Source organism: Rhamphochromis longiceps, linkage group LG10, assembly GCF_057381845.1.
Source record: "Rhamphochromis longiceps isolate RC_006_pf linkage group LG10, R_longiceps_female_GT1.1, whole genome shotgun sequence".
Lineage (NCBI taxonomy): Eukaryota > Metazoa > Chordata > Actinopteri > Cichliformes > Cichlidae > Rhamphochromis > Rhamphochromis longiceps.
The window spans coordinates 11603143-11843180 of NC_140566.1; the positions used below are offsets into that span (position 1 = coordinate 11603143).

Sequence of the window (240038 nt, forward strand, 5' to 3'; positions counted from 1 at the left end):
TACTTACCATATCACTTTTGCCTCAAACACCTAGCTAGGTTCTTATACCCACAAATGCTCACACAGGAGACTCTGCCAGCCTTAGGATGTTTTATTCAGGAAGGAAAGAAACAGTAAATCTAAATGAAAGTAAGAATGATAAAAATAGCAAATGAGCTTTCTGTCAAATGTACATGTATAAATTCTCATCATCTGAATAATATACAAAAGAGGATTAAATTATGTTTTGCTAAAAGCAATCCATTGCACAATCCCTGCATGCATATCAAATTACATGGAAACGGGGGGTATTAACAGCATATCCTCTTTTAAAGGGCTTTATACAGAAATGTTTTTCCAAGGATAATGATTCTCAGGTTTTGGTACATTCCATGTTACTTAACAGTCTTTTATAATCTTCCCTAGATAAGCCAGATGGATGAAAGATAGATGGAAAGGAGGGATTGTTTATCCATCTTCATCCTGAAAAGTAATTACAGTTGTGAAAAGTACGTAGCTTGGACAGCTATTAGTTGGCTAATAAAAGTGCACCAGGTTGCAAAAAACCCCATAAGTAAGACTCTTGAAACTACCAAACTGATAGATTGGCTGCCAGAAAAGATACATCAGAACAAGAGTATAATTGGTCTGCAAATGTTGTCCAAGGAGTCATAAAGAGCCTACTCTCAGCTCCAAGGGAACAGCAGCACAAAGACTGAACATCCATAAATGACACTAAGTAGTGATGCAAGGATATCTGGGAGAAAGAGACATTACACAATACCATTGGCTTTGGTGGATGGAGCTAAGATATACAGTAGCTACCAAGAATAAGAAGATCACAAAGGTGGTCCACTGCCTGGACCAAGTACGATCCAACTCCTTTTGGCCGAAACACCTAACAGATATCTGTGATCACCTGGCAGAACAATTGTATGAGCTACAAAGAATAGGCACACCCAGACCTGCCAACACAGAGCAGAACAATGCTGATGAGGATTCACACAAGGGTAACTTCCAGCTACTGGCGAGTAACTTGCCTTTCCGTAGGATGGAATCTCCTGTAAATTGAGTAGGCACATAAGCTGACACATGCCCAAAGCTCAGAATGGCACTGGAAGCAACGCCAGGAGATCAAAGCACCAGCTAATAGGGGAATCAACATAATCAGTGCCTTGATTGACTATAAATAACCCTATCACTGATGCCCCATACATGTCATCCACCTTATTGCAGAAGTGAAGTGACCATCAGCCATCTACATGGATGACATCAAGCCATATGGCAAGAGTCAATGAGACATTTGACACACTAATCCATCCAACATCTATATGATAGCAAAGAAAGGGCAAATAAAAAGTCCTATCAGTCATTAATTAAGCTGGCCATATAAGAGGTAATAGATTGACGCCAAGACGTGAAAACTTCTCACTGTTCCATGCGAAGAGGGTCTATGTGCAATCAAAAGAGGGAGGATGTGGATTAGTGTGTGTCACAATCACGACTGAGAACGAAACAAGAAAAATACATCAAAATGTCCCTCTGTGAAGAACTGCTATATGACTGCCTCAGGCAGCAGAAGACAGATGACCTGGAGGAGGAAGATAAAATATAATAGAAGACCCAGCCCCTCCATGAATGCATCATCTGCAGATACTGGCAGACATCAAGATATTCTTCCAGAGGATAGAAAAGGCCACCCTGAAGAATAGCACAGAGTCTCGGATCACGACAGCACAAGAACAAGTCCTAAGCACCAGATCCGCAGAAGCAGGCGTCGAGCACAGCAGCCAGAACCCAATGTGGTGATCCAAATGAGATAGTCCAGCTATCTCTCTGTCCACTCTGTCCACTGTAACAGAGTGTAAGACAAAACAAACCCTGAAAGCCTTAGCCAGGTGGATGGCATAGCATATAGCCACATTTGTGTAGGAGCCCCAAAGTCCTGATGGAACACATATCTAAAAGTGGTTGAAAATAACCAACAACTTCAAATTCCAGACGGACAACCAGATGCTGGCTAACCAACCAGACACTGTGGTGGCTGACAAGGAGCAGAAGACTGTGACAGAAGTCTCCATCCCAGCTGAACATTTTGGATTTCTTATCAGTATAGATTATAAAAGTTATTTGGAAATAAGATGTTTGTTCATTTCCTCAAACGTATGATTGCTCATCGGACACTTTGTCTTGCAAGATCTTTTTCAGACCCGAGTAAAAGCAGTGAGCTTGATAACGCCAAAGCAATTATTTAATTGATGATTGGTTATTTATTAAAGAACTGCAAGAAATGTTGACAGGGATTTATATACGGATGGAAATACAGACAGTAAAGCTGCTGCAAGGTGCTCCTTGAAAACGCAGCTTCATTGAACTGTGATGGAGTATAGCTACCCTGAACTTTAGACATGCGCCCATGTTTATGTTAACACATAGATACACACACACACACACACACACACACACACACACACACACACACACACACACACACACACACACACACACACACACACACACAGCCAGAAAGAATTAAGCACATCAAAACAATTGGCCCAGTTCTGTCTCTTTCTCCCTCCTCTCTTCATCACTCTCTCTCCTTCAATCCTCTCTCAGCTCATCATACTGTCCACAGATGACAGGAGGTATTCTTCGTAATCCCCCTCCATTATGCGACCATGTAGAATCCGAGGCCCGCTTCTTGCATACAGAAATATTCTTTCCTGTGTCCATGACCCACGGGTGAGTTGCCCATTAGCTTTGAGCTGCACATATCATTCTCAGTTTCATTGCTTTTTTTTAACAGTGTTCAGACCATTCTGGTAATTAGCTTTTAATACTGATTATTCGGACAGATACGGAATCTCGTTTTTTATGTACAACACCTCCTGAGTTTCATTTGCAGACACCTGGTTTCTAATTAAAGCTAGTTATGCTGATTTTTTTTTTAAATCATTCAAGTAGTTATGTTATTGATAATTTTGTTTCCAATATATTCCCAGTGTACAGAAAGTTTATTTAGGAAACAGTCGTCTGTTATCAGATAGAGTACCATCTTTATGCAGTTTCCCACAAGAACAATCATCAACACAACAATGTAAGTATGACTACCACAACTTTACTATGTTTATAATTGATAAATTATGGCTATTATGTATTTATTCAGAATTGTATTATGCTTATGGTTTGGGGATAGTGTAAGTATGTTTTATTGTGTGACTGTGTTAATGAAAATTTTATTTCTACATACATCGTGTGCTTAGATGTATCTATTTATGTTTTTGTAACCATGCTAATGCCATGGCTCTAGATATGTCTAGTTGGCCTGTCATTTGGCCAATCTGTCATTCAGTTGTCCTGGTCTAGACAGAAATATCTCTGTGTGGTGTTAATGGAAACATTTCATGACTTTGTGGGCAGAACAGTCTGCAACATTATTGAGTTTAATGATCCCCTTTCAGTGAGGACATGTGCAGAATACTGGAGCTACCTAGCAAAAGTTTGAACCATAAATTATAATATCAAAATGATAACAATCACCTACCCCAATTTCTTAATTGAGAAAGGTGCTTACCTTATGTACATGGTGAAAGCAACTTTGGTGCAACTTTCTGCAAAAGCACACAAAACACAACAGAAATAGAAAAAAACACAACAGAAGAGTTTCTGGGGATACGGCAATGTGACGGACCAGCTACGAAAGCAACAGAAACCAAAGTAAACTAGCACTGAAACAGGCTTAAAAGAAACAGAGGATTCATCAGTGCTGTAAGAAAGAAAACAATGTAATTTAATGTGTTTTCATCACATGTTGAAGAGGCATTCTTGCCATTAGCCATTTACTGTTTACTTGTCACTTTGCAGCTTTTCCGTCACATATTGTCTCCCAAAAAACAAAACGTCAGTTTTGTTACATGATTTTAAATTTTTTATATATATTTTTTTAAGTCTTGCAGCATATTTTTCTATTTCTGTTGTATTTTATTCAACTCTCTCTCATCGTGTTTTGTGTGTTTTTGCAGTGTTTTCCTAGTTGCTGGTTGGCAATGGGCAAAATGCTCAAAGTGTGTTGGCTACATCCATGTTTCTCTATGGTGTTCACTCAATAACTGTGCCTCTTTTATTCTGCATGCTAATTCAGCACTGGCATGGGTATCAGGTAGCTAGCTAAACTGGACAGCTACTTGAAAACATATTCAGAATTTATGTTGTCCATCTATAAAGCTGCTAAAGTTACAAGAGCCATGCAGACAGAGAATTTTGCCATCTTTAGGCTCTATTTGAACCTGTTTGCACCCCTCATGAACACTCTCACAGCAAACTAGTGTTTCCAAGCAGACTACAAAATATTATTTGAAACACGGATCTTACTGATCTTATTACTATCGTCACTTCTTTACAGGAATTGCAAATCCTGCTTAGAATTCTTTTGAAACATTCAACTTTTCTAAAGTTTTTTGTGTCAGTAAACCACAAGAATTAACAAAAAGGAAAACACACCCATCTTCTCTACATAGTCTTTGTACTTGTACGTGATGTTTTTCTCATTGTCTTTGTCTACGCTGTTGCCTGAGGTGAAGTCTTAGCAGGTAGATCTGTAAGATTAAGCTTGACTTTTTCAGAGTAAGTAAAGATTTCATGATGAATATAGATTTTTGGAAAGCCTCTGTGTTTAAAGTTTGCTCTCACCACAGCTTGTTCAGCCATCACCACACTAAAGCCCTTCCCTTTGTCCTGTGTGATCCCCTTCCATACTGAGTCTGACAGTGCTGCAAATTTGCATTTATGTACCCACTTTTGAGGGACTCAAGAAACTTTGGGCATATAGAAAGAGAGGCAGAAGATATAGCCCTAGAATAAAAAATGTAGCAATGTGGGAGTCTTTTGCAAGTGACAGTAGGTCCATGCAGGGGGAGAATTCTAAGGGATGGTAGGTACCACTCAGTTGTCCAAGGACTTCAGACACTGGGATGGAGTACAGGGTGGGACGAGGCCAGATAGGTACTTAACAGCAAGGTTATAAAGCTTTTGCAGGGGGAACATTGTGTTTGCAATATTGAGATATATAAAAAGTGTTACAGTTTTAATTCTGGATACTTTTAAAGAAAACCAAGCAAGAAGGAGATTCTCTGTGTCTGATTTTAATCCTCCATTCATCTGAATGTCAGGGCACTCAGAACAAAGTGAGATGTTGTTTAATTCCCCCAAACTAAATTTTCTGTCAGTGAGCATTAGACCTGCGAGATGCAGTCTATAAATAATATTTTTTTTAAACCAGTTAACTGTGACACATCTCTAATGCTTTTGTTTGTTTTGTTTACAGTCACTGTAATGTGTTGGTAGAATATGAATTTAACCGCTCGCATGCAACAGCAGTATTTTAGTGTCATTAATACAAGCTGGGGATCATTATTACTTCTCTTTTTCCCTGCTTGCCAATATTTATCCTCCAGTTTCTATAAAACAGAAATAGACCAGATTAGGGTGACCTTTCATTTCATGGTTCAGGAATGGAAATGAAACGTTTGGGTTTAAATAAAGACTCCTGATTTATGAACCAGTCTTGCTACAGCCGATTCTCATCATCCCCAAAGGATTGGGGTTTTTTTTAGTGAACACAAACGGCTCAGAAATGCAATCATGGTGTGTTTACATGTTTACAGACCAGAGGTGATACAGCAGATATTTATTTATTTATTTTTATTGCGTGTTCTCGCATTTATGAAGAGCGTTCACAGAGAATCAGTTCAAAGTAGGAATACAGAAATGGCAGCAAAATGAGGTCGAATAAGTGGGTTTTGAGATTGGCTGTGTGTTCAATATAAATATTGATTTTATGTTTCTGGAGATCTCTCAAGTGTCCCATCAGTCTTTTTTGGCATTTCACTACACAACACTTACTGCAAATTCTGAGAATAACTCACTGTGATTGACTCACCAAAACTAGAATGACCTTATATATATGTGACGCTGGTATAGATTTACACACAGTGCTGTGTAACCAGCATTATTCATTTAGCTGTAAGAATGTGATTCAGACATCCAGTTAAGGTGGTTGAGGAGAGAAGCGGTAGGCGAAAACTGGCATGTCAGATGGGCACCTCCCATCGCAGATGTAATGAATTAGGATCATAACGTCTCTAGAAGGCTCTAAACTAACCAGGACCACCCCACCTGCTCTCAACACAGTTTCAGTAGATTGTTCTGTTTATTATTACAAATATTCTTCAAATGTAAAATCAGACGGCAGCACTTCTTCTCTACTCTTTATTCTCATTAAAAAGGCATATATGTGAAAATATAATCATACTACTACTGTACAAAATAGCAGTGCTGATTATCTCATGTTTTTGTTGTTGATGTTGTTTTTTTCTAATCATACTTATGGTATTAATAAGCAAGTCCTCAAGAGTAATAATGCCCAAACCACACTGCATCGTGAGCCATGAAGCACCAAGCAGGCAGACATGGGGTGTATAAAAATCACAGAGTACATATTAATTAATGTATTTATGTCTCATAGGAAGAAGCATATTTTGCTCATCTTAGACATGCCATCCAATGTTTTCACTGACTTGCTATGCTGATGAAGTTGAAGAATATTTCTACCCTCCTTATCTACTTCCTTCTGCTACACTGATAACTTCAATGATTTGTGTTGGGCTCTGAAGGTTGCCAAGATGTGGGTGATCTACAACTTAATATGGTTCTTGAACATTTTGTCCAAACACACATGGAGCCAGAGCTATATCAGCTGCTTACAGACATAGTGTGAAGAGCACGAACCCCACCTCCTTAATCAACTGAAAATACCTTTTCTTTATAACTGTATTTCTAAGAATGCAAAAAATAACAATAAGGAAATATGGCAGGAAAATGCTAAGTGCATTAGTAACTCCGGGGATGGCTATATCGTTCCAGCACTTTGGTTAAGAATGAAATATCTTGAGAATTTTTATGGGTTGCCTTTTTTGCAATATTCAAGAACCCCACATGATGAATCTTATTAAAATTTTAAAATGAGCCGACTTGATGAAGGAGAAAGTGGTGTACTTATCAAAATAACAGTGTAAGTGCAGGTTTGAAGCACTAAACAGCATGACAGTTCAGATCAATGAGTGGCACCTGAAGGAGAATTGCTGTGTTCTGATATGAGGGTGAACTCTTCTATTAGAAACTGATGGAACTGTTTGAGACTGATGAATCATCCCAGAATGCCAGAGTTACCCACAGAAGGGCTGCTTCATTAGAAACAAGTTTGCTGAATAAACCTGAAATCTGTGTATAATTGTGAACTTGTGGGATGAAAAACAGTTTTTACAACAGAGTTTGATCAGCTTGTAAGTTAATGAAGTTACTGTTGTTGTGCCACATGTGTACATGTGCAAATTTTAAGTATTTTCTTTTTCTATGCCATGTGAAGCTACAGCTATTAATTACTGTCTAACTAACTACCAACTAAACTACTCAACTACTTAACTTACTGACCTGGTAGCCTGGCTGCCCCTGGGTGGGTCCGGGATGGGCGTGAGGTTCTGGGGGTGCTCCGTCTCTGGGCTGGGGCCCTGGCCAGGCCTCGGGGGCTTGGGTCCTGGTTGGTGTGTTGCCGGGGTTGTGGGCGGGTGGGTGCATGGGGGCCCAGCCCTGGCGCAGGGTGCAGCCGGTGCGTCGAGCCACCTGGGGGGCTCTTCAACTGGTGGGGGAGATTGTCACATCTTGCAGGAGCTTTCCGTTCTTCAGGAACTCTCTCTGCAGGAGGGGGAGATGCAGGAGAGGTGGAGGAAGAGCTCAGCCTGGGCGTCTATTGTCTTATGTAGTCTGGAAGATGAGTGGATGGTGGGGTGGGTGCAGTTTTCTCTGTGGTGGGGTTGGGTGGACTGTCCCGGGCTCTGTGGGGCCGGGAGGCGCTGCTGCACTGGGCCCCGGTCTGGATGGGCCTGGGCCCCCTTTCCCTGGTGGGTCGCGGAGTATGGGGGTGCCTACTGGGGTCAGCGGGGGAGCTGGCCCCAGGGAGGGGTCACTTGCCCCTCCCTTCCTTCCCTCCCCATCTCCAGCTGCCTCCCTCTTCCCGCTCCAGCACAACCACCCACACAAGCAGGGCCTTGGAGTAGGGGTATGTCACCAGGGTGCAGAGGAGGCTACCCCCCGTCCCCTTCTGGCTGCCTCTGCCTCAATTTTATCCCACAACTTGGACATTCACATTACTCAGACTCTCATTACACATACATATAGGATCTTGGGGGTGGGCACGATACACGGAATCCAAATTACCATCAGGGTGTACACCTCACCCCTGGTGTCGTTGCAGACCTCTCAATTTTAAATACACGTAGACATTGAGGGCTAGCAGGAGGGACTATGCGCTTACCTGCTGCTCTCTGGCAGGTAGCTCCATGCCCTCCTGGGTTTTAAATGCACCTTAGAACACACATGCATCAACACTACAATGAGCGGGTGGAGGGAGGTTTGGAGTCTACTCTCACCCTCATTCTCTGCGGCCTGCTGGAGCGGGGGGGCTAGGAGGAGGAGTTGGCCGTCCGACTGCGGTCTGGAATCCACGTTGGTTGAGTGTGGAGAGAGAGTGATATTATACCCATCTTGTCAAACTGACAGGTCATGAATTATTCATGAGCTCCGGAAGTAGGAAGTAATTAAGGAAGTAATAAAAATATGATATTCATAAAAATATGATATTCATAAAAATATAATTGATTATTTAGAAAGTTTCTTATATATCAAAATAGCATTCTTTTATTTCTTTAAGCAATTAAATTGTTTTTATTTTTTTATGCTCAAAAAACGCCATCTGGTGGCGGGTCAGTGTGTGTGTGCGCGCGCGCCCGCGCGCGCCCGAGGCTGTGTGTCTGGGCGTGCGGGGGCGCGCCCGTGTCTCCGGACCGTGCTCTCTCGGGCTCCGTGCTCATGTGTTTAAAAATGTATTAAACCATATTAAAATTGTTTAGTTAAACTTGTGCTTTTGTAACGTTCAGTATGGCCACAAACACATGCTGCATGCCTTGGGGGAAAACTTTATTTCTATTTATATGCATTTGTAGATTTAGAATAAAACTCATACTGATGTGACAATAAAAGTGATTTGATTTGATACTCAGAAAAAACTCGCGATCCCCTAACCCTAACCCTCCTTAGAAACATAAGCAGGGAAAACTCCTTAAAAAACCCTCCGCGTTTTCTCCAAAACCCTACAATAACTTGTTAGGGTACCCCCTCTATTCCCAAAACCTTATATTCGATAACAGGGGAAATCCTTAGTCTTTTTTCTTCAAAAACTTCCCTCTTACTAGCAACCTCTAAAATTCAACGCACACTCTAAGTTCTACCTCGCTCTTAATCTCCGATCCACAACTTCTTGCAGAGCACAATTTTTTCCTGCTTGTTCGCTCCCCGCTCTGCTCCCGAATGCGCTGCTTACCTCGTTCGAAATTTGCGCCGGAGACCAACTCCCCCCCTTACTTCGCCCCGCTGCCAATCACATAACTATTGCACCGCTCCCTTCGCACCCCGGTTAGCCAATCCGCTCCAGGTCCGATTTTTATGATCTCCCGCTCAGGTTAAGACTACCCCCGAGCTCCCAGAAGACCCCTGCCTTCAGCCATATCAACAACTGGAACCGCTCAGACTGCTTGCGAGTTCGCATAGGGAGCGGCCGATTTCAACAGCAACTTGCGTCTCTTTCCTTATCCGCATATCATTCGGTAAGTGTTAATCTTCCTCTCTAACTACATTTTTGCATTTTCCTTTTTACCATTCTGTCAATCCTTTCATTTAAAAAAATAAATAAATATCACAATGGTTTCTAACACGTACAATACACCATCCATCCATCCATTCGCCTCCACTTATCCTTTTTTCAGGCTCGCGCGGTGCGCTGGAGCCTATCCCACGAACAATACACTTTAAAATATATATAAGCTCCACTTTTAACTCCCGTAAAAGTTTATACATTACATGTCTACATCACCTATCATGGCCTCATCAGGTATCTCATATCATCTTGTTATTGTTATGTTATGCTCCTTTGATATTTTGCTAGTTTGCGTGTTTTAAAACTCTTTTTGTTTTTCTTTATATTTTTAGACCCAGATGTGTTAACCTGATCCCTGCGAAACACCAGCTCTGCGTGGATTTTGACCGCGAGTGACCGGATGTTGTTTCCGGCCTGAGGTTGCCTGAAATGCCGTGAGGCTCGTTTGAAAGATTGCGCCCGAGACCAACTCCGCCTCCAAGGCATGCCTACCTTTAGCTGCCACCAGTGAGATATCAGAGCCGGGCTCCACATATCCAATCAGGAGCACGAGCAAGACAGCTTTTGCAGACTCTCCAGAAATATACAAGTCCTTACCAACTGCTCTGCAACCCAGTGTTTCTGGTCCCCTCACTAACATCGCTTTTTGAGATATTTTTTATGAACCACCAAAAAAGCAATTTTACCCCACAGTACAGAAGACTGGGTCTGAGGGCAGCAGCGGGGACAAATGATTGTAATGAAGCGACGGACATTTCATGGCTGGTCTTGCATAATCGTGAGTTATTATGTCATATGGTGATAAGTACATAGTTTTGCAAGAGGCATACAAGCACTGTGGAAAAAGTAATCATAAAACTGTTTTTGTGAACACCCTACGTTATGCTTTAAAAAATGTGATACATGTAATGTGATCATCAAAGAACATGATTTTTTTAAACTTTTATTCTTATGCTTTTAAAGTATGTCAGATTATCTTAAAACACTTATTTGTATGTTATAATGTTTTTCTTACACCATGTGTAATTTTTATAGACACCTTATTCATTGTATCAATGTGTAATTATGTATCTTTGATAAATAAATAAAATATTTAATCTTGTATTTGTGTACTTTCTGGTGATTCAATAAAAAATTTGTCACATATCGCTCTGATAAACACAGATGGCTGAAAGAAATGTTTGATGGAACAAAGGAAACAAGTGTCTTGCTGCTAAACTTTTAAGTCACCATGGTTTAAATGAGAAAGTCTGTATGTAAAACATGAAAAACTCCATATCAGTGATATCTACAAAGGTGTACTCATTTCTTTGTAATGGTACTTTACTGTTCCAATGAAACAAAAAGAAAATCTCATTTTTAAAGTACATTTTTCGGCCATCCTGACCTATTTTCAGGGGCAAGAATGTTGATGTTAGACTGTGTTTTAAATCAGGTTGTGATCTTAAACTAACTATCACAGCACTGATTTCAGTTGTAATCTCAATTAGAATCCCAATTTGGCTTTTCTCCAGTCAGTGTTATGGTGAAATTTAACTTGTTCTTTTGTGTAATTGCACATGGCCCAGCAAAGGACCCCTTAGTAAGCTGTACAGCATAAGTTTTCAATTCACTTTTGTCAGAAAACTTCACAGTATGAGAAGTTACAGCACAGTTTCTCCAAACGTGTGGTTCTTTTTCAGCCAGCGTGCTTTTAGAGCATCTACATTAGCTCATGTAGTAAAAGTACAAAGAGACAAGCAACTCCTTTTTAGCTTCTGTTATGTATTTACCTCTCACACCTTAATCTAGATGTTAGTGTTCTCAGAGTTAACATGTCTCATGTTGCCATGTTGTATTTCTAATACCCAGCCTCAGTGTTCGCCCTGTTCACCCTCAAATCCAAACACCAATGATCTAGATATTCACAAAATTCATAAGGAGATTCTTAAGGTCTTAAGTTTTGTTGTTTTTATGTTTTACAAAAAAAAAACTTCACATTTTTTATATTTTTAAACGAAAGTGACATGCAAGGATATTTTTCTTTAGTGATGTTGCTTCAGCAATCTCAAATACTAATTATTCTGGGAATTTTTATGGTCAAACTATGTGATTTTCCAAATGTGTGTGTGTGGAGTAAAATGACCTTGTTCTTATGATGTTGTCACCGTGAATCATTTAGGATTAACAACACAAATTGTATCGATAGCAGAAACAGTCTTATAACTTATAATTCTCACACGTTACCGCTAGTTTTACAAACGCAGTCTTCTTCAGCTCTGTTTATGTAGCTTTTATGAAACTGATTTTCCATAGTACAAGTAGAATTTAATTTTTCTTTGCTCTCCAGTATAAATGCAATAATTTGCAGGCTTTTTACTGAAACTCTCACAATGCAACACTCAATGCTCAGAGCTTCATATATCAACAGCTCTGAAAATATCTTCTTTTTTAAAGTAATGTAGGACAGGATCTCTCACTCTCTGTGTCTCAAAAAACCCCAACTAAACTGGCAATCACCACTAAACAAATGAAAGTAGTTTATGGCTTTTTTATCAGCTGCATTTCTTTCATTTATGTATTGATCCCATTGTTTATTGGTAATGCTTTTAGGTCACTGTTTTAGCATGTCTGCCTCACACTCCATTTAAACAGTTTAACAGATAGTGGGGTCTGGTAAGGAAGTTGGGGGGAAGCAGACAACTCCACAGGAAGAGTCTTTTTGTCTTTTCTCCACTGTAAAAGATAGCAAGGCAGTGTGAAACTTTCTTTGCGGGAAAGACAAAACTGAGAGCCATGCTAGGCTCAGTGAGAGACTCTGCTCACCCTCTGCCCCAGCGATGGCAGTCCCTCACCAAGCTTGATTTCTGTTCTTTGTCTTGATTAAAGAATGTTAGCTACCGCTCATCGCTTGTCTGCAGGCTTTATTAAACGGAAAACTTCCACAACAACCTCTAAACAGTGGTTTATGGCTTTTTGTCACCTGCAACATCATGTAACACTTGGATGTTAGATTCTTTTACCAGTCAGTGTTGTTAGCCCCAACCCCCAGGCTCCAGGTGTCTGAGCTCTAACCCTGGCTGCCAAATGTCCCCCTGAGGCCTTTGTGCCTTTTACCACCAGACTAAGTTTGTAGTCCTATCTACTAATATTATTTTATTTTTTTATTATAGCACAAGGTTCAGTTAGGTTACTACTTTGACTTCCTCAATTTGAGCACATTTCTGACCCGATACTTTATCAAGCTTTTACTCGAGTGTTTTTGACACTAGCAGCTGTACTTCTACTTAAGTGAAAATTGCCTGCAATTTTGCCACCGCAGTTGCCACTTTTCTGGAGTTTGTACACTTTTTATATTGAAACGTTCAACGTTTTACGTGTTATCCTTGATCACAGTTCTAAACAAGTTAACTTTCTTCACTTCAAAGTAACCCAAAAAAGAAACTATATGTCCAGTTCTCTTTACTCCAAACCTGGTTTAAGGCTATGCTGTTGTTGTGATATGGCCATACAAATAATATTAAGTTTAATTAATCTTTAAAAAAAATGGCTGCTTCATGGCTACCTGTTCAGAGAATTTGCAGACTTTTATGGAAACTGTCACAATGTAACACTCTCACTGTCAAAACAGGGTTGATCCATGTTTCTATGAACACTGATTAATATATCAACAGCTCTGAAAATCCTTTTTTTTTTAAGTAAAGCAGAACAGGATCTCTGTATCTCTAAAAATCCCAACAAAACTGGCAATCACCTCTAAACAAATGGAAGTAGTTTATGGATCTTTATCACCTGCAACACCATGTAACACCTAGATGTTAGACTCTTTTACCATCACATTTGCAAGGGTTTATGTGTTATCCTTGATCACAGTTCTAAATAAGTTAACTTTCTTGACATAAAAGTAGCCCAAAGAAGACAAATATATGTCCAGTTCTTTTTTACTCCAAACCTATTGATCGGAAAACATTATGTGATGCTGGAAGTTTTCATCCTATCCATGATGTTGCAGGTGACAAAAAGCCATAAACCACTGTTTAGAGGTTGTTGTGGAAGTTTTCCGTTTAATAAAGCCTGCAGACAAGCGATGAGCGGTAGCTACCATTCTTTAATCAAGACAAAGAACAGAAATCAAGCTTGGTGAGGGACTGCCATCGCTGGGGCAGAGGGTGAGCAGAGTCTCTCACTGAGCCTAGCATGGCTCTCAGTTTTGTCTTTCCCGCAAAGAAAGTTTCACACTGCCTTGCTATCTTTTACAGTGGAGAAAAGACAAAAAGACTCTTCCTGTGGAGTTGTCTGCTTTCCCCCAACTTCCTTACCAGACCCCACTATCTGTTAAACTGTTTAAATGGAGTGTGAGGCAGACATGCTAAAACAGTGACCTAAAAGCATTACCAATAAACAATGGGATCAATACATAAATGAAAGAAATGCAGCTGATAAAAAAAGCCATAAACTACTTTCATTTGTTTAGTGGTGATTGCCAGTTTAGTTGGGGTTTTTTGAGACACAGAGAGTGAGAGATCCTGTCCTACATTACTTTAAAAAAGAAGATATTTTCAGAGCTGTTGATATATGAAGCTCTGAGCATTGAGTGTTGCATTGTGAGAGTTTCAGTAAAAAGCCTGCAAATTATTGCATTTATACTGGAGAGCAAAGAAAAATTAAATTCTACTTGTACTATGGAAAATCAGTTTCATAAAAGCTACATAAACAGAGCTGAAGAAGACTGCGTTTGTAAAACTAGCGGTAACGTGTGAGAATTATAAGTTATAAGACTGTTTCTGCTATCGATACAATTTGTGTTGTTAATCCTAAATGATTCACGGTGACAACATCATAAGAACAAGGTCATTTTACTCCACACACACACATTTGGAAAATCACATAGTTTGACCATAAAAATTCCCAGAATAATTAGTATTTGAGATTGCTGAAGCAACATCACTAAAGAAAAATATCCTTGCATGTCACTTTCGTTTAAAAATATAAAAAATGTGAAGTTTTTTTTTTGTAAAACATAAAAACAACAAAACTTAAGACCTTAAGAATCTCCTTATGAATTTTGTGAATATCTAGATCATTGGTGTTTGGATTTGAGGGTGAACAGGGCGAACACTGAGGCTGGGTATTAGAAATACAACATGGCAACATGAGACATGTTAACTCTGAGAACACTAACATCTAGATTAAGGTGTGAGAGGTAAATACATAACAGAAGCTAAAAAGGAGTTGCTTGTCTCTTTGTACTTTTACTACATGAGCTAATGTAGATGCTCTAAAAGCACGCTGGCTGAAAAAGAACCACACGTTTGGAGAAACTGTGCTGTAACTTCTCATACTGTGAAGTTTTCTGACAAAAGTGAATTGAAAACTTATGCTGTACAGCTTACTAAGGGGTCCTTTGCTGGGCCATGTGCAATTACACAAAAGAACAAGTTAAATTTCACCATAACACTGACTGGAGAAAAGCCAAATTGGGATTCTAATTGAGATTACAACTGAAATCAGTGCTGTGATAGTTAGTTTAAGATCACAACCTGATTTAAAACACAGTCTAACATCAACATTCTTGCCCCTGAAAATAGGTCAGGATGGCCGAAAAATGTACTTTAAAAATGAGATTTTCTTTTTGTTTCATTGGAACAGTAAAGTACCATTACAAAGAAATGAGTACACCTTTGTAGATATCACTGATATGGAGTTTTTCATGTTTTACATACAGACTTTCTCATTTAAACCATGGTGACTTAAAAGTTTAGCAGCAAGACACTTGTTTCCTTTGTTCCATCAAACATTTCTTTCAGCCATCTGTGTTTATCAGAGCGATATGTGACAAATTTTTTATTGAATCACCAGAAAGTACACAAATACAAGATTAAATATTTTATTTATTTATCAAAGATACATAATTACACATTGATACAATGAATAAGGTGTCTATAAAAATTACACATGGTGTAAGAAAAACATTATAACATACAAATAAGTGTTTTAAGATAATCTGACATACTTTAAAAGCATAAGAATAAAAGTTTAAAAAAATCATGTTCTTTGATGATCACATTACATGTATCACATTTTTTAAAGCATAACGTAGGGTGTTCACAAAAACAGTTTTATGATTACTTTTTCCACAGTGCTTGTATGCCTCTTGCAAAACTATGTACTTATCACCATATGACATAATAACTCACGATTATGCAAGACCAGCCATGAAATGTCCGTCGCTTCATTACAATCATTTGTCCCCGCTGCTGCCCTCAGACCCAGTCTTCTGTACTGTGGGGTAAAATTGCTTTTTTGGTGGTTCATAAAAAATATCTCAAAAAGCGATGTTAGTGAGGGGACCAGAAACACTGGGTTGCAGAGCAGTTGGTAAGGACTTGTATATTTCTGGAGAGTCTGCAAAAGCTGTCTTGCTCGTGCTCCTGATTGGATATGTGGAGCCCGGCTCTGATATCTCACTGGTGGCAGCTAAAGGTAGGCATGCCTTGGAGGCGGAGTTGGTCTCGGGCGCAATCTTTCAAACGAGCCTCACGGCATTTCAGGCAACCTCAGGCCGGAAACAACATCCGGTCACTCGCGGTCAAAATCCACGCAGAGCTGGTGTTTCGCAGGGATCAGGTTAACACATCTGGGTCTAAAAATATAAAGAAAAACAAAAAGAGTTTTAAAACACGCAAACTAGCAAAATATCAAAGGAGCATAACATAACAATAACAAGATGATATGAGATACCTGATGAGGCCATGATAGGTGATGTAGACATGTAATGTATAAACTTTTACGGGAGTTAAAAGTGGAGCTTATATATATTTTAAAGTGTATTGTACGTGGGATAGGCTCCAGCGCACCGCGCGAGCCTGAAAAAAGGATAAGTGGAGGCGAATGGATGGATGGATGGTGTATTGTACGTGTTAGAAACCATTGTGATATTTATTTATTTTTTTAAATGAAAGGATTGACAGAATGGTAAAAAGGAAAATGCAAAAACGTATGTTACGGCCGAGAGGGCCCGGCTGTGGGTGTGGACTCAAATGCAGACACAGAGGGAGGCAAACGGGCGTGAACACAGTGCTTTATTTACAAGTGTCTAGTGAAATTACACAACAGGAGACTATGAATGCTATGAATTATGAAATGCTATGAACTGTGAACTGTGAGGCCAAACTGTGAACATGAAACTGAGTGCTATGGCTAGGTGCTGGATTTCACGGATGGAAAAAAGGGGCAGCGGCTTGGATGGAGGTACGCAGTCAGCGTTGCAGGTTTAAAGTGTCATGCGAGGAAGGGGTGTCCAGGAGGTTCCGGGTGAGGAGTGTCCAGAGAGGATCCAGAATATGCGTGGAGTGAGGGACTTGGCAGGGAGGCAGGCAGGTGTAGTCCGATGGTGGAGAGGAAGAAACCAGATGACAGAACCAGCGTCCAGGCGGAGATGAGAGTAGTTCGGGAAACGTGACTGCCAGGTGGGTCCTATGACAAAGAAAAACACGGTGAGGGAAAAGCAGTAGTTGAGGGTTCTCACAAGGGGTTCGCAGCCTAGCACTGACATGGGTTAGCAGAAGATCTGGCAGAGGTCTGTTGTGAATGCTGGTCTTATATGCAGGTGACTTGATTGGAACCAGGTGTGGAAGCTGATTGGAGTCTCTGCCTGAAGGTAGAACCCAGCGGAGTGGAAAAACCCCGTGCTCACCCGGACCATGACAGTACCCCCTCCTCAACGATCGCCCCCCGGCGACCGAGCAGACCCGGACACGCGACGAGACCTGAAAAAATCAGAAACAAGCGCCGGGTCCAAGATCAGAGACCGAGACACCCACGAACGCTCCTCAGGCCCGTACCCCACCCAGTCCACCAGAAACTGCCGGCCCCTGCCCCACCGACGCACGTCCAGGATACGCCGCACCGAGAAGGCAGGATGACCATCGACGAGCCGGGCGGGAGGAGGGGGGTCGGAAGGAGGGCACAGAGGACTAGACAACACTGGCTTGACCTGCGAAACATGGAACACCGGATGGATCCGCAACGATGCAGGCAATGTGAGCCGGACTGCCGCAGGGCCAATCAGCCTGTCAATCACGAAAGGCCCAATATAGCGCGGAGACAGCTTGCGGGAGGTTCCCTGGAGCGGGATATCCTTAGCCGCCAGCCACACTTTTTGCCCCGGAGAGTAAGTAGGAGCCGCCGTGCGCCGCTGGTTGGCGTAGTGGCATTGGCGAGACACAGCGCGCAACAGCGCCTCACGAGTCCGCGTCCAGGCCCGGCGGCAACGCTGCAGATGATGCTGGACAGAAGGCACCGCAAGCTCAGCTTCTTGCTCGGGGAACAGAGGTGGCTGGTAACCTAAGGACGCCTCAAAAGGTGAAAGACCTGTGGCCGAGGCGGTGAGTGTGTTATGCGCATATTCAACCCACGGCAAGAATGTGGACCAAGAGGCTGGATTATGGGCAGTGACGCAGCGAAGAGTGGTCTCGAGTTCTTGGTTCAGGCGCTCAGTTTGGCCATTGGTCTGTGGATGGTAGCCTGAGCTCAAACAGGGCTTGGCCCCCAGGGCCGTACAAAAGGCTCCCCAGGCCTGAGAAGCAAACTGGGGACCCCTGTCAGACACTATTTCCATAGGGATCCCATGGAGTCTGAAAACATGTTCAACCAACAGTTTAGCTGTTTCTGAAGCAGTGGGCAGTTTATCTAGAGCTATGAAATGTGCTGCCTTGGAAAATCTGTCAACTATGGTAAGTATGGTAGTCTTTCCTGCAGAGTTTGGAAGCCCTGTTACAAAATCCAACGCAATATGTGACCATGGCCGGTGTGGGGTGGTTAGTGGGTGAAGCAGTCCATAAGGACGGTGATTCCTGGACTTATTACGAGCACAAACCGTGCAATCAGCTACGTATTCACGTACATCCCTATCCAACGTCTCCCACCAAAAGTGTCTCTTCAGTAGCATAGCTGTCCTACCTCGGCCCGGGTGACCTGTGAACTTGGCCGTGTGAACCCATTCCAAAACCTTGGTGCGGGCTGCTGTGGGTACATAGCGCTTGTTAGCTGGACCGGTGCCCAGATCAGGTTCTGCTTGCAGAGCCCGCTGAATGACGGAGTCTACTTCCCATGTGACAGCCCCTACACGACAGCTGGCAGGGAGTATGGAGGGCACCCCTGACCGCTCTGAGGCAGCTTCGAACTGGCGGGAGAGAGCATCTGGCTTAACATTCCGGGTACCTGGGCGATATGAGATAGAAAAGTTGAAACGGGCAAAAAACAGTGACCAACGGGCTTGGCGTGTATTTAGTCTCTTTGCATTCCGTAGGTATGTTAAATTTTTATGGTCTGTCCAGACTATGAATGGGTGCTCAGCCCCCTCCAGCAGGTGCCGCCACTCCTCCAATGCTAGTTTCACAGCAAGCAGCTCACGGTCCCCAATATCGTAGTTTCTCTCTGCCGGAGACAAGCGACGCGAGAAGAAAGCGCAGGGTTGTAACTTTGCTGATGGACCAGTATGTTGAGACAACACTGCCCCCACTCCAACATCTGATGCGTCCACCTCAACGATGAAGGGCTTGCTGGTGTCGGGCTGAATTAGCACGGGAGCTGTTGTAAACAGTTGTTTCAGCTTGTTGAAAGCTCTGTCGGCTTCGGTAGGCCACGTGAATGGGTGCTTTGTAGACGTGAGGCGTGTTAGAGGTGCAACTACCTGACTGTAGTTCCTGACGAATCGCCTGTAGAAGTTGGCAAAGCCCAGGAATCTCTGGAGAAGCTTACGGGATGTGGGCACCGGCCACTCTGTGACTGCCTTGACCTTTGCTGGATCAGTCTTCAGTTGCCCCCCTGCCAGGATATAACCAAGAAAAGAGACTGACGATGCATGAAACTCACACTTTTCTGCCTTTATGTACAGTTTGTTCTCCAATAAGCGCTGGATGACAGCACGGACATGAGCGTGATGTTCCTGGAGCGATCTGGAAAATACGAGTATGTCATCCAGATATACGAACACAAATCTGTTCAGAAAGTCCCTGAGAACATCATTCACCAAAGCTTGAAATACGGCTGGGGCGTTCGTTAGTCCAAAGGGCATGACCAGGTACTCGAAGTGGCCCAGTGGCGTGTTAAAGGCCGTCTTCCACTCATCTCCCTGCCTAATGCGAACCAAATGATAAGCATTACGAAGATCCAGCTTAGTGAAGATAGTGGCGCCTTGCAGGGACTCTGACACAGAACTGATGAGTGGCAATGGGTATTTATTCTTTATAGTTATGTCGTTGAGACCACGGAAATCAATACATGGTCGTAGCGACCCGTCCTTCTTACCCACAAAGAAGAATCCGGCAGCAACAGGTGAAGACGACGGTCGAATTATTCCAGCAGCAAGTGACTCTCTGATGTACTTCTCCATAGCAACACGTTCTGGTTTAGATATGTTGTATAATCGACTGGAGGGCAAAGGAGCACCGGGGAGAAGGTCTATGGCACAGTCATATTGTCTGTGAGGCGGCAAAGCTTGCGCCTTACTCTTACTAAAAATCTCTTTGAAATCGTGATATTCCATGGGCACACCAATGAGATCGGGGGTTGTTTCTTCCAACGCATAGGGCTCCTCGGGGCCCGGGGGACACGCCGACCTCAAACAATTAGCATGGCAGAATACACTCCAGCTTATTATCTTCCGTCCAGACCAATCCAAGTGTGGATTGTGTAGCTTTAACCAAGGGTAGCCGAATGTGAGGGGAGTGTCAGGCGATGAGAGGGCGAAGAAAGTGAGCTCCTCCCTATGATTTCCTGAAGTGATTACAGTCACTGGCTCAGTGTGGTGAGTTATTTGTGCAAAGACCTGGTTATTAAGTGCTTTCGCAGAAATGGGCGGATCTAAAGGCACAAGGTGCAATCCTAACCGTGTGGCGTGGTCAAAACTGATTAGGTTTTGCTCTGAACCGGAGTCGACCAGGGCCTGAAAGGTGTGCGTGGCACGGTTGATAACTAAACTGACTGTGAGAAGCAAACGGGGTTTATCATCACTATGAGAACCGCCCACCCGTATCCCCGAATCTACTGGCGGGCTGGCCCTTTTCCCCTCTTGGGACATGCTGCGATTAAATGTTCTGTCGACCCGCAATAAAAACACGCGCGTGCACGAAAGCGACGCTCTCTCTCCTCCGGCGGCAGCTGAGCGCGGCCGATCTGCATCGGTTCCGGCGCCGCGTCCACGACGGAGGGAGAGGCGGCCGACACAGGCGACTGCATTATGGGTGGGGCTGGCGTAAACGAACACGGAAGTGGGCGGAGGAGGGGACGTTGGGGTTTGTAGTTCCTTTCATTCTCCCTCTCTCTCAGCCTGATGTCAATACGGAGAGAAAGGGAGACTAACTCCTCAAACGTAGCGGGCTCATCCCGTGAAGCAAGCTGATCTTTCATGTTATCATTCAGGGACTGTAGAAAGATTCCCTGCAACGCGTGATCTGGCCACCCCGTCTCCGCGGCGGCCGTTCGAAAATCTATGAGGTAATCAGCAACACTACGGCGACCCTGGCGCAGCTTTAACAACTTACGGGCCGAACTGCCCTCAGAGACAGGATGAGTGAATGTCTTTTTAAACTCACCCAGGAAGTCATCATAAGAGCAAGTTCGCAGGGGATGGCTTGACAGGTAAGCTTCTGCCCATTTTAGAGCACGGTCCCGTAATTTCCCTATGAAATAGGAAATCCGAGCGGCGTTGTCAATGAAGGTGCGCGGTGAGCGGCCAAATACCAGATCGCACTGAAGTAGGAACCCCGTGCAGCTCCCCGGATCCCCAGAAAAAGGTTCGGGCTCCGGGGATGATGCGTCGCGAAAAACCGGCCCACTTTGGAGCGCGTAAGCCGAGGCAGGGGACGAAGTGGATGGCTGTGTGTCTTGTGCGGGGGGCGCGGGTTCGGGGGCAGGACGCGGCACGGAAGCGAGGTTAGCTTGTAGAGTCTCTAGGGCAGCAAAGATCTTAGCCTGTCCCTCACCAAGGTCTTTCTGTGAAGCCAGGAGATATTGAATGGATTGCTCGTGGTGACCTAGGATTGCACCTTGTTTCTGAATGGCTGTCCGCTCTGCGTCTGCTGAGTCCATATTGTGGCCAGATCTTACTGTTACGGCCGAGAGGGCCCGGCTGTGGGTGTGGACTCAAATGCAGACACAGAGGGAGGCAAACGGGCGTGAACACAGTGCTTTATTTACAAGTGTCTAGTGAAATTACACAACAGGAGACTATGAATGCTATGAATTATGAAATGCTATGAACTGTGAACTGTGAGGCCAAACTGTGAACATGAAACTGAGTGCTATGGCTAGGTGCTGGATTTCACGGATGGAAAAAAGGGGCAGCGGCTTGGATGGAGGTACGCAGTCAGCGTTGCAGGTTTAAAGTGTCATGCGAGGAAGGGGTGTCCAGGAGGTTCCGGGTGAGGAGTGTCCAGAGAGGATCCAGAATATGCGTGGAGTGAGGGACTTGGCAGGGAGGCAGGCAGGTGTAGTCCGATGGTGGAGAGGAAGAAACCAGATGACAGAACCAGCGTCCAGGCGGAGATGAGAGTAGTTCGGGAAACGTGACTGCCAGGTGGGTCCTATGACAAAGAAAAACACGGTGAGGGAAAAGCAGTAGTTGAGGGTTCTCACAAGGGGTTCGCAGCCTAGCACTGACATGGGTTAGCAGAAGATCTGGCAGAGGTCTGTTGTGAATGCTGGTCTTATATGCAGGTGACTTGATTGGAACCAGGTGTGGAAGCTGATTGGAGTCTCTGCCTGAAGGTAGAACCCAGCGGAGTGGAAAAACCCCGTGCTCACCCGGACCATGACAATGTAGTTAGAGAGGAAGATTAACACTTACCGAATGATATGCGGATAAGGAAAGAGACGCAAGTTGCTGTTGAAATCGGCCGCTCCCTATGCGAACTCGCAAGCAGTCTGAGCGGTTCCAGTTGTTGATATGGCTGAAGGTAGGGGTCTTCTGGGAGCTCGGGGGTAGTCTTAACCTGAGCGGGAGATCATAAAAATCGGACCTGGAGCGGATTGGCTAACCGGGGTGCGAAGGGAGCGGTGCAATAGTTATGTGATTGGCAGCGGGGCGAAGTAAGGGGGGGAGTTGGTCTCCGGCGCAAATTTCGAACGAGGTAAGCAGCGCATTCGGGAGCAGAGCGGGGAGCGAACAAGCAGGAAAAAATTGTGCTCTGCAAGAAGTTGTGGATCGGAGATTAAGAGCGAGGTAGAACTTAGAGTGTGCGTTGAATTTTAGAGGTTGCTAGTAAGAGGGAAGTTTTTGAAGAAAAAAGACTAAGGATTTTCCCTGTTATCGAATATAAGGTTTTGGGAATAGAGGGGTAGCTAACAAGTTATTGTAGGGATTTGGAGAAATCGCGGAGAAATTTTTTTTTAAAGGAGTTTTGGCTTTGTTTGGCTGAGCATGAAGGGAGCCGCGGGGCGCTGAATTTGAGAAAAAAGACTAAGGATTTTTTCAGGATTTCCCCTGTTATCGAATATAAGGTTTTGGGAATAGAGGGGGTACCCTAACAAGTTATTGTAGGGTTTTGGAGAAAACGCGGAGGGTTTTTTAAGGAGTTTTCCCTGCTTATGTTTCTAAGGAGGGTTAGGGTTAGGGGATCGCGAGTTTTTTCTGAGTATCAAATCAAATCACTTTTATTGTCACATCAGTATGAGTTTTATTCTAAATCTACAAATGCATATAAATAGAAATAAAGTTTTCCCCCAAGGCATGCAGCATGTGTTTGTGGCCATACTGAACGTTACAAAAGCACAAGTTTAACTAAACAATTTTAATATGGTTTAATACATTTTTAAACACATGAGCACGGAGCCCGAGCGAGAGAGCACGGTCCGGAGACACGGGCGCGCCCCCGCGCGCCCAGACACACAGCCTCAGGCGCGCGCGGGCACACGCGCACACACACACTGACCCGCCACCAGATGGTGTTTTTTGAGCATAAAAAAATAAAAACAATTTAATTGCTTAAAGAAATAAAAGAATGCTATTTTGATATATAAGAAACTTTCTAAATAATCAATTATATTTTTATGAATATCATATTTTTAGGAATATCATATTTTTATGAATATCATATTTTTATTACTTCCTTAATTACTTCCTACTTCCGGAGCTCCGGAAGTAATTACTTCCGGAACTCATGAATAATTCATGACCTGTCAGTTTGACAAGAGGGGTATAATATCACTGTCTGTGGAGTAAGTGCATATGAGAGCATGAGGGTGGGAATGGATGTTTGTGCCTGTATGTCTGTGTCTATATGTCAGGTTGGGTATCAGACGCCACCTCTCTGGGGACATCTCAGGCCCTCCAAGGTTTGGAGGCCTATCTCCCCCCACCACCACTTCCCCTGCCAGTGGCGGACTCCCTCAGACATCGGTGCGTTGGTGGTTCTTTGTCTCTGGGGATGGGCGTCCAGGTACACACCGGCTCACTCCTTGGCGGCCGCTTATCGGGGCCTGGAGCCTGGGGCTTGCTCGGGCCACTTCGGAGGTGGGGTGCCCCCGGCCTCTCGGCCTGGGGCTCGGTCACTCAGGCGCAGCTGGCTGCCGGCAGCGCTCACGGGCGCGTCACTACAACTCCCCCTGGCTTCTGCTCCGCGGCTGCTGAGTGAGCCCTCATCTGGGACTCTCCTCAGCTCTTTCTGGGACAGTGGCGCGGCTGCCCCTCTGTTGGTCTTCCTTGGTCTCTTGTGTTCTGAGGGCCTCTGGATGTCTGGAGTTTTGATCTCCTCCATACCTGCTTCATGCCCTGGAGGACGGGGCTGTGGCCCCCCCACACCCTCTAGCAGATCATTACATGAAGGAACCTTTTAAAAAAAACAAGCGCGTCCATGCTCACAGGTGTACACACGGGTGATCACACCCACAAACTACACCCTTTTTGGCTCCTTCCTCAAAGCACACTGTGTTCTGTTGATCTTATGTGCTGCACAATAATGTTTAATATTTAGTATTTACTGTCATATTCCCATATATCATTGTGATGTTGTTTATTCTATTACTCTTGTTCTCTTCTGCTTGTTCTCTTTTTTCTTTCTCAACAGGTGATCCGGGTGATCGATATATGCATTTTTTTTCTTTTTTTTCTCTGTCCATTCTGTTGGTTTTTGTTTTTTGCCCTTCTCCCCCGTCCCTCTTCTCAGCTGTTTCTCTTTCCCTCTTTCTTTCTCCCCTTCTTTCCCTCAGTCAAGTCTGTCCCGTATTCAGCAAGTGAAAATAAAATAAACAATAAAAGGTGAATCAAATGGACCATTACGGCAAGGCTGGGATGGTCAATTTGGTAAAGTAAATCCGTTGGGCATCTTTCTTTGCCTTTAGACAATAATTCTGATGGCAAAAGAGCCAAACGGGACAGGCAAAAAAAACAAACAAACAAACAAAAAAAAAAACTACTTAACTACTACTTAAACAACCAACTTCTAAAAGTGAGTTTAGCCTTCTGCTCTCAGAGTGCTTCTTGTTCTGACTGACATTCAGCAGATGACATATTTTGAGATAAAATTCAAAATAATGTGTATTTTGAAAATATTTTATGCAATAGATCTGGTAACAGAGAAATTCAAAAAACATGAAGATGATTTTTGATGTTGCAGAGCTCTGTATGTGCTGGCTGCTAAGTAGAGATGGCACGATACCACTTTTTTATGTCCGATACCGATATCATAAATTTGGATATCTGCCGATACCAATATGAATCCGATATAGTGTTTTTTAATCAACAAGACTGTTTTTTTAAATATCTTGCTGCATTTTGTATAAGTTCATACTCAAGTTTAAAACAACAACTACACTAAAGCTATTCTGTTATACCTGTATGCAAAAAAAAAATTTCATAGTTCAGCAATACTGATCAATCTAATAAACTTAAACCTACACCATCCTCCCTATTCTGGTATTTTAAAGAGTACTTAGCGTAAATATTAAGCAACCTAACTAATAGGGTTCCAACTCCCAGCAACAACAAAAATAAATAAATAAAAAATAGGGAACCACCCCTCACGCTCCACCTCATGATGCTTAATCGACGTAATCAACCTTAATTTGATGCAGTGTGAAAAAAAATGCACAGAAATCAATTATTTTTCAAGAAATATTAAATAGATTCAACATCTTTCTTCAACAAAATTGCAGACTGCACAGATGGTACCTTCCCAAAGGAAAAAGTACTATAGCTTACTAGGGTATATATATATTAGACTTAATAGTCACTATATACAGTAATTGACTTCTATTCATTTTACATCAAATTAAAACTTTGGGTGTAAGATTCGGATAATTATTTATTAAAAGTGAGACATTTTAAATGAGAATAAGAAAGAAAAGTATGTCTTTGTGCCCCCTTTTCCCTGTTAATGCCCTATCAGCCCCCCTGGCTAAACTTTGCTAGATCCGCCCCTGCACAGTTACCAGCGTCAGCTACGTAGAAAAAGATCCTCGAGTAGAAAGTAATATTAAATAAATTCTAACAACAGCTGATCAAGCTTAAACGTGCTGCTGTTGTTCAGCCGCTGGTTTCCTCTTTCTGGTGCAAAGTGGGCCAAAAACAAACAAGAGACACGGACTCGCGACAGAAAAGCCGATCAGCTGATCATTAAGCAGTTTCATGATTGAAGTAGCAGCAAGAAGAGGCAGTCGCTTGTTAAGCTTAACGCAGGAATGCTTTACAAACATTCAGAGATGGACTTACACACTTGCTTTACTTCTCTCGGGGATAACTTTGTCGGAGATGAAATGCCGGGTTGCTAGCGAAGCTCCAAATGCTATCCAGACCACCGACAGGTCCCGCATGCCACAGCCGCTCTATCACGTGATGCATACTGCTCCGACGTGCTAACGTTCTGAGGTGAGTTACGGCGTGTTGCAAGTTTTGTGAGGTACTTTCGTGATATTTAATGGATCGGATTGCATTTTTTATTTTTCTCCGATATCCGATCCAGTAATTTAGGTCAGTATCGGACCGATACCGATACGTAATATCGGATCGGTCCATCTCTACTGCTAAGTAAAGACCAGTGTTGGGACTAATGCGTTATTAAGTAACGCGTTACAGTAACTACGTTATTATTGTGGTAACGAGCACGGTAACTAGTTATTATGCCAAAATCAGGAACGCGTTAGTCGTTACTGGGCTTTAGATAGGGTCGTTACTCGTTACTTCGTGTGGTGGCTATCGCGGAGCTTCCACAGATTCAGTAACATTAGCAAGTGGTGGAGGCCAGCAGGTGGATGAAGGAAAAGGGACGCAGAAGGAAAAGAGACCCGAGGCGGCCGCCGGTCCAAGTGTGAACTGAACTTCAGGTAAGAAGTTATGACCTGCAGTCTCTCTGGGTCAGATATGAACCAAGTTTAGATGGAGTTTATTTTCGTTATTCTGACTTTTTCCGTACTGCGTGCTAGCTAGCATGACAGAGTTTCTATACAGCTGGGTGGTGCTATGAAGTTAATGATGTTGAACTTTATTTTGTTCATAAGTTATTAGAGTTGCCAACTGTCCCGTCTGGTATTCAGAGAAAATATTACGCGTTTCTTATTGAGGTGAAAAGGAACAGTTTGTCCCGTAATTCAGCTACAATGAAAAAGGCACAAAGATGGAGTTATTCTGTGTCTTTACGCTGCACAGCTGCCTCTTTTTCTTTCATTCTCCCCCCTCCCTCTCCCGTTTCTACTTCAATCATGAAAACTGATCAATGATCAGCTGATCGGCTCTCTTGTTTGTTTATCGCCCACTTTGCGCCGAAAGAGGAAACCAGCGGATGTCGCGCTAAACAACAGCAGCACGTTTAAGCTTGATCAGCTATTGTTAGAATTTATTTAATATTAATTTCTAGTATCAGCTGATGTTTGCTGGAGCCACAGCTGCAAAAAAGCTGCTGGTCATGATATGGTTTGGTTATGTGGTGAGAGGGAAACATGAAGATGAAACCAGGAGATGTCCTTACTGGATCATCAGAGCTGAACAGGTGATGGAGAAACAGGTTTAACTTTTAGGTGACATGAATGAGTTGAAGGGAAGTTATGAACTGTTTCTGAGAGACAAATAACACCAGGATCCTTTTTTAGGTAGCTGACAGCTGGTAACTGTGCAGGGGCGGATCTAGGGAAGTTTTGCCAGGGGGGCATGTAGGGCATTAACAGGGAAAGGGGGGGCACAAATAAATACTTTTCTTTCTTATTCTCATTTAAAATGTCTCACTTTTAAAAAAATAATTATCTGAGTCTTACAACAAACGATTGATAGATTTGTAGCCCTGGCTATATAAGTAGCTCATTATTTCAATTTGTTCATTAATATTGATAGTTAATTGCAAATCTTTAATGTGTTCAAGAATGTATACAAATGCCTGCAAAGTATGTGATGTGTGTCAGTTAAATGCACAACCTTTTTATTTGTATTTTGAGGTTTATGTCATTATTTTTGATATGGTATTGATATGTACTACAGCTCCAGTGAACCCTGAAGTAGTCTCAGGTAGAGGGGTGGGAGTAAGTGGGGAGCCGTGTGCACTCTGCAGGAAGCGAGAGAGACGAGAGCTGAACAGTGTCGAGTGAACGCAGAGTTCATAGAAGGGCGACAGACGCATTTTTGGGTTGACGGATAGTTAACTGGAGTCGAGAACTGTTGTACCCTACTGTGAGGTAAATTTGGATTTTGTCTGACACTTGTACCCAATGTTATTGTGTAAAACGGATTAGCGCTAACACAGCCGCTAGCACAACTGCTAACATAGCCGCTAGCGTAGCCTAGCATATTCGCTAAGCTCTTGTTCTGCTCTGTTTTTATTTCTTATGCTAATGCTAAGATTGAATGTTATCGCATGTGAACTGGCATTTAGCGGAGTTGTGTGATTCAGTAGGAGGAGACGGACGTCTTGCTGGCGTGTCAGAGAGGTCCCTTCTGCTGGTGTGCTGAAGTTATGTGTTCACGTGGGAGCACGTGGAAAGGACGACTGTGAGTGCTGCTGCCGCGGCCTGCTGGTAGCCGTGACCCAGTTTCCCCGCTATCCCTTTGAACTGCCTGGAGGTGTGAGTACTGTTGTTTGCACGTGCTTTTTATTTTTACTGCTTGGCAACAAGTGAAGCGACCATATTGTTTTAGGTCCCAACGCACCCGAGCCACGACTCAGGCCTGCAACGAGGGGTTTGCTAGCAGAAAGACTGTAGCACTTGAGGTGTGTGTGTGTTTGGTGAGAGTGCGTGTGGGCCCACAATATTATTTGATTGTTTTGTTTCTGTTGAGGTAGATACCTTATCATTGTTTAACAAACTTCATTGACTTTACTTATTTTCTTTGTGTTGTTAGTTCAGCATTCACTAAAGTGGAGTTAACTTTATAATTGACCTGTTTGTGTGTGATTTATTTCCATATAGTGTAGTTTTATTGCATATTTAATACCATAAGCATTAAAAAGGGAGTATCAATAGGAAAGTAACAACAGGAACCCAGGGCCCCTCTCAATAGAACGTGGGACAGGTGTTACAGATTGATGCATATATACCATCAAAACAGTGTACATCACTGTCACAACAGTGTTTATTTTCATTCAAAGGCTTTATGATTTTTCCTATAATCGTGGGCCAGTCTCTAGTCAAAATGCCCGGGCCAATTTTCTGTCCCAGTCCAGCCCTGTATGCAGCTCATCTGCAGTCTGGTGTTGCCTACATCTTCCTATTCAGAAGGCAGAATTTCCGAGTTCTGAGTACAATCGAAAGCACCACGACTGCAGTTTTTGTGTTGGATGTAAAAGGTGCACATGACGCTGTGACGTAGGCTAGAATCATGGCAGCAGTCAATGACGGTCCAGGCGTGGGATTTCTCTCGTGGAAATATGCACATTATCTTTTCCTTTCTATTGGTAGGTGGCACAGTGCACTTGTGGCAAGTAAGCAAGCTAGAAGACTGGCAAAGTTATGGAAGCAACACATTAACAAGAGAATTCTGAGTAAAACCAAAGTTACTTTCCCTAGTAACTAGTTACTTTGAAAGTAACGAGTAACTTGAAGTAACTGAGTTACTTTTGAGAGAAGTAACTAGTAATGTAACTAAGTTACTATTTTAAAGTAACTTACCCAACACTGGTAAAGACACACGAAGTATTCTGTACCCGCTGCCATTTTCATTATTGACTAATCTCTTCTCACTATAAAAATAACTTGTAATACATCCAAGTGGAATGCCCAACCAGAGACAATAGAACACTGGACTTACTGTATGCCAATGCTGAAGAGGCATACAGTTCATCACCTCTCCCTCCCCTGGGCAGATCTGACCACAACCTGGTGCACCTTGTCCCTGTGTATGAGCCCTTAGTGTGCAGGGAGCCACCAGCCACCCGCACAGTATAGAGATGGTTTGAGGAGAGCGAGGAGGCTCTTAAGGATTGTTTTGAGTTGACTGTGTGGGAGGTGATCTGTGACGACCATGGAGAGGACATCGACAGCCTTACTACATGCATTACTGACTATATTCATTTCTGTGTGGATAACACCATACCTACCAGGACTGTGCGGTGTTTCTCCAACAACAAACCTTGGATTACCCCAGAAATTAAAGCTGTCCTCAAGCAGAAGAGGAGGGCCTTCAAATCCAAAGACAAAGAGGAGTTGAAAAGGGTGCAGAGAGAGCTGAGGGGACTGATAAGGAATGGGAAGGACAGCTACAGGCAGAAGATGGAGAACCAGCTTCAGCAAAACAATGTTGGCAAAGTCTGGAGAGGCCTCAGAACCATCTCAGGCCACAAACATCAGAACTCTCTGCCTGGGAGGGATGTGAGGTGGGCAAATGAACTGAATCATTTCTTCACCAGATTTGATTCATCCATGAGGCAGTCTTCAACACCGGCTGCAGACTCACCCACCCCCACTGCTGCTGTTCCACCTCTGACACCTCAGACACTTCACACCTCCTCTACTCACCCTGCTCACTCCTCCCCAACCCCCAACAACAGCATCCAATACACGGTCAACACAAGGCTCCAGCCTGTCTCTCTCAACCACCCAGGTTAGGAGGGAACTGAGGAGGATTAAATCCAAGAAGACAGCGGGTCCAGATGGCATCAGCTCAAGGGTCGTCAGGTCCTGCACAGATCAACTGTATGGAGTGATGGAGCACCTCTTCAACCTGAGCCTGAGGCTGGGGAGAGTCCCACAGCTCTGGAAAACCTCCTGTGTTGTACCAGTGCCAAAGACTTCACGCCCCAAGGATCTCAACAGCTACAGGCCGACATCTGACATCTCTGACATCTCAACTCATGTTCTTTGATTTCTCCGGTGCCTTCAACACCATTCTTCCCACGGTCCTGAAGGACAAGCTGGAGAACTCAGGAGTGGACCATCACCGCACTACCTGGATTTTGGACTACCTCACCGACCGACCACAGTATGTGAGAACTCAGGGCTGTGTGTCAGACAGGGTCATCTGCAGTACGGGGACCCCACAGGGAACGGTTCTGGCTCAGTTCCTCTTCACCATCTACACTGCAGACTTCTCCCACAACTCCACCCAGTGCTTCCTGCAGAAGTTCTCTGATGACTCTGCAATAGTCGGCCTCATCACTGACACCAAGGTACCTTGGTGTTCATCTGAACAACAAACTGGACTGGACTCATAATTCAGACGCCCTCTACAGGAAAGGGCAGAGCAGGCTGTACCTGCTGCGGAGACTCAGGTCATTTGGAGTGGAGGGCCCACTCTTGAAGACCTTCTATGACTCTGTGGTGGCTTCTACTATCTTTTACGGTGTGGTCTGCTGGGGTGGCAGCATCTCTGCTGGTGACAGGAAGAGACTGAACAGGCTGATCAGAAGGGCCAGCTCTGTTCTAGGATGCCCTCTGGACCCAGTGGAGGTGGTGAGTGACAGGAGAATGGTGGCTAAGCTGTCATCCCTGTTGGACAACATCTCCCACCCCATGCAGGAAACTCTGACAGCACTGAGCAGCTCCTTCAGTGGCAGGCTGCGGCACCCACGGTGAAAGATTCTGCAGGTCTTTCCTCCCCACTGCTGTCAGACTGTACAACAAAGACTCCAACTGATCAAACACACATATCCACACATGTGCAATAACACTAAGTGCAATACTCTTTTTCTGGCATCGTTGTATTTTTACTCAGTTGTATATAGAATTTGTATTCTATTTTTATCCTATTGTATATTTTATTCTATCTTATTCTACTGTATATGGTATTTATTCTTATTATATTCTAATTTTTGCTACATAACTTTTGCACTGTCCACTTCCTGCTGTGACAAAACAAATTTCCCATGTGTGGGACTAATAAAGGTTATCTTAATAAGTATGCATCTTATATTTTCCCTTTGGTACTTGTTAAGTTCTACTTTGTTACAAAAAATACCACTATTGAGGACTAAACACCTGATGTTTTTGTAAAACAAAGCCACAGATCAAGCCCTGTATTCAGACCTTTGAGCAGTTCCTTGTTCCACTTAGGAGCTGCTCTGATAACGTCTTGCATTGACCTTCCACATATTTTAACACTCCCAATGGCAACGAGAACAACTACTTGTTCTTGTTGCCATTGGGAGTGTTGCAAAAGTCACACATTTTAGGGGCTTTAATTAATAGTGAAATTTGAAGTACACAGTAAACTTAAGTAAATCAGTTTTTATGTTTCATTTAAAAACGCCCCTCCCTACATTTTGTGTATTTATTCCTACAAATACAGATGCACTGGTTTTGGGCTTAACATTAGTTCCACACATCTTAGTAAACCTGAAAGTATTAATGAAAGTATTAATGAAAGTATTAATGTCAGTGTGAGATTTTTTGCACTTGCACAAATGGCCCTAAAGATGCGGTATTAATATGCTCAAACACAGTGGAAAACATTACACATCCATTATTGCACCAGTATCACTCATTGCTGAAGTTCCGAAAATCCTATTCTTAGCTTTTTCCGCTTTGTGATTTTTTTTCTCAGCTCCTGCTACAGAATCACAGGGAAAATGTTTTTTGCAATGGCTCTATAAGGTTTGGGATGTCTGAACCAATTGTGACAGTAACATGATGAAATGCGATGCCATATGCGAAAGAAGGTAAGTATTTTAACTTCTGAGAAGCTAAAATTACAGAAAGGAAAAGCTTTACAAAATCCCGGACACCAACTAAGTTAGATTTTCCTTCAACAAGAGCTATTTCACTGAACCCTATTTTAATACATTATCTTAACCATGCCACAGCCTTTTTCAGTGTAATCTTGCTCTGAGTTTCCTTTTCCAACCTTGTTCTCTGTCCAAGGTGTATAGCTTTCTGTTTAGAGTCACGATACAGTCTATTTCCAGCCTCTGTGTGCCTCATCTGTCACACTTATCCGGTGGTCACAGCAGCCATCAAACAAATCCACTTAAAGCCTTCCATTCTGATGTAATTATTTCTTGTGCTACTTTTGATATTCCTTGGGTGGAGTGGAGAAAAGCGATGCAAGGTGGAGGCATAAAGTAGATGTCTTATTAAGTTTTTAATCTTTTATATACCTGCATATCTCTTAGAGCAACAACGCTCACACTCATGCAGTTGCACACTTTTACACCTGGAGGCTGTCCAGCACAGCTAGACTTATCTGCTCACCAGTGAGTAACTTTATTGCAGCAGATGAGAACAGCTAAAAGCTACCTCAGCGTGGTAATGCAGGTGGGGGAGGTAAGCAGTGTTTTCTCACTTTCCCCACTTATCTGTACCCTATCTCTCAATAAGTTAGTACTTCGTTTTATCAAGCGTCATCTATCTTCAAAGTTAAAGCAATTTATATTCCATATTTAGCAAACACGGTACAAAAAGCTTTTCTATATATATATATATATATATATATATAGTAACAAAGCTGTAAAATGCTTGAAATGTCAAAAACATCCATGAAACAAGCATGACCTTTACAGATGTACAGATAACAGTTTAAGGGCATTGCAATGATAGAAAGAGATAAAACTAAGAGGAAAATGATTGTGTCTGATCGTTAAAGAGACAAGAATGATCTAAAAAATGGATAGTATGAACTGTACTAAATTAGACTGACAGCACCACATTTATAAGGTGTCAGCATAAACTGCATATTTTTTTAGGATAATGATTCGAGATAGAGATTAGATGAATGTAGAGAATAAAACAAATCATTATTGAATCATGATGTTTGTTCAATTTCAAGTTTGAGACATCAATTAATTTCTGCTCAATAGCCAAATAGACATTAAAGTAAGACAGCAACATATACTCCACATAATGTATTGCAAGATATGTAAGCTATTTAAAGTAAACACTGCAGATAGATTTCTCTTAAGGTATATGAGTATGGATCATCGGGGAGAACACTGATGTGGAAAGAGCCTGCATGACTCACAGGTGGAGAACATTTATGGCTTAAATGCACACAATTCCAGCTGTGTTGAGTCATTAGAACAAATTATAAACTGCTCTCTGTTAAAAAAAAAAAAAAAAAGCATAGCATTTTCACAGTGTCCTATCACCAAGCTTAAGCTCACACAAACACCAACTAAAGCATGATTCTCAATGTGCTGAGTGTGAGGGATGTCAGACAGACCAGCTGAAATAGTTAACGTTTTCCTTACAGAAAAGTGTCTGCAGATGGTCTTGCTATTTTATAACAATCATATTGTTAGAGATAACAGCTGTGCTTTAAATTTGATTAGTATTATCGGCCAATATTGGGTATTGGCCGATTTATCAGTGTGAGCTTTTATAATGAAAGATCAATGAAATAACAAAAGTAAAGGAAAAACACCCTTCAAACCTGAATACTGACGCTGCATAGCTTGTCCACCAGAGGGCACACTGCAAGTTCACTGTTGATGACTTTGGTACACAACCCAACAACCAGATAATCTACAGTAAGGCTACATTCACACTGCAGGTCTTAATGCTCAGTTTCGATTTTTTGATCAAATCCGATTTTTTTGTCTGGTTGTTCACACTACAAATAAAATGTGACAGCAAACGCGCTCTAGTGTGAACCGTTCGCGGCCCTCAAAGCGGCCCGCACGAGCAAAAGAAGACGTCACACACAACGCGCTCTGTTTAGACCCAGACCAAACAGTATTGTTTGACTGATGGCCCTTAATATAAAGACTTGTTTCGGACTAATCACCAACCGTATGTCACATTCAATGAGAGGCAGTTGTACCGTTAAATTAATGCTGAAATTACTGCTGACATCATTAGAGGGCTATGAGCAGAACGAAAGCATCTTCACCCTTTGCATGCAGAGGTCATTTCAATCAAAACCAGCTGTAATTGCATCTCTTGGTGGATTCCAAACAATCTTCTGCAGCTTGGTAGATAGCTGAGTTTCACATTTTACTGCTACCCTTCATAAGAGAGCTCTCTTTGATGTTGTAGAGCTCCGCTGCAAGACAGCCTTTGAACCAGTGGGAAACTGCAGTGGATTAATGGATATTGCAGTCAAGTCTCTTGCTGGGGGCTTGCTTGCGCTATTGTGAGCAGACCATGCAGATCTTTGTTATTATCAACTTAGCACAAGTCATGCCCCACATATGCCCCAGCCAGAGGCAATGCCATGGGATCTTATATTTGTTTAAAAAAAAAAAAAAAAAAAGGCTGATGCAGGACATGGTCATGCCAAGAGTGACCATAAATAATGAGGTGTAGATTTCTGTATTTCACTTTCTATGGGCTTTTACAACTTTTGTAAGTTAACAGCAAATTACTTATTTGATAGAAGATGTTCTAGATAGGATCTATCCCTTCTTTACCATCATCCGTCCCCATGAATTTTGCCACTGGGCTTTGAAAAACTGAAAATCTAACATCTAACACCAAGATGTGCAAAAAGCATGACAGTTCTAATGGAAATCCTCCGGCATATGATAATTAATCACCTGCTGTGATATGAAGACAAGCACACATGCACCGTCACACACACATAGAGACCGGGGAAAAACATTTTTTTTATTTGCTGCACCAAGCAAGCCAGTGAACAAGCACTGCCCCACCTGTGTAGCACAATTAACTAACACACAAGAGGACGCTTAAAAGTTAAAGAAAACATCTATTGTTTTTTATGGATATTTCTTTTTGAATGCCCAGTAACAAATTTGAGGAAGGGCATATATTCATCATATAAGGTAAGGGTTTTTTATGTGGCGCTTAATTTTGCTGGGTTTGATAAGTATTTATGATTATACATGCCAACTTTATTTAGTTTAAAATGCACTCTCAGCAGCCTGACCTCATGTGCTCTACTCTATGTGCTGTGTTCAGAAATGGGCACTGCACAGGAGTAGTCTTGATAAGTTTAATTTAAGGGGTCAGAGCCTGCTGTTTATCTCACGTGAACCAAATTTAAATCCGGCTTTAGAAGCAGTGAGGTACACGCCAGGGCATGATTTGAACTCAACTGTACATGTATAAATTCATAGGAGGCTTGTGCCACTTCCACTTGTGCAATTCTGGTCCTTTTAAAAAAAAAATTGGATAAATCAGTTATAGTGCTGCGTTGTAAAATTTTGAAACCCTACCTTACCTTTACCTCACAGAGGGCAACAGCTTATCCTAGCATGCCCTGGGCTGGATGCCTGTCCATCACAAGGCTAAAACAGATTAACACCATCACAGTCACATTCTCACCTCTGAGGAAACAGCTTGCTGCGAGGCAACAGAGCAAGTCAGTGACCCACTGTTGTGTTCCAAACGGTTTCAAATGCAGACTAATTAACACCTGTGCTTTAACCTGCCGATGGAAAACGCGCTTTTGTGGCAACAACTGAATTTTCTCTCCAATCCTGTTGGATTAATCAGACATTATACATGTATTTCTGAGCTAAAATGTGAAATTTCATTGCTGAGATTGCACAGTGAACCAGCATATTGTGCCTGATGCAAATGCCTTCGGTAATCAGCTCATGGATTTGCATACATGCCGCCACAGGCAAGATGCTTCTCGGCCAAAACTGAGATTTAATCCACCAACTCTGTCCTCTCAGTTCCCATGGAGGACAGCCAAAGCCTTGTTTACCCCTAACCCCTCATCTGTCACAAAATTAAGCCTGTCTCTCAACAGCACTGACACTGCCTGTGTTTAAAATATTAACATGATACCTTTCACTCACGCTATTAGACACACAGCAGTGTTCTCCAAACATGTTACTCTCTCACACTGGCACAAGTGGGTGATGAGTGTACTGGATATTTATGTCAGCTTATCAGATGAGACTGATGTGTGGATGTAAATCTCCTGACTGACTCTCACTGACACTTAAATCCACCATGTTTATTTATCTCTGTGTCAACCAGCTGAGCAATGTCCACACTAAAGAAATGTAAGACTTGGCTGTATTAAGAAAATTTACTTGACAATCCTGTGAAGTGGGAGGAATCTGGAAAGTAGTAAGAAACCTATTAGTGACGTTATCATAGATGGTAAAAATGAGCTGAGTTTAAGAGTTTATATTGCAAGTGAAAAATCAACTCTTTACCTGGGTGGGTTTACCTAGACTAAAATGCAAGTGTCAGACTTGCACTAAACATAGCTGAAATGCTGTGTGGATGTACTGTTAGCCACATGAACCATGGGTTTAGCAAAAAATAACTCGACAGCAACAGACTCAGCTGTACATTTGCATCTATAGGATAAAGGTCACACTTTTGAGGATGCCAATTCTTCACATTTTGGACAGAGAAGACAGATGGAGGCCATCTACGTCCACTGTGAACAACCATCATTGAACAGAGAGGCTGGGTTACGACACCGACTGTCTTCCACCTACAGTGAAGTTTTAAGATCCCTTCCCAGCCACCTCAGCCCCCACTCACATCTTGGGTCAGGTGATCTCAGTGGTTCACTTGATAGGGTGAAGCAAGGTCTCACAATGATGTCACTCGACGCCTTTTTTCACACCTTGGGCACATGATCTTCTTGCTCTTGACGAAGGCGGTCGCACTTTTCTCCTCTCCTCCTCTCCCTTAGCTTCCCTTGATATTCTAGTCTTGTGTTTTTTGTATTACTTTTCCCTGGAACATTCTCTCACAGTCTGTTCTCTAAAACCTAAAAGAGGAATTATGGATTGGATCAACTGGTCCCTAAATGCAATTGACACCCCTTTCTCAACGAGAAGTTTGGGCTTGGGTGAGCCTGAGTGCTGAAGATATCTACCTATTCGGAACCATGGTAACAGGGTTCTGGCTGATCGGAGCTGGCTTGGCCCTGACTTATCGAAGAATTAAGAAAGCGGAACCGGCTGTTCAAACCCCCACAAGGCTGCCCGCTGGGATTGAAATGATGGGAAGAGGCGTGAGGTTCTCAAAATGGGCTCATTGAGTGCAGCATGGATAAGATCTTGGAGAGGCTACGGCTGCTGTGAATACTCAGAATAAGATCTCTGACTGCAGACTGGATTACATCTCGGAAGGGCTAGCTCGAAATAACATCTCTGGGCGCAAAGTGGATGACATCTCGGGGGGGCACACTGCCGTGAGTTCTCAGAAATTGGCTCCTTGAGCACAAGAATGACAACATCACAGAATGCAAGTATGGCGAAGCTCACTGCTCTCCAACGGGAGATTGAGAGACCAGTGTTGGACTGTAGAACTGCTTTGAAATTCATATGAGCTGTTCGCACTAAAGTAAAAAGCACCATCACTTCATGCGGATACCCTCTCGGCGCCAGCTGCGGTCTCAAGGCTGGAGCCGAACAAAAACATCCTGATAACGACTGTGTTTAGACTGTCCTTCCCATTCCATGCAAGGCCACCTGGGTTGGCTGGAAGACTGTTTACTTAGCCTAGCAGGGTGAAGGACACTGTCTCAGCTGAACTATGGACACGCACACACATACATATACACTGATATGCACACACTCATCCCCCCTCCCTTTCCAAACGCCTTCGACGCTTATTCCCTTCCGATGCTGACGGTGGATCAAGGAGACCAGCCCACGCAGGCCCGGATGTACTGTCTAAATCGGCTCTCTCTCACCCTTTACCCACCCCTGTTGCTTGTCATGTGTTTCTTTGGTGTGTTAAGAATTTTTTCATGTGCTTTGTGCAGAGGTGTTTTTTTCTGTTCTCAAACTGATCTCCCTGTTGGAGCTCAGTCTGGGGGGAGTTATTTTTTTCTCCTTATCTTTTCTCATGTGGTGCATTTTTCCATTGTTATACCTCTCTGACCTGTCTTCCCCATGTGATGTTTTGTGTAATGTATGTATGGTCGGAGGGTAAGATGGCGCCGCCATTGCGTGCAACAGGTCGGCAGCCTTATGAAATTTCCCCTTGTGGGACTAATAAAGGTATATCAAATAAAGATCAATAGTGGGTCAATGACCCTGGTAAGGGACAACCACTAAGGATTAAATACCTCGGACTCTCCACCTTTTGGTTTTATAAATGAAGAAGCTTATTGGATTAGAGTTGAAACATCTTCAAGAAACTTAAAGAAGTCCAGTTGCTTTATTTCTAAGCTCCTTGGACCACCATGACCTTGACTCATGACTGAGAAAGATGGACAGCAGTTGAAGCCAGTTGAGAGTCGCAACCTTCCAGCGTGTCCTGGGTCTACCCTGTCATGTTATCTCCATTGCATTTGCCTGAAAAGCCTGAGCTAGCAAGCATCTTACTCAGATGCCCAAACAATTCGACTGACTCGTTTTAATACACAGGAGTAGCTTCTCTACTATAAGCCCCTCCCATATGACTAAGCGAGTGACCCTGGCTCTGAGAGTGAGTCCAGCACCCTCAGGAGGAAGCTGATTTCTACTGCTTACATCTGCAAAATTCTTCTTTTCGTCACTACACACACAAGTGTGGATGAGCCTCTCCATGATGCCATGCCACTTTACAGTCATGGAAGGCTTTGCATACCTGAGTGATCGCAGGAGCTATGTTGTTTTGTATTTACTTTCTGGAGTCTCAGAAGAGCATGTGTTATCAGAATCAGAATTTTATCCCCAAGGGGAAATTAACAAACAACAGAGCAGCATAGATTTATGTCTGCCACCACCATAGACACTGGAAGAGAAACCTTCTTACTGTATGTTGCTTTAAGGCTAAAAACAGCTACCATGAAACTTTTTAGTCCTGCAAACTCCACATGCCATCTCGCTACTTGACTGTGATTGATAACGCTAATACTGACTCCGAAAAATGGACTGACATATCTGTTCATATGATAATGAGTAATAGCTTTCATTTTCCTCAGAGATTTCTACTCACCGATTATTATTCTAACTTGAGGTGCTGCGGCACACGAGGAGCTTGGCACAATAAGCCTTGGAAAGCCAAGACGAATATGTTAAAACGTTGTCACTTCCGTGTGCCAAACAGATGCTGTTATTTGAGGACAGCACATGTTGTAGCTCTTGCTTTAAAAATTGAGTAGTAAAAATTTACATCCTGGTAATGTGGGGGTTTAATAGGCCACTGTATCTGCCTTTAAAGCAGACGGCCTAAGCTTTTGGCAATAAGGATTTTAAACGGAGATGAATTTTAAGACACAAGTTTACTGGAGAGAGGACCCATAAAATGCATCACACTGAAGACCGTACAGTGGACTTTACAGACCTAAAGACAGCAAGTTCAGCGTCGGTTAAAACTAGCAGTGGATTCACACCATAAACATACAGTGCTCTTAGTCAAAGGAGCTTGCAAAGAAAAGCGTCTGGACTTCTTTAAGTTGCTTGAAGACGTTTCACCTCTCATCCGAGAAACTTCTTCAGTTCTAAGGTCAAATGGTGGAGAGTCCCAGATATAAACCTAGTGGGAGTATCCCCCCACAGAGGGACAAAAGGACCCCCTGATGATCCTCTAATCGCCTGAGCCAAGGTGTGAAACTGGGTGTGGGTCCCAATCAGCCAGAGTTTCGGGTGTGTTCATTGTGAAACCTGGCCCCACCTTATCATGCGAATTCCTGAGGTCAGATGGCCCAGGATGTGAGTGGGCGTTAAGGCGTCTGGGAAGGGATCTCAAAACTGGATTATAGATGGCAGAGAGTTGGTGTCGTAAACCCCCGCCTCTGTTCAAAGATGGTCGCTCACAGTAACTTAAAGAAGTCCAGACGCTTTTCTTTGCAAGCTCCTTTGACTACGATGACCTGGATGACTGAGAACCTTCACAGACATATACAGTGCTCTTGTTCTTACACTGGCTGATGCAATGGCAATGCTCGTTAAATTTCTGCTCCCATATATGCCTTCAGTTACTTCTTCTGAGTATCGCTGACTAAATTCACATTTAGAAGTATGCTACTCTTACCGGATAGCGAGTGGAAAGAGGGAGAGGCCTTTTTCTCTGATTGTTTTTCGGACTGCAGCCCATCTAGTGCGTCATGGCTTAAGGCATCATTTGTCACACTCCCCTAGCAGTCTGCTTTTTTTCTTTTTCCATCTCGTCAAAGTGTTTCTTTGCGTCATCATCTGTGTGTGTGTCATTTTTCTGCGTCTGTGGGTTGTAGTAATCTTTCAGACAGCAATTCTGCTAATTAGGAGCTAATGAACGTTTGAGACTCACCTCTTCGTTTATCATCGTGCCATAGCAGCTGTCACGGTGCAAATCCTTATATGAACTAAAACTGATGCGGAGCTCACCAAGTTTATCTGAATTAATTTGTTTCTGGTCGTGCACTTCAGTTCACAAAGTAATGAGAAAAAATGTTGCACCACAGACTGCTGTAGTCTCCTGCTGGAGCTGAGCAAATAGTAGGACCGAGTAAAAGACATGACGCAAGCAGGGAGAAGGAGAGTGGATGTCTGAGAAGAGCAGGAGACCAGAAGTTGTTGAAGAATGAAAAACTGATTACTTATTACCCCCTTGACTCTTAATCCAGTTTACAATAGTCGACTTCACCCAGGCAGTTTTACTTCAAAGGTTTTGAGCCACGGCCAATTTTGTTGCATCCAAGTGTTCCTTTTCGAACCTGAGAAAAAAATGTCAAAGGGAATACTAATTAATCAAGTAAAGTCAGTGCCAAAAAACTGTTTCAGCTAGTTACTAAATCCGAACAAGTGCTGTTCAACATAAGCCCTGGAAAGAATGGAGAGCTCCAGCATATTTCCAAAATGCCCTGCAAAGAGTTACCATTTTTACTCATTTTTATCATATCATTTTTAATTTGACTGTTGCCTAATTTGCACAAATCTTGTTTATGGTTACTAAGGTAACAGGTGCCATTATATTAGACTTATATTAGTCTACACACAATAAATTTATTTATACAGCGCTAAATCACAACAACAGTTGCCCCGTGGCGCTTAATATTGTAAGGTAGACCCTACATTAATACAACAGAGAAAACCTCATCAATCATATGACCTTCTGTGAGCAAGCACTTTGGCAACAGCGGGAAGGAAAAACTCAATTTTTACAGGAAGAAACCAGGAAGAAACCTCTAGCAGAGAGGCGCAGCCATCTGCCCTGACAAGTTTTGCCACGTTGCAACTACTTAGAAAATATTTCAACACTGTATAACAATTAGTCACCCGTCCTTTCTAGACCTTAAGTCACGATTGAAAAATAGCTTCACAATGAAAGTTGTGCTGACATAGACAACACTTGTAACCTGAATTTCTCTTGTATGTCCTTGTTGGACTCTCTACAGGGCAACCTTGTGGGTTTTGACACCACAATGGGAGATGACTTTGATAGGCAACAAATCATTTAAAACTTTAATAAAGTTGATTATTAAAAAGACCGATATCTTGATTAGCTAGAGGAAAGAAGAAGAATTGTTAGATTTTATTGTGATATTCATTTTGTAGACATGTGGAGGATGATTAAATGGCTGACTTAACATTAATCCTGCAAACTTCCTGCTTTCCTTTGGTGGCAACACAGAAAACAGCATTAACATCGATATACCCAGCATTTCATTACATTTCATTAGATTAGCTTGCAGATACGTTGGTCTAGATTTTTGTGTAGTTTGTTCTATAAGTTTTTTTGCCCCTTCTTTTCTTGTATTCTCCATATTTTGGTCAATTAGAACTGCTTTAACAGAACTGTACCAATCAAACACATAAGTCACTGGTGCAAAACATTTGCATCAATACAGTATACTAGTGGCATTAACAAATTCTAATAACAAGCATGAAGATAAGGATGGAACAGGAATGAGGACAGTCACGAATGCATACAAAGTAAGGAAGTGCTCAAACTGTAAATCAGTCATTTAATGACCAGTGTAATTTTCCCCAAAAGTCCCAATAGCTTCCCATTTTCATTCCTCTCCCTGAAACTATTAATACTCTTACTGTGTTAATGGAGATTAATGGGTACGAGCAACAAACAGACATAGAAGAGCAAAAGAGAAAAAGCATCATGAGTGGTGGTGGAGACAGAGCAGCCCGCTGGAAGTGGGTGCGATCAAGGACAGAGTGAAAGATGGATAGATTTCATTAGTCTGGGGAAAGGATACACTAAGTTCTGAGGTGAAAAACACCTTTGTACGCAAGCTGTTCCCCAGATAATTACAGTTTACTGTCCATTTTCGGTGTTGCGGAGTGATCATCGCATGGTGAAGTGCACCACAACATACAGTACAAAGGGGGTAAAAAAAAGCTTTGTTCTGTAAAACTAGAGAAAGGAACACGATTAGCTGGAGGGAAAAACATTCCTGTGGAATTGCATTGTTCATAGTTAACGAAAGCAGGTTGTTCGGCATCTAAGACAGTGTCAAATGGCTGAGATGCTATATGAAGCTAATTGACTGCAGACAGGCTCTCCTGCAGGCTGTGCAGTGTCAGAGCAGTGGAATCAGTGTTTGAGTGATGGGATCATGTGTTCACTGGACAGCTTTGGGGACACAAGAGAGGATGGGGGCATGCTTATGTAAGCAGTGGAAGACTGGGGCATCCTTGCTTGAGTCTAGACCCCAGACCAGTGCAGAAAGATGGAGAGAGGCAGTATTTTGTGTGGGTGGGGGATGGGAGGTGGATGTTTCGGCGGCTACAGAAGAGAATAATCCAGGAAACTCAGCGGCATAATCTCCTCAAGTGTGGCAGATTGCTTCAGTGTGTGATGTTCACATCCATGTGTGAAGATACGTCTGTGCATTAAATGTTTTGCTTCTCCTTCGTCACTGCTTCTTCTTTGTCTTTAATTTCCCTCCACTTTCCTCCATGCGTTTGACTCTAACCTTCATTCGCTCCACCTCAGCACACACACTCACACACACCGGACCAATACGCTCATTAGTGCCTCTTTTCCTTTGTGTCGGTTTGTGCTTTCCCCACGATCAGAAGATAAAAGTGACCCCAGAACGAAGTGAGGTTTCTCACCGAGTCTGCTGGTGTTCCTCTGCCCCTGGCCATGGTGAGGATTGTGAGAAGGGGGTGGTTGTATGGCGGAAGGGCAGAAGAGGCGGGGAGGGGGTGGGGTGCCGTGGACCAGATTCTGCTGATTGTAGGAAATTATACCCTCTAATTTCACCTGCAACTCCAAGAGACAAAGGGCCTCAGGGAGAGAATCCGATAAGGAAGTATTTCACAGAGTGATAAGAAGAAAACAGAGAACGAGAGGGAGGGATGAAAAAGGGAGAGAAGGTGGATGTAGGGGGCATGGGAGAGGCTGTAACACTAGAAGAAGTGTTGGTCTGAAGCCAGTCAGGGAAGACAGAGAAAGAGGACAGGGAGAGGAGAGGCAGCCACCGAGTGGTTCTGCTAAACCAAAACATGTCTTTAAGGATCACCCATCCAGCACTGCGCACACACTCCAAATACGCATCTGTGGATGTACTCACAACACTTTTGTCCCCCCCACACCACCTATACCCTCACTTTTCATCTTAACACCTTACTAAAGCACCATTTGCCTTGCCGGTCCCCGTGTATCCTCCCATCTTCCTTTTTTCGATCCCGGTTTCCCTCTCCTTCTTGATGCTCTTACTCGCAGACCGTGACTATCTCCCCCTGACAGAGCCGGTACGGGATTAGAGACCGATGAGGAAAGCCAAGCGCAGTCAGCCAGCACCTCCTGCTGTTCACAAAACGCAACTGAATCACAGGTCTGCTGCATCCTTGAAAAACACAGCAAGGGCATGTCTTCGCTCATTCCCCTGGCTGCTTTGTTCATTCACTAACACTTTTTTTTTTTCCAATAAGCTCAGTGCACATGTCAGCATGCCTGTGCTCATGTGCAAAAGACATTAAAAAGAGGGGTATATTTAATCAGTATAATTATGGTGATTTTATGTCAAGGTTTCCACTGCGAATAACAAATGATCTGAACATCTGTGTGACTATAATCCTAGCCGTCCTGTTTAGTCTTACGAAACATCCTCATCTGACTGGTGAACACTGGAAGTGACACAAGCTGACTTATCTTTAAACAGTTAACAGATTCGATTATGTTGCAGGACCATTTTTAGTGTGAGTATGGTTACTTATGAAGAATTTAAGACCTCACAGCTGCTGACCAAAAGTGCGTTGTAGAATTTTTTGTTATAAAAAGGCAAGGTTTACTTTAGCACCATGTAATGAAGGAAGGCAAAACATTTTAATCAAATGTCTCATCTACTTTGCTAAGCAGGATGTGGGATGTTGGATGACCCACATGTCCTATGTCCCATTAGTGTTGTGTTAAAACAGCCATTAACTATAACACATAGCACTTCCAGCAGCTACATATTGTAATGTGATTTCCCTATTTAATCCACTCCGAATGGGTTTCAACTCATTTAAAAGATCCTTGGCAAATTTGGATACAATGATGGGAAAACTGGGACAGGCTGTACCCTCTGTGTTTCACATTTCTGATTCCAACAGCAGCCTCAAGTCGTGCTCCTCGATACCAGACATCCCTTTCCCACCCCTTTCCAAACATTCATACTGAAACATTTTCTCGCCAGTATTTAATACTCTTTTAGATCCTGCAAACGACGTTTGCACCAGAGCTCTTTTTGAAATGTTGAACTTTTAATGTGGCTTGCGCTGAACATAAAAGTGTGAAAAACACGGTGGCACAAATAGTCAACCACTTACTATTGCTCTCTCTTTTTTTTTTATTTTGCTGCGTCCTTGCTGGCCCTCTCTCATTAGTCTGGAGTCTGTGGGAGTGAACGGTGTGAGCCAGTGCTAAGTAATTCTGAGCAGGGAGAGTGTTTGAGGGGAGACAAAATGAGGAGCTGAACGACAGAGAGTGAGCTTGGCAACGCTACAGCGATTCACTGCAGAGGTTTTAAATCCTTTAACATGATTTTGCTCATCCTATTAAAGACATAGCTGTGGCTATGGAGACTGTAATGTGTTACGTACAGACGGGAGGGGGACTGAGTGAGAAGGAGTGAAAGGGAAGTAAGAGGGAGAGAGATTAAATGGGTGTTAAATATAGGGAACAAATCATCATTCCAGCCCTGTCTCTATCTGCAATCCGGCTCCTAATGTTCTCAGCATCATGTCTTGTAGATTTGACTGGATGACCTTTAATTATTTGCCCTCCTCAAATATAATTTCTTTTTCTTCACATAGTGATTTAAATATAGCCTTTCCCCCTTACCGTTAGAGTTTGTCAGAATGTGGCTTTTATTTATTTATTTTTTTCTGTACTGCAAACTTTCAAGAACTATTTTAAACCCTTTTTTAGGGGGTTACAATGACATCTATGTAGGAGCGCAAGGACAGCATGTTAATACTTGTGTTGCACACTGAAGGAAAAACTTAATGACACAATTAAGCTCCTTTTTAGTGTGTTTAAACTGCTAAATGTCAGAAACTGTTATACAGAAAAACAGAAAGCCTGAGTCAATATGATATTTGTGTGATGCTGTTATGGTTTGGGGCAGTGCTGAGGTTGTTACTCAAAAAAAAAAGAGAGAGAAAAGTAATTTATTAATAACGACATGTTACTTTCTTCAAACTAATGCAGTAGGTTACTTAATTACACACAGGAGAAAGTAATTAATTAAACTTTACTTTCACGTTACTGCGTAAAATGACTTGAAACGCATTGTTACATAATTACCAGTTAACAATGTAAATATTAGCCTACAGGGCCACACACCAACATAAGCCCCTCTCCGAATGAGCACAAAGAAACTTGAAACTACTTCTAATGTAAAAAAGTATAAAGGCAGAAATGGAGGCTACAATGCTGAAAGTCTAAATGCTCATCACTGCCTTCATTACCTCTTGAAGTTCAGGTTCTGGCTACTGGGCCGCTCAGCTGTTAACTCTGTTTTTTTTTTTTGCTAGTTTTTTTTTTTTTGCTAGCTTTGTGTTAGCATGCTATCTGTGCAGATGTTAGCAAAGACCATAAATGCCATTGTTTCTCTCCTAGAAGTAGTTTGTGTTTCATCTTCATCACTTTTATTCTTTTATGCAGTAAAAACATAAAAGTGACGTCCATATCCACGCCACTTTACGTTAATAAAAAATGTAATGTGATTTCAGTAGCATATTACACCCAACACTGGTTTGGTCTGGTTTGTATTTTGGCCTTCTTAATTGTTTTAATATTGTGTTTATTTTTGTCTTTCCTTCCATGTTTCCATGCGCATGTCTGTTTTTAGTCATTTTATGTTTTGGGGTTTTTGTTTGGTCTTACTTCCTGTATTTAGCTGCGCTGCTGTCATTGGTCTCTGTAACATCTGTCTCGTTTTAGATTTAAAGTCCTCGGTTCTTAATATTGGTCATCCATCTGTCTTCTCTTGTCCACGTGTTTCCTACACTTTGCTTCTTGCCAGTGTTCCCTGTGCAATGTCAATCTGCAGTACTGGTTTGTACGCAGTTTGTTTATTAATTCCCATCATCCAGCCTCAATCTTTGCCCTGTACTTTTGTTCTCAAGAGTTTTTGTAAGCCTCAGACTGCTGCAGGGCTTGTTTTAAGGGCTTGTAGAGGTGAGGACCTAGATGCAGGAGGCAGAATATTTCAGCAAAAAGTGAGGTTTGATGGCTGATGTGAACAAAAAAATCCAATAACAACAAAGTCTAAAAAGTAAAGGAATAGAAACCCAAGAGAAAAAAGGGTGAGGTCTGGAAACCAGGGACTAAATCCAAGAACAGGATGGCACAAGAAGTGATACAAACAGATAGTTGTCTCATTAAACAACAGGAAAGTAATTGGTACAGGTGACGATAGGTAGGATGGGGATGACGTTCTCACAGAAGGAAAAAACAACAGAAAGTAAAAATACTGAGGTACAGCAGAAAACTAACCTTCAGAGTACTAGATGTGTAAAATGCGTGGTACTGTTTAATGCATCGAAAATCTTTTGTGGATTCACTTATTCTTAGCAAAGCTGTTCACACCGTTCTCATAATTTGATGAGTCAGAAGCGTTTATTTTTTTAAATCAACCAAGCTCGATTTTTCCAAGTTTTCAACGAATAAACAGATCTGACCATTGCATTTGGCAGCAAGTGCACTCATATTCGGAAAATGCATGCTAAGCGCCTTGAGGCAACTGATGTTGTGATGTGGCGTTATAGAATTACAGTTTTTTCTGATTGCTTAAGCACATTTATTGTAACTATTGGCTAATTTTGCAAAACTCTTCACACAAATAAGAAAACCTGTCACCCAATAATCAAAACATTGTAGTTCTCTTGCAAAAGCAAACACAGCTAGATTAACTCTTCACACCTTCGTAAAAATGGTGTTTCCGTATCAAACAGTACACACAAGCCATCATCTACTAAGCACACAATGCGCCAACTGCACACTGATGGTATGAATACAAAACACATCTGGCTTTTGCTTTCTCTGTGCACAAGGTAGGCTATGTCAGTTTGAGCTCATACTTCTGTCATAGATCCATAAGCATAGAGGGATCCAAACTTCAAGTACTGGTGTTTATTCAAACACATCAAAACAAACACAAGTGTTTATTTCCAAGTATAGGATTATTTGCAACCGCCATAATGACTATATGGGTTACTTGGTCTGCAGTGAACATGCTTCCTCTGCCCCCAGCATCTGGTCATCTAGCAATTCTGTAAAGTAACAATTTCAGTATTTTTACATCAATGGTATTGGTGTGTTTCTCATTGGCATATGGCAGTGCTACAAATCTTTGTGCGAAGTGACTGTACTCACCGATTCTCATTTCAAGATGTCCTTATGGTACTTGCTACAGTGTAGCGGCTCGAGTTAGGCTGGACCCGTTGGCCAGCTACCCTCAGGGTCATTCCACGGTTGATTACATGGTCCACTATTGTAGCTCTGATGTCATCAGTGATTCTATTTCTTACTCTTCCTACCCTTCCTCTCACCCCTCCTGATCTTCCTCTCCTCCCTCCTCGTCTTCCTCTTGCTCCTCCTTGTCCTTGTCGTCCTCTTCATCCTACTTCTTCACCTCCACGTCCTCTTCCTCGGCCTCCTCTACTTCTCACTCTTTCTGCTCCCTCCATTGTACTCCGCACACACAGCTTACCTGTATTATAGTGCTTAGGCTGATTGCAAAGTGAACTAATTATCTAAAAAAGTTTTCACATGTGAAAGTGTGCCAGACAGTTGGCAAATTAGTGTTAATGATAGCCATACATGTGTATACTTTTGCTAGGAGTGTGTTGGAAATTTGGTAATTGAGTGTTGTGCAGTGAATTGTGCCTACAGTTTTGCAAAGTGTGTGTTACAAAATTGCAAACTGAGTGCAAAGCAGTTTTTGTGCTTTTAGTTTTGCAAACTCAGTGAGTGGTTTTGCTATAAGTCTGAATAGTTTTAGAGATTGTGCTACAGGAATCACAGTTAGGGTTTAAGCATTCAGAAAAAACTGTAAAATGGAATTGAATTGAATTTTGCTCATGCATATTCATGCAAAGTTTTTTTTTCAGATTGTCCCAACCATTAAGGAGGAGATAAGGCACATGCTCCGATCATCATAGTAAGATTATTTTTACATTATCATTATTTTAACATTAGCCCAATTACCTTCACAGTACTATACATGATTCATGATTACCTTTATGATATGACAGGGTCATCTGGATATTTCACACTGAATAATGGATTGGTAAACGAGAAGACATCCATCCTGGATATTTAACACATACTGTGTTTAGATCCTTGATGACATGCTAAATGGACATGGAAATGGTAAAACTATAGTCACCATCCTTCAGCCTTCTCTCTGTCATGAGTATTTTTCACTCCCATTTATAACCTAAAGCTCCAGAGTTTCTGTCTGACTGCTCTGACTCCAACCACAGTCGCTGATCACATGTTCCTCCCTGTTTCTTAAACAGCTAGCAGGATAAGGACCTCAGCTCCACAGCAGTGCATTTATAGCAGCAGTACAGCCGTTAACTTAATGAGAGTGGGCTCTACATTTTAGCAATGCAGTTTTATGACCTTCTTCTTTTCACAGCGCATCCAGAGTTTTATAAAGCATATCTTGCTAGCCAAAGGACACGGCTTGCTTTCCTTTACTGATTACTCTCTGCAGACACTGTAAAAACTAATTGAATGGAGGGGTTTTGTAATAAGTGAATTAGATTAAGACTGTTTAACTCATTTTGAAATGTAAGTATTCACAAAATGTTTCCACTGATGATGGAGTGCCGTCCTACTACACTGGCGCTTTTCAAGTCTTTTATGAGTGTATGTACTTACTTAAGATCATTAGTAGTTTTTTTAAAGTACAAAACGGGGGTGCCGAGTTGAATTGTGTACCCTCGAAGTACTTTAAGCACTTCAAATAGACCTTTGACTGTCTTGAAATGCAATAACAGCAGCTATCCAGCAGAGGGAGGTGTTCTACAACATCTGAATACAGGAAATGCGCTGTCTCCTCATAAACTGGATCCCGTGGCTTGTCTAATTCTCTTGTGTGCTTGTTTGATGCTGCTCAGTCAGTTAGCATAGGAAGCTCAGAGTCTATTTAATGAGCACGACAGCGTTTTACAGTTTTTTCTGAATGCTTAAACCCTAACTGTGATTCCTGTAGCACAATCTCTAAAACTATTCAGACTTATAGCAAAACCACTCACTGAGTTTGCAAAACTAAAAGCACAAAAACTGCTTTGCACTCAGTTTGCAATTTTGTAACACACACTTTGCAAAACTGTAGGCACAATTCACTGCACAACACTCAATTACCAAATTTCCAACACACTCCTAGCAAAAGTATACACATGTATGGCTATCATTAACACTAATTTGCCAACTGTCTGGCACACTTTCACATGTCAAAACTTTCTTAGATAATTAGTTCACTTTGCAATCAGCCTAAGCACTATAATACAGGTAAGCTGTGTGTGCGGAGTACAATGGAGGGAGCAGAAAGAGTGAGAAGTAGAGGAGGCCGAGGAAGAGGACGTGGAGGTGAAGAAGTAGGATGAAGAGGACGACAAGGACAAGGAGGAGCAAGAGGAAGACGAGGAAGGGGGAGAGGAAGATGAGGAGGGGGGAGAGGAAGGGTAGGAAGAGTAAGAAATAGAATCGCTGATGACATCAGAGCTACAATAGTGGACCATGTAATCAACCGTGGAATGACCCTGAGGGTAGCTGGCCAACGGGTCCAGCCTAACTCGAGCCGCTACACTGTAGCAAGTACCATAAGGACATCTTGAAATGAGAATCGGTTAGTACAGTCACTTCGCACAAAGATTTGTAGCACTGCCATATGCCAATGAGAAACACACCAATACCATTGATGTAAAAATACTGAAATTGTTACTTTACAGAGTTGCTAGATGACCAGATGCTGGGGGCAGAGGAAGCATGTTCACTGCAGACCAAGTAACCCATATAGTCATTATGGCGATTGCAAATAATCCTATACTTGGAAATAACCACTTGTGTTTGTTTTGATGTGTTTGAATAAACACCAGTACTTGAAGTTTGGATCCCTCTATGCTTATGGATCTATGACAGCAGTATGAGCTCAAACTGACATAGCCTACCTTGTGCACAGAGAAAGCAAAGGCCAGATGTGTTTTGTATTCATACCATCAGTGTGCAGTTGGCGCATTGTGTGCTTAGTAGATGATGGCTTGTGTGTACTGTTTGATACGGAAACACCATTTTTATGAAGGTGTGAAGAGTTAATCCAGCTGTGTTTGCTTTTACAAGAGAACTACAATGTTTTGATGATTGGGTGACAGGTTTTCTTATTTGTGTGAAGAGTTTTGCAAAATTAGCCAATAGTTACAAAAAATGTGCTTAAGCAATCAGAAAAAACTGTAATACAGGATTACAGGTTATAAATGGGATTTTAGAGAGAACGTGTACTTTGCAGCAGTCCTGACCGCTGGATACAAAGTTATCTTTTCTTGTACCTTTTTGAATCAACATCAGGGCAATTTACAAATTCTTCCAGTCATATACCACCTTTTGCAACCCATGGATGGGAGATCAGCATGCACAGCCTTGATTTACAATAGGCTTGTACCCCAGCTGAATGCAATCCAAGCCAGTCGACAGTTTAATTCAGCAGTGCAGAGTTTCACTATTCTCCCTTGAAAATCTCACTTGTGATGCAATCCAGGAAAAAAAACCTCTCTCCCACTCACAGTTTCTGACAGCAAAGGCTCCAGCTCCCAGTCTGGTCACATACTGCTTTGTTGTTGCGGTTAATAATATTTGGTAAGCAGATGATACTCTTGCAGCTGTTGACTCCCTTTAATCTCCTCCCTGACCTATGAGGAGAGGCCAGAGCCTCGGGGACCTTTGTACCTACCGTATCTCCCCTCTCGTTTTAACAAGACACCTGAGATCTGCCCTCTGCGCAAGGAATGGTGAAAAAAAAAAGATTTCCCTCTGCACCGGCCCAGAAGAAATAGTGCTTATCAGCTCCCTTTTCTAGGTTCTCTGTCCAGATTGACAACAAGACGTTGCTAACGGTCTGTGATTACTCTTCCTTGGTGCATTCTATGTCTTTATAAGACACATTTAACATACCGAAATCTTGACCTTGGAAATCGTGCCCTTTTGATATCAGCCCCCTTTATTTCATATGTCAGAATACTTCAGAACACTTCTAAGTGACAGTATTGTTTCACAGGGGTTAGAAATGAATGATTAAACACTGAACACACATTTAAGAAATGAAAGCAGAAAAAGGGATTTTGAAAACGCAGGGTCAGTTTAAACTAACAGTAATGAAGTCACAGTTTTGCATCCTAAATCAGGTGAAACTAGCTAGACCTCTTCACTTCACAATTAAACTACTCAAAGAGTCCAGTGCTCTTTGCATTTCGCTGCACTGAGCAGTCATCATTTTTGTACATAGCAAAGACATATTGCTAAGATCATCTAACATTTGCTTAAGTGAGTTACAGGATCACGGTGCAGTTCCTCTGCACTAATGGCTGTCATAATTGAAGGCTAATCTAGTGTGCATTTATCTATCTGTCCATCCATCTATCCATTTCCTGCCACCTATCTGCATTTAGTAAGTGGCTCAGACATACTTCCAGCCGCATCTTTCTTTCCATGAGACATCAAGCTGCCTTCTGAAGGCAAAATGGGATACTTCATCCCTCTAGTGTGTTCTGATTGTACGTCCAGTCACCCCGAAGACCTTGCACAAGTCATCCCGGGCTCCAAACTATATCGAATGACTGAATTCCTCACCTGACTCACTGACTGTAAAGACGCATCAACCTCTGTCTGAAAGTCTAAACTCAGAACTCAGTCATCCAGCGAAAGAGGCTTGTTTGGGTAAATTACAGAATGTCTTGGTTCATTTTTTCCTGTGACTAGAAAGATTCCATCATGAGGGTTGTAACGTTGAACTGTGGATTCAAAGCGAGCATACTGAGTGTCATCTTCACACACTGCTTCTTCTGACCACAGCTTGGTAACACCCAAAATTTGCTGTTATTAACCCCGATTCTTTTGTCCCCATGATAGAACAGAGAAAACCCGACTCATAGTGGTCAAAACATTTATATTTCTTTTTATTCAATCATCTTCCGGAAGAGAGAGCCCTGCACAGCCCCAAAAGCCAGCTGCAGAAACTCTAACATTTTTAGCTGAACATGTGTCTTACATAGTGTTATTTCGGTACTTCAGATGTCACACACGTGACACACACAGTTTCATTACAAACTCCTTCTACTCAGTTCCTCTTTTCTGTGTCTGATTTATTTGTCTGATTTAATAATATGCCTGTGCACTAAAACTTCCTGTGCAGCTTGCAATAACTTCCCCTTTCTGAGGTCCGTTACCAGGGCAACCTGTCTGAACTTAGTTTATGAGTCAAAAGTGGCTTTGCTTTACAAACCTTCATTATTAAAGTACATAAAACAATATAATAAAGAAAATAAACACTAAGGATATATTAATTGCATGACACTGTGCAATGATACACCTCACAGATTGTATGGGAAGACTCACTAATGAGTCATGAATCGACCAACAATCATCACTTGACTTGCTTGACCTCTTTTCTTTTTGGGACCCGTCTTCATTGTTTTACTTTTAGGGCCCACTGTGTCCTTGGGCAAAATTTCAGCAAGTTTCCTCCTGTCGTCTTGGTGTCTACGTGGTTAAAATGAGAGACAAAAATGCTGAAGCTCTTTGTAAAGAGCTAGGGTAAAGAGGTGCTATATGTAAGTGCAGTCCATTTACCCTCCTCAATGCTCCTATCGGCATCGCTTCCAGATGCAGCCGCAATTACTTTGATCAAAAACAGCTTTAAAGCCCCCTGCTTCATGCTACCTGTCGAGGACCAAATGACAAACAGAGAAAGCATCTAGCAGCTGAAGGGCCACATATTTCCCTCGAGGGTGAGCGAAGAACAAAACAGAACTTAATAGAAAGTTAGTATCGTGGCAAGATTCATCAAACAATTGATTGCCAACACAACTGATTCAGCTCAGTTCAATTCACAGCATAGAGGCGAACCCCAACGATTTAATTTGAATACGCTATTAGGGACACTAACTGGTCACTTTTGGCTGGCATGTTGTGCTTGTGCTGCCACCTAGTGGTCACATCAATGCAGGTAGTCTTTACTGTGTACCAGCTGAGCTCTGCATCCATGCTCATTTTCCTTAAATAATATACTCAACCAGGAAGCAGAAATTATAGGTAAGTATTTATTGTTGCTGTTATTTGTATTATTATTGCTCTATATGTAACCCGTGCATTCGTATATTACGGTGTTTCATATTTCACCCACCAAAAAAGTACCAAAAATAAATTTAAAAAAATTAAAAAGAAGAAAACAAAAATCTGCGTCAGCCTGGCACAGATCATCACCTATAAACGCTGGAAGCAAACGCGTTTTGCTTTTCCACGCGAGTATTTCAGCAGATCGAGCGCCCTTTTCCGCCGAATTATGCGTCTCGCCTCCTCGTCATGACAACTAGCAGTGAGACTGAAATATTGCGCGAGAGTCAATGAGACTGCGCTCAGAGAGAGAGCGAGAGAGGGAGATTGAAAAGCAGTGGGATCTCCTTCAGTGCGGGCTTCAAAAATAAATACCACTGCATCATCCTGATATTCACAGCCTTTCAGGTGTTGTTCCAAAAGCACCGGGCTGATCGGAAGGTGCGGGCTCTGTTTTCTCATTCCGAGCTTTCTCTCCTTAGCATCAGAGACCAAGTGAAGAGAGAGAGAGAGAGAGAGAGAGAGAGAGCACCACGCAAGCGCGCGAAGAAGAGATTGGACACCTGATTTCGGTGGGGTGTCTTCGCTGAAGCGCTGTTTCGTGTTTTAAGTCAGTCAACCTGTAATCTTTTTTTTTTCTTTAAAGGGGGCCGTTCGGCACAGCGGGGGCGCACACCGCGGATTATTATCAGCGCGGGCAAATGGGGGGGAGAGAAAGAGGACAGATCGCTGCGTTGACTTTTGAAGCGACGCGCGAGTCCTGACGCTATAGCGTTACGCATTTATTTTCCTGTGAGTTCATTTTCCCCCCTCTCTCGTTCTCCCTCTCTCCTTCCCGTGTTTGGGTCGCACTCGCTGCTGCGTCTCCGCCTGATTAAAAAAAAGAAGAAAAGAAAAAGTCAAATATTCCGTGGAGAAGGAAACATAGCAGGGGTGTTGTCAGAGAGGGATGAGAGGAGGAGGAGGAGGAGGAGGGGGCCAGTATGAGGTGTGCTTTTTTTTGGAAAAGCCGGAGAAAGACGGACACCGAGAAGGTGTGCTGATGTGCGGAAGCCTGCGACTGCGTTGCTCTCCTGAGAAATAATTGCGAGCCGGGGAGAAATGGCCTAGTTAGGAGATCATCGACACGCCGACGGAGGATAGAAAAGAAGAATCGTGCTTAGATGGACGGGCCATCATCACCATCATCATCCTCTTCTTCATCTTAATTCCGGTGCTTGCATCGCGTCTTTTAGGTAAGCCATATGTTCACCACCAGCACCCAAACGTGACTGGAGATTTGCTGTCTACCGCGGGCTTCATGTGTGCGCAATATGTTTGGTGACTTCGCACATTGCGCACGTTGCCCGTCCTGACGCACTGTCAATACTGAGGAATGAGATTCCCATGTAAAATCCTCGAGCCACTTTGTTGCTATAGCACACATTTTCTTCCTTTCAGTGGGAGCCTTCTATTGGCCTTGCCTGTTGATAAGCTGTGGCATCTTAACGCGATCGGTCCACTTTGCGTATCCAAGTGGTTTTAACCGCGCGGCTAGTGGGGAGATACGGCTGCGATTTAATTGGAGATCAGCTCATCACGCACGGGGACCGTCAATCAGACCGGCTTGCTATTCTCAGCCGGGGCTGCCGATCCCGCTCGATTGTGGAGATATTGATTATTTTCTGATGACCCCCTTTTTTTTTTTCATTACACTTATTGATGACAGCTTAATTATGCCTCTGTGCTGCAACGTAACTCATCTCAAGCACAGTGTGTGACAGGCCTTGAACTCAGAAGACGTCTCCTCTAATCAACAAATTCACAACAGCTCTGACACACACACACACACACACACACACACACACACACACACACACACACACACACACACACATGCAGTCAAAAAAGCCTGTGCCCTAGAAGATGCAGATAGGATTGTGAATTAAATGCACATGCTGATGATCCAGGGAAGGCTCCATTAATATTCAGCGGTGGTTGGGCAGTGCTCAGTTAATGGAAGACAACAGGACCTCTGTTCTGACAGGTCATGAGAAATGGTATATTTTCATTTTTAAAGGAGTGAATGTGTGTTGTTTTTTTCCTCTCTCTCTCTCTCTCTCACACACACACACACACACAGATATGGGGCCTGTAGCTACGGAGAAGTGACATTAGAAATCCATCAGAAAACCAATAAAGTGGTTTTGTAGACTTTTGAAGAATTTCGTATTACTCTTGTTGGCGTGCTGTTCAAATAGCTGTGATTGCTTTTCTTAGGCCGGCGTAACGTCAGCCTCGGCGCTGGCATTTTAGGAGGCTTACTCAAATACAGCAGAATGGAGCTGAAGACTGGGAAGCCTTGCCTGGGCTTCATCTTTTAGTGGGAATTTGTTTCACTACATATCAGACAAAATTAAAAATAAAAAAATAGCACGCTACAGTATGGCAGAATTGTAGCATGACCATTCTTCTTCATATACACCGCAGGTAATACGTGTGCTTCATCTGATTTTTTTATTTTTTTTTTTAATCTTCAAGAACATACAGAGATTGCCACCATTCCCAGAGCACTACGTCCAATAAACTACAGTTAAGGGCCAATAAAGTTAATACTGTGGCAAGCTCGGTGTCAGTCGGTTTCTAGAGAGAAAATGGCCTAGAAGTGAAGATAAAAGGGACGAAAAGGAAAGAACGGCCGCTTAATGGATTGAATGAGAACACAAGGTGGGGGACTTACAATCTGGAACAAAACGTGTTAAGTCTTAATGTTTAATGAAGTATGTTTGGGTGAGGAAGGTGAAGTGCTCAGAAGTGTTCACTTTAATATTCTCTCTCCTCTCGTAAAGTCAGAGCTTTCTTGCAGCAGCACAGCTGTTGGGTTGTTTGTATAGGTGTATTTGTTTGTTTGGATGAGGCAGCCTTGTCGCATATCAGTGCTTGTTTCCATCATTATAGCCCAGAATTTTAAAGCAATATGATTTTAATTATTATTTTTCATACCTCTATTACTTTCAGGATATTGTCTTTTTTTTTTTTTTAGCTGAATTTCCTCATCAGTGCTTTCCTGTGTGACTGCAGCTAAGTGATGTCACTGCATGTCTTGAAATAACAGGTAGCATGTAGAACATGGCAGCTGGTGAACAGGCTCATGCACGTTAGCATCCTGACCTTGCAAGCTGTTCTATGGTTTATGGATTCATAACTGTAAGATTGAGGTAATAAGCGATGGTAAAATGAAGTGTCATTTGTTACTTCATGTTTGAGATTGGCACTGGCACACACACACACACACACACACACACACACACACACACACACACACACACACACACACACACACACACACACACACACACACACACACACAAGATTGCTTTCATCTGGCTGCACAAGACCAAAAGCCAACTGCATTTATATTTCTTTTTTTTTTCAGTTTGAACCTACATGTTACTCCATGTGTTATTGCACTGTGAGAGACAAGGCAGGCGTTTGTGATCACTGTCATTTGATTGTCTTTGATGACAGAGAAAACACACAAAAAAGGAAAACTATCAGGGACTAAGCCTTGGATGAGACAATTTTCTTCAAATACCTTCTGGGTTTACTTTTGTATTATTTGCTTGGAATGCTCAACACTATAATTCTCACTTTAGAGCCACCTTAGATTATTTTTGGTGTCAAAATTGTATTTTAGATTAACAATAGAAAAAAAAACATAAACTAGAGAACTAAAGACATTACACACTGGGGGAAAAGCCTTAATAAGGGGATACTTTGAAATAAGATACTTTGAATTGTGCAAAAATATTACATTTCCTAATGTTTTTCTATGTTCTCATATAATCCAGTTCAAAGTGCTCCAAGCTGACCTTGAAGAAGAGGTGGAAGAGATTTACACTTCCAAAACAAACAGTATGTTTTCAGGTTATGGCAAAGTCAGCATCGTGTTTTAATCCAGAGAAGGTTTGATCACTAGTGTGAACACTAGAGTTTGTTTCTGTTAGAAATACCCAACACAAAATAGCCTTCATTAGGGTAACGCACACCCAGTGCACTTAAACTGATTTTAATTGTGCAGAGTTAACATGCTCTTATTTTAATGTTCATATTTCCATGGATACTTCCTGGGTTTGACTCTCAGTCCTTTTTTTTTCAGTTGTGAGTGAGTTCCACAACGAGAGTCTTCAGGGTTGTGCACTTAGAGAAAGTGTTTATCAAGAGTCCAAAAATTCCACAAAAGAGCCCTCATGCCGTTTACAATTGTACTGTGTGGGACTGACCTGAGCCCTTAGAGATTTATCAAGAACATTCTTCACAAGTCTGTTATTTTTGTTGTTCTGAACTTTGGGATTAGATGTAACCCATAGTCACTGCTGCAGTACACTTAATACCACTGACTAGCTGTCCATAAAGCTGCACATAGGACATCACTTCTTAAATTTGGAGTCTTTAACACTCTAATGGTGGGTTTTTAAAAAAATTGAACAATAAAAATCCGGACAAAACAGCACTAAAACCCATCTGCAGCTCGTTTATATTTGAATTGTGGGAGCTGTTGCTATCCGCTCATCGTATCCCGTACCTTAGCCAAGTGTCTTTAACCCTTCTTGATATAAAACATTGACTGTATGCTGGGTTTAAACCTGTAGCTGCTGTAATGGAGGCTCGGAGATTTTAATTTCTGCCCGAAGATGTCGAGTCAGAGGAAAGGGAGGTTAAAATGACCCAGCTCTCAGTCATATCACGACCACAGAGAGGAGAAGCTGTAGAATAGCTTGACCTGACCCATTATCTGTGAGCAAAGTAAAGCTGGAGAAAACGCCTGTGCAAATGCCATGGTAACCATCTTGTGCAACCTCCTTTGAAACAACATCACATAAGAGTGATCCATAAGATAAGCCAGGATAAGGGCCATCCTGTCTCGCGCGCTCCGAGAAGAATATCACGGCAAAACCCATTAAAATATGCACTAAGTTAATGCGTCTTTTTATTAGTGACACATGCAAAAGCCCAGTAAAAAGGGACACGTGACCTTTCCTGAAACACAAAGATCCACCTTTTAAATTCATCGCACGTGATCCATTAAGCAGCTGTAATATTTGATTAATTTTATTTTATTTATTTGTTTTTGCAGTGGTGTACAAACTCCAGCTGGCATTGAAATATGACATGTATTCTTAAAAAAATATTATAATAAATATTCCTGTCATGGTTATTATGGAGCTGTGGGCTGTGTTGACATGAATGAGACGCATTTGACATGATACTTTTTATTAGGGCGGCAGCCCATTTTGCTGTTATTTAAATGTCAGCATCTACATTTTTAGATGGGGATTTGATATCTGCTTTATGACACTGGCGAACGGTAGTCTCATCGGCTGAAGGACACTGACGACAAGTGTGAAATACAGCAGAACTGCAGGAACTGTAGATAACCACTTGCTTTCTGCCACTGCTGCAGGATTGAACTGTTGCTCGGTGTAAAGTACACAAGAGTGTGTGATTCATGTCAGCTGGTGCTTGGCAGTTCAATCACTGCTTTACAGGAGCCCAACAAATAAAGGTGAAGTCATAATTTGGGAAGTCAGTGAAAACTGATGCGGTGATTAAGAAGTCATTGTGTGTCCACTGTCCTTTTTGTCTCTATCACCAAATCAATATTTAAAGCTAAGCACAATGTAAGAACGTGGCCAACAGAAAGATGCTAGGTAATGTAAAACGCTCTCATTTAAAAATACAGAACAGCAATCATCAAACTCTGACCAGCGTTGAACAGCATACCGAATACTAGTGATGTTTAAAAATGTTTTTCAAAATTCGGACAAAAGCTGCAGACGTTCTGCATTCATTGCTGAAAAATATGAACCCCTGGGTGTGGATTTGATAAAAAGAGCAAGCTTTGAAGCATCACTTTAAGTGGCGAGCTTTAATGTGAAAATTGGAGCTTTTTCAAATTTTGTCTTCTTTTGAATCTTGGTCTCTCACCTAAAACATGCACTGTACACAACATTTAAATAACTGAACATTAAACTTGCTGCCCTGTGTAAAAATTGTCATCCCACAAGGATGATTTGTTGTGTTTTATTTATTATACATTAAGTCACTAGATGCTGTATCTTGCTCAACTTGGTGTAAAAACCCATGTTGGATGTGCAAAATACAGCCAAAATTCTATTTATGTACTCTGTTACACTTTGAGTTACTTTGTGTGTGTTTTTACTGAATATCTAGATTCGATTAGATCAGATGAAACTTTATTAATCCCTCGGGTGGGTTCCCCCCGGCATATTCAGTAAAAGGCGTTCCCTTACCAGGAATCAAACCCGGGCCGTGGCAGTGAGAGCGCCGAATCCCAACCACTAGACCACCAGGGATCTACAGTGGCTATACATGAAATTTCAGTGTTTCCTAAATACAGTTCCTCAGCATGTCACCTGTTGGAGAAGCTGCTCTGCTGACTTGCTACACATGATAGGAATTCTACAGTACATAGTGATTTATGGGTAATTCAGCTTCATGTAAACACCTAAATCTGCATCATATTACACCATCCATATTTTCACCTGATCATCTGTATCTCCAGAGCGTGCTACTGCTTTCTACAAGCCACCCTCTATGGCGCTTGCATTGTGACCATTGTTTTACCAGAAGAACAAAGGCTGACCTTGACGATCATTTTCAGTTGAACGGAATATTCTGCTTGCATTACTAATCTTAGGACTTCCTCAACAACTGAAAATAAATTCAGCAAAAGTACAGAATAACAAGACACGGCTCAGGACACTTGAAATGATTGAACATCGAGGACCACTGTGGTAGCATAGGGAGTTCAGATGCACCCTTACAGTATGTCAGGTAGTTCAGTCAAATACTTACATCAAAGGATTCAGGGCAGTTTATTAGAAACAGCAGTCCACGTGAACTGTGTGTGTTATTCTGCTAATGATGGTGAAGCCAAGTGGCATGGCGGAGTCTCTGGTGTGCAAACTATGAAAGGAGAGAACTGAAAAATCTCAAGAGCAGATCAAATTTAGTAAACAACAATCTTCATCCAGTTAACTACTCGTATTCTCCTCATTTTTATTTTAATTTTTAAAGTCAGTACCAGCATTGAAACCCAGATTGCCCCTACCCCCATCTTTTATTCAGCTGACCTCACAGCAGTACCTTTGGAGTACAGGAAACCTCTCAACACTTTTGGGCATACAAATCATTCCAGCAGAATACATCACATACAGCAAGTCTCAGTGCTTTATGTAAGCTAACCCAGAAGATCATGACTGCAGCCATCCCATCTGTTAAGAGTACACCTTCCAGTGAACGTGACAGTCAGTGTTTAACTTTCTGTAGCTGTTTTGCGTCGTGTCACCTTAAATAGCACAGAGCGTATTTACTATGAATGATGCCCCATTGTAAGACGATGAAGCAGGCCCGCTTTCCATGCTGCTGAACTCCGTGGGACCGGCTGCACAACTTATAGACGATTGTCCTGCCCATTATCGTGCTCACTGATGATCAGATATAATGCACCTGCTCTCTCACGCATATATCGTGTGATGTTTTTTTGCTTTTTTTTTTTAGTTTTCTATTGTAAATCTATTTTAAAATCTGTCACATTTCCAATATGATGCACATCTACATTACCAAATAATAGCTGCTCTTTAATGGATGAGTTTAAAATGGCTGTAGACAAGTTATTATAATATTGATGCGCTCTGGGTATCCATCGATTTATGCCAGAGTGTAATAACACTTGTTTTACAGTGTTGCATCTCAGACAGTATTACAGATTCCCCTGGCAGCAAGTTTTCATGAAATATAGATGTAAAACATATGATAATGGCTTCCTGAAGATCAAAAGAAAAGCATATTTCTTGCAGCCGTCACCGATTGGTCTTGTGCATTACTGATAATGATTCCTCAATATGTTGAAGTCCAGATTGCACAATCTGGATTTATCTTTCAGTGTCTGGTCATTGTTACGGTGCTATTTTGAGGGCAGCAAAAGATTTGCAGGCAATTTGCAAAACCCACTGTGACTTTTATTGCAGCAAAGCCACAGGAGTAATATATTTACTAATGAATTTAGCTTTGACAGCAGTCTTTCACCAAAAACCCCTCCGCTAAACAAGATAATGGTAATTAATGGGAGATCTTTCCCTTCAGATCGTTTTTAATTTTGGCTCAGAAGCATTGGCTCTATATTTAGTTGTTTGAGGAGGAGCTGCTAAGGACCGGTGTACATTTTCAACTCCTCGGCAAGGTGACCTCCTGCTGTTCTGTGAAAAAACCTACTTGTGCCATGTGCAGTATGGAAGCAGATCGTGATTGTGCCTGATCATAAAAAGCAGATTTTTGTTTGGATCCTTACTATAACAATGTGAGTTGTTTGCTTGCTCTTTTAATTCACAACATTTTCCCTTTCAGTTACTTAAGTTACATTAAGCCTTATACAGTGAAAGCACTTGGTTAAAAGCAGAGACAGCTTTCATAGCTATGATTGTTATTTCAGTTTTTATTTAAGTCTAAGGGTGGATAAATGAAGGTTAAAAAAGTGAAGATCTTTCAACTACGTTATGAGTGTCAATATTGCATAGCTTGTCCACCAGAGGGCACTATGCAAATTCACTGTTCGCAACAAGTGTTTCCTACAAACACAGCAGTTGGGCAGAGCCTAGTGTAAATGAGTAATTAAATAACTACATGTAACACAGATTTGTTGTGTTTATGTTTTGTGTGTCTGAAAAAGGAATTATCAGGAAATATCGGTACTGTTGTTCGTCCTAAAAGTCCTATATCAGTCAAACAATCAGAATATACAAGAACCTTATTTAGCAGATACACAGTCCACCTAATATCAGTTTCCATGCCAACTCATCCAATTAGATGAGTGTATTTTTAATTCCTTTGAGGTAAATGTATTTTATTGTATGTATTTTAACTTTTCAGACTTTTCTGAAGAGTATGAAAATGCTACGTATTACTGCGGGAGGTGATATTTATGGTTTTCAATGCCATTTTCCCTTTTCGGTGTAATAAAGGGTAAGAAAAAAACAACCCGAAAGACTCAATTTGTTATTCTTGGGATCCCTTGCTGATATTGCAGGAGTAGCTGCATTCACACTTATAGAGCTCGCCTGGTTTAATTTTCAGAGGAAAAAGGCTGCCGCGTTGCCAAAGAGGAGAAAACGCTACGCAGGTTATCCAATCCAGCCTTGTTTTAAAAAACATTTTAATTATTCATTTGTTTGGATGTGCAGAACACAACTGGACTACAGTGCATTACCACAGCAGTTAGGGAGATGGGTTTCAGCAGCGCTGAAAGACTCCAACAACACAAACAAGAACATGCGAACAGAATGAATGCCATGTACTTAAAAACACAAGACAGTCATTGAATTCCAAACAGAGAGACAGTAACACGCTGGTGTAATTGCATCAAATGTTTCAAAGCATCTGAGCAACTAAACAAGCACCTTTGCTGGTGTAAAGACTTATTCAGTATTGAATCAAAAGGTTTATTGATGCTCATGGTTTTGGATTTGAATTGGTTACAAAATTACCGTGTATTATCCATTTCAAAATATATGTTTTTGCACCTATAGTATTATAAATTGTGTTGTGTGTAAGTAAAATCTTGCTCATGCTGAACTCTTTACCACTACTTTATTAAGAAGTTATCCGCCCAGTTGCAATACAATGCTGTTATCAGATGTTGGCCCAACATACATATTACAAGTAAGCAGGCTCCCACTATTACCTATAAATAAGCCCAGACGTTATCTGCTCATCTATTGTAATCAATAATTTATGAAAGATTATGAAGGAGACATAGTGGTTGTATGATGTTTGTGGGAATGCTATTGTAAGCTAGAGAAAAGAGCTTTTTAACCTGTACTTTACAATGTCAAAAAAATCCCTAAAGCTAATCAAGTACTTTTGGTACCTGAACCTAAACAAGCATTGTGTGGAAACCAAAGCAAATCGGGTAAAAAAAAAAGGAAAAAAAGGAAAAAAAGATTTGAAACAAAAAATAATAGATTTTGCTAAATCAAAGTTTAAATTTGACATGGTAACATTTCTTCATAAAACTATGTCTGTTGTGGTCTTTTCTTTTCATTCTCACTTTAACAGGAGCCTCTGTGCACAGCGTTACATCTACTTATCACCCCGTCTTAGCATTACAGCTCAATTTTCCTGCTTTTCCAGTTGCACTTCGTGTTATGTCTTCCAATACACCTCTGGTTCTCTCCAAATACACACTGCATTCTCAGCATATGTGATCTCTGTAGCATAGCTTTTTTTTTTTTAACTGACATGGTTTTACACAAGTAAGAACCGCACAATCTCCTAATGCTCCTTATGTGTATTATTTCCCCTTGGGAGTGTAACTAAATTTCAAATTGTAACACCCATTACAAAATATCATTTTAAATCCATAATAAAGAAAAACCTAATCACATTTTTGTTGTAATGTTCAAAACATAAGTGGCTAGACTTTGATTATATGATAGTAAAAAGGCAAGGCCATGCTTGTTACTGGGACAACACAGATTGCAGTAATAGTTCAATTAAGCATACGCTCAGTTCACATTAAGGTGATTTAACCCAGCAGGGGTATGTTTAGTTAGACCGGGGCCAGTTTACATAGACAAGGAATTACCGAGAAATGTCAGGCCTGACTTCTTGTTGTTGTTTCTTTGAGCGAGGTCTCATTATTCGCAAGGTTACCTGAAAGCATTCAATCAAAAAAGACGAGGGCTTTCGGTACTACAGCTCCATTTTGTCGGCCTTGCAAACACACCATGAGGGAATTCTTGTCAAATCCTTCCTAACCCTCTTGACAAAAAGAACATGTTTAAGCAAAAGCATAAATGACTAGTGTCTGGAGTGCTGGTGTTATTACCAGGTTATCCCCATATCCCGCTGTCACACATACAGTAGACCACTGTTGATGTGACATGTTTAACATCTTAATACAGGGCTGTGTTTAATTGACTGAAACCAATTATGATCGGTGAAAAACATTTTCTTTCATTCTTTTCAACATGGGCTTCTCTGTAGTTTGATATTAATTCTTTAAAATAATATTCAAAACTCATTAAAACTTTACAGACTAGTCTATCTAAGAGTCAAACAGAACTGTGGCTGCTTGGTAAATTTGAATATTAACGCTTAGTCCTTACAAGAAAAATTTAAGTTTACTTGCATATTAAACTGACCAATGCTCTAAAGTAAATAAGAACATTTTAAAAATGTGCAATAACATACTGTTCTGGTTCAGATAAGTCAAGATTGTTGCCTCCTAGAAAGAGATTTTTCTCTCTTTTCGTCCGTGGCTTATAAAATCACAGTTAACAACCATGCTACTTCTCCTTTGACACTACTGAAATTGAATTGGTTTGAAATGAGCTGCGAGGGAAACTTCATGGCAGAATGGCCATTTGAAAATATAAACAGCGCAGGCAGAAAAGTACTGACGAGTGACGTGTTATGAAGGTAGACCGCCATGTGTAAAGTGAAATGAAGCAATGACTGTGATGTAAAAGTGCTGGCCTTTGGCTTTAGGGACATTTGAGGTCCCCAGTAGGTTTGTACAGCAACAGGGTTTGTATCACTGTTTTAGATGTGTAAATCCTTGGTTAGATACAATAGAGGAAACCAGACCAGACGGAAACTATTCAACCTATGCTAAGAGTATAATTCTTTCATAGCTATGGTTCGACATGCTGTCTTCATAAACTATCAGTGTGATTTAAGACCAGGAGGAAGAGCTCTAACATGACAGCCAGCAAACCACTCTACCCTTACTACCAGCACCTGCCTGTATTGTGGCCATGGCTGATTTTACCTTTCCACCATTCTCCTCACATTATTTCCCAAGCCTTCCCCTTTGTGCTAACTTTGGCTTCATATCTTGTTCTTTCCATCTTTATTCCTTGGGATATTTTTCTTGTACTATTATTATTATTTCCCTTTCTCCGTTTTGTTGGCAGAAAAACTATCACATCATCTGGAATCCCTTTAAGAAAGAACAGATTGTTTTTTATTATTTTATTTAAGTTGATGCTCTTAATCCAGTGAACAATGTTTTTAAGATAAAAACAGCTAATAACTATAAGACCTTTAATATTTTAATTCAGATTAGTTTTGTAATTGATATATATATATTTTTTTATTTTAAAAAACAACTGGGAAGCCTGCAAAGTTAGTATTTAGTACCATCCTTTTGGCAAGCACTACGCTTGTCAGTAGCGAGACTTGCAGTTCACCCTTTTATACCTACTTACGCTAATATTCCCGAGACTTTGTGCATATTTATAATCACAGTTGTCATACGCATGGAAAACCTTCAACTTATTTGGTATTTTTTAGGTAGTCCGTTGTGGATTTTGAGTTAGGATTTTGAGTTGTTGTGTATTCAGCCTTTTGACAGACACTGACTTGCTTGGTATTTAACTGAGCCTGTGCTTCCGTCTACTAGTGAAATGTTCTTGGTTTCACTGGCTGCAACACAAGCCCAAAGCATGATCGATCCATTCCCGTGTGGAACATTTGGTGAGCTGTTCTTTTCATGACATTTTGCACCCTTCCTTCTCCTGCAGGAATGGTTTTCTACTGATGAATGTTCCATAAAGGTCATGCTTGTGCAGGTGTTGCTGCACAGTAGAACAGTGCACCACCACTCCAGAGCCAGCTAAACCTCCCTAAAGGTCTTCTTTGAGACAAATAGGGGTTTTGATTTGCCTTTCTAGCAATCCAATGAGCAGCCAACTCAACTTCCTATTTCAGTTAACTTCTATTTCTTAATAAATCTTCAGTGGGAAGAGCTTCCTAAAAATGCAGTGCTATTTTGTTTTCACATTCCCATCTCAAGTATGAGAGGGAACCGCTTAGAGGTGCACAGCTGCTGATTGTTGGGACAAGATTTGAGGAGTATTTCTAAAGCTTTGAAAATGGGATCACCTGGCCTTTCTTACTAATGACTAGTGATATATCATAGACTGAACAACCTAAGTGAGGTCTTATGTTTCTCTTACTTTGCCCTCCTTTGCCTTTTTTCAAGCAGAAATTGTGTAAAATTGTACGAAACAAAAGTGTTATTTGACGGTAGGGCTGTCCAAAAATAGACACTCAGATACTAATTGAAATAATAATTGAAACAAAAAATTTATATTGGACCATTGATGCCAACAACAAGACACATAGCCCCTCCCCTCACTAGCTGCCAAGTAATCGACCTTCATAACAAGAGGCCAGTAAAACTTTGATTTCAGTAACACTGAACAAGTACTAAACATTTATCATAACTGCGGAGTACACATGTAAGCGTTAGCTGTTTAACTGTTAGCAATTTACTCGATAGCCACATTATCCCTCTTTTAAGTTACCACTGAGGCAGTGGCTTTATAAAAAACAATAATATCAATGCAGGCAGCCAACGTTATCAGCCAACTGTACCCACCTGTAACCTTTTTTTGTTTTGTATTATTGTTTGTTGCAGACAACTTCAAAATAGCGTTGCTATTGATGGTGTTGTTTAATCTTCTGTTTCTTTTAAATCCTCTTCATTTTTGTAATTTTTTGCCTGTGCGATTGAAAACACTATGGAGGACTGAAGTGTCCTAGTTATCTGTATCGGGTTTGAAATGCTAACACCAAGTAAGGAGCAGATAGAAGAGAACCTGGAAGTCTGGAGGTATGTCAGTGCATACCTCCACACTCCCATGTAATCTTACATGTCTGTGAATCAGAGGGCGACAGGTGGAAAGGTCAAGAGTGAGATGTTAGTGGCATGCTGTGATGTATCAGGTTGAATGCAGCCTGAGATGGTTTGGACATGTCCAGGAGGGATAATGAATATATTAGACAAAGGATGTTGAATATATGAATATGAAAACAGATTAAACACAAAAACATAGGAACAAAAGAAATGTTTCACAAGATAGTGTAGGGCTGTTCGATATAACGATATATATCGGATGACGATGTAAAAATGTCTATCGTTTCATTTTACGCTATCGTTTGTTTCGTGGTGTCACAAAATAAACTGTTTACGGCAATATTTTTTCATTGTTTTGATGGTCACTGTAGTGGCTATATTAATTTCTTAAAGTTCTATCTTTCTCTTATATTTAATATAACCACACTACGGACGGGCAAGCGCCTGTTTTTATGCGTTGTGGTGAGCAACAACGACGGTAACACCATCGCGTGTCCGCTTGTTTATGTTCCACATCAACCTTTCACAATAAAGCTCAAGATCCTGTTGAGACTTTTCAAAATAAACTGAATCACGTGAAAGAGCAGATTATTTACAGATGAGAAGTAAAAAAGAGCCGCCAGGTGCTAAAGGGTTAGGGCAGGGGTGTCAAACTCAAATACGCAGTGGGCCAAAATTCAAAATGGAACAAAGTCGCGGGCTAACATTAATATTTATTGAAAAAAAAAATCTTCCTCCAGATATAAGAATGAATCTTTTCTTATGGACTCAAACAAGTTTAGCTGAAAAACTGAATATGGAACAAGCAAAGCTTAATACTAAACAATATATATATTAGCTGTATAATACCAGCAGGCCAGCTCTAATAGTAATTTGATATGGCTTCGCAGGCCAAATGTAATTAGGCCAAACTTGGCCCGCAGGCCAGAGTTTGACACCTATGGGTTAGGGGTTAGGGTTAGAAACCTTAGACTCAAACGTTAGAACAGGCTTTTCCCCGCAGCACGCCGAGTAATAAATACTCACAAAGAAAACAGCGGCTGTTACAACTTATGTCTAAAAAGTGACATAGTTTCATGCATCTGTTAAAACACTCAACTCCAGCTACATGACGCGCAGCTGGAAACACTTCCCGCAAGTCGAGCTGCCCGAGATTCACAGAATTTACAGAAAATGTTACATTTTTGTGATTTATATCGTTATCGGGACGATAGAATTCTTATATCGGGATATGAGATTTTGGCCATATCGCACAGCAGATTGAGATTTAGTTTCTTTTTAGCAAAGCTTATAGTTAGGGCTCAATCAGGTAACACTGAATCCTTCCTGGCTTTACATGATGCACTGAGGATTTTTCTTCACTCATCTGTTTTCTTTTCCTGTGTGTTTATGTAGAACTACTACATTTAATCATTACCAATAATTTAAATTTAACATTTATTTTTTATAGTTTGTCTCTTGTCCTGCCCACACTGCCTCCCCCCCAACTGGTCATGCTCAGAAGCCTGCTCCTTCCTCGGTGTGGTTCTTCTGAAGGTTTCTTCCTGTTAAAAGGGAGTTTTTCCTTTCCACTGTGACCAAGTGCTTGCTCAAAGTGGTTGTCCGATTGCTGGGTTTTTCCTCTCCAACATTGTGCTTTATATTGTAAGATAAGATTGTCTTTATCTTACAATATAAAGCACCTTAAGGTGACAGTTGTTGTCATTTGGTGCTATACAAAGGAAATTGAATTAAATTGAATCAAGTGCAATTGATACAATATGTAATATGTATTTGGATACAATATAAATACGTATTCAAAATATTAAACAGTGAGTTTGGAATATTATTCTCATGTAATGTTATTTTTATAATTGTTATATTATTAGTGATTTGTATGGGCTTTGATGGCAGTTTGTTTTACCAACTTGCTACGCATTCCATCCAGACATTCACCAAATAAAAGGAAAGGGATTTGCCTGTCAGTTGGATGTGGATGTCACAGAGGGTGATGAATTAGTCAGACGTGCACGTTGCCAGTAAAATGTTCTTAACACACCCACATCAAGAGCATGAGACAACCATTTGCAGCATTTTTATTGGGAGTCAGATGCTTTGGGAAATAATAAAATGGGTTGTAGCTTGTCGGTCTATAAACTAGAGGCTGACACATTACATGAACATTCAATGATCACATTTTAATTTGGTCAAAGTAATTGCAGGCCCATTCAGAGTTTGATAAAGTTTGAGCTTCTTGTTTTGCTACTCTGAAGTTGTTTTCTTACTTTGCTCCAGTAGAATCAAGACGAAAGCTGATTGTAGATTTGTTTTGTTTTGTTTTGTTCTTTTTTTGGGGGGGGGGCGGGTAGCATTGAACATGCATGCCCAGAGGAATGCAGGATAGTTAATTCAATTTCATTCTGAACATCTTGTAAATTTGATCCCTCTAGACACATTTTCTTTTGCACTGTTTTCAAACTTGCGACTGTATTTTTTTTTTTCTGAGCTTGAAAACGATCGTCTTTCTCATCTCCAGGCACCATGTGTCAGCAAGATCGGACAGTCATTTTTAACATGGTTAAGCGGCCTTCTCTATTTAACTTAGTTCGCCATTCTGTTCTTGAATAAGCTTTAAGCCTGAGGCAAAGCAGCTGTCAGACTGCTCCTTCAAACTGTGTGTATCGCCCACAGACACTTATACACATGCTAACACAGCTAGCATTTCACCTAGATCATCGCTAATTAGTGTGTCACCAGATTGTGCTCACTACTTGGCCTCAATTTGGCACATTCTCCCCCAAACACACTTAAAAAAAAAGCGGATAAATAAAAAGTAACAGCCCCTAGAGGCAACAGCGTTCTACTATAACACATTTCTAAAGTTACGCTGCCAGTTGATGTCAAGATATCATTCTCTGTTTGATTGTTTATTTTGTTGTGTTTGTAGATCTGTAAGATAAATGGATTTCCATGTGATCCACATGTGTTAAGCGGATAGAGAAACTGTTGTTACCAACAGCAACATATTGATTTTTTGGTCCAGCGGTGACAGAGGGCCTGTTGTCTACCATCTCCTATCTGCTCCGACTGCCTGCTGCTTGATGATCCTCACCGCAGCTTTAATAACCCGCATCATTAAGGCCCCTTTAATTGACTTCTCCTTGATCATTTGTCAACATTTTCTTTCATCTTAACCTGTGTTTTCCTATTATTTATCAGGATTAGTCCATGAAGAAAAATAGAGGTGTTTAATTTGTGATCTAAAGGGCTATATTGAGCTTGGCCGTTCTTTGCCTGTCAGGATTTGTCCAGAAAGCCTTATTGCCTTTTGAAATGGATGCTTGCAGCTTGGTTTGATTACAATAAGTGTAAAGTGATATTTCCTTGAGGATATCCCTCTGATTTTTCTGGCTGCAGTGAGATGATGATGGGAGTGTAGTGGCAGATGGAGCGGCCATGGTATCTGATTGAGCTGCTGTTGGAGTCTGGAGAGCTTATGGTAAATGGAATAAATTTTAGGATGAAGTTCAAAGCCTCCATCAGCACTAACAATGCAGCAGTTCTCCGCAATTATGTGGTCGCTATAAAAATTAACACCGTGACAAGAACTTACAACCTAAAATATTTCTCTGACAGATTAACCTTTGTTTGGATCTTGCTCTCTAGACCAGATTTGTTACAGAGTGATTTAGTTTGAAATCATGGCAGACTTTCTATGAAAACATGTGCACAAAAGCTTAAGGGGAAATTAATTTACATGGCATTTATTTCCCACTTATGTTCATATGTTTCAGTCAATGACAGTGATGCTAAGGCATTATAGCAACTGACTATAAAAATTTTGTGCCTGCTGTAATGAACGCAAAAACAAAGTGCTTTTTTCAGAAGTTGCTACAATGTCATTTTCTCTTAGGGTTCTGCTTGAGGAAATGCCATCTGATTATTAAAAATGAAGGGTTGATCCCCTTGGCAGCATGAGAATACTCAGGATTGGCACGGTTGCAAAGTTGGTGTGATCTGCTCCTTAATCATCGCCAGGTGCTTGCTCATGGGATGCCACCGTTGGGGTTTTTACCTTGCATCATTAAGAGCATTGAGATGGCTTTTTTCTGTGAACCAATGCTATATAAATAGAAGTTGAAAAATACAGCTGAATTGTCTTTGCTCAAATCTTCATATTGGCTGATAAGGCTGTAGTTCAGGTGGTAGAGCAGGTCAGCCACTAACTAGAAGGGTGGTGGTTCGATCCCAGGCTATTCCAATCTGCATGCCAAATATCCTTAGGCAAGATACTAACCCCATGTTGCTCTCTGATGCATCTATCGGAGTATGAACGTTAGATAGAGCACTTAAGAGCTTATAAGAAGTGATTGGGTGAATGAGTTAGTTGTTTAAAGCACTTTGAGTGCTCAGACAGAGTAGCAAAGTACTATATAAGAACCAGTCCATTTACCACTCCATCCAGAAGAGGGACATGTGTTTGCTGAAGTTTAGAGTCAGCAAAGTAAAGCAACCTTTGTTGTTTTCTTGCTAGCAAGCTAGCTATCCACACCTGCTTCAGAGCAACGGTCATCCTACAGGAAATACTTGCCAAAAGTGTTGCAACTATTGGTTGCCCAAATTCTTTTTGAAAGTGAATGCCTGTGGCTACAAGTGTCTTTTATTTTCATTGCTGAGATGGCATTAAATATTGAGCCTGCTAGCTACATCGAGAACTTCCTAGCTTGCAAAGCTTCTCCGAGTGAGGCTTGTTTTTCCTTTTTTTGCAGTCTTTATAATGATTTCAAGTTAGTTGTGATAGGCAGGGGTGGAAACATGATTCATCTTACAACAGCTGCTAAGACCAACTTCATAGATGGTTCTGTAGAACAAACCTGAAGAGATCTGTGGCTCATTCTTTCTTTCTGTCACTAACCGGAGTTGGAATCTAGGTTAACTGGTAAATTGAAAGTGTACCAATACTATTTTGGTATTTGGCACATCTAAAAATATTATTCTGGATATTGTCTATTACCATTGTAAATATTAATACGTTTAAGAAGATGAAGAGAAAAAGAAGATTTTAGGATTAATACATTAAATTAAAGCATTTCACCACCAACTGTTTTTTAAAAAACAAAAACAGCCTGGGCATGACCCTTCTGTGTAGAGTTTGCATGTGAGTGTGTGGTTGACTGCCTCTCTGGGGTAACCCTGTGATGTAATGTCAACCTGTCCTGCCGCTCAGTTCAGCTGGGATAGACTGCAGCACCAAGAGGGCTTTAAATTGGATAAGCGGTTAAGAAAATCGATTGATAGTTGGGTCTCTAAGCAGATGAATCACACGTAATTGTAGATGACAAGAACAGCATAAAACTCACCTGTAATGACCTTTAAAAAAATGGACTAACATCTTCAGTAATGAATTATCAAATCAAATGAATCTTTCTACTGGTGACTTTTAAAAAGCCACCATTAGAAAAGAGAGAGCTGGAACGTCCTGGAAGAGCGAGAGCTGCAACTTCCAGGAAGTTGCAACTCTTTTTTCCCTCATAGTCTATTTACCCTGAATTACCCTGTGCACCCTGGCAAGCTGTACACAGAGGAACTGGAGTGGATTTGGGGTAGCTTCAGGACCGCATGTGAAAAGGGGATAAGGCTCTTTGGCTGAACCTACATATGCAGTCTGACAAGTCTAATCTTCTAGCCTCTCAATTCATCAACAAGACAACTTATTCTTCCCCGGTCAATTTAAGGTTAAAGACAACATTAAGCAATCGAATCATCTGGTTTTATCAGAAAAGAACAAGAACCATGGGGAGGCAGACAGCATGCATGAGTCACCTGCTTTCTTATGTGAGAGATACACATATCGACGGGGCCGGGTTATGTTAAAAAGTATAAATGGTTATACTTTGTTCATTGGTTCAAAGGTACCCCACACTTCTTTTTTGGTTGCTTGTTTGTTCTGGTATATTTTTCATTTGAACTGTTATTCTGCCAGAGTACTCATATTAACCAGATGGCATTGAACGCCCCATTGGTGTGTTAGGAAAACTCTTTTGTACATATGTTCCTTGAAGGGGTTTTGGAGTGGTTCTTTTTCCACCGCAGAAAAGGGCTAGGAGTCGGAGAGGAGCTGCTGTATGTTTTTGTTATGATCGGATTGTGAAATAAAGCAGATACAGTGAGAAAGCAACTCCAGGAGTCATCCCTGCCTTAAAGCTGCAACATATCATGGCGAGCCAGCCAGGAGGAAGGTTTGAAGAACTTCCCGCACGAGAGTGAAGCAGAAGCCTGGTTAGCGCCATTAGCGGCTAACGTTAGCGCTACCGCACGGCTGAAGAAAAACCTTTCTCCAAGCACCGGACCTGAAATCTGACGGACTAAAGACAAGCTTGTGAGTACCCACAATGGAGATAGAAGCCCGACGAGATAAGATCACCGCCACACTCTGCCAGCTAAGTCGTGATCAGCTCATAGAAGTGGGTTATAAGGTGAAAGGCTTTGCTACACCGCTAAATGAGCCTACAAAAGACACTTCCAGACGCCAACTGATGAAAGTTATAGAACATAAACTGGACGAGGTGGAAAACAGTTATACACCAGACGATGCTGTACAGTTTGTGAAAGAACTTTTATCGTTTTTGGGCGAATATAAAGCTAAAGACAATACGGCCGAGAGTGATTTTTCCCGCCCTTCAGACGCAAGAGACAAGTATGACGAGCTGCAGGAAGAAATTAGAGCGATAGGGCAGAAACTCAAGATGGCGGACGCTGCCCCGAACCTGCTGTCTTCTAAAGTACCAGAGGTGACAATTCGCAGGGAGTTTCGCATCTGTGGCCAAATAGGTGAGGGAGGGCAGCGCGATCGGCTGTCCTATACCAACCTGCTGCATCAGATGGAAAATGGACTCCGCAAAGGCCACAGTGAGTCAGAAGTTATTGAAGCAGTGATAAGAGCCATCAATCCAGGTCTCAAACTGCGTGATATGCTTGAAATAAAGACTGATTTGACACTCACACAGTTAAAGACAATATTAAAAGGACATTACCGAGAAGATGACACATCTGATTTGTACCAAAAACTGATAAATATTTCCCAAGATCCAAAAGAGTCAGCTCAAGACTTTTTATTCAGAGCCATTGAGCTTAAAGATCGCCTCCTGTACGCATCCAAGGACAAAGAAGCAGAACACTACAGTCGGGACCTGGTAAAAAGGAAGTTTTTGAGATCAGTGGGTACTGGGCTGCAAAATGACAACATAAAGTTCCAGATTAAAGCCCTTCTTGACAACCCAGATGTGACTGATGAAATGCTGATTGAGAAACTAAATGAAGCTGCCAATCTCGAGACAGAAAGACTGAACAAGTTAAAGAGGAACAATACAAAACCACCAAGAATCAATGAGCTACATACTAGGGATGAACCACGCAGCAGCTCACAGATCCCCGCCACCAAGGAAGACAAGAAAAATCATCCTCCACCCGAAATGCACGACCTGGTGAAAGAGCTGAGGAACGAGGTTGCAGAGGTGAGGCAGATGGTTCTTGCTTCCCTGAACGCTGGCAAGTCGCAGACTACAAAGAGGACATCAGATGCTGCCGCGGGTACCTGGAGGAAGAAAGGCTGCAGGACCTGCCAGAGCAACGGAGAGGGAGACAACTGCACCCACTGCTTTAAGTGTGGCCAGCCTGGCCACATCTCCAGAGGATGCCGAGCTCCACTTCAGCTGCAGGGAAACGCCAGAGGGCCACTGCCACGGGACCAGCAGTGACCCCACCGCCACATCAGGAGTCCCGCCGCTGTGGTTGCTGCCACCAGAGAGAGTCGGTCAGCACCCCACTCCAGAGGTGTGCAGGCTGCTCATCTGTCAGTTACTGTTCTAAAGCCTGTCAGGGACAACACTGGCACCATCACAAACATGTATGTAAAGCGGTGAGGCTAGTTGAACAACATTTGAGGGAAAGAGAGAAAAAGGGGTGGTTGTCATACATGGGATATTCTGACCTTCTATCAGATAAGCAAGGACAAAAATTAGTGAAGCTGATTGGTAGACGAAAAATGGTGAGATGCACCTTTGACAATGTACCAGTCACCGCATTGTGGGACACGGGTGCACAGGCTACCGTAATAAATGAGAACTGGAGAGTCGAGCACTTACCTCACACCACTATCAGGGGGATAGATGAACTCTTAGGTTCAGAACCATTAAATGGGCTCGCAGCTAATCAGACAGAGATACCATTTATGGGGTGGGTCCCTGTAGAGTTTAGACTGACGGGGGTGGAGACGACCAGCTCGAGTCTCCTAGTGCCCGTATTGGTCTCTAGTGACCCAAATGTAGCTCAGGATCCCATTATTGGATACAATGTTATAGAAGAAATCATCAACGAGCAACTTAAACAACAGGGTGTTAAAAACAGTGACTGTGCTGCAAATATTGTGAGTAGTGCTTTTGGTATTGACGTCGGATCTGCTAAGACTTTTATCCAGTTGATAGAGACACATCGAACAGCTGCGGAAGAGATCCAAGTCAAGACAGGGCGGAGTAAAGTTGTTTTAGGCCCTAGTGAAGCTACTACCATTCGCTGTCGCACACGCATACAGGCTGACGAGGACACTGTAATGTTATTTTGTCCTGTTCTGAACCCCAGCCTGCCTGAGGGGCTTCATTTGCAGGAAGTATTGTTTAAAGTAAAAAGGGGCAACTCAGCCATGGTCCCAGTATCTGTCACAAATACCACATGCCATAATATTACTGTAGATCCGCGTGTGGTCCTGGGGCACATTGAGGGCGTAAAAGCAATATACCCAGCTGCCCTAAAACCTGTAGAAACTCCAACAACTAAAACAGCAGACGATGCAGGTGTCGAAGTCCCATTAGCCCCCACAGGTGAGACAAGTGGTGTTTGGGATCCCCCTGTAGTTCTAGACCATCTAACGAGTGGCCAACAGTCGGCGGTGAGGATGATGCTTAGGGAGGAATGCAAAGCTTTTGCAAAAGACGAAAATGATGTAGGCTGCATTCCTAGCCTTCGGATGCACATCACCCTCAACGACCAAACACCAGTTCAAAAGACTTACAACAGTGTGCCTAAACCTCTGCATCAGGAAGTAAAAGCTTACCTGCAAGACTTGATCAATAGGGGGTGGGTTACAAAATCCAAGTCGCCTTATTCGTCACCGATAGTCTGTGTTAGGAAAAAGTCCGGTGACCTCAGACTTTGTGTGGATTATCGAGAACTTAATCGCAAATCGGTGCCTGACAGACATCCTATTCCCAGGATACAGGACATGTTGGACAGCCTCACTGGTAGCTCCTGGTTTACAGTACTAGACCAGGGAAAGGCTTATCATCAAGGATTCCTAGACGAAGACAGTCAGCCACTCACTGCATTCATCACCCCCTGGGGTTTATACCAGTGGGTTAGAATCCCATTTGGACTCAGCTCCGCCCCAGCAGAGTTCCAGAGGAGCATGGAGGAGTGTCTTTGGGGTCTGCGTGATGATATCTGTCTACCGTACCTTGATGACAATTTGGTCCACAGTAAATCTTTTGAGGACCATGTTGAGCATGTAAGAGCCGTGCTACAAAGGTATCAGAGACATGGGGTCAAACTTACTGCTAAGAAATGTGAACTGTTCAAGCCTAAGGTCAGGTTTTTGGGTAGAGTGGTGTCAAAAGATGGCCATAGTATGGATCCAGCAGAAGTCGCCTCCGTGATGTCACTTAAAGAGAAACACCCTAGTACAGTGGGGGAAGTGAGACAGATTTTGGGCTTCCTATCTTATTATAGAGCCTATATACAGGACTTTTCACGTATCGCCAAACCTTTGTATGAACTGCTAGCAGCCCAAACAAATGCTAAAAGTAGCCCACAGGACTTAAAAACACAGAACAAGAGAAGGAAGGAGAAAAACAAACAGGCTAAAGGACAGTTGCCTTCATCAGCCCCTGTGAAATGGACAGAGTCACACCATCAGGTTTTGTCTTACTTAGTCAATAAACTGGCCAGTCCTCCGATCCTAGGCTACCCTGATCTAGACCAACCATTTGTGCTTCATACTGATGCTTCTCAAGCAGGGTTAGGAGCAGTGCTCTACCAGCGCAGTAATGGCAAGTTAAGAGTCATAGCTTATGGATCTAGAACGTTAACGCCGCCAGAAAAAAATTACCATATGCATGCTGGCAAACTGGAGTTTTTAGCTCTCAAATGGGCTGTCTGTGAGCGCTTCAGAGATTATTTGCTGCATGCGCCATCGTTTGTGGTTTATACAGATAATAATCCACTCACCTATGTGTTAACGACAGCAAAGTTGAATGCATCAGGTCAGCGTTGGGTGGCTGAGCTCGCAGATTTCAACTTTACGATAAAATACAGGCCAGGAAAAACAAATGCAGATGCAGATTTTTTATCCAGGATGCCCCTCGATTTTGAGGACTATATGAACTGCTGTACACAGACGGTTAGCCAGGACGTGGTTGTAGCCTCACAGCAGGGCATATTAGTGCAGCAAACAGAAGCTCTAATGTTTAACGCTGTCTCCTTCCACACCCTTCAGCATCAAACACAAGCAGAGGAACTGCTGGACATGATTCAGCCAATACCGAGAGAGGAAATCTGTGCAGCACAGCGGCAAGACCCCGTGATAGGTAAAATGTACGAGTCTGTAGTGCAAAACAAAAGGCCCACCACACAGGAAATTAAGACTGAGAGCACTGAGTTTAAAGCATTGGCTAGAGAGTGGAGCAAACTGAAAATCAGAGAGGATGGAACTATGTTCAGAGAGACTCGACACAAAAAACAACTAGTTCTCCCCTCAGTTTACCACCCACTAGTGCTCAAAGAACTACACCAACAGATGGGCCACTTGGGATCAGAAAGGACCCTAAATTTAATTAGGGATCGTTTCTTCTGGCCTAAGATGCAAAGAGACATTGAACACTTTGTCAGTAATGTTTGTGAGTGTCTCAAACAGAGGAAGCCAAACAGACAGGCACGGGCACCTATGTTGAGCATAGAGACCACTCATCCATTTCAGTTGGTTTCAGTTGACTTTTTGCACCTGGAGCAATGCAAGGGGGGGTGTGAATACATACTTGTAGTTATGGACCACTACACCCGCTTCGCTCAGGCCTACGCAACTACAAATAAGACAGCTAAGACTGTAGCAGAAAAACTATTCAATGATTATTGTCTCAGGTTTGGTTTTCCAGAAAAACTACACCACGATTTGGGGCGAGAGTTTGAGAATAGACTATTGCACCATTTAAAAGAACTGGCTGGTGTTAAAGGGTCACACACTACTCCTTATCACCCACAAGGAAATGGGCAGACCGAAAGATTCAACAGGACCTTGCTCTCGATGTTAAGAACACTAACAGAGGAACAGAAAAGAGACTGGAAAAGCCACCTCCATAAAGTTGTACATGCCTACAATTGTACTGTTAATGAGGCCACTGGCTACCCTCCTTTTCTCCTAATGTTTGGTAGGTCACCACGGTTACCAGTTGACCTTCTCTTTGGCATTGAGCAGGAGGACAGTTCAGGCTCCTACCAGGACTATGTGGACAGATGGAGAAGGAGAATGGCTGAAGCTTACACTGTCGCCTCCAAAAATGCAGCTAAGTCAGCTGACCGAGGTAAAAGGCAGTACAACAAAAGTGTGCATGGTCCACCACTTCAAATAGGGAGTCGTGTCCTTGTTAGAAATGTTGTGGAGAGGGGTGGGCCAGGTAAAATCCGCTCCTATTGGGAAGACAACATCTACATCATTAAAAGACAAAAGGGAGAGGACAGTCCTGTGTTTGAGTTAGAGCCAGAGAATGGTAAAGGCAGGACAAGGATTTTGCACAGGAATATGTTGTTGCCTTGCGATTTTCTTCCGCTCCCAGCAGATAAGGAGGCAACTGTAACTAGTACTAAAACAAGGAAAAGACATTATAACAAACGGAAACAAACATGCATGACTCCGACACAAGTGGGGAGTGAGGAGGAGGAGGACACAGATGAGTTTTCTGATGCGGTTTTCACCTGGCCTTATCCTGAGCCTCAGTGTTCACCTACATTGGACCCCACAGCGGCAGAGTTTATGCCACTAAGGGACGGGGGTGAGCCAGATGAGCTTCCTCACATGTCAGGAGATGGCCAGGGGGACCCCAGCCAAGCTGATGAGGAGAAAATGGACAATAGGGAACCAGAGGATGTGGCTATTGTGGGGGCAGGGGAGGTGGACAGCAGCTCTGATGTCGAAAAGGCTTTGGAAACAGACCAGCCAAGTCCATACCCAAAGAGAGAAAGGAGGAGACCACAGACTTTGACCTATAGTAAACTTGGACAACCAAGTCTTGAAGAAAGAATAGTGGCCACCAAATGTGTGAATATTCAAGGTTACTGGCGACCTTGGTAAAAGGGGAAGATATAATGTTTACACTTGGTACCACTATTTCAGATTGTAACAAATGTACCTATGTTGATTGAAATATTGTGACACATGGATTGCAGGCCGAACATGTGTATGAGTAAAGGGAAGATGCTTAGTGTTCAGATGAGATGTGGACAAAGTTAATGCCTTTACAGGAGAGTACAAATAGCATGGTAATTTGATAGATTGAATTGTGGACAAAAAAAAAAAAAAAAAAAAAAAAAAAAAAAGCTGAACTGATTATATCAGGAGTATACACAACTACAGTGCACGGTAGTTTGGGTAACTTAAAAAAAAAAAAAAAAGGGTGTAATGTAACCTGGTACATAGTCCATGCCATTCTATTGTTCTCTATGGATTGTCGATTATAAGGTACATTTATGTCGGGACGACATTTCTCGAGTGGGGGAGAGTGTGAGAGATACACATATCGACGGGGCCGGGTTATGTTAAAAAGTATAAATGGTTATACTTTGTTCATTGGTTCAAAGGTACCCCACACTTCTTTTTTGGTTGCTTGTTTGTTCTGGTATATTTTTCATTTGAACTGTTATTCTGCCAGAGTACTCATATTAACCAGATGGCATTGAACGCCCCATTGGTGTGTTAGGAAAACTCTTTTGTACATATGTTCCTTGAAGGGGTTTTGGAGTGGTTCTTTTTCCACCGCAGAAAAGGGCTAGGAGTCGGAGAGGAGCTGCTGTATGTTTTTGTTATGATCGGATTGTGAAATAAAGCAGATACAGTGAGAAAGCAACTCCAGGAGTCATCCCTGCCTTAAAGCTGCAACACTTACCTTACATCAAGCCAATGCGTTCCCACTTAAACCTAGTTCCCAAGATATAAAGATATATCTTATATAAGAAATACTTTGTAATTACTTAAACAGTTTTGTGTATATCTTTTTCCCAGCGCGGTGAAGGTTTTCTTGGGTTACATGTGCAAGATCTTTAAGTGCACAGGCTTTAGCATTGTAGCTTGGGTTTAGTCGAGTTCTACTTCCTTTAACCCTTTAAAGCCAAGCACAGAGCCAAGTCTGCCAGAGCTTATCTTTACATTATTACATGCTGTAGTGGCATATTTGGAGCATTTCAAGTTGCTATCCATCAATACAACCATTATGTCCCAAATTTTAATAATATGCATGCATTAATAAAACAGGTTTGTGTAAGCTATCTAATATTGGTAGAACCAAGCAAGTAATTAAATACTACAAATGTAGATTATTCAAGCCTAGATTACCACTTAAATTCCCAAAGCAGTTTCCCAAAATCTCTAAGAAAAGAGCTGGTATATGTAGCATGCTGCTAACTCGCAAAGATGCTGTTGAAGGGAATAAACAAAAGCCTCACTTCTGCGAAAAAGGACTTCTCTTTCTCATCAAATAATGGTGCATTTAAAAAAAAAGACAACAGATTGCTGTATCTACATATTGCTGGATGCAAGTGAAGACAACACACAGCCACCAGAGGTTCATTTTCTAAGCACAGAGACAGTAGATAAGAGAATAGAAAGTTTAGTCAAAAACTCAGCACTCTGTTTCTGGCTTGCTAAGCTGCTTGTCATCCACAGATGTTGACTAGCAGAGCAGAGCAGCTTGACAGCTGAAGTAGTGTATGTAGTTTTAACAGTCAAAGTGGAAACAAAGCAATAAAAAATCCCAAGGCAAGCATTTTCCTCAAACACCACCATTCAGCGAAAGTTTTCACAAACCACTCGGACCATTTCGTTAAAACATACCCATAAAAGAGTCCCACTGGCAGGGAGGCATTACCTTCTCAAATAGCTTCAGCTGACAGGACTACCTATTATATAAAACAGAAGAGAAAACAGCTTACATCAGCCTGGTGATTTGTGTGTCAGTTTATCTCATTTTATGCGTGGAGATGCGCGGTCGATGCCGTTCCAGCTCACGGATGGTTGACACGAACAGATGTTAGATGTTAGGGTACTACCATTTCCAAGCCACATGTGAGACATGTACTTACAGTAGTCTCTTCTTGCATGCAACATCTGATGCCTCATTGGATTTTACACATCTGTGTGCATATGTGTGCATATTATTGCTAGCACGTGCAGAGAGGCAAGATAGTATATAAAGAACAATCTGGCGGGCTGCTAACATTTGACCCACCTATGCAATCCTTCCCAGAAAGGACATACCTCTGTGTGCATCCTTGCTGGGCATACTAAGAGGTGCTCTGACCTTGGGCTTGTGCTATATGTTAAGTTACATTTACCGACAGAATGCAAACACAGATGGCTGTTCAAATATCAAGATGTGTAGACAAATATAGAAAATGTAAGCAATGAGCAGTGACAGCATCTGTTGTGTAATCAGACCCTATTTAAAGTTGCAACCTTTACAAAGGCGTTCTTTACAGTGTGCATACATATTTATTTGTGTGAGCCAGTGTATGTGTAGTACTTCAGTTTCTGTCTGCATTTTGTTTTATTCTCTTGGTCTCACTAACTTCAAATATTACTGATCATTTGTACAGTAGTTTGAGACCAGTTGTCAGGATTTCCTTTTTGTTTCTGTGTTTTCTGAAGCTTGATTTGTTTGTTTGAAGCCATCTTTTTGCATCTCCCTGCAGTTTTAAAGCAAATTAAATGGAAAACTCGACTGGGTTTGTACATCAAAGTCTGTTTTGAGGTCTTAGTGACTAGAACTACATATGTGCAAAAAAGCTTCTAAACCATTTGTAGTTTCACAGAAGTCTGACAGCTTGCCTCAACCGAGTTACTGTTAGTTGGAAATAAGATTACATATATTAAAATATACATTGTGGCGTTTTAGAATTAGAAAGAGGTGAACTCACTGAACCTTAGAAGGCTGTTCCTCACCCCTGCTTCAGCATTGACTTTACTACTTCACTTACTGCCAGCATTGCTCATCTAAGACATCAGCCACACTGGACTAGAGACCAGTTGGCAACCTCCTGACAACTTCTGGTTGCTAGGGAAAAATGAGTATTCCACAACTGGTTGGCAAGTAAAATAATTCACAAAAAGGGCTCTGCACCTAAAATCTCTTTGTCATTGTTCAGTCTCTGGCATATTTCTGCCTTCGCCTGTAATTTGCATGGAAATTGTTTGTAAGAACTTGCTAACTAACCACTGAGCTAGCTCCTAGCAAAATAAGAAAAGCAGTTATGACCACTGCAGTTATTAGTCAATAGTAATCTCTCCATCTAAAAAGAAAGGACAGATGTTTGTGAATATTTAAAAAGTTTTTTATCCATTATGAAGGGGGTTCAGCTAGCTTTAGAAGTGGCAGGCACGTCTCTAAGAGACAGGTAGAAGTGCGGTGTCAAACCTTATCCTCTAAATAAGAAAAAAAAGACTAAATAAAATGATACACTGTTCCTTTAAGTGTGCTTTGCTTAGTCAAAAATGCTAATACCAAAATGAGATGAGCAATTTGGGGAATGAACACGTCTCATCCATTTCTCAGTTACTCCACAACTTTAGTGGCTTCTCCAACCACGCAGTCTTACCCCATCACAATGAGTCTTTCCAGCACAATTTAGAGTCATGTACTGTGTATAATTCACATTAATCTTTTTCTAAGTTGGATTTTCAGCTTGACTATGTCTGCACACCAACTTTTCTGATGAGGATTCAGGGTGTCCTTACAAATCATACCTCCTCCATGATATGCCGTAATAAGGCTTTAATCAAGTGGATATTTTTTCCACACAGCTTCTCCTTATTTTGTCATTATGTACATTACTAACTTTAAACATCCTATGACATTGCACCCTGTCTCTGTGCTATATTTAACTATCAATCCCTGTGCCTGCTGACTGGCAGTAGAGTGTGGATACTGTCAGGTTGTGGGCGGAGGGATGAGGTGGCGTTCAACCAACAGTTAGCACCACATAAAGCCTTTATCACACCTAAACGGCTCTGTCTCCCAAAGCCACAGTGAGATAAGCACTGCCCATTCATCTGTAATGATGTGGAAGCAAGAAGGAACTGAACTTGTGAGAAAAAGGCTAACTCTGACACATGGCTGAAAAGGGTGGAGGGCCAGTGGGGTTTGTTCATGCTTTAAAATCATGCTTTAGCCTGTGTTTACTTTTTTGTTATTTATTAGCTTATCATACAATTATTAGTTTTAGGTTTCAAAGTCCTGTGATTATTGGGAAGATGAAAACATAAAGTGTGGCAGCATTACACAATAGTGATTGAAAATGTTCCCTTTGGTATGAAATTTAAATGTTTTTGAAGCCACGTTGGTTGAATATTCTCAGAAATAACCCTGGCTTCACATGCTCATTATAAACTTCTGTTTTCAAAAACCCAAGGTTCGGAGTTTCATAGCATTTTAGAGTTCAAGTTTAAAATATTTCTAGTATTTCTGAAAGCATGTGAGAGCAGCAAAGGGGTGTAACTCTTGTGTAAATATCCTAAAAATAATGTTACTTTCTCAATTTGCGTTTGATTCACATGTCCTGTCTAACGTATGTTAACAGTCACGTAACTTAACGGTCACCGAACGAGTCAACGAGTCGCCACCAAATACAGAATGAAGAATTTGAAAAGGTGCCGCTAATTTATGTAACACAAATTCGCAACGGTGAATGTCATTGCACTTTATACTGTTAACAAAAGACTTTAGAATATGACAGACAAAAACCTCGCAGTTCCCACTGAGCAAGCACTTGGAAACAGTGAGGAGAAAACTTCCTTTTAACATGATGAAAACCCTGAGAGAATTCTAAATACAGCCTAAATCCATTAGGGAGCCATCGCACAACATGTAGCAACTGCCAAGATAATTCTGAGACTTTTCAGAGTCTATTCAGATGACACAACATAAGGTGCACTCTACACACAGTATTCTCCAATCTTATTAGCAAAGTGGTAAAAATGCAGCCTTAAAATATAAGGAAAGGGTTTAAATAGATGTTAGCCAAATGTTTATTAAGTTTAAATAGGTGACTAACATGACAGTTTCGTTCGGTGCTTAATGATTTTCATCCTGACTAGAATTATTAAATGTTGAGCTAGCATGATAACATTTTATAAACACTTATTCTAATACAGAACATGAATTGTATAGCCATGCTAGCTGCTAGCAGTGTGTTGAGCTAAGTCATGCTAATGTGTAGAAAATACAGTCGTTATTATAGCAAACATACTTGATTACTGTGATACCATAGACTGGCTAAATAGCTCTGACTTAAATACAAATGACGCACTGTATAATATCTGGTTTAAGTTCGGTGAGATAGTTAGCACAAGAGTGCATCCTTCTGTCCTGCTGTGTCTCTTGCAGCTTTATAAAACAGCCTGACCTGACAGAGCTTTTATTCACATGTCTTTACTCAAACCTGCGACCTGTCTGTGTCTTCCAGGTTTAATTGGTATCCCAGCTGCAGCTCTGGACCCTTCAGGAGCTCCAAAGAGGAAGACATATGAGACCACAGAGTCTACTGGAGAATGCTGTCTGGCCCTCAACCTCACCATGGCGCTCTAGGAACACCGTTAACCTGCCCCCTTCCACCAATCCTCTTTTTGCCTTTGTCATCCCCCATATCCCACTGAGTTTGTGATCCCTTTCTGCTCCCAGCTGAAGTCCCTTTGATATGAGTACAAGAGCTTTTATTTTGGACATGTTGTTTTTTCCATTCAGCGCTGCCAGCCACCAGGGCTATGGCGGCAAGCATCACTATTCTACTCAGCAGGTTGCTAATCACTGTCTGGTGTGGCTCTTGGGACTAGTGCTGCACCTGACGATTTCCTCGTGTCAACGAGTTGACCTGAAACACCCCATAGTATCCACGAGTTACGGAAAGGTCCGTGGTATCAGGAAAGAGCTCAACAATGAAATCTTGGGCCCAGTGGAACAGTATTTAGGTGTGCCATATGCCACCGCACCTATTGGCGAGAGGCGCTTCCAGCCTCCTGAAGCCCCAGGTTCCTGGCAAGAGATTCGCAATGCCACTCATTTTGCGCCTGTGTGTCCTCAGAATGTGCACGGGGTGCTTCCTGAGATCATGTTACCAGTGTGGTTCACAGACAACCTGGATGCTGCAGCCACCTATGTTCAGAACCAGAGTGAGGACTGCCTTTACCTCAACATTTATGTCCCCACTGAAGATGGTGAGTCCGTAATGTGAGGCGTAGCTTGTATTACATGCAAGTGGAAAGTCTTGCATTGAGTGTCTCTGTCGGCGAATTCTCGTTAATAATTTGCACCAGTTTGTGTCACAACTGTATCACAGAGAAAGAACAGATTGTACTTTTCTTGTCATTTTCACATTTTATACTGAGTGTAAGTACTCCATGAAATAGTGTCAGTTTGATAAATTTATCTGGATCGTATTCAGAGGAAGATAAGCCAAAAGACAATCAGGAGATTTCCAAAGAATGTCTGTTTAAATTACTATTGATTGGGCCTAATTGTTTAGAAATGTTAATGCTGCAACAAAGTTATATGTTTTAGTTTTATTGCTCATGTGCAACTCATTTTAACATGGATGGATGGATATCATTAGACTTTTAAAAATGAAAGCAAAAACATTTTAGCTGCTTATTATGCTATTTTTAACAGCACTGTGTTGTAATATCCTTTAGCTTGACTGGTGCTCATTTGTTTCCAGCCATTTTCTTAACATAGGGTCACAGCTGTCGTGGGGTGAGAGGAGGGTATCACCCTGGAGTGTTCACCAGTCCATCACATGGCTAACGCAAACAGACAGATTCATATCTTCACCACTTAAACTAAATGCATGTGTTTGGAGTGTGGGAGGAAACCCATTATGCACAAGGAAACCATACAAACTCTACAGTCTAAAAACTTTTATGAAAACTTAGCGTGTGTTTGTTTTTTTTCCATTTAGTTTTTGACAAACTTGTAAGTGTAGAGCAATGTTGCTAAGAGAATCAAACCAAAGAATCCCCTGTAGCCACACAGCTGTCCTTCACACTATGACTTTATACCATTCAAGTGTTTTCAGAGGAAGGTAACTCTCTTCTTCTACCAACTCTTCACCAGCAATTATGACTATGACAGTACTGTCAATACTGTTAGCAGTGCTTTTTCAATAATGAATTCCTACTTATCAAAGTCACACCCAGTGTGGTTGCAACATAACATAATGTGACATCACATCACATCAAATGACACTGTTGCAACCATTTCCACAGTGGTTGAAACCATGTGCAGTGAACTTGCAGTCTTGTTAGCTTTCAAATGGTTATTTCAAAGACAAGGACCAGGTCCGCCACATCTCAACCTGTGTTAAGATGGTGATAAAACATCAGTAAGACAGAGTCAGTCTGCTCTTAGTTTGTAACATGCCAGAACCTCATGAATTTGAATTAAAAATTCAGAAATACACGAATAGTGACATAATTACTGCAGGATAACAATTTAACTGCAAAATGACCTTGCATTTTATATGTTTACAACCCCACAGATCAAGCCGAGTACGCTGTTGCAAAGAGACACAAATGAGTTGCGCTCATCGGCGCAGAGTAACTCAGAATGATTGCAACGTGTTCTCAACCAGTCTGCGTTTATCTATTAGATGGCAGTTATTTGGAAACCTTTAACAACCTTCCTGAGAGCGACTGCAGACAGTCTGAGTCTAACCACAACTGTTTGGAAATAGTTTGCCTTCCACCAGGCAACCTGTGCAAGCCATTGAAAGTGGTCACCCAGAGGTTGAGGGTGTTTCATACTGAACATTTGGGTCACTGTGACTGTTTGGATCTTATTGATGAATGCGAAAAAATTCAACACAATCACTGATTTTTGCTAGTTCCATATTTTTACTCTAGCATGACTGAGCTTTTAGCTCATGTCCCATTTGCTGTCTATCACTTTATAGGTTGCTCCAGTTAAGAGTTTACATATAAAGACAATATGATTGACTTATAATTGTCAAAAATATGCCTGTATAATATTGAGCTCTGAGACTGGCATTCATACTGTCTCATGCAGTAATAGGAACTGTCTCCTCAAAGTTGCGCTGCCAATATGGTGATTTTTTTATTAGGTTATTAAAATATATAACAAATACAATACATTGCCAAGCATAACCTTGTTTACTCCACATGGGCTACCTGGGTGTAGTTCTTGCATTAATGAGCCAGCGGAGAGCGTTTGTGAAAGCAGATGGGCAGGTAAGAGAACACAGGATCAAAGTCTGACTTCGGAGGCAAAGCATATGCTGCTGATGATAGTGAGCAAGGCTAATGATAAAATGTTAAAAAGCCTATGATTAATGGGTTCACCTGAGACTTACCTGAGAGTATTCAAGCAAAACACATGTTTATGCATTACAGCTGCTGCAAATATATGAAGCCTAGCCCGAAGATTAGTCTAGAGTGGCGTAAAACATTCTTGTTTCAACAATGAAGCTGGAATGAAAACTTATATATCATTGATGAGTGCTCCCATGCCCCCCCGCCCTCCCAGAGAAGATGGTAATGTTAATTTCAAGTGGAAAAAATGAGCGTTAGCGTAGTAGAAAGTGATGACAGAGATTATCAAGTGATTTAAATTCCTCTTAACATGACGGAAAGTGTGCATATTCTGGCCATAAGGACAGAATTAGTGGAATATCTAAGCTATATACATATATTTACAAAAAGGATTATTTAGACTTTTCTGTGTTATTCCCATGGGGAAAGGTGTGCAAATGAGTGAGACAGATTTTACCCTGTCTGCTTGTCAGAATCTGTCACTTATTGTCACGGGTCACCACTTACACAAGGCCAATGCCTTCCCCAAGGATATGTTTTGCCTTGTGTGTGTGAGAGAGAGAAATAGAGACGGGAGGAGAGTGATATGCCCCAGGAATCAGATACATTTTTCACATATTACCGCTGTCATAATCTCTCAAATTGCTTATATGATGTTAAACTGGTGGTTTTATCGGATGGAGCAGATTTTTTTTAAGTGTTTCACTGTGACATTTAAAGTATTATTATAATCTGAGATCAATTTTTTGGGATCACTCACTTAAAAACTTTAAAACAAAAAGATCAACCACAAACAAAGCATCCATCCTGATGTCATGAAACGTTTTCCTTTAGACATTTATAATTGGTCGACCTCTGTAAAATTAATTGTTGTCATGTTTCCAAGACAGTGCATGTCCATTTCATTAGTGATCCCATGGGGCCTCCACTGGATTTACATTTGTAGTTTAGAATAGGATTTCTGGAACAATAGGATTCATTGCCATTAGATTTGGATGAAGATGAACTGCACTTTAGAATTTTGTGCTATTATTTGGCCCTGATTTTTTGTTCCCATGATAATTTGGTTTATATTGACATCAGCTGTCGTTTTTATACTACTTGTAAATACAACAGAGGGACATCGTGCTCAAAGGACCGAAAGTCTTTTCAGAAAAGACTAAAATAATTCCATTCCATTGTTTAAAAAAAGCCTAACAAAAGGTTATTTGTGGTCAAAATTAACAAAGAAATGTCAGAATTATCAGATGTGACTAGTGATTATATGCATCCAGTATTATATCCTGGTAACCACAGAAATTAAAGTTAAATTTGATTGTGTTTTTTCTCTAAACAAATGCCCAAATAAGAGCCCAGAGGCATTTTAAAGCTAAGTTTTAAGATTTACTGGTGGAAGCACATTGGCCTCACTGATCATCTGTTCCTGTAGACTCTTAGTGATGTTTCAGCCAGACTGAGCTTTTTATCTACAGGAGTAGGTTTGTTTTCTAAAGTGATGGTCAAGCATGTATAAAGGTTGGCTGCTGGGGCTGTATTGTGCTGTGTTTGGCAACGAGGAGTTGCATTCCCACGCACAACGGATGTAGGTGGGCCAAAATGAATTGTCAGCACAAATTCATAAAGAGCTTTTAGAGTTCAGTGTTATGTAGTATCCTCTAGTCATGCACCTTCTGACTGGGATTTTTATTTCATACCCAGAAATACTCTTTCTGACCATGTTCGTCATGTGATTGGTTGGACATGAAGAAGCTTTATTTCTTTCTGCATCCGTTCACCCGTCCTGCTCTCTCTCCTCCCTAAAACCATCCCCTACCCCTTCTCCTCTCTGCTCTCCTCACTCCTCCATCTTTATGCAGATGGCGGTAGAAGGGGTTACTGTTCTGAATGCAAATGAGCTCAGTGCCCTTCCCCAACAGGCCACTATGTAGCCTGCTACTTCTTCAACTTTGTAGTACCATGTAAATAGCACAAATGTTTTCCCCGATTGAACAGTGAGATTTGTACTCTCACTTTATCTCTCTTTTGCTCTCTACCACCTTCTCTAGTGTTCCACCCTAACTCTTAGCATTTGGTCAGGCTGTCAGGCAAGAGCACTGTTTCATCGCATTTCCTATTTCCCCAAGACACTCCCCAGCCAAAAGCCTGAGATTCTTCATTTTTATTACCGCTAGAGCAGGCATTTACCGTGCTCTTTATTAAAAACCATATTTCAGGAGGCAGGACAGCGGAGGCAAGAATGGAGCTGGGGGCTGGGGCCACAGTAGAAGAGATAGAGAGCAAAAGGATAGGACTGCATGTGCTAGAAGCTGCAGGAAGTGGGGGTGTTGATCTGAAGCTGTGTCTGACACCTTGTCAAGCAGACAGGCCACCACAGACATGACATACTGCAGCTTCATCCCGATTACTGCACTGAGGAAATGGAGAGGGACGGGAGACAGCTTGCGTACTGGCCACTAGCTGACTGAACCGAACAGAAACGCTGTCGACTGAGAGATGGAGCTGCATTAGGTCAAACAGTACTGGGACAACCCAAGCTAAATGTTCCTGCATAGGCCGTAGCATTTCACTGACCAGTGGCCCATTACATCATGTGGCACTCAGCCTACCGGCAGGCTTCTCTGCTGATGGGAAGCAGATGGAATGGATGTTTTTGACCCAAAAAGCGTATGTTTTTCCCTTTGGCTAGGTCCTACTTTTTGTCTTGTGTAATCCATTGTAGTATTTCTTCAAACCCTAGTCAAGTCGGGCAAGACCTAGATACTGCCATGAGCAGTTATTTTAGTGCAAATTCAGTATATTAAACACACAAGCGCAGCCACTGTAGCATTTAGCCATGATGGAAAATAGCCACAATAAAACCACTACCAATGCTAAAATGATTTATCCAGTGACTTAGATAATTTAGTGATGTTTCTCATAGAGCCACTGTGGAATTTGTAGTGTATAATAAATGTCTCAACATCTCTTTGATGGATTGTTGTGAAGTTAAGTTCAGACTTGAGTCATTTTGGTGACTCGTTTTTTTATTCAAGTAATTTGGTTTATGAATAAACACCTGCAAAACCAGTGGCATTCCCATCAACCTCATCTGCACTGTGCTTTGTGGTTAGGCTTGTCAGTGCTAGCATGTTGACATGTAGCTTAAACCAATTAAGCCAACTTAGGTGATTTTGGGCTGGTGCAGATGAAAGATGACCACCACAATTGAATTGTGGTGGTCATCTTTGGATGATTTTCCGTTTTGGCTCCACAACAGTAGTCCAACATCCAGCTGTTATCCAGCTGTCCTTTGCAAGTAGCAAAGGATTCATAGATGCGCATCATACCCCGGGATTCAGGAGGTATTATCAGTCATACAGTCTCCGGGCATCAAACTTGATATCTTACACCAAACCATCACAGTGTGGCTCTCAATGAACTCTCAATGACATTTCAGACATCTCGGGATGTCTGAAATGTCAGTCTTTAGGGGCCGTTACAGAAATGCTAGCATGGCTGTAGCCTTTACACTGGGCTTTGGCTAGCTGTGCTAGGCTTTTAAACTGATTATTTCATAGTGAAAATAATACTAAAGAAGAAAAGATTCTTCAGTGTTTTTTCTGTTTTTTAACAAATTTACTGTGGATATCTTTGGGCGATATCTGCTCCATGACAAAGTGTGGATGTGCTGCTCATCTTCACATAAAGTTTAAGTCTTATTAGGCATGAGGACTTTGAACTGAAATCCGAGTAGTCCATCCATTAAGCGGGAAGGTGTGGTTTTAGAGTGGTGATAAGTAGTGAGGAAGTGCCGACAAGATAGGGTAGTAATGTGCCCTTCTATCCATTACTGGTCTGCTTACCTGCCTGCTCTGTAGTCCAGGACCTACGACTATACCATCTCCTGCTATGGCACTAAGTGCTCTCTGGATCAGGCGCCTGATGATGGTGTTCATGGGATGCAGCAAATCCATTCAGCATTGATCCTGTCCCATTTTAATGGAAGATAAACATTTTATACCAGGAAACTATATTCATACAGATAGAGATGTGAAAATGCTGCATTATAATGGTGGAGTGCTGGGTGTTTCCTTTGTCAATAGATGAGAACTACTGTGAAAGGTATATATGCCATAACTTTACAAGACGGTTTTCAGCAAAAGGGTAGAAACAGGCATGTCAGCAGCACAGAAGCAGAGTGATAACCCTCTTGGCAATCGAGTATAGAGCAAATTTAAAAGACTGCAACAATATTTCATTGGAAAGAGGGAAATTTGCTGCTGGGTGTGTACAAGGACGACAGCACAAGTTGATTGTAAACTGTTAACATTCCTTGCGTGGTGTGTGATTTAAATGTGTGTGGGACTGCAGGTGTTTTAGTGTATTTTGTGACTTTCTTCCAAACGGGCAGGCGGCAGCTGTAGACAACACAAAATGCAGCATTAAGTGTTTGCTGATGAAAAAGCCCCACTGACAGAAGCCAAGAAAAAAAACAAATTAATGGGATCCTTATCAGTTAAGACTTACAGAGGTTGACATGCCAGGGCGTTGGCTGGTCACGGTGATAAATGCTCGTTATTGGCTCTCCCCTATAGTGCATTTAACTGGTGTCACCATTAAAGCTTAATGCAGAGCTCCTCTTTGACCTTGATGAGGCCAATCCTGTCACAAACCCATGCAGGTGGCATAACCGTCAAAAACCCCCAACTTCCTCTTGGCAAATTAGGTAGGCAAGACTTTTAAGTCATGTTTTAGGTTTAGGCTGGTGTTTCTAATATATATTCAGTCACATTTATACAGGAGTGAAGGGATGAACCTTGTGTTTTGAGTCCTCAGAGCAGGACACGCAGCATCTTGGCATTCCTTTGCTTTTTCTGACCCAAAAGAGTGATGGCTTGATTCTGTTTATTGATTTTTCTTTACAAAGCAGCAGTGTGTCAAGACTGATTGGGAGAAGGGTTGAGGAGAAGTGCCATTTACGAGGCAGTCCGTGACTAGATCCTAAGCAGATGAAACAGATGAGTTTGGGGGTTATATTTTTAAAGGAAACAGTGTGTAATCCTTGTACACAGCCACTGAAATGAAACCGAGAAACAGCATATTTTTTCCCTCTCTTTTAATCCTTTTCTTAATTTTTTTTCTGTTTTGTTTTTTTGTACCAGTGCAACCTTTTTGAATTTTGTCTTTTGTCTTTTTTCTAAACCTCAGGTCCGCTCACAAAAAAACACGATGAGTCTTCAATGAACAGACCCAGGGATGAAGGTATTTTAATTGCATGTTTTTTTCCCCTCATGCTCTATTTTTCAAACTCCATGGGGGTTGTGGTGTTTTCATCTGTGTTAATAACCATCTGAGCGTAATCACCCTATGTGCACATTACATTGTCCTGTGTTAACTGCCTTTATTAGCATACAAATCTGTCACTCCTTCTCACAGGCACGCATTTTGGTCGTATAAAAGCCACATACAAAGTATTTGTTTTTTATTCCACCCTTGTCACAAATGCTGCGTTTTGTGTGCTTGCACGGGGAGCTAATTAACTTTCCTTGCTTGGTTGCTGTGTGGTTGATTAACCACACTCTGATGTTCTGGCTATCCAGCGTGACGCATCACATATTCAGTCCTTCTTCACCTGCGCTTTTATTCTTGGACTAAAGTTCTCGTGAATTGCTCGGCTAAATTATCGTCCTTCATAATGTTATTGGGCTCTACCCAATCCTTCATTTTTAAAGTGGGAAAAAGTGAAGGACTTCTGCATATTTCTGCCACTGTAGTATATTTTCAAGATCACTGCAGACAAGGGGAGATGCTCGCACTACACTTTACTGGTGCACCAAAATCTGTGCAGACAATTAGTGCGTGTGTTTTTGTACACGTGCCCAGGCTTACTGTATATTGCATAGTATTATACACACATGCAGTGCTCCACATTTCCATTTGTGCATGTGTGTGTGCGTGCATGTGTGTCTACTTGAGCACAGCGCATGTGCAACTCAACACACGAGCGCGTGTGCTCCAGTTTGCGCCTCAGTGTGTGTTTGTGTGTTTTGTATTTCAGGCTCTGTGCTATTTCAGTATTGAATTCTCCCTTCCTTGCATTTCTAATTGCTGTGTTTTAAAAAGAGACAGATGTAGCTAATCCAATTGTGTGGTTTCTTAACGGTGAAAACAGAAATAAGGATCCATGCAGGATTGTAAAGGAGAGGAGCAGAATGATTGAATAGAGATGAAAGAAAAGAAAAAAGCTGAACACCGCGAGAGCACTGGCGAGGGCAGCGGTGGGGGAGAGGAGGGGGGAAAAAACAGTCATAATGAAGACAAGTGCATTATGAAATGACATTTATAGAGCTTTGAAAGTGAGAGAGATGTGGAGAAGGAGAGAGTGAGAGGGTGGATGAGTAGGAGACTGGTAGAGCTTGACATTTATGCCGACACCTGATGGATCCTGACAGGATCAGGAGGGCTAGGGCATGGCTGAATTCCTCGCTTAATTGTTTAGGTATGGATTGGACAGAGTTTCTTAAACATTGTTGTAAAACAGTAGTATTAGCGCTTTGTTGCTGGAAAGTTTTTTCTGTGAAAGTGTAGAGTCTTGGCTGTGGGTCCGGGTGCGAAAATTGTTCAAGTGCTGAGGCAGGCTGAAAACTTTTACACCCAAATCAATGAAGATTTCCATAAGGGAATGAATGAGAGAGGACCGGAGGAATGGAAAAGTGGAAAGTGGGCAGTATCTGTTGGAAACAGTAAGACATTAATGTGAGAATGTCTGTGCAGGACAAAGGTGGATATTGAGTAGGACAGTATCAGGTTAGGTGGAAATGAGAGAAGCGAATAATGTGCCAGTGTTATGGGGGGAGGAAGGGAAGACAGCCAGCTCCTTATTGGCTTTATAGGCTCAAATTTGGACTGAGTGGATCACCCTCCATCGTCTCATCATTTTTGCATTTGTGTTGAGCTTCTTTCAATTGTTCCGACACGTCCCTCTCTTAAACACATTCAAATATTCCATCTTTTTAAAACTGAAATATTGTGTGACAAAATCTCCAGAGAATGCATAGCTAGGCATTTGTATGCCTGTACCCCCCCCCCCCCCCCCCCCCCCCCCAAAATTATGCAAACACACACTTTTAATTGTGACTGTGCATGCGCGTATGATCTTTTATTCAAAATTAATGATTTTTTCATTGTTATCTTTATTTTTAAAATTTTAGCTTTATTAGGATAGTGAATATTTTCTCGCCTTTGTTGTTATTAGAAAAACAAGATAAGATCGGCAAAAATAGTTATACAGTCATGTGAAAAAGAAGGTTTTCACAGGACTGCCACTTTTGGCAGCAATAACTTGACCTAATCATTTTCTGTATGACTTTATCAGTTTGTCACATCACCGTGGAGGAATTTGGGAGCTCTCTTCTATACATAGTTGCTTCACTTTATTGAGACCTTAAGGTTGTCACAGCATTTCAGCTGGGTTGAGGTCTTAGCCATTGATTCTTTTCTTTTTTCAGCCCTTCTTATGTAGATTTGCTGCTGTGCTTGGAATCATTGTCCTGTTGCTTGACACAATTGTGTTCAAGCTCTCAAACAGGTGGCCTCAAATTTGACTAGAATACTTTAGTACGCAGAGGAGTTCATGGTCAACTCAATGTCTGCAAGGTGCCCCAGGTCCTGAGGCTGCAGAACAAGCCCAAATCATTATCCGTCCACCACCATGCTTAACAGTTGGTATGAGCTGTTATGTGGTGCATTATGGTCAAATATCGCTACGTTGGTCTCATCTATCTAAAGGAAAGTTGTTCCAGAAGTCTTGTAGTTTGTTTAGATGCAGCTTCACAAATCTAAGCCACGCTGCCATCTTCTTTTTACAGTTCCTTTTAGAGTGGAGGTTTTCTCCTGGCAACCCAACAAGATATATTTGAGTCTATTTCTAATTATACTCTCATAAACATGAACATTTAACATGTTAACTGAGGCCTATAGAGTCTGAGATGTAGCTCTTGTTTTTTATTTGGGGGGGGGGGGGGGGGGGTTGTTGTTGCTGTTTTGGGGAGTATTGCACTGTCTGACCTTGGTGTGAATTTACTGGGATGTTTCTCCTTTTATGAAAATCCTCACACTGTGCTCACGCAATTAATCAAGTGCATTTGATTAGCAGTACCAGCTATAGTACTTTGCCTTTTAATTCCTCTGATTCATACTTGCGCATTAGTGTGTATTGTTATGAATTCTGTAGCTCCAGTTATCATGCTAACAATATTCATTTATTATGGTTTAACATTGCAACCTCCCCACATATATCTATTTTGTGGTTTAAGTACCACTGCAGTATTTTGAATTACCAAGCCCCATAACTATCCCTAAGCCTTTTTTCTATTAAAAAAATGTAATATTAAAGATGTAATCTGTGACACAAGTAGAAAGAAAAGAATCTGTCCTTACACAACCCCCAAAAATGTAATTTGATGTTATCTTATCTTATCTTAGTTGATATAGCTACAGAGATAGATCAACATGCTTTATGTACAGGGAGAAAAGTAAAACTTTAATAGGGATTAATGATAGATGTTGAATAACATTTTAACACACAGACAAACTTGGTGTCTGTTGAGGCTAAAAACTGCATTGTGTGTAGTAAGAAAGAGCTGAGCTTACCGGACCTCTGCAGTTTTCACCTCTGCTCGAAGCTACATTAGGCTACATTAGCTGGTGCCACGATTACATTGGATGACACCATTGACAGAAGTTACCATGTGTGCACAAGATGCACAGGCACATGTCTGCTAATCAGAATCAGCGATTAAGGTAAGAGACAACTAAAATAGTAGAATTTCAATCATCAAAACTAAAGCACAGATTTCTTAGATGGGTTTTATCCCGTTGCATATTTGCCATAAAAATTGCAAAAAAAGGGACCAATATCAAAGTATATTAACAAAAGATACAGTTTAGTGACTTATTGGCAGAGGTGAGGCTTAAGACACACAACAGTCAACTACAGGTCCCTATGTTAGCACACCTGTCAATCAAAGCATCCATGGACTCTAACCTAAAGCCTTACTAGTATAACTACAGTGAGTTATGAAAATGTACACCCACCTTTGAGTTATGAATTTGCCTCCATTCAGGCAAAATATATTTTTCCTACAAGGCTATAAATCTAATTCTTTGTGCTGTTCATTTTACTGTGACAGTCTAAGGGGACTAAATCACTTTTGGAGCTCGCCTCAAGTGGCCATGTGAAAAACTGCAGTTTTTGGCATTTCTGGGTTGGGTTAATTTTTCAGAACCCGGGTGGTTGATCCCACTGTGGGTCTGAAAGTCATATATGAAAGCTGTAAAAACTTAACACTGCTAAATGGGACTTTAAAAATGTAGATAAATCATGTATTCTCTGCTTGAGAGATACGGAGTGTGGCTGTGAGCGCTGCTCGTGATGCCGGCTGAAACGTCACTCCTTTCTACTGTCCTGGTGATGCCAAGATAATTGAACTTTTTTACGTATCTTCTGGGAAATCAGCCAAGGTTCTGAATACACCGGAGAAGAGAGGGGAAAAGGAGCAGCACATCAGAGTGTGCAACTCAAATTTTTTTTGGTTTTTTTTTAAATTTAAAGCCAGCCTGCCTGTGTCGTACGTGCTATCTATAAAACATACGTGCGTGTTTGAAGCCATACGTGCCGCTTTACCACATCCACTTGTCTGCATGTATGTGTGTGTGTGAGTCTGCACGCACGACTGTGAGTGACGCACCCAAGTGCATGTGTAACCTGAGATTCAGGTGGTGATGCAGGCGGGTGTGCAAATACGTGAGTGGAATTTGTTACCACGGCAACAGGCATTCAGTGAGTCGGTGCGATGGAATGGCTGGTGCAGTTCTATTAGCGAGAAGCAGTTTCCATAGCGACTCAACATCGCAGCTGCCTATGCAAGAGTTTGTGTGTGTATGTGTGCTTGTGTGTGTCTGTGTGAATCCTGTGTGAATGTTCATTAACGCACCTCACTGTGTATGACTTGCTTTGTAACGTTTCATAGTTTTTTTTTCCATCTATGCTATCAAATCGTATTTATTTATTTATTCTTCTTGGTGTGAAGCTCTCATGCATTTCTCTACCCCCGTCAGTTCTCTCATGCTGCCCTATTTTCATCTCCTTCCTCTGTCTCTTTCCTGCCCCCCCCCCCCCTCCCTCCTTTATCTCTCTTTCTCTCCTCTTATCTCCCCGTCTCCTCCATCTCTGAGTGCTGAAGCTCATCAGGGTAAACAGATGCTGTGGCTGTTATTTATGTTTCCACTTGGTCTGGCTTTCATACAAATTATCTACAGGCCCTGCACAGTGCAGACGCTCAGCCTAACTGGGCTGCACTGGCAGCTCCCTCAGCCTCATCCACACTCAGACACTCAGGCCGTACCATAGACGAGGAAGGGGGTGGTGGCGAGGCACAGAGGCTGACAGAGTGAACCATAGCAACACACTGATGGACACAAAGACACCAATAACAGTGAGGGCAACAGAACTGCCTGCACCATTTGCTCCAAACATGGAGGGGAATAGCAGTTTGGGAAGGTACCATCAGGGCTCAGGACAGGGGAAACAAACATCACAGAATAAAAAATAGAAGATGAACACAAGTGTTTTGTGCTTTGTATTTTCACCTTCTTCTTTCATCAATCACAGGATGCCTGAGGTTAAGACAGTTTGCATGTTTTTTTGGGGGTTTTTTTTAAACTTAAATACCTAGTACTAGAACAACCACAACAGATAAATCCTTTAATATCAGTGGATTTGTACTTTACTGTTACAAGGCAGAGGTAAAAGAAGTGTTCTTTGTTCACTCTGAACTAATAACAAGGACAAGGACATCTTTTCCTCCCCTTACCCCCAACCAGTCATGGCAGATGGCCGCCCCTCCCTCAGCTTGGTTCTGCTGAAGGTCTCTTCCTGTTAAAAGGGAGTTTTTCCTTCCCACTATCACGAACTGCACCAAGTGGTTTTATGATTGCTGCGGTTTACGCTCCATTATTTCCAATATAAAGAGCCTTAAGGTGACTAAATTAAATTGTCATCGATAAATAAAATGTAATTGAACTTAATTATCCTTGTTACTTGTTTTTAGGTTAGATTTGTTTCTTATATATAGACAATTTGATTCTTCCATTTAGTGACTGATTTTAGAGATGCTATTTCAGGAGAAAATTTCAAACCATAGCCAGGGATTAATGGAGCTGAATTTCAACTCTTTAACATATGTTAGTGGATCAACTCTAAACTAACAAACACCTGCATTGATCTGTGCTATGCAGATATTCGGGATCGCCGTAAGAAGCCTGTGATGCTCTTCATCCATGGAGGCTCCTACATGGAGGGCTCAGGGAACATGTTTGATGGTAGTGTCCTTGCTGCCTATGGAAATGTCATCGTGGTCACTATGAACTATCGGCTTGGCGTGCTCGGTAAGTTTGATGTGTCAGATATTTGATGTAACTGTTTATACATTTACAACCTTTGTTTTGGTCTGCCTCATTTCAGCTAGACCAGGCCTTGTGTGCCATGTTAAACTGTATTTAAAAATGACAGCATTCACATGCATGAAAAATAACATTCTGAAATTCTTTATAGTTTACTGTGTAAACGTCTTGAGTTACACACCATTTTTTAAAAATATTTTGCTTCCTATGAGCCAAAATTTACTGTAATCTGTGAAAGTAGTCATAACAAGTAGTTCTCCAGGCTTTCTGACAGTCTTTTCTTTGCTTTTTCACTCATTTTCAGTCCAGTTATTGTATTTGACCATTTTCAGAAGGGTTTTTTTTTGTTAAGCAACTCAACACTGACCTTTGAATGAAAATCAGAACTCTTTCTATTGTAGTCTTGTGTGTGCTAAAGAAGTTATTTTATTGTCTCCTTTACCTGCAGACACTTAGTTTCCATTTTTTTGTTGAAACATGTGAGAACTGCCAAAGATAACATAGTTTAACAGGCATAAAATAAGATTTTTACACCAGCAAAATGATTCCCAAAGAGCTATTCACTGAACATTTGGCATTTCTCAGCATTGTGTAAAGTATGTTGTTAAAAAAAATTTTTTAAGGAAACTAGACAAGTAGAGGACCAAAGAAGTGACAGGCCTAAAAACCCATGGCAACAGGTCTTATGGAGTGATGATATGGAGTATGTTGAAAAATAAAATTGGTCATAACAAATACTAATTTTCAAGCTTGTTAGAATTGTGCGAACTCTGTTTTAGCACTATATACCATGTTTCCTTTTGTGTTTGCACATGTTTAATAAATCCCTGCACATATGTGCCATTTTCCTAGGAAAACATAACGACATGGGGGTTGGCTCAATAGTTTTGCCCAGTACTGAAAAATCAGAACTCCTGTTACTGTACTCCTGTGTGCACTAAAGAAGTCCTTACATGGTCTGAGTTAATATTACAAGGTGTGTGAATTTCTATTAATGCCAGTCATGTCATATACTGTAAAGATGCCATTTGAGTTTTATTTCTTTTAGCAGTGTTGACATGCCACAGTAGAAAAGACATGTCAGGGAAAATGATGGCAGCATGTGTGAAAAAGAGGCAGGTATAAATATAAATACTATCTCAAAGGAGCAACAGTGTCCCATAAAAAGTAAAATAGCACACTTCTTCCTCTGTCTTTATATTTTATTCAGTTTTTTCCATATTTTTTTGTATTTTCTTCTGAAGACACACAAATATAAAAATTATGAAAAACATAAAAAGAGTAAAACAGACATGTGGCTAAAATCCAAACATGAGAACACATAATTACAAAAAGTATAATTAAAAGTGTAAGTATGTTTTATTCTTAATTAATTGATAAAGAAAACATCTTTTGAGCACAAATTAAAAAACAAAAACAAAGCTCCTATTGTCCCTTTAACTCTTTTTTTTCATGCTTAATAGAAACCATTAGCGCTTATTTAAAAAGTGCAGGCAAATAAGTACACAGGGCAAAAAGCTTCAGTCATACAAGTCATGTTTGAGTAAGTTCTGCAGCTTTTAAGATTCTCTGAGCCATCTGCTCTTGTGTAGGAGGTACTTATTAATCTACGGCCATTTTTAAGAGCACCTCTTAAGATTAGGAAGGTTCATAAGATTAAAGTGATGTTTTGACTTGAATAGCAACTTCATGCTCTGTTTATGCGCGACTATGCCCTCAGAACAAATTGAAACGTGTAATCAAATTTTAGACCACGGAACTTATTCATAAAACTGCAGTTTACAAATTAATACATTTATTAGTTGAATTGAGTTGTGGTGTAGTGTGGTGTAGAGGGCTTGCCCATGTTTGGGGATGTAGAGGAAAGAGGATTCTGGAGGGGTTTTTTATCCAGAAGGAACCAGGCTCAGGAAACAATCTAATAAAGTTAAATAGCATGTCCTAACTCAGAGACGTGACATAAGCGTTCAGCGTTACTACTTCAAATGCCAGTGTCTTTAAGGTTTAACCTGGATCATCCTGACAGGTACATGAGCAGCAGTATTTTTGTGTGTCCCCCCCTCTTGTGCCTCACTGGTACTGCTAAATCTAGGAACTTTAACCAACTCAAGCATTAAAGCCTAATTTCATCTATTGCAGATGATGGAATTAGCAATGCAGTTCCTACACTATGTGGAAACTGTGCCTGAAAAAATGTCGGAGATATTTTTTGACAGATTATAGCTTAAAAGAACTTCATGCAAACATATCCACAGTTTCTGATGAAGTATCAGTTCATGTAGCAGAACAATAAGATGTCTAATCTAATCTTATAGACTATCCTAAGCAAAGTGTATCCAAAGTGTATCAATCCTAAACGGCCATATTGTGTTTCCACAAGTCTTGAAACGTTCTGGCTAATCTTGGTATCATTTTGGCTACTGTTGCTCACATTTCACCAGTGACTCTATGTCTTCCTGCAGCAGGCACTTTGTATTAAAACACAAACAGGTGTATTTTCTGTTTTCTCACATCCTGGCTTTTCCTTTTTAGAGTAATTCATTAATTTTTGTATTAACATGCCTTTCTGTAAAGACGACAGCCAGGATCACAGTCTCTGTACTTCAAAAGACACAAACAACAACTTAGCGCCTTTGGTGTAACATTCAGCAACAGAAAACAGAACTGCGTCTGTTGCTGTCATTGTATTTTTGTATCAAGGGGTATTCTGTTTGTTCATTTTTATAGAGCTCATGAGCCAGTGAGTGTGGGCTGAGCTGTGTGCATGTGTACGCCTAGCCCTTTTTGCTGCTGGATATCAGTGGAGTCAAGTATTTACATTTGGTGTCATCTTTTGGAGGTGTTTGCACACAGGCTCCCTGTGTCATTCATTGCGGCTGCCAGGTTGGGTAATCAGATCTTGTTTATTGCATCACGCCTGTTTCAACATATCAGGATAATGATAAACAGAGAAATGGGAGTAGTTTAGGATGGAGTCCAAGAGTTTCTGCAAGTATTAGCAGAGGGTAACGTGAGCCACACTGTTATTGACAATGCCAGCGGAGAGGCAGAGGGACAAGGACAAACTGAGAGTTAGCGAAATGAGGGCCCGGACCTGCTGCTTTACATGGCTCAGTTTCACCTTTCTGCGTGTTCTTCTTCGCAGCTGCCTGACAAATCACGATCATTAAAAAGCCGAGCCAAAAGACTGAGTTCACAATTTGGAACTGATATTGTTGCATAAAATTACAAGCTATTCCAAATGCTCTTCATTGGCATCCTCGTTTGCTTTCCTTACACTCACTTCGACCTTGGCTCCGGACCGTAAAGGTATTTGATTTACATTGACATTTTTGCTGTGATCCACATTAGAGATGTGTGGAGTGCACTCATGTGTTGTACAGAACGTCCACATATAATCATTAAAGTATGCAAGATGCACATTGAGAGAGGTGGAGATAGATCCTGCTGAGTGATTATGACGCAGTGTCCTCGATTCCTTTAATGTTGTTGAAAATTTTGGTATGTGGGCGAATGTGTGCTCTCTCACTCTGACTCTCAGATATGCTTTAAATGGGTTACTGTACTAAGGCGATAATCCTTGTGTGTGTGTGTCTTTTTGCATGTTCTGTGTGGCACAAGCATGTATGCATTTTTGTCTGTGTGCACACAAAGTCCTTCTTTTGCATGTGATAGAGTGTGTGTAGGCAATTGGTTGCGTGCCATGCGTAAAATATATATATAAATAATGCACCATCCATCTGCAATTTTAATAGCACTCCTCACTGACACTGTGCATTTGAGTCACAGTGAGAAACACAGGCATTTGGTATTTTAATAGTTTTACATTCTTGTCTTAAGTATTATCCCGTACTTACACTCACAGGAGCTTACACATGCCAACCTCATTTCATACAATGTCTGCGCCTTTAAAAGAGTGATAGGGAGTCAGAAATAGGGGAAGCAGAGAGTGCAGGAAACAGAGACAGATGAGCGAGGGAGAATCATGGAGAGACAGTGAGGGAAAAGGAAACAGAAGGGGGGAGATGGGAGCAGTCTAAAAATAAACCTTCAGAAATGCTTTTTTAAATCTGCAGTAATGCAAAGTATTCATTCGAACAAACCCTCCTGCATTGTGACCGCAGCAGCCTTGCACATGACTTAATGGTTTCATTATAGTACAACACGTGCATCTGTCAATTTCCAGCAAATGATATACTTTATGGATTTGTAATATTAATTTATCATGCGCCTCGTTGTGGTGGAATAAAATAAGTGAACCAGAAGAAAATGTCTGCAGCACACAGCCCGGTTCAGAGGTTCAGTGACAGTTGTGATTTGAGATCGCGGCTCAGCTCACCTTTTCCTACCTTCCTCCTGCTCCAGGCCCAGAGAGCCTTCTGATTTGTGTTGCATAGCCATCTGTTTAGACTAATTAACTAATTAACTAATTAATGAACTCTGGGGAAAGGCCCACCATCGTGGGCTCTGAGAGTGAGAACATTTTTCACCGCAGGAAGAGAGATGAAACGCTTCTTCTGGAAACATTTCTCTTCCCAATTTCAGCTCTTTACTTGCAAGTAAGCAAGTAACCTATTTAGGAGTAAATTCCACCATGTTTAATATCATCTTGTTCACAGCATAAAAATGTTGTATGTATATGATTTAAAGTTGCTTGAAAACATGGTAAATTTGATGTAAATTCCCTGAAAATTGTGTTTTATGTGTGCTGCCTCAAAAAAACATTCAAGTTTTTTATATACTCATCATATATCATATACTTATGTCAATTTGAGATAAGTTTAACATATTGCTTGGGCTGTCACAATAGCAGAAATGTAGGCGTCTCTAGTAGTACTTGTAGAAATACACAGATTCTGAATACGCTAGTTTGATACCAAAGTATAAAAAAAAATCCTATGTACTTAAACACAAGCTTCTATATAACAAAATTGTTTCAAATTCTTGACACAGTGGCGTCAGACCATTTTTTAAAATGTTAGCAATATATTTTTTTGGCAGAAGACAGACTGAAAAGTAAAAGCAGGTGCTGAGTTGGTACGAGCATTAGCTTAAACTACAAGCTAGTTACATTAGCTTGTATAATGTTTGCTATTTTAAAGTTACAGTTCATTAGCTTATTGATCAGAAAAGGTTGCTTGTTAAAGATTTAATTGGTAACACGTACAAATGGACACTGAACTGAACACTAGTGCTCAAAGAGAGATATCTGAAACCACTTACGGTACCACAGTAGTATAGCATCAAATCAGTCATTTTACAATTTAAGCTAGCAAGTCTTTACTAATGTTTTTATCTCTTGCGTTTTTGAATTGCATGTGTATTAAATACAAAAAAAATTCTAATTAACTCCCAAATGGTTGATTCTGTTCATCCGGACATAGCATTTTCAGTGGGAGAAACACTGTCACCCATCTGACTGACTTCTTCGGTCTCAGCTGACTGCAGGTTTCCCCAACTTTATAAATAGTACATTTGCACAATGACTGAAGCTAGCCCACTGAATGAATAAAATAGGTTGTGAGGTCAGTTCCTTGATCATTAGTAAGCAAATTATCATGACCATTGATAACAGTATAATTAACTGTTTAAAATGCTCTACTAATCTTACCCAGAAATGAAAAGAATGTCCTTACTTTGTATTTATAATTACAAAATGCAGAGAAAAGCCTTCATAATGTCTTACGCTGTATTATGCTTAGTTGAGTTGTTCATTAATTAGAGACTGGTAGGTAAAAATGACGTATCTAAAAATGATGTGCTCATGTACTCTGTTTGTGACACTCCTGTAATTTTATCATTTTATCTTTTATTTAATATGTTTTATTTTAAAATCTTGTGCATTGAAACATTTTTAGTGAAAGTCAAGTCAAACAGTGTCAGTGCATCCATAAATAGTGCATAGCTCAGTCAGCCTTCGGAATCACTTTACATTGTGTTGCCTGTTGTTCTCAAACACATCCTTTTAAATATGACATAAACAGTATTTTTAGCCAGTGCTGTCAATTAACTTCAGCCTGCTGCCTTCTCACCACTCAGCTCCTCTCTAAATACAAATAAAACACACCTCCCACTCTTTGCATCTAGACAAAGTCTTCTCACAACCCTCATTTTCTTTTTTCTTTTTGCCTAGTGATGATGCATTCACTGTAATAACAGAATCAAAAACTAACATTATCTGTTTGTGAGTAGATTCAGCTATAAAATCCTCTATCTACACTCTACAAATTACATATTTCTAAATATTTCACATTTCGTGTTATTTTTGTTCCTTGCAAAAGTGTGTTTAATGCTTTGCGGACATTATTTATAATGTGTATTATAACGTGCATGAGGCTCTTGACACATGGATCAGTAGCCAGAGACAGTTTTCAGTGAACCCTAAGGACTTATAGGCATATTGACTGAAACTGACACCAATCTGTGTCGCAGGCTGGTAGCCAAATACACAGCTGCACCAATCAAATAAGAGAAGGATCATTTATGCAGCTCCCCTTACTTGATGCTCTACAACCTACATGCCACACATAAGGGACCTTAAATTGTCCAGGCCTCAAGTACCTAAATTTCAGTCGATTATGACTGATTGTGATGTTGTAACCATCCAAAGTAGACTAACTATGAGCTACAACACTGTAAAACAATGGCATGTTCTTCTGTAAAAACCACAGGTCTGTATGACATCAAGCTTGTTTTTCTTTTACGGAACTAATCTACCCAGAATCCAGCTACATCTCTGATTGCTGCAAACATAGTGAATGTGAAACTTTAGAAGCCACAAGAGCGGTGTACCCTACACATATTACCAAATATATTCAAGTATATTATTTTACAGGACTACAATAATGAGAAACGATTAAATTCCAGAAGCTCAAATGTGGTTTTCTGTGTAATGTATTACATTGCATCTGCAATGTATTTTGGGATGAGTATTTCTTTCACACGTATTACAATCACACCGTAATGATGTGTTTTTGCCCTTTTCTTTTTTTTCTTTTTTTTTTTTACATTTTATTTTACAATCAAATCAAATCTTTTTATGGTTATAATTCACTTCGTAGCTGATTGGCTTGGTTCAAGACATTTATACGTGGTTTTTTTTTTTGTTTGTTTGTTTTTTAAACGAGGACAAAATTCACTTACAGAACTGGAGCGCTTAAAAAAGTGGGCAGTCACTGTTGTGCGCTGCTTTCCAGTGTATGCAACTGAAATCTATTCCTCTGTTTGTATCCCGTAGATGTTTATGATATAACATCAGAGATATTCAAGCTGTGTCTTTGCTCACAGTTGTTCTGAATTTAAATCTGAGATTTCAAGACTGTGCGTCTCTCCTCCCTTGGAGGAATTCAACAAGTAAGAAAGGAGGAACATTTTCTGGCAGTGAAAGACATTATTCACACATTTTCTTCTTTTCAGGGTGATTTACACATTTCAGATAAAACTTTGCTCCAGTGTCTATTATCAGTATTAACTCGTGATTTCAGGATAGAATTAACTGTAAAACTAACTGAGATATTTTTAATACTAGCGAAATGTAAAAAAGGTTCATTTATTTAAATAATTTAAATGCCCCTTTACATGACAGATAGATCTCGGTTGATGGCAAGATTTTTCATTCAGCTTGATGAATCTGTCCCCGTTTTGTGCCATAATTGGTGTTAGCATTCATTTGTGTCATCTACTCAGTGCTAAAGCCTTAATCTGACTGTTACCTAATAGTGGAGGCAGTGATTAAAGTGAAATATCCACATTTAAATACCATTATGCGTAAGTAAATGTAAAATTACATAAATGTTTGCCAATCACTTGGGCACCTGAACTGCCATATTAAGAGGCTGAGTGGATACATGTAACAAGTATGATTAATGACACCATATCATTAATTAAAATAGCTTCATGTCTGAAATATTAGCCCTGTGATTAAAATTGCGTCCCCTACTGCAGACGAGGCTCTGTTTCAAGACTCTTAATTCATTTAATTTGACTTGATTTTTTATTCAGGCAGGCTGCAGTTTTCATGAGCAATAAGGCGTTTCTGAAACAGAACTTTGAAAAGCTTTGAAAAGTCTTGAGAGGCAACATGATGTTTGAACCGCTGCTTTTCAAATTTGCATGGCAGCCTGGTGTTATTGCATGGCACGGTGCCATTTGAGTGGACAGTTGTGAGGAAAAATTGAATGAGATAAGTAAGGTAATAAATACAATGACATCAGAGGCCTATGGGCGGTGTACTGAACTAACATTAGTTCAGTGGAAGTGAAACCCAATTGCGTTATAATTTCATTTCTGGGTATACTTGACATACAGAATGATGCATAATTGAAACGGACCTGCCAGCTAGTCTTCAAATCAAACCCTTGGTGCCGACAAGGAGATTTAACAGATTTGTGTAACCAAAAAAAAAGAAGAAAAAAAAAGATAATCCAGCAAGAATGTGCAAGAGGTGAACTACAATAGCATCTCTCTGAGTTAAAGAATTTTCTATTGTGATTTTCTCCTGTCATATTAATCTACTGTTACATACACACATAGCAGATAATCCCCGACTCCGGTGCACAGTATTGAGTGATCCAATCCACTCTATTCTGCTCATCTAAACAGAGTCTTCAGTGTGCAAGAGACATTCACCATCTGCTAAGGGTTTTTTTCCCCGCTCCTTTTTTTGTATAATAATGCCTCTACCTGTGCTTCATTAATTTTGTGACTCACATATACAGAGACAAGAACGCTTTGTTTCCTCTTTTCAATCACCTTTCCTGTGTATATAAAATAAAATCTACATCTTTCCTCTGAATGTAGACATCTCTGATCATCTCCTGCGTGACGTCACAATGAAATTATATAATTCGTCCTTCACTGTATTCCTCTCTACTGTCTGTCAGTTAACATCTGACAGTAGCTTTGGGCAATATTTGATTTAATACCTGTTTCATGTCTTTCTTTCTTTTTTTTCCCTTTTTTAATCCTTCACCCTCAACTCCACCCCCCTCCCTCTCCTATTGTTCTTTCTTCTCTGTTCACAGAAATATGTTCAGTGACCTACTACAGTTATTCCGTTCAGTCCTGTAAATTGCTCTGCAGATGTTCCTATCTCTGTAAAGCAATAATATGGCTGAGCGTAGTTTTAGGGCTAAAATGTGTGAATGACTTTTACAAATATGGGTGACAACAGAGGATGTTCTGAATGGTGCAGTTCACTAAGAGAGAATTAGAGTAAAGACACAACATACCAATAACAATCTCTGTGTTGGTCTTTTTTTTTTTTGTATCTTGTCCCAAAATGAATAAAAGTCCAGCTAATGCAAATATTTCATCCTATTGTAGACGCAATACGATATCTATTGGGAATAATAGCTTTTATAATGACTCTCCTCATTGGCATACATTAGAGAAAGAGTAGATGCATTGTGGAAAGAGCTTTTGGTAACAATCCCAGAGGTATTGGAAGCTCCAGTTATTATCATACAGTTTGTTTTTAAATTTCCCTCCATGGTTTCCTCACTCCTCCTCTGTTTCTCTTTCATCCATTCACTTCACTGTCTTCAACCTGTATCTTTAGAGGTTGATGACTCTCCTCACAGTTCCTTGGCTGCTACCTCAAGCAAGTGTTGAATATGCATGAGTTCAGCTTCATAAACTGCTGTTCTCAGCACTAAAGTCAGTAGGAAACCCAACTCAGCAGATGGGAGGGGTGTGGGTGGTGGATCAGAAGGAAAACTTACTGAAAGAGAAAGAAAGGAGAGGAGGGAACTTGTTTGACTTATCTTCAATGGTGGAAGATAAACCGAATTCCCTCCCTTCATGTCGGCCTTTCAAAGAGAGCGGCACTAGAGCTAGCATGCTAGCACATACTGTGAAGTTGCCTGCATGTACATGCACTGACTTTGGAGTTCACGTGCATTTGCATGCTGCTGTTTGCGTACTTGAATATGGAAGTGCTTGAATGTGGGTATCCGAGTGCCTTCGTGAGTGCCTGTCCATTTCATTTTGCCTGAAGTCCTAGACAGTTGCCAGGCAACTGTGGCAGGCAGCTCAGCACTTGGCTGGACAGGAGACACTTCCACGTGCACATGGTTTTGATAAGCGGCACAGGTCAGTGGTAATATGTTACCAGGTCAGAGCCACATAAGGCTAAGAACCAGTCAATTGCTGGGATGATGCAAGGATAATACAATTACATAGTAACATGTGATATCTTGATTAGTGGGGTTAATCCTTTCAAAGTAATATTTCTGCTACAGCACTGAGACATGATTTCTGTTTTTTAATAATCCATCCAACACTAAACACTGCACTATAGAGACAGGCAGCAGCTGTGGTTTCTTATAAATTTGGTAATCCAATTATCTCTATATTACGATCGTGGCTCAAGAGTTGGGAGTTCGCCTTGTAATCGGAAGGTTGCCGGTTCGAGCCCCGGCTTGGACAGTCTCGGTCGTTGTGTCCTTGGGCAAGACACTTCACCCGTTGCCTACTGGTGGTGGTCAGAGGGCCCAGTGGCGCCAGTGTCCGGCAGCCTCGCCTCTGTCAGTGCGCCCCAGGGTGGCTGTGGCTACATTGTAGCTTGCCATCACCAGTGTGTGAATGTGTGTGTGAATGGGTGGATGACAGGTTGTGTAAAGCGCTTTGGGGTCCTTAGGGACTAGAAAAGCACTATACAAATACAGGCCATTTACCATTTTACCATTTACAGTTTAATCATACTTTTTTCTTTTCAAAATCATTATCACATTACAGCCATTTCATAACAAACATTATTGCCTGCTCAAGACGAGGTCACTCTTTGAGGTTGCATATTCTTTGCTTACTTTGCTGATTGCAGTGTTTTCTTTGAATGTGAAATATCCTGTCACAGCATTTGAGGATTAAATTCCAAAATAAAAATGAATGAAAAAACGTTTTAATTAATGCTCATTACAAGTCAAATGTTGACTTTAAGTTAACGTAGATTTTTACTTTTTTTAAGCTATGATAAAGTGACACATCAGCTGTCATCGTGGCTGGAATTTGCACTTTTTGTCCAAGGCAAACAGTCATATTGAAAGAAAACCCCCAAAAGTCAGCAAAATAACTGTGCACTCTGTAATGTGAATCACAATTAAGCCAGGTTAACCCAACACGACACTCCAGGCTTCAAGTGCTTGTTGACTGTAGTGTAAGTACAGTGAAGAGTGTGGAATGAGAGTTGTGTTGTGTCACACTGACTGTAGTAGAAAGGTCAATTTGGCAGGTTATCATCACCACTGTCATCATGGCTGCTGTTACCTTCATCAGCATCGCCATCACTTTCATTAATAATCATCAACAATAAAACTTAATTTGCTATTTAACACACTTGAAAATGTGCTTTGTCTGTTCCTACCATCTGTCCCTTTGTACTGAGCTATACCACCTTTTTTTTTTACAAACTGCCCTTTAACTCAGTTTCTTATACAGTGTGTTTCTTTTGTCCGCACGAGAAAACATCTAGAATGGGAATTTAGTTCACAAAACAATACTGCTTCAGGAGAAAGTATTATAACACAGTTTATGTAAACACACTGTGGCTGTGACCTTGTATATAGTTGCATACGCAAGGTTATGCTGTGCATTGCCCTGCGACGGTAAACATTTATTCAGCCACTATGCACGTTTAGGTGACATACTGTACAAACAATCTAGGATCCATGTGCAGCAGGGAGGTGGAAAACATGCCAATGCAATGTCATGAAACCAAAAATGGTTATTTTCAGTGTTCAGTTGCTGGAAACCAGAAAAATAATTGTTGTTTTGGGTGTGACAGTCACCAGTGGCTTATCCAAAGCAATTCACGGTTTACTACATTTCACCTTTGACAGTTGTCTGTCGGTTTTTGGCAAGATATTTTGAAACTTGATGCTGGAAGCACCGCATCACAGACCAAACAATGTTTGGCCTGGAATTAGTAATAAATCTGGAGCTCTGTCCTAAATCAGAGCAAAAGCCAGGAAGCAACAATATGTAATAACAGCTTTTTCTGCGCAAGTTATGGTGCGCAGATGCCCAAATTCTGGTTACATATTTGTGCCATTAGTTGTTCGTGACATCTGTGAAAAGATTTTTTTCTCAAAAATAGGCCAGATAGACTGTTGTCTTCTATTAAAGATGACTGGAGTGACATTGCACATCAGACTGCTTACTGAAACACTGATCACAGAGAACGATGTTTGTACTGTTCCCCTGGAAAAAAAACCTATACCAACAAGGTTCATTGTCTTAACTTGAAAGGTGCACATATTCCTCTAATTCCAGTGCAAAGTCCAGGATTGTGGCCAGTATTTTGCTCTGGTCACTTTGTGCAGTTTAAAACCGCTAAAAAGGGTTTTACATGTAGCCAGAAGTTCCCAGTCATCTTGATTTGTGTTCAGCCTCCTGGTACATTTTGATGACGTTGCTCAGAAACCTATTTGAGACTTGGCTGCATTATGTAAAGTAGCATGTGGTCATAAACTAGTCATCTTTATTGAACTATATATGGACTGTCTCAGAGTGTAAAGCAAGCGCCAATCTGGAAAGCCAACCAGCGGATGGGGTTATTTAGGTCTGATGGTTGCTTTCGTATAATCCAGCAGGTGAAGTCACAAATTATTGTCGGATAGAAGCAGAGAGCTCCATTTTCCTTAAAGATTTCCTGTGGATGTGTGAATACTTGAATGCTTAAGATAGCCACATTCAATGACTAGCTGTATGTGTAAGCAAAGTCATACCATTTTAAAACGTAAATCAAATGTCATACTTTCGTTTGGATGAAGCCAAGTGACCCAAAAACTCTGGGAACACATTTTAGTTCATTTAGACCAGGGCTGCCCAATCCCAGTCCTCGAGAGCTACCGTCCTGCAGCTTTTAGATGCATCCTTGTCCCCACACACCCGAATCAAATGAATGGCTTGTTATCAGGCCTTTGCCAAACATGATGGCATGCTGAAGAGGTAATCAAACCATTTGATTCAGCTGTGTTGGAGTAGGGATGCATCTAAAAGCTGCAGGATAGTAGCTCTCGAGGACTGGGATTGGGCAGCCCTGGTCTAAATGAACTAAAATGTGTTCCCAGAGTTTTTGGGTCACTTGGCTTCATCCAAACGAAAGTATGACATTTGGATGGACCGGGATTGGGCACCCCTGATTTAGACTATCCTTTAGTATTATGCTAGCCTTCATTTTTCTCTCAGTCAAATTTAGGGATGACAAACTCATTTTACATTGTGGGAAACATGGAGCCCACTTTAATCTTAAGCGGGCCAAACCAGTAAAGCCGCCCTTTCTGTCAGTGGAAAGAACTTTAATCTTTAGATATCCTAATATAAGAAAAATAAGTTATTTTTTACAGTTTTTCTACAGAAATGAAGAGAAATGCTGCTCTGTTTAGTGAAAGACATCCAGTCCAGGGAGCTGGGTTGGAGTCTTTGCTGGGTGGATTTTGGCCCCTGGGCCTTATGTTTTGAACCCCAGGTCTAACTAGAACAAAGCACCCTGGAGCTTTTGAAAGCTTTTCCTTGACCTCTCCCTGACCTCTGACACTTTTGTCCCTTCCCAAGTGCTTGTGCCCCAACTGCCCTTGGGCCAATACCTTAAAGCTCTATTATTATTGTTATAACTCTTACTATAACTATTTGAATAGTGAATCTGGAAGGGATACACTTTCTTGTAGAAAAGGCTGTGTTGAGCTGGCTATGACCTAACAGAGGTACATACATTCTTAATGACAGAGAACATCTGACATATTAGAGGGTTGCCAAATTAGAAAGATTACTCTAAAAGTCTTTTTTAAAGCCTCCTCAGTCTTCACGTTCGCATTTTAAGTTGCAAGTTTTGACAATTTGAGCCTTGCAATTGGAAATCGGAAAAGCCTAGAGCCATGAGAGCTTTACTGCCCCATTCATGCTCCGAGTCCAGCTAGTCCCTCTGAGTTCTTTCCTTGACAATTGATGTTAAAGTGGTGGACACTAAAGATCCCGCCTCCAGATGATTGACCTGCTCGTTTTGATTAGTTTAGCCGGGCAAGGCTTTGCTTTGATGTGGCAGGCCTGGTTTTCAAAGACTGGTGTTTTAATTCTTGAATGAACAGTCCTGGCTTGAAAATGGGTTATTATCATTCTAATATATCAAAGCCAACACATTTGCCACATTGCAAGTATTGTAAAACTTGTTACCGGTTAAACATTACATCTTATTGGCTGGTTTTACCTCGTCTTATGTTAGAAAGGCAGCACAGGGTTCAGAACGCCAAAAATGATATCTGCAAAATAGGCATAATGTATATTAAAATAAAATAACAGTATTCCCTTGATATATTTGATGTATTACAATCCACTTCGAAATGTACGCACTCTGATCCGCTTCATATTTTGCCCAGTAAATGTCCCACATTCAGATATAAACCATCAATGCAAAGCATCTCACACATGTTTATGCATCATATTGTGATTTTGTAGTGATGGTGGCATTCTCCTGTGGTAGGACTCAGGGCATGCAGTGGAACAATTATCTTATTCTTGTTTTATAGTACTGCTGTCATGTCTGCTTGCGTAGGCGCTTGCCTTCAGACTGCCTACAGAGTGAGGGGTTTTCAACCTTTGCAAACATGGTGTCGTGCAAGCCTCCAAAAGCTCAACGCCTCATAGATCAGCTGTACGTAGATGAGATGCTGGACTGGAGCAGGGAAGGGAGTTCACCAGTAATCGGACAAGCTTAAAGCAAAACATCTTTAACAACAAGTTAAAAATACAGCAGAGCACAGATGATGGCTGCAGTGGACACTTTTCATTGTTTTTTAACACTCAGTTTCACTTCAGCTCTTCATATGTTATGACTTTGCTCTTCTCCTGACATGTTTGAACAGCACAAGTAAGAGTAGCCCACAGGCTGGTTTTACCACAAACTTTGGACACTGTTTCCATTTGGCAGCAGATGCTCACTGCAGGTAGACGGGCTGTCCATAGCTCCCTACGGTCTACTAAGGCACTGCCAACAGGGAACCATGTTCAGCCCATTAAGCTGTCATTGGCTTTGTTTACAGACTCTAAGTTAACACAGTGCACATGGGCAGGTGGTGATGCTGTACCAGGCTCAGTGTGGATAGGTCAGTGTATTCACACTGAGTATATAATACAGTAGGTATCATAACAGTGCAGTCTGCATGCATCATGAAGTCTTAGCAAAGTGGCTTTTAAGTGTTATTAAAAAAGTTATAACATTGCACTAACAGGATTTTCTTTTAACACTACCGTAATAAGTTAGCAAGCTGGCTTCCAGACTCAGCCTGAACTGAGATCCATGTTTCAGTGATAACAGTCACTGACACAGAGTGACCAGTGGCACCAAATAACTACATTATCCTACAGGGTAATTTACTGTTTGCTAACAGTGTTGTGGAGAAAACAGTCAGAACAGAGAGCGACCACATTAGCATGACGAGATAGCTGAGCATCTTTGTTTGCCGCAGGTTACCGACTTGCACGGTCAGCCATTTTTTGTCCTTTTTTTCCCTAAAAATTCACTCCAAATTAGCCCCATTTTACATAATTGAGATCAAAACAGCCTTGTGCCTTATATGACCCTTAGATCTAAGCCATAATAAAACTCTGTCTCCATAAATCTTGCCCCCTGGTATTAGTTATAGGCAACAATCCGGTCGTTCAGTGATGACGTGACGAATCCTACTTCCAGGCCTAAAGTAGTCTGCGTTTAATATGGCTTTTGTGTTGTTAACATGTTTAATGTTTTGTATTTTCTTCTATTTAATCTCAAAAAGCTCCTAAAACAGTCAGTGATCACTGTTGACCTCCCTTGGCTTTTATTACCGCTAATCATTTATTTAAGCTCAGTTTTTAAAACCTTAGGATGTAACTACACCCCAGCCCGTGCAGTATATGAATGACTAACCTCGTATTGTGGATGGATTATCTCAATTGTTCTCTTGGCTGAAGTTTGGTCCTTTTACAGCATCCCGCCATGCGATTACATTTGTTCCTGACCACCGAGAACACTCACGTTAACTTTTATCGAGTGGAAAAAAAGTTAGCTTGTTTATATTATGCTAACATAGCTGAGCCGCTAGCGGTCACGTAGCACATCAAACGTCACTGCTGTTTAGTTTTCTGTCTTCATTTATGTTGGAAGTGATAACAGAGCTGTACGTTTTAATTTGTTTCCAAAACCCCACAGTCAGGACATGCTATATTGTATTTAGATAGAAGCTAGCAAGCTAACTTCCTGCTAACTTCTAACTCCGTTAAATGTCATAAATTCCGTTTTCATGGATGCCTGGATGTTAAACTCAATTGTTACACCTGGTAGAGCAGAACGCTGATCATTTTATTAAAGATGAAAGACTTTAGACAGTTTTTCAACTCTCAGTAATGCCATAGTGATCGTTTGATATATGGACCTGCAGCGGAGTTTAGGCCCAGACACGGCTAGTGACGTCAGACTTAACGACCGGATAGGAAATTGTATTTATTCACAGGAAGCGCCTGAGTAAATACTGCTAAGCAGACTTGGCTAAATCAAAGTCGGGTGAACATGCTTGAACACGATTTTCTTTTTCAGTATATCTTCCACCTCTACAGCCACGGCTCTGAGAAGTGTGCATTTTGTTCAGTTTATTTTATCTTGTTGTGGGTGTGCACCAACTGTGTAAATGTGTGTCCTGGAAGTAGGTGAAACATGCCTTCTGTTGCTCTCCTCCTCTCTCTGTTGACAAGTTCTCTTAACTGTGTTGTATTTTCAGCGTGGGTATTAAAAATGAGTAATTTGGCAAGCTTTCTGTGTGAAATCTCCACAGACTTGAAGTGAGTTGGAGGCTTAGAAGTTCCTGACAATGACAGGATGCCATTTTCTGTTTGTGTGGGACACGGAAAAAGATATACACATATCCCGTCTCTTTAAATCGGGCCCTGATCCTTCATTTGGGAAAATCTATGTTTTTTCATTCTTTTCCTGTCTGTATTTGTTCTAATTTGCCCTGCAGGGTTTCTGTGCACCGGGGATCAGTCTGCTAAGGGGAACTATGGTTTGTTGGACCAGATCCAAGCCTTGCGTTGGCTCAATGAAAACATCGGCCACTTTGGAGGAGACCCAGAGAGAATCACAATCTTTGGCTCTGGAGCTGGTGCCGCCTGTGTGAACCTTCTCATCCTCTCCCACCACTCCGAGGGTAAGGTTCTTTTCCTGTCCTTGACCGATTAGTAGTCACATACTCCACTCAAAGGGGATTAATATTTCAGGACAGTGTGTGGGTAATGTATTTCTTTACAGAGCATGTTGGTGCTTTTCAGTGAAAAGCCTAAAGCAGATAAAAATGCACTGCAGTATTATTCCCACGAAGAAAGGGATTCAGAGATGAGTCACTTACAGTTTGGGGCACTATGGTATTATTTCAATAAGCAGGACAAAACTCCAAAGATCAAGTAATTTGAAAGAAAACAAGGTTGTGAGTTCTGGAGTTGACAAATGGTTTTAGACAGTAGGTTTTTGCTCTAAAAACCATTACTCCCCTTGGGACAAAAACCCTTTAATAATTCCAAATAACATCATTCCACATGAAACTACAGTCACTGAAAAAGCACTGAGATGAATGAGTGCGTCTTCTCATCACTTTTCTGTCAAATTGGGCTTTTAAATGTTACAGAGTTACATATAGTGTTGTGAATCTAAACTTTTACTATGTGTTATAGGTGCATAAATTAGCCCAAACATAGCCCATTGATAGGTGGTTGCTAGGAAGCATGGTCATAAGCATGGCCTAAGATGCACCTGTGTGCAAGCTTTGTGTAATAAATGTGTACTTTATTATTTAATGTGCTTTTAATGTTATATAAGGCTTAAGACATCCAGCATTTTATTTTATATGTTGCTGTAATTTCTTTAATTCATCTTCAGAAATAGTTCTCCAGGCTTCTTGAAGGACATTTAAAGCTCTTCTTTGGCTCTTGGCTGCCTCCCCCCCCCCCCCCATTCTCTGTCAAGATCGTCCAACACTGCTTTAATAATGTTGAGGTCCAGGATCTGGGGAGGCCAATCCATGACTGATAGTGTTCCACGTGGTGTTTTTCTATCCAGGGTTAGCTGTTTGGGATCATTTTCATATTGAAAATTAAAGCCAGTACCATGCAGTACACACTTTCTGAAGGATGGTGGATCAAAATCTGATTCTATCACTTTTGACAAGCCCCCCAACACAAGTGTCTAGATGCAGCCCCAAACCATGAAAATGATTTGAGCCTGAAACTTGAAATTTAGATTCATCATTCTGTGGGACCTGTAACCATCCACATAACAGGTTCTGGATTAGGCACTAGCATCTGCACCTCATTAGTAGAAAAGGACCGTTTAGTTCTTGAATGGCGGATCTCTAAATTCTCGCCAGATGTTCTGTCATTAATACTCTCTATGATTTTGGTCTGTGGAGCTGAGAAGTCAAATAGCGTTTCATTACTTACCAAGAATTCAGATTATGATATTACTAAACTGTTAACCTTCACGCAGAGAGACTAATCTTGGACGGATTAAACAAATAAAAATACTGCATATACTGTAGGAAGCAGATTCTCGGTTGATGCAAGGGATTAAGTCAGGAAAAAAGTCAGGAGGTCATTTGCTAAGTTTTTAAGGTTCCTATAATACCAGCTCATATTGCATGGATACTTTGATAGTCCAGGTTTCCAGGTTGAACACTGAGGCTCACAGACTTTATATACTTTTTCCACTGAAAACACATATATTACATCAACACTGATCACACTTTCCTTTATGTGCTTTGTGCATTGCTGAGAATTTCTTCTGTAGAACGCGACTGTAGGTCAGTGTTATGGCAGGTTTAATAGTGGGTGCAATATCAGAAAAACACAACTGGTTGTTTTGCATAGATTAGCCCAACTCCATTTTGAAAGCAGGCTGAAGCAACGCAAAGTCAAGAAAAAGTTGGAGGCTGAACAGCTTTTAAAGGTACAGTGTGTGCGTGTCTGCATGTGTGTGTGTGTGTGCGTATGCCGAGGAGAGATGAGATGAGGCGCTGGAGTTGCAGCTGAGAGGCTTCTTAATTGATTTCACAGGGAGAGGAGCGGGGCGGGGCACACGCAGAATATGGGGGGGCTTAATTATTAATGACAGAATCTGCAGATAAAACAGAGGGACAGCAAGCCACTTTACATAACAGTGCAGCGGTGCAACAGTGCGAGCAGTTTTCTTTCTCTTTCTGTCCTTTTCGCTTTATCCAACAAGCCGTGCGCAGATTTGCCGCCATTTTTCTTGCTGCTGTCTCTCTTTGCATGTAAATGAAACACTTCATGTTTTTTACTCTGGTCTTCATAAAGATTTTCTCCAGCTAAGAAGTGCAGCAGGATATCTACTTCATCTTGCCCCTGTAATACTCTACAATTGCTCCTCCTCTAACATATGCATTATTTAACGTGCTCTCAAGGCCTTGGTGTCTTCAAGGCCTAACATAAGGCCTTGAAGACACCATCAGCTGCTAGCAAGAGTGTGTCGGGGGGGGGGCAGCTAAGCTGATGGAGAATAAGTGTTTGTATGTTTTAATACATCTGGTGTATATGACTGTGTTTTTGTATAGGGCTGTTCCAGAGGGCCATTGCTCAGAGTGGCTCAGCCATCTCCAGTTGGTCGGTGAACTACCGACCGCAGATTTATACCAAGATCCTGGCCAAGAAGGTTGGCTGCACCACAGGGGACAATGCAGAGTTGGTGGACTGTCTGCGTAGGAAGAGTTTCAGGGAGCTGGTGGACCAAGACATCCAGCCTGCCCGATACCACATCGCCTTTGGTCCTGTGGTAGATGGGGACGTGGTACCTGATGACCCTGAGATCCTCATGCAGCAGGTCGGCTTTGAATTCTTCAATTACCGTACACTGTGTGATACTGTGAGAGACAGAATATCAAAAAGTATTTGATCCGCTGCGCCAGACAGAATTCTGGCTCCCACAGTTTGACTTTGATTTTTCAATTTCATTTTTCTCCATTATAATGAAAATCACATAAAATCAGAAATTCAAACCTACAAATTCAGCAGAGGATGAAATAATTATTTAACCTATACTATATAAATACATTCCTGACAAGCATTACTGCTCCATTCTGTTTTGTATGTCATGCTTTGTGTGTGTTTGTCGTGACACCAGGGCGAGTTCCTCAACTACGACATACTGCTGGGTGTCAACCAGGGAGAGGGCCTGAAGTTTGTGGATGACAGTGAAGGAGAAGATGGAATATCAGCTGCCTCATTTGACTATACTATCTCCAACTTTGTGGACAATCTGTATGGATACCCCGATGGTCAGATCCTATCCCTATTTTTCTAGACTATTACGATGTGTTTCTTTCTAAATGTTGTCAACAGCACTAAGCATTTATAAAAATGACATCGATTTGCTTGTGAATAGCGACTACAGTCCTTCGTAAGCCAGGCTGGTCAACAGTATTCACAGTAAATTATGTTTCGGAATCTTCCTGTGGCAAAAAACATGTTTTGACCAAAAAATCTAAAAGAGTTCAGCCTTACATGCTTCCACATAATGTCGCAGACAAACATGGACTCTATCATGGCATAAATGCTCACATTAACTTCTGTTTTTTCCAAGGTAAAGATATCCTCAGGGAAACCATAAAGTTCATGTACACAGACTGGGCTGACAGAGACAACAGCGACATGCGCAGGAAGACCCTCCTGGCTCTGTTCACAGACCACCAGTGGGTGGCCCCAGCTGTCGCCACTGCCAAACTCCACGCTGAGTTCCAGTCACCTGTCTACTTCTATACCTTCCACCACCACTGTCAGACCGAGGCGAGGCCAGACTGGGCAGATGCTGCCCATGGAGATGAGATCCCCTATGTGTTTGGGATTCCCATGGTGGGGGCCACTGACTTGTTTCCTTGTAACTTCTCCAAGAATGACATAATGCTCAGTGCTGTTGTGATGACATATTGGACCAACTTTGCCAAGTCAGGGTCAGTATAACACTTAATTTCAAGTGAATTATGAATTGTGTATAAAGTATTGATTATATTTGTCACATATAACACAATGACTAACTCAGTCAGACTTTTAAAAGACAAGCCCAGTGATATTTCTGGGGATTTTACAGATGAAACATTTTTGTGTATAAAGCTTTATGGATCAGTCCTCTGTGTTGAGATTCTGAAAGACACACAGCATACAAGAGTTTCAGTAAACACTAACATAGAACATGACATTTCTAAAACTGCCGTCCTGGAATTTTCACACACAGCCATCTCTAGAAACTCACAGAAATTCACGTTAAAAGAGTTTGGAGGAGAATTGGTGTTGTCACAAAACCTATAGTGACACAGAGGAATCCCCCACAGTGGAAGAGACTGGGTTTCCATTTCTGTGAGCCATGAACAGAAATCTAAAGCAACAGAGGGCACAAGATCATCAAAACCCGAAAATTGGAAACTGATCGTTGCTTTCTCTAAATGATAGGGTCAGAAGTTGAGGACACTTGAGGACAGCATTAATCCATAGACCCTGCCTTGTGTCAACAGTCCAGCCTGCTGGTGGTTCAGTGGTGCAGGGAATGTTTTTTGGCACACCATAAGAATTAATTATGAATTAATTATGGTTTGAATGCCACATCCTGCCTGAGTATTGTTGCAGACCATGTGAAACACTATGTCATAATCACACCCACTGGAGGGGAAAACACTTGGCCCCACATTGCGTTGCTGAGCTCTGAAATGCTGCAAATGCTCTTAATTGGTTAAAAGCATCATATTTTGCTGTATGTGGGGAGGGCACTGGTTAGTACCGTTGTCACATAACAAGAAGGACAAGGAGTTACTGTCACAATAAAAAATCAATAGAGAGCCCATGTAGCCACAGTTTACCATCTTTTAATTGCTATTTCCAGCATTATGGTAAGACTGTTTCACATGCAAATGTTAGCTAAGGCAAATCAGACTCATTGTTATAAACATGGCAGTGAGTTTAGGGGACTTCACTGCAAGAAATTGATTATGGCCTGCATTTGTATAGCGCTTTTCTAGTCCATAGGACCCCAAAGCGCTTCACACTACATTCAGTCATTCACCCATTCACACACACATTCACACACTGGCGATAGCAAGCTACATTGTAGCCACAGCTGCCCTGGGGCGCACTAACAGAGGCGAGGCTGCCGGACACAGGCGCCACCGGGCCCTCTGACCACCACCAGTAGGCAAACATGGGGTTAGTATCTTGCCCAAGCAGCCAGGATGCAGCCTTTTGAGGTCTGGTAATCAATGCTTTGTTCACTGCTCTTGCAAACTGTGGCAGCCCAGTGGTTAGCATTGTTGGCTCACAGCAAAAAAGGTTCTAGTATGTAGTCTCTTGGTCCTGTATGTGCTACAGCTTCCTCCCACTCTCCAAAGACATGCATGATAGGTTTTGTGGTGATTCTAAACTGGCCATGAATGTGAGGTAGATAGAATGCTTGAAGTATATACAAAACAGCACCATAAAGTGCTCAGAGCGATCACTAGATCACCATATAAATGCCAGTCTGCTGCTGTTATGTCGATAACCACAGGCACCACCCCCCCAAAAACATTATGCATTTGCCCCAAAAGAATACCATCTACAATCACGACTTCACCTCTCCAAAAGGAAGATGTCAAAACAAGTTTTCTACAGAACATCATGTTATCCAACTTTTTCTGCCTGTGTGCCTATTTTGGAATCCCTAAGCTCCTGCACTGATTCAGAGAGATGCCTGTAGAGGCCAAGTTCTTTGCTGACTTGTGCCTCCATCCCAGCTAAAATGGCAGGTTATAAACTTTAGGAGGTACATGACAACACAAAAGCACAAGGATGACAACAACAAGCATAAACCACCTGCAGTAAAGCACTTGAAGGTTATAGAGCGCCTAGTAATTTGCTATTCTTTGCTCTTTTACCCTCAAATGTCATATCAGTTCCTTTTTTTTGGTTGACTGACTTTATCAAAGCAAATATAAGGTTAGGTTTATAGCCTAATAATTGTGTCTTGTGTCATACAGAGACCCTAACCTACCAGTTCCTCAGGACACCACGTTCATCCACACTAAGCCTAACCGATTTGAGGAGGTCATCTGGACCAAGTTCAGCTCCAAGGACAAGCAGTACTTGCATATTGGCCTGAAGCCCCGTGTCAGAGATAACTACCGCGCTAACAAGGTGGCTTTTTGGCTGGAGCTGGTACCGCACCTCCACAGCCTTCACGAGGAAATCATTAACTCCATCACCACCCGTCTGCCACCTGGAGGCACCAGCCGCTGGAAGGCCCCTCATCCTGGCACTCGCTCAACACGGCACCCTGTGGTCTCTACCTACCCGCCGGATCCTGACCCTGACAGTTCAGAGAGGCCCCGCTATCCTCCCTTCCCCAGCGAGACGAGGGACTACTCCACCGAGCTGAGCGTAACGGTAGCTGTCGGCGCCTCGCTTCTTTTCTTGAACGTGCTGGCCTTTGCCGCACTTTACTATAAGCGGGACAAGCGCCATGAACTCATGCAGAGACGCCACCGCCGACTTTCCCCGCAACGCGGCACGACAATGGGCATGGGTGTTGGCATGGGAGTCGTAGGGGCCCCACCGCACAACGACCTAGCGCTGAGTCAGGAGGAGGAGCTAATGTCACTGCAGATGAAACAGCAGAGGGTGGAGCTAGAGCATGGGACCCCCTTACCGTCCCGCGGTGTCCACGGCGACCTGGAACCGCTGCGGCCTCCCGTGTGCCCACCTGACTACACGCTGGCCCTGCGGCGAGCGCCCGAAGATGTGCCACTGATGACAGCTAACACCATTACCATGATCCCCAGCACCATTAGCAGCATGCAGCCCCTTCACCCCTTCAACACTTATCCCCCTGTCCCAGCCCCGTCTACTACACCCGTCCCCAGCCACAGCAACAATGCTCTGCCACACCAACACTCCACCACCCGTGTATAGGACCAGGCACAAGCTCTGCTACCCCACTCTGGGCTTACAGAGATGCACCACACAAACTGCTCCATCCAAACTCCACCTTCTCTTCTTCTTTACTCTACTTTTCTCTTTTCTCATTAAGCCCTCAACTAAAGCTGCAGTTTGTAAGATACGAAGCAGTGAAATACCTCTAAACTGTAACCGTAACTCAAGGTGGGGGGGGGGGGACTTGATTAAGAAAGGTCCTTTGCCAAAACACCGTCATACTAGATGCATACCGCTTTTCCCCGTCAACGCGCTTTCAACATCTGGTGCTTTGGAGAGCCACCAAACACGCAGCTTTAAGCTTGTAGCTCTCGCAGAGGGTTCTCAGGCTCATCAACAATCAGTCAGACATGTATTGTGGTAGCTCCGTTGTTTTGCGCATGTGTTGTTGTGTCAGTGTAAAAACTATGTTTAACGCCGAATGCAAATATTCATTTTCACTCATTTAGCAAAAAAGATAAAACAGTAGCGAGCAGCTTTGTTTGAGGCAACATATGTCCCGACAAGCTGCCTGTCATGAAGCGTTGATTCCCTGAAACTTACAAATTGCAGCTTTAAAGGCCCAATCTGGAAGTGAAATTTGGCACCCTGTGTTTAGCACTCTGTCCCAACAGCTGTCCCTCCTTTGTGATTTTTGGGGATTATTGTTTAGCGTGAAATGTATTTGACGGGCCTAGAAGGAAAAGGGGTGGAATCCACTGGATGGCGAATCACGACTTTTTAATTTTAAAATGCGATTTTATTAATTAGACATATATTTACTGGTTTGTTTGTTTGAGTTTTTTCTTTTTTTCTTTGGTTGTGATGCTAGCTGAATAACATAAAGCATCCCATGGAGATTAAGTTGCCCACGCTTTAAAAAAAAAAACCCAACCAAAAACAAAAGTGCATACTCACCACTGCTGCTTTCAAAACATTTCCAGATTGAGGCCTCAACTGTGGGGCGGTACAGGAAATTACTGAATCCCACTCACTTTGTGGGATGCAACCTGGAATCCAGGCTGCCCATTAGAAGTCGCTGCATTTCAGCCACACACACTCTAATCACATCCATTACATTATTTATCTTCATACCCACAATCTCTTTTGTCTCATTTAACCGCTTCTCTCGTTCTCGCTCTTCATCTGCCCTTGTAGCTCTTTTTATTAAAACCATCGACATAATCCATCTGCATTCCTTTCCTCTTTCTTGCAATCACTTCTAGACTCTCTTTTTCCTTTTGGAGTCTTTTATACAAAAACACAAGTGTAAATGATGTATTATTAATAAATTGTAAGGATATGAATGAAAAAAAAAAGATATTCTGATATCTCGTTTTTACCAGCATTCTTGGTGCCAAGTACTGTGATAAAGTTCCTCTTTTACTGGCGTCCAGTGGACCGCCTGGAGAGGTCCACCCTGACTGTATCTTACAAAAGGAATTACCATAAAAAAAAGTGCCAACCCCTTCATCTTTAGTTTTGAACCACACACTTTTTTTAAAACTTTTTTTTTAAATTCCACTCAATGTTGCACTGTGGCTGGTCTCTTCTTTAAAGAGAAATCAGATTCAATATATCCTCTTTTTCTTTTCTTTTTTTTAAGGAGTTTTATTAACAACTTTACTGTGTGGGATATTTGTTGCATGTTTGGATTTTTTTTCTGGGTTTTTTTCTAGAAGTTAGCTTGTCATTTTGATGATTTGCCATTTATTTTATTTTGAAAATCTTTTCTTTTTTCTTTTTAATATCCCGTTTCAATATCAGCTGCACTTTGTGGTACTTCAGAAAGTATTAAAGTATTAAAAGATGAATATTGTGTAAAACTATGATTATAACAAAGAGAGTAAATATTTCCTCTTTATTTTTTTCATTCCCTAACACACCGAGGCTGTGCTGCAAAAACTACAGGAAAGACTGATGAAAGCCTTTATAACCCCCACCCCCTTTTTTCCCCCCTTTTTTTTTTTTTTTTTTTTGCTGTTTCTCTTTATCTTTTGCAATGTCGAGCTTGCACAGTCACTGTCTCTGAATCAACCTGAAGATAGCACTTTTTTTTAAAGTTAGGGAAAAAAAGAAATGACTACTTTACACAAAGAGTATAAATAAGGTCTTTGTCTGTGACTGGACATTAACCTCCCTCCTGCTTCAAAGTCTTTGAGGACTGCCCGACAGTTATCTTTTTTCCGTCTGCTCTTTTGTTGTCCCATGTTTCTGGCTTTTGCAAAAGGCAGGAGAAAGGATAAGATGTATTTATGGTCAAAAAAAAAAAAGGTGAGAGAGCCTTGTATGCGCGTTTCACATCTTTCGCACAATCCAACACGGACACGGGTCACACTCTGGACAATGAGGAGGAGGAGGAAAAAAACAAAACAAAAAAAACAAAGCAAACTAAACAGAAACAGTGACATTAGGACAAACGCTGGACAAACACAGTGCCGATGACGAAAATAGCGACAGTACGATCCGTCAGTGCGCAGAGGATACATTCTGAAAACCCAGTTTAACAGACATTACTCACACAACATAAACCGTGAACGCAAGGTGAGCAGGATCCCCCGTCCTCTTCCTCTCTTGTCCCCCTCCTTCCTTGTCATGTCCCGTCTGCTTAGGATAACCACACTCTGGAGCCAGACTGCCATCCCTCACGCTGGACTGGAGCAAGCTGCGAGGACAAAAGAACAACAACAACAACAAAAAAAGAACCCACCCAAAAAAAAAACAAAAAAAGGAAAAAAAGAACCCAACAACACATAAAAACAAACTGTACATTTTTTTAAGTGTAAGCAAACAAAACTGGAATTTGTAAATATTATGTTTGTCGTTTGGTTTGACTGACTGGCCGGATCTTTTCTTTGTGACAACAGGTGCAAGTTTTGGTGACTTACATGGTTTTCAAATATGTTCGATTCTCCTTTGTTTCCTTGAACTCAAGGTCAGGTTCCAGTAGGTTGTATGGGCACAGCGTGGTTGAGGGCAGCATGAACATGAAAAAGGAATGTCTACGGCTCAGGTTCGCATAGATTGTGATAAAAATAGTCTTTCCTAAAATGTGACGTACAGGCCTGACACTATTCCATCAATCATGAAGGCAGCTTTTGAGTGAAATGAATCCCTTCATTGGTTTAAAAAAAAAAGAAAGAAAAGCCAAAGAACAGCTGTGGAGAACACACGAAAAAGGAGGAAATTGAGAAGATTTGTGAAATGAGGCTTGGAAAAAACAACATGTTAGTTCTTTAAATATGCTCAAAAATAGAAAAAAAATGATTTTTATTTTTTATTTTTCTTTGTGATGCTGTTGAATTTACTTGTTAGTGTCTCACATTGTCTCGGGCATTGTCATACAGTATAACCTGTAATTGGGAAGTTGTGAAATCCTTTGTATTCTTTTAGTCTAATTTCAAACTCTAGTAACCACGGTGGTTGTTTTGCTACCTTTTTGCAATCTTGTCTGCACATTGAATTTTGGGGATTATTGATCCAGCTGTTTGTTAGTGAGTTTAAGTTAGCCACAGCATAAGAAAATGTGTGTTTTTCTTTCCTTCTTTCTTTTTTCCTTCTTTTTTGGAAACAAGGGATTTGGACGAGCCAACAGATAACGGAAGCACACTCACCAAGTTTACATGTTTACACTACAGTTTTGATGTTGGCTTAAGGTAAGGGGAGAAAGTATTACACCGATCCAAATATCTTCTTCTTCTTATATAAGATTTAATGCCAGAAAGGTAAAGTGAAGGCTTGCACCTGTTTGTCTGTTTCATTTGATTCAGTAAAACCTGCTTGAGGCTCAAGAGACTGTGAGAGAGCATAATGACCAGAAGGGGTTGAAAGAATTAAAGTTAATATTTCTATTTCAAATAGAGGCTATTACACACTGTATGTTGTGTATCTGAACTGGAAAACATTAAAAGACATTCTTAAACAAATGCTGTGCCATCGCTTTTATGACATGGCTGGGTTTGTACTGCTAAAAAGGTGTTTGTGGTTTGGCCACTGGGTGGCAGAGGAATTCTGCAGCATGTGAACACAACTTGGCTTCCTAGTATTTAAGTATCGCATTAGCAGGCAAATTCTAATTTACAGAAAGACAAAACATGGCGTCATTTTAGCCTTAGTGTAAAAAAGATGTTAGTTACTCTGATGTGAAGTTTCCGAAGTCCATTTTGAAGTCTGGAGAGAAGCATGTCTGCTATTGTTTCCACTGTTGTAAAAATAATTGGATGTGGCAAGGACAGGCAGGTGTAACTGTAAATCTGCATTCTCATTGGCTTCCAGTTTATGATTTACAAATTAGTAGACCATGAGCAGTTTTGTTTGTTTGTTTGTTTTTAATTTGGTTTGACCCAAAATGAATGAATGAGCCAATAAATTTGCCCGGAAGGTGTTTATAGTAGTCAAGATAGAAAGGACCAGAAGCTTTTTTTGCAGCCACAGCCACCTGCTGACCTTCAGATAAAATGCGAATTTAAAGCACTTCCTCTTTGCCTTCATATTTTGAACTAAAGCTTCAAAGTTTCGTCCATGTTTTAGATCATCTATGGTTAGAGTGAGTAAAAATTAATTCCTGGATTTCAGATTTAGTCACTGCCAAGAACCTCTGGTCTGGTAAAAAAAAAAAACAAGAAACCAAAAAAAGCTATTTAGCTAGTAGTTATTTAGTAAGCTAGCTTAGTTTCATGCTAGCTAGCTCAGTTTCTAGCTTACAGTACTTAATGTTTGCTAACAGATGCAGAACTCCTGCCGAAAGAATTTGACAATGGAAAGAATCTGACTAATGTAAAACTTCAAAAAGGGGTTAAGAAGGCAAGAAAAATAAAGAAAGGAAAAAATTACAGAGTTAGTTGCTAGTGTTTTTGAAGGCATGTATTGTCCCACTAGAACAATAAAATAGAACAGGTCAAACATGCCCTATAACTTCACCTGGGTCCTGCAGTCATTTGTAGGTTTTAAGAACTGTCTACAAGACCAGGGTGGATAAATATAATTTTATCTTTAACGGACTCAATCAGGAGAAAACAAATGTATGTTTGGTAAGAAAGCTACATCTAAGATGAATTTGAATGTAAGGAATGTGCTTAAAAACATTATCTTTTGCCTTCTCACTTCTTCCAGTCCAACATTTTGATTGTATTCTTTAAACTTATCAAAGTGACTATGCAAAGCATTATTTTCTGATTCTATTTGTATTATGATATATCTATATTGGACATGAATATTACCATTCGTGACCCTGTATCAGGTTTAGCGTACGGCTAGTTTTTCATCTGTAGTCACCTAGCATTTTATGTCTTCTTTTAGCTATATTTTTCAGAGTGTAAACTCTGGTTCATTGTTTCCTTTCTGTTTCTGGTACCAAGAAACTACTTGAGTTTCTTTAGGGTGTTTCAAGGTTACATAAGTATTTTATTTAAAGACTTTGGACACAACTCTGTTTCCCTGTCTCGTGTTTTTGTACTTGCAGGGTGGCCAGTTCTGTGGTGTAACTGTCCTCGGTGTCATTCAGCTGCCTCTCCAGTGAGTCATTTGTGACACATACTGACGACAGTCCTGTTTTCCACTGCACCTGATAATGCTGATGTCCTCTTTCTACACTGTAGTGTTCGTGATCTTGGCCAGGGGTATTGCAGGAGAGAGATGTTGCACTCATAGAATTCTTAATTGAAATCTGCAGAAGAATTGAAAAGTAGTAGCACTTTTTAGAATTTTAGATAGTAAGATAAGTAAGACTTGGATAAAACCAAATAGGGGAAGAGGATGAAGTCTGCTAATTTTTTATTTTCGAAAAAGATTTGACAGGTAATTCTATATATGTAGAATGTCTACTCACATCATTGCCAGTATTGACATCACTCACCATGGTTGGTTGAAGTTCGTTCATTTTTTCTTTAATTTCAAAGGAGCAGTTTGTTAATTGGCATTTGTGTGCATCTCCTTTTCTGTTGTGCCTGTGTGGTCCAGTTTGTGACAAAGTTCATTTAAAAATGTGCTTCAAAATAACTGCTCAAATAAGTGCCTAGAGCCATTTCAATATGCCTTGATTTAACTTCACCTCAGAGGGTAATGTGCTTTTTCCCATCCCTTGGGGACATAGAATGGAGTGTCTCCAACTTTAAGGACTCTTTATTCGTCATATACCTTAAAACCAACCTTCAGTGTCTCCCTCCCTGCTCATTTCTCATTCCCCAACTACATCACACAGCCTCTACCTTCTTCAACCCTGATTTCTGCTTTATTCAAACATAATGATGATGAGACTATCATAACCATCATATTACTTCTTAGTTGCAAAGAAGATTTTCATTATGATAGATTACAGTGTGTGGCAGCATAGTACCCGAGTCAAAAAATAAAACACAATTCTTTGACATGTTTTAGCTCTGCCACAACACTGCCAAGCCGTGCCACACATGCACCAAAATTAGAGCTCCAGCTAATTCTGTGCATTCTGGTAGATAAACCAATGCTTATCCAGCACACATGGTGTAAAAACCATTGCCTTTCGCTGACTTGGTTTTGCAGAATGCTCATCAAGCAGAGATATGGCTCTGTGTAATATTCGGATCCTCGTGGAAATGTCCTACTGTTAGTCTGCCATTTGGAGGAAAAAAAAAAACTCTGGTTCATTTTTGCAGTAATGCTTCCAGTCTCACCACGCCATCAATAGCTGATGAAACCTTCTTCTTAAAAGTATAAGGCTACTCATCATTATGTTAAATAAACAGGAATGAACACAAACTGAGCTCTGATTGTGGTTGAGTTCATTCACATCCAAATAATTCTAATTTCAAAGCCTGGCATAACTTGGCAGTGAGGGTTTCATGCTAGGAACTGTCCTCTCATCTGTTTATTCAGCTGCTGGTACACAATAATTTGTTATTACAGCAAATACACCAGACTAATGCACTACTTTAGTTGGATAAAGCTAGCGGAACGCTTTCCATTCATTCAGGTCCTTATGTGAAAATAAAACCTCCTTTGCCAAAGGTAAATTTCTTTGGTATCAGTGGTCAGTAAATGGTTTAAGAACTTGTTGCTCCTATTTTTACATCTCCCCCGTCAGATTTATTCTCCAATCAACTGATCATCTTTTTTCCAATTCCACTTTTGGCACTGTAAGTGAAACACCTCGAAATCTTTACAGTGGACAAACAAAAAGGACAGATCATTGTTGCGCATAATGCTTCCTGCAGCTGTGTACAGGCTTCCGTGTTCAACAGTTTTAGATCAATATATAGGAATTCCATAATGAAAAGCCTGAGAACTCAAACTGGTATACAATATATTTAACAGGTTTACTAAACATCATCTTCATCATTTCTTTTATCTCAAACACCACATCCTTATTTATACTTTAACAACTGCTTTAATGAATACACCCCACAAGGTTTAGTATAATTCATAAATACATATCACAGCTGTTTAGATGCACATTAATGTAATGTCAGGTCTTTTGCTCTCTGAATATACTCACTTGGATGATGTTTTCTGAACCCTAAGTTTTTTTTCTCTACACTAGATGGCAGCATTGAGCTAGAAATTATAGAGAACACATCAAAACTTTTTTTTAAAGGGCATCTTGTACGAGGATATCTTTACCAACACAAAGACAGAGCATTGCCTTGTTTTTTGAATGTCCTCAGAATGATCAAATTTAGATTGTTATAGTTCTGGTTTTCAATTTGAGAACTTTACTACAAATGTGGGTTTAAAAAAACATATATATATTCAAAAGTCTTTTATTATTTGTAGGTTAACTAACCGATTAAAGACGCTAAAACCCAACAGACACCCATAAAAGTCAAATCCAGTTTTTATATCTGGACAGACAATGAAACTTGCTCCACAATATACCACAGGGAGGCTATTTCTGATCTAACAACACCCTTTCTTTGGCATTTTACAAGAATTTCAAGTAAATGACTCCAGTGGACAGCTGTTGTAGTGTAAGAGGAGCCTTTATGTCCGAAAGCACATTTCTGATTCTTTTTGCTGTCAGCTTTAAAACAAGAGCAGTCTGATAATGAATGCCTCTGCAAAAGCTGAAAAATTCCCTCTACACCATGAATGAGTGCCGCGATCTGTCCAGGAGCAGATATTTGTGTTATAATTCTTGAGAACATCAAAATCATGTATTCCAGTTGTTTTCATTGCAGTTGGATATGACATGCAGTATTCAGTGTTAGGATTCGGGTAAAGAATCCTTTTTGAAAAGTTCATGTATCTGCATCCGGATTAATGCCAAAGTTAATGATAGCCTTATTGAAAACTTTTTACGCAAATGTGTCCATATACTTTTGAAAGTGGGGTTCAAAGATTAGTATTTTACACAAAAGCAACACAAACTCAGTTTGGGATATTAGATTAGGACAATTTATTAAATGAGCCAATTCCCATAGCCTTCCACACAAGATTACATAACTGTATTGCAATCCTTTTCTAAATAGAGTAGTCCTCCTCTAAAGCCTGAAAACCATCACCCAGAACATTTTTATTGAATGAAGAACATTTCATTTTATTCTGATACGGACTCCTTTCTTAGATAATATCTTGCAGGACAAAATTTGAATTACCTTACTTCTGCTATCATTGTTTTTATTATTGTTAATGGCTGCTGTTAGGCTACATAAACCCATATGCACACAGAGGATGTAGCTGAGATAGCATTCAGATGGTGTGCTGCAGATAAAGAGGAAGGGGTGAGGGAGAGACACAGTTGTCGTAGAAGATCTGAAGGTTGGTGTCGACTTCGATGTTATTTCTCAGAAACATTTCAAGCTCCAGGACTGTCATCTCGTGGATGCTGTTGCCCTCTTTGGCGTTTTTGGCTAGGGCTGCATGGGATGGGAAGAGAACGCGAACGTCATGGGGCGCGTTGCGGTCATACTCGGTGCAGCAGTAAGCAGACCACACATCTTCGGGGATGGCCACGCGGTTCTGATTGTTGCGACGGATCATGTTGCCCCTGGTGGTCACTCCGGTGACAATGTAGGCAGTGCCACGGCAGAAGTTGTTAAGGCGCACCCGGATCCGCTCCTCGTACTCTCGCCAAGGCCCGATGTTAAACTCTCGTATCTCTGGGACCACGTTGGTCAGTGTGTAAGTGGCAGCGCGGTCGTGTGGACTGGACTGATGCTGGTCTGGGTTCAGGTGACCTCTTTCATAAAGAACCACATCAGAGTAGTCATCCAGCACTGCCTGGCTGTCCTCAAACTTCATGTGCAGGTAGCCAGTTGGGAAGGGCAACATGTTCCCATTGCCATCGAGCTCTGCCAGCTGGGGAAATGAAATAAAACTTAAAGCAGTCTTTAACATGCCAAGAAATAGCACAAGATACCCAATAAAAGTTCTTTATGCAAGGCCTTTATGTCCCTTTTTCTTTCCAATTTTGGCTTCCTTGAAAGCTTCTTTTTTAACAAGTGTGGAATATCTCATTAGGCAATGGTTAAAATTCAAGGATTAATGAATGAAAAAAAAAGTATTTTTGAAACACTAACCTGTGGCTCGTACATCCAGGGGTAGTCCACACGTCTGTCTCCCTCAGTTTTCTTGAAGGTATAAGCCGAGTAAACTGGGATCCTCTTAGAAGGATCGTACAAGGTCACATAACGGGGTTTGTCAGCATATCGCTGGCAGATCTTCTTCAGTTTGGTGTCGACAAAACCCCGCGGCGGAGTCCCCATATAGAGGGAGTCCTTGCATCTCTCCACATGATTAAAATCTTGAACAACTGTTGCTGATGTGAGACTACTGATTATAAGAGCACAAACTAAAGGCAGCTGCAGGATCTCCATGGTCAACGTGTCTCTTCAATGTCTCGCACTGTGCTCTCTGCAGAACTATGACAGCGTAGGGTGTACGGTTAGGATTTAAATGTCACACAGCAGATAGGCAAAGCAGGAAGTGTGTGCGCCAACGACAGGCCTTCTAATGGATGGTGGCATTGATATGCAGGTTTGCTGCAGTATAGGTCAAACATACAGTGTTTAAAGCTTATGGACCTGTTGTGGTTAGGTTAAGTGCATCAGCTATATTGACTTTTAAGCTAACTATCAAAACTTTTTTAATGTTCTTAATGAAGTCGTGGCTTGATTTTTGAGACAGAGGCCAATATCATACTGATGGCCTAATCAAATAAATTCAAAGAGGATAGCTAGGATGTCACAATGACTTATTTTTCCCAAGAAAAACTGTAATTGGTATTCACTCTCGCATAAGCCCGAGGTCTGCTGAACGATAATGAAACAGAGGACACTGGAATGTATTCAGGAAGATGCTACTGGAGGAATCCTAAAATGCAAATCCATCTAATCTATGTTGGCGATGAACAAAAGGCTCACAGTCCAGAAAAAGGCACTACGTATACACGTTTCGCAGTAAAGTACTACTCACCGTGAAGCATGGATAAGCCAGAGGCATGAACAGATAAAGGATGGAAATTCAGCTACATAGTGACACTTGGTAACTATGTCATTCTCCTGTATAGCTGAAAACAATAGTTAAACTAGAGCATAATGACTTGGACAAGGATAATCGAGTGTCTATAAGCTTTGGTACCAAAGATGGTATTGTTTTTAATACATATAGCCAAGAATAAAAAATTCGAAATGCAAGTTTTGTGAGGACACTGGAGCAAAAGTACTTCATAGCAACTCAAGAAACTTCCCTTGCAGTACAGTGCAAGTATTTCTTAGCAAATGGCTCAGTGTTCTGCCAAAACGGCTTCGGCACTTATTTTGGCAGCTCACTGTGTACAGAGCGAGTAATCCATCTGAAGACGGCGTCCTTTTTCCAAAGTTTTTTTTTCCTCTTTGTCCTCTCACTTATAATAACAGCTTTTGAACCTATATTGCATATTCTTTATTTTTTACTGTATATTTTTCTTCATCCAACTTGTTGTCAGCCAGTATTTGATCACAGGCTCTCCTTATCAAGCTCACTTGAGCCTGTTTTCCACCTCATAAACATATCAAGCCACCGCCCACGTGTCCCGTCAGAGGTTGTTTGCTTTAATTAACCATGCTAGGATAAAGATTAACATTTGATTCAGGGTTACCTGTACCCACCTTTTGCAGATGGAAAGAACTGGAAAGTGTGTGAAAAGCTCAAAGTTACGGATGTGCAGCTGAGGCGTCTAAAAGCTTTGACATTTACTGTAAGCTGCCTTTTTTTATGACAATTTGAATTATCTCAAAATACCAGTCCAAGGAGCTAGATGGTGACGGATTCTGTTATAGCAATACAAAAGCATACAAAAAGAGCAATTCATGGAAAATGTTCGTTCATATTCATATTTTAAATATAGACAAGTGTATTGATTTTTTCTCTCTCATTAAAATCAGTTCAAATGAACACACTTAGGCTTTCGGGGTATGTCCAATATGAAGTGATGGGAACCACACATGTAAATAATGTGCGATGCAAAGCAAATAAAAGGAGCTACACGTCAGCGGCGGGAGTTTGTGGAGCTGTCCATACTGCCCTCTGCCAAAGTCGGTGTTATGCAAATGGAAACTGTCAAATTAGCCGGAGCAACAATCCTTCACTGCCCTAATAAGTCAATTTGAGTGACTGAGTGTTGTTATTCATTGAGGGACCAGCTTGCCTCTCTGATCTAATCTTGAGTTATGACAATCATAACTTATGTAGCCGGGGCTGATGATGCAGTTATGTGAACGGACATTTTTCAGCTGTCAGCATTTTTACCAATTAAAATTATAAATCCAGACCAAGTGTGTAGTCCCGGCTCCACTGCCCTCTGCTGCTCTTCGAGGGAAACAGAAACTCCAAAGTACCGGTCTGGTTCCCTTCATAGAAAAATGGTCAGTGTGATGAAACTGTGCTGTCAGATTGTGAATTTTGAACAAGGCTCTAGCTCAGCAGAGAAACCCATTTAACAGAGAATCTTATCAGCCAAAAATGATACTGTTAAAAAAAAAAAGCTTTTGAAACAGTGCTAGATCTCAGCCAGCAGGCATCCTTCCGCCTGCCTGACTGCATGTCTGTGTGTCTCTTGGGGTGGATCAAAGAGGGCAAGAGTACTTTTCATACAAAGTTCTTTACAAACATGAAGCATCACTGTTTCAATGATGCTCAGACAGGCAATGAACATGTGATCAGAATACAGGAAGATTGTGTATGGCTGTTGAGTAATTTAATTACAAATGAAGTGCTTTATGATGGCTTATTATTGATGAATAAATATATAATGCAGTACATTAAAGCAATTCAATGTATGACACACTTTTAAATACAGATTTATTTAACCTTTATGATACAGGTAATCCCACTGAGACTCAATGTCTCATTTACAAGACAGACCTGTTTTAAACAAACATAAAAAATACAAAAATAAAGTAGTTAAAAATGTTTGCACAATCATATTAAAAACAAGAGTGATTCCATAAAACATAGACACACATATATTTACTAGTGATAATGCATTTATAGCATCAAACTGCTCTAACGTACAGCAGTTTTGCCATTATGTAATACTGCATATTAGCCACATGGAGGCACTACAGACTCGTCTCTTTTGTTTCCTCGTGCCCTCTCTCATGATAACTGCATGAAATCACGTTTATATATATGGTCATATGATGACAAACTGTTTTTAATTTCCAGTCTTTGCTTTTGTTTCTCCACTTTGTGCATCAGTGTATTATTGCTCCGTTATAGTCACGGTAAACTAATGCATCACAAAGTTTAAATTACATCCACATTTACACGAACTACTTTGAAGATGACAGACAAGACTGCAAAGAAGAAAAAAAGTTACAGGACTGAGAGTTTATGCTCCCATCCACTTGAGAACAGATTGTAGACCTTCATTGAACCGCCAGGGGGCACAATTTAGCAGGTATTGCTAGCCTGTGAGACTTTCCCCGCTTAGTTCTGCAGCAAAGACCGCTCATTGGTCCAAACACCCACATGGGGTTGAGCCCTGACCAATAGACTTTGAGCTGATCAGGGACTGTTGCTAAGGCACTTCGGGGGGGGGGAAGGAAGAAAAAAAATCTTCCAGCAGTCTGATTCCACCTTTTCACTCTTTACATTTGTCTGGCTGCTCGTCCTCTTCATCTCTGCCTCTCACTTTCACTCGCAGCTGAGAGGTCTGCCTGCTCGTTATTGGTCGCCGACGGGTGAAACGAGCGGAGAGGAGTGAGCGGTGGCTTTGCATTGTTAAAGCCACAAAGACAAGACCCTCCCTTCATGAACCAAAAGCTGTAGCTCCACCTCCCCTCAGTTATCCTGTCACTTGACATTTGAGCTCAGCCAACGCTGGCTAGCCTCTCTGTCACCATTTCACTCTGCTTCACTTTCCAGCGCACCCAGAAAGACAACACCGCGGGTATTGAGCCCTTACACGGTACACACTGAAACTGTGCTTCTGTGAGCCTTTGCGGGGTTTTTTTTCAGTGTTTTGGGGGAGGAAAAATGTTGTAACAAGAACACATGAGATATGTCATACTGGTGTAATATCTCTCTCCCTCTTTCTCTCTCTCTCTCTCCCTATATATATATATATGAAAGGGGGACATGATAAGGTAAACGAGTCGCCAGTCTATTTATGCATAAATACGCATGTATAACCAATTTCTCTGCTTCCGAAGATTATTTTACAGCTGTGGAGAGATTTAAATATCTCCTCTACTGTACTGGCTGTGTTCCAGGTTATACACACACATACACACAGGGGAGGGGAAATAAAGAGGGGCTCTTTATTTCTCTCTCTGTCTGCCGTTCTCCCCTCCCCTCTCCTCTCGCATACCCTGCAAAGTGTGTTTGATAGGAAGCTCGCGCGCCTCATTCGCTCGCACCGCGTGATTGACAGTCGGCCGGCCCGCCCCCGTCGTTTCTGTGCACATGGATGGGTCTGCTGCGAGAGCGAGAACCAGCATCGGAGTGGAGTGGAAACAGGAAGAGGAGGAGAAGAGGGAAGAAAGGAGAGGATCGTGCGAGAGACGAGGTGGCCAGGAGTTGAAAGGGAGGAAAAAGGGGAACAGAGGGGCGTGCGACGAGAGAGAACCAAAACAAAAACAACAAAAAAAAAGAAGGTAAAGGAGAGAACCGCGGGCGGGTGGGCAGGAGGGAGGCGGGGGGGGGGGACTGGATGTGCATTTATGTCTGAGTGGAAATGTGTCGCTTTGTGTACAGCACTGTGGAAGGAGAAGTGTAACTGTTTTCTGTCCCCTTGCATTGTTGCTGTTATTTGTGTCACTATGCCTGAACGATCTGCCTTGGATGAGCATACTGCAGTGTGTGTGGTGTCTGCAGACTGCCGCACGTTCATGAATGAAGCTCCCTCTCTCTCTCTCTCTCTGTCTGTCTCTCTCTCTCTCTCTCTCTCTCTCTCACACACACACACACACACACACATACACATACATGCACACATACATGCTCACGTGCAGACACACAGCATGCACAAGAACAGAAATGTGATGGGAGGGGGAGGTTGAAGATAGGGGAACTGTTGCAGTTACACTCTTGTTATGGCTACATCGGTGCTCTCCGGCACATTTAAACTGTTGAATATCCTCTTGTGTGAGCGTGGAGGGAGGGAAAGAGGTGTACAGTAGTAAGGCTCTTCAGTGCAACCAAGTGCTGTAATTATGGCTTTAGCTCAGGTCTGAACTGTGTCACTTGCTGGGCTCCTCTCAAAGTTCACTTCCCTCAACATGTTTCCCACAGTGGTTCTTTGGCCATGCGTTGACTCCATCTAAATATCTGGGTCACGTTTGATAACAGAAGCGATCCCTTTTTGTGATTTTGAAAGGAAAAGCAGCAGTCTGACGTTACTGTCAGTAATGTGAACCTGGTGTATGCTTTCAGCTGAAAGGATCAGTGCAAGCAACCACCTGCACGTGCATTTCTAGGTTACCATTCTCCCACAAACCCAGCTGTTTGTCACGCGCATTCATGCATGCATCCAGCGTCTTCTTCACTCCTGCTTCACAGTCTTTTGTTAAAGAGAGGGGGGAAAGCTGTACAAAAAAGCTTCATTTTTTTGCATTGTTTGCAAAAGGCACCCCTCTTTCTTGTTCTTGACCTTGCCTTGGTACATTCCAGCACCCCCTCGGAGAGCTGTGCTTTATGGAGCATACACTGGAAAGAAGCTGCTGTTACAGAAAGGGAGAAGGGGGATAGAGCAAGAAGGGGTGTGTGTGTGTGTATGCGTGTGTGTGTTGGGGGTTATTTTTAGAAATGTGATTGATATTCGCCTCATACTGTACGTTCTTTCTCTGCGATGGTGACACTATTTAAGGCCGGCGTCCGATAAAATCACGCATGTGCACGAGAGCCTGCCCAGTCTCTTGTTTCTTGTCTGTACATTGTTGCTCGTCCGCTCTCCTCCATCTGTTCTCCTCACGTCTCTGCTCTGTGTTAGCTTAGCAATAGGAGACCACCAGAGGCAGCCCATCGTTCCTTTTATGGTATAGGAGCTGTGCTACATATACACACACGCACACACATGCACATGATGGAGCCTCGGTGGAAAAAAAGATCTGCACATCTGCAGCGGGGTCATTGCAGTCGGCGTGGTGGAAGATTTGCATGAATTTGACAGCTTGTTTCTGAAGCTCTGGAGATCTCAGGAGCTGACAGAGCTGCTGTGTAAACAACACCCAAGCCTGAAGAGAGCGAACAGAGAAATGTGGCAGGATCCATTAAATCCTACCGCTCGCCCCCCCCCCCATTTCCATGTCAAAATTCACACACAAATGTAAAAACTCCCCTCCTTGCTCGAGGCCTTCCTCCCAGCTCTGGACTAAATGATATCATTGGTTGCCAGGGATACAAGGACACAGCGTGCAGAGAAAAGGAAGGGTGAGGCATGGGCAGAGCCGTACAGATTGCCTGGAAGAGAAAGGGTGGGATATTGGATATCAAGAGGGAGGGAGAAGGAAAAAAAAAAGAGCCTTGTTGAAACAAGTAAGGAAGAGAGCAAAGGCAAAAGGGCAGACCAGCAAGGAGGGGAAGGCAGGAGGAAAGAATGCCTGCCAGCTTGTCAAACCATGCTTCCTCTCCTCTCTTGCTCACAGCTCTTTGTCTTAGAGGGGGTCAGGTTTGCAGCAATGTAGATCTTTGCAAAAAAAAAACAAGAACAGAAAGAAAGAGAATGGGCAGGTGTACCCAGGGGACAGATGAGATGGAAGTGCCCTTTTTCTTAAAAAAGCAAACAAACAAACAAAACCTTCCTTATCTTGTACATCTGTGCACCAACTGGCGATGGTATTTCCTCAGTCCTTTTTTACTGTGTGTCTGTCTGTGTGTGTGTGTTTACCAGCTAGCCAAGGATGAGGATGTCTATTTAGAGGGATCCGAGACTCTGCGGGTCTGCTGTCTTTCTATTCCGGCCTGACAGCATCATCTAATTTGGACCAGAAAGTCCCCACTCCCACTCACCCCCAACTCCACCAACAACACTGTTCTCTCAGCATTTATTTTGAAGGTAAGACTTGTGTAAGAGATGCACAAACACACACATGGGTTCTACATTTGGTTTCAAATAGCCAGATGTGGGTTTACATGGCTGTCCTTCTTTGGTGGCATGGAAAGAGAAAGGAGATGGTGGGTTTAAGTGAACAATAGGCGTCAACAAATGAAGGCTTTTTACCTGTCTGCGCACAAACGTTACACACTGCCAAAGCAAAGAGGGGACTGTAGTGGCCAAAGGTACAGTGGTAATTGAATGCACCTGGCATTTCATAAAGTCAGCTCTTACATACTACACTTTTGGAATTGTGTGCGCTTTCTTTTGGGCTACCTTGCTGTGAAGGGAGTTTAACCTGCAGCAACTTAACCCATTCTGCACATGACATCATGTGGCCTCGCAGCTACAGCCCATATGTCTTGAATTAACTCCTGCACACATGGGTTTAATATTGGAGCCACAGAGCCGTTGTTGTGTGGAGTCAAATGCAAGCTGGTGCTGACTGACGGCTCCCCCTACAACACTGTAAGCAGGGAGGGTCTATACCAGATGGGTCTGCATACCGTTGCCCCATCACTTGCAAGCACAGCAACCGCAGCACTTTGTCCGCAAATGTTGTGAAAGTAGGAAAAAAGTGGAAACTGTTGTATGCAAGTAATTGTTTGGGACAGTCACAAACACTCAAAATACATTAACAGAACCAGCTAAGGAGACTTTTACTGATAAAGAGGCAGAGTGGAATTGCGGACGTTTGAAACAGCAGATTTTTAGCAGGACTGGGGTGGATGTCGCCAGATGTGTTGCATCTGCTGCACAGCATAACCCAGCGATGACTGATGTCACCCGGTTCTGTATGTGAAAGTGAAAGCATGCAGTGTTGTTGTAATGCATGCTAGCAGTGCAACGTTGTGTGCACGCTTAAAGACCTGTTGTGTTCTCAGTGTGCTCTAAAAATACATCTAAATGCAGTTGAGTCTGAAAAGCCTAGAGCTACAGCATTAGGAACTGTCTGGCCTCAGTTGCTCTAGCAACTGGTTGGAAATGGTCCCTTGAAGAGGCTGCTTCCTTCACTCATTCAGCACTCGCAGAAAAGTTAATATAACACAGCTGCAACAGTCTCACCACGCACAGAACCATGAAAAAAACAACAAAAAAACCCTACTTATAGTAGAATTAATGCACAGTGAGGGAAGTGGTGAAATGCTGCATGCCAGTTCATCATTCATTGTGAGAAATGAAGCCAATGTCTCACCGTAACAGCAAAGCTTTCTTCAGCAAGAAAAGTGTGTCATCATTAGAGGCAGTAAGTGATCTTTTCGGTCCACGCTAATGAAAGACGTACATGTGACTTTCCTGTTTTAAGCAATGAAAGCAATCACAAAAGTGGAAATAAGAATTGAGGCTGTAAGACACTGTAAAAGACAGATACAGTGCAGCAAGCTCCTGACTTGATATAGATTGTGGCTTAGGAGGAATATAGGGAAACGCAGAGCTCCTGGAATAGCGACTGATAAAGCTGGCTAGAATGAACTCCTACTGTGGATGTCTGCTGCTGATTTGAGCCACATCTACCACCAGCTCTGTCAGTAAATTAGGGACTTATGGCTTGAAGGGAATGGTGATAAAATAAATGCAGCAGGCCACCATGGTTTTTTTTTTTCTTTCTTTGTCTTCAAAGTGAGGTTGCCATGGCCCATGGTCTCACTGCAGTGGGCTTTTTTTTCCCATCACTGGGTGACCACTGGCGGTGGTGGCTGTGATTAGAGAGAAGCTGAGTGCACAGTGCAGCTCTGGCTGAGTGATGGTATTACCACTGAGCAGATACAGTGCAGCAGCAGAAAATTCGGCGAGCAGAATTAAATCTACCGGGAGCACACAGAGTGATAGTGTGGCATCAGTTCAGTCACAAACCCACATGATTAAAAAAATAAAGCTTCTTATAACGCCAGAAGAAATGCAAGTGTTGTGGAAAAATGCCTTGAACGGAACGTTTCACTTAACCACGTGTTTTGTCCACAGACTGCTTTTTTTGCTCTCAGGTGTGAAGTGGAGGGCCTCCAAAACACAGACCAAGACTGGTAACCACATAAATATTTTTGTCTGTCTCTGTGCTCTCTGTGTGTGGGTGTGTTTGTGCGTGACTATTTAAAAGCAGACATACTTCACAATTTGGCGCTACCGTACAGAGTTTATTATCACCCAAAGTCCTTACTGCACTACAACCCAGAGCTGCATCGACCTGAGGTATAAGTATCATGGAACTAAAGCTCCCTTTTTTATATACGTGGTATGAATGTAGGAATTAACTTCAAATGAAAATTACTGCACAATTCATTGCAGTGGACCCTGAATACCGTATACAGCATGTGTGCAGTATATGCATTTCATATACCTGGGATGTGCATGCTGAAATTTGTGTTAAAAGTTTAAAGGAGCATCATTTTGAAATTGCATTTCATAAAGTCAGGGTATTTAAATATTTACAGGTTGATTTGTGTATTCAGCATTTTCACTTACACATTAAACTCTGTGCGTGTGTTTGTGTGTGTGTTCCAGGCTGCATGTATCACCCAGCAGAGCTCTACTCTGGCCGTAACACATGGGACTCCTACTCAGCTGGAGGACCTAACAAAGGACAATGGGCTCCTGTAAATGCTCGCCCCTGGAGCCACACACAGAGGTCAGCAGCACCGTCCCCAAACCCACACACAAACGCAACACTTGCAGGACAGTATTTCATTTAAGGGGTACACATGTGATTCACCTGCAGCAGATAACATGTGCTATGCATGTGCCTCACCATACTATATTCGTTTGTTTCTATTTTCATGTCTCTGATCATATTGATATGAAAAAAATTAACCACTAAGGCTGCATCAGTTAAGAAAGCCAGTGTGACTTTTAAAAAAGATTCTGGGTTTAAGCTCACTGCGGCCGTTGGTAGTGGAACAACTCGATGCTCGAACTTCCTCAAACAAGGGTCACTTGAGCACGTGAGACCTGAGCCTTTTGTAGTCTGGGCTGACTCAAGATAAGAGCCACTTTATGTGGCTGACTGATCAACTGAAACTCTGATGAGCATATTCATGAAAAGCTCTCACTTCATGTGCAGCTGTGGGAATAAACCCGTGTGCGGTTTCAACAGACAGGCTTGTGGTGAATGAAACTACAGCATCTTCAGCTGCAGTTGGCACAAGACTCAAGTCTCGCTATTCAGCTGCAACAGTTGAGGGTACGCGCTGATGAATGCGACTGTAGCTCATGCAGCTATGTGCAGTCGCGGCTTTTGGAGAGAAATAGATAATAAAAGTGAAAGGAAAGCGCTCGTTTTCAGCTCCATAGTTTTCTTCCTATTTCTAGGGTAAAGCTGCTACAGTAGCTTTGCATGATTCGCAGATCAAAATAATCTTCATGCATTTTATACGGAGCCTTGGTGCAGCCAAGTTCATCTAATGTCTGAAACAAGTCATTTTAGTTTTCTTTCCACTACCTTCAAGCAAACTTAGCTTCTGATTGGCTGCTTCTCATAGCAGCAGGTAGGTAGAGAGTGTGTTCTTGCAGACAAAGCGCTGTGCATGAGATGACCATATAAGGGAGATCAGCTGTTATTCACATCATACAAAGCCAAGAGTTTAAAAACATACTGCCTGGATATAGTGTTTTAGAGCAGTTTGAACTAACTGATAACAGTAATCTAAATAAGTAATGTAGAAATGAAGCTGATGCTCTTATTCCACTACGTATTTGATGTGTTTATTATGCGCATCCACCACTTAAAGTTTAAATAGTTTGGTTGAGTCATGGTGGTTACCGTGTGTGGTTAAACTAGTGTTTCTTAATCAGGCCCCTCTGGTGGAGCATAGAGCCACTGCAGGGCTGTAGGTAAAAACATAAAGCTAAATATAGTGTTCTTTATTTAACATAAGTAAACAAAATTCTGCTAATGCTGTGGTGATAGCATTTATTTCACAGAGAAAAAAAACACCTTGAAAACATTTTCTTGTGGGGTGTGGGCCGTAAACTATTTTCATTTTCTGAAGAGGAGGCATGCCAGGAGAAATTTTAGAAACAGTGGGATTAAATTATTCTTGCAGAGACCTTTGATGAACAAGCTGTGAAGTTTAGCATGTGGGAAAAAACTGGATTAGAGTCGCTGTGAAGGAAAACCTCATTTCTGAGTATGTCCAAAGTTGTGAGCAACTTTGAGCAACAGTGAACTACATTTAACATTTATTTGCAGAAAACATTTGAGAAATTAGCTTTAATCTGACTTCAGGCTACGAGTAAAAGCGTCACATCTTTTGAAACGAATTAAGACAACACAATATTTTTTTTGTCCCCCACTATAGGCTCCAAGAGGGGCGCAAACAGCCATATCATTCTCTGTCAAGTCGTATTTATAGCAGGTAAGTATTTATCGTTCATACCACACTTTAAAGGGGTTTGTGTTGACCAGCTTTCAGAGCTATGTGCTGTGATTTGTGACTGAAACTGCTTTTGTCAGTGTCATTTTCTCTAAGCTGGCTTCACTCGTACTGAGAAACTGAACAGTACAACTCTTGATGCCCTCATGAATCTGAGTATTGACCGGAAAAGTTTCCGTTGTACTGTGGTGTAATTACCATTAATGCCTGTCCACAGCGTGGTCCTGAGTTTAGTTGTTTTCACAGGGGTGACAGAACAATCAACCATGTCCCGGATAAAGGTATCCCAAAGGGGCATAGCCAGCTGCTGCGAATTTGGGATGGTAAAGAGGTGCAGTTTGAGGTCCAGAACTGGCATCACAACTCCATCCATTCGTTCCACATCCGAGATGGCACCAACAATGGTTATCTGCCAGGACCAGAGGAACGCTACGCAAACTGGCAAAACAATGTCAGCAACTTTGTGGTGAGGTGTTGCCGATAAGTCATTAGTTAAGGAATCTTGACTGTATTGTTTTTCTTTTCCCAATAGAACGGGGCTCCTCGCCTGCATCGCAACAACAGGGAGCTTCAGGGAACCACGCCAGAGAGATGGGCCCACTCGGACCCCCGCAGGAGTTTCCCAGACAGGATGGTGAACAACAGAACAGGACCATGGAAACGGCCAGCCCTCCACCAGCGACGGGAGCAAGCGCATCATCACAGTCCAACCCCGGAGCACCCATTAACCCCCCGGGATGAGTGTCCAGCTAAGAGGAGAAGAGACTTTGGACCTGATCAGGTAAATGTGTTTGATTTGGAGACACAACCTTTATTTCATTTTTTAAACGCAAAATGCGTAAAATGTCACTGCTAGATGTCAGGAGATTGCAGTCGGTCAGCCAAGAGAGATCAAAAGCATTCAATGTAAACAGTAACCCATAACTGCTATGGTCAACTTTTTTTCTACTATCTGTGTATAAAAGCATTTTTGTACACGCTTTGTTTTAACATATTTGAATAACACGGAAAGTAAATCAGGAAAGTGTTTTACGTTTTTTACCCCGTAAGTCACCTCAAAACCTCTGGCCTCAATTCATCTATGGTGAGTGCAATATGTATCCACGTCTGTAAAACTGTGTAAAACTTCTGTTCAATGGCAGTTATGCTGAGATAAGTTGTTGAGGATATCCAAAGGCTTTCTGTGTTTCTGGCTGCTGTTAGCGGCGTTTTTTACCGTGTTGGCTACTATTAGCTGGCTCTAGTGAAACTTTCTTTGAAGTGGCTCAAAAACTGGAAGTAAAGTTTATGTACATCTTTGTGTGTTAGAGCCCTGACTTCGGTTCAGGAGCAGAGGCTTGAGGTGAGGAAGAAGAGGATGGTATTTTATACAGATGCTGTGTTATCCCTTTCCCTTGTGTTTTAGCTTGTTGAAGGGGAAGCCTTCTCAGGCCATAAAACATAGGACTTTGACTATTACATATGTAGCTAGTCTCTAGCCACATACAGGAAACTCAATTTGCGAGGTCGGTGATGTCCATCTCGGGCACTCAAACACTGCATGTTTAATGGATTCGTTTTAAGTTCACGTGAATGGATCAGTTTGTTTAACGCCATAATTACTCACTAATCAATATTTATTTATGAATACAACATTGTTTTTTTTCTATTAACCTTAGTTTCTTAAACTTAGTCAGATAATTTCATTAGATCTTACTGTGCCAATTTCACTGCTGTCACTATGTTTACATGTACACATCTATATGCTACATGGCATTTCATTTCTGTGTAACAGCCCCACCTATTGGTGTAATGCAGTTTTAAAAGAAAGGATATTTATCTGTTTAGGCTTGTCATACTGGATCCAGGCAATTACCTTTACTTGTTCGTGCCCCATCACCACCTCACCAACAGCGCTCCAACCAGGACGACTGGAAGCCTCCAAGTGACAGGGCGGGTCCATGCCACCACTCTGAACACAGGACCTCAACAAAACAGCAACAGGTGAGCATGTACAACATGTATTATTCCTCAGATTTGGCACAACCATTGATTCCCAAATCTGGTTTTTCACTTTTGCAGGAAACCTCTAAACTGCGAGCTGGGAAACACGGCTTCAGTGACCCAGTGCCATCCAACCAGAGCTGCGGCAGGAGGCCACCGCATTATGGAAGCAGAGGGAAGGTCGAGCGGAAAATCTCATCTTCACCAGCAGACCACACCCGTGTGCCTTACAGCCACCAACACCATCACTATAACCATCAACGGCACACAGGCCAGCCTAGAGCACCTCAGCACAACGCCCCACTACACCCTCTGGAGGATAAGGACTCTTGGAACCATTATCACAAACAAAGCACAGTAAGAGATAAACTACTATCACACTTTTATTTCAGTATGCTATTTTACACATAGTAAACAGGTAGAGTGTTTTTATTGCAAAGCCATATGCTCATAAAGTGTGGGTAGATGTTGCTCTTTATCACCTTCAGAATTGACAGGAGACAGTATGTTTTTAAAGGGGTCATGCTCTGGTGACCATGATGTTATTTGTTGTGTACAAGAAAGAAAAAGTAACCTGGTCTTTTTCCACCCATCCTGAGGATCCTCCAGAGCGTTTGGGATCTGTATATCCTAGCTACAGTACCCTATAGTTAAATCGATTAATAATGATTAATGATTAGTGTCAGTATAATTGTGTTTTCTTCCACATCCCCAGTTTTATTGTGAACCTAAAGACCATTACACACTGAGTACTTAGCGGAAAAGTGACACATTCCACATTTTTTCAGATGCAAACTTGTCGACCGCTCGTCGAAGCGCTGAATTTTAGCAGAAAATTAATTCTCAAAAAACGCACTGTGAAAAAAGTTGACATGAAGCGATGATGAGCTGATCCTGATGTTTCTAAACAAGAAAAGGAAGAAAAGGAAGAAAAGGAGATTCTGAGCTCATCCAATTCTCACATAAAGGCAGCAGCAGGGAGAATTTCTTGGTTTGGTCCAGGAGTTCAAGCTGTATCACGAACACTTTCGTACATATTTCAGGATGTCAGTGGGGTAGTTGGAATTCTTGTTGACAGAGTTTGGACCACATCTGAAGAGGCAGAGAAGTAATTTCCGAGAGCAGATTGAACAGTGTTTAGTAGGGGTGCAACGATACACAAAATTCACGGTTCGGTTCGGTTCGATACTTTGGTGTCACGGTTCGATATTTTTTCGATACAAAAAAAATGTTCATGCCTTTTTAATTTGTCATTTATTAAAATTATAAATGTATATATTTAAACTCAAAGGTACAGTTTTTAAATTTAACCCTAACCCTTGTGCGTGTTTTTTATTTTGACAGCGAATGCGCACCTGCGGACCACTTATGTGCAGCCCTGGTTATTTAGCTCGTCATATTGCAGCCACAGAAATTATTTTGTCCATGAAACCATAAAGCTGCACTTTCTTTTTGCCTTATAGTCTGATTTGTCATAACTTCTCCGTTTTGTGGTAAGCTTTTCTTTGGCTGTCACTTCTTCACCCTGACCTGTCTTATTTGGCTCAGGAGAACTAAAATATATATCCTGCTGCTTTTACACACGCACTCACATAAGCTCAGCGATTCTCTGCGCGATCAACCTCTCACATGTTTAAGCTTGCTGCGTGAGATTTCACTTGTCATGTTTGCATAGTAAGCTAACAATTAATAAGACGATGTCAGAGGAATTGGTGCACAAATTATCATCACTCACAGATCAGTGCTGTCGCTCTCTATACACAGTTCGCACTATTGCAAAGTGAAAGCAAAAAACAAGCGCAAATTCAAACGCGATCAATATGTCACATATTGACAGTGGCTCACCGATGCCAATGACATAATTACCCAGCTACATTTCTGAAAGAATGCAAAAGCATTGACATATATTTTTCCTTCCTACAATAGCCCGACGGGCAGGGAAGAGATAGATTTTGGTAGCCCGACTGGAAAGATCGCTAGCTCCGGGACGTCGGGCTAGCAATATTGCAAGCCATGTATCTGATTGAGGAATCACTCATCTTTGGAAAAGAGAGTTTATTACAGAGAAATGTCTCTTTCCAAAATAAAAGCTATACTATCCGCTTCTTCTGGGCTATATTCTCAGCAGCATAAGGAGAATCATGTGCTAACAGCTGTCTAAATGACTCGGCTAAAGTTAGTAGCATGCTTGTTGTTTTTGTCTTTGCACTAGGATGATGTCGGCGTAAATGTGCAGTCATATTCGTTGTGTTCCCACTAGTGCTTTCAGGTTAATCTCGTTGAAATGACCTTAACTCCACAACACGGCAAATCTCCGTTAACGAGCTACCGCCGATCGCCCCGTGCATGGGGCTAGACGGCCAACACGTTAACGAGCTAACTGCGCTAACACACTAGTTCCCACCCATGTAATTGAGCATTGCATGGCACATCCAACATACTGTTTTACTTTAGTCCATGACTCGCTTACCTTCAGGGTCATACGTCACATGAAAACCAAAATAATTCCAAACGCCAGATCTGAATGAGGGTGGGGGAGGTCCATGTTGCAAGGAGAGCTTAACTTCTGTCTCGCTAGCTTGCCCTGCGCTCTTCCTTCTGACTATGCTGTCTGTGTTGAGCGCTCAGTGGATCTGCGCTCGACAGTGCAGCCTAGGCGGAGTAGTCGAACGCAGATTCACTGAGCGCTCAACACAGACAGCATCGTCAGAAGGAAAGTTGATAAAATAGATTACAAATGTTGTATTGTTCGATACATATGCGTACCAAACCGAAAGCACTGTATCGAACGGTTCAATATCGATACGAATATCGTTGCACCCCTAGTGTTTAGCTGTGTGTAAACAGGTAAAACAGTATAATTTTACTATTTACATATCATTGCATATTCAGTACTAGAGATGGACCGATCCGATATTACGTATCGGTATCGGTCCGATACTGACCTAAATTACTGGATCGGATATCGGAGAAAAATAAAAAATGTAATCCGATCCATTAAATATCACGAAAGCACCTCACAAAACTTGCAACACGCCGTAACTCACCTCAGAACGTTAGCACGTCGGAGCAGTATGCATCACGTGATAGAGCGGCTGTGGCATGCGGGACCTGTCGGTAGTCTGGATAGCATTTGGAGCTTCGCTAGCAACCCGGCATTTCATCTCCGACAAAGTTATCCCCGAGAGAAGTAAAGCAAGTGTGTAAGTCCATCTCTGAATGTAAAGCATTCCTGCGTTAAGCTTAACAAGCGACTGCCTCTTCTTGCTGCTACTTCAATCATGAAACTGCTTAATGATCAGCTGATCGGCTTTTCTGTCGCGAGTCCGTCTCTCTTGTTTGTTTTTGGCCCACTTTGCACCAGAAAGAGGAAACCAGCGGCTGAACAACAGCAGCACATTTAAGCTTGATAAGCTGTTGTTAGAATTTATTTAATATTACTTTCTACTCGAGAATCTTTTTCTACGTAGCTGACGCTGGTAACTGTGCAGGGGCGGATCTAGCAAAGTTTAGCCAGGGGGGCCGATAGGGCATTAACAGGGAAAAGGGGGCACAAAGACATACTTTTCTTTCTTATTCTCATTTAAAATGTCTAGCTTTTAATAAATAATTATCTGACACCCAAAGTTTTAATTTGATGTAAAATGAATAGAAGTCAATTACTGTATATAGTGACTATTAAGTCTAATATATATACCCTAGTAAGCTATAGTACTTTTTCCTTTGGGAAGGTACCATCTGTGCAGTCTGCAATTTTGTTGAAGAAAGATGTTGAATCTATTTAATATTTCTTGAAAAATAATTGATTTCTGTGCATTTTTTTTTCACACTGCATCAAATTAAGGTTGATTACGTCAATTAAGCATCATGAGGTGGAGCGTGAGGGGTGGTTCCCTATTTTTTATTTATTTATTTTTGTTGCTGGGAGTTGGAACCCTATTAGTTAGGTTGCTTAATATTTACGCTAAGTACTCTTTAAAATACCAGAATAGGGAGGATGGTGTAGGTTTAAGTTTATTAGATTGATCAGTATTGCTGAACTATGAAACATTTCTTTTTTGCATACAGGTATAACAGAATAGCTTTAGTGTAGTTGTTGTTTTAAACTTGAGTATGAACTTATACAAAATGCAGCAAGATATTTAAAAAAAAAAACAGTTTTGTTGATTAAAAAACACTATATTGGATTCATATCGGTATCGGCAGATATCCAAATTTATGATATCGGTATCGGACATAAAAAAGTGGTATCGTGCCATCTCTATTCAGTACTGGCTTTGAGCTACAATCACACTTTTTGCCAGATTCAGTGATCTGATTGGTCAGAATGTTTCTTTTCATCAGAAAACTTAGAAAAATTCAGCTTGGTCCCAAAAAGTACATGACAAGTTTGTCCAGTAAAATTACACGGTCACTTGCACAGTCACGTGCACCAAGAATAAGTGAGTCTGAAAGATATTTTTAACACTTAACCAATTTTACATGTCTGGTGTATAAAGGCCTTAAATGTACAATACAGCTTAAAGTTACTGATGCAAAATTAATTCTGCAGGAGAATCAGCGCATTCATCAACGGACAAATTCAAGGGACCCCTCCCTCTTGAAATCTGGTGTAAACTCTCCTCAGTACTCATCTGTACTCTGTGGTCCGAACAATGGAGGTTTTACTTCCAGCAGTACAGGTGCTCCTTCCAGTCCTTCTACAGACAAAATGCTCAATGGCAGAAAAGATTCACCAGTCATTCAGCCGCGTTGTCCCAGCCTCAGTGGGCAGCTAAAGCTCCAAGAAAGTCCCAGTGTCATCCCGAGACCCAGTCGGGGATCAAGTACATCTCCGACACCCCATGCTGGTTCAAAATCTAGGCTTTCAGACCTCAAGTACAGGAAGACCTCACAGCTCCTCTGCTCACTGCAGTCTCCCCACGATAGAGCAAGAGTGAACAAGCCTGAGAGGGAGTTAGAAGATAAAAAGTCTGAATCCAAACAAAAGTATAAGCTGCTGAAAAAGGAGAAGAAGGGTGACGTTCCAAAGATGGGCAGAAAGGGTGAGGACAGAAAAAGGCGGAAGAAAAAAGAGGAGAAAAGGTTGGCCGAGAAGAAAAAGAAACGCGATAAAGCATCTAAGAAGGAACGGAAATTAGCCCTCAAAATGAAAGTTACAGAACAGGAAATGTTTTCTTCCATCTCTGTTTCCACCTGTCTAAGTGAGGCAAAGATAAGTAAAATGCAGACTTTGAACGGAGAGAATCAGGCCCAGTCACCACCCAAACACAAGCACAGGGACAGGAGTGAAAAAGGAGAAAAGACTACGCATAGGTCATCCACAAACACCCTTCATCCCAGGCCCACTTCACAGCAGCCATCCTCAAAGTCTGAAAATCACAAAATGCTCAAAAAGAGCAGCAGTGCCCCAGAAACCCCTCTTCCTAAGAAAGCCAGCCACCACCAGGCCAGCAAGCGTTCCACCATCGTCTCAACCCAACTGGAAGGTGAGCCAAGAGCAAAGCCAGATGACATACTCCCTTCCCTCTTATTTAAAGCCTTAGCGCCTCTCAGTACAGTGTGCTCGGCTGGCTTAGAGCAGCAAGGTGGGCAGGGAGGAGTTCTCAATGCTCCAGACCTTCAGCCTGTGGCTGTGATGGGAAATTTAAGGGAAACGGGAGACAACCTTGCCAACACACCTCCTGTGCTTAGCTGGCAGGGATCTCCAGTATCAGATCTTGGAGATGAGGAGGAGGAGCTAGAGAAAGGTGTACTAAGCAGACCTGTCCTCCAGCTCAGCCCCACTCAATGTCTTTCACCCCCTCCTGTAGAGAGTGAAAGCATTGATCATATGAGTGCAGAAGATTATTCCCACAGCAGCATGTCTGAATTCTCTGATCTACCTTGTACAATTGAACAAGTTCTGGAGGAAGAAAAAGAAGCGATGATGGACAGCAGCAGGAAGCTGTCTGGCTCTCCCCTTCATGAGTTTCACAATGATGACGCAGGTCTTGATGATGTCTTTGAGAGCCTGGCCACCTTACTTGCCAGCCAGAGGGTCGCGTGCCGAGGTGGTCCATTCGGCGGTCCTCCTGCTAGTGATGCCAATGGAGTGAAGTACTCTTCCTCTCTTGAACTGGGCCCAGATATCCACTGCCCCGAGAGCCAGGACTTCTTCCCTACATCAAATCCCACAGAATCCTCCGAACCCAGTAATCAATCACCAGTTCACATTACCTCAGACACACTTGAAGAATTCCGCAGTCAGACAGATGTGAGTAAGCCAGCCACCAGCTCAATGGTGCAGGAAAAAGAGGAGGGAAATGAGAGTTATGTACAAGATGTGATGAAACAAGACAACAAGGATGCAGCAAACCCGATGGAGAGGACGAAGACTCTTTTGGATGGGGCACTGAGTGCGGAGCTGACTCTGACCACAACACATACAGTAATGAAGATGGTAAAGCAAGCTCCCTCTACCAAGGAAGAAAGTGGAAACGGCACAAAGACAGAACGTGCAGGCAAAGAGAAAAAGAGAAAACAGAAGGTAAAGGATGGGAAAAGAGAGGGAGCGATCAAGATTAAGATAAAGAGAGAAGAAAATAAGGTCATCAGCTGTAAAATTAAAACAAGTAGAGTACCCGATGTAAAAGACAGCAATGCTTTATCTTCAGTGCCAGTTATTTCATACTCAGCCAGACTGGTCAAAGACAGCATGAAGGGCCAGACTCCTCAGGAAAATCAAACCCCAAATGGTAAAGATATCAAAAGACAAAAAGTGGACACTGGGAATTCAAATGCAACAACAGATGAGAAGAAAGGGTTCGTTAATGAGACTGCCTGTGTAGTCGGAAATACAGACGTTACCACCTCAAATTCAACATCAGCTGTATCAACAAGTCCAACCAAATTAGATCGTCCTGCACCAGCAAGTAAAGTGGACCCACTGAAACTGAAAGCGCTGTCCATGGGCTTGTCTAAGGAGCTGAAGATCCTCTTGGTTAAAGTGGAGAGCGGCGGAAGGCAGACATTCAATATATCAGAAGTGCAGGAGCCCAGAATCCCAATCCCACTTTCCAAGATCAACATCACAAACATAGCCGCTGATGTGATCAGAGCATGCAGGTGAGTATAAAGCTGACAAATGTGCTACCAGCTCACTGAGTGTTATTCACCTCTCTTAATGAGTATTAATGCTCTGGTATCATTTTTTTTCCTAGGGGGGCAAGTCTGAAAGGGAAATTCAAGGAGTCGTACTTGCCTCCCGCATTCTCGGTTAAACCCAACATTGCAGTGGAGACCCCCATTCCTCGTGATAAGCTGAATCCTCCTACACCAAGCATCTATGTGAGTATGTGCTAATTAATGGAGCTCAAGTAACCAGACTTCAAAAGTAATCTTGTTTTTAGCCACGCTAACAGGCTGGTTCTGCGGATCATGTTCTCAGGCTAAGCTGGTCAGTTAGCCTAAACTCAAAAACCTGCTAACCTTTCTAGCCTAGCTTAGCCATTCTCAACTTTTGAAAGGTTAAGAATGAAATCTCTTGGAAATTTAAAAAAAACTGGATGGATTGCAGTTCAATTAGTTTTTATGGATATACAACAAATCCCCATGTTAACATTTAGCTCAGTTCTATTTCTTGGCCTGTTTATTGGTTAGCAAGCGAGAGCTATCCTAACACACCTTGTTTGAGAAATCTGCAAATTTCAAACCTACTGTGAGGACTTTTCCCCTGGTTTCCAGAGAAATGTTCTCCAACACTGCATTCAGATCTCATCATGGTTTACCCCGTGCTGTTTTCACAGTTGGAGAGCAAGAGGGATGCCTTTTCTCCGGTTCTGCTTCAGTTCTGCACTGATCCCAAAAACGCTGTTACGGTCATCAGAGGCCTCGCTGGCTCCCTCCGCCTTAGTAAGTTTAATTACTGTTAAAAAAAATAATTTTACTTTATTGTTTTGTTCAAATCATCACACAAGAAGCAGGAAAGGTCAAATTAGGCACAGATTGTTCAGATTAAAAAAAACTGGTTTGTCATAGAAGTAGTGGATATTTTAATAGTGCTGTATCTTGCTATATAACCCATTTAAATTTTGTTAGCCACATAACACAATCGAATTTCCCAGAGGAACCCACCCGAGGGATTAATAAAGTTCTATCTAATCTAATCTAATCTAACACTTCCTGCTTCATCTTTCACATTTAAATGCAAAACATGTATTCTCAACTGCGATTGATGGCTTGGCAACCACTCTTCTATGATTGCCGCTTTGAATTCATTTGCATGGCAACACCGGTCTCAGCAATTGAACAGGGGAAAAAAATTTTGTTTTTGTAATTATCTGGTAATTATCTTTCTCTGTTTCTTTCTCCATCGCAGATCTTGGTCTGTTCTCAACCAAATCTCTGGTGGAGGCCAATTCGGACCATGCAGTGGAAGTGAGGACTCAGGTTCAGCAGCCTGCTGATGAGAACTGGGATGCAAGTGGCGCGAGTCAGACATGGCCCTGCGAGAGCAGCCGCTCACACACCATCATTGCCAAATACGCCCAGTACCAGGCCTCCACCTTTCAGGAGAGCCTGCAGGTAGGCATACTCTCATGTTACTTTTATGGCAATTAATGTTGGGTAATTAAATAACTGACTGAATAATTGAGTTGCACCAGCTTTTATTTCAGCTCATGGCTAAATAGATTTTAAAGAAATATTGTATCACATGTTCTAATGTGATTGCTGACATTGCTAAATTTGTTGTTTGCCTGCTGGTGTCTTTTCACCCCTGAATATCATTTTTTAACGGACACTTCAGGTTGGAAGTTCAGCAGCATTTGCTAGACCAGGGTATTTTAATAAAGCAAACAAAAAAAGTTCAAAATAGGGTGTATGGCCAGGTGGCTTCAGGTCATTTCTTCTGTCTGTTAAAGAGGAAAGGGGATTGACCAGTAGAGGACATGGGCAACAGTATGTGACCCAGTTCCAAAAGGCTCCTATATCATTGCAGTCTGTCTGCCCATTTGCACAGTCCACTGCATTAAGCTCCATTTTAAACCAACTGGCTTTTAGTCAGAGTGCATTATAAATCCCTCCCAACAAGAAGTGCGCATCAATGCAGGCTTTCTTACCACACCTGTTTTGTGACCGATATGGAGGAAGCTACACATGCAAAACAAATAAGCACTATCTTTGGTGTTGAAAAAAAGAAACAGATTACAGCTGTGATTTGAATATGAAGGCAGTGTTTTGGATCGTCTTGCATATATTACCAGGGACAGAAATCTGAGCCGTCCATTTCCTACTGCTATGCTTCTTGAAGAATAAAGGCTGCTAGCTCTTCCATGTATCAGCACAGAAAAAAACCAAACAAACAAAAAAAGAGGTCATGAATGAATGTAATCATAGGTCTGAATATAAGACAAGCGGGAACATTTTGGGAGTGTTGTTTTTAAATGTCTGAATGAAACAGAAGGTTGTTGGGTGCAGTTATAGGCACGTTATTAATGTGTTCATCTGATAACAGTATAAAACAAAGCATCCAAGGATCGCAAAGTTCATGTTTCTGTCTGAGAAAGGCAAAGCTATCTCAAAGCTAAAAGTCCTGTCCCGTAGTTAAGAGAACCTTATTTATCATGAAAAAATGTGGTGATCTTTTCTGTGTTAGACAAATGTGTTAACCGCTATGCTATAGACTGGAATTAGGTTGAAGTGGGGTCCATGAACTAGAACTTAAATGTTGGTTTACTTGAATAAACAACAGTGATTTGCAGTGTGTTAAAAACATTTTTAAAGTTGTATGAAAACTAATGTTTTGCAAACTGGAGATTAGCTTCTTTTTTGTCATCTCAGATGTGTGAGATGTATATTTTTCAAGAAAGAATCCATGCTTCTGTAAATAAGCATACATGTGTTATGTGTTCCACTGTGAATGATAATTCAGAATTGTTTTATATTCTTAGACTTGTATTTACTTTTGATGCAGGTCTGTCCATCGTTTAAAGCATTAGGGGGACACTAACAGTATTTTAAGGTATTTTGTTCAAAGGTTATTTGAATAAAATACATTAAATGAAGGTTGTAGGTTAGTAAGCAGATGTGTAGTAGTTTGTGTTTAACAATTTAAGTGTCTGAAGTGAGGAAATCAACACATGCAGGCAAAAACGTGATTGACTTCACAGATGTTTCTGTCCAAAACTTACCTTGAATTTATGTAATCATGCATTTGTTATCAGTTATAAGCTAAGCTCATGCAGATGTATTATAGGAGGAGAAGGAGAGTGAGAATGAGGAAGATGAGGAACAGACTCCAAACCAATCGGCAGCCACAAAAGCCGCTCTGACACTATCCAACAGTAAAGGCAATCATACCTCAAAAGCCAGTTCTGCGTCCATCTTGAGCAAAGCTCAGCCTCCTCATGCCAACAGCTCTCTGAGGTTAGTGAAAAACTGTGATCTGTTCGTGTAAAAGGTCACAGTATTACAGCGAAGCATATTCATGTTAGGCTTGTGTCTCTCCCCAGCTCAGAGCAAAAACCTGTTGGAAAGATCATTAAATTCGGGACCAACATAGATCTGTCTGATCCTAAAAGGTAAGATCATGTTAAACTTACCTAATCGAGGATCCACAATCTCTCACATTACCTTCTTTTTTTATGACTTTTTTTTTTTTCAAGGTGGAAGCCCCAGCTGCAGGAGCTGCTGAAGCTGCCAGCTTTCATGCGAGTGGAATCCAGTAACAACATGCTGAGTCACGTCGGTCACACCATCCTGGGCATGAACACTGTCCAGCTTTACATGAAGGTGCCGGGCAGCCGTACACCAGGTAAGTGCGTGTCTTGACTCAGGAGGGTGTTTTTTAATGTTTCAAATGAGGGATAGCTCAGTAGGTAGAGTGGTAGCCCCATGATCGGAAGGTCAGGGGTTCGACTCCACTGAACGGCTACCTTGAGGTACCCCTGAGCAAGGTACCGTCCCTACACACTGCTCCCCGGGCGCTGCACTGGCGGCTGCCCACTGCTTCACTGGGTGAATGGGTTAAATGCAGAGGAACTATTTCCCTATGGGGACTAACACGCACACTTTACACACTTTGCTTTTCAAATTAAAAGGACTGCTTGTGTTTCTCATCAGGTCATCAAGAGAACAACAACTTCTGCTCAGTTAACATCAACATCGGGCCTGGTGACTGCGAGTGGTTCGCAGTCCATGAGCACTACTGGGAACTTATTAATAATTTATGTGAAAAGTGAGTTAAGAACTTATTCAGTTGAAACAAAAATGATACAAAAGATGTTACTGTAGCCTGAATTGCTTTGGTCTTTCCTTCAGGCATGGAGTAGACTACCTTACAGGCTCCTGGTGGCCAGTTCTAGAGGATCTCTACAGTTCCAACATCCCTGTGTACCGCTTCATCCAGAGGCCAGGCGACCTGGTGTGGATTAATGCAGGGACTGTGCACTGGGTCCAAGCTGTGGGCTGGTGCAACAACATTGCCTGGAATGTGGGACCACTCAACTGTGAGTTACAAGGACAAAAATAAAATAAGCCAAAAGCAGCAGCTTCAAACCTCTTTGTCTAAAGTTACTACTTAAATATGCTGTTGCCTTTTGTCAGCCACTGTTTTGTGTTTGCTTTTTTTTCACTCCTCCAGCATACCAATATCAACTCGCCCTGGAGCGCTTTGAGTGGAACGAGGTGAAGAAGGTTAAGTCAATCGTTCCCATGATCCACGTTTCCTGGAATGTGGCTCGCACAATTAAAATCACAGATCAGGATACCTTCAAGATGATCAAGTAAGATGTGTGTTTGCATCTACAGAATACATGTGTGTATGTGAGGGGGCGTTAGTTTACATCTTTCACTGTCTTCCCCTCCCTCTCTGTCTCCCTCTCTCTCAAACACTCAGACACTGCCTGTTGCAGTCCATCAAGCACATCCAGATTCTGAGAGACCAGCTGGTGGCTGCAGGGAAGAAAATCTGTTACCAGAGCCGCGTGAAAGACGAGCCAGCCTACTACTGCAACGAGTGTGATGTGAGTGACTCTTCTGTTGTGTGAAAGAAGTGAAAGCATGATACGAGTCCCACTTTCAAAAGTCGAGCGCGGTGTTAGTTTAATCAGGCTATGAGGTCGCTCAGCTGACACCCTTTTACACATCCAATTGGCAAATCCATCCTAGAAGATGCTGTTTGTGCTGCTTTAGCTTTCCCTCAGTGCTGCATACCTGCAAGCTGCTTTGTAACCCTCCTCTGCTGTAGCTGCTCCTTTTCATGCTGTTTATGGCATAAGCAATGTTATATCTGCAGTCGCTGATACCTACTTTGTCCTGTGTTGGGGCTTTGCTTTGGCTCTCCCTATGTCTGCATATAGAAGGGTCTGGAAGGTTCCCCAACAGAGTCATACCACTAAATATGAACTAATGCTTGACTAAAGTGGTGCTGACTACACTGTGTTTGTGCAGGTGGAGGTGTTTAACTTGCTGTTTGTGACCAGTGAGAACAGTAGTAAGACGACCTACGTGGTGCACTGTGAGGACTGTGCCAGAGCTAAGAGCCCGTCGCTGACAGGAGTAGTGGTGCTGGAACAGTATCGGACAGAGGAGCTGATGAAAATCTATGACGGTTTTGTGCTGGTTAGTATGATTTTATAATCTCTAATGGTCACTTTTTAATCTGGCATCTGGAATGAATTAAATTTATTTATTCAGACTGTTTTTTGTTTTTGATGGCATCTCTGTCATGCATTTGGAGCTACGGTGCTGTGAACAAGTATTTCCCCCGTTCTTGATTTTTTTTTCCCCACATATTTGTCATAATTACATGTTTCAGATCATAAAAATATTTGACAAAAATAACCCAAGTAAATACAAACTGTAGTTTTTAAATGAGTTCAATTTCATGGACTGTGAGCAGGCCTGCAACACATGTCTAATCAAGAAACCACTTTAAAAAAGCTGTCTGACAAAGTGGAGCAGGCTAAAAGATCTGAAAAAGCAACACATCATTATCATGAAACAACTGAGAAACAAAGTCGCTGAAAGAAAGCGTTATAAAGCCATTTCTAAGGCGTTGGGACTCCAGCAAACCACAGTGAGCTATTATCCACAAATGGAGAAAACTTTAATGGCCGGCCTACCAAAATTACTCCATAAAGCTTTTAACAACTCATCCAGTAGGTTATAAAAGAACCCAGAACAACATCTAAGGAACCCACTCATGATTCAACAGTAAGAAAGAGACGAAGGCTCATCTCATGTTTGCCAAAAAACATCTCGATGATCCTCAAGAAAATATTCTGTGGACTAACTGGACAAAAGTTGATTTATAATTATTTATTTATTTTTTTTGCATCATGTAACGGGAACAGAGCATGTCATAAAAAGAACATCACACCAGCAGTCAAACATGGTGGTGGATCTGTGATTGTCTGGGGCTGTTTTGCTGCTTCAGGGTCTGAGCGACTTGTCATAATTGGTACAACCATCAGTTCTGTTCTCTACCAGAAAATCCTGAATGAGGATGTCCTGCCGTTAGTTCATGCCCTTAAATTTAAGCACACTTTGCTTATGCAGCAGGTCAGTGATTCAAAACACATCAGCAAGTCCTCTAAATGGTTCAAAAAAACAGAATTAAGGTTTTTGGAGTGCCCAAAGTCCAGATTTAAATCCCCCCAAAACCCTCCAATGTGGCTCACTTAAAACAAATTCTCTAAAGAAGAGTGAGCCACAATTCCTCCACAGCGATGTGAAAGACTCACTTCCAATTATCACAAATGCTTAATTGCAGTTCTTGCTGCCAAGGATGACACAAGAAGTTACCAGGTTTACTTTTTCACATTTTCACTTGGTAGGTCTAGATAAAATTCTGTATTTACTCAGATTATCTTAGTCTAGTATTACCATTTGTTTGATGATCTGAATCATGTAAGTGTGACAAATATGCAAAAAGCTAAGAAATCAGGAAGGGGTCAAATACTTTTTCATGGTATTGTTTTAGCGAAATTACCTTCCTACGTTTTCTTTTTAACAGGCTGAGCTAGCAAATTTGTGAAGTTCACAACCAAAAAAGAAAATCAGAATTTCCCTGTAACTTTTATTTTTTTCCAAACAGCTACATTGCTTCACTTTACAAAGTGATATCATCTTGCTTCCAAATCATGTATTTGTCATTTAAACAGAGAATAGTCATCATTCTCAAAAAGCACACTGGGTTGGATGAAGTGCTGTTTACTGGTGGCTGATGTGACGCTATTATGTTAATCCAGCCTTTAGAGTTTCTCCCTTTAGAAATGTGTGAATGAGAGTTTATTTCTCTCGATTTCTCTTTTTTTTGTTTTTTATTGGCTTTGGTTAACCTTCCCTAGAACTGCTCTCATCTACCATTATACATATCAAATAAGTCATGTGTTATTTGGCTAAAATTTATATTACTTTTGGCCATTTTGTAAAATTGGGGTTCACATTATGATTTCTTGCTGCAGTAAGGGAGTCTGCTAGGTTCCCTGTCCTGGTGCTTTTAAATAAACAACATCCTTATTGCAGATACTAGTTGTCTGCTTTGAAAAATAGTCCGCAGTAATGCAATGAGTATTTGATAACAGCTCTTTCCAAACCCCCAGCTGAACTGTCTCTCTTCCTCTTTTTTTTCTCCCCTCATCCTTCAGACTCCAACTCCCTTCTCAAAGTGAGGACTCCTCCACAGTGTCTTTCAGCCATAACCAAAACTCTAATGGCAGCACAAATGTTGCCTTCAAGGCAATCTGTTCCTGCAAACACTGTCTCAATCAGCCAATCACGTTTACTCAGTATTGTTTACATCACACTGTAAGGTATGGATACTCAGCCAGTCCAACTATATAGCTCACCGTCTTCCCCATACCAGCTGCTGATTGGACATGTGTTTTGAAATAGAATGACTAGACTGGTACTTTTCACAAGAAGCATTTTAGATAAGGACAGGAGAAAAAAAACACAATGTGAGCACTGCTAGCACTGAAAATCAGGTGATGTATTTTCAACGGACACTGCTGTGATTCAAAAGCGTCAAGTAGCCAGTTCTGTGTATTGATTCAGGTACTTTTATGCAAATTCAGTAGAACTTTTTTACACCAATCTAGTTATTCTATGTGTCCATGAATTTGCTGTGATTCTAATGTACCAGCAGGGGAAACGCTTCATAAGAGAAGTAGCTGATTGTCACATTTGGCATTGTACTGGTTTCTGTTTCTGGTTATTTGTTGTTGGGGTTTTTTTTTGGTTTTTTTTTCATATTCAGGTAAAAGCTCTGACATTTGTAACTCCTGTCTGTAAACTCTCTGAGGTGCTATTCCAATCTTATTTATGCTCGTTAGATGCTTAAAAAAAGTTTTACCAGCCTAGAAGTACACCACATTGGCCTTGTGAACTTTAGAGGAGAGATAATTAGAAGATTAAACACACACAAAGGTTTTATGTAAGCATTAAAAAGAAAAAAACACAAATTTTTATCAGTGTCTCTAAAATACGGGTTTAGCAGAGGACTAAAACAGTTTTGTTCTTATTTGAAAATGAAGTGTGCAGAAAGAAAAACGAACTTGTCTTATTTGTTTTTGGCTTCTTCACAGGTCTAAATGGTGTTAGGTGTGGTTCTATGACACATGGAGGAAAAAAGGCATTGTGATGTCTTTTTCTTTTCTCTTTTTTCATTATTGGAATGGGCAAACAGTCCCAGTTTTATACCTCTTTTGTTTCAATATTCTTGTTTCTAGATGACAGAGAAGATAAATAATTGTAAATTGTGAATAAATTTATGGGATACGCAGTGGTGTGCATAGATGGGGTGCGAGAGAGCAGGGGTCGCCGTTCGGGTTTATGTCAGTGAAGTGCTCGTGAAGTGAAACGTCCGGAGGGACACACAATCATGTTATAATGCAAAAACCAGTGAGGTCAGACTGCAGGCCGCGTCAGTATCGTCAGTCCTGAAGGGTCCAGCTCGGTGCGCTGCTGCTCAGAAGTTTGGGTTGGTTTCGGAAGATTTTTTGTTTCTGAAATAGAAGCATATTTGTTTTTTGTCTAATGAGGCATAGTGCTGATCAGACATGCCACATGCTACAAAACAATTTCTGATTAATGGACAAAGTCGTCATTGCTTCGAAGAGAACCATCACTTCTGTGTTCTGCGGTGTTTCCTGTTACAGCTTTATCGTGCTAAAAGGCTATGTGGTCGTCAGAAGAGTGTTTTTGTAAATTAAATGAGTACATGTGAAAATGTTTTTTGACGTAACGGAAGCAGTAAATTTGGCTCGTTCAGTTGTAGCCAAAAAGAAATTGACAAACTAGTTCTAATCAGAATGGAAAGAGATTTTGGAGAGGCTGGTGCACAGCTGAGGAAGAGGAAAAGTCCATTACTGACTAAAGACTGGTTTGAGAAACAGGTACCTCACAGGTCCTCACCTGGCATCTTCAGTGAACAGCAGCTACATAACGTCCGTCTCAGTGTCGGCAGTGAAGAGGTGACTCCAGGATTCTGGTCTTCAAGCAAAGTTGTGAGGAAAAAGCCATATTTTGCTGTTCGGTCTTCTGCCCGTCTTGTGGCTTTTTTCCTTTGTGACACTGCTTAGACGCCTCTTTACTGCAGATGTTCAGACAGGCATTTTATGGGCGCTGTTGAAGCTGCCAGAGAAGACGCCATGTGGCATCTATTGTTCAAACTGGAGACTCAGATGTACTTGGATACTTTATTGGCTGCACACAAGGACCTCCGACTTCTCTTGGTTATAAGCAGATTGTGCTGGTTCAGAGAAAGCTATCATATACGCTGTTTTATTAAATATTTTTGAAGAGCTTCATTATTTAGAACATAAACCTTCTTGATGAAGCAGCTGCAATCAGTCAAACAAAGGCCAATTCTGCAGCTTCCGAGCATGATCACTTAGCCTTCTAACTTAATAAACTTGTATCAGGTAACAGTGTACCACAGGAACACACGATGCTTCCTGAAAACAGCCCTCCATTAAAATAGTTACTAATGATGTATAGTTAACGATTCCGGTGGTCACTGATCATCATTTACAATGTGTCTAATTTAAACTAATGATTACTAAGTAATTTCAATTTTTTTCCAAAAACAAATTACTTTTTTATTCTAAAAAAAAAAAGTGCACCAAAACTTTTGAACAGTATTGCATGTTCAAGAGCGGCTGAATGTAAATATGACAGGAAAGACCCAGATTTCTTTGTTTAACAGCACATCAAATGATTTTCATTGTCATTAATTCATTTTATTGCTTATATTAGTAATGGCGCATTTATTGTTCATATGACCTACTTTTATTTTGCGTTCACTTTTACTTGGCTACAAAATGTGCCAAAGTTGATGTAGCTTCACATGTTGAGATTTTAAGTCACATATTAATGCAATCTATGATGATGTTGTTTTTTGTTTATAAACACAACTAATTTTGTCACAGATACTTTTTAAAAAAAATTCTAAGCTACAAGCTAAAAATCTCACGCGTGCTCTGTAATGTAGTGTGACGCTGGGAGGCTGGTTACCATGCTGTATGCGCCTAGCGCTGCTTCAAGTACATTCAGCAGCTTTTCTTCCTGCCGTTGTCTTTCGTGCTCGCTCCACAAGCTCGGGTCTGTTTTTATGAATTTGGATGGCGGTTCAACCTCACTGTCGTATAACCATTATAATAGAATGCCCACGAATGACATCTTCCACATCATACCTCTGCCCCTCATTAGTCTGTGCACACCATTCAATGTACATTATGTATCTGTTTTCAGGTTTGCTAGAAGACTGTAGATTTGTTCTCAATCAGAAATTTTAACTCGTCTTTGGTCGGACTTGTCCACCTTAGTCATTTGTTTCTGTTGTTGCTATATTAAAATACACCCTAAAAATATCTTGTTTCACTGTAGTTTAAATAACTGCAATGGGAAATCTTTCCCGCTTTTATACCTCTTTTTTTTGTTGTCAGTTTCGATTTTTTGGATCACAGAGAAAATGGAAAATTGTAAATTGTGACATTATTTATACTGTACATTGTCGTTTTCGTATATATTTATTGCATATCAAAGGATACGTCACTTGACAAGGGGCTACAAGGTATTTTAAAAATGTAGTATGGTCATAATGTGTTGATAGGGGAAGTGCAATCAGGGGGGTGGTTTAATTTTCATGGTGCTAGACCCCTCCTTGCCTCAGTGCCCCCTCATTAAACAGCATATAATGATATATGAACATAAGTCAGTGATACAACTCAAACCAACCATTTGGTGCTCAGAACCATTTCAACACAGTTTACTGGTAACAGAAATGGAATGATGTCTTTGTACTGTATCTAACAGATAAATACGAGATCTTTTTTAACATTTTTTTTCCATTGTATGAAATTCATAATCTTGTGAGGCATTAGTGATTTTATGATGAGCATTAGCAGTAGTTGTAACTCTTGACACTTTTGCAGAGACTTTTAGGGATGTGACTTTTAATGGCGTCGAGGTTTTTCGTGTCTTGTCTTCATTATTGGGATTATTTGGAGGGTGTAATAATGCTTCTTTTTTCCCCCTCTTGACTTGTTTGATTTATGCTGCACTTACTGTTTGAAAAAGAACTCACATAGAAGAAAAAACCTGAGCCAGACCTGTCTTAAATCCCTCTGTGATTTTTCTGTGACATATTGTATGGTTGTGCAAGAAAATAAAATGTTTTGATAAATTATCCCACAATGATTTTTTCCGACGTTTCATTTCTTTTTTGGAGTCCCATCGAGTACCTTCTTCAGTCTTAACTGGCTAACCCTCTCTGCTCTCTTTGAGATTAGCTCAATATGAGCGGATGTCTTTTACCTGATGGGTAAGCTACAGCCTCTATTTGCATTCTATGAGAAAATCTTAAAAAGAGCTTTGCCCGCCCACAGTTGTAGATGGCTCGGCAAGCTGCTTTGCAACCCAACTCCATTCTAGTGTGGAGGTACAGAAGTTTATAAGCATTTAAAAACACGACTTATTTTATATGGTATCGTTTTCTAAGAAAGTGAGACTGAACTGCATGCAACTTGCTTCTGTCTGAATCTTTTATTAATTTGAATAAAAATTAGTTTTACAGGAGAATAAAACCTCGTGTTATTGGTGATGCAATTCCCCCTTTTTTTCTAGAACCAGTACATCAAAATTTCCATTTTCTAAAAATTCAAATAATCTCACTATGCACCATCCATTATCCATTAATTACTAAATTCCACTATCATTCCTGTCAAACTCAGTATTAATTAAAAAGTGTTAGCTATCAAGCCAAACTAACAAATGCTGAAACAAAGGATAATATTTTTTATTTTCATTTTAGTTTTCCAAGTTCACAAAATTGTTTCACTTTTGAAGGCATATCTGTGCAACAATGAGGTCTTGTGGTCCTGAAGGATCTGATCCAGCGTTTAAATGTGCCAGCTGCACTTCTGTCAGTCTGCTTATGGCCACTGAGTGGCTCCACTGGACACTGTGCTTCCCTCAGAGTTGATGCTGAGGGAGGCGAGCACACAGCTCGTTTATTTTTCCCTCCAACACTTTCCTGATACCATCTTGTCAAAGCTACAAGCTGCAGCTGCTCTCGAGTTCAGCAGGAAAGTAATTCAAATGTAGCAATAAGTCAACTAAGTCATACAGTAAAACAATGAAGTCAGTGCCTAAAGTGACCAAAAGAAGTAACGCTACATATTGCTTATACAATGATAATGAACCAAAATAATATAACAGATGTAGACTTGCATGAAACTGTTTGAAAACAGGCGCCACACGCAATGAGAGTGTCATTCTTTCTGTCTCACGGGTATGAGATTGCCAGACCTGTGCACATCACAGTGTCGAGCGTGGACACAGCAGCGGATATCCTGGATCCAAGGACAGGAAGACTGGTCTTCCTCTACCAGCCCTCTCATACACTCACATGCACATGCAAACAACACACACTGTGGCACTGCTAATGGCAAAAACACTGGTTGACCCCCGTCACCTTCTCTGTTCCTCATCCCCTCTTTCTATTTTAAACCCACAGATTAAACGCCAAGAGTTCTTTGATCAGTCTCATTCTCTTTGGGTAATTTACAGATCTGCCCCTTGTTAAAAAAGAAATAAACAAAGATGTCTACGGTGAGCTTTTTAAAAAAAAAGATAATAAAATTAGACTTCATATCAAAATACTAATTTCACCCTTTGATCTGAGCCCCTCTGGCTTCTTATCAGTCCCATGATAGCCTCTTTCCCCACCTCTAAATTAGCAAGTGTTCCCCCGCTTCCTCGTTTCCTTATGTTTTCTGAAAGAGCAGATCTGTTTTTCATCACAGGGTCAAAGGCCAAACCCCTGTCACTCCCGCACTGGGAAGAAACCTTATGTAAGTCTGTCTGTGCCTTAAACATCTTACTTCAGGCTATATTGCCAAGTGGTTGAATTGAGCTCTCAGTGAAAATGTAAATATAGCAAGTCTTCTGTCAGACTCTCAGTTTGACTTCTCCCAGAATGGGTTCAAATTTATTTATTTTTTCTCTTTTGGCTTGAAAAGCGATACAAAATGAGCTGTTTTGGATTTTGAACAGGACCTTATCGGGACTTGACAGTGAAGAAAAAGCTCAGTGAAGGTGTAAAGTGTTGCAGACTGGGCTGCATATAACTCCTCTAATCCATCCAAATAAACACTCTTCCTCCCTCCCCCTTCCTCTCAGGGGTTATCATATATAAACCCCTCCACTGCACCTCTGCCCAACAAACCTAACATCAGCCTTTAACACAGCCCAGCCTTCTTTCTGTGCATTCGAGGCAACACAGGATACAGGCTCACTGGCTCGGATCTCAAAACTGGAGTCAGAGTGAAAATCTTAAAAAGGGAAGGAAAAGCATGTCAGGGAAGGAAGCCAGTAGGAAAGCACAATTTGCCACCAGCCTGTAGAGCTTTTTTCTCCCCGCCTCTGTGACATCTCTAAAGTCCAAACTGCTGACAGATTCCTGATTCTTCTTCTTATTATTATTATTATTAGCTTGTATAATTAGCCCTGAGCACAGAAGAAGACTTAGCCGAGAGGTAGAAACTCCACCTTTACTTGGATATACGTTCGAAATCTGGATTTTTAGTCGGAGAAGACGCACATCAGGAGGAAATTCTTGAAATTCTCTTCATCTGCTGGTGCCACTACTGAGCTGCACCGGGGAAGGTCATCAGGTTTATAACGCAAGTAAGTATGACAGGATCCATCCTTTACTTTTGCTTTCCTTTCTTTTTTCTTTTTTTCAAAAATAAACAAAACAGCTCATTTTATTTGAATGTGTACACACTAAATCAGTGCCATTCAGTAGGGTTCATTTTGATCTGGAAGCAAACAGCCTATTTTCTCCAGTGTCTCCAAAAGGCCATCCCAGATCGAAGGAACTGTTAAAATGTTGTGTAAGCCGTTAATATGTTTTTTTAATACTCAAAAAGCCCTTTTAATCTATGTGATAGTTGTTACTCAAGTTGTACTCTTTGACTTCCATATAATGCACAATAATCTAGTTTTAGAAGAGATATTTTTTAATGATCTTAACACCTAACTGGACAGTCGATTGGAGGGTGAGGTTGAAATGCCAAAGTGAAAGATTTCACACTGGTGAATACCAGCAGCTGTCAGTGCAGCACAGATCAGAGGGAAGTAGTGTTAGTGCTCCTCTTTATCGCGTGGAAACACTTGAATGAATTGAAATGTAGGAATTAAAAGCTCACACCCAGCATTTCATGAATAAAATTGTGACATTGTTCTGACACTTCGGTGAGTAGTGGAATTTTTTCAAACTTTTCCAGATGCTCCTGGCTCATTGTTTTGGGAGGGGGTTGGAGGTGGAGTCAGGGAAGTTAATTTCCTTGCACTTACAACTGTGCAGTTATCTCATGGTGACTTTCCATATCTTTCGCCATAATATTTCAGGGACCTATTGCATAATATGGTTTAACATTCTGTAACTTTCCATCTTTGTAGCGGTCAGACTGAATCAGAATCAGAGCATGCAGGGAGAGGGAAGGTTTTTAACAGACAATCAAAGACCCAAGATGAGATCGATAACGCCGGGATTAAAACAAAGTCATGCTGATCCAGGTTGTTTTGTGGATTGTCTAGCTGCATGAATGACTCGTGTGTGGTTTTTTTATGCAGAAAAGACCACAAAGAAGATGAGCCTCTCACGGACCGGGACGCTGGAGAAGACAATGTCTGAGCAAGCCCGCTCCGAAGCACGGTTCTCCTCCAGATTGGGGTCAGGGGTCGTGGTGCCGCCTCCTTACTCTCACAGAGGGAGCGAAGCCGCTGACCCCCCTGTGGAGTTGAGGGGCTCTCTGGACTGCTGGGCGTGCTCCGTGCTGGTCACTGCACAGAATATGATCATCGCTCTGATCAATTTCAGTCTGGCCAGCATCTTGTTCGGCATCATCCTCACCCCTGCGCTGACCATGATCGTATTCGGCTTTCTCTGCCACTCCACAGTAAATACATATATATATTTATATAATTATCTTGGATTTAATGAAAGAAAATGCTGTTTTAAAAGATTGAAAGAAAGGGGTTAAAACTAGATTCTGCTGGTAATCACAGTTTATCAAACCAACCACTGGAGTTGCACCTCCTGATGTCGATTTTTAATCAAACTCTTATGTTGGAATGCCAAAGAAAAGAAAGGAATTCCTTTATTTCCGGAGATTTGACGCTGTTTTCTCAGCTGTTTCTGGAGCCTCCCAGAGCTCATTTACTAAGCTGCTCTAGGTCACTGTGAGACTTAGGCCCTCACAAACAGCACACTGCATGCTGACCGTGTTGTACATCACTAGTGTGAGCACCTTAAATACACAAACACTTCTTAGAGTTAGTGCTGATGATGTGCTGCTCATCCCTTCTCCTTCAGGTGCAGCCCCATGGAACATCACTATACTGTTCAGACCTGCTGGACGACACAGCCTGCATAGCCCTGCTGGTGGTGGGCTTTCTGCTGCTCACCCCTCTGCTGGTCTTGGCGCTGGCGGCTTACTGCCGTCTGGCCCGACACCTCCAGCTGGGCCTGTGCTTCATCCCCTACAGCCGGGCTGTGTACAAGAACCTGCCCACCCAACGCAATCAGAAGCAAGGTCCGGGGAGCTGCTTTAGTCAACAGGATGCAATGGAGAGACAGGGGAAGGGTAGCATCTGGGTGTAGATGAGAGGAGTGGAGAGGAGGATTATATATGATTATATTATCAAGTTTCCTGCTTTATAACGAAATCTACTTTTATATGTCCTTTTTCTGTAGCCATTGTAAAAATCCATCACATTTAATCATTCATATTCATTGTTTAAGAGTCACAATTGCGTTTTGAATACAGTTTCAATGTATTTAATTTCTTTTCTTTTCTTTTATACAGTAAAGTTATTTTTAAAAAAAATAAAGTGTCACTCAGCTTTTTTTTTTTTTTTACACAAAAGAAAACCTGCCCTGATAGCTCAGTTAACTCAGTGACATATACTTTTGGCCAGATGCAGGAAAAACTCATGACACGAGCTACATAAAATATAGCATGGGCCAGATGTGGCTCAAAGGGTATGACCTGAGACTGACTTAGGATACGGCACGTGTCTGGGGTCATAAGGTAGACCCGTGGCTTAGTTGAGGCAGCTAGACTGCATCTCAGCCTCATTAGTCAAAGCCAAAGGTAGCCCAAAGAAAATTACAAATGTGTGCCAAATGCTGAACATGGTGAAGGAGGACATGCAGAGTGTTGGTGTGGCAGAAGAGGATGCTAGGGATGAAACTGAAGATAAAATTGAAGAATGAGGAGAAGACTGGGTAGTAGATCTAATGGACAAACTGCCATCAACAACCCACATAACAAGCTGCTGGAAAGCAAAGAGGGCATATGGGGATGTCAGCTTTTTCACAGGTGAGTCTGTTACACTGGACTTCTCACTTAGACATAAAAAGCCACATCCCTGCTGTGTGACTGATGGTAGGAGTACTCTGTTATTTTTCTTTCTGTTATTTCTACAACTTGTGATGCCCTGGTATAGCCGTGTTGGGCGACTGTGGCTCAGGGGGTTGGGAAGCGCATCTGTAACCGGAAGGTCGCTGGTTCGATCCCTAGGCTCTCTGTCCTGGTCGTTGTGTCCTTGGGCAAGACACTTTACCCTACTGCCTACTGGTGTTGGCCAGAGGGGCCGATGGCGCGATATGGCAGCCTCGCTTCTGTCAGTCTGCTCCAGGGCAGCTGTGGCTACAACCGTAGTTTGCCTCCACCAGTGTGTGAATGTGAGAGTGAATGAATAGTGGTATTGTAAAGCGCTTTGGGTGCCTTGAAAAGCGCTGTATAGCCGTGTGAAACACATTTATACTAATAAACTTCAGTAATAATTAAAAAAGCAAGGTTTCCAATTATAATTCCGTACTAAAAGTACAGAACATTTTTTGGTTGCACTCTAGTTATATGAGGTCAGAACAGGAATTTGTAGAAACCTTTTTGAAAAACGTGACATCTTGATTTAGACTCTTTGACCAAAGACTTTAGACTTTATCACCTCTTGAGATTTTTAATAGGAACCACGGATCTCAAATATAAGGTCAGTCTGCCAGACCCTGGCCCTAGAAGTATTCAGTGGTTCAGATGGTTTTGCAAGCTACAAAAACGGCAGAGAAAAAGTGAGCAATTCCATTTCCTTTGTTAATAAAATTGAGGAATTTCTTGATATATCTTTCGAAAATTGACTTTGTCATTCCTGGCTTCAGAATCTTCGAATAAAAAAATATTGAAAAAAAAATGAAGGTAAACTGGTCTCTGTGTTTATGAATGACAATACATTTTCTTCATCTAGAGCCATGATTATCCGATTCATAATGTGCAGGTTGCTCTTACTTTTTAAATCCACAAGGTGGAGTCAGAGACATCATTCTAATATTAAGTGTCACAGTTGATACACACACACAAAGTAGCCAGTCAGATAAAATGAAAGAGATATAAAACCTTTATTCAGTTATAAATTACAAACATAAGGTTTGGCAGAGTTTTGAATAAGACATTACAATTGCCTTCCTTTTAATTATTTTGCGGTACAACACTGAAGTTATGTATTCCTGTATAACATATATATAGTGCTTTGAAAGAGCTGCATTTCACATTAAAATGTCTAGATTTGTGTTTCCATTTTCTGGTCTGGACGGGTATTTGAGGTTAACAGGGTTGTTGGCTGATATTCATTAACAATTTGTGGTGTGGGGCTTTGTAGAGAGCTGTGAATGCACCGGGTTCCAGGGTACCTTGTCCCTGTTCATTCACCTGACCCATGATGATGTAGTTGACACCTGTGAGAATGAAAAAAAAAACGAAACCCAAAAAACCCCACAAACATTAAGATTAAATGAGGTTATGTTTGTTGAGTTAAAGACGATACTGCTGATCTCCGGCACCTGGATAATACGAATTAAAAAATAAGCAACAACCCACCTTTGCGGAACAGCGGGCACTTCTTGCACTGCGACATCAGCTTAACTGACATGGTCTCTCCAACTTGTGTTATGGTTAGCCGGCCTGCTTTGTAGGCCTTGATGAGGGACACAGTAATCTGAATAGCACCTCGGGGCCTCGGGGCCACAGAGGTCACCTTCCCGGTTAATACTGGAAAAAAGGTGGGGTCAGTCAGAACGCAACATCTGATTGATAATGCATGTGTGTGTATATATGTCAACAGCAGGAAACTTACCAAATTCACTGGCACAGAAACTAGTCTTGATTGTTCCATTTCTTTTACAGGCTTTGGCACAGAGTGGATTTTGAGGCACTAATAAGAAAATAGTGAAAAAGAAATAATATGTTTTTAGTGATACTAGTTGTTAACTTTTTTATTTTTATTTTGTACATTTACCTACCAGGCCTCTTTCCATTTGGCTTTGCATTACGGTCTCTAGTGGGCTTGACTGGTTTGGGGCTCGGAGTGGACCTAGGGACAGGAGCTGGCACATATTTGGTGGTTGTTTCTATCGGGGTAGAAGGATGTGCAGGTTTGACAGAAGGTACTGGAGGACTGTATCTTGTAGTCTGTCCTGAGTTGACTGTTGGTATCTGAGAACCACGTGCGATGCTGGTAAAGTGGGCGAGGAACCCATCAGACGTCACACTGAGGTCTGACACAAACTGGACCAGTAGCACATTTCCGCTGGTAACAATAGGTCTAGGAACGAGACAGGAAAAAGGATGAGGTGTAAAATTAGAAATGGCTATTTTAAAACGACTTTAAAGGCTTCAGAAATTTCTGTCACTCACTCTGGGACCTGATCGCCACAGTATTTTCCAATCAGACGTGAGTCATCCCTCTCTCCGCCATTAAAGAATGCCACATAGTCAAAGCGACAATAAGCGTCATCCTCCACGGCAAACTTATCAAAATTCACGTGGATCACCTGGTATCCAAAGAGACACAAGTATAAAGATTCAATTAATCAAAGTAAGGAACTTTGGACTATACAGTGGCTGCACACTGCGAGTCAGCTTGCCACTGACCATATTGGGCTCCACAGTGATCAGCCAGGAGCAGCTTGTTCCTGGTTCGTATTTTTTGTCGGGCCAGTTGGGTGTCTTGATCTCTCCCTGGGCTTTTGTCATCCTCCCCCCACAGAACTGTTCGTCTGAAACAAGCCGTAAACACTCCATTAGGGTGCTAAATGAAGAGACTTGTAAATTTTTCTTAAAGCTGTCTGCACCATTAATATCAAATAAGACATTTCACATTTATAACAAAGATATAAATTTCAACATTTTGAGCTGTTATTAATAATCTAGCCTGTTGGCTGGAACACTTTTTAAAACACATTGTGCAAGCTCAGGGGTGTAGCATCATACTTTGGCCTCTATTCCGGCCCCCCTTCTACTATTATTACACAATTTCTGATGAGCCCCCAGGGTACTGCTGGAGGTCGCTGGTGCAGCATGACTCAGGGTCACATTTGAAGCATATTATTGAAGCTTAATTATAAGCTCTTCCAAACAAAAAAGAAAAGTCTGAAGACTAATCTCAGGCTTGATACTCAACATCTATCTGCTGAATCCAGACTGTCGATGGTTCTGCCTCCTGTTACTTTTAATGATATGTTTCAGATCATTTGCCAGAGGTTACTTTAATTACCAGTAATAATTTGCTATTGAAGGTTTTAATGCAAAGAAATTCACTACTTATTATTCTGCTCCCTTACAACAGTACTGTGAAAGCTGGATGAGGTGGGAAACTTCCTGTTTTCTTTAACACTGTAAACACTTCATTCCTAAACTATGAAAGCTGCACTTGCCAATCGTTTTAAAGAATATAGTCATTTTTAATAGTTTAAATCCAAAACAGGCTTAATCTGGGATTTATAAAAATTTTAGGAGTCATAAATGTTGTTAAACTAATGTGTATTGAGAACCTCTGCAGTGCTTTCAAATGTTTTATTATTATTATTGTTATTATTATTACTTTGGTTTTAGGTTTGCCACCACTTAAAGCTGAGCAGGCAAGAGGCCAAGAAGAAGAGGAGATTAACTATTTAATTAAGCTTAACTTTAATTTAAGGCAAAATTACCTCATTAGAAATTGTGGTCATGGATACGAAGTCCAAAAATATATGCTACATTCAGGCACTGGGATTATTTGGGAATGCATACATGGCATTATAATGAAAAACACAAAAACAAAACAGCTTCATCATGTGACCACATACCAGATACGTAGGGTTTGACTGCACTGAAATAGGCCAGAAATCCTCGACTCTGCGTCTCGTCATCAGTCACCATCTCCAGCATCATCATGTTTGTGGTTGAAATGAGCGCTCCAGGTCGGAAAGTTCCACAAAAGCGACCCAGTTTTTGCACCAAGTTGGAATGTCCATTGTAAACATCCAGATAGTCGTAGCGGCATTGTGAGTCAGCCTCGAGGTCAAAAATGCGAAAGGAGAGCGTTATCACGTTTCCCTCTGGGACCTGGAAAGCATCGAGATCACATGAGTCAGACACAGAAAGCTTGGAAAAGCTGGAGAACTCAGGCTTGGGGAAGGGAGAGTGACTCACAGTGATGCGCCAGGCACATTTGCTGTTTGGTTTGTAGAAGCTTGGGAACCCTTCACTTCCAACAAAGCCTGATTCAGCAACCATGTCTCCTCCGCAGTAGAACACAGGCCTGTGGTAAAGGAGTCAGTGAGAAATGGGAATCTCAAGCAGAGTCCTAAAAGGACTAACATCCTCTAGTTGTCTCTCTAAATGAACTCTTGGCTGTTGTGGTTGTTGTTGTGGGAATTTACTGGAAGAAATTAGTGTAAGAAGATGGAAATTTTCATTATATGATGATTTAATCGCAGGGTGCAGATGTTGCTACATGTATTCTTGCAATGTTTTTCTTAATTAAAGTCTGCTGCTTAATTGACACTAAAACAGGGAAAGAATGAAAAAAACAACAATAATCACACTTCAATCAAGTTGGAGTCAGCACTTGAGCTCTGTAACAGGATCATAATTAAGTTAAGATGACTTCTTTTGACAGACCCTTGTTTACTCTATATCAGTCATTTATAAAGCCTATAAATCGATTTATAGTCTTAGCTTGGCTGTACCTCAGGAAATAGAGCCAGAGACTGTATATAAAACATGGCTGTGGCTTTCTGCTCTTAAGACAGAAGCCAGCGCAGAAGTACTTTGCATTCTTTTTAAAGTCCAGCAAGAGGAAAATCTTGTGATTGCAAAAAGACTTCTGATTAAATGGTTATACGTGTGGGTTTACATAGCGATTTTCTTTTGTCAATTATCGTCCCCATAGGAATCTGAACTTTTGATTGATTGAAGTCATTAGCCTTTTGCTAATGTTGAAGCTTCACAGCTGGACTTCCATTACCAATAGGAGACGCCAAGGTCCACTAATCTAAAGGTTGGTGGTTTCATTCGCAGATCTTATAGCCACATGTTGAATAGCATTTTAGTAAGATAAATTGCTCCCAAATTACCTGTCATTATTTGTGTGTTTTAAATAGACTTGTACCTATAGTTTGCTTTTCTATTCAATTTGAGCACTCAAAGGGCTTTCTTATACAAGCCTCATCTACCCAGTCACACAACTGCCTTTTTCTTAGTCCATTTATACAGTAAAAGATTTTCAAACTTAACAGAGTTTGAACTAACCAGCCATGGTTTGAGTTTGGGCTAGCATAACTAATGTAAACTGGTTATCATGTTTGTGTCTTTTGATCCCCAATGTGTTCCTTGGACAAAACAACACTTTACATGAACAAGAAAGAGGTGGGTATTTCCTTCTTCTTGCTAGTTAACATTATCTGTTATCTTTGGTGTTGGAAACTATCTAAGTTGTTGTAACTAGTTTACCCACGAGGTAAGATTTGTAATGCTTGTTAAATAGAGATGTTCTTGCATTTGTGCAATGTGCGTATTTACATCAAATAACTGTTTGACTCAGACTGACTTTGATATTGTGTGCAGCTAACAGAGGCTAACTAGCTAAATTTAATAGGGGTTAGAGACAATACCATCACAGTGGTTGCACATATTAATTTTTAATTTGTATTTTTTTAAACTTGAGTGCTTTGGTAGTCCATAACTATGTAGTGACTAGTCAGTAGCTTTAAGTAAAGAGTTGAATAATTGTAGGCCAGTGAAAAGTACTGGGGATTTTACAGCTGATGCTCAGGTTTTGGACACTTTGTCAAAATGTACTTTCCAGGAAGAAAAATGTCCTATTTTGGCAAGGATACATTTGTAAAACTAGGAGCCACTGAAAAAATGTCAGTTATTATGAAGTCATTTCTGTTAAGGGATATTTTACAGTTAGTGGTGTAGAGAGTTTTGGAGAGTTCAAGTTTTTAAGAAATATAAAACATCTTTCAATCATGCCTCATTTTAGAGGAAGTAAACAAATTGTAAGGAGGCAAAAACAGCAACGTGGACAACCAAAATTAGAAAACTAAAATTAGATTGAAACATAACGTTGTTGTTTTCCCAGACTAGGACTCAGACAGCAGAACCCCAGCAAAGTCAGACAGCTGCTGATTACAGCCTAAATGCACAGAATCAGAGCCAAGTTTCTCTGATTCAACCCCACAGGCAGAGCTGAAAGCATTAACATCTGTGGCACCTCAGCCTTTGCAAACTCAGTGCGCCACACATCATGAGCCCAAAACCAACAGGACAGCTCTGTGCCCAATTAAACAGTCAGCTGGAAAGAATGTACAGAAGCAGGACTGAATTAAAATGTCATAGTAAAGATCATTTCAAAGAGCCTTTTTATCCTGGTTGATATTTGTTAAAATAAACAAAAGTATCTTCACCTCACATATCTGCATATGAGGATCAGAGTGAATTTCAAGAAGAACCTTTCTTTTGCAGGTTCTCGATCACAAATGGTTTAAAATGCAACCTCACCTGGTGAAATTTGTCTGTTGGGCCTTTGTCCATCCCAAACTCAGAGACAAGACCAAGGAGAGACCCCAGATATGGCTCATTGGCTTCATGATGCTGCGTACAAAAAGCAAACCAGACTATTTGCAGAAAAGGAAGATGGTAACAGGAGGCAAGAGGTGAAAGACAGAGGAGGAGGAAGTGGAGGAGAAGGAGGAGGAGGAGGCTCGGAATGGGCGGAGAGAATGAATGAGTAGGGGGGCAAGAATGGACGAAGAGATGGACAATAAGGATGAAAGGGCTAAAGTTGCAAAAAATAACCATGAGGGGGGGGATGACATGAGTGGCGAGGGACGGAGGAGAAGGCTTTAATTTGAGCCAGATGTTTCTTCCAGAGTAAGTCTGGTCTCAGTCTCAGTGAGCATCTAGGAAGGAGGAGCAAAGGGCTCCAGTATCAGAAGTCTGGAAAGTTTTGTTTCTGGATGTTTCTGGACCTTTAAATGCCTAAAAGTTCAGGAAAAATGAACTCCAGCTTGCGTCTGACTCCTGATTACAGAGAGGGCACAGGTAGAGGCAAAGCCTGAGGCTGTATGGGCTGTACGTGCACAGGAAGGCCCGTAAATCTTTACATTCCACAGCATGATGTGAGACCTTTAATTTGCAAAACAGAATGTTTTTCTTTAAAAAAAATAGCCTTAGTTGAATGAAAAATACATGTGGGAGTCAAAATAAGCTCTAATAGGAATGATAATAAACCTGATGCTCTTATTTCCCTAAGCCCCAGGAGCTCCTTTGGCTCCATTGACTCAAGGACTGTTTATTTGCCACCAAGGCAAGAATAACACTTGAGAGGAGGGAGTATCCTTTCTCTGTTGAGATTCAGTAATGAGCCAACTCTTTCGCCTGCGTTATTGAGGCCTGTGGAGGGTACGCTGATGTAAAATGATAAATTTTTATGGACTACAAAGGTGGACATCTTGATCAAACTGTGAGGGAAAAGGTCCAGACAGTCTGTAAAATCACAAAGATATTTCCACAAAGAAGTTTTTTTTCTTTTCTCTTCTTTCTTTTTTTATGTTTAGTAAGATTTTATAGTTCAGATCTCATTGTGGCGTTCCAGATTGCTTGAAAGAGGTTTTGTGCCACATGCTTTCCAAACTTTTGACAGATTTGGTGCTTGTCTGTTTTGCAGTTAGAGAAATGAGCATTCCCCAGTTGTGCTGTGTTGTGTTTGTGTTTAACCCCAAAGACTCTGATAAGAGTCAGCAGGGGAAGGAATGCAAAGGCGCACAGGAGTCTGCTGGTGGTGGTGGTGGTGGTGGGTGGGGTGGGGGGGTGGAGTGTACGACGTCTGCACAACCATGCAGCCGCTGCCAATATGTGTGGGAGTAACAGTGACCTTTAAGCCGTAATCCGAGGCAAGAGTGTAGGTTTCTGCTGTAACTCCTGAAAGAGTCCTCCAAGCTGGCCCCACATTCCTGCTGGGGAGTCAAGAGGGAACAGCAGCGGGGGAGGAGATGACTTGTAGTGAACGGACGGCTGAGGCAAAAGAGGAGGGGTGCGCTGACTGAGAAAAATGGAAAACAAACTTAAAACAGTTTGACAGCGAGACAGTCCCAGAAAAGTGAAAAGTTGTTTTTGGTACGCACCCTGGAGTTAGGTCACGTCCATGCCTCCTCCCTGAGCCAGCACATTACTGTTATTACATCCACACATTTCCTTTTGCAAGCTGTTAATCTCTCTCCCTCTCTTTTTAAACTCTGAAACACAATTTAACGTGACACTGCGCTTCAGAGGTGAGGAAAAAAAAACCAAAACCAGAATGCGTGCAGTTGTGTGAATCCATCTGTAAAGGTGATGGATCCAAACTGATGATTTTAAAGCAACTGTGGAGCCATCTGTTCTGTTTAAATATGGTTCCTCACAAATTCACTCCACACATTTTTTTTTAAAAAAAGAAGAAAAAAAACATTCCTCAAATCATGTGGTGCGTTGCAGTAAGGACCAACTCTCATAGGATCTCAGTGATAACTAGATGGAAGCACATGCAGAGGTTACTTGGAATGACTGTGTCCTGCTTTGTCTGAGTTTGTCACTTTTCAGGAGGGAAGTCGTTGAGGCATAATAGCCTTTTTCCTGGATGCACTTCATTGTGCGTTTTATGGGGAAAATAAGATATTCCAGTGAATGAGCCAAAAAGCTCACAGCAATAACAGGATGTCTCACTAAAGTCAGATCTAACGGCAACTCAAATGTCACACCTAATACTTGACTTCCCTCACATTTTATGGTAGCTGCTCAGGAGACATCATTATTTGCCAGTAAGTCCGAGTCATGGTAATGACAGTATTCAGCTAGAAAGTTAATTCCTTTCACATGCATGCTTTTTCCCTTATGCTGCAGTGGCAGACATGTGGTTTACAGAAATAAAAAGCACAAGTTAGACAGATTAGAAAATAGCTAACTATATCCATCTGTAGAAATGAGTTCAAATAATAAACACCATCAAAACAAAAACAAGACGCTTGCATGAGGAAACATCTGAAAAGAAAACTCTAAGTGCGCAAATAGAGCAGTGGTTACCCTCACAGATTTCGATGTAGCTGGTTGCATGCAGAGGTGATATAAACGAAGTGTTGCAAGCCAGCATCTATGCTTTTGCATGCTGGCAAGTAGTTTAGTGTGAGTAATTTCAGTCTGTAGTGTACGTGAAGTAATGTTGTAGAGGACAGGGCGACACCCAGCGGTGAAAACGTGAAGCTACATCTTGGGTGCAGTGTTATTTCTTATCGCCGCCCTCACAAATAGATGGTGAAGTCGTGTAACAACAATGGTCTATCCCCCCTCTTTCTGTTTCATCATCTTCGGAGTGATAGCAGCTCATTTTCTGTTTCTTCGTCCAAGTTGTTCCATTTGAAGCGTGTGCAGTCGTTCATTTAGCCACTCTGTCAGAAAGCCTGTTTTGCGCTGACGAAGCAATTGGAAAGAGTCAGCGCCATGATAATAATGTGCAAAATGAAGCTTTGCTTTTATGTGCTTAATTTAGAGCTAGCGCTTGCTGGAGAGCTTTCTTCTTCTTCTTTTATTACATATGTGGGCTAGGAAATTCATATTTAGTGAACCGATAGCAAGAAATATGACCGCTTTAGCTACTCTTCAAAATAAAAGCCACCGGAAACGACGATGATAACGTTTTGGTTTTTTGATTGAGCATTTATTAGAATTAAGTAGAAAATTCGAGAATAAAGGTAAAATACTGCTTGATCTTGGAATAAAATTGTCGGCAATAAGATAAAATTGTTAATTTTCGATACTTACTTGGTTACCAGATGCTAAAAGAGAAATTATCTATCTGTTACCTGACACAAAAAGTAGTACATTCTCACAAATTGTGGCTTTACTATTAAAATTTCTATTTATGTTCTCAAAATTTCAACTTTAATATGATCCTAATACTCCTTCATAGGTTTCCCTGGTTCCAAAACCCTAATTAGATATTGGCAGGTTGTTAGAAGTTTTTAGAGAGCAACCCCCCCCCCCCCCCCCCCCCAAAAAAAATCCCATTCTGTGATGTACATGAGTGTCTCAGCCACACCTGACAGTTTGTATTTTTGCCCTCTGGTTTCAAGAGACTTACTTTTCTGATACAGAATTTAGTGTGCGTAATTACTATGGAGGCGTAAGTTTTGTGCCTACTTTATTAGTCTAACTACAGTGAACGAGCTACATTATAGTTTAGCTCATTTATATGCTCATGCAACTGGTTGTGCATGCTGTTTAGTTTTCAGTGATGCGAGAGTCTTAATGTGAGTTTAAGGAGTTAAAAAGAGACTATAAACCAGACTGAATGGATGCAGAGGTGCACATTTTTCTGACTTCAGGTCTTAACATAGTCTTTTTTGGCACTCTTGCATATACTAAGGATCAATTAAGGATATCATTTGCATTGGTAATAACTGTATGCTTATTCACACAGGTCCCAGATTTGCAGTCACATTTGCATTTCCCCATTGTTGCACACGGACAAAGCGCAGGAAGCACAAATGAAAGCACAAGCTGTCATAGACACAGTTTTTCCAATATACATATATTTCATGATGTTCATCAATATAATAAGACATTGATAGATTTACACTACAATTATTTTATGTACTTTAGTTTCTCATTCAGTCTCCTCTCCTTTGCGTTGAGTCAACCTTGTTAAGTTTCTAATCCCATACCAAATGACAGCACAATAAATGTATCAATAAATAAAAGCAAACAGAGAAAAAACATACAGCCCAGCACATTGCCCGTGATCTTCCAGTCCTGTCCCTCCTGTAAGGCCAGATGACCAGGGGCAATATGGACCATCATCTCAGAAAACCCACTCCCAAAAAGACAAAAAAAAAGAAAGAAAAGTCTTTCCTCAAAAATAAACTGATTTAAACAAAAAATATATCTGGTAGATACAAACAGCAATCTGATGTAAACTGTAGAGTCATTCTAAGCACTCTGGACTATTGAAAGGTAAAAATACTTTCCCCTGCCCTTCTAACTTCCCATTTTCTTTACCTTTACCCATCAGTGCTGACACACAAAAACTCAGTGACATCTGGAGTTATTACTAAACTGATGCAAAATAAAAACACAATATTTGGTTTCAAAAAAGGAACAAAAGAAACATGTTAACATATGTTAAGTAGAATATTGTGAATTGATAGCCATCAAAAGAACATTCAGAGACTCAAAAGGTTCCCTCCTATTGCTGCGTTCACCCCCTTTAGGGCTTAATGGCGAACATTTCAATAAGGTTGCGGATTTTGCGTTGGTCTCCTTCTTTCTTGCTCGTTTGCTTTCAAAATTTGAATTACAAATTCAAGAGCCCTGTAAAAAAAAGGGCTCCAAACACTTATTCCCCCTAAATGACCTGAACACAGCACTGAGATCACTGAACGGTCCTTGAGGCTGACGTAAGACAATATTCACCAGTGAATCATATTCCCATCCCGCTTGAAAATGAATGAGTCACAACATTTTAAAAAGAAGAAGAAAGTGCCACGGTGTTCAAATTTATGCACACTTCTTTTCATACAGACAGTAAAGCAACAGAAAAAGAGAGCAATCACTTCGTTTTCACTATTGTGACCAATAGGGTTGAGCTCTCACGGGACAACAGCTGGATTTATGGAGAACACACAAATCCTACCCCAATCAGTAGTGTTATACCACTTCAGTCCACTGTATGGTTAACTCCTGTAAGATGGCTAAAAGGACTACATCTGTAACCCAATGATGATTTGATATTGCCAAAAATATCCAATTTTACTTTTTCTCATGCAGTTTTTGTCCTTGTACATATTATGGTAAATTTACTAGTGGCTTAAACCTGAGGATATGGACCCCTTATCCCCAAAACACCCCCATATTACAACACCAAACAGATGCAGATTTCACTGTTTTTCTCGGGTTTGTCTAATAGCTGTAGTTTGTATCTTAATTTTTATGTCTTCTGAAAAATTGGCAGCACTGTGGAGACACACAAAAAAGAAGACTTGTGCTATAATTAGTTATAGGATCATGTGTCTACAAACTAGTTACAGATTAAAGAAGCTCCTCAAACCTGGATACACATAATTAGGGGAAGGCTAATGTAGTTTTGAGATTTGAAGCATGCGGTCCTCAAGTTTTGGTTTAACTTGCATACGTTTAGTAGGATGGCACACTCACAAGCCGTAACTGACACACCACATAAACAGTGTGTACGAGTTCAAAGTTCCTATAGGTAGAGTAAGGGTGTAAGCTATCTGAGACAGACTGGGATAGCTTGGGTAACATCTTCCTATCCGCTTGTTTTTGATGGCAATTGGCAGCATAAGCATGGAATTCTGGTCTTTGGTAATCTTCTGTGGTTTGCTTTTTCTTTGTTTGGGGATAAATATATGTGTATGTGGGGGGGGTGTTAAGGTTGGAACGGGCCAACAGTTCTGGTAACCTCTCTGTTCATCGTACTTCAGTGATCAAGGAAACAACGTGCCTTCACTCTGAGAGTTAAGCGGCCTAATCTGTCAGGATAAACTGGGGATATTCCCAAGACTGAGCTATTCTAACACACACACATGCACACACACACATACACACATACACATTAAAGCACTTGTGCACACATACACTCACACGCGCAGACAAGGAATTTCGAAAAGTGAGTTGAGCAAAGAGGGGCAGGTTGGTTTACTCAGGTGGTGGGGAAGATAAAAAGACACAAGGCTGCTAAGGCTTTATACACATTTGCTCTGAAATGCTGTATTTCCTTCAAAACTAAATTTCAGGACTGTGGCATCAGTGGCAGTAAAGGATAAACTGAGCGGTTTCCTGTTGAGCATTTATCAATGCTAGGCCGGTACATCATTTCTCTAAACGCAATATAAACTTTAATTCACCACAACCTCAAGGGAAAATTCTAAATCATCCCGCAGCTGAGAGCGAAACCTTTTCGGCGGTTTTGAGAAATGAAATGTGTAAAAGGCCTTAGTGTCCCACAGTGTCTGAAAATTAAAAAAAAAAGAAATCAAGTGCATCTATATTGCCCTGCTCTCCTGCTCCTAGAATAGCCGAAATGGTCACGCGCAGGAGTTAGATGCCGAAATCAAGTTACGTAAGAGTTCAAGACCAAACCAGTGAGGGCACCAATGAAAGAAAGAACTGCGATAACAGAAGCCTCTCCCTTTGATGCTTGGCAGTGTGTAACGCACAGAGCTGAATTACAAAAAACACAGCAGACAGAGGTAAAGAGGAGCTCGCTGCCAGTTAGCAGCAAATGGTACTGATTGCACACTTCCTCTTTACCTGTCTGTTTCACACAAAAATATACTATAATTAAAAAATAGAATCTATATATTTAAAAAAGAAAAAGGCCTTGACTATAGGGAGACACACCGAGACAAACCACTGCTCTAGCAAAATGCTCGTCTTAGGAATGCTACTGTTTGTTGTTTGTTTTTTTTAAATTGTGACTTACTTGTCTTGTCGCTAGCTAACCTTTGAAGGTTAGCAAACTGCTCAAGTAAATCTAAAACTGTGAATCTGACTAATTAGCCCCTGTCCCTGTTGCTAAATCTACAAGGCTGAATTGTCTTGTTTTATAATGTGCTCTTCATGTGGAGAGGTTTTTTTTTTTGTTTGTTTCTTTGATTTTTACTGCACCAGGACCTGCTTTGGCCAGGCTATGGAAGAGCCAGACAGCGCCATCAAAAACAAGGTAGCTTGTGCATTTGAAGCAGACTCCTCTTCTGCGGTCCCTCCACACCTACTAAAAGTGTGAGGGGGATGGGGGGAGATTGTGTGACTGGAAATAATTGACACTTACTGAAAAAAAGTGACTGAAGACTAAGACTAAGGCCTTTTAGTGTCCACACTGGGGAAACGTTGCTGTGTGCGAATTCAACAATTTATACAACGGTACCTTCACAGAATACATCTCCAGAATATAAGTGTGAGTGTGTAAGATAATACCTCTAAAAAAATAATCTGGACAGTTTCAAAGTCTAATCCTGCCTATTGAAAATGTACCCTTACAGCTATTTAACTTTTTTCTCCAGTGGTTTGCACGACTGACGTTTTCGACAATAGGTTCATCGCATTTTTTGTTACTTTTTTTTTTTCAAGATACTTACACTTACATGTGCTACAGTAAGAGCGTTTGCACTAGACTGCAATGAAGGAATGTTTTCGAAATAAGACACTACGTAATATTTAAATAAAAAAAGAAACATCTACAGACATTGGTCCAAATGTACTATGGCAGTTTCGAAATTATCACAAGAAATTGAGGTGTCCAAGCATGCCGAGAGACAGAAGGTGGGGTGGGGGCATAAAAGACGCAACAGATGAAAGTTATTCAAGAGGGAAATTTCAAAAGAGAAATGGAGGTTAATGGGAGGATTACATGGAAAGGGGTCCGGAGGGGTGATGATTATTAGAGCAGTTTCACAATTCATGCATTATTTGTACGCTTGATGGATTATCAGTGAGCGTTAAATCACTCAAAAAGCCATAAAAGAAGCTAAGACTTGATTTTTGTTTTTCACGGCATCAAGTTATCGAAATCCTGAGCCGAACAAGGAGTAACCTGGAGATTTTCTAAGGGCAGTTCTTTCTGCAGATTAGCTCCAATTTCTGTAACTTGATGTCACTTTTTTTTTTTAAATGCAAGTTTTAGTTCTCTGGCTTGTTTTGCTGGATGCGAGTAACCCAGACAAGATGAAAATTTGTATCCCAGTTGAATGGAGGCGAACTCCACTGTGCAAAAATACACCAAAAAGAGAGGAGAAGCAAGGGGACGGAAAGATGATGAAAAACATGCAAAAAGTACACACTTCGATTAATAGGCAGTAGTTACCGCTGAAGCATACGTAAAATTAATACAAAAAATAAAAAGTACAAAATGCACACGCACCGCACGCACACACACACACCTACAAAACGGTATATATCAGAATAAAACTCTACAAAGAACTATATATATATCAGTTATGTAACAATTATCGCCAATCGTTGTTTCCTTTTCTGTTGATGCATCGTCACAAGTGTTTGGTTCTCAGTATGGCAGGTTAGAAAAGCCAAGAGTACCCAGAAAGGAGACAGGGCCACACACTCACAGGACAAATATTGACAGGGGTCCAGAGGCGAGGTGGTGGAAGTGGGGGAGCCGTGGGGGCCCTGACGGGTTTAGGGGTGTTATATCAAGGCTAATTGGGGAGATGTAATTATATATAGAGAGAGTAAATTAATCATCTGCAGTTAATTTTGTCATCAATTCGAGGTTGTTTTTTTTTCTGTAGCAAGGAAGTTAGGATCAGACTGGGGTAGGAGCAATTCTTCTTAGGTGCTGAAGTACACTGTAGAGACATAGAAGAGAGGAGAGGTGAAGGAGGGTAAATCGCTGCATGGGTTAGGAGATTATAAAGGCAACTACAAAGAAATGTATGTGTATTACAAATAAATAACACCATTGAAATAACTGTTATATCTGTTATAGAAAATATCAGTGTGCTTCTTACCAATAATGACGATGAGGACAATCACACATATCACACCCAGGATAATCATCATCTGTAATCAGCAGATTTCCAGAAAAAAACAGAGATTTTTAATAAAAACTCTTTAAAGCACTAAAAATATCAATATCACATAAATATCACATACAGCACACATATAATTTCTACCAGTGACACACAAAATTAGGCTCAAGAGCAAAGTTTATAGCAGAAACTGATGGTTGTAGTTGGCTCCATGTTTGCAGAGGCTTTCTGTTTCACTTTGATTTTTATTCTTTTCTTTTTTTTCCATTTTGTCTGTAAACAGACAGACATTTGCTATTCAAGTAAGGATGTCTGCATGACCTCACCTTGGCATTCTTCCACCAGTATTTATTCTTCAGTTTTGCAGCGCTGGTCTCAAACTGAGAGGCTCCAGCCTGCAGGGCATCGGCCCTGTCGTCCAGTTCTGACAGCTTCTGATCACGCTCCAAAACCTTGTCCACATTTACACGCATGATATCCACCACCTGGGGGGGAAACACACAGAGCAGTGTGGTGTAATCGGCCATCAACACAACATGACTGCATGTAAGGGTTACTAGATATAGGATATTGTTTATATATTTTTATAGCAAAAGCTGTTTGAAGACTTGGAGAAATGATAGAGGAGTCAAACCCACTACTTATTATTAAATGTTCATTTTTTTCAGTTCTTTTTTTAGTATGTGAGGAATGAATGAATGAAATGAAAAGCATGAATGCCTGGCTGTGTGTTTGCACTGTACTCACCTCATCCACCTGTGCCTGTGTCTGCTGCAGACGGCGGTTGCTGGTGAGGTTGGGAGGCTGATTCCCTCCCTCTGGTGCAGGGGCTCCGGCGGCTGGGGCAGACCTGATGATAAACAAATGCAAATATTCAATAGCATGTTCATCATGTTAAATTCCCACATTACTCTACAACAGAAATGGAAAAAAAGCCACAAGTGTTTTTTTTGTGATGCGGTGAAAATTAGTCTACAAAAGAATGAGTCATGCTCCCCAAAATCTTCACAAAAACCTAAAGAGGCCATCGAGTGTGATGCAACAGATGTGGAGGTTTCACAATGTGTCAGTTCTATATGCTAGTATATATCAATCCACTGAACTTGTCCTCTTGGGCTAGATGAGCCTGTTCTTTGACATTATGTACAAACGGTGACCACAGTGAGAGAGTGTCATTTCACAGAGTGGGAGTGTCATTTACCGCTAAAAGGTCAACATATGTATGTATGTATATATATATATATATATATATATATATATATATATATATATATATATATATATATATATATATATATATTAAGTCAAAAGGGCCCAAATAGTGAAACAGTTTGGGTAAAATGACCCTACATCCCAACCCAGATGTCTCTTCATCATTGCCATTTCTAAACCTCCTGTGCAGAGTTCCACCACATGGCAGTTTCAGAATAGTTTCTCTGCTTCTTTTTGTCTTAGTGAAAAATACTTAAATTTGTCACCGCTGATGCAAATGTCATTTATATCTATTTGAAACTTTAGCCTTTTCTGTGCTGCTACACTACTTGTGATTCAGGTATATCCATAGTTTTTGTAGTATATCAATAGAAATAAAAAATATCCACTTTGAATCCTCTATGACACGCATCTCATGACTGAGATGGAGAATGAATGGGCATCAGGCGCAAATTACAACCGCAAATATACTTTTTAATATTTTTTTCAGGAATAGTTTGTGGCTATTTTAAACATAACCTTTAAACATTATACAGCTTGATGTAGAATGTATAACGCGGTCGCTACAACTCCTGAAATGCAAGTGAGAAAGTGTTGAAAATACTTAGATGGAGTGTGATCTAATGCTTACCATTTGCTTCTATAAATCCAAACTAAATCAATGACCACAAAGTAAGATCGTGAACAAACACTCTATGATAAAGCTAAGCTTGTAGCATCTTACGAGAAATATACCTTAGCTGTAACTGAGCTACTTCACTAGTGCGAGGGGAAACTCTGTATAAAGGTCACCTCTGCACACTCACAAATGACTAATCCTTTAACAACAACAAATCCTTTCAAATAGTTTACGTGGTGCTGCTGGTGGTCCCTATGAGTCGCCAAGGAAAAATTATAACAGCTAAATGTCATATTAATAATATTATTTGCCTTAAAATACAAACATGTGCAAAATACTGATATTATTTTATTTTATCAGACTAGTATGACTACTATTCTATAACTGTATATTTACAGGCATGAATGTACAATAAAGTTGCACAGATATATATATATAATTACTATGAGCTCCCTCCAACTTTCCAATGGGTCCCACCATAAAGGTGTAATGTGTACAGAGGTTCACACTGTCATCACCTCTAAACTAGCACCAAGAAGAGCTGCTAGCGCTGTGACGAGGTTTCTCACCAGCTTTCACATCCTGCGAAAACTGTGTGCTGCTGATTTGATCAACCATTTCTCATCTGTGTGCAACTTCAGAACATAATCTAAAACCTTTAAAGTTTTAAAGTTAAGAAAACAAACTGAAAATAAACTAAATAAAGTGATTTCATGCTCTCTGTATTTTTTAACAAAGGATATATTGTTTTCATTTTAATACATTAAAAAAGGAGACATAGTTATTTTATAAATGACTCTATCAGCAATCTGTGTGCCAGTATTCCAATTCAATCGCACTTTGAGATTGTAATCAGTGAAAACAACAAAAACAAAAAAAACATTTAATAAAAGATGCAGTTTGGTCTACAGTCCACTGCTAATGTCAGTTTTCCTATGAACGCTAAATATATATTTAACCTTCTTTCAAGATAGTGCTTTTAAAAATAGTCTTGCCCTGTGGAGAGCTGCTGCAACACTGATGGGACTTATTAAGGGGGGCCCTGATGATATGAGGAAGCTTTTCAACATTTATGCTTGGTTTCCTTAAGCCAGAGTAAGATTGGCAGATAGACAGACGTTTAACTCTGCAATTGATTTCTGTTTGTCGCTGTCACGGAAAAGCATGCCGCCTGATTTTCAGCACTGGAGAGCGACATTTCAGCACTGGACAGCGCAACAGCAGTCCACACTAAACTGTCTGATCCCAGCATATCTGTGCCAGTCTGTTTGATGCTGGGCACTGGATCCTAACCTACACGACGTTCATGTGTGACCGTGTACCCACACAGACCAGGAAACACGAAACATCCCTGTTCACCGCGAGCAGGACGGGCCTGTAAAACACCTACAGCACTGCCAACGTCGAGGGCGGGGAGGTTCCTTATTAGGGAGGATGTATTTTAAGCTCTTAAATGCACAATAACAACCAAATATGGCGACAAATGTAACTCAAAGCCCAAAAAGAAAACACTAACAGGCACGACGACCCTGGTAAATGACAGGTAGTGTGTCGGAACCAGGCTGCTTCACCCTTAAAACTGCCTGCTATGCGAATGCTGACAGTGAAGGCTGTGGCGGCTACTTTTCCTCAGCCCACCCTTTCTCACCGTGCGGTCAAAAACAACAAAAAATGGACAATAAAGGTGCGTGAAGAAAGACATTTACATGCTTCGTTTACCCACGAAGACCCAACAACAATGAAATGTGGTGAGATATACAGCTGTCCGCCCTCGCACTACAATCGACGACATACAGTAGGAGGCTAGGCTATCCCCACCCCCCGCTGTAGGTTGCAAACATCACGTAAACTAGGCCTAAGACTAATTCAGAGCTAATAATAACAGTCTTTGACAAGTATTATGGTGTATTCGTCGAAAATCGTCGAGGGTGTGTTCAACAGGCTATCCAAATAGTCTGGCGCTGGTCAAACAGCTAGTATGGCTCGTTCAGCGTTATGTCCTTGCTGTTTCTAGAATCGGCCAAATCGTCACCTGTGACTGGGCAAGGGAAGAATAATGCACTGGAAATGTTGAACAAGGGGACACAGCTTTAGAGAACACGACGTCTTTTCCCTTCTTAATATTATTATTAACAATAAGAAATAAATAAATGTATTTTAATTAGCCCGTGGGTATAATCACACAGACGGTGTCCTTTTCAAATCAAACCAGTCCAAACTGGAAAAAAATGCGTACGTGCTGGCTCAAGTCAAATGTAGCTCACGGCAAAAGAAAAAAAACAACAACAACTAATAATAATTACAACAAGGAAAAAGACAGTCGACAAAAACGTTCACTGCACACACACTGGAAATAAGGCTAATAACGCGTTTAATAACAGTTAAACCCGACCCCACCGTCTGCTCTAAGGTTAGGCCGACGCGTTAGCCTCTTCACTTTTGGGTCATATTATCAGAAAGAGACAGCTGTGAAATGAGATCAAACTGCGATATTTCTCCATGATCAACACAACAGCAGAGATTAATAACCATCTCGGTTTATGACGGCTGAGGAACACTGTTCACACGCCACAAATCCCCACAAAGCCTCCCAAACACCAGTCGTGAGGACCAAATTGCAATTAAATAAATTCGGATTTGACAAAAAAAATAAATTAAAAAAAATCAGCGAGCTGTACTTACATTTTCCTGGTAGCAGGGAGACAGCTGTGCTCTAATCCGGACTGGAAATGTTAGCGCGTGCTAAGTGGCTGGCAGATGGATGTGGATGTGCCTTCTGCGCTCCTCTCTACCCTCTGGCAGCCTTTGGTTGGTTATTGTGGCGTTTGCCTGCCTATATATCCTAGGAGGAGCACTGAGTTTGAATCTGCCACTGAGAGGTGTCTCCTCGCTATATATTTCTTCTTCTTTTTTTTCTTTTTTAAAAATTATCTCTATGTCTACAGATTTGCGGCACCTGACAGGCTATTTACTAGAGCCCGGTGCTGTCGGAGACCGTGCTGTAATGAAGGTGTAATAACCCTCCGCCTGGATTAGGTGGACAAAGATGGCTCGGTGACGTCAATCGCGGCGACTTTCATGTTGAAATGGGTGGCCGGAGACTTCAAACACGCCATTTTAGCGCCCACAAAGCATCGTTTTCAACCGTGGGGGCTATTATTGGGGATCTGCTCGTGTTTCATTTAAATACATTGCATGTTGCGGTCACATTTGGGGTTCTAGCTCCTCAGAAAGGAGCTTTTTCTCATGGCGAGTCTGTCTGTCAACAAAATGGCGTTCCTCGAAAGGGGGTGTGGCGAGATAAGCAGTAGCCTAGGTTATCATTTATAGTAAATATGAATGTGGCTGTTAAAATATATATATATATATATATATATATATATATATATATATATATATATATATATATATTGTATAAAAGGCCCCAAAGTTCATAGAATAGTGTTACTGGTGTTTATAAGTTTATATAGGTTCATGTAATGTTCAGTCTTCTGTCAGTTTGGGCCAGCCGTGCCTATCTTCGATATCTCCACTACACACACACATACATATATATATACACACATACATACATATATATATATATATATATATATATATATATATATATATATATATATATATATATATATATATATATATCAAACTGGCATAAATCTGCATTGTAATAGCTTTGATACTGTAACGTGTATATGTACAGTTCATGTGTGACAGGCTGGTACAAGCTTGACCTTTGTGGACAGTTCCTACATCCCAAGGATGATTAGTAGAAGTTAAGTAAAACGAAAGGTCAAGCAACAAAAAATGGTTTTGAAACATTATTTTTCTGCAGCCTTTCTTTTTATTTTATCGTGTTTTGTAATGACTTCATAATAATGAAGGTTCTAATGAAGGTCCTAATTGGTCCTAATTGGACCAACCATCACCATGATGGTGATGGTTGGTCCAATTAGATCTTGATGACGTAGAATTACACCTTAAGGAAGTTTAAAGGTCAGCCTTTAAAAATAGTTATTGTTTGTAGGTCTTGAGAGCTCTTGACAGCTGCCCCAAATGTATTACCTTCAAAGATGTTCCAAGTTGAAGATGATAACGAGGCAGAGTTCAATTAATGTACTATAAACCCTAAAAGAGTGGAAGCTGCTCTCGCTGCTGCAGGATCAACACAGTGTATGGAAATCAATGTGCCTTAATTATGTTTTACCTTTGGCTAAAAAATATATATCTATAGTGTTTCCATTACAATCTGTGTAATGAACAACTGTGTTGCTGTGCAAGACTGGGGGCATCCTTGGTAAAATAAATAACACAAAGCGCAGTTAAATTTAATATGATCCTATGTGACACACCAATGGGCTTGTTCTGCTGCATTAATAAACCACACAAACTGAAATACCTTGCAAGACTAAACAAATGTAAGGTTGAAATGGTGAAAAACAGCCCGTTTTCTTTAATTCTCTGCGTTGGGTCCGTTGATAAGGTTCAATCATGATAAAAATGTGCACTAGATTGCTTGTCTAAAATTTGGCAAATACAACTTATTATGGTGTTTGGGGTTACTGTTACAGAGCTGAAGAATCCTCTTGTTAGCCTGCAGCATATTCTCAGAGGAGCTGTAGGTGCTCACACTCAACCACTTGGTGGCATCAAAAGGCAGCGTTACTTCACTGCCCACCCCCTCACAGGCTAACTATGCACTGGTAACTATCCCCTTCACAGTGATGACCTCAGTCACGATGTGGAACATGTTGTACAGCTGGCACTCAATAAAAAATTGAGAAAACCCAGCTTGTTATTATGATGTTTTGTTTTTTCATTTCGTATGTATAGAAAGCTTTGAGACCTGAACACAGCTAATCAGCTGATGACGAAATAACACCTTTTTTTTTTAACTGTGCAGCTTAAGTTGTATTTGTAGACTTAATAATATGTTTGTTCCTTTTGTTAATTCTTGAAAAGACACAATTTAAATCGGCACGGATTTTCTACGTGTTTGCTTCCAGTACACCATACAGCAGATTTCACTGTCAAGCCTTACCTTTAGACTTAATTTTGATATCTTTCAAATGCACATTGGCTTTAATGACTTAAGAACTAAACTGTGTCATTTATTTGCACACTCATAAATATATCCATCCATGGAGTGACATGTTTTAATTTCAGTCTGTACGCGTTTGCTGCCAGGAACTCTGTGCAAAACTGAATTGGAATGAAATTCATTGTCATGTACAGCCTGTAAGTGTTTATCCCACAGTGTGGATGAGGGACGAATTGCAATGTGGTTGATACAGGTGCATTGCTCGTATCCTACCATTCAGACATGCACGCCTTGATCTATTATTGATGGCAGCCCTGAGCTATGATGCGCTCTTAAATATTCAGGCAGACATGACCCTTTTGCACCCCCACCCCGCCACCCCTGCACTACATCTAAGACCAAAATGTTAAGAGAGATTTGAAGTATGTGTTACGTCTGCCCTGTTATGCTGAACCAATTTAGGCAGAAAAAGTCTAGATGACACCGAAACAATAAAGACTAAACCTCGACTTTTATATTTCGGTTCAAAGACACCCTTTCATGTTTGTGATCCAATGAAGGGAGATGACCTAACGACAAGCAAACTGTCAAAATAATTCCACGAAAGGTCTGAGAAACAGCTTTTAACGTAAAACACATTCAAAGACTCAATTGCAACAGAGATGGGAGATTTATTCTTTTGTTTCAAAGTGCCTTTTCTAGTAACATATGAGGTATACATTTTTGCGAGGCTCTAATGATTCAGCGAAGGGTTTTCTGTGACAAACAATGATATATGGCACTACACTCACAGCATGAACAATTTCAGGATGTGCCTGTTAAAACTCAGTTACGTCAGAGTGAGCATTTCATTCACAGTTATCGCCCCGTTTTGCTTTTTTTTACTTTCCAAATAATCCCAAAGATGTGCGGCACCAAAACTTCACCAGTTAGTCCCTGAAGCACAAAGTGTCTAAACAGCCAAAAAAACCATCCCTGGTGAGGCTCTCGACTCTCTGAGATAACCCTGTCTACATATTGCTTCTTTTTAAAAACGCAATAGTGCAAAAAAATCTCTGTGACAATTAACATTTACCTAAAAGTAAGCCCACAGACATGTGGGGCATTGCGTAAAGGAGTGATATTGCACTGCTATTCGACAAAAAGAAGGTATCATAGTGGTGCCAAACATCTTTCAGTACACCCATGACACAGGCACCCACTGAGGGGTGGACGTGGCCCGCTCCATGGCCTCCTCCACACCCTTAACACTTTCATCCACGTCGTTGTTGATGAGAACCACATCAAAGAAGTGTCCATATGTGCTCAGGATGGCGTCTGACTCTTTCTGGATCATCTGCAGATTTTCCGTCTAGGAGAGGAGATGTAGATGATTAGCAGTTTGTGGTTGGGAAATTTGGGGATTTTAAAACACTTGGATAAGATGTAGTACCTGGGGAGCGGTGTTGGTCGGTGCAATGAAAACTACCAGAGGTGCAAAATCAGCTGTCCGCAAGAGTTTCAAGGTCTGCAAGAAGGATTTAGTGGTAGTTTAGAAGCACGTACATCAGTGGGACAGCTTATGTTGAGCAGTTTGAAGAAGAATTTGGAGAGGCAAGGCGGAGATGGTTTAGACATGTGCAGATGAGGGAATATGGATATTCTGTACAAGAAATGTTGAATATGGAGCAGTGTGTCTACTATCTATGTGTTGGTGTTGTTCCTGTATCATCACAACAACGTTAGTTTTGAATCAGCGTCGCAACTGAGCAGTTAAATTGTTGTGATGTCATTACACTGCAAGGTGGACTTTCAAGTTTGGTTTGCTGTTAGACAAATTTAGGTTACTCACGTTGCTTCACCAGTGATAGTTTTTAAAAGCATAAGCTAGCTTCTTGTCTAATGCTAACTGAATGCTCAGACAACGTCATTTGTCAGTTGCGATGTTGATCCTGAACTAATGTGTTGATGATGTAGGAACAATGACAGCTTCGTCCAAGATGGGATATCAGATCATGTAATATGAAGCTGCCAGGCAGAAGGAAAGGAGGAAAACTACAGAGGAGATTTGTGGATGCATTGCAGGAGGACATGCAGAGGGTTGGTGTGACAGTGGAGGATGCTTGGGATGGGGTGAAATGGATTCAGATGATCTGATGATCGGCTGACCGCTAAAGGGAGCAGCCGGAAGAAGAAGAACTGATGAAGTACAGCGCATTTCACACATTTGATACTTTAAACATCCTCTAAACAAGACAAGATAAAGGCAAATATGAATTGTTTTTGCAGTGCAAGAGACTGACTCAAAGCACAGAAGGAGCAGCTTTTCCTTCACTTGTTAGCCCAGTTTTATTTGAAAAATAATTTGAAAAATGAAATCGTTATAAAAATCATACGTTTACCTGTAAGGAGTGTGAATTTCATTCAAAAAGATGCCTTTTGAGTCATTATTTAACAAAAGGGGATTTTAGGGGATTTTTAATAACTACTTCAGTCTAGACTATCCTAAAATATACCACATTATCACTTCTATACACTGTGCTGCATGAATATGAGTACAAAAGCAACTCACTGCAGGAGAATATAAAATTATCATCTTTGGTTTGTCAAAGGTGGATAGTAGGTTTAGCAAACACAGCTATAGCTACTGAAACAATAGCTAATAATATGACTGCTGAATCTGCACCATATTACTTTAACAATGTGGTTAGGTTAAAGGGCAAAAAGTTAGATTGGATATGCATTTTCTTTCCATTTGAGTGAAGCTAATTCATGTAGGTGAATATCTCAATTCTAAAGAACTTTAAGAAAACAAAAAAGCTCTCAAATTAAGCATAAAAACATTTAGTGAGTTTATGCAACTCTGAGAAATGGTAAAATAGCACTCCAGGGCAGACACAGTATTCTTTATTTAGATCAACTGCGTTGATGCTACATGAAAAGAAGTTTGGCGCTAACCTGTGGTTCTATATCCAGCAGAGCGATTTTGCCCTGCGTGTGGATCTTCTGAATGGTCTCAATTTTGGTGCCAAACATGAAACCCTGGAAGCTGCCATACTCCAGCAGCTCATTTCCAGAGATGCTCTTGGTCATGGCTTCATGGGAGATGAAGTAATATTCCTTTCCATTCTCTTCATCCTTACGTTGGGGTCTGGTGGTGTCTGCGCAAGAATGAGAGTTAAGAATTAGTGAGAATTAGCCCACGGATGGTAACAACCTGCACCACGTTAGAGGAATAAAAAGGCCATCAGTCTACTTACGTGGTGAAGGGTATGAAAACTTCTCGGGGTATCGTGTCAACAGTGCATTCTTAATATGACTCCTTCCAACACCAGGTGCCCCTGAGAAAAAAAGGCAGAATTAACAAAACAGTGCTAATTTTTTAAGGAAATTTTAATCAGACCCAAACTGTGCTAACTATGCTTTCATTACCGTTGATTAAAGATATACTTATATGCAATTTCAATGAAGACACAATCTATGTTATTTTAACTTCTTGCTAAAGCATATTAAAGTTACTGTTACTTAACACATGTGGGCTAAAAGTGTAGGCTCTCAGCTATTGTAGTCCACTATTTTACAGGGAATCAGAGCTAACTGGACTCAAGTGACTCAAAACGGTTTGATAGACACATCTGAGCTATTCCTGTGTTATATCTCATTAATTTAAGCAGGCAAATAGTCTACAGCCGATTCCAAGTATGGCATCTGTTTTTGGAATTTACTGTTGTGAATCCACAGCATATATTCAAAAGGGCTCTCGATGCAAGTAAAGCAAGACATCCTTACACATCAATAGCAGTAGCATTAAGCGTGGCCTAACAGCTCTCACAACAACAACAACAACAACAAAAAAAAACCCAGACCATGCTGGCAAAATGTATCATTAACAGACCTGGCAACCCATTAAAGAAAACAGTGGTGAATAATCACAGGATTCTTTTGATGCTAAAGACAAAAAAGCTGCACAGCTGCGCACAGCTGCAGTAAAAGTCTGACAAAAAATCGCAAACAAAGAAAATTTATTCTTTAGTTATGATCATGGGTTCCAGACTTCAGGCCTTCATTGCCCACAGAGGATTCTGGACAATGTTTTAACAATGAACATCTTATTATTTCTGAAACCCAGGAAAAAAGTGACTGATCTGAGGACTGTGCACATTTTCTGCATCTTGCTTGTTTTATTTCCTATTGCGGTGATGTGGAAAGCAAAAGGCAAAGGTTACAAACTTATAATATAACTGAGCTAGGAAGCTTACCAATAAGGACCAGTGTTTTCCTTTGAAAAGCTGGGAGCCGAACAACCTCCTCATAAGAAATCACATCCAGCTGGTCAAAAACTGCAGAAGAAGATTATTTTAGGTCGCACTAGAGAAGAAATGAATGAAACTGTGGGACTGAGAGTTGCAGTGTTCTACTTACTAGAGCTGTGTTTAGCTAGGTACTTGTCCTTGCACTTCTTTTTCTTTCCAAATGGACTGCAGGACTGAGTGCCCTCTTTGGCCTTGCTTTTACTGGCCACCCTCCTGCAGGGAAAACAGGTATTTAAGTTAGCCTGAGAATATCTGGTACAGTTCACTCAGTATTATAAATCAGCCACGACATTAAACCAGCAAACCTAGATCATGTACATCCCTAACATGATGTCAAAAGCGCTCTGACCACATGGGGCATGGAAACTGCCATTCTTAAGAGGATCTTGTGGTTTTCTATCAATAGATCCTTGGGGTCCAATGACTTGAGAGTTTGGGTTTTGATGGACTGAGCTTAGCCTGGCAGAACCCGTGAATAATTGTTTTGGTTGAGCTTTGGGCAGTTTGAAACCCAGTCAATCTGGACCAGTTTTATTCTGGTGGTGGGGTGCACTGTACTGTTTGGAGAATGGAGATGCCAGGCAGGACACTTTCCAAACAGAACATTGCAGTAATGGCAGGTATGCCCCTCCCTGAGGCTGGAGGTTTCTTCCTGTTAAAAGGGAGTTTTCCCTTCCCACTGTTGCCAAGTGCTTGCCCATAGGATGTCATCTAAATGCTGGCGATTTCTCTCTATTATTGTACCTTACCTTACAGTTACGTTAAAATATAAAGTTCTTTAAAGCAACTATTGTTGTGATTTTGGCGCTATATAAATAAAATACAATTGGATTGATTTGTGATGTGATTGGTATATTAAAGAGTTTACCATTCTTGGAGCTCTGGAGAAGGTATGAGTCCAGCAAAGTCAGTAGCACTGCTCTCCACTCTGCCCTGCCACCAGTTTGGATCCTGCTTGTTGATGATCTGAATGATGTCCCCAGTCTGAAACTTCAGACCTGCCTCTTTGCATGGGATGAGGTCATCTGTGGCAGGGTCATAATTGAACTGAGCCCTCATGTACATCTGGAGATTGTGAACAAATCTTATTAGTTCCCCTGGCAGTAAAAGAACTAAAGATTTACAGTTGGCATTATGTAAGGTACTACTGATAACCTGCTGACCTTACCAGAGTGTTCAGTTATCACCCAACACTTATTTAAGGTCAGCCGGGAGTAAAGTTCTAATCTGTAGAACTTAATAGTTTATCTGAAGTCTACGATTCTGTGATTCTACTGATAACTGTGAATTCACCCTGAAGTAGAATACTAGTAAACAATTTCATGATATGATCTTGGACAGCTCCTTTCAAACTGTGGACATGGCTACATTTCTAACCAAGGGACAAGGTCTACTTGTGCGAATAAATAACTGTAACTAAGTAACTGTTTGTTACTTTTTATATCTCAGGTTAAAATCCAAAGGGTGCAAACTATGAGGAAACTGTCAAAGATCATAGCAGGAACACATGTAGGGTCCCCTCAGCGTAAATGATTACTAATGTTAGTAGAGTCCATGAACATGTATTTGTGGTTTCCCCAAGAGACTCCAGTAGAAGTTTACACAAGCTTACACCCCAAAATGTGCACAAACATTGATGCACTGGAGTGATCTGGGTCACCAAAAATGCTGTTCTCTGTATGGAAAGCATATTAACAATGCCTACATATTAATGCAGTGCAATCTTTAAAGTAAACTGCCATCACTGACCACAACAGGGACGAACTTTGATGCTGAAAAAAGAAATATATGTCAATTCTTTTAAAGCTATTTTAAGTTGATGTCGTCTGTACTTAAAAGTATGTTACAGGGCAGCCATTTTTATGCCACAAGAAAGATGTAAATGGAGAGACATGCTGTGGTCACTAGATGGCAGAATGAAACACACTACCAATGTGTTTCATGTCAAAAAGCAACAATGAGTGATGTTCTTAACATTAAAGCTAGGTTTATAGTCACCTGGTTTGTTCACTGACTAACAGCAGATTCACCTAAACAAAATCATTGTAAGCAAGTAAGATGCAGAAGAAAAAGACTGCGAGAAAAGTGACCAAACTAATACTTGACTGTGCTCTAATATGACCAGAAAAGCCTGCTTTCCTGGATTCACTCATGCAAATCTCAAAAGTCTCTTGGAGAGAATAAATATGAATCAAATTATTCAACATAAGCATCACAACACTAAAGCTGTGCATAGTCTGTCGGTCGTATCGTTACCTCGCAGATTCGGGATCGACTCTTCATGTTGGGTATGATTTTCATCGTGACGACTCCATTGGTTTCTCTCTGTATGTAAAATAGAAATGGATTTATGTTTTTATAGCACTGCCGAGTTAAAATGAAGTGCAAAAACTGTGATTCAGTATAGCTCCAAACATAAATGGAAGGACTTAAGAGCTGGTGGCTTACCAGGATCTTTTGTAGCTGATCTACAGTTTGGTTTGTCACAGTTTTTCCATTGATTTCTGCTATTTCATCTCCTTCGTGTATAGACCCTGAAAAGACAAAGAATGCAAACTAGATGTCTTACTGATCCTCCAGTACTATAACAACTAATCAGGACATCAGATAAAACTCCCTCGTGACACACTATATTAATATCTTTTCTTGCACAATTCCTGCAAACTGTAAAAAAACAAAACAAAAAAACAAAATGTGCTGAATCACCTTGTCTGTGAATCATCCCTCCATGCAATATCCTGGCCACCGTGCATCGCTGTTTCTCGTTCAGTTTCAGAGTGACCCCCTACAGACACAGACCACAGTCAATGAGGAGGAATCATTTCTTTCAAATTTAAAGCAGGAGTACTGAGTGAACAGTCGAGGCTGATTACATACCATTGGCTCTGAAGCACTCTTTTCAAACGCCACTTCTTTCATCCTGGGAACCTCTGTGCAATTTCTGTGTCCAGCACTGCCGTTGGTATAAAAGTCAGCCCCCTGATTCTCATAGTTTTGCATAGCTGCCTGTTAAAATGAAGAAAGAAAACAAATGAATCACATGACATCACAGGAAATGAAATTAACTAAAGAACAAGAAGCCTCCCATTATACAGGGAACCGAATTCACTATTCTGTCAGATCAGATCATTAGCTTACTGCTCTTTCTAATAACGGCGGCGGACACTTTCTGCCCTCGTGAGCACAACAGCTACGTTTCCTTTGCACTTTCAACATATGTTCAAAGTTGAAAATTAACCAGACATTAAAACACACTTCATTAACCACGTCCACTCATCTGGTCCACCAGGTTCGTGTGGTCATGGATACCAGCAGTGTGATGAACAAAGCACTGATGTAGCAAAACGAATACACTACGAAGCATGCTGCTTGAATGTTTGCTACAGAAATCAAATGTGTAGATTTGTGCTATTCTTTTACACCAAAAGCGTAGCAGGACAACCTCGTCTGAGTTATTTCCCGAGTGTAAGCATCGCCGTAAAAGAAGAAATCCACGTAGCTCCCCTGACAAATCAAGACACTACGGAATTACATTAAATCTACTGAGTACAAGATAAGATACCACGTAATGACTCTGTGAGAGTAAAGTGCCCTCCAGGATCGGGCAATGAGTGCACCATATCAAAGCTTTTATAATTTGTTCACTTAACTGACATCAGAGAGATGATTGCCTGCATCAGCAAACTTTCTTGCGTGAATATGACACATCAGCACTGCTTCAGCAAAAAAAAAAAAAATTATCTACCTTCCATCATCAGCATTACAATAATCCAATCGTTATCACTGTCCACCTCACCAATAGCTTTAGCTGCTCTAAAGCCAACTCTGGGTTTAGAAACTACTCCTGCACTGATGAGCATCCAGTCAGGTCACTTCTCTGTGAGGTGTGATAGTAATTCATCAGCTGTGTGTGCTGTTAGCCATCGGGAGTGTTGAGCACCAGGAAAGAGTGAAAAGCTGTATAAGAAATAAATAAAAATCTTGATATTCCGATACACGATATGTATCTTCCCTCTCATTTCTTTTCACACACAAAAAAGAATCTGCAATAATGTCCGCTTACTCACAAATCAGCTGAACGTGTCTGAAGAAAGGAGCAGAAATGTCTCTGATCTCTTGAGGAATTAGATTTAGACTAGCACTAAAGGGTCATTTTAATAAAACCCACCTCATCAAGATGTTGACAGTGAGCTCTGTCAGCTCCACCACTTGGAGTGTAACAAGATCAAGATTTAATTAAAGGTTTGAGAAATGCTTCAGTAACTGGAAACAAGCTATCCTTCAACAAGTATGGTCAGGTCATGGCCACAGTTTTAATGCTGGTTTCAAGTTTGGAGGAGCATCATGGTAAAGAAAGAGTGTTCAAAGCGGCGGCTTGTCTCTTCAGGGTGAAAAACAGAAGGTGACAGGCATGTAGAGGAAGACCATCCGTGCCGAGATAAATTAATTCACCATAAAAATCTATATCAGTAGTTCCATTTGCTTTTCTGCACACAGTTGGGTTACTAATATAACACAGAATAGTTGATTATACTTTATCTTTCTTACATGATCTGCTGTTTTTAACTAAAGGAATATAAATCATCAGCCCTCCCCAATGAAGGGTTTACAGGTTTTTGTTTTCCTTCTATTGATCTCTTGGAGAAACACAGTAGGAGATTAATAGTTGACATTTGAACACTGTGTGGTTAATGAGCTTTCCACAAAAAAGGAGGAAAAAAAGGAGGAAAGAACTGCCAAAAGTTCTGCGTGTCCCTCTTATCAACTTGCCTCAACTTGCCTTAAGACCTTAAATGCCTTATTGTTTATCTAAGTAGGGCAGTACACAGTTATTAAGCATGAGATATTAGAAGCATAACTCAGTGCAAAGGAGCAAAAAAAGGGAAAAAAAGTAAGAAAGAAAGACACAAAATATGATTAATCAGCCTTAAACACACCATTTAAGATAATGCCCTCGTGACCTCAGTTAGAGACATGCTGATTAACACAGATCAGAAAGATATGTAGGCAAGATTGCAACTCAAGGCTATTGAACTGCAAACTGCTGATGTCAGGAATAAAGTTTCCTCTCTTTCACATTTCCCTCAGTGGCTCAGTGCTGACTTTTCAAATTCTGAGAAGGCACCGGTCTCCTGCTGGAAATCAAATCCAGGTCTAAAGTGTGCCAGAGATTTAACTCTGGCTTTCTCCCTTCCGACATATTCTAAATGTTTTCTGGGACATCTTTTCAGTCATACTTATTAGCTTAGTCTTTGTTAGAGGCAAAGACAGTATTTTCATGACATACTCCAGGATCTTTAAGGGGAGGAAAATGCAAACAAGTTTAACAGTGTGCTTGGCAGTGTGGTGTAAACAACTTTTACTTGACTGATTCCTGAGCAGAGGCTCAGGGTAAGCTGTAAGCAAAATTACACAATATGTTTCAAAACTGTACGAAGGCACAGTCCCAGAAACGACTTCACAGCTGACATGTTACTTCTTTATGATCTTATTGCCGCTCTTAAATGCGTTCATATCACTATAGCCCAGCTGGTTAGTGAGACAGTTCATACTACTCTGTGAAATACAGGAACATAGTCTTATGATGGCTAAAAGAAAACCAACAAAAAAAAAACCCCTTCCCTAATGTTTTCCCCGAGTTGTCAAAATACTTGCGTGAATTTGTGAGAAATGGAGAACTGAAACTGCCACAGCAATGTCTGCTGATTTCAAGCTGAGGCTGACCGATAGTGCTGAGCAATGAAGAAGCTGCTAACACAGTAAAGATCTAAATGTTCTTTGTTTAAGAGATCAACACATTCAGCTGCTGCAGTATGAAAACATAAACGGGTCTATTCTTAGAGATCTTGTTCGGAAATAAACAACGATCACATGTCCCCGTATCTGCTTCCCGGAAGCAAATAAGAACAGCGAAATCAGAGGGGTCTAAATAAATTAATAAGGTATATATATACAAAAAAGATCATCTTACCTTGTCAGACTTTGGTTTGTTTTGAAGGAGCTGCTCCAGGTAGAGATCGGAAAGGGCTGTCCGGACGCTGTTCACGGACTCCAGTGTGACAGTGGGATCGTTTTTATTGGATTTTAACGTCATCTTTCCCGTTAGATAAAAAAAAAAAAAAACATACACAGTGAACTCGATTTGCCCCCTCGATCAAAGTCCTCAAGACACTGGCCACAAACTGCTGATAAGGAGTGACTATGAGATAAGTCACTGTCGGAGATAAAAGTCCAAAGATGTGATCAGCAGTAGGTGAGGTTCATGCGATAACTACTGCAGGGACACCGCTGACAAAGCAAGTAAACATGCATCTGACTGCTGCTGTGCTCTGAGGGGCTGGCTGCTGATGCGTTCAAGTTCCCCGTGCGAGCTCAGGAATCTCATTATTAAAGTTATTATCACAAAATGAGCGGGAATCAGAGAATTACAAACGATAATGTAGCGCTTCTTATTGTTATTTTCTTTGGATATTTCTACGTTGGCATCGTATATCCCTATTGATCTATAGGCTTTCTCTAAACTGCGATGTTTATTCAAACATCATCTACCTATGTGTCACAAAAACCCTTTTAAAGATTCTTTGTTTATTTTTCGTTTTATTTTTTTAAAAAGAGTACAAAAATAATTCAAAACCGGTGCTAAATAAGCCTTTGGAATCTGATGGGCCAACACGGAAATCAATTTCCATTTTGAGCCCCACAAAATGCTAAATGTCCCACAGGCGGAGAATGCAACATTACCGCAGCATTTTCAGCAGGGCTACCCTCTCAAGCTACAGAGAAGCAAAAAATAACGTAGTCCCGGTGATTCCAGCAGCTAGCTTGCAAGAACTTCAGTTTGGAACATAGTGTACCCAGCTGCAGTGTGATAGTCTCTCTGTGCTAATTTAACAAACAAACAAAAAATAATCAGTGGGAAAGTCGAGTGATCCTATTACTGATACATTACTGAGTGATTACAGATGACATCAGTGTTGCAACATGCACACTGCATGTGATTAGGTTTAATACAGTGCAGCTGTGGGAGACTGTGAGCAGGAAGCCCCGTCCTTAAATGGCCTGTCTATTTCCACTGTGTACTCATACAACATATACAAGCATGTATGCAGTCTTTTTGACAGGTGAACTGAGGGCTGGTTCACAAAAACACATGGATTTCATCTCCTTTACTGTTTTAATGAACTTTAAATAGATTTATATTACACCGCTTTCAATTCAATTCAGTCTCATTTATATAGAAAACAAATCACTATATCTCAAGGAGCTTTATATTGCAAGTAGACTACAATAATAAATAGAAAACTCGAATAATCAGAAAACCCCCTAGCAGCAAGTCTTGGGTGACAGTGGGAAGGAAAAACTCCCTTGCAAAAAGAAACCTCCAGCAAAACCAGGGAGGGGTAGCCATCTGCCGTGAAGAGAGCAGAGAGAGGATAGCACAAAAGACACACATGGGAGACAGCCAGAGTTTAAAATTAACGATGAAATACAACATGGAGAGTGAAACAGAAGTGAGTGAAGAAGAAACAATCAGTGGATCATGAGAAGCCCCCAGCAGTCCGGAGCTATTGCAGATTAACTAAGAGAGGGTTCAGGTTCACCCAAACCAGCCCCAATTTGTTGAAATAGGAACATTTTAAGCCTAATCTCAGAAAAAGAGAATGTGTCTGTCTCCCAAATGCAAACTGGGAACTGATTCCACAGAAGAGGAGCCTGAAAGTTGGCTGAATCTTCTTCCCCTTACCGCCAACCAGTCATGGCAGATGGCTGTCCATCTCTGAGCCCAGTTCTACTCCATTTAAAGGGAGTTTTTCCTTCCCACTATCACCAAGTGCTTGCTCACAGGGGGTCATCTAATTGTCGGGGTTTTCTCTCTATTATATGGGGTCTTACCTTACAATATTGGTACATAATGGTGCTATATCAATAAAGCACAATTGAATTGAATTGAATTGAATTGAATTGAATTGAACAGAGAGAATAGCCCTGTACACTCAGAATTCATCCTACTGCTTCTATCAGCTGTCACATCATGATACCCAGCTTTATTAATTTGTGAAGCCAGAAGATACAAATCAACTAGCTAAACTATAGACATCTCTTAAAGATATAAAGGTCTGGATGACATCTACGTTCCTTCTTCATACTTTTCTCTTCTGATCATTCTGATACAAATTAATCCTGGTTTTATCCATAATTTTTTTTTATTCATTTATTTTTCAAAAATATATATTTCAGATGCTTCCTGGCAAAGAAGATGGGAAATTGTCCTTAAAAGGTGTGTACTTCTCCACAATGGAAATCTTACAAACTGGAAATCCATCCATCCATTTTCTTCCGCTTATCCGGGGCCAGGTCGCGGGGGCAGCAGCCCAAGCAGAGAAGCCCAGACCTCCCTCTCCCCAGCCACCTCCTCCAGCTTGTCCAGGGAAACACCAAGGCGTTCCCAGGCCAGCTGAGAGATATAATATCTCCAGCGTGTCCTGGGTCTGCCCCAGGGCCTCCTCCCGGGACCAGACAAAGAGTGATTCAGAGGACCCCTATGAAAAGACCATCGAGGGAACAGTTCACCCTGCCCGGGATAGGGTTAGCGGGGCCCCGCCCTGGAGCCACGCCCGGGGAGGGTGCCCGAGGGCGAGCGTCTGGTGGCCGGGCACAGCCCGAAAAAGGGACATGGGCCCATCTTCCTGCAGGCCCACCACCCGTAGGAGGCATGTAGGGGTCGGGTGCAATGTGAGCCGGGCGGCGGCCAGGAACAGAGGTCCTGGCGGACCGATCCCTGACTACCAAGACTGGAAATTAAAAGATTAAATTAAACCATATTAGACTTTCCAATCATTTGAACCATATAGAAGTTACCAGGCTATTTCATAATGTGGAATATCACGATAATAATTTCATGTTATTCAAAAGTTTAGATGGATAGTGAAGGCTGATGGGTTTGCAGTGTTGTGGTGGATTGTGGTAAGTTAGGTCGTGGGTAACTACAGAGATATTATAAAATAGAGAGCAGTGAAAGAACTGTGAATTGTATTGGAGACTTTTGTGACAGCAAAGATGGTGATAAAAGTTTTAAAAGTTTATTTGAGGACAACATCAGAAAACATTTAATTTGATCAAATTTGACTTGACATTATATGCAGTTTTTATTTCATTAAAATAAAAGTTAAATGAAAGTGCCCAGATGTTTCGGCATGTCTGCTGACTAACGGAACTTGCTTCCAGAAGGAGTCAGCAATCCGAATATAAGAATTCCAAGTTTGACCTTCATCCCAGCTGTTTAGAGTCGTGTCCCATCTGTTGTTTCTGTGTTGGGCTAAATAGTGCATTTCTGGTGTTTCTGTGTGTTTTTTTTATGTGTGACATCTTATATTATTAAATAAACTGTAATCAACAGGATTTATGAAGGGTTATTATATTTTTAAAAAGGACCTGTTTTTAAGGGTTTTTTTTTATGTCTCTGCAGTGTTGTACCCCATTATAATCAACCCAGTCCTTTTTGACCACTCAAAATATCTTTATAAAACGATTCTTTTTTTTTCTTCTTCTTTTTTTTTTTTACATTTATTTTTATTTATTTTTTTTGCAATTCCTGCCCTCTTGGGCTGATCTCTCTTAAAAAGCCATTTTTAATGTCAGTGATTTTTACTGGAATAAATAAAAGAGTTATAAAAGTATTTTTAACAACAAAAAAAACAAAAAATAAAACAACAACAAAACAGATTGCGGCTTCTACATTGTGGCAGGGATATTGTTTCTGGCTCAAAGTGACTTGATATCATTCATGAAAGATATATTTGACATATGTTTCACAGATTATAGGCCAACAAGTTATTTACAACAATTTAAATACGGACAAAAGTTATTTGGCAAATACCGGAAATCACTTTTTGGAACTTAAAGTTCCCCACCTGCCAAAACCCTCTTGTATATGCAAAGTATAAACAAACCACGAGCTGCCAACTCTTTATTGCGTGGCACAAAAAAAAACGTGTAGTAAACAGGAGGCAAGGAAATAGGTATTAAGCCAGCTAATGAGTTTAAGCTCCCCGATGGAGTGCCAGTTTCAACTCCAGAGGGAGCCAGCAAGCATGTTTCTATCAGCTGTCCACTCACTAACATGACCCGGACTCTTACAGGTCGGCAAGCTACATTTGGGCTTCATTTCTGTTTCTCCTGCAGATATCCATCAGGTTCATAAAAAGGCTTCCTATCGCCGAGCTGGAAAGTAATCTTTAAACGGCGCATTTATTAAAGGTGGTAAACTGTGCCATCAAAAGCTCTGCCATTTAACACAGATGCCCATCCATCCAATCTTTTCCGCTTATTCAGTTCAGGGCCACCGGGGTCCTGAATCCTATCCCAGCCGCCAGGGGACTGTGGGTTATGATAAGTAAAAATAACTTCGTGTGTTTAATTCAAATTAAAGTGTGTAAAGACGGCGGGGAAGCAGATCCGGGTTCTCTGATGTGGTTGAAATCCAGAAGATGGCAGTAATGCAACTTCACTGATGGTTACAAAAGAGAAAAGCTCAAAGAAGAAGAAGAGCCAACTGATGGAGGAGTGCAGCAACTCTGCAGGAGGAGTCGCTTAATAATTAATTTGGACTTTTACGCCATGCCAAGAAATTTTTACAAGTTTTAAGACTCTCTTGTGTGCAAGTGAAGGGCTGACGGGAGAAACACACACCAGCATGCACAAAGCACGCCGCTGTGGTTTTAGTTGGTCGGATTACTGCTGGGAGGCTTAACGGAAAACCATTTTAAATTTTGGGGTTCAGTTCAGTTTTTTAGTGCATCTCTGTGTGTTTGCACCTGAAATGTTTTGCAGATTGCACAGGAGTGTGCTGAGACAGGCTCAGCTTCTGCGTGGTGTCAGCAGGAGCACGGCTTTGCCACGGAGGGCTTGTGCTACTTTCCGCACACACGAGCAGTGTCTTGGTGGGTTTAGCTGTAACCTTTTAACCCGGTTTGCGCATGCCTGGTTTTGTTTGTTTGTTTTTATGTTATCAAAAATTTCGCTGTTAACCCCCTGAACACATATTTCTGAAATCACCAGAACTGCACTATGGAGGGACGCAGATGCATTTTAACTATGTGTGGCTGCGAGATCACTGCCTCTCTGCTGCTTCGTACAACTCCAAAACTAACCAGAGGAACCTGGACACTGGGAGCATAGATCTGACTATACGTCCCGAAAGCACACGAGTGGAAGAAGACCACCTTGTTATCACCTGTAAGTGGGGCACTATAAGTGCAACAGTGGGTTGCACAGGCGGGTGGGAGAGAACATGATGAAAATTGACTTTAAATTGTGTGAAGAACTAAGACACATTGTTGAAGTGCAACTTAGTATTATTTTTTGAAGGATGGCCATCATCTGTTTTCTAAATGGAATCTTCATTCAATGTGGCCATTTCTGTAAAACAAAATAGTTTGGAAATAACACATTTTCTTTAGTTAAATTGCATTAAAATGGCACATGCTAAACGCAGGAGCAAGGTTATTGAAACTCAACTAAAACTGAAGCTAAACGTGTAAAAACATTTTAGTTTTTTTAGTTTTTATTTTTTATTTTTTTATTTTCACAAATAGTACATAATTACATAACATAATACAGTGTACAATTCAAAACCAAAAAATAAACAAACAGACAAATAAACATAAAACAAACAAACTGATAACTAAACACACAAAAAAACAAAAAACAAAAAACCCCAGCTCAGTTCCATTACAGTTTAAACACTCAAGAGAATCCTTGTAACATAATATTAGAAACATCAGGTTCCACATAGTTCAAGTATGGTTCCCACACCTTAAAGAATTGATCTGTTTTTGAATGCAATATACATGTAAGATATTCCAGTGGCACTAAATCCAACACTACTCTTTTCCAACCTTTAATAGTTGGTACTTTTTCATAAATCCATTGGAGTAGTATATTCTTCCTTGCCGCATAGGTGAGAACACAGTACAATCTCCTATTATTCTTGGATATTAATCGCCGGCTGGGGAGGCCCAGTATGAGAGACAGAGGGTCCATCTCCAATTCACAACCGAAAATCTTCTCCATTTCAAATAGCACATTAGACCAATATTCTTGCAATTTCAAACATGACCAGAAGCTGTGAGTTAGGGTACCAATTACTGTCTTACATTTAAGGCACATGGGTGAAAGGGTAGGATTATATTGATGTCTGCGAAACATAGATATGTGCATTCTATGTATAATTTTTAACTGTATTGCTTTGGTACGATTACAAACTGATATTGATTTGGCGTAACTCCAGACATCTTCCCACTCCTCATCATCAATTACTATACCTAATTCCTTTTCCCATTTGCCTTTAAGCCTCTGTGACGTCCCTGAGAGTACAGAATATAAAGCCTTATAAAATATCTTCACAGGTACCTCTTTGTCTGTTAAAAATAATAATTTTTCAACAGGAGAGACTTCATGACTCTCACTAAAGTTAGTACTATGCAAAATATAATGCCTTATCTGTAAGTAACGGAAAAAGTCATGCTTGGGGAGAGAATATTTCTCAACCATTTGGTCAAATGGCATAACTACATTATCGGAGAATAAGTCCCTCAGTCTCTGAATTCCTTTGTTCTTCCATTCCTTAAATCCTATATCAAACATCCCCGGTTGAAAGTCAAGATTATTCACAATAGGAGTAAACATAGATGTTAGCTTCAACCTTCCCTCAATTCGACATACAAAAAAAACATTTTAGTTAACTAAAACATAAAAAAATATTGAAAAATCAAAAATTAAATGAAACAATTAAGTAAACTACAATAAAAATATAGAAGAATCGTTCTTCGTTTTAGTGTTAGTTTGGTAAAAATTGTATTACAGCTTGTCTGATGGGGGAGCTGATAGACATGTTTATTGAGACTAGATGTGTACAAGGCTGGCAAAACTTTCCATGCAGTAAACACTAAACTAAAACAAGAGAATCCATCTCTGGAAACTTATTGAAACTAAACTGAATTTAAAACAAAAATTCAAATTGAAATAAAAAAAAAAATCTAATTAGAAAAAGCAAAGCTATAACAACTGCCCAGGACCGGCTCGTCTGAAGTTCTCTGCACAGCCAAATATACTGTAGTGGTCTTTGCCCCCTGGCACATTGTATTTGTGTAAAGATTTACTTCATGTGCAGGTACAGTAAGGCTTAGGGTGTAATTATCCAAAGGAGAAAAACATAGACAGTTTTAGTTATATACCATAAAATTGATTTACACGTACAGGGAATGTTGCCTAAGCTGGCTTTAGATAGCAGCCTTTATCAGCAGTCACTGTTGTAATATTCTGTCTCAAACTTATGAATAACGTGTTCATAATCTGCTTCGTGAGCCACCATTATCTTTATTGCCGCTCGTCCATTTCAACATAAAACACACCCACTTTGGTGAAAACAACCACTCCCCGTTGCCACTACGGTGGACCACAAGGGACAGTAAGCACGGAGTGCAAACATTATCAGCAATACAACAACTGTCAAATAAAAAGATGAGACCAAGACATACCTGTGCTCCTCCTTTAGTGTTTTCTGCTGACCCCTAAAAGCTAGTTGAAGTTTGACACAAGGAAAAAAACCCTAAATTTGTCATTTCTGCCTGCATTCCAGTCTGCTCTGGAACACAACTGAGAAAAAGAGCAGGTTTATATTTTTCTGTGATCTCCTGCCCAGAACTCAGGGGGAGGATCGTGGGTTTCTCTTCCTGCCCACCACTGAAGAAACCCTTTCCATGCTCTCTAACACCTCATCTTCCACATAATCGCCCAGCTACTGTAGACACAAGCCATTGCTCAGCTCACAGTGCTGTTCCCCAGAGAGAGCCCCAGCAGGGCGAGCTAGCTTAACTAGCACAAAGCACTGGCTAGCTGGAGTCATTACTTATTCTGTCTGCTAAGTGGAAAAAGTCAGGTGGGATTTAGTTGCCCTTGCTTTGGGAAATCCGAAGATTAAATGGTCCTGCAGATGCCAGGTGTGGACCAGTGGAAACTATTCACTCCCTCTGCTCTAGTTTGAAAAAATGTTAATCTCTGACCCATGGGACTCAGACACAAGCTGGAATTATTCACTCTTTAGTACAGGAGTCAGTGTACAGACCGGGAAACTCCATCTTCCTTTAACCTTTTAAGAACATAGCAGTCCCGTCAGAGTGTTGTAGAGCCGAGATCCCTTTTCTCTGTGGGAATCTCTCTGGATTATACTCTACCATTCATTTAAAAAAAAAAAAAAAAACAGACTGTGCAGCTGCTGAAAAATACTCTCACTATGGTTTTATGCAGGCACAAGAGTGACACGGTGTCTTACATACAGTGACATATGTGGGTGTGGCAACCCCATGACAGCTGCTGATGCAGGCATTCTTGCATGCATGCCTCTCCCTGTTAGTGGAACATATTCAAGGTCAGCTCAGTTTCTGAGCATGTATTCTGTTTGTGAACAGGGGGGCTTTCAGAGTTAGGTTAGCAAATGCTAAATCACAGCAGCACATGGACCGCCTGCTATAAATTTTGCGTTCAGATCCGAGTCAGGTAATCTTGAGAACCCCTCTGCTATTGTACGCTTGCTTGCACTCTGGTGGCAACAGTCAATATTTTGAGGCTTCCAGCAGTTACTCGCCAAGACTTCCTGTTTGTTGTTATTGTTCACAGTACAGCTAGAATACAGATCCATTTAAGATAAAATGAAAAAGAAAATACAAAGCAAAATCATGGACGGACAATAGAAATTGGTGCTTAAATGGCTGTTTGGCTCAATGGCTTCCTGTTTTGCACCATACATGGGCTGTTTTCCTGTATTCTGCCAAAGTCCACACAAGCTTAATTAGCCTAGCGAGCAAGGACTACAAACAGAATCCAGAAAACTTCTTCTATGACTACACACATTCTCATGTAGAGTCTTTATAGAGAAAATTGTATGTAATAAGAGTCCCTGCAACTCATTTGCTACATATGTACGTACAGACGGAGGATTTTACAGGCCTCTTAATGTCCTGCAATCCTGTATGTATACTGCCTAGCTGTCACAGGGCACAAGAGGCAGGGTACACCTTGGATACAGTCATGGAGACAGACAACCATTCACTCAAACTGTTTTAAAAATGTCTAATTCAGCCGATAATTTATTTAATAATGCGTTCTATCTAACACTTACACTCTGATTAATGCATTGGGAGCAACTCGGGATTCACTATCTTGGCTAGCAGCATTTGACTGGAGGAGCCAAGGATTGAACCACCAACATTCCAACTGCACTGTAAAATGTAATATTGTGTTTAATTAAAAATATTAAATAGGCTGAACTCAGTTTTTATCAATTTGTTATTAGAGCTCGATTTAAATACTTTTTATGCAAAAAACTCTGATAAACTCAATTTATTTGAGTTGTCTTAACTAAGTAAGATGGAAGTTTTGCTTCTCAGTGCGGAAGGATGAAAGATGTGTTTTGAAAATGCCCCGTCACTACCGTCCTCCTCCCTCTCGGATCAGTCCGCATGTTCATGGTGCCAGCATTTGTTGAGCAAACCTGGAAAAGCGTCAGCTCAAGATATTATTGTTGTCATTGCTGTGAATCTTTACCCGATTCACTGACTTGGTTGAGTAAATGTTTGCCTCACAGGCATTCACACTATTGAGATCCTGTTTCTCTTTATTCTTTATCCTTTATTATTCTAGTTGCTCCGTTTCTTTGCCGCTTAACTACTCCCTCGGTTTTCACCGTTCGAACTTTAAACTGTTCTGCTATTTCTGCTTTCGACTGCTATATCTTTTGGTGATAATAACTTTTATACTTTTTGAGATATTCAGCTTTTTATGCCATTTTTTTGGCCCATTTTACTGTCAGAGACCACATTATCAGTGTGATCACCAGTTTTGCTTGCTGGGCTGAGCCATGTTTTAGCTCAGTGAGATGAGCAGCCGTTCTCAGACCAGGAGGGCAGGGTTCGAATCCCGCTTATGGCAACATTTTCTTCAGAATCAGAATCGTGTGTATTGACCAAGTATATGTGCAGACACATACAAGGAATTTGGTTCCGGTAGATGGTGGCTCTCAAGCACAGCAATGTAAATCTCACACACACACACACACACACACACACACGCGTGTCTATATATACATTACACATGCATACACATACATACACAAAGCTGTGTAAACCAACTATAAATAACTAATCTAAACTTATATACATAAAATACAGAAATGAAATGAGGTGGAATGAATACTACAGAAAGTTAACACTTCAACTGTTTAAACTCCTTTCCACACAAATTTCAGCTTTTTCACCTCTTTTTAGCAAAATTTTCAGTTTTTCACTACTTTTCAGCACAAATTCCAGCTTCTTAAGCTTTTTTTCATCATATCTTTGTTTTGAGGCCAGAACTGGTTAGGCGCAGTGGGCAGCACAGCTGCCGTGAGTTCTGGTGGCAAGGGTTCGAGTACTACATGTGACAGATGCTGCACATCTTCCCTGCTTGCATGTAATCTCCTTTCTTGACACTCTTCAGTGTAGTCTTTCAAAAAAAACAATACGCCAGGAGTTAGCTGTGCTCGCGGACTCTTATCAAGCCTTGGCCTCCCGGTCAGCTATTCCGCTGGTGGATAACAGAGCTCTCCGAAAACGTGGAAGCACTTTTGCAAATATGTGATATTTTGATAAATTAAGTAGATATTTGAGCATTACACAGCTACATTCTCGGCTGAAAATATCTTAAAAGGTTCGTCTATGCTCTCGTGTCAGGTGCTTCAGTAGGCTACTCATGCTATTAACAGCGGCCGATAGTTTTTACATATTACTGTAATGTTCTTGTCTGCTTGTTTCAGAAAAGTGAAGAGACGGGAATATGTCCATTTCATAAAACAGCCACTCGCTTCAGCCGAGTCCGACATCTTCCGCTTTAGAATACGACTACGCAGCAAACTGGCGCAAGATGACGCGCAGCTGCACTACAGCGATGTTAAAGCGGCAGAATTTACTTTTACCTTTAGAAGATAAATTATTGAAATTAAATAATGATATTCAGCGAGTTTAATTATTTTACAATGTATCGCAAGTACATTGTAAGTAACTGTAATTAAAATACCTAAAAATGAACAGTAATCAGTTACTCTACTTTTTCAGTGGAAAAGTAATTTAATTACAGTAACGCGTTACACCCAACACTGCTCATAGGGGATACTGTACTTGCACATAGGATTACATCATTATCTGAAATGTTTATTACAGGAAGTAGAATCATCCAATATAACCTTAAAGTAGAAATCTGTCAAAGTCAGCTTAACCTTATTTTGCATGTCTATGTTCCAGGGCCTGGTGGTCACATGTCCAGGTACAGTCTCAGTTGGCTTGCTGAGAACAGCTTTGAGAGAAAGTACCAGAGTACAGAACAACCGCGCATCCTTTGGAATTCAGACATCTATAAAAATGCAAACATAACCTCATCCAAATGGGACACGATCATGAGCTGTGATGACGAGCTAAAGAAATTTCTTCAAAATTATCTTCTGTACGGGATCGCGTTTATAGACGATGTCCCAACCACAGTGGAAGCCACAGAGGCAGTAACCCAGAGGGTCAGTCTAATCAGGTATGCTTCTGTTGGCCTACAGATCACATTCTCATCTTTACGTTAACGCTTCGTATCCAGTGGCATCGTTCAACCAGCTGTCTGTTGATTATCCTCAATTTCATCTGTTTCTCACAAAGGGAGACTACCTATGGCAGAATGTGGTGCTTCACTTCAGATTTTTCCAGGGGAGATACTGCCTACAGCCAGTTGGCCCTGGACCGTCACACTGACACCTCCTACTTTCAGGAACCGTGTGGGTAGGTGCAGCAGAGATGGGGTTGTTGGTGTAACGTTGACTTCTCATGATTATGTTTGGATATTTGATGCTTCTGTTCGTTATGGCAGAATCCAGGTTTTCCACTGTCTCAAGCATGAGGGAACCGGGGGAAGGACGCTGCTTGTTGATGGGTTCTACGCTGCAGCAAAATTACGTCAGAGCTCACCTGAAAGCTTTGAGCTGCTTGCTCAGGTGCCCGTCAAGCACGATTACATCGAAAATACCGACATGCACCAAAACCACATCACAGGCATCGGCCCCCTGCTCAACGTGTATCCTTGGAACAATGAAATGTATCTTATACGGTATGTTGATGCTGAAATTTAGTGTAGTTTTTATTTTTCTGATGTTGTGTTCACTTGTTTAGTGGTTGTCCATTTAATTAGCGCAACTGATGTATTTACGTATTGACAGATACAACAACTACGATCGATCTGTGCTAAACACAATCCCCCATGATGTGGTTCAGCGCTGGTACGCAGCACATCGAGAGCTGACCACAGAGCTGAGGAGGCCAGAGAACGAGCTATGGGTGAAGCTAACTCCGGGAAAAGTAAGATATGTGCAGGCCACAAAGTCAAAACATAAATGCTTCTCCGAGTTCCAACTAAAATGAATTCGTAGTCAAGTCACAGGACAACTTAAATGTCAGTGTTGCTTTATAATCTGAGTGTTTTGCCCTGTCTTTTCCCCGTAAGGTTGTTTTCATAGACAACTGGCGAGTCTTACACGGGAGGGAGTCTTTCACTGGCTCGAGGCAACTCTGTGGATGCTATCTGACCAGAGATGACGTCCTCAGTGCTGCCCGCTGCTTCGGGCTCCAGGCCTGAACGTGAAGTTTTCTTCACTTGACTGCCTTATCACTCTGCCCACAATACAGGTTTAATTAACACTGCACCGATACTGCTGGAGCATGTTTTATTTTGCTCTTCTGTATTTTTTAATTAACATTAGATTTTTTTTAAGCAGTTTATGTGAAGTTAGAGTGTGAATGTGTCCCGAATTTGACTTGAAACAATGAAATGTCTTAATCCTCAAATGGCTTCCAGTTATTAAACTGTGTCGTGATGTGTTGTGCGTTCAGTGTTACTTCTACTTCCATGTGCTGATCCTGTTTTTATCACACAGCATATCCTCGACACTCTCACAATACTCAGTAAACACAGCCTCTGACACTCATGTGACAAATCTTGAGGCACTCTGGTGATTCAGAAATGTTTTATTTAATCATGATCTGTGAAGTTTGCATGTGATACAAAACAAATTGATGGTGTAACTTTTTTACATTTATTACTTCTGTTACTACTGAAAAAAAAGGTTATTTAAAAAACATTTAAAACACAGGTTATGATAAAAATCAGAAAAAAAGACAAAACAAAATCACAGACTGAGCTGGTTGTGCACATTAAAGTGGTGCGACCTCAGTGTTAGGAACTTAGCATATTGATCATTCATAGTGTTACGAGTTCAAATATTGAGGGTGAGCACAAAAACAACAATTGGTCCAGGAGAGTCGGTCAAACAATGATTTTAATGAACACACGCGTGGGGAGATGAACAATGCACGCAGACAGCATCGATCTCCGCCCAATAATACACAAGCAGTTGTTTTATAACATCAGGGTATTATTTATGACGCCCCCTCATGCGTCAAAGCAGATACAATACATGCATAAGTTTCAAAACCACAAATGTTCTGTGGACGACTTTTGACACATTTAAAAGGACATCTTCTCCGTCTCGAGGCCAGGTGCTTCCTATTAATCTTCTAGCTCTCGCTTATCTCCTGGAACAAACTGTCCCGTAGGCAAACACAATTTTGCAGTCACAAGCTTTTGCAAACTATTATTTGAACTCTTACCTAAACACGAGTCTAACTACTGTTTGTGTGTGTGTGTATGTCTCGACCTCCAACGCAATCAGCCTCACCCCGCCCGTTGGCGCTTCTAACCTTTTACCAGACAGAAGCTCTCTGTGGTAGGTGTAATAACCTTAACTAAGAACATGTGTAATCTATTGAATAAATGCTTTGATGAAATGATAATTAATGTAATGGTAATGATGATGCTTATGAATAGTAGCAGTAAAATATTTCCCTGATCTCCACAATAGGATTCGAGTGCAATCAAACAATACTGAATTATTCACAAAGCCTATGGAATACAGTACATTCAAAACTGGGCTCTGATTTAATGTCCCTTGGTAGGCATGACATCATCAATGTGATTTATTTGATTTTCTTTTATGTAAAAAATCTTTTAGAATCATGTTCATACAGTTGATTTTTTTCACACAATGTAAGAAAAAAGATTGAAATTTAAAACATTCATTACTTAACTGAAATTGGGAAAAAAAAGCTGTAAAACTGACAGAATTTGAGTAAGCACAGAAAATGCAAATTCAAACATGAAGATTAGCTCCATTGTTCTCATTACATCTGAATTCTCTCCATATCAAGGACTGGTATACATAATAGTGATGCTAATGCAATACTGTAGCTGTTTAAAGTGGCATTTAGGCTTGAGGGCCTTCTTCCTCATCCTGAACATTGTCAGCCGTGTTTGCATTGGGAATGCTCTCATAGGGCTCCTGGGCTGGAGGAGAGCTCCCCCTAGTGGACAAACAAACAGTAGCCGTTACACCCTTGAACTCTAAATGACCAAATCGATGGAAGAAGTGTATCAAAAATCTGTAATCTCACTTCATCTCGTTGGCCTCTGCCATTTTAACAGCGTTGTATTTGTGTTTCTTGACTGTGTGAGCGATGAACCACGCAACCAGGCCGATCAGCACGCACCCGAGCAGCGCTCCGATAACCGCGCCTGCGATAACCCCATCTGCCACTTCTATACAAACACAAACATTTTATACCTGTGAGGGGGGATTATTACACACACAAACACACACAAACACACATATTAAAGCTCCCCAAAAAATAAATGTGAGGACAAACCAGGACTCAGCTCAATGGTGCATGTTGCAAAGCCCACAACATTTGTAGCAATGCACTGGTACTCCCCAAACTCAAACTGGGAGATGTTTTTGATTTCCAGTATTCCAGTTGTGGTTGCTGAGAAAAAACAAAGTTCACTCAGATTCATGAGATGGTAAATGTGCTAATGCGCGCATATATATATATATATATATATATACATATATATATATATATATATATATATATATACACACATACACGTGTGTGTATATAGATGCTGGACTCACTTCTTCCCAGCACAGGCCTCCTTGTCTTGGTCTGATCCAGTTTGGCCCAGTTGTAGGTCGGTGTTGGGTTTCCCTGCTCACTGTGGCAGGTCAGAGTGACCAGGTGACCCGATTCAACATTGCCATGGACGGCGCAGTAAGGAGCAGATGGTTTCTCTGGCGGACCACAGGGAAGTTAAGGCTTTATTGGCTACTTGACATTATTACAAAGCACACATTCAGCCTGGAGAAAACACTGACATTTTTCAAGCCATTTAAACAGCAGCTCCTGAATAAAGAGATCAGCTTCCCTTTGAGGCTTGGCAAGGAAATCCAGTCATCATCATAGCCTTGAAACCTTCCTTTTTGATAAAGCTTATAGTTAGGTCTTGATCAGGTGACCCCAAACCTTCCTTTAGTTGCAACACTGCTACTGGGGGCTTCCCATGATGCTTCTTTACTCCTCGTTTTCCCTCTCTATGTGTTTATAGACCACTCTGCATTTAATAATTAGTTAGTATTAACCTCTGACTCTCCTCTACAGCTTGTCTTTTGTCCTGTCTCCTTCCCCTCACCCCCACCCACAAACTGGTCAAAACAGCTTTTGCCAAGTGTTTGCTTATAGGGGTCATCTGATTGTTGGGGTTTTTTCTGTATTACTGTAGGATTTTACCTTATAATATATGACACCTTGAGGCGACTGTTGTTATTATTTGATGAAATATGAATAATTTACTATTTTTTTCTTTTTCTTTCTCTTCTCTTTTTATTACTTTTGTATAGTTTTACCACCGCAAGCTTTGATGTTATTTCAGTGAAACCACAGGGTAACTTTAGAGGGGAAATCACACTTGTGACAGCTTATGAGCATCTGATGGGACTGCAAGCAAAACACATTGAAAGTGCTGATTTTATTCTTTAACACCACATTGTTTTATAATCCTCTTAGACTGAGTTAGATACTGAGGACTGGAAACAACTAGTAGATATGTCAGATAAAAAAAATGTACTTTCTTTTCTGAAATTTGTTGCAGTATGAAGTGGGATAAAGCAGCAATGGTCAAGTGCCTCTAGATGCTCTTTCAGTCGCTGCTTTAGAACAGATGGTCTACACCGTATTGATTACCGCTATATTCCAGTCCGCAGCTCTGTGTGTGTTTATCAGTGTGTATTTTCTTCTTTCCTGTTTATGCTGGTTTCTCCCTGTAGGTGCCATCAATTATTGGCTTCCACTGCTGAGTGTCTCTCCAACACCTGATTGGCAGATTTTAATCTTGAGGGAATAAATCACCAGCCAGAGCAGATCGCAAGTATGAGGGTCCTCTCTCCTCTCTGCCCTATCTGTGTGAACTGTTGACACTGCACTGGCAATTTAGATGCATTTTGTAGACCATAGGAAGTAGATAATGGAAAATGAAGGGATGAAGGCAAATTCTGGTGCCCTTTTTATTTTCATTCATACACCAGCGTGTTTTTTAGTCTTTCCTTGGAGTTTTCAGGTGAAACAATTCATTGTGTATTGTAGATTGTTTATCAAAGATGGTTAACAGATTTGTTCGTTAAAATAGCAAATCCTTTTAATCAAACAAAACGTCACGTGGCTAGCCATTAGTCATCGTGATTCAGGATACGTTAGGAGTGGCCTCATCGTGAGCTCAGCAGCTACTGAAGAGGCAATCTGTGTTTCATTGCTGCCCGCTGATTATTAGATCGTTCAGTAAGACAGTTGGAAACAAACTGTACGCCAAAATCATGTTTGATACCACATGCGTTTTAAGTTTCACAAAAAAGACATCAGGAAAACAAACAAAGTTTCTATACATATGTATTTGTAATTTATGGCAAAGCTGTCCAGTGTTAGTCGTTCTATGTGAAAATAAGTGATGCAAATCAGCCTTGAGCCCATGTTAATCAGCATGAGTGTGGTTCATACATATTCATATTGTGCCTCACAGTCAGTATAAAGAAAGTGCCCCACTCCCCAGTCATTTTTTTCCATAAAGGCTGTACAGTATTTAGGTAGCACATGCATGCAGCAGACACTCATATATATTCTGTATGCAGTACGAGGATGCAGTCACAGTCCTTTTTCTAATTTCCAACACTGACAATGAGGAGACTGCTGAAGTAACCATGGAAACTACTGAGGCCTGCAAGGTTGTCCTGGTAACTCGGTGAATGAGGGGATTTGAGATGAATGTAATTCCCTATTTACACTGTTCAGGGCCACTACTTTAATAGGTTTGTTAATGTTACAACATTGATAATTGATACAGAAATCTCAGGTGAGGAAAGATAGCTGAAACATTCTTACTGAAATCACAGTTTCGATAAAAACACTGGCACTCCCTTTTCAGGGAGTCACACACGCTTACTTAGAGGAGGAGAATAATGGCTGAAGCAGCAGCATTCTAATGGGTGTAATCAGGTAGCATGAAATCTCCTACACACCCACTGTTTACCCTCGCAACCTTTCTGATTCCTGGACTGTGAGAATGTGTGTAGGTTCCTTTCCATGACTCATTCCTTTTGTTCACTTTTACCCGTGCTTTTGTGTGGCCTAAGTGTGTTAGGGTTCATGTTTTGTCTTTAAAAAATGATCAAATAGGATCAAACAGGGTTTGAAAATGTAATAACATAAAAACACAATAATATACCAAACACCAAAAATCTATTTCAAAAGTGGGCAAAACTCACCGAGGACATTCACGATGATATTTGCTTGAGACTGTCCATCAACGTCGGGCAAATTGTGAACTTCACACGTGTAGAGCCCAGAGTCCGATGGTTGCATGTTTCTTATAGTTATGGAGGCATTCATGGTGGCCCCTGGAGCAGCTGGAGTTTGAATCCTGCCTTCGTAAGACTTGGGAATAACAACCTTTCCTGATTGATAGTAAAAGATCTGAAAGCAAATGGCAAGAAGTCAGATCCGATCATCTGTTGGCTATCGCTGCACAAACTCACTGTCCTCGAGCTAGTTTGCATGAGTGATCCAAATAATTGGAGAGATGAAACCTTTAGTTCTCCAGTTAATATGATATTTACAGGACCGACGTTTTTTTTTTTCACATCAGCATGTAGTAGATGTCTTTAAAAGCACTTTTTGACATTGCATGAAGCAGCACATTTGTGAGTCTGTGGCTGTAGGTTAAATGAGCACTGCCTGAAAGATATTTGTCGATCTCAGTCACAGGCTTCGCGATCCAGACTGGGTGTGTCTGCTAGCTGGTAAGAAAACGTGGCACAGCAGGAAAAGGCGCAAACCTGTATGTGTAGCTGTGCGTAGACATATGTTTTTAAAATATTTAAAATACAGGAAAAACTAAATGTTTGCTGCTCTGATGAGAATCAATTCCTTCGAAGCATTTTGAAGCATCTCGAAGATGATGCTATGTTCTGAGAAAGCGATTCTTATCTGCTCTGGAGAACTTGGAAGAAACACAAAATTACTCATGTCTTTCAGAAGTGATCACCGTGTGTAGTCGCATGAGTTTATTGGCCTGAACTTCAACTTGCACACCCTATTTTTAGCTACTAAATTGAAAGACATTTCATCATCCTGGTCCATAAAACTACAAATTAGTTGGCACATGGCTGTAATCCGAACAATAGACTGCATCTACCTGCTGTGCAGTCATGGCGGATTTTGAGAGAAACTCCCACTGGATTGTTAGGTCGGCAGTTGTCGCCGCTGTAGTGGCAAACGTACAGTCGAGCAGGACACTACCACCAATTGTCACATTGACGTATTTCTGCGTGGTCGTCACTGTGATGAGTTCGACACATCCTGTAAAACAATATCAGGGCTCAAGTAGGTTTCCAATAAAATGTAAACTTGCTACAAAAAAACAAATGATAATGTAAGACAGAAATGTGCTTACCTGTAATGCTTAAAAGCACCAACAAGAGCTGCACAGAGCACATCTTTACAAAAGCTGTGGGGATTCTCACAGAATGTCCTAAGAACTGAACTTTATACTCGCCGTGCAAGCAGGTCTAGAAGAGGAAGGGGTAAATGCATTACAGTATCACAGGCAAGGTCGGGGAATTCATGGTAACAGAACTGCTGATAATGCGCATGTTTGCATTTCCATGTTTGCCAGACAAGGTGTGTACACTGGGTGTGTAGAGAACTGTTTTTCATAAATTATAGATTTGGGCATTCGGGCTCAAAAAGTTTAAATCAGGGTGGATTAAAATGAGAAATGATGGCAAAGAAAACCCCTAATCTGGTCATGCTTTGGGCAGATACAACGTGACCTTAAAGGAAACAAATGGACTGAGTGCAGTCTGCTCTGTGTGTGTGTGTGTTTTGAAATGTTGACTGTACATGGCAGGTGTTTTGACAATGATGGTTAATTCATTTTTCAGTACTTTGGCAGTAGTTTCACCACAGCTCATCCTCCTTGTCTTGTAAGTCATTCTGGGTCAGGGCTTCTGGCAAAGGAATTAATGTAATTTAATCTCCACCTGGCCTTTATCGCTTGCCTCGAGGAAGTGTAAGCCAAAGCGCTGCAACATGCCGCTTATCACTGGGGAGTCCACTCCCCGGTGCTGCTGCCTACTTAATAAAGGCAGTTTCACCTTTGTCGTTTTCGCTCACACAGCGTGCAGCACAATGCTGACAGGGAGAGACAGTGAATCATACATGATTAATTGTCTATAATTACCAGAAGCTGACATAAGTGATTAACAATGTGAAAAATGTTGATTAGGGGTGACTGGAGGGGTGAGGGAGGGAGGCAGCGGCATGATGTGGGAAGCGGAGGAAGGCGTGTAGAGCTCATTATCCAGAAGACGTTTATGTGATAGGCTGGCAAATGACACAATATCACTGTCTGTAGGCTTTGTCTGAAAATTTAAAAAAAGAAAAAGAAAGTGTTGGCAGCTGTGTGTTTGGGCAGAACTGCAGAGTGAAACAACAAGGGGCCAGTCTTTAAATAAATGCATCAGCATGACTCACGACCAGCTAATCAGAGTCTGAGAGCGTTCTGATTCCATGACAAGTCAAGTGGGAAAACCACTAATGAATGAGTAGAACCATTAATAATGTATTCAGTTAGTTACATTTGGGAAATGCTTATTCCCACATAAGTTGAGATCAGGATTATAGAAACACAATAAGCAGATCCCTTGTTATTTGAGGGCAGATTTTAGATCACATTTCTGGCAAATTCGGTCCTTCTCCAGCTCTCCACGCAGACTCTTTGACCTCCGTGCAACCAAAGCCCACTCAGGCTTGATTTAACAATAGCACTTGAATTACAGATGTAAATGAGAACACTTTGTGTACTAGAAAATCCACAGGTGTTACATATTCATGCACAGAGATCTGTTTTTAGAGATTAGAGTGACAGAAGCTGACATTGTAATAGGACATCTGGCAGAACTTGATAAAACATTCAAATTTGTGCTTCCTGTTTTAGCTAAATTTTATCGAAGGTGACGGATCGTCCACGTTCAGCAAAACAATGGCCTGTTTCATTTATGGCTGGCTATGTTTATTTTGATTCAAAGAAGTCATTTTTTTACACTATTACTGCAAAAAATCATACAGTTTTACAGGGTCATGGGGAAAATAATATATTAAAATAAAATAAAATAAAAATAATACTACATTCACATGCACAGCCATTAGGGGCCAGTTACAGCCTCTTTGTTAGAGTAAGTCTAAGAGTTTACCCCATGATGCTATAAATGATCACGCTGCTGCTTTCAACTGAATGCTTAGCACTAATATTTTAGCATAAAGATTTGATTCATCACCTGATTCATCCACTTGACGCTTGAATACTTGTACTAAAAACAAAAAAACTAAAATTACCCATTAGCTATTGAAGCACTTCAGAAGAAATCCAAAAAAATCTACTGTTAAAATATGTTGGGAACCTGTTAAAGAATGCTTCACAAAATCCTGACCACTTGTTTTAGTGGTAGCCTTAGAGGAGAAAGGGATCATCAGAGTCATTGTCATAAATGCTCTGGGGAACATAAATGCTTGCACCTGTACCGAGCAAGCAAGACCGCAACTTAGCCATCATGGATAATAAAATGGGAAGATTAGATTGTTGCCATTTTCTGACTGTTTCACCCTTCAGCCACACTATACTGACTCTTCTTTCTATTCCAGTCACATTAATGGCTCTGCAGTTAGTTTGAATCCGAGGGGAGAGCTGATGATGCATGCACCCTGTAGCATCCACCAAGCCGCGAGCGTCATCTCACGAGGCTGCTTGGACCTGTAGCTGTGTCCTCCTCAAACCTCCGGCAGGTTTCTGTGTAATACCTCCACACAGACTTACTCATCCACCCACTGCAAACAGTGCTTCCCTGTCGGCAGACTGCGAGGGGGCGTAAAACTCCGAGCTCAGAAAGAGTGAGTACACATTGAGTGGTATTTTCTTCTGCTTTTTTTTGACGGACCTATCTGAACAATCCGACTGGTTGTTGTAGTAATGCACAGTGCTGGGGGAAGTATTTGAACCCCTCATGGTGGAAAAGTACCACAGCACTTTCAAACCATTGTAGTAAGTTATGACAAGTGCTGCTTAGAACACAAATCAATTAAAAGTATATGAGTGTAATTGTAAAGGTGCACCTCTGAAAATAAAAGTGTACCCAGTGCAGAAGAAGACATCTGTGAATGTTCTGCACTTAAATGTCTCTCAATCTTTCATGAAGATTTACAACTTTTCCCCCACAGTGTTTCATTCTGCTCCAAAGTAATGGATAAACAATTAGATGAAAGTTCCTGTTTTTTCACTATCAACATTTTTTGTGAGTTAACAAAAAACCTTCTGCTTAATAATTACTGGGCAATGAGCTACCAGAACTTTTTCTGTCATTTTACACATTTATTTCCTATCCTTAAAGCCCAGTGAGTCATGCTGACAGGTTTCTTTCATTAAATAAAGCATCATTTCTTTATGATGTAAATCTGAGACGTGCTGTTGAAACTGCACTTCTTTTTCTTATTTTGAGATATTTCAGTGATTAAATGTGCAGCTAAACTAATTTACACTGACAGAAATGTTTATTGGTATGGCCCACTTAAGGTCAAAATGCACTGTATGCCCCCAAGTCCCCCAATTTAAAGAGCTCAAAGCCATTTATAAACAAATATCATCTATTCTTTAATGTGTTTTCCTCCTGCGCTCTTGCTTTGTCTTGCAGATGAAGCGGTCAGATAAATGATGTCATGTAAAAGGTACTCGCATTAACACTGCTGCTATTGAGGAGAACAGGGGTGCAATTCAGTCATTGGACAATAGATGGCAGGCCAGCCTGTTAGATGTGTTGTGATGAGCATTTCTCTAAGTATGTGCATGTGGATGTACATGTACATGTTGGGTGGGGGAAGCTTGATGCAACGAAGCCAAGAATGCCACACTCCTCAACCTCAGCAGGCCTGGCTCTTCTTCACCCTCCTCTCCCACTTGGATAACAAAAATATATAGGCCAGGCATTTAGCGTGGCTTCGCTTAATGTCCCCACAGCTACCAAGCAACCTTACCACTTCTAAAAACAGTGATGGTACAAAACCAAATCATATGCGAGAGTAAGAACTTTAAAAAAACAACTAAAAAAACAACAGTGTAGTGTGAAACATCATCTGACTAACACAGATGAAAAAGTCTCCTTTGCATTGCTTTTTTATTTTCCCCTTGCCTCTAAAAACCACACGCAGTGACACTAAACTATCATCTCACATTGCCATCAAATGCTAGCATGAGACGCCGCTTTCACAGAGATTGACACAATTGTGCAAACAAACCTAAAAGAAGTGGGATACAGTCAGTCAGACGCAACATCTCCTGATACTTTTGTCATCTCTGAAATTCAGAGTCTGTCACTGAAGAGGGCGACCTGTGACGAATTGTCTCAGGAAGAGAAACAAGGGGCGCAGAAGGGGAGTACATTTACATCAGCAAACAGTCTAATCGACAAGCTGTCAGTGCTGCATTTGGACTATAACTTTTGTAAAATGCCAGAAGTAAAAAAAGAAAAAGAAAAGGAGCAATCGCACAGATGACCCTTTCTGGCACAGAGAAACGTTACGCTTTCAGAAGATGCATAACGTCCCCACATCCATTTTGTCTAATGATATTTTTGATCGTCTAAAATCTGTCCTTTAGCAACAAGGGAAATGCCAAAATAAATTGAGAGGCAAGCTGTTAGATTTGCCAGCAAAAGTATAATTTTATGCGTTAGAGCCGTGATCTTCTCAACACTTAACTGAAAGATGGTTCTTGCCAAGTGGAAATGTGTGTTTTCCACAAAGTACACTAATGTTTTAAAGAGATATTCACAGTTTTTTATGTCCAGCTTAGAATACTGAGACCTTGGAGTGGTTGGAGTGGTCGTTATTGAGGGGATGAAGCAAATTTTAGAGATAAAAATCAGCTGTTGTTAACCACACTTTATAGGTTAGTTTTTAAAAATGACTTTGGCATATTCTTCCTTGGGTATATTAAACACAAAAATATGCAGTGCTGGGATATGTAGTCTTGACCTAACCCTTTTGTGTGTTTTCCTAGACATAGGGTTTTCTACATAGTGGTCTTAGTAGTTCAGTCATGGTCACAGTAATATTAATATTAATATTTTAATATTACACGCATTATGTTTCCACTCCTTCTCAGCTCCTCACTCTCTTTTCACGTCACAAACAAAAACTCCATGGTAACACCGATGAACATGCTGTAAAATTAAAACACCTGCTCACCAAGTATTATAGCAGCGATCGTGTCAGACTAGATGCTTAAAGAATGAACATGATGCGTAAAGTAACAGATGTAAGTGTTTATTAGCTGAATAGTTGATCATTATCCATTCAACCAATCCAAGCTGATGCTCGGTCACATGACCTTTTCTTGGAATAGTGGACTGATCTGGTGAGGCTGACTAGGTCAAGCATAAATGCAATAATTACAACTAGTAAAGATGATTTATTAAAAACATTTGAAACAAACTTGGTGGTTTGAACCACAAACCAAAGAATCCAGTGCTTTTTTAACTGCTGTTTTTTCCCCTCTGAGAGAAACAGCCATCAATTTCTGATCCATGTTAATGCACCCTTTCAATATTTTATGTTTTTATATGGAGAGCTGACAATAGAACACGGAAATGGAAGGCACATTTCGCTGAGCTACTTCACCAGCCCAGTATCCATCTCCTCAGAAAAGCTGTGCACTTCAATGCAGACAGAGCCCGTGCACTGAAAGTAAGATAAAAATATAGGATGCAAAAATGTCTATGTACACTAAAAAAAAACAGATCAAATGACATGATTTTTTTTTCTCCAGCATATTTAATAAGCTGTAACAGGCCATGGGTTAATCATGAGTTAACTGCGTGTTAGACATATTATTTATACTGTATGTGAACCTTAGCTCTTCTCAAGGTGAACTCACTTGGCAGCGTAATCAGCCGTTGAAGTGTCTGGGGGAGTCTAGCAAGAGTAAATTAAAAGAAATCAATTAGGAAGAGACAAACCTGTGCATTAAATCTCCATCGTATCTGAAGGAGGATGCGTCAGCAGTGCATCATTACACAGGCCAGAGCGACCAGAGAAGGCTAAGCAGCAACGACGAAAACACACCAAGTCTGTCACGACTACATATCAAATCAGCCTGAAAGGATGAAGATCAGTATCACTTGAAGTAAACAATAAGTAGATTTACCCAAATCTCACATTATAATCAGAAATGAAGAAACTAACGTAAAAGAAATGAAACAGACAAAATAAACCATTTTAAATACATGATGTTAGGTGATTTGGAATAAGAGTATCTTTGTTTAATCTAACCACACTTGCTTCAGTATTGCCCATAAATATGTTTTACATTGCTAAATGTGCTCTTCTTTCATTTGCAACTTAATATTGTAGTATCGTGTTTCAAACTATCCAGTTATTTTCTTTTTATTTAACCCTTTCCAACAAGAAACAATATTGTAACAAGTAAATCCTAGCTAAACGGTACATTAGCCTTAATGGTGTTTTAAAAAAACTAAAAAAAACTAAAATCTCAGGCTACATTTTCTTACTTACTATATCATTTATATACATGTGTGTAATATTTACAGTATACGCTGGAAATTTTGAGACCGATTCTCTTCCATTTTAACCGTGTTACTGCATGCCTTTTCTTGGTCCTGTGAATTATTCATAGTAAAAAAAGCTATGCCTCAAAAAAGAACTGATATGGAGCAGAAAAATAGGGAACATGGGAAAAAGAAGAAAGATGTGGGCTGTTGATACTATTTGTGGCTAGTAGAAGCCTGCTTTGCATGTCCGAGGCTTACAACTGCTATTCAAACTGCTACAGTGTAAGTAAAGCATTTCTTTTCTTTTGCTTTTGTTAAAAATAAGTGGATCACTGTGCATCAGTGGCTTATTAAAAATGCTTTTTGAACACTATGAATAATCTCAAATATATACATTGGCATATATTAAACAATAAAGTCTTAAATATAAAGACTTAAAGGCATGTTATGCTTTTCCGCATCAGCGAGTATGCTAGTGTCTGCTTGGGTAAGTTTCATCATCGGATGGTGAGCCTGAGGCTCCATGCAGAGGTCTGCGTGCGTCCCAATTTTTAAATTACATTACATTGAAAAAAATAAGTATGCAAACAAATGAAGAAACAGAGAAACAAATATTGTCAATATACATTTCACGATTTCAGTTTCAGGTTACTGGTATTTACTCTAGCATGACCTGCTGGTACACTTGCCAAGGCTGTAGTTATTAGTTACGTTTGCGCTTTATTCTAGTACAAAAGGTCAAAATGTCTTCAGGCCTACTGGTGAGCACAGTTAAGTCATGTCTGTTAGAAAAAGAAGTAGCAGAGGAAGAACAAAAAACTTGCTAGATGTTAAAAATAAATCGAAAGAATGTTTCATTGAAAACATGGTAGCTATCTAGATTAACACAGGCAGTTAAGCCTCCGTTGCACTAACATAAGTTCTGTTAACTCTACTGATTAGTTAGTTAGAGAAACAGCTTTTGATATATTACTAATGTTAGATAAAACCTTGTTTGCCAATCACACTAAACTGGCTGCTATTAATTAAGCTGAATGTCTAAAATGTCAAAATCATATTTTTTCTTCTTTTTCTTCATGATGTTCCAAGGCAATGAGGCTAACATGGTAAAAATGGCTTAAAAGTGTCATATTCATTAGAGGGGGTCTTTGAACTGTTGGCTGTTCTTTGGATGGTTCAGAACTTAGTTAGTCCCAATATTTATATGTTTCCAGTCTAATTTCTACCTTTTGTTTAATCCTATATCAACAAATTAAATCCATAGATATCAACAAATTAAATCCATAGTAAAAAAGAAATTTAAACCGGGTCAAGTTGAACTGCAAACACCACCAAGTGTGGTTCAATTTCTTACTCTTAAAACCCCCAAATTACTATCCAAAATATACAGAATGCTTTCTAAAACAGATGAATCAATATCACTTCCTATTGCAAAATGGGAAGCGGATTTATCAGTTAACTTAGACCTAAACTTCTGGTCTCAGATTTGCTTAAAAACCTTTCATCTAATTAGAAATCCCAGTCTTCAATTAATTCAATACAAAATATTACATAGAGTGCACTATACAGGTCATTGGATGTTCAAGATGGGCTTTACGTCTACCAACAACTGCTCACACTGCCAAACCAATTCACCGGACAATTATATCCACGCTCTTTGGTTCTGTCCACCAGTTCAGAAGTTTTGGCGCGAGATATGTGAAGACTTATCGAAGTGTCTGAAATGTAACATTCCAACTTCCCCCTTAGTGTGTTTGTTGGGCAGCTTAGATAATGTCACTTCAGAAAAGAATATAGCCCATATGGTTTTCACTGCCCTATGCATAGCCAAGAAAACAGTCCTCATGAACTGGAAAAATAAAAATAATCTTAATTCTAACCAATATAAAAATTACCTATTAGATTACATTAGTCTTGATACAGCCTCTGCCACCACATCAGATCAATTGCTCTGGGCTCCTTTGATCAGCTCCATCACCTAGTGGGGGTGGGGGGGTCTTAGTTTGGTCCCGCCTTCACTGTTGTGATTGGTGTGGGGGTAGGGACAGGCTTAGGGCGTCGGGGGGTTCCCCGGAGGCATCTTCCTTGGGGGGCTCAACCCGGGGTAGCGGTCATGTCCGGTTAGGGGCTCTGTTGGCTCTCAGGTGACTGTTTCCTCGTGGCTGCGTGCAGCGGGGCTAGGGGAGGGTCTGTGCTGACGGACGTGGGTTACTGACCTGGTAGCCTGTCTGCCCCTGGGTGGGTCCGGGATGGGCGTTAGGTTCTGGGGGCGCTCCGTCTCTGGGCTGGGGCCCTGGCCGGGCCTTGGGGGCTTGGGTCCTGGTTGGTGTGTTGCCGGGGTTGTGGGCGGGTGGGTGCATGGGGGCCCATCCCTGGCGCAGGGTGCCGCAGGTGCGTCGAGCCACCTGGGGGGCTCTTCAACTGGTGGGGGAGATTGTCACATCTTGCAGGAGCTTTCCTCTCTTCAGGAACTCTCTCTGCAGGAAGGGGAGATACAGGAGAGGTGGAGGAAGATCTCAGCCTGGGTGTCTATTGTCTCATGTAGTCTGGAAGATGAGTGGATGGTGGGGTGGGTGCAGTTTTCTCTGTGGTGGGGTTGGGTGGACTGTCTTGGGCTCTGTGGGGCCGTGAGGCGCTGCTGCACTGGGCCCCGGTCTGGGCCCCTGGTGTGTACAGCGTCTCTTTATGTTTGTCTCCACGTTGGTTGAGCGTGGAGTAAGTGCATATGAGAGCATGAGGGTGGGAATGGATGTTTGTATCTGTGTGTGCCTGTATGTCTGTGTCTATATGTCAGGTTGGGTGTCAGGCGCCACCTCTCTGGGGACATCTCAGGCCCTCCAAGGTTTGGAGGCCTATCTCCCCCCACCACCACTTCCCCTGCCAGTGGCGGACTCCCTCAGACATCGGTGCGTTGGTGGTTCTTTGTGTCCGGGGATGGGCGTCCAGGTACACACCGGCTCACTCCTTGGCGGCCGCTTATCGGGGCCTGGAGCCTGGGGCTCGCTCGGGCCACTTCGGAGGTGGGGTGCGCCTCGGCCTCTCGGCCTGGGGCTCGGTCACTCAGGCACAGCTGGCTGCCGGCGGAGCTCACGGGCGCGTCACTGCAACTCCCCCTGGCTTCTGCCTCACCCTTTTTGGCTCCTACCTCAAAGCACACTGTGTTCTGTTGATCTTATGTGCTGCACAATAATGTTTAATATTTAGTATTTACTGTCATATTCCCATATATCATTGTGATGTTGTTTATTCTATTACTCTTGTTCTCTTCTGCTTGTTTTCTTTTTTCTTTCTCAACAGGTGATCCAGGTGATCGATATATGGTTTTCTTTTTTTTTTTTTTTTTTTTTTTTTTTTGCTGCCCGTTCTGTTGGTTTTTGTTTTTTGCCCTTCTCCCCTGTCCCTCTTCTCAGCTGTTTCTCTTTCCCTCTTTCTTTCTCCCCTTCTTTCCCCCAGTCAAGTCTGTCCCGTATTCAGCAAGTGAAAACAAAATAAACAATAAAAGGTGAATCAAATGGACCATTATGGCAAGGCTGGGATGGTCAATTTGGTAAAGTAAATCTGTTGGGCATCTTTCTTTGCCTTTAGACAATAATTCTGATGGCAAAAGAGCCAAACGGGACGGGCAAAAAATAAATAAATAAATAAATTGAAAGAATGTTTCATTGAAAACATGGTAGCTATCTAGATTAACACAGGCAGTTAAGCCTCCGTTGCACTAACATAAGTTCTGTTAACTCTACTGATTAGTTAGTTAGGGAAACAGCTTTTGATATATTACTAATGTTAGATAAAACCTTGTTTGCCAATCACACTAAACTGGCTGCTGTTAATTAAGCTGAATGTCTAAAATGTCAAAATCATATTTTTTCTTCTTTTTCTTCATGATGTTCCAAGGCAATGAGGCTAACATGGTAAAAATGGCTTAAAAGTGTCATATTCATTAGAGGGGGTCTTTGAACTGTTGGCTGTTCTTTGGATGGTTCAGAACTTAGTTAGTCCCAATATTTATATGTTTCCAGTCTAATTTCTACCTTTTGTTTAATCCTAATTAGCTGGTTATAGAAACTGTAAAAAAAAAAAAAGAGTTGATATTAGCTTTTAGCCCAAGCCTTGCTATTTATAAATCTAGCCACATGACACTGCAGTTAGCATGGGTATAGAGTCTTACTGGGGCTCCAAACAGGATGTGTCAACGGCAACGATGCTACCACCGCTGTGTGCACGCATTGTGATTGAAGTTCATCTTATTTGAAATTCGATAAATCCCCAGTAGCATGCAAGTGCTTAGCGGGCACCAGGCATGAAAGGCAAAATAGATTTACGTTAATAGTGTGTATCTGAATTCCTTGAATTGGATGACCTAAGTTTGCATTTGTATTTAGGCCTTGGGAGAAAAACCTTTTCTCAGAAACATGATTCAATCCAAGTAGACATGTTAGCTTAAGCAGCTAGGTTATTGTAGGCAGGCAATATATCTAAACAGGTAAAAGATCAACAACTCTATTAAGCTTCTTAACCCTCTCGAGGCAGGCGTTGCCGATTTGCAACAGTTAAAAACTAACAACCTGATTACCCCACATACATATTTTATGGGGGGTTTTTTTTACCACTGCAGGACTTGGTTGTGCATTAGCAAAAAAAAGTTTAATTTGAGCCTGAGAGGGTTAACTGAGGTAATAAGATATAGAAGTTTTTGCTTGAATATTTTATTGACGGGTGATGCAACCCATCTGGAAATTATGAAAAATCCATCTATTCTGTCGTGTCCCCAGCCAAAGCCACCAGTGAGGATAGTAAATGCAGCATCGATGTTTCTGTTATGAACTTGACTAATGAGCTGAACTTTGAAGCTAATAAGCACTTAAAACTTTACCTAGTCTAGTTTGTAATAGTGCACAACACTGAAATGTTAGAATCTCAGGATATCTGTGTTTAAAAATCATTAAGAGGCATGGAACTGATGACTCTTTAAATCTACGGATACACAAATAACAGCACATTCTGGTATGTCCTGATTTGGTTACTTATTTTAAAGAAAGATTTTTTCCATTATGTAATTGCAACTACACAGATAGCTACATGTATTTAAAGACATATAAAGTGCAAGTATCCATCCGCTTCTTAAACCTTATGTTCTCCATGGTCACAGGAGTGGGCTGGAATCCATTTCAGCAAGCACTAGGGATCTGACAAGGGCTCACCTTGACATGTTTCCAGTCTATCACATAGCTAACATGGATGTAGACAAACACATTCACACCTACAAGGCTATTTAAAGCCTCTGGTGGACCTGAACTGAATGTCTTTGCACTTTGGGAGGAACATGGCTTTCACACAGTGGAAAATATTGTGCTTTCTGAGTATGACTGCAAGCGCAGCTGATGAACAGACCTTAAACAGCATTGAAACGAGTTAATACATTTTGTCTATGCATGTTAGATCATTTGGAGGTCACAGAATGTTAGTAGTGTGGTAAAAGTACATGCTTTACATTTAAAACACTGATGTGCTTTTATTCAGGTTGTTGCTTCAAATGAGACTGACGACTGGGACACAGGTTGCATCCCAAAGCCCCTCCAAACCCACCGTGCTACTTGATCTGCATAATCAATAAGCTGATTTGGACAGTAATGAATGTTTCTTAAAGTTTAGATTCCTTTGTGCAACATATTTTAAATCTCTCTCTCTGGATCATTACTGCTGTCTTTGCTCAAGGTGCAATTACATTGAGAGCCCATTCTATTCACTTTCACCACCTAAAAGTTCAAGCCCAGACTGCATCCAGGAAAAAAACAACCCTAATGTGCAACCATATATAGCACCATGCCCTCAGCCAGAGGACAAAGAGTCTTAGCAAAGAGCAAATTAATCATCATGTGTTTTGTAGAATGCAAACTGCCCCACAAAGGCATTCCTGCTCTCTGATTTATTATCATACATCTGTAAAGAATGTAAAGAAAAATGAATCTTAATAGTTCCTGAATTGAAAAAGGGGCAAATATTACACTTGTCAGCAGGAGTCACTTTGCGTCTTTATTCAGGAAATAGGGTATGAAAGGAGGTATATTCTCATAAACGCGCAATGTTTTGTAATCAAATTAAAAGAAGACACTCTTGATTTTTCTTAATTTTTTTGTTTTCAGACTGTCTTCATATCCAGCAGTCCTTATCAAAAGCAAGACACCAGCTAAGCGGTGAGAGCTCTGACAACAACCTGGAGTAGCAATGGCAAATACCTGATTTTGTCCTCTTGGTTTGCAACATTGTATTTATGCTATTTACCTTTTGGGGACTAATATCTGAAAAAGAAATTAATCAAAAGTCAAACGAAACGGTGTCATATATTAGTCCACAAAGGGCAAATGAAAAGACATTAGCTTTCTTTACTGTATAAGCCTTTATTTGTAAAAAGTTGGTTGTTTGAATGATAACCCTTTTTATACCACATACTTGAACACCTTGTATTTGTAAAAAACACATTTTGTTCAAACACCTAAAAAAGCTGATCGACACTATAACATTAATTTTGCACTGACAAAAAAAATACAACTTCATACTACACAAATGTTGATTTCATGAGTACTGGTACTCCAAATGAAATCAAACACCTTATTAAACAACTGAATCAAATAAGCGCCCAATGTGAACAAAACAATTACAGTACAAAAAAACAAATGCATTTTTCTTCCAGTGCCAGTATATCAGATGAATTACATTTCCTTCTTATGATAAAACAACAACAACAGTAAGAATAACAATCCATAACAAATGTAACGAATACAATAAATTTGAAATGAACACAGAAATGAAGAAAAATCATTTACTAATTTATACCGAAACAAAAGGAAAAAGCAAAATAATGGGCTGTTTATCTTGTGGGGTTCTTCTTTTTGTTTTCTTCCATTGCCAAAATTTAAAAAGTGTTGGATAATTTTCTTACCTACTGGTTAAACATGATCTAGTCTTCCTCCTTTAAAGAAGGAGGTACAGTAAACTGATGCGTAAGTGGGAATCAGCACAGCTTCTTTGCGGGAATCCTCGTACAGTAACCGACAACAGACCTTAACCAGAGGCAACTTTTTAGAGAGGAAAATACAGGGAACACCAACTCACTGTGCAATCACATGGCTTACGTTCAGATGCTAATAGCAAGCATCCTTTACATCCTTTGTTGCTGAAGGGCGTTTGATGTTAATGCTTATGCTGAACCTGATAAAACTACAGCATCCGCTTGGTGCATCTGTTCCAAATTGTGTGATTTACAGTTACTTTTGCAGAGGTACATATTCGCGTTTTGCCACAATCGCGCGATACGTCCTCCAGTTTTATGAACAGTTTTTTTCACAAGATTTGCAGAACTGGCTGTAAAACAAGTGCAATTTTGAGCATGTAAACACTGGATCTTTCTCTTCCTGGCTGTGGAGATGAATCAGATGGTGCGGAGTAAAAATGTAGGAAAATTAACCTTTTAAAACTCAGGTCATGCAAAACAAAACCAGTTACAAGGTACATACAAAATAATGAATGCACCAACAAAAGTTCTTCCAACAGTGAGGAGCCAGTCAGCCTTGTTCTGGTGTTTTGGTTGGTTCAACATGCTCGCGTGGTTGTGGTTCACTCTTTCAGTGCCACATGAAGCGAGCTAATGTGGAGACTGGAGATGAAACTTTGGTAAGATGTGTAATGGCATTTAACGTGGCACTTTATAGAACATCGAAAAGAGCACAAGCCCACATTAACTAAACTGTTTAATAATACTATGAGATTCGTGGATCTTTACATGCACCCAGGGAATAATTTTGTATTAATACCCTCACCCCCGCTAAAAAATACTTCACTACCATCCTACACAGATTTGTGCAACTGAGCAGTTGCATTTAGGCAACTGGCTGAGTGCCTTGCTCAAGGGCACATGCGACTGTCTTGTTGAGGAACAGGTAAGAACATCCCACTCGCCTTCTTAAGGCAAACCTGCTCCTCTAGCCTCTACGAGCCAGCAAGCCAATCATGCCCTTAATTTTCTGAGAGGATTCGCGGATGACTGAGTGGTTTATCCATGGCTGAGGTAAATGCAGCAGGTGTCCTGTACTGAAATCTTCTGCAAATCCTAAAGTTATTAGGAAATTCCCATTCGCTGAGAGTGCACCAAGGCCGCATACTGTAATTTCCAGGCATCTTCAACAGCATTAGCATTAGCCTTGTTCTGGAGGGAATGGGTGAACCGATACAAGCTCGGGACCACCAGAAACTCCTTCACTGTCAGAGGACTTTGCATTGATTTCTCCATTATTTTGTGCACACCGTGTATTTCTTCTGTTTCATTTTTTAGGTTTCGTTTGCAGAAGTATGCCAATGCTAGAGAAGCTGTCCATGCCATTAGCAGTGAGGCTAGCTGGTATTACGAACTGCCATGTTTTTGTTCATGCATTAAGAACTATTAAGTGAAAGATATCATATTTACAGTACAATTCACATGTAATTACACATATACACTAGAGGCAAGAAAATTCACATTGAAATCAGTTCAACACATTTTTTCTCCTCCTCCTCCTGCTCCACTCCATGAACATGTGTCAAAAGAAATTTATTTTCTCTCTCATATAAGCAAAAAATTTAAAGTGAAAGCATAGAACAGAAGATCCTCACAGCTTTTTGGGGAACAATGTGCTGATTTCGTGTTCAGAAAGCAGGTAATACATGTTCTCCCTGAAACGAGTGGTGGAATTTTGTTGTTGTATTTTTTCTTCTTCTTCTGCGAGCATGCAAGGGCCGCTAATGTTTTCCCTCCGTATTTGCTTGGTGTTTATTAAAGATATGCATTTACTATTGACAAAAAAAAAAAAAATAAAATAAAATAATATATATATATATATATATATATATATATATATATATATATATATATATAGATATATAGATATATATATGAAAATGGATGCTTGAATTGATTTCTGTCAATAAACCAACCTGAACAAGAATGTGATACTTGTGTCAGTTTACATCACAAAATGTAGTGTAAGTGCAAATCATTGAACCCTAGTCAAACGCGTTCCACCAATTTACTTAAAAACACTTGTGGTTGTGATACTTTAACAAACAAAAAGTGCTTGTTTATACTAGAACAAACGGTATAATCTGGCCTCATAGGTTGACCAAACTCTTAGCGAAGATCCACCAAATTCCATTCAAACAGTTTGACAAGCTGTTAGTGTGCAGCGCAGGATGAAATGACAAAAATTCATTAAAAAAAAAAGAAAAAAGAAGTAAATTGTGTGTTACTGGTATGAACTTCCATTTATCATTACTCTTGTTTTATTGTAACCTGCAACATAAATTGGAATATGTATATCTCTCTCCCCGACTCAGAGAACTCTGTGTATCACTTACCAATTAGGGCTGTCACGATAAAAAAAAAAAAAAATCAACAACATTATCAAAATAAAAAAAAAGGCACTAATGCTGTTGGTCAAATTCTAATATAACTTTGTTTATTTTGGGTTCTTTTTTTGGCAAATTAATTAAACTCATAATACAACTGCATGGAAGTTATGAGGGACTGTGACTGTAACTCTACAGAGGCATACAAAAAAACAAAAGCAAAACATTTATTACATGTGCATATTTAGCACAAGATCCATATTGCATTCCTAAATATCACAGTTAATGCTAATAAACGGTTATCGTGACACCCCTAATGTCGACTGTCCACACTGTGGGAGTGCAATCAAAATCTGACTGCAAAAAAACGACTGGAAAACTGAGGACTGTGTACAGTAATGATGTCAACTGAATGTTTTACATCAGAACATCCTCATATGTTAAAATTGCAGCATATGTGTAACAGGGATGCGTATAATTATGTCAAAGGGGCACTCCACTTTAGCATTAGTTGGGCGGGTGTTTGGCGCTACTACTGCATATGTGAACGAAGCTGCATAAAGCTTTTGTGCTCCAAGTGATGCCATTTTGGTGGAGTTTCTTCCGTGGATGCAAGACTCTAACATGAAAAGATTTATGAGAATAATAATTTTCTTTAAAAACAGACATTTCTCCTTCTTTTTGCTCTAAACTGTCCATCAGTCTGATAGGAGTGTGATGCTAAATCAGTGAAATGCTATTTTAAAACTGGTACTGGGCTTTTTTAGGCGTGTCGTAACCACTGCCTGTGTTTTTTGTTGACAGCCTTAACTCACTTTCATTTGGCAACTTTAAAAGACCCCACCCCCTTTCTATCCTTTACCCTTGCTACAGTACGCCACTGAATATGTAATCTTCACTTAACAAGAGAACCTGCTCCCGGGCTTGGTCAAATTTTCTCATAAATAACTATTTCCTTTTCTTCAGTAATCGCTGTGTTCTAGCCGCATGATTAGACTTTAGGATCACCGAGACAGCAGACTACTTGGCTGCTGGAACAAAGACAAGATATCCGATATAAACACACTACACTATGTATTTGTGTTACTCTTGTTGTCTTTCTGTAAGATTTCATGGGTTGCTTTATATTCAACAGTGAGTGTTCTTCTTTTTTGCTTCTAGAGAATAAGACAACAATGCATAAAATGTACACAATAAGGAATACTAAACTCAGCTCAAGGCTTGGGCCACATCACAATACAAACTTCACTAAGATGTAAGGAGACAAATTGGTTTCTGATTAGCACTCCTTTTATTTTAACACACCTTAGACACCTTAACTTCATTAATATGTTTGTGTGTAGTTGCTCTCTTTGTAACTTTTATTTTTTTTCTCCGGGGCCAATGCCCCTAACTAGGTTTGGTTGTGTATGTTGCTGCTTTTTGCTCTCTTTTCTGTCTTTCAAAACTTTTACAGAGTGTCAGCTGTCCATCTGCTTTAATATCATAAAACGCTTTTTAGTGGCTACAATTTTTCAACCTATATACACTATTAACCAGGCCTATTAAAAAAACTAAAAATACAATGAATTAATTAATGAAATACAAAATCTTAGAGGTTTTTTTTTCTTTGCAAATGAACCTGAGCACTGAAAATGCAATGTGTGTGTGTCTGCATGTGTGTGTAGGTGTGTGTTTGTGTTTGA

The 240038-nt window shown here is 41.0% G+C and overlaps 9 protein-coding genes and 1 long non-coding RNA gene across 18 annotated transcripts; 5 read left to right on the forward strand and 5 right to left on the reverse strand.

Moving 5' to 3' along the window:
- The first annotated feature begins 9120 nt into the window (after positions 1–9120).
- On the forward strand, positions 9121–10847 carry LOC146660348 (uncharacterized). Its single transcript, XR_014913447.1, has 2 exons — positions 9121–9695; positions 10078–10847. It is a non-coding gene; the product is annotated as an uncharacterized LOC146660348 (long non-coding RNA).
- A 44458-nt stretch (positions 10848–55305) lies between these two features.
- nlgn2b (neuroligin 2b) lies at positions 55306–128328 on the forward strand. Of its 2 annotated transcripts, none has more exons than XM_085420164.1 (9): positions 55306–55947; positions 86172–86919; positions 94216–94269; positions 100306–100455; positions 117459–117644; positions 120060–120325; positions 120626–120779; positions 121085–121451; positions 123504–128328. In XM_085420164.1, the coding sequence occupies exons 2-9, from the start codon at positions 86403–86405 to the stop codon at positions 124432–124434; spliced, it is 2625 nt and encodes an 874-aa protein (XP_085276290.1). In that variant the 5' UTR covers positions 55306–55947; positions 86172–86402; the 3' UTR covers positions 124435–128328. The 2 variants fall into 2 exon arrangements, with proteins under 2 accessions (XP_085276290.1, XP_085276293.1); XM_085420167.1 differs by having other exon boundaries at positions 121091–121451.
- Positions 128329–133098: 4770 nt separating this feature from the next.
- On the reverse strand, positions 133099–134225 carry LOC146660350 (endonuclease domain-containing 1 protein). The gene is made up of 2 exons (XM_085419557.1): positions 133929–134225; positions 133099–133707 (listed from the first exon to the last, which is right to left on the reverse strand). Exons 1-2 carry the CDS (start codon positions 134223–134225, stop codon positions 133099–133101), a joined length of 906 nt encoding a protein of 301 aa, XP_085275683.1.
- Positions 134226–138090: 3865 nt separating this feature from the next.
- kdm6bb (lysine (K)-specific demethylase 6B, b) lies at positions 138091–165952 on the forward strand. 6 transcript variants are annotated; one of them, XM_085420172.1, is made up of 22 exons: positions 138192–138488; positions 140723–140887; positions 142889–142947; positions 143426–143549; positions 145219–145275; positions 145540–145744; positions 145826–146074; positions 147187–147276; positions 147355–147633; positions 151829–154383; positions 154479–154605; positions 155064–155169; positions 155636–155841; positions 157514–157683; positions 157770–157838; positions 157923–158071; positions 158380–158494; positions 158578–158765; positions 158900–159041; positions 159155–159281; positions 159709–159879; positions 161910–165952. In XM_085420172.1, exons 4-22 carry the CDS (start codon positions 143431–143433, stop codon positions 161931–161933), a joined length of 5148 nt encoding a protein of 1715 aa, XP_085276298.1. In that variant the 5' UTR covers positions 138192–138488; positions 140723–140887; positions 142889–142947; positions 143426–143430; the 3' UTR covers positions 161934–165952. The 6 variants fall into 6 exon arrangements, 5 of the variants coding, with proteins under 5 accessions (XP_085276296.1, XP_085276298.1, XP_085276295.1 ...); XM_085420171.1 differs by having other exon boundaries at positions 138196–138488; positions 147121–147276; XM_085420170.1 differs by having other exon boundaries at positions 138189–138488; positions 147187–147633.
- A 2035-nt stretch (positions 165953–167987) lies between these two features.
- On the forward strand, positions 167988–170586 carry tmem88a (transmembrane protein 88 a). The gene is made up of 3 exons (XM_085420173.1): positions 167988–168453; positions 169405–169730; positions 170147–170586. The coding sequence occupies exons 2-3, from the start codon at positions 169422–169424 to the stop codon at positions 170432–170434; spliced, it is 597 nt and encodes a 198-aa protein (XP_085276299.1). The 5' UTR covers positions 167988–168453; positions 169405–169421; the 3' UTR covers positions 170435–170586.
- Positions 170587–172207: 1621 nt separating this feature from the next.
- Positions 172208–177836, reverse strand: pcolcea (procollagen C-endopeptidase enhancer a). The gene is made up of 9 exons (XM_085420174.1): positions 177657–177836; positions 175302–175410; positions 174956–175214; positions 173763–173887; positions 173526–173662; positions 173132–173433; positions 172966–173043; positions 172710–172880; positions 172208–172567 (listed from the first exon to the last, which is right to left on the reverse strand). Exons 1-9 carry the CDS (start codon positions 177743–177745, stop codon positions 172437–172439), a joined length of 1401 nt encoding a protein of 466 aa, XP_085276300.1. The 5' UTR covers positions 177746–177836; the 3' UTR covers positions 172208–172436.
- A 3815-nt stretch (positions 177837–181651) lies between these two features.
- vamp2 (vesicle-associated membrane protein 2) lies at positions 181652–191544 on the reverse strand. Its single transcript, XM_085420175.1, has 5 exons — positions 191205–191544; positions 187439–187541; positions 187018–187176; positions 186671–186722; positions 181652–186508 (listed from the first exon to the last, which is right to left on the reverse strand). Coding segments are annotated over exons 1-5 (333 nt in total). The 5' UTR covers positions 191207–191544; the 3' UTR covers positions 181652–186491.
- A 2667-nt stretch (positions 191545–194211) lies between these two features.
- Positions 194212–204156, reverse strand: mpp1 (MAGUK p55 scaffold protein 1). Of its 3 annotated transcripts, none has more exons than XM_085420176.1 (12): positions 203824–204156; positions 200730–200858; positions 200559–200637; positions 200301–200386; positions 200109–200177; positions 198721–198917; positions 197962–198065; positions 197799–197879; positions 196800–196880; positions 196498–196700; positions 194993–195067; positions 194212–194911 (listed from the first exon to the last, which is right to left on the reverse strand). In XM_085420176.1, the coding sequence occupies exons 1-12, from the start codon at positions 203944–203946 to the stop codon at positions 194735–194737; spliced, it is 1404 nt and encodes a 467-aa protein (XP_085276302.1). In that variant the 5' UTR covers positions 203947–204156; the 3' UTR covers positions 194212–194734. The 3 variants fall into 3 exon arrangements, with proteins under 3 accessions (XP_085276302.1, XP_085276304.1, XP_085276303.1); XM_085420178.1 differs by lacking the exon at positions 203824–204156 and adding an exon at positions 201598–201806; XM_085420177.1 differs by lacking the exon at positions 203824–204156 and adding an exon at positions 200991–201122.
- Positions 204157–208066: 3910 nt separating this feature from the next.
- tmlhe (trimethyllysine hydroxylase, epsilon) lies at positions 208067–216797 on the forward strand. The gene is made up of 7 exons (XM_085420180.1): positions 208067–208792; positions 208911–209087; positions 215186–215465; positions 215585–215704; positions 215793–216029; positions 216139–216277; positions 216423–216797. The coding sequence occupies exons 1-7, from the start codon at positions 208672–208674 to the stop codon at positions 216552–216554; spliced, it is 1206 nt and encodes a 401-aa protein (XP_085276306.1). The 5' UTR covers positions 208067–208671; the 3' UTR covers positions 216555–216797.
- Positions 216798–218238: 1441 nt separating this feature from the next.
- LOC146660357 (V-set and immunoglobulin domain-containing protein 1-like) lies at positions 218239–222940 on the reverse strand. Its single transcript, XM_085419703.1, has 7 exons — positions 222810–222940; positions 222552–222715; positions 221623–221830; positions 218947–219102; positions 218678–218794; positions 218426–218570; positions 218239–218335 (listed from the first exon to the last, which is right to left on the reverse strand). The coding sequence occupies exons 1-7, from the start codon at positions 222850–222852 to the stop codon at positions 218239–218241; spliced, it is 930 nt and encodes a 309-aa protein (XP_085275829.1). The 5' UTR covers positions 222853–222940.
- Between the last annotated feature and the right edge of the window lie 17098 nt (positions 222941–240038).

Bases quoted from the DNA above. Each gene is read 5' to 3' on its own strand.
- tmlhe (XM_085420180.1), top strand. From the start codon at position 208,672: ATGTTTTGCAGATTGCACAGGAGTGTGCTGAGACAGGCTCAGCTTCTG. The intron at 215,466-215,584 runs GTATGCTTCTGT...TTTCTCACAAAG, and splicing joins CAGAGGGTCAGTCTAATCAG to GGAGACTACCTATGGCAGAA. The intron at 216,030-216,138 runs GTATGTTGATGC...ACGTATTGACAG, and splicing joins AATGAAATGTATCTTATACG to ATACAACAACTACGATCGAT.
- mpp1 (XM_085420176.1), bottom strand. From the start codon at position 203,946: ATGACGTTAAAATCCAATAAAAACGATCCCACTGTCACACTGGAGTCC. The intron at 200,638-200,729 runs GTATGTAATCAG...CTGTGTCTGTAG, and splicing joins AGAGTGCTTCAGAGCCAATG to GGGGTCACTCTGAAACTGAA. The intron at 198,066-198,720 runs GTAAACTCTTTA...TTTTCCCTGCAG, and splicing joins TCTCCAGAGCTCCAAGAATG to GAGGGTGGCCAGTAAAAGCA.
- tmem88a (XM_085420173.1), top strand. From the start codon at position 169,422: ATGAGCCTCTCACGGACCGGGACGCTGGAGAAGACAATGTCTGAGCAA. The intron at 169,731-170,146 runs GTAAATACATAT...CTTCTCCTTCAG, and splicing joins GCTTTCTCTGCCACTCCACA to GTGCAGCCCCATGGAACATC.
- vamp2 (XM_085420175.1), bottom strand. The intron at 187,177-187,438 runs GTGAGTACAGTG...TTTCCCCCCCAG, and splicing joins CACAGGCACAGGTGGATGAG to GTGGTGGATATCATGCGTGT. The intron at 186,723-187,017 runs GTGAGGTCATGC...TGCTGATTACAG, and splicing joins ACTGGTGGAAGAATGCCAAG to ATGATGATTATCCTGGGTGT.
- pcolcea (XM_085420174.1), bottom strand. From the start codon at position 177,745: ATGAAGCCAATGAGCCATATCTGGGGTCTCTCCTTGGTCTTGTCTCTG. The intron at 173,044-173,131 runs GTAGGTAAATGT...TTTTCTTATTAG, and splicing joins GCCAAATGGAAAGAGGCCTG to TGCCTCAAAATCCACTCTGT. The intron at 172,568-172,709 runs GTGGGTTGTTGC...TCATTCTCACAG, and splicing joins GTGCCCGCTGTTCCGCAAAG to GTGTCAACTACATCATCATG.
- LOC146660357 (XM_085419703.1), bottom strand. From the start codon at position 222,852: ATGTGCTCTGTGCAGCTCTTGTTGGTGCTTTTAAGCATTACAG. The intron at 222,716-222,809 runs GTAAGCACATTT...ATTGTTTTACAG, and splicing joins GGTGCTTTTAAGCATTACAG to GATGTGTCGAACTCATCACA. The intron at 218,571-218,677 runs GTTTGTCCTCAC...GTGTTTGTATAG, and splicing joins CACCATTGAGCTGAGTCCTG to AAGTGGCAGATGGGGTTATC.
- LOC146660350 (XM_085419557.1), bottom strand. From the start codon at position 134,225: ATGGAGATCCTGCAGCTGCCTTTAGTTTGTGCTCTTATAATCAGTAGT. The intron at 133,708-133,928 runs GTTAGTGTTTCA...TCATTTCCCCAG, and splicing joins CCTGGATGTACGAGCCACAG to CTGGCAGAGCTCGATGGCAA.
- kdm6bb (XM_085420169.1), top strand. From the start codon at position 143,431: ATGTATCACCCAGCAGAGCTCTACTCTGGCCGTAACACATGGGACTCC. The intron at 147,634-151,828 runs GTAAGAGATAAA...TTAATTCTGCAG, and splicing joins ATTATCACAAACAAAGCACA to GAGAATCAGCGCATTCATCA. The intron at 155,842-157,513 runs GTAGGCATACTC...GATGTATTATAG, and splicing joins CCTTTCAGGAGAGCCTGCAG to GAGGAGAAGGAGAGTGAGAA.
- nlgn2b (XM_085420164.1), top strand. From the start codon at position 86,403: ATGAGTACAAGAGCTTTTATTTTGGACATGTTGTTTTTTCCATTCAGC. The intron at 117,645-120,059 runs GTAAGGTTCTTT...GTTTTTGTATAG, and splicing joins CCTCTCCCACCACTCCGAGG to GGCTGTTCCAGAGGGCCATT. The intron at 120,326-120,625 runs GTCGGCTTTGAA...TCGTGACACCAG, and splicing joins CTGAGATCCTCATGCAGCAG to GGCGAGTTCCTCAACTACGA.